This window comes from Pelodiscus sinensis, chromosome 2 (genome assembly GCF_049634645.1).
Source record: "Pelodiscus sinensis isolate JC-2024 chromosome 2, ASM4963464v1, whole genome shotgun sequence".
Lineage (NCBI taxonomy): Eukaryota > Metazoa > Chordata > Testudines > Trionychidae > Pelodiscus > Pelodiscus sinensis.
The window spans coordinates 218,987,716-219,231,169 of NC_134712.1; the positions used below are offsets into that span (position 1 = coordinate 218,987,716).

Sequence of the window (243,454 nt, forward strand, 5' to 3'; positions counted from 1 at the left end):
GAAAGTGACCTTCTTGGGCATGCTGCATCTGAACTGGGTTTGTGGTCATACACAGAACAGGTGTCTGCACCAAAAAAAGCAGATGACAACTGGATCCTTGTTGGCAATATCAATAGAGAGCCAAAGATTGAAGATAAAAAGGAGATGTATGTTCACTGAAGGAACTATTTGTATAATATTTCAGAAATATTATTCAGGATAAAATAATAGTTTTGCCAAATTTAAAGAGAAGAAAAATTGTTTCCTGATCTTGCTCATGCCTCCTTTGGGTAAGTTTAGAACTCTACACAGTAGCTGGCATTCCATGTGAAACACACAGTTCTAAAAAGGAATCAGTCAATAAATATGGGAAACAAGAAACTCTTCAAATGTTCTTTAGTAGCATCTAAAATAGTTCTTATGCTAGTGAGTAAAAGGATTAGGAATATATAGGTGCTAGGAACTGCCAAACGATGCCAAGCAGGTAAAACTAAATGAAACTTTGGTAAGAGGCCAAGATGATCCTAGCTGTTCACCCAAGCAACTCCAAAAGTTTCAAACAACACCCAGCATGAAGAAGTCTGCATCCAGGAATATAAGAAACCTGCTGATAACAAAGCTAACAGTGCTTGCTTCTTAAAAGTGTAACGCTATAAGATGCCATTGTTGGAGGGAAAAGATTAAATGAATATAGTTGCCATTTTAAATGTGATCACCATCTTGGATTGGCAAAAGGACAATCTGTCCTCCGTCTTGGCACCCCTTCTCCTTTAGGCTTTTGGTGACTTGAGTAAGACTGATTTGTGTGTAGTGCCCAAACAAAGGAAAAGGCGGAACTGTAGTGTGTTATGGCAGTAAATATGCTTAGCAACCAGAATGTATATAAAGTTTTTGTCACTGTGAGGCAGCTCTATGTCTCTGGATGCTTTGCAAGTAGGTCATCCCAGTGACGCATAGAGACATTCCCACAGTATACCAGTCTAGCTTAGAGTTAGAGCCCCAAGAGAATAACATTTAGTAAGTTCCCTTTATCTTGCATTCACTCACCTGTTCACCATGAGATAGGGTTGTGTCTGCTCTCAGCACACAAGAAGATGTGATCAAGAATAGAAAGCAGAAGTCATTGGGCTGAAGATCTACTTATTTGTCCTGAGGTTTCTGGAATCTGGTTCCTGGTGTTCCTGTGTCCTGATACCCTAGTTCTCACCTGTGGCAGCCTATTGTCTACAGGACATATTGTACTCCTTCTCTGGGTTCCTTGTAAATCTCATTTGTAATGTAAGCATTTGGGCTCTGGGATTCATCCCCACTGGTTCTATCTTTTTTGCAGGGAGCCATTATTATTATGCTTGCAGGGAGTCCTACTTTGTTGTTTTAGCCCTAATAAACATTCTGTTGTCTTCCACCTTAACCCATCTGTGTCTTGCACTACACCAGATACCAAGGGAAGGATACTGCAGATGGCCCATTTTTGTGAAGTAAATCTAGCTGTTTTGGGCCAACTCCATTGGTCTATTACAAGCAAATAATCTATACAGTTCAGACTTGTTTCTGTTAATGTATTACCTCTGACTAGATAATGAGTGTGCTTTGAGTTCAAAATCATTTGATAAAACTTTAAAGTTTTCAGCTTGGGGCTTGCTCATTAATTGCTTGCTGCAAACACTGTTTTCAGTATGGAAAAACAAACAACTTGAACTGTGTCTTGATTAGATGAGCATAAATTCTAGAGCCTTATTTCTGGTTCAAATATGAGTTTATATTTGCATCTTGTCAGTATTCTGCAGTAGTTGCTTTTTTCAAAGTGAACATATGCTGTGATGATGCAAAGATATCCATTCATGATATGCATATCTGCATGAAAAGGGTTAAAGAGAGCTTATGGGCCCCAACCCTGAAATATGTGCAGCCAATGCCAGGCATGAGGAGGAAAGAAAAGGAGAGAGAATTTGGCTCAGTTCAATGTAGACTATGAAGAGAGGCAGGAGGTAACTGCCCATCTATATGAGGGGAGCACCACAACCAGGCAGCCACCAGTGGAGAAGCAGCATCTCCATAATTGAGAGATACAGCTAGCGAGTACTCAGCACTGTGTGAACTATAGTATTTGATTATAAAGACACAGTGGGGCTAAGACTCTCCTACCTTAAATCCACCCTGCCCAGTAGGTCCTGAGACAATGGAAGAATTGCACAAAGGTCCACAGGAGAGAGCTACTTCTGAAGAGCCACTACAAACTGTTTGGACTATAAGGGCAGCCAGGCCACAGACTGAAGGAACATGGGTAGGAAGTAACACAAGGCAGTGGTAGAATGACAAACCATCCTGAATTGGGCAGGGCAGTCCTGAAATGCAGAGTTCAAGTCTTGGTCCTTTGCTGAATGACTTCAGGACTGAATTGATCCTGGACCTGCCTGAGGCTCAGGGATGATGCCTGCCTCTTCCAGCTTGTGTTTCGCTCCATCCTTGCTATGAGGCCTTGATTTCTGTTTCTCCACCCAGTCCCCTGGCAAGGCCAGATGCCAGAGCTTAGATGTAAGAGCTGTCCAGAGAGCTTGGGCCACAGTGAGGAGCCCTGGGCCCCTCATCTGCCCTGAATAGGGTGCCCTGGGAAGTTGAAACACACAACAGGAGCTGTTCTGGGGCACCCCAGTTCCTTTCTTCTGACCAGGGCAGGTGCAGGTACTGGGGCTCCCCACGGTGTCCCAGGCTGCCTGGGTAGCTCTTCTGTGGCTCAGCTCAAGCCTCTGGCTGGGCTGGGGGGTAGGACCTTGGAAGAAGAGAAGGGACAGAGGCTGAGGCCAGAGAAGGGTGTGTGGCTCCTGCATGTGTCCCACTTTTGCCTTTTGAAAAGATGGTTATCTTAGGCAGTGGACTGTGATTGTCTGCTGGAAAGAGCTTGTGGGCATTGTTTCACATAGGGCCCTCTTACTGGGACTTCATGGAGAGGGAGGGCATGGGTCACTTTACCCCATCTCTTTAAGGATAGAGGCCAGAAGTTTCTCAGACTAATGTCAGGAAACGGGTACTGCTGCCAGGGAAACATGGGTCCCAGAAGTGAGGACCACTAACTGTTAGACTGCCTGGCCCTCTGAGCAGCCTATCACACATGCAAAGTGAATTTATTTTCAAAAGTCCAATAACCTGTATGTTAATATGTTTTCAGGTGATTGCTTATCTATCTGTCCCAATTAGAATTTAGCTCAGACATTACAATTTCTTTCCCCCAAAATGAAAGAGTTCTGTGTAGTTTGAAAGCTTGTCCTTCCACCAGAAAAAGTTGGTCCAATAAAAATATTATCTCAGCTACCCTGTCTCTTTAATATATATTTGCCTCACTCTACTGGTATCAAGACTGCAGGGGAGCTCCAGTTATGTGATTCTAATAATCTTCATTTGCATCCTTAATATAAGAGGAAAGGAACATACATTTGTAGGAAAAGACAGCACACTTTAAATTGGTAAAAGAAAATTGTGTTAACACATATAATGCAGTACCAAAGGAAATAATTTAACAGAAATGAAAAAGGAGTAGATGTATTGGGATGAAAGAATATACCCAGTTACTCATTACATGGAAATCAATCTTTATACTGCAGGATTTATAACGCATTGTCACTGGTTGGGACTAGGAAAGAATTTCCCTTTAGCAATATTACTGTATAAATATCCCTTATGAAGATTTTACATCCTTTAAAGATCTGTCAATGCTGAAGACAGGATATGGGATTAGATATGCTATTGGCATTTCCTTTGTTCTGAGATTGTGTTTTCTGCTTCTAATTTTTCTCTGTCCCCAGTTCCAAACAAAAAGCAATTTATAACAAAAGATTTCCTTGGAAAACTAAAATTAAAATACTGATAGGGTGAATCCTGTGTCTGATTGTAGTCTTGGCTGAAAGTTTGGTCTCAGTATCTGTTCTGTTCCTGAATCTATCTGTATGAGTTCTTTTCTGGCTCATAACACTCAAGGACAGCCGCTAAAAACCTCATCCTGCTACACTGCACATGGTGCTCAATTAAATATGGATGCCAGGTGTGAGCATTCCTCTACTGAACACCCTCCCTCGAACTCCAATTGACCTTCGTTTGATGGCCATAGTATTTTTGCTTTCACTCTAAAGAATATGATCACTGCAATTTGGGCTGACCACCAGACTGTCAAGTAACATAGCCTGTCTGGAAATAGACTATATTCTTACAACTGGCCTAACCCATTCTAATTCAGAAAAAAAAGTGTTTAAAAGTATAACCCAGAATTGTTGCCATGATTGAAACTTGATACTTAGTAAACACAGGCAACCGACACGTGCACAAAACATGTTTTAAATGGCTAACAAAAATCTTTATGGATTTGTAGTAAGGAGTGGAGTATTACATTATTTTGGGGTACTCTTCGATTTTATTTACCTGTAAACCAATGGGTAGTGAACATTTTGTTTCATTGTAAGGTTTTAACATGCAGAAGTAGAATGCTGATATACTTAAAATTCCATTCCATTTTAAGCTAAAGTAAATATTATGAAAATACAGAGAAAATTACTATCCCTTAAGCTGTATTTATTTTTCTGTTTATTCCAGAGGTAAATCATGTTTCAACACGTGCACATTTTATTGCTGTCAAATCAAATTTGGTCTGGATTGTAAAATTCAGTAAGTGTGGAAAATATATCTTTAATAACTATTAATTTTACTCATGACTAACTTGAGAATGTAATTAAAATGTGATACAACATAGTCTTTTTCTGGTAAGTCTGTAAAATCATTTGGATAGAGGAATTGATTTGCCTGTATTTTCTTTCTCAGGTAAGTTTTGTCTGACTAAGGTAATATAAAACAGAACAGTGTATCTTTACCACAGTGGAATCAGAACTGTTTAGTTGTTTGTCATAGCCCCTAAAGTTCTACCAGTAAGGTGCCTAGAAAATCACTGATTCACAGCACCTGAGTGCAGTGCCTAACCTCCTATATAATGAATGGGACGAGCTTGGCACCGTAGACTATTTATAATGTTCAGACTTGTTTTGTAGCCTGGATTTCAAGATCCTCCCACATTGTTGGGTTTCAGAGCCTGGTCTCCAGCTTGAGCCTGCATGTCTACACTACTATTTTTAGCCCAGTACTGTGAGCCTTCAAGCCTGAGTCATTGCCCCCCCCGGGGGGGGGCAGTGAGGGGTGCACTGAGCAGTTATAGTTTTACAATGGTATCATGGTGGTGGGTCCATACTCCTTGAGCCACAGCCCTCCTTTTCCTCAGGCAACACCTGCTGCTCGCTCCTTTCTGCTTCTCTCCCATGTGCAAATGGTAAGTGGGGTCTCAGAGGTAAGAGACCATGTAGGGTAGGGCAGGGCAGGGGACAGGACCAATGTTTGGTGCAGGGGACAGGACCAATGTTTGGGCACCAGGGCTCACAAAAGTTTAATCAAGCCCTGGCTCTGAGACTATCTGCTACACAGGAATATACATGGGAGGAGGGGCATGAGGGGGCACACTTGAGGGGAATGGTTGGCAAGAGGCCTCTGGGTAGCCCGGAGGGATTAGCAGGGGAGCCTGGCACAGGGAGCAGGGGTTGCCCCGCTGCCCAGCACTCAGCGGAAGCAGTGGAGAAAAGTGGAGTAATGTGGCTTTTGCTCACTCTGTTCCCCCAGCTTCCACTGCATCACTCAGGAGAGAGGACGAGACCATCACCATGATCACCAATGGGAAGAGTGATGATGTGCTGGTAGCAGAGTGAGCTAGGGCCACATCACTCTACTTCCCACTGCTGCTGGTGCCAGATCCTTGGCCCCACTAGTTCCCTTGGCATCATTGCTAAGGGGGAAAGCACTTGGGAGAAGAGGCTGGGAGGAGGTGGAACAGAGGTGGGGAAAAAGTGGGGGGGGACCTGGGGTGGATTGTCCCGGTCCCTGTGCCAGGGTGATTGGGGAGTTACATGGGCGGCAGTAATATCACCAGTATCCCCTCTGTGTCCCTTGTCAGCAGTCACCCCTGTTGCTACAGGTGGTTTTTTTCTAGGGAGCTATCTAAGCTATCCAATGGGAGATGGTGACAAAAGGGTAATGTGATAAGCCCATCTCAGCTGCAGGGAGGCATCTATCTGTTCTTGGGAAGGATTCTCAGCTATAGACCCTCTCTTGGCATTAAGTGCTTATATTGTTAACAAGGAGGAGGGGGAGAAGATGAGGAAGATACGTTATTTGAGACTGACCTTTTAGCATCATGGTTTGAGCACTCACTTGAAAAGGAGATCCAGGATTTGGTCCCCTTGCACCAATGCCTCTTTTAATTATTTATCTAGACTATAAAAGCTTTAGCAGATGAGACTGAGGAAACCCCACAGCAGAATATCTCATAGCTCAATGGTCAGATGAAGCACGTGTGATGATACTTTACTTTGGTGGAGGAGGTGACTTGAACGGGGCATCTCCCACATCCCAGGTGAGTATCCTATCTGCTGTGCTAAAAGTTATGAAGGACGTCTACCTCTGTAATTTGTGTGGACTCATTAGAGGGGCTTGATCAGCTGGATGGTTGCTGAGCACACCTATTGAATAAGGCCATGCATGCTGCTTAGGTGACTGAATTCCTATCTTCCTCTGGTCTGTGAATTACTCTGGGGCTTAGATGGGACATAGGCACCTAGACCGAGGCAGCAGAATGTGTGCTCAGGAGCCGAAGCAAAGGCATGTAGTGAATTAATAGTGCAAAAACCTAGGTGTGTTCAAGTTCAGAAGGAGTTTTGTGCATCAGAATGGTTCCAAAACTGGGACTTGGAGACTTTGGTGCCTAACGTTTTTTGTAAAGACAGGTCAAAGTGCTTATGATTTTATAACTGGAGAATCTGAGTTCTATTTCTGGTGATTTTATGAAGCTTCAAGCAGCTGTGACCTGAAACACAGTAATTATCAAGAAGTCGCATGTGGCTACATGATATGTGGAAAAGTGTATTTTGTAAATTAATGATTAAAAATATAAATACTTATTTATATTGTTTATGTAATGTTTTATATTAATTATGCTTTATAAGAATAATTTGTTTTATCTCACTGACTGAAAGTCTTAACTATTGGAAGATTACTCATTGGCTTTTGTGAAATGAGTTGGGTATCTGTCAATTTCATAATGGACAAATGGCCACCTTCCAAATAAATCTTTCATAACTGACACTTGTTGTCAATCTTAACAAGAAAGCCAAGAAACTGAACTTCTCTTTCATGCCTACTAATGGTCCTTCAAAACAGGGCTGAGATATATTGCCCAGTGTTTTAATGAGCCCAACAAAAGTTAGACTATGGAAAACTTTGAAAATTAATGTATTTCACAATTTACACGCCTTCTTTTATTCCAAAGCTCTTCACAGACCACATACACAAAATATCACTGAAGAACAGCCATATCTGAAGTGGAGAGTAGCAGCCAACCCACAAACACAATCCTATAATACTAAGAGGAAAGGACAATTTTAGCCTAGAATAGACAAGCAAACCTTTATCCTTAAACTGCTATGTTACTCTATATTTATGCACAGAAGCTACAATGTTTTGAAAGATCACCACTCAGTAAACTGTACAATGCAAAATTACCCACCTTGGAAATATGAAGATCTAAATCATCCAAGATGGACTACACTCTGTGGTTCCAAGAAGTTTAGGTATATTAAAAATGATGCTTAGACCAACAACCTTTCTAAGGTTTTAAAACACTGTCAGTCACGCGAAACAGAGGATTTCAGTCACCTGGGGTATTAACCTAAAAAAATTCACAAATAATACATTTATAGTGATCACCTTTAAAAACTTTCTGATTTTGTCCTATTTAATAAATAGCATTTGAAGCATTCTCTCAATATTCTCTACAATAAGTAAAGGGAATACTGTAAATATTGAACTTAAGTTATCTAAGGAAAGCTGGGAAGTTTTTAAAGGGAGATCACTTAATTTTAAAAAAATAGTGTAACTTGTTTCCTCTAGAAATACTATGTATTACAAATGGCAAAACAGAAAAATCCCTGTTTTTAATAAATATTGTATAAGTGTGCTACTACTGCAGGAGTGGCCAACCCACAGCTCATGAGCCGCATGTGGCTTTGCAGAGAAAAAATTGTGGCTCCTGCACGTGCTCTGTTCTTAAAAGGACAGTTGCCGGGCCTTTTTTTTTTTTGCTCAACAATTTCTTTCCCTCGGCTCCCTTCGCTGGTATCCACCAGTTTGGCTCTTCGTCTGTAACGGGTTGCAATGTGAAATCAACAAATATAGAGAGACATATACTAGGGATGTAAGTGACTAGTTGACTATCTGATAAGCATAATGCGACTAGTCACTCCCCTCCACCCCCCACTTTGCTGCCTCTATCAGAGAGAGGCAGCAAAGTGAGGGAGCAGGAACCGGTGCTCGAGGGAGCTAGGTTAAAAGCCAGTTCCCCTCAACACTGTCTCCACAGGAGGCAGTGGAGGTAGAAGTACAGTGGGAAATGGTGCGAGCAGGAACTGAAGCAGTCTCTGCTCGTGCTGGTTCTGCTTTGAAACATAGAAGAGCTCCGCTGGGGCTCTTGTACATTTCAAAGGCTGCAGGGAGTGTGGAGCCAGCGGAGGAGTCCCCACTGGCCTCCTGATCCCTGCAGGGCTTCTGCTTTTCAGCTGTAGCAAGAGCCCTACAGTTCAAAGGCAGAGGCACCTTTATTGACTAATCGAATAGTTGTTGGAAATCCCATTGATTATTCAATTAGTTAATGAATTTAAATTTAACATCCCTAACATATATCCAAAGAGTTGTATGAGCAGAGACTTTGATCCATCTAGGGTAATTTCTGTTATTAGAAATACCCTTCATTTTTTGCAGAATGTAAAATGCAAAAAACCTTAAAAGCAGACAGCTCTGTTTGATGCTAAAGAATTCTTTAAGATGTCAATGTACAGTATTATGTTCATTTGAGACAGGTTTCTGCCTAGGCTTAGCCAGTAGTTGAGTCACTATTCACCCTGCCTCCCCTTATCCACTAATTGTGCAGTCTATACAAATTGTATCATCTACACGATTTGTCAGTTACCTGCTTCTTAACATTCTTATTTCTGAAAACCTTCATGTTTTCTAAACCATTGATGTAGAATCAACCTTCCTACAACTTACTTAAAAACAAATACCCAGATATGTGTGTGACTTGCAAACTGTGACACTAGATGGGGAGCAGGGGGAAGGAGAATATTTAAGTATAGCCTTGAAACATATTGCAAAATATTTTTTTAGACAAATGATTGCTCTTTCTCCCATAAATGTGGAATTCCCACAAAATTGTACAGGTCTATAGATCAGGAAAAGCAAAATGTAGTCCTGGGCCAGTCAAGTTTTCTATATGTAAGCATCAAGTCTTTAAAAAGCACTGCATTCCTCTAGTTCTAGAAATAGGATTTTTATAGTACTACGAAGGGGAGATTGCCTGCTTCAGTTAAATCTAATTGTTTGTTCTACACCTGCAAATGTTTGACATAATAGTATTTAAAAAGCAGAAAATTGTATATACTTAAGTTATTTTAGACACTTTTTTAAAAATTAAATGTTCTTTCTCTTAGCCCTGTACAACTGAACCTGACTTGACAAGCAGCGATACAAAAACAGTTCCTGTAATAATTTGAAAACTCTAGTTGTTTCTTGTAACTTATGGATGTAAGATCCATCAATCTTTCTTCGGTAGATTGTTACGGTGGCTATTTGAAACTGCTCAAGGGTTTGGAATATCAAACTAAATTTTGGAGAGATGGATTAAGTGATAGAAAGCAGATGAGGCAGTCAGAAACATGAAACATACGTTTAGCACATAGTTCTGCAATTTGTCAGAGGGATAATCACTGTCCTGTAGGAGGTATGTGTAAACACACAGAGCAATTAAAAAATTACAGGAATTTAATAAGCTTCATAGATAATTGAACATTATTCTTAAAAATATAGTGGTATATCTATGAATAGTGCAATATAAAAGATGAAGTATGTCAAATATATAATAGGTCCCTGTCCCAAGGGGTTATGGATCTTCCCATGTAGAAGGTGATTTTTTTACAGTTTTTCTGAAGGATTTTAGGAAAAGCTATTGCAAGCATATAACACCAGTAAATCATAAAGATATTGACCAAGTGGCAAGCAAAATAACAGGTTTTTCCATCTATTTTCACAATTTAATTTCTCTGTTGTAAATGTTAATCTTTGCAGCTGCAGCAGTGCTTTAAACAGAAAGTGTAGCCATGGCACAAGAGCTCGGAAAAAGCTCTCATAGCGCTCTATGTAAACCACCTCCATGAGAGTATCCCCCAGTACTGTACAAATCACCTCCATGAGAGGACCCCACCAGTGCCTGTACAACCTGGTTAACATTGGCACTTTATAGCACCATAATTTGCTGTGCTTGGTGTATGTGTGTGTGTTTTCATAGCTAGAAAGTTACAGTGCTGTAAAGTGCCAGTGCAGACAGCCTTTGCATGAGCAGATACTTCTCTTATGTGACTTCCATTTACTCTCTTTCAAGCCACCCTAAAGCCCTTAAAAAATGACTGAGCTTTGCATGACAGGGATAGGCAGGAAATGTGTCATGCTGTGACCCAAATCCTACTCATGAAATACATTCCATTAGCAGTGACAGGGCCTCTCCCAAGAAATTAACAAAATGAGATTTGGCCTTATGGTTAAATACCTTGTACATATTTAGTACCACAAAAGCAAGGACTAATCCCTTTACTGATAATATGTATCTGCATATAAACCCACATAGACAATTGGCCAGCCCAGGTTTATGTATATAAATACGTACTGTATTGACAAATCCATCAACTCTTAATTTCCTCACTTATTTCAACAGTAGTGTTAGACCAGTCCATTTACAGGGAAGCCTTGAGAATTAGACACATAAATTGTACCACACTGGGCATGAAATTGACTCACTCATCATTTGGGGCAGAAGCAACAACAACCAAAAAAGGGGCGGGGGGAGGGCTGAGCAGGTCCCTTTTAATGACATTTTACTTGCTCCTACAACACTGAACTCCTTTCCCAGAGGCTGGGGGCTGGAGCGGGAAATGGGTCACAGCTGCCGCGTCAGGTACAGGACTGCCCCGCAGATGCTACTCCTATTTCACAGCGCCCACGGAGCAGGCGGGGGTGTGGCCAGACACATCTGGGGGCAGGGATGGTGGAGCGGTGTGACGGAGGCCAGGTAGCTCGGGGGGACTCCTCATCTACCCGTGCCAGTCCCCCAGTGCCCGGTGCAGCGTCAGAAGCAGCTGTGACACAGTGAACCCCATCAGTCTGGACTAGCTCCCCCTATGCGAAAGGCCCCCGCCCCGGACCAGTGAGACGTGCGTGGGTAGCAGAAACTGTGAGACGCCCAAACGGACGGACTAGAATGTCAGTAACTGCTACCGGGAGCAGATTTTGAGAGCAGCGGTTTCTGACTCTGCAACGGCCCAGCCTCGTGACCCCCTCCCCAATCCCTCGTGCCAATCGCGTCAGCAGTCACGGGGCCCCTGCCGTTGCCCCTAACAGCGGGGCCAGAGGGCGCGTGGAAGCGAGGGGCCGGGGACCAGCGCAGCGTGAGGGACGGCGCAGGGACTCGCCGCCAGGGAGGCGGGGAACGAGCTCCTCTCTCTCCCGCCGCCTTAAAGGGACAGGGCTCCCTCGTGGGGCCGGGCCACTTGCCAGCAGGTGTCTTATCCCAGGTCCCACCTGCTCCAGCCGAGGGCGGGGTCAGTCACCGACTGTCAAGGGTCATAGCTGCCCTCAGAGGGCCTGAGGGGCCTCTTGTGCTGGCTGATCCACCACCCCTCCAACAGCTCATCCTAGGGCGACAGGAGCAGCGAAAGCAGCGGGATTAACGTGCAGCGGGAGGGCAGAGCCCCTCCTCGCCCTTTGAAGCCGTGCTGGGGGGGAGTCTTCGTGTCAGGCACCGGAAAGGGCAACCCTTGCTATTCCCAGCATGCTTTGCGAGCACGGCGAGGCGGCTCCTGAGCGGTGCCCTGATGGGGAGGAGGAGGAGCTGAGGCCGCCGCCGAGGGCTCCCTGCCCCCTTCCATCGCTTTCACACACCAGACCCCACGGCCGAGAGGCTGCGGCTGCTCCCCGCCCCTTCCCAGCGCGCGGACCCGAGATGCCGCTCTTCGCCACCAACCCCTTTGACCAGGATGTGGGTAAGTGGCACAGGCACAAACGGCGGCCCCGGCCCGGCCCCTGTTGCTGGGCACCCGGCGCTCTCCCTGCCGGGCTCGTGGCCCCCCACAGCCCTGCTCCTTCCCTTCCCCACGTTCTGGATTGACCCCTGCTCCTCGCCGCCAACTTGCTTTGCTTGCCCACCGCGCGCGAGCCCGACAGCCTGTTCACGTCTTTGTGTCTGGGGGAGGGGCCGAGACACCGGGGAGCAAGGGGCAGGCAGGAGGGTGGGCTGTGCCTACGGTGCCACTGCGCTCTCAGGGGCTGGGCTCTGTCACGAGGAACAGAGAGGAGCGCACAAAAGCGATGGAAATGCTCACTGGAGAGAGCGCTGTGGAGACCGCGAGGAGCTGGTCTCTGCCTGAAGTGACTCAAATAGCTGGCTTGGTTGGTTGTTATGGATGGCATCAGTGCATATGCTACTGTACAGAGGCATCAAGGCCTTTGGCTTGACAGATAAAACACTTGTCATGGTCTGCGTCGGATGGAACCACAAAAAGAACTCTGTGTTTGTGAAAGCCTTATTGAAACAAAGTAAAATTCTCAGCTGGGATACCCATCTAGAAAGAAAAGCCCAGTCATCTATCTCCCCAGGGAGAGTGTAAGTGTTGTTTTACAGTTAATCACTGAAGAGAAACTTTCCTCTTTCCTGATAATTGAGACGTGTTAGGTCTGAATTGATCTGTTTTCCTCTTTTCCACTCTTCACTTATACTAAACGGAAGGGAGAGGAAATAGATGCCTTTTACTTGCCTTGAATTATTTGTAAAGTGTCTTTATTCCGCCAAAATGTGAAACTACATATAAATGATCTGAAGTTATTTTAACCTGCTCTTTTAGTTATTGCATGCTTATTTCCTGAGTAAAATTAATTTTTTATTTACCACTCTGACAGTCTGCTTTTAAAATCTTTCTCCTTCGACACATCCTAATTGTGAATGATGCGTTTAGCCGCTTTTGTCATTGTTCTCTCATTTCTGACACTAAGGGTTTATCTACACTGCTGCTTCAGTGCAGTGTAACTGTCTCATTCAGGGACCTGAACCTTCCCCTCCCACTAGCATAGGAAGTTACATTTCTGTTAAGTGTCAGTATAAAAAGATTCCCATCACTGTTACCTACTTCCCTTATGGAGGTGGTACTGTGACCACACTGTTGTGTTAAAGCACTGCTGCAGCTGCACTTTAAACTTAAAAGTGTAGATAAAGCCTTGCACAGGTTTGTGCAAGAAAGCCAAATAGCAGGACAGGAATACTTCCTTTGGCATTTTGCATGCCGACAACATAATTATCTGCTGTTGGACTTCTGTCATTCAGGTGTTTGCTGGGAAGCACTTTTTTTTTTTAAGTCATCTGTGATCAGCAAGGGATGGAGCTTACCGTATATACTCGAGTATAAGTCGACCCGAATATAAGCCGAGGCACCTAATTTTACCACAAAAAACTGGGAAAAAGTATTGACTCGAGTATAAGCCTAGGGTAGGAAATGAGGCAGCTACTGGTAAATGTAAAAAATGAAGATAGATACCAATAAAATTAAATGAATATTTATTTCAAAGAAAAACAATAACCCAGCTCTGTAAGTGGAAAAGGGGGTCAACAAAAACAATATGGTATCAAAAATACCGTAACTTTAAAAGTACAACAACCTTAGCTCAATCAGCAACCAAGCTAACACACAAGAGCTAAAATCCTTCAAAACTGGAGTTCTCCTCCTCATCATCTGTATGTCCAAACAGAGCTTCAGCTGGTGTGAGGTTATCAGCATAGACATTGTCATCATCACTGACAAACTATTATGGAGTAGTTTTTTAAGAAAGCATATTGGAATGTATTTAACTCACTTAGAAGCAGTCCCAGCTCTACGAACATCAAAATGCAGTATGTAGAAAAAGTTGAAAGAAAAATAAAGTAAATCTGCCCTCTTCCACAACAAGTAAAAATAGCACCTAATGTAGCATCATTGCCAATCTACAGCAGCTATTCAAGTACATGAAAGTTTAAGTAAAATACTTCCAACTTAATCTTAGAAATGTTTTATACCCTTTTAATATATCATTTTTTAAAAAGTTCCTATAAAGCTACATGTGGCATTTCATTTCTTTTCACAAGTTTTAGGAACTGAACTGAGCACTTTTAATATGCTCTGGATTATAAATTCTCTTTAAAAGTTTATTGTGAAATACTGGCAAAACCAATTGTCATTCAACTGGTATATAAACGAGACCCAAGAGTATAATGAATTTCTATCTACAACATTTAGTCAAATGCACCAGGGAAGGGCAGTAATTTGTTTTAAAGTAGAACCCTTTAATTGTTCCTACGTACCTTCCAATATTCAGTTGTATTAAATACATTTCTTCAGACAATTGTCCTAGTATTCAGTCTTTCTTGTGTTTAGTGCACTAACAATCTGGCGTAAGTTACTGTACTAATATGAAACTATTCAGCAGTTTGACAGATTAAATATTTTTAATAAAACAGTACAGGCAGTCCCCGGGTTACGTACAAGATAGGGACTGTAGGTTTGTTCTTAAGTTGAATCTGTATGTAAGTCGGAACTGGCGTCCAGATTCAGCCGCTGCTGAAACTGACCGCCAGTTCTGACTTACATACAGAATCAACATAAGAACCCCAGGCGTCCCCAAGTCAGCTGCTGCTGAAACTGATCAGCAGCTGATTCCAGGAAGCCCGGGGCAGAGCAACTCTGCCTGGGGCTTCCTGTAGTCAGCGCTGGTCAGTTTCAGCAGAAGCTGACTTGGGGACGCCTGGGGCAGAGCAGCTGGGGTGCTGCTGGGTTGCTCCAGTAGCGCCGCTCCTGGGTGCTACTGGACCAACCTAGCAGCACCCCATCTGCTCTGCCCCAGGCGTCCTGATTCAGCCGCTGCTGAAACTGACCAGCAGCGGCTGAATCAGGACCTGGGGCAGAGCAGCTGGGGTGCTGCCGGGTTGGTCCAGTAGTGCCCAGAGCGGGCGCTGCAGGACCAATCGGCAGCGCCCCAGCTGCTCTGCCCCAGAGTCCAAAACAAAAACCTGGTCTGCTGGGGGGGGGGGAGCACACTAGCTGCGCCCCCCCCCCCCAGCAGACCAGGGACACGGGGAGCAGAGCCTCTGAGGCTTTGCTCTGGCAAAGCCTCAGAGGGAGGGACCCCGCCGCGGCTGCGGCTTCAGTCCGGGAGCCTGTGGTCTGCTGGGGACCGTCCCCAGCAGACCACAGGCTCCCGGACTGAAGCCGCAGCCGCGGGGGGGTCCCGCGCCTCTGAGGCTTTGCCAGAGCAAAGCCTCAGAGGCGCGGGGAACCGCCGTTGCTGCCGCTTCAATCTGGGTGCCTGTGGTCTGCTGGGGACCGTCCCCAGCAGACCACAGGCTCCCGGACTGAAGCCGCAGCCGCGGGGGGTCCCGCGCCTCTGAGGATTTGCTCTGGCAAAGCCTCAGAAGCGCGGGAACCCGCCCGGTGCCCCTGGTCTGCTGGAGACGGTCTCCAGCAGACCAGGGGCACCGGAGCAGCTTACTAACGGGGCTTTCTCGCCCCGACTTCCGGGGCTAGACCCGGCTAGACCCGGCCAGCGGCAGAGACGCGCTGAGCCCGCCCGAGACGCTGTTCTCGAGACACTGACTCGAGTATAAGCCGAGGGGGGCATTATTCAGCACAAAAACTGTGCTGAAAAACTCGGCTTATACTCGGGTATATACTGTACATCTTTTTAACAAGAATATCTCATAGCATCCTCATTATTTACCTGCTTGATCTGTTGATGTAGAGCAGGGGTTATGAAACTTTGTTGCCCCGCAGTCCTCTTCTGACAACAAATGTTACTACTCTATCTAAGGAAGAGGGCCAGAAGCCGCACCCCGTTGGAGCCCTAATATCCCAGACTGGTGAGGATGGGGGAGCAAAGCCTGAATGCCTTGGGATGGGGCTGTTGGGTTTGGGCTATGGCTCTGGCCCCAGAACCCAGCAAGTTTAAATCCATCCCTGGCGACTCCTTTGAAACATGTTCATGACCCACTTTGAAGTTCTGATTCACAGTTTAAGAATCGCAGGTGTAGATTACGTGTTTGTGGCATGCTCTGTTCCCTGAGCCCATCATATACCCCAAACCAAATTCCTGCACTGCCACATTCCCAGCCCCCGCCATAAGATTGACACAGTTAACCCCGCTGTGGCTCTGCAGTTTCCCCCCTTACCGACTAATTAAGTAGTCGATAGAAATTCCATTGATTACTCGATTATCTGATTTAACAATCCCTGGCATGCACAAGGTATAGTTTTATGGACTCCGAAGTTAGAGAATGCTAGAGTTTTAACTTTACTTTACTTTACTTTCTGAGAGCAGCTTTTCTTAAACATTTAGTGGTGTATAAGAGTAGGTTATTAAATTGGACCTCTCTGTTGCATATTTGTATGGTTTCACTTAATGACCAGGTCTTTGTTATATTTATATAGAAGTTTTCAGTATGCCATACTTTTGTGTGTTTACTAGCTTAAGTTGTTAGAAGGGATGGTAAAATACATGTAATTAAACATCTTTCTCTCTCATCTTTTATCACTTGTACTTTGCTCCATCCTCAGGCTTCCTTTTTTTTTTTTTTTTTTGAAGGAAAGTCTTTTTCTTGTTGTTTCACCATAACTTATTTAGCGCACTCCAACGTATTTGTGACCATAGAATCCCCAAATGTATTCTATTCCCCTGTATTCTTCCTTCTCATCTTTGTGTTGGGGCTCTGGCTCTGTGGGAGGCCACTTTTCCTCATTCCATCTCTATGTCATCTAGTGTGGGGAATTAGTAGGTGGCAGTTATCAATGACTCCAGCTTGTATTCAGCAAACAGAGGTAATGGACCTTTTAGTCTGAGTAGGGTAGTAAGTCTATATGGCTCCAACTTGAGTTCAGGACAAACAACAAGGGCATCCTAGTTCTGGTAAAGTGCCAACAAACAGGCTTCTTGACCCAGAGGGAAAGAGACTATGACCTCAGGGTTTGGGATTGCTGGGGGGGATGCAGGCCCACCTGCTGCATGGTGTCCCCGCCCAGAGCTCTAACAGCAGCAGGAATACCCCAGCCACTAGTTCAGTAGAGATTCCATTCACAACTCAATCACTGGGTTGGTGACAGTAACACAGCTAGACTGTGGTTGGCTACCCTGGGCCTCTTTCAGACTTCCCCTCAGATTGTACTGGGGTTATTGAGTCCTCCCAAACATTCAGATAGATGGCTGCAGTAGCCATGTGGCTAGGTCAGGGTATAGCTCTGGCCAGTCCTCCACTCTTCAGGGGCCTGGAGCAGCCTCACAACTGGGGAGGAGGCATCTGGCTCCTCCAATGGCTGCCCCCCAACGGAGCTCTTGCCCACACTTGGCTTTTTTTTTTTTTTTTTTTGTATATCCTATTCCACCCACTGATTTCCAGTGAGAAGGGTGAGCATGGCGTAGCTTTACCCACCATGGCTCAATGATCAGAGGGGTAGCCGTGTTAGTCTGAATCTGCAAAAGCGACGAGGAGTCCTGTGGCACCTTATAGACTAACTAAAGTGTAGGAGCATAAGCTTTCGTAGGCCCACCCTATACCAAAAACCTACCGACTGCTATACTTACCTGGATGCCTCCAGTTTCCATCCCGGACACACCACACGATCCATTGTTTACAGCCAAGCACTGAGATACAACCGCATATGCTCCAACCCCTCAGACAGAGACCTACACCTACAAGATCTTCAACAAGCATTCTGTAAACTGCGATACCCACACAAGGAAGTGAGGAGACAGATCGACAGAGCCAGACGTGTACCCAGAAGCCTCCTGCTATGGGACAAGCCCAAGAAAGAAACCAACAGAACACCACTGGCCATCACCTACAGTCCCCAGCTAAAACCTCTCCCACGCATCATTAGTGATCTACAACCCATCCTGGACAATGATCCCTCGCTTTCACAGGCCTTGGGAGGTAGGCCGGTCCTTTCCCACAGACAACCCGCCAACCTGAAGCATATTCTCACCAGCAACTACACACTGCACCATAATAATTCGAACTCAGGAACCAATCCTTGCAACAAACCTCGGTGCCAACTCTGCCCACATATATACACCAGCAACACCATCACAGGACCTAACCAGATAAGCCATACTGTCACTGGTACGTTCTCCTGCACATCTACCAATGTAATATATGCCATCATGTGCCAACAATGCCCCACTGCTATATACATCGGCCAAACTGGACAGTCCCTATGTAAAAGAATCAATGGACACAAATCTGATATTAGGAATGGCAACATACAAAAACCTGTAGGGGAACACTTCAATCTTCCTGGACACACAATTGTAGATCTAAAAGTAGCCATCCTGCAGCAAAAAAACTTCAGGACCAAACTTCAAAGAGAAACTGCTGCACTACATTTCTATCACTATTCTGCTGAGCTACAGTTCATCTTCAAGTTTGACACAATCAACTCTGGATTAAACAAAGACTGTGAATGGCTCGCTAACTACAAAAGCAGCGTCTGCTCTCTTGGAATTCACACCTCCAGATCAGCTGCTAGAAGTGGGCCTCATCCTCCTTGATTGGATCCACCTCATCATCTCCAGCCTGATCATGGCCTGCATATTTATACCTGCCTCTGGAAATTTACACTACATGCATCTGATGAAGTGGGTCTTTGCCCACGAAAGCTTATGCTCCTACACTTTAGTTAGTCTATAAGTGCCACAGGACTCCTCGTTGCCATGGCTCAATGAGGTATCCTTCCCCCTCTGACTCCATGGGAGTTCACTCTGCCCCCCTTCATTTCTCTGTAGCCAACTCCCTAATGTCCATTTAAGTTGGCATAGAATACTACGACTGGAAGGGACCTCGAGAGGTCATTGAGTCCAGTCCCCTGCCCTCATGGCAGAACCAACTATTTTAGGCGTGATTAACTATTTTCTGGAATTTTCTGAAGAGCATGTCTTCTGGGAAATATTAAATTTATCTTTTCATTCTCACCACAGCCAACTGGGAAATATGTGCCAATTATATTTAGCCAGCCACAAGCAAAAGCCAGCTGGCTCATCATTAGCCTGTTATTTATTCTGTTTACCATCATCATTCTTTCATTATTCTGTTTCTTGGGTGGGATACCTCTCAGTAAACTGTTTATCTTTCTCCAGTGTCTTTGCTCTTCTCGGCTTTCCAGTTTGTGTCTTGGATGCATGCTTTCTGTATTTTCCTCCTCTTCGGTGTCTCTGTCAAGTCCTTACTAAGGGCAGTGTGCAAGCATTCTGATCTTACTTTTCTAGCCTAGCTTCTTTAACTGCCTGCATCCAAAATGGTACTGCAGTGCTTGTCTACTTTCCACAATATTTGGATGAGCACTGTGTATTTTTTCTAGAATACTTATTCATTTGAAGACTCAGTGTCAGTTTATGTAAAATTTTTATGGATGGCTTCAAGCCTGATGAACCCTCTCTTACTTTTTCAACCAGCCTTGGGACTGGCTATAGTGGAGTTGGCGTAGGAAAGTGTGGTATGCTTCAACATCTGGAGGGACAATCTATACAGGACTGTCCTCTTATTATACACCTGTTATACTGGTTTTTTGTTGTTGTTTTTTATGATATTAACATCTGTTAACTCTGGACTGAATTCATTTCGCATTGGCAACCAAAGTAGAACTTCTAAGCATTATATATCTGTGCTGATTTTTGAGCCAATAATCTAGAGTTGAATGAATTCTCCACATGTGGTATCACATTTTAGTCATAGTCATGTGTTTGCTGATACAGGCAGTGCTCCTTAGGAGCAAGGGTGTTGTGGTGTTGTGGGTTTTTTTCCCTCACTAAAATTCAGAATGGTTTTAGCAATCTTATGTACACCAAGAAATGCTCGATTAAGGATTCTGCTGGGGCCAGAGTAGGCACTGGGAGGTCTGGGTGTGGGGGTGGGTGCTTGCCTGCCTCCATACTCCTGGAGGCACACATGGCTTCGTGCTCCCTGCTGCTCCCAGGGATCACTGCATTTGTCTCCTCCACCCGCTGTGGAAGCAGTGGGGAAAAGCCTCGGGGAAGTGACTCTAGGCTGCCATTCCGCCATCTGTGGGAGAGGGGGAGCAACAGTGCACAGAGCTATTTCTTCCTCCATACCACGGATATTCATGGATTAGGGACAGCCTGAGTATGGAAGTTGAAATGTATTCTTACTTTGTAGTTTGCAGTTTCAGAGGGAAAAGTGAAAGTTAGCTAATAAAACCTGATCCCTGTCATAGTTGTCAACACATTAGGATTTTCACTCACTGAGAAGTAAATAACCCATTGTCATGATGAAATCTGCTCTTTTATTTAAATGACATGGAGATGGGTAGAGTGGAAATAATCAAGTTTTGCCACATACACAAAAGAAAAGCAATTGTTTTGTGAAGAGATGTTTATTGAAGATTGAGTACTAAAAACAATGGCAAGTAAGAGGCATCTACTCATGTTCATTTTTTATTAGGCATGTTTACTTCTAATTTCTTTCCCTCTTTGTCTACATGTGAACATAAGAACTGCCATACTGGGTCAGACTAATGGTCCACCTAGCCCAGTATCTTGTGTGCTGACAGTGGCCAATACCAGATGCCCCAGAGGGAGGGAACAGAACGGGTAATCCTCACATGATCCCTCCCTTGTCACTCATTTCCAGACAAACAGAGGCTAGGGACACCGTTCCTACCCATCCTGGCTAATAACCATCGATGGACCTAACCTCTATGAATCTATCTAGCTCTTTCTTGAACCCTGTTAAAGTTCTAGCCTTCACTACATCATCTGGCAAGGAGTTCCACAGGTTGACTGTATGCTGAGTGTAGAAAAACTTCCTTTTGTTTGTTTTAAACCTGCTGCCTAGTTATTTCATTTGGTGACCCCTAGTTCTTATTTTGTGGGACTAAGTAAATAACTTTTCCTTATTCACTTTTTCCACACCAGTCATAATTTTATAGACCTCTGTCATATCCTTCCTCCCCCTTAATTTTCTCTCTTCTAAACTGGGAAGTCCAAGTCTTTTTACTCTCTCTTCATATGGGACCCATTCCAAACCCCTCATAGTTTTTGTTGCCCTTTTCTGAATCTTTTCCAATGCCAATATATAGTTTTTAGATGAGGCCACCATTTCTGTACACAGTACTCAAAATGTGGGCATACCATGGCTTTATATAGAGGCAATAAGATATTTTCTGTCTAATTCTCTACTCCTTTTGAAATTGTTCCCAACATTCTATTTTTTTTCCCCCACTGCTGCTGCACACTGAGGGGATGTTTTCAGAGAACTGTCCAAAATGACTCCAAGATCTTGCTCTTGAGTTGTTGTCCCCACCAAATTAGTCCCCACCTTATTGTGTGTACAGTAAAACCTGTGTTATCTGGGACGCCTGGGGATTAGGATATGCCAGTAACCTAAAAATTCTGGATATCTGACGGGGGGGGGGGGGAACCTGGGGCCATGCGGGGGACCGGATGTGGCCTGCTGGGAGACTATGAGCCGCAGGAGGGGAGGATGAAGCCTGGTGGGCAGGGGTGTAAGCTGGTGGGAGGTGGAGATGGCGTGGGTACCCTGCCGGGGGAGGGGGAGAAGGACCTATGGGGGGCTGGCCCCGCCAGGGGTGCCAGGAGCCGCGGGGGGAGCTAAGATGCTTGCTGCTTGCTTTTGGCTGCCGTTCACTCCTCCCTCAGTTACGTACTGCACGTTCGTCTGAGGAGCGACCCAGCACTTAAAGGGCCAGTTTCCTTGTTTGTTTTGTTTGGTTTTGTTTTTGTTTTGCTTTTCCTGGCATCAGAAATTTGCCAGTTTCTACAGTTTTCTGGATGCTTAAATTCCAGATAGTGCAGATTTTACTGTATATAGTTGGGATTATTTTTTCCAATGTGCATTACTTTACATTTATCAGCATGAAATTTCATTTGCCATTTTGAAAGTGCAGATTTTACTGTATATAGTTGGGATTATTTTTTCCAATGTGCATTACTTTACATTTATCAGCATGAAATTTCATTTGCCATTTTGAAACCCAATCACTTAGTTTGGTGAGATCTTTTTGAAGCTCTTCACAGTAGAGATGTATGTAATATTATAGCTGATTAACCGATAAGCAAAAGCTTATAGGTTAATGCTATAGACTACACGCATTCTCCTCCACCCCTTGCCAGTAAATTTTTTAGCAGGCTGGCCAGCAGCCCAGCTCAATCTTGGCTTGCACTGGGTCTGGGACCTAACCCTGCTGCAGCTCTGAATTTAATGTATGTTAGGATCTGGGAGGGGAGGCAGTCTGGCTTGTGCCGGGTCTGGGAGCTCAGACCCACCCTCTGGACAGGAGCTGCTGGCATCCGACGCTGCTGCCTGTGTATCAGAGTGGCAGGCAGCCGGTCCATGAGGGAAGCCAGTTTAAAAGCTGGCTCCCCTCGTGGACCAGCTGCTGCTTGGCACCCCATGCTGCTGTCTCTGATACAGAAGCAGCAGCGTGGGGTGGCAAGGGGCTCCCTGGGAGAGGGGCATTAGCTGCCAGCCCCACCCCCGGGGACTATAGACTAGTTGACTAACTGATAAGAATTCATGAGGTTAATCGACTATTCAATTAACCGATATTTAACATCCCTACTTCACAGTCTGCTTTGGTCTTAACTATCTTGAGCAGTTTGGTGTCATCTGCAAAATTTACCACTTCACTGTTTACCCCTTTCTTTAGATGATTTATAAATAAGTTGAGAAGTATTGGTCCCAGGACAGACCCGTGGGGGATACACCTAGTTACCTCTCTCCACTCTGAAAATTTACTATTTATTCCTACTCTTTGTTTTCTGTCTTTTAACCAGTTATCAATCTATGAAAGGACCTTCTTTCTTATCCCATGATAACTTACTTTACTTAGGAGTCTTTGGTGAGGGACCTCGTCAAAGGCTTTCTAGAAATCTAAGTATACTATATCGATTGGATCCCCCTTGTCCACATGTTTGTTTACCCCCTCAAAGAACTCTAGCGGTTTAGTAAGGCATGATTTCCCTTTACAAAATCCATGTTGACTTTCCTCCAACAAATTATGTTCATTTGTGTGTCTGAAAATTTTATTCTTTACTGTAGTTTCAACTAATTTGTCCGGTACTGATGTTAGACTTACCAATCTGCAATTGCCAAGATGACCTCTAGAGCCATTTTTAAATATTGTTGTCATGTTAGCTATCTTCCAGTCGTTAGGTACAGAAGCCAATTTAAAGGATAGGTTACAAATCAATTGTTAGTTCCACAATTTCACATTGAGTTATTTCAGAACTCTTGGGTGAATGCCATCTGGTCCCGTGACTTGTTACTGTTAAGTTTATCAGTTTGTTCCAAAATCTCCTCTAAATGATACCTTAATCTGGGACAATTCTTCAGACTTGTCACCTAAAAAGAATGGGGAGATACCTAAACCTGAGCCAATGTCCTCAGCTGTGAAGACTGAAGTAAAGAATTAATTTAGCTTCTCCGAAATGACTTGATCATCTTTGAGTGCTCTGTTAGCATTTCTATCGTCCAAGGGCCCCACTGGTTGCTTAGTAGGCTTCCTGCTTCTGATGTGCTTAAAAAACATTTTGCTATTACTTTTTGAGTTTTTGGCTAGCTGTTCTTCAAACTCCTTTTCGGCTTTTCTTATGATATTTTAACCTTTTTTTTAATATTTTTATTTTTGAAAAAATTTTAATTTGACAAAGTTTATGCTCCTTTCTATTTTCCTCACTAGGATTTGACTTCCACTTTTTAAAAGATGTCTTTTTATCTGTGTCTGCTTCTTTTAATTGGTTGGTAAGCCACGGTGGCCCTTTTTATGGTTCTCTTACTTTGTTTTTTAATTTGGGTTATACATTAAAGTTGGGCCTTATGGTGTCTTTGAAAAGTTTCCATGCAGCTTACAGATATTTTACTTTTATCACTGTACCTTTTAATTTCTGGTTAACTATCTTCCTAATTTTTGTGTAGTTCCCCTCTCTGAAATTAAATGCTACAATGTTGGGCTGCTCAGGTGTTTTTCCCACAACAGGGATGTTAAATTTTATTACATTATGGTCACTATTTCGAAGCAGTCCAGTTATATTTACCTCTTTAACCAGATCCTGCACTCCACTTAGTACTAAATCAGGAATAGCCTCTCCCCTTGTGGGTTCCAGAACCAGCTGCTCCAAGAAGCTGTCATTTAAGGTATCAGGAAATTTTATCTCTGCATCCTGTCCTGAGGTGACCTGTACCCAGTCAATATGGGGATAGTTGAAATCTCTGATCTTCCTTAGCATTTCATAGTCACTATCACTGTCCTGATCAGGTAGTTGAGAATATATCCCTACTACTGTAGACTTATTAGTGGAGCATTGAATTACTATCCATAGAGAGTCTATGGAATATTTTGTCTCATTTAAGATTTTTACTTCATTTGATTCTACATTTTTCTAGTGCCACTCCCCCACCAGTATGACCTGCTCTGACCTTCCAGTATATTTTGTACCCTGGTATGACTGTGTCTCATTGATTGTCCTCATTCCACCAAGTTTCCGTGTTTCCTATTATATCAATATCTGCCTTTAAAACTAGGCACTCTAGTTCACCCATTTTACTATTCAGACTTCTAACATTTGCGCATAAACACTTCAATAATTTGTCACTATTTATTTGTCTGTCATTTCCTTATGTGTTACAATCAAATGAAAAACAGAGTCTGTCTCATCTGATCCAACCCATACTTCCCTCCTCTTCTCCTGACTAGAACATCGAACATCTCTATTAATAGACCCTCCCCTAAGAGATGTCTTTGTCCGCACCAGCTGGCTTTCCCCCAGCCCTTAACATTAGAAAGGTTGTAGAGCTGTTTTTCAACTGTCAGCAGTCTGGTTCCATTTTGGGTTAGGTGGAACCCATTCTTCACTGCTTGGCTGTGTACCTCTGGCTGCCAGGTTGCGGCGGCTCTGAGGGCTGGAGCTGGAGTACACCATTCTCACCAGGTCTGTTGGGAGAGGTGTGTCCTGTCCCACCTCTCAGGCAACCAGCTCCAGTCAATGGCTGGTTGGGTGCAGGGGACTCTGGGGTCAGTGGCTGGTGCTGCAGGGTAGTGGAGGGATGGAGGCTCTAAGGGTTAGGGCTGGCACGGGGAAGGGGTTGGATACAGGCCTCTTGGGGTCAATGGCTGGTGCTGGGAGATAGTAGAGAAGAGGAGGTTCTAGGAGTTAGGGCTGCCATTGTGAGCTGTGCTTTTGGTGGATCAGCAATGTTTTATTTGAATATTTGCATATTCATCATTTGCATAATAAATATGCAAATAAAATCTTTCTGGTCCACCTAACGTTGGCGAATGGATCTGCTGGTCCCCAGTATCAAAAAGGTTGGGAACCACTGGTCTACCTCACACCCCCAGCATGCTTCTTAGGGTCTTCTGCTATGGTATTTAAGCACTGTATAACAATTAAACTGTGCCTCTATTCTTCACCCACTCTCCCCAAGTTGGCTACGCTCTGTGCTCTGCTGCTTGGCCATCGTTTGGATTTCCAGTTTGTATGCTGATGTGTTCTGTGACTGTGGAAACATGAACAACAGTTCATGTCATAGTGGTCGCGTGGCAAGTGGATTGCATAGTTATGGGTATCTAGATAGGATGAGTAGTAGTTTGGAAAAGAGCAACATAACTTAATTTGAATTAGGGATTTTACAGTGTGTTTATTTTGGTAAATATGTAACTGGTGAAATTTTCAGTGGTTACATATTCACATTTGGGAGGGAAGTGGCTTCATGGGAGCCAGTATACGCAGGAAGCCAGTTTAAAAGGCAGCTCCCTACGGGCACTGGATCCCACCTCTCTCCTTCCTTCACCCCCCTGCTGCTGCCTCTGATACAGAGATTACAGCGCGGGGGAGGGAGGAGGAAGAGGCAGGTGGGAATGAGTGCTCATGGGTTATCCAGGCTCATTGGTTAACTGTTTACACTGTCATGTCCCTAATTTGAATAAATGGTATAAGTGTGTGAGCGGAAGAAGAAAAATATAAAATCAAATAGACACTCAGTATCATTAAACAGTTTTGTTGCCATATTTCATATTTAGCTACTGCACTCTGTAACTGCATTAACTACATTTTATAATTACTGTAATACAATTGTTATTGGTTTTGCGTTTTTGTGTCATGTTTGTACAGATCCACTCACTGACACATCACTGCTAGTATGTATTTTCTGTCTCATAAATGCTCTCAGTCAATTTATTCATTCCAGAATATACTATGCATATATAAGGACTGTCTTTTAATACTCTGGTATGGACTTACTTTTCCAAACTAAAATTATAGGTCCCAGCCTCTGGTAATTACAAAGAGATTCTCTAGATTATCAGAAATCTGTCTCCCATGACGTTTGGTCAACTTTGTACTCTGTGTGTTAGAAGTATTTGAGCAGATGTTTATTTGCACTATGTATAAAAGATTAAATGCCTTTATGCTCATGTTGAGCTTGGAGACATCTGGTAATTATTAAATCATACTTTTTAGGGAAGTGTTTTGGTGCTACACATTTGAGTGGTTTTGGTTTTTACATGTTTGGGATTTATTTTTTGTATATGTTGTCCCTTGGAATGTTTGAAAACATTTGTCCAGCGTATAGGACATTGGTGTCTCGATTTCACTCAGGATGTAATTATATGCATAAGATCGGGGTGGGCAAATTACAGGCCATGGGCTGGATTCAGCCTCCAAAGCATTTGGATCCGGCCTACCATAGGCCAGAGGGATCCTTTAGCAAGCTCCTTGACTGCTGTGGTCCCACATGCCATTCAAAGCGGACGGCTGCTGAGGTCACAGTGCATGTCTTTGTGTGGCGCAGACCCTCTGTGCACTGCCCTGCCCCCAGCACAGTCCTCACAGCTCCCATCACCTGGAAACCAGCCAGTGGGAGCTATAGGATCAGTGTTTGTGGGTATGTGCAGCACGTGGAGATCTGCTTCTCCCCTCCTCCCATGGGACACACCATGTAGAGATGCATGCTGGCCCTAGCAATTGGTCACTTTGAGATGCATGTGGGGTCGTGGCAGCCGGGGGGGCCGTGGCAGCCGGGGAGCCCACCTGAGGGTGTCGCTGAGCCTGTTTATCCGTATGTTTGGAGAAGCTGATGGTGAGGGGGAAAAATAGGCTTGAATTCTCTATCTCTTTTGTTTTTCTGTATTGTATGGTTTGCTTAGTTTTAATATTAAGGATTATGGAGTATATAATCCGAGTATAAAGGTACATATGTGTATATGTTATAGTGCTTTTCAGAAAGATAAATAATACTCTACAAATACTCTGAAGAGTTGGTAGTTCAATGACAAAAATAACTGTATGGATTTTCTTCTTTAAGCTTGAAGGGTGTCAAGTAACCATTTTGGAAAAATGACTTTAAAGAGATGAGGGAGGATGTTTTGGCCTGAGTTAATTAGGAGACTTCTAAAGAAGCAATGAAGTTGGAGATGGGAGAAGTCAAAAGGACAGGAAGGAGAGAAGCTTGGGAAGACCCTAGGATGTATGAAGAGTTAACCAGAGCAGTTGTTCAGTGTGTTGAAACTAGGGAGAATCTGAAGGTCTTATACAGAAGAAGAGCTAAAGATTCAACAAAGGAGGAAATGATGGTGTGGGGCAGCAGGGAGCAGAGTGATACACAGACTCCATAATTTCTTGTTTTGTGTAAGAGATAATGGTGCACCTATTTGTCATGTTTGTTGCAATTTCAATATAGTGGTAATGTGCATATCTTCAAATTGTACAGAGTGCATCTAATTACAGTTGAATTAAGTGATGGAGATATTTTTATAATCTTTATAGTCCTTACAATCCTTTGTATTAGTTCCAAATGTAAAAGAGAGATACTGGCAGACTAGCATTCATTTATATCAGTTACCTTGTGGCATGTAACACTGGCATACAAATAACTGTGCATTTGTGAGTTTGATTGGGCTTTGTATTAAGTTTATACAGTAATTCCTCATTTAACAAGGTAGATGCGTTTCAGAAAATGATCATGCTAAGCGAAAACGTGCTACGTAGGGTCAATTTTCCCATTGAAAATAATGGAAAAGGTGGGGGTTGCGTTTCAGGTGGTGGTGTCGAAGTTAGTTTTCTGTTGGTACTGAGTTGCCAACGTCAACATTAGACAATGTAGACTGAACAGGGCTGTCTTGTTCATCAGCTAATGTTTTAGGTTGAACACGAAAACATTTTTTGATCGAGAGCTGCTTTGCTGCTTTTTTTTCATTGTAAAGCTTCTGGTAGCAAGATATGGAGTTTTCTTTGCTATCAGGATCATTCTCATAAAAAATGTTTATTGCATCACTTATAAGCTTAAATGCTTCAGCCATAACTTACATTGATAATGTTTGAATAACTGGTTCAGCATGTTCAGGCTCATTTTCCTGCTGCTGCTCATCCAGCAGCTTCAACTCGTCAATAGACAACTCCTCCCCATGAGAATAGAGCAACTCTTGCACATCAGTAGCATCCACCTCCTCTAATCCTGCTTCATGGGCTAGGGCTACAATCTGCTTTTTAGCTTCAGCTATTTCAGTGTCAAACTCCCTGAACTCGTGAATACATGCAGGCCATATACGGCGCCAAACTGCGTTAAGGCAACTCGACGAAACTTCCTCCCAAGCCTCTGCTATAATATCTATAGCATCTTTAACATTAAATTTTCTCCAGAACTCCTTGATTGTAGGCTTATTCTCTCCATCTATCTCCATTATAAGCCTAGTAAACGTACGGAGCAAGTAATACGCCTTGAAAGCAGCTATTGCTCCTTGATCAAGAGGTTGAAATAATGCGGTTATATTGGGAGGTATAAATAACACTCGAATGTTTTCTGACAGATCAGTAAGGCAAAGGAGGATACCCTGGTGCATTATCTAGAAGAAGTAAAATTTTGAAAGCAAGATTTTCTTGCAAACAGTATTCTTTCAACTCTGTAGTTAGGCGATTGCAGAAGTAGTCTGTGAAGATGCTTGCAGTTACCCATGCTTTCGCACTAGATCTCCAAACAGGAAGATGATCCTTTGAATACCTAGCTATAGCTCTAAGGTTGGCTGAACAGTAAACTACTACCGGTTTGAGCTTGCAATTTCCCGTTGGCATTGGTGCACAGCATCACCGTCATACGATCCTTTGCAGCCTTAAAACCACGTGCATAAGCCTCAACACGAGAGATGTATGTGTGTGCTGGCATGCGCTTCCAGTAGAATCCTGTTTCGTCCAGGTTAAACACCTGTTTAGACAAATAGCCACCTTCCTTTATAATAGTTTCAAATATCACTGGGAATGATTCAGCAGCCTCAGTGTCAGCAGCAACAGCTTCTCCAGTTATTTTTATATTTTGTAAGTTTGAACGCTTTTTAAAGCGTTCGAACCAACCATGATTTGCATTAAATGGCTTGGCATCGGTTTCATTCAGTTCTCTTTTAACAGCATCATATGAAGCTTTGGCTTTTTCCTGAGTAACAGCCAAATTCACTGGCATCTTTTGTTGTGTTTGGTCTTCAATACACATAGACAATCGCCTCTCCATATTTTCCATTAGGTAACCTTCTTCACACTTACTGATGTTGCATTTTTGCAACTTTCCTTAATTTTATCAGCTTGGGCATGGATTGTTTGCACACTAGACTCATGCATATTCAAAGCGTGGGAGATATTGTGTTACCTTTTTCAATTCGTTTAATCACTTCAAGTTTCTCTTCTAATGGAAACGATTTTCTATGCTTCTTGCTTGCAGAAGCAGATGTATCACCTTCCTTACACTTTTCTCTCCTAAGGGATATAGTAATACACAGCAAGTATCTAGCAACACAAGTCGCCGCAGTTTAACACAAGATAAACATGTGAGTGAGCGGAGGAGCTCTGTGACCGTGCGTACAATATTACTGCTGTTTTCACAACTTCTACCGCCGCACGAAGTAGTCCGTGGTTGACTTTTTTTTGTGTTATTTCGGGGACGGTTGTGTTGTTCAAAAAACGTTCCCCCCCGAAAAAAAAAATTGTTCTATTATGAAAACATGTTAAGCGGGCATGAGTTAAACGAGTAATTACTGTAAAGGCTTTTTTTTCAACTGTACATTAGGTAGAAAAGGAAATGGTATTTTTTTTCTTTTGTTGGCGGAAATCTGCAGGGAATTTGTGAAATGAGTTTGACTCTGCATTTCTAAAAGGAATCCAGCCTTTTCTCTGAGAACATAGAAAAGATTGCTTTTCTTAAAAGTACATATAAAGGGAGATGGTCAATTTGAAATTTCAGGGATAAAAAAATTGATACAGGTTGGACCTCCCTGTTCTGGCACCCTCGGGACCTAACTGGTCCCAGAGAGGTATTTTTTCAGGGGAGATCATTTCTGGGCCCCCCCTGCTGCTGACCCTCCTTGCCTTGTCGTCCCCATCCTGGCTTCCTGGCTCTCCCCCCCCCCCCCCCCCCCCGAAATTCAGCTGGGCCGCTCATCATCTCCTCCCCCCCCCTCCCGTCCTGGCAGAGCACCAGGCTCTCTTCCCTCCCCCTGCCCCACAGTGTTCTACGATTCTCTGATCCTTTAACATCCATGGTGCATCCAGATCATAGATGTTGCCAGACCCCAGAGTTCCAGTTTATGGAGGTGCAACCTGTACAAAACTTTTCCTTGTGTCTTCCTGCCAGTTTCTTGTGTTACGTTTCTCTCCCCTTTTGCTAAGATAAACAAGATAAAAAATAGAGAAATATTTTCTCTAATCTTTCAACTGTAGTAATCTTAGGCAAGGCTCCCTCTAAGGTGCATGGTAGCACAGCCCAGCAGCAGTTTGATGGGTCTCAGGACAGGGGGTGGAATGGAGAGGAGCACTTCTCCCTTAGCGACAGCAGCAGCTCCCCCGGCCAAGGACAAGAATAGTGAGTCTCTCCCATCCGGTAGGGAGGGGACTGCACTGCTGCACAGCTTAGAGGAAACCTTGGTCTTAGGTGATGTTTTAGGTGATGTTTGTAACAGTACCAGATTTTGGGTTTTTTCCCCTCCCCTACAAGGCTGATTTTTAGGTGGCTGGTATAGTTTAATAGTCTTCCAGCATTTCTTAGTTCTGGAAATTTAGAAGATTTTGGAAATCAGTGTGACAGCCACAACTTAATATTTTTCATAATTTTGTTGACTGTGTAATTTATAAGTTTGTCAACAGTCTGTCCTACAAGACAAGTAAAATAAGTTTCTGTAATGCTGTCTGTGACAGTACAGACCTTGAGCCCCTTCTCCTTACTTGATCTGACGGGCAATAATGATCAGGTACCATGCAAGATTTTTCCATGTTCTCTTCCATTCCCATTTGATTCTTGTCTCGTGGAGAGCCTTGTGAAAAGTTGACTTCCACAGCAATATCTCACATTATGTTGTTTCTTCATAAAAATATTTTCTTTGACAACATAAAAGAGCCCAAGAAAGCTAAATTAAGAGGTGGTCAGGGACCTTCAGTTGTGCAGTATAGCTTTATTTGTCTGTTAGTTTGTTTTTTTTTTCCTCTACAAAACTTGTTACCCTAGTAGAGTGAGCAGTGGGACCAACAGACTTACTGGGCCTTTGGGCAAGTTTGACAGGGCTGGGGAAAGCTAGTCCACAGTGCTACCCAGGGCATGCCATGCTGGCCTCTATGCCTCCCAGCCAGCCCTGAGAGCCGCTTGGAGAACCCCGTGTGTCGCTCCAGTGGCAAATTAAAGGGCCCAGGGCTCCATCTGCCAAAACAGCCCTGGGCCCTTTTGAATCACCAGGGCTGGGGCAACTGATACCTGGCCCCTTCTCCTTTCCTCCCCTCCCTATTTAGTGGGCCTGAGAGTGAGACAGCTGTCCTGCTCAACTTGCATGCAGGAAAGAGGAAGTCACTTGCAGGATTTTAGGCCCTCAAAGATGGGTATTCTACATGACTTCTGGGAGATGGGTTTCACTGACGGGCTCTCGTCTCTGTAGCCATTAAATTGCTAGAATGAATTAACGAGTCTTTCCTGGAAAGATTTAGCTGCCAGGAGACATTTGCTTCCCTTCAGAAAATTACCTGAAAGCCTTCCTGTGGCATGGAATTATTTATTGAGGCAATTATTAAGTTAAAAGCCCAGAAATAAAGTTGGATGAGGCAGGGCCAGAAATGAGGAGCCAAGAAAACACCACCTAGTCTACCCTTCTGTCCTTAGAATCATGGAAACTGTGCCTGCCCTGAGACAAAGCTAGGCATTTTTAGTGCTCCCCAGTGGTGATACAAACTCTCTCTGGATTTATGTGGATTCCTCAGTTCAGAATTAGAGTGAAAAAACTCAAGTTTCCTAGTTTCTAGTTTTAGGCCCATTGTGGCTGACAGGTTGAACACTAGCCTCATGTGGCTATTTGAACGGTTGTATGGCTAGTTGGCTCACAAAATTATTTTCATTTTCAGAATAATGTGGCTAGTTCACTATAGCGAAATGGTTGTATGCCATGGTTTTAGAGCCTTTATTCATCTGCTGCCCATGTCTGAATGTGATCGGCTGTTGGGGGAGATATTGATTTTGTTTCATCTGCTTCTTGTTTTTTCTCAGCCTTTGTTATTCCTCTCTGATGCAAGGAATAAACCTGTAGTCTGACCTAATTAGAGAGAGTAAGAGGAAAGAGAAAGAAGGCTGAGCTGTTGGGCTCCTGCTTGGCTAGCATGGGAATAGTAAACTTCTGTGGCTGGAAAGAGGCCATTAAAGAAACTGGTCCAGGCAGAGCTGAGGCTAGAGAGCTAAAAGTTGGGGAGACTTATTACTTTTACCCATTCTTGAACCAATTGAGGCTCCACTGCAGTGTAATGGCAGTTTTAACCTACAGGTTTCGAACTGCTCAGAACTACATTTATAAACAGGCATGGTGCAAGTAGAAGACACAGCAGCATATTCCTGAATATACTGTGGCTGAATTGCTGAGACAAAAGGATGTATTGATATGACAAGCCAGTATACCAATGTCCTGGGAAATAGTAGCTTTTGGAACTCGTTTGCAACCCCAAGAACTAAGGCTATGTCTAGATTACTTTTTATTTTCGAAAGAGGATATGAAAATTCCGTGGGAACTTGCATATCTTCTTCTGATCTCACTTTCGAAAGTGAAAGTAGTCCGGATCCAGTTTTTTCAGAAAGAAACCCCCTTTTTTGAAAAACTGCTTTTCCTTAAAAAAGGTTTATGTAGTTTTTTCAAAAAAGATTTTTCTCCTGAGGGGGAAAAATACCGCGTCTGGACTACTTTCATTTTCGAAAGATCTTCTTTCGAAAGTGAGATTGGAAGAAGATATGCAGATTCCCACAATTTGCATATCCTCTTTCGAAAAAAACCTGTAGTTTAGACGTGCCCTAAGAGTGCACAGTTTTATTGAAAGCTGATACATTTCTGTGCATGTATTGTTCGAAACGCAAACAGAGAAAGTGAAATGCTCATTTCTTTATTAATTCAGATATTTGGTGATCTAGTGCATGTTTGAATATTTTAATGTTTGACGAAACAGTAAAAAATGCATCTGTGTAAAATGCAAATTTATAAGAAATTCCTCAGTTAATTAAAGGCAGGGTGATATCAGACATTGGCATTTAATAGAAATCTTGCAGTGTTAAATCTTAGCAGTTCTATGTTAAACTTTCACATATCTATGTATGAACAACAAGTTTATTCTAGTCCATTTATTTATTTATTTTATTTTAATCAGAGAAAGCAACCAGTGAGATGAATACTGCAGAGGATTGGGGCCTCATCTTAGATATTTGTGATAAAGTTGGGCAGTCGCGCACAGGGTAAGTGTTAATAACTGTGAAGTTTTGCTTTTAAACTTATGAATCTTTCTTTTCTATCCTTGCAGGTCACTCTTAACTATATTAAGATGGTGGGGAGGTATGATGAACATTTTGAATGCTTGTCCTTAGTACCTTAATAAACTTAGGTTAGACTGAGCATACTTGTTAGAGGAAATAAAGGAGAGAGGTTTTTTTTTTTTTTTTGCACAATGTTTAAAAACCTTCCTTCAGAAATATGGGATCTTGATTTTAGTACTTAATTTAACTGCTGTATTCATAAATGCAAGTGTGCGAGAACAAGAGATTTGTTGTGTGCTTTAGACACTATCATTACAAATCTTGTTTGAAAGTATGTCATTGTAAGTATGTTTTGTATGTTTTTTACGTTGACAGAGAAGAGTTTGTTAAAGCATTGATAAATGGGTCATCCTGAATAGGGGAATTAATAATTAAATTATACCCCTCTTAGTGTAGGCTGTTGAATTTACTTTCATAATGCACAGTAGTGCTTTCCTGCTGAATTCCCTCTCAGGTAGGTTTTATTTATGGCTTTACTCTTGAGAAGAAAAATCAGATTATTTGAGATTCCAGAGTCACATAACTGATTGTTTTGGAGAAATCTCTTATAGAAATAGTAGTTAATGTGAAGGAGCTTGGAGTTGTGTGCAGTGGAAAATGGTATGTAGTGACATAAAAATGTTATTTTAGAAGTTGGGAAGGTATGGTTTGAATTTATCCTCTTAAGAGCCCACTTAGCTAACAATTCAGTTAGAACGGGGTGGGCAAAATATGGCCTTCGTGTCAGATCTGTCCCGCCAAGCTGTTGGATCCACAGCCCAGCGGGAGTCTCAGCAAGGCTCCCTGTTTGCAGCACCCTGCATGCTGCTCAGAAAAGTTGACTGCAGGGCCATGTGTGTATGTGAATGCTGCAAGCCTGGGGCGGGGAGAGGCTTTGCGTGCTGCCCCCTCTCCCAGCACAGTCTTGCAGCTCCATTGGCTGGTTTCTGGCCAATGAGAGCTGCTTATTTGAAGAACAGACAGTGCATGAAGTACCCCTTCCAACCTCCCCTTTGGCGCTCAGCCTTCAGAGAAGCACACGTGGCACTTGTAGCTGGCTACCCTGAGTAGCCTCTGGGAGCATGGAAGACAGGGAGCCTGGCTGTGGAACCTGCTGGACTGCTGGCTGGAAATCACCCAGGTAAGTGTCTCCCAGACAGATCCTGCCTCTGGCACCCCAGACTCTTCCTCTAACCCCCTTTTCCCTCACTCCTGCCCCCTACCCCGTGTAACCCAAACTCTTCCCTCCCCCCCCGCACCCATACCCTCTCCCAGATCCTGCACCCCAATTCCCCTCCCTGAGTCACAATCCTCTCCTGCCATAGGCACAACACAAACCCTTGCATCCCAGTCTCCTGCCCTAGGTCACAGCCCCCTCTGTCACCCAAAATCCCTCCCAGATTCCACAACCTTTCTTACACCCTAGTCCTAAACCTCATTCCATGAGGAATAACAGTTAATTCAAACTAAGGGGTTTATCTCGGAATCCCGCTTCTCTGCTGCTTATAGATGCGGGCAGTTACTTCGGGCTATTCAGTTTCCAAAATGGCGACCGGCCGGGATTATGCTAATCAAGTGCGGGATGTTTAAATCCCGAGCTTCATTAGCAACTTTGGTCGCCCTCATTAGCCTCCCTAGTTCGAACCAGGGGGCTAGTGTAGACGTACCCTAAGAGACAAAGTATGAAGTCCTAGAAAGCACAAAACCTCCCCAGCAAGGAATTTATTCCAAGGTGCAGGCCAGCAACTCTGCTGTAATGAACAATTGTTTGAGTGGAGGTAATCTATGAAGGAACACTTTAGACTGGGTACAGCTCTGTAAGATAACAGTAATTTTTCCTATTAAATACTTTCTAGGCATTGTTCCTTTAAAAAATTGAAAATCTTGATTTTTGGAGTATCATCATGATTTCTGTGCCCTCCATGAAATCATGATTTACATAGGACCCCAATCATAATCAATTTCAGATAAATAGATTTTGTACCGAGGCTGGTGAACTGATGACAGTTTTTCAGTGCTGGCCAAACTTAATTGTCATCCCTCTGAATATTTGTCCTTTTATGTTGTTTTCTTGGGTGTACCTACATTTTAACTTTAATATTAAGAACAGCTGTTACTGAAAGGTACCTGTTTGTATTCTGAGTTGCATTGAAGTGTATCAAATTAATGACTGCATGGACAACATTTATTCCAAAGTGTGTGTTTGTATTGCAGTAACTGTGGGGAGAAAAATTTTGCTTTGTTTTTCTTACTCTGATAAATACTCAATCCATTTTGTGGAGACATGTACTGAGTAAAACAGCCATACCACGTAGCAGCCTTTTCTATAATTGGTAGTACTGCCTGTGAAAGAGAAATTTTATGTAAAACATAGACACAGCCAAATATAGTGTAGCCAAGCAATAGTGTAACTTAAGAGTTTTATTTTAGTTATCAGCTATCAATGCACAGTATAAAACTACTTTATATGTGGAAGGAAAAAAACCTGTTGTAAATTCATTTGAGAAGAAAGAAAAAAAACCCAACTTGGTGTTGAGGGAACAGCTCAGGTTTGGAATGTTGGAAATATTCTATCTATCTATCTATCTATCTATCTATCTATCTATCTATCTATCTATCTATCTATCTATCTATCTATCTATCTATCTATCTATCTATCTATCTATCTATTTTTTAAAAAGTGTTATTTTTTCCAGCCCCCCCCCCCACACTCTTTCCAACAAAACAAAATATTTACTTAAATAACAGGTCCACATCATATGTTTGAAAATTCCAGAGGAACTGCAGCATTTGCTCTTAACTTCCCTTTTTATATTATTAGTACCTGTTAGAATGTAAAGAAAACCTTCAAAATCTAAACTCTGTTCAGATAGCTCATCTTTTGGCAGCTTATACTTGGAAGGTATAGCCATTCTTTAGCAGTGTATTGCTGATTCACATCTTTTCTTCATACAAGTAGAGTAAGACTGGAATAGGATCTGTTATTAGTTAGCCATTTAGTAGAATTCACTCTGCTCTGGTGCTGGGGCATGCCCTGGACCCCAAATTTTAAGCCTTATGCCACAAATCTGTGCCTCTGAGTGACTGACTCCCATTCCAGTTGCCTTAAATGCTTGGTGCGGAGTTCATGTTTTGGAGTCCTGAAAGGACTTCAGTCTAGTGTCCCTGTCTTTTTTTTTGGTGAGGGGGCCTGAAGTTCATCGTAATAGAACTCAGTGATGCCTCCTTCTCTGAGCCCAATCACTTAGACTCTGCACTGTATACTTCACTTTCGGTCAGAATATCAATGCATAGAATAAAACTGTTCAGGATCCTCAGCGCTGTTCCTTATCACTAGTTCTGAGGACAAGCATTCCCTCCACCTTACAAGTATTTCGGTACCATCTCCAGTGCCAAGGAGAAAGTAGAGGAAGACTGACAGAGGGCACTTCCCAATCCTGAGGTTGACAGTGCATGGAAGACTAGTAAAGTGCAACCAGTGTCAGACCACACCACAGCTCCAGTGATCTGTTTGGTGTTATTGACACCAGTCCTGGAGAGGGCACCATTGAGTCTGGCACTAGATGAATTTGCCAGTTTGAGAGAGTCACTTAGGTGCTAGGGCACCCACCACACCAAGAGATTTCTCCTCAATGCTGGTCTTAGCATTCCTGCCTGTGCAGGAGCCAGCTGTTTCAGCACTGATGGGGAGAACTTCTACAGCACTGAAAACTCTGGTGCCTCCCAAGGGGAAATTGCTTTGATGGTCCAGTCCCAATCCCTTTCCTCTATGCACTGATTTCTGACACCAGTGAGCACCACTGTTTTCTAGTCTTTGACAGGGAGTCTGCAGAGTCTGACTCAGAGGAAGTGTCATATGCCTCACGCAGAAGCCATCAGTCCAGCTTGTAGTATCCTACCATGAGCCTGTCCCAGAGAATCCTACCCATGGTGTGGCCTTTGGGGCAATGGCAGAAGCCAGTACAATGGTCCGTTTGGAACTCCTGGGCTTTCCCACTGATGTAGGGGCCTCAAACTAGAAGGTCATTCTCTGCAGCATTTAAGGCCAGAGAATCTAATCCGCTCAGATCTAGATCCTGGCTCCAGTACTGAAGCTTGCAGTAAGTACTTAGAGACGAATCCGTGAGACCTCTCTGGTTCCAAGGGCAAGATACAGTGCATCCTACTGGTACAGACTTCCTGCTGCTCTTCTGATTGAGGCAGTGGCAGGAGTGGACATGGTGTCCTTTCAGATTTACTATAGAATTCATCAAGAGCTCCTTGAGAGTGGCTCAAAACTTGGGCAGCTAGGAGTTCAGGAGCCCTTCTTTGCCTTAGTAGACCTCTTAACCTCGACATGCCCATCAAGAGTGGCACTGACCCTTAATTAGGCTATTATGGGTGCCATAAAGGTATTGAGGGCAGACCTCAGTGCCCCTGCAGTTGATGGCAAAGAAGACTGAAAATAACTGCTTTGTCATGGGTCAGGGATATATATTTTGATATATAACCTATATGTAGGTGGTGTCAGGTGTCAATAAAGAGGAATAATAGACTATACAAGGGGCAACCCCCAAGACTAAGGATACCAAAAAGTTAGGCCTTTTTGGCAGAAAGGTTTATTCGACAGGCCTATAGCTAGGCCCACCAACAGAAAGGGGGCAGTTGCCCTGGGGCTTGGTGATTCAAAAAGGCCCGAGCTCTGCCACTTCTACCTCAGCAGCAGTGCTGGCTGGAGTCCTTGGCCCTTTCAGTTGCCATATAGCATGCTCCATTTGGCTCAGAGTTGTTCTCTCCCTGCCCCTTCTGGGAGCAGGGCGCCTCTCCCCCGGCTTTGCCCAGGGGCCCTGAAATACTGTTGGCCCCCTCACCTACAGTTCAGGATCCCAAATCAACAAATGTTGCCCAGCAGATACAATTGTAATTCCTGGAACTCCAAGCTGAAATTTACGGGCCCCGTGCTCTCCTCAGTGCTTTCGCCTTTGAAGTGTAGTTGTTCTTCCAAGAGTCCAGATGAGTTTGCATCTCTCATGGAGGAAGGGACGTCTATAGTAAAGAGTGCCCCTACAAGCGGCCTTAGATGTGGTGGATTCGGCAGCCCTAGCAATTGCCTCCATCATCCCCTCACTGAATCCAGGATGCTGGTATGCAAATGCTTATTGGATAGTTGACAGGCTAGTCAACTAGTCGCTCCCCTTCCCCACTTGCTACCTCTATCTGAAAGAGGCAGCAAGTTGGAGGGGGAGAGGAGCGGATACTTCAAAGTGGCAGTGCCACATAGAGCCTAGGGCCAGACCCTGGACTTCACACGGTGCTGCTGCTTTGAAACACTGCGGGGAGCAAAGGGCAGAGAGGACTGCATGAGTCCCCACCGGCCCCGTGCTCCCCTCAGTGCTTTCGCCTTTGAAGTGTAGTTACACTTCAAAAGCGGAGGGACCTTATCAACTAATTGAATAGTTGATGCAAATTGCATCTATTATTCGATTAGTCAGTTAATTGAAATGTAACATCCCTAATGCTGCCCTCGATTTGCAGAACTCTTAACTTCTGTTTTTTGAAGCAGCGCAGAAGTGAGGATGGCATGGTATGGTATTGCCACTCTTCCTTCTGTGTTGCTTCCTTCAGAGCTAGGCCCTCAGTCAGCAGGTACCACTGTCCAGCCCTAAAGACAGCAGTGCAGTATTAAGGGTGTCATGCTATGATCATGCCGCCCTTACTTCTGCACTGCTGCTAGGAGGGCACTGCTGCCTTCAGAGTTGTTGCCTGGACAACTGCTACTACTCTCCAGCCTCCCAGTTCTGAAGACAGAAATAAACATGCAACTCTTTTTTGAATCAGGAACTCCAATATGAGGAACACTGGTCCTCCCCTCTCTCCCCCCCACCCAAATAATCTGTATAATACAGGGTAAAAACACACAGAAGACCAGATTTCACAGGCAGACACACATTTTTCCTGGCTTTGAATTTGGTAGGATGCTACATATTAATGACATGAAATATCCTGATGAAGAGTATTTAGCCTCCAATTTATAAGAAGTTTTTGTTCATCTTTCTGTTTTATGTAGATATACATAAAGAAAGCTGTTCTAAACTAAAATAGGATACTGATGTGTCTCCTGCTCATACAGAGTATCTGAATATGCAGGGACAAATTTTTTCTTGCTAGAAAATGGTCTTCACAGAAATTAATGCCATGTGCTTTGCACAGTATATGTAATGTATAATGTTGGTTATTTGGTTATGAACGTTTCTTAAACAGCCTTTTTCATAAAGGTAGATGGATTATACTAGACTATCATTCAGAAGATAAAATACATTATGCCTAATGGGGAAAATAATTCCTCCTCCTCATTCAGAAATCTAGCAGTCTTTCATATAGAAATGGCTAGGAAGGTAGAATTGCTAAATATACAGTTCTTAAAATTGTAACGTTGACAAAAATGGTTTTTGTACTTGACACTAATAGAGTTGTTTTCCTGATATTTGTATAAAGCTTGCTTCTGCCATGTCTCTCATAATGAGATGTAAGCCATGGACTGTAGTATTTCAGTTGTAATTTTTCCCCTCATTTATTAGGCCTAAGGATTGCCTTCGGTCTATTATGAAGAGAGTGAACCATAAGGATCCTCATGTTGCTATGCAGGCACTGACAGTAGGTGGTCTTTTCTTTCCTTCCTTTGTCTTCCTGAAAAGCTATGTTGTACAATGCTTGGCTGTCTTTTAATTTCTTTTTTCTTCAGCTTCTAGGAGCATGCGTATCAAATTGTGGTAAAATCTTTCATTTGGAAGTGTGTTCGAGAGATTTTGCTAGTGAAGTAAGCAATGTATTGAATAAGGTAATGTGTGGTATTCTTTCGTAGGATTTCATGATAGAATCTGAATTAGATGGGGGAAATGAAATCTTTCTGAGATGGACTCCATGCTAGTGGGGATTGTTAAAATTCACATCCCTACACAATTTCCAGATATATGAGGGTTGGATAGCACTGTTGTGATGTAGGCTGTCAATGAAATGGTTTCTTACCAGACTGTGGTGAGAACAGTGTGTGTACATTAGAATTCTATTTTAAGAGATTAAAAAGGACTTTATGCATTGAGACCTATGTAGTAGCTATGAGCATGATTCCCTCTCTCTCTCTCTCGCGCGCGTGCTCTCTCTCTCTCGCTCTCTCTCAATTATAGTAGTACATTTTTCTTGTGCATGTGAAACAGCTAATAGGTCTCCATTACCTAAACCTCATAAAATTTTGACACAACAAAGAAAAATTGGTGAGAGATTATTATATTTGAATAAGTTCCTAAGCAGTTGTCATCATAATCTTTTTCAACATTTAGGCGAAGCGTTGGCTATAGTGGATGTGGGATATGGCACTAATAAAACTTAGTGTTTTAAAAATAAATTTTAATTCTGATAGACTCATACCCATTGTGATTGTCACAGTGCTTCAATATGTTCTTGTCATCAGACAATACTAAATGGTTAAACATTTTAAGAAAGTCGCCACCTTAATTTTTTTCTGTATGCAGTAGAACAGAGCCTTTTGCTGCGATAGGAAATGAAGAGAATTAAGAATACATACAAAATTTAATGTAATAAAGAATTATCTCAAGTACACAAAATAATAAAATGTATCAGGAGCAGATTCCTTAATTATATACTTAACTTTTTGCCATTTCCAGGGTCATCCAAAAGTCTGTGAAAAGCTTAAAGCTCTCATGGTGGAATGGACAGATGAATTCAAAAATGACCCACAACTTAGTTTAATCTCTGCTATGATAAAAAATCTTAAGGAGCAAGGAGTTACATTTCCAGCTGTTGGTTCACAGGTATAATATTATGTAAAGAATTGGGAGTTTAAATGATGAGTGAATTCTTGGAATTTCACACAAATACTGTTTATTATCGATGTTTCTGGTTTTGTAGCTTGCATTTTAAAGTTATATAATGCATTTTTTTTCTAAAATGCCATTTTAACATTTCTATAAGATTCCTTTGTTTTAGACTGAAATTGAACAGTGCTTCAGAGAGTGCATGCTGTAATTTACATTGGATTTTAGAATAAATGGCTTCATGAAATTTGGTTGAGATCACAACAGAATAAAATAGTGTATTTAGTGCATTACCATAAAGTTAATTGTAATTCATGTTCATTTTCGTGGTGTTTGGTTAGGCTGCAGAACAGGCAAAAGCCAGCCCAGCTCTAGCAGCCAAAGATCCTGGTACAGCAGCTAACAAAAAGGAAGAGGAAGATTTAGCAAAAGGTGAGTATATTTATTTTTTATCTATATACTTTATGAAACAGTATATAAATATATACTGTTTAATAGAGAGTTTTGTTTTGCTTCCTTGCTATGTCTAATAGTATATTTATGGATAGCAGTTATCTATTTCCATTTTAAATATTTAAAAACAACAATTTTTTTAAAAAAAAACCTATTTTTCTTATAGATATTAAGTCATTTTTTTAAAATTATAGGCATTAAAAGTCATTCTTTGTGTTTTTTTTTATTATCCTCTGAAAAAGTGAAGTGATATTGTAATAGCCTGTTGGTTAATGTGATCTTTGAGAAAGCATCACTGTGAAAAACCTTAGTGCAAATACTTGACTTAGATGTCTCTCTCATAGAAGGATAGAGACAGTGCTGTAGTAGTCTAGAACAGGCGTTAGCAATGTTTTCAAACCAAAGAGCTAAACTACATTAAAATTCAGAACAAGTGATCAGTAAAGAGCCATATAAGAATGCCCATTGCATGACTGAAAATATACAACTTAATATTGTTAATTGACATGATTAATAATAGCATAAATGAAACATTGTACTCAGACTTTATTGAATGGAACTTCTGCTGCTGCATCTTTTTGCACATTTCTTTGAAGTTTACATCAGAACTGGTCAAATCCAGCTTCATGCATGGATGAAGGCTGTTTTTAGGCTGTCTTCTGTCAATCTTATGGCGGGACTGGGGATGTGGAGGTATGAGGGGCTATGGGCAGGGGATTCAGGTGTATAATGGACTCAGGGTTGGAGTGTGGAGGGTTGCAGGAATGTTATAACGCTGCAGCCAGAAAGGGTCTGGGCCCCCGTTGGGCGCTTGTTGGCCAGGCTTCATTTTTAAATAAAATAAAATATGTCCAACACAAAAAGTTTCAACATTGTCCTTATGGCAGGAGCGAGGAACACTTTTTTGGTTCGGGGGGTCAATGATCCACAGAAAAATCAGTCAGGAAACCACACATGTGAGAAGCAAAAAAACCCTTCCCAAACCCCCAACCCTCACTGATGTCCCCCAACTGAAACACCTCACTCCTCTGGTGCTCCAGCCCTATGGTTAGGAGAGGGACAGGAAGGACTGAAATTCAAGGCCACAAGTCACGTTTACACTTCTGCGGTCCCAGGATTAGTGGATTTTGTGGGCCCCCTAACCTCTGGAGTGAGGACAAAAATAAGGGTTAAGTGTGTGGGACAGGGCTGCCAGTAAGTGGTATAGGGATGGGTGTGCAAGATCTGGCCTGGAGGTAGATGTGCAGAAGGGGTGAAAATGAGAGGTCTGAGTGTGAGGTAGGGTGCTGGAGTAAGCTGGGGGCAGGGTGTCTGGCCAGGGTGAAGCAGGCAGGAGCGGGTTGGGGGTAGGTGTCTGGCCTGGGGGGAGGGTTGCAGGAGCAGGTTGGGGGCAGGGTGATTGGCCAGGGGGGACAGGGAAGGAGCAGTGCAGGGTGTCTGGCCAGTGGGGAGACACCAGAAGCATTCCTTGCTGCTCCAGTGGGAGGAAGTGTGTCTACAGGAAGTGTGTCCACATGCTGCTGTTCCCCCAGCTGGGGGCAGGGAGGGAAGCAGCAATACATGCAGCCATTTCTGGCTCCACAGCCCCATAATCTGGATCTGGTAAGGTGGCTCGGGGCTTCCCCCTGTCTCTACCCACAGGAAGCCGGCACAGGCGCTCTAATCTTGGAGAGGAGGGCGTACAAGGCTAGAGTGCCAGCTCGGGCTCCCAGCTGCTGGGAAAGCAAGGGGAACTGAGCTCAAGCATCAAGAGCCATATTTGGCTTGTGAACCATAGGTTGCCAACCCCTGGTATAGAGTATCAAAACCTGATGAGGTCAGCAGTGTAAGTAGTGTGCTATGCTGGCTTAAATTTTTTGCTTGCGCCACCCTGCTCAAATTGCTGCTCTGTACACTTCTCTCCACCATGCATTTAGAACAGCGTAGGGGCTGCTCTGTGTTACACTAGCTGTAATTACCATGATGGGCCCAAAAAGGTAGTCCAGAATTGTGATAGTGTAGTGGTGCCTGAGCAGCACCTCCTTTTCAGTAACCTTGCTTCTTTCCTCTTTTTACTTAGGCAGCCAGGAGTTTGCGTTATTCATGAGACCCTATGCCAGTGGTATGCCTCAGCAGAGTTGCTCTTTTGCTGAGCTGCTGCTTTCTGGGTCAATTATTAGTTTTTTTTTTTTAAACCAAAAACATATGTGGCCCTTTAAATTTTTATCAAGAAGAATGATCTTTTGATTTAAGTCTGTAATAGGTTCTATTGACAAGTCACTGTGGACATATTTACACCTCATTGTAAGCCCAGGTTAATGGGGCTTGAGACAGGAAACCTGTGTTAGAGAACCTGGACTTGTGTCTACACTGTTTCTTAACCCTCCTCTAAGACTTTTCTGACCCAGGCTCCAACATGAGGCTCTGGTGTCAACACTGGGGGTCTGGAGTCAACACTGCTGTGCTCAGACCCCATACAAACCAACCATATCCTAGAGTCCCTTGCTTCCTCCTGAAATGTGGCTGTTTTAACCTTTTGACCATGATGCACAGAGGGAAAACTGTAGTGCCCATCCTGCACATCTCAGGAAGTTTGAATAGCTTGCCAACACAGCCTGCTAAACAGTCTTTTTTATCCATGTTTTCCCAGTGTTGGCAGCATGGAGATGGTACCTTTTGAAGAACTTTTGCTTGCACTTTCACTGGCAGAGCCCATTTGAGGTATCAGTGAGCCTTTTGACAGCATTTTTGTCATACTAAAGCAGGAGGATGACATGCTGGAGCAGGAGGATGATGTGGTTGCAGTGATGGCAGAAGAGTACCCTGACATGGAAGATGTGCACTGGCAAATGCTGTTCCGTACAATTGGCATAGTCACTGGTTCTCTCTATATAGACTGGGCTACAAGCACAGATTGGTCGGATCACATTATCTTACAGACTTGTGATGACCTACAGTGGATTCAAAATTTTCACATGAAGCTGCATTTATGGAGTTTTTGTGAGAAGCTTGCCCTGCCCCTCCAGTATAAAGAGAAATAACACAAATCCTTGCCAGTCCAGAGGCAGGTTGCAACTAGGGATGTCAACAAGTAGTCAACCTAGATAAGCCTAGGCTTATTGGTTAATTTTGTTGACTACTTACATTTCCCCCCTCCCACTGCCAGGTGCTGGTGCTGCGGGGAGCAAGCTTTTCTGTGATGCCACCTGCCCCTTCTCCCCCTCCTCCCCCACTGTTTCCTGTATTGGAGGCAGCAGGGTGGGGAGAAGTAGGGGAGGCTTCTAGGAGGCAGCTTCTGTCCACAGCTGGCCCAGCAGCCTCTGTCTGCTCCACACCTCCCAGAGCAGCCTCTGTCTACAGCGAACTTTATGGAAGTAGCCTCTGTCCACGAGGAGCTCAGACCTCCCACAGACAGGGGCTGCTGCCGCTCTGCCATGCTGCCTACTGTATCAGAGGCCGCAGTGTGGGGTGACAAGGTGCTCCCTGGGAATGGGGCCGGGAGTTGGTCCCACCCGTGGGAACTATCAAATAGTCGTGTAACTGCAAAGATTTCATGCAGTTACACAGCTATTCAAATACCCAATATTAACATCTCTAGTTGCTACAACAGTCTGCAAGCTGGCTACCCCAGACTGCTATAGATTAATTAATAACAATTTTGATATTGAAAAATCAACTGTTTGTTGAAGTAGTGGCAGAGGTTTCTGAGGTGGCAGAGGTTTTTGAGGTAATCAGGAATGTAGTTTACTCCAGGGTGGTGCACATTAAAGATATTCCAGAGGTAATTGCTATCTTAAGAATATGGGATTTCCGAACTGCTCTGGGGCGATTGATGAGATTCTTGTGCCATAATTTGTCCTCCTCCAAGGAGCACATGAGTACATAAATCACGAAGTATACTGCTCTTTAGTTATGAAGGGCCTCATTAACCAGAGAGGTCAATTTATCAATGTCAACATGGACTATATTGTAAAACATCATGATGCCAGGATTCCTCGCTACTTGGGAATCCACATTCATGGATAGACTGAAATGCTATTCCCACCAAATTACATTGGCATAAGCAGAGTTACTATCCCTACTATTTTACTGAAGGACCCCACATGCCCCTCCCCCCTTCCATTGGCTTATGAAACTCTATTTGGATTTTGGAGGCTCTGGCAAAAGAAGTTTTAATTACACTCTCAGCAGGAGCAGAATGGTTGTTGAATATGCTTTTGGCAGAATGAAATTCTGTTAAGTGTTTACAGGAACATTTGGATGCCAGTATCATCATGCTGTCCAGCATGACTATAGCTTACTTTCCCCAAACCATTTAGGTGACAAGTCTGAGGAACTGTCTCACATTGAGATCTCATTAGAGGAGGTATTAGAAGAAATTGATAAACTAAACACTAAGTCACCAGGATCAAATGATATTCACCCGAGAGTTCTGAAAGAATTCAAATATGAAATTGTAGAACTGCTAACTGTAGGTGTAACCTGTTATTTAAATCCAGCTTCTGTACCAAATGATAGGAAGCTAAGATGATGTGACACTATTTTTTTTTAAATGGGCTCCAGAGGTGGTCCAGGCAATTACAGGACAGTTAGCCTGTCTTCAATACCAGACAAACCGGTTGAAACTCTAGTAAAAAACACAATTGTCAGCTACTTAGCTGAACAAAATTTGCTGGGGATGAGTCAATGTGGATTTGGTCAAGGGAAATCCTGTCTCACCAGTGTACTAGAATTATTTGAGAGACTCAGCAAGCATGTGGACAAAGGTGATGCAGTGGATATAGTGTACTTAAATTTTCAGAGAGCCTGTGACAGGGTCCCTTACCACAGGCTCTTAAGTAAGCAGTCATGGGATAAGGAGGAAGGACCTCATGGGTTAGTAACTGGTTAAGAGATAGGAGACCAAGGGTAGGAATAAATGTTTTTCAATACGAAGAGAGGAAAATAGTGGTATCTTTCAACGGACCATTCCTATTCAACATACTCATTCATGATTTGGAAAAAAGGATAAATAGTAAGGTGGCAAAATTTGCAGATATAAAATTACCGAAGTTAAGTCCGAAGCAGACTGCAAAGTACTACAAAGGAATTTCTCAAAACTGGGTGTCTGGGCAACAAACTGGTAGGTAACATTTAATATTGATAAATGCGAAGTAATGCACATTGGAAACCATAACTCCAAGTGTACATATAAAAAGATGGGGTCTAAATCAGCTGTTAGCACTCATGTAAGATCTTGAAGTCATTGTGGATAGTTCTCAAAATATCCACTCAGTGTCAGCAGTAGTCAAAAAGCAAACAATGTTGTGAATCATTAAGGATGCAGCATTAGTTCACACAATTTGCCTTGCTATTACTGCACACAGATCTCTATATCCTTTCTCCTCGCCAGCCCAGGCACAGTTCCGGACATAAAAATGTCAGCTTGCTTTTAAAAATGATTGTCACCCTCAGACTGCATGGGCTACTTCTAATTGAAATGGACTAGATTTGGAAATAGAAGAAAGTTTCCCAAACACACGGGAGTTTACTGTTTCCAGGTGGCACCATCGATGGTTCAGTGATTACATGGTGGCAAATTTCAAGCCCTTATTACTGAAAAGGAAAATATGAATGATCCTGGAAAAGCCTGTGGTTTTACAAGGAAAATATCATTTTAAACCATTTTTTTTTACGGTTTTCAATTCCTGATTGCCATTTAAAACTCCACATGGTGGAGGGGCAGGATGAGGGGAGATACAAGGTGCACGGATATAATCTGCCATTAGTATATACATGCTTGCAGCCAAGGATTCTTATAACTTGTACATTTGTTCATAGAGCACAAATCCCTCCCGTTACTGTAATAAACTTTTTACTTGGAATCAGAAACTTAAGAGTCTCTAGACAGGCCTCTGTCTCGACTAGCTTTTGTGCAGGCTTGCAGTGAAATGTTCATTGGGTTGGGAGAGGAGGAGTGGAAACCTAGAATTTGCTGTTGATCCTGTTCCACAGCTTTCTCTGAGATTAATTTAATAAAGTAACTTCATGATCCTCATGCACAGCCTCTTGCTGGCTCCCATCAGTCCCCATGCTGGGCACCTTTCTGGCTGACTAGATCATTGTGCACATTGGTTGACTTCTTGCTGCCCAGGTCAATCTCCTGATAAAACAACAATCACATTGGCAAGTTGCCCAAGGTGTGTGGTTCTTGTCTTGTCAGTACTCATTCTTCAGTCTTGTTAATACACTCCTGGCACTAATCACGTATTGGAAAATCTGCAAAGCTGCCAGCTTTTTAGCTCTCTGCTGGTATGCAAGGTCATTGCTGATACTTTTGCTGAAGTCCAGTTTTACTGTCCTTGCACCAAAGAGTCACCAAAATCAGACACTGCTCCTGTGGCTATGAAGCAGCCCAATTTACAAAAGGTTTGGTATCCATTTGGTTCTGTTTGGTATCCATTGCAAACTCAGGAGGCTGTTGAACGTTGTGGTTGCAGCCCAGTGATCAGAAGAGAATAGATTAATCTGTCCCACTGAGCTGGCACTGTATGCCAAGAGGAGGTATGGTCACTTCTGTTTTCAGTTGAGTCAACTGGAGATTGTTGAGCTAGAAGACAAAGGAAGTTGGCCCTTAGAATTGTGGGATACTTATGGAGGTCTCTTAGCATGTTAGTCATGCAAAGATGTGTCTACAATGCAAAGCCATAGAGCTCAAATCCTGAGTGTCCCATCATGACTTGGGCTTGGATGCTGGGTCTGAGCCCTGGGTTAGTACAATTTCAGTAAAGATAGAAAGAGGTTAGGCATGAACCTGAGTTTACCTGGGTGACCCTGGGTTTACATTTCAGTATAGACATGCTATATGACAAAGCAGGTTAGTAACAGATATATAGATTCTGTATATTCATTATGGCTGTGTCTACACTGGGCCACTTATTCCGGAAAATCAGCTGCTTTTCCAGAATAAGCTGCGAGCTGTCTACATTGGCCCTTGAATTTCTGGAAAAGCAACGACGCTCTACTGTACAAAATCAGCTGCTATTCCGGAAAAGCTACACTGCTCCCGCTCGGGCATAAGTCCTTATTCCGGAACACTGTTCCGGAAAAGGGCCAATGTAGACAGCCCAGTAGTCTTTTCCGGAAAAAAGCCCCGATCGCGAAAAGGGCTTTTCCGGAAAAGCAGCCTGCCAATGTAGACGCTCTTTTCCGGAAATACTTATAACTAAAACTATTCTGTTTTAAGCATTTCCGGAAATTCATGCCAGTGTAGACACAGCCTATATGTATAAAGTTTTTGCATTAGTAGTTAGTGAACATTTATGACCTTTGGCAAATGACAGCTTCAAGGATTTTTATGTTATCCAATGTAACTTGTAACCAAAAACTGAATGTGGATTTTTTTAAAATAGCACTCTTTTTTCTTAACACTTCAAGCAGCTTTTATTAAGAATGTAAATTGAACTTACATGCATCCAAAGAAAAATATTAATTGAGTTGAAAATGTTTGGATCAAACCCCCCGCAGGTGCCTAAACATATAGGAAAAACTCCCCTGACTACTTTGGCTCAGGGCCTTTAAGTATTAAGTACTGATTCTGTTTCCATTGAATGCTATCTTAAAATTTTCATGGACTTCAGAGCAAAATTGTGGACATTAGCCTTAAGATGATGAAAATTAGTATTTTTTGTTCAGTGTAGTTGTCTCTAAATGAATGGAAGAAATTATGAATTGTTCAAATATAAAGTTGTACTACAAAATTTGAATAGAAAGAAGAACAATTTGTAAATTTTAATCTGCCCCTTGTTATATCTCTGAATTTTAAAGGAAATTATTTACTTTTTTTGTAGCAATTGAATTGTCCCTAAAAGAACAAAGGCAACAACAAACAACACTTTCCAGTTTGTATCCAAGCACTTCAAGCCTCTTAACAAATCACAAACATGAAGGCCGAAAGGTTCGCGCTATCTATGATTTTGAAGCTGCTGAAGATAATGAATTAACTTTTAAAGCTGGAGAACTTATAACAGTACTTGATGACAGGTAACTTACATGGATGTCCAGAAGTAGTACATGCTAGAAGTGCATTTCTCAGACAAACTATGGTCTGCAAACTCTATAATTACTATATTTTTGACAACACTAGCTACTATAATCAGCATTGTGATAAAGTATAGCATTGTGATTGTGAATTGCACTACAAGCTGGTGTATATTTTTTTATTCTTTTGAAAGCTTTTTGTTTCTCAGGAATGGATTTTATTTTCCTTAATTAGTTTCTTTTGCTCAGGTTGTGTTAATTATAATATTTGAAGACCTGTTTCTGAGGAATAAATGAAATCAGGACTTAGCTATTTCAAAGTTCTTGGCTCCATCTTCCAGTTTTGGGGGGGAAATGTTTTTATCTCACACATATTTAATCTTTCCAAGAGCAATGAAAGTGCTAATGAATAATAATTGTTTAACTATTTCATATTGATGCTATGGTAGCATTTAGAGGCCCCACATTACACTATGTGCAGTATAGACATAACAAAAATGCCCGTTCTAAATACCTTATTCTCTTGTTAAAACTTAATTGGCCAAAATTCAGCAGTATTATCCATGCGCCGCATTTATCTTTAATTCTTATTTTTAACTCTTAGAGCAACAGTAACTCTTCTTTTTCAGGGATCATTTGCTTTCTAATAAGCATGTTTCATTTTTTTTTTTTTTTTAATATCCAATTATATCTTCAAAGGTCCTTGGGTTACTGTCCTGCTTCCTTTCTGTTTATTTGGCATTTCAGTTTTCAATTTCTTGTTTTCTAGGTTCACAAATTGCATATTTTGCATAATTCACAAATTATGATTCCATTCCATTCTCCCTTAGACATCCTATCTTTTTTATGTGGTCTGTTGTATAACACCACTGAAAAGTACAGAAGCGTACAGGATACTCTGAGGGAGAAGGTAAATTCGTTTCTGTTAAATATTGATCTCTGTACTCAGGATTTTCATTTATTCTTGATGCAATAAGGCCTTACCTACACTTCGAAGTTTAGCTGATGTTGCTACATCAGCAAAACCCCTCTTTAATGTTAAGTAGCAAAAAAAGGTCTTTGTGCATAGAGTTTATTTTGCTCAACAATCCGGATTAAGCTATATCAGCAACAGTACTTTTTTGCTGATATAATTGCCTCTACAATAAGGTTTTTTTCCTGGCCTGGCTATGTTAAGTGTGTTTGTTTTTGTTGTTTTTGTTCATTTATTAAACACTAACTCACATAACTATGCTGCTAAAAATTGTAAATATATAATGAGCATAAAGTGAATGGGATGATGAGATTTTAAAATTTGTTTAATGTACAGGGCACTAATAGTCTAAAAATGCTATGTACATATCAATGAAATAGCATTGTCTGTTTAAAACAAAATGTATACAGGCAGTCCCCGAGTTACATGGATCCGACTTACATCGGATCCCTACTTACAAACGGGGTGAGGCAACCCTGCACTAGCTGCTTCCCCCCAACAGACCAGGGAGACCAAAGCTAGCGCCCCCCCCCCCCCCCCAGCAGACCAGGCAGACACGGAGTGGCTTTTCTCAGCAGAGGGAAGTGAAGTGTGGGAGAATAAAACTGAGCCCTGGAGAAATGTTTGGCTAGAGTTTCCCCTACAATATGTACCAGTTCCGACTTACATACAAATTCAACTTAAGAACAAACCTACAGTCCCTATCTTGTACGTAACCCGGGGACTGCCTGTACTTCATTCTCTCGACAGTTACGTTAGAAGTAATAAATTAGACACTAATGAATGTGTAATTCATATTTTTTTTAAAGTCTGATCTGCATTCTCTAAGCACATATACAGCTTTTAAAAAAGTAACTAAACAAAAAGTTTACAGATTGGTTTAGTGCAAATAAATGATTCTCCCTCAAACTATCAAGTTTTTCCAACCAGTTATTAATTATGGGAAATCTCTATGCTTGTGCTGGTTTTATGTAAGTAGTAAACCTTAACTAACAGCTCAGTATTACATGAAAACAGACCTTTTTTTTTTTCCTCAAATGATTTATGCTGGAACCTCTCAGCAATGCATAATGTCTGTGATTGTGAGGATGCACATGGAGAGTAAAAACAGAACAGTCTGTTGGGATTCCCTCTGAGACTTTTTCCACTTGGCTTATCCAGAACACCTTGTCTATTTCTGGGAAAAAACTTCATCCAGTTCTGTGGCATCCAAAACACTCAATTTGACTCTAGATTTTGTCACTCAGGTTCCTGTATTTGGCGTACAGCAAAGCTATGCTAAATTGGTTACACTCAAATGTAGAGGGCGGGTGTAAGGCATACCACAAATCCAAAGTTACACTGACAACTTCTGCTTATAAATATATTTACACATTACATTAATCACACTTTTTGGATTGGATTGGTTACTTTGCATGAACCAATTACTGTGTACTATGCTCTTTCCATGTGCTGTTTATGTGGGATCTGATCTTTACATTCTAGATTTATCTTGTCCTATAGATCATCTTGTCTAAGATGAACTGTAAGGTGTTGCTGTTTATCCTAGCTATCACAGACACCCTGATTCCAACATACTGTTTGTCAAGCACCTGTTTACAATGTAATCTTCCATTCACCTTCCCTATTATACCCACTCAGAAATGAGACAAGCTACTTATGTCAAGCCAGGCCTACACCGTAATACCAATTGAACATTTTCTGTATTTGGATGTTTATATGAAGTCTGGAAAGTTTTTTATTTTTCGTTAAAATATTTTGTATCAACTATTTAAAAATATCCTTTCCAAAAAGAATAGATTAAGGGGTAGCCATGTTAGTCAATTGTAGGACCCAGGTTAATGAGGATAATTAAGTGGGCTGAATGTGTCCCATGCATAACTTTTGATGTGGCAATGCCAATGTTAAAGGCAGAAGAAATTGGCTTTGAAATGCACCAGTCAGTTAATATCTTCGTTCAAACCCAGGATAAAGGGTCTCTAAGGTCCCACAGGACTACTCATTGTTTTTATAGCCTCATGTTTATACTAACTTATTTGCACGTTGAATGATTTTATTGAAATGTCTTACATTTTTACTTGAATTAAGCTGTAATATAGAACACTTTACTTTAAACTATTTTTTAATCTTCAGTGATCCAAACTGGTGGAAAGGTGAAACCCACCAAGGAATAGGATTATTTCCCTCTAATTTTGTAACAGCTGACCTTACTGCTGAACCAGAAATGAGTGAGTAACACTGTGTTCATGTTGAAGATTATTTATACAATACATTATACAATATAATGCTTCCAATATTTCATTTGGTATTTTTAGTTTGTGCATATAGTGGTGTAAGCACAATTAAAAATGAGAAAAAAACTGTTTTGAATCTATTCCAAGCAAAATAATAATAATCTCAATAAAGTTCAGCACACAGCCTTCAAACCTAGTGTTCTTGTCTAGGTCAGTGTGGCTATGACTGTTCATATTATCTGTCACTTCAATGAGGGACCTGTAAGCTCTTGTCCTTTGAGAAACCTACCACCAGAGTGTTCTGCTCCAAAACAAAAGGAGGCAGTTTTAGCATTTAGCATGGAATGCCCAGGTGTCAAAAGAAGGATTGCTCAGCTATAAGACACAGATACTAGCACCAGGGGACTCTAAAGATAGAAAAAGATAGGACTGAAGATCCTACAGCCAAGGACTAATGTGGATGAATGACAGAATAGGACAGGCAACCCTTAATCCCCAGATACTCTGCAGAGACTAATAAAGCTATGATGCTATACCTGGGCTTGGGCTTTAGTCTTGTAATAGAGCTCTCACCCTCAAATGACTTTTATTTACCTGATCTGCCGATGAGTGTCTGCATCAGAGTTTGAACTTCCAAGTCACTCTAAAATCTACAAAAAGAGAGGGCATGAAAACGTCATCATTGAACCAACAGATCGCATGAAATAAGGATCTCCCAGATAGACTTCAGACATGTTCATTAAAGTTTGCCCACGTTATCCTACTTTATAGCTCATTTACAAGACTAGAGATACATCAGTGATTTAAGTGGAGTCAGAAATCCTCTGCTGCATTCTTAGTAGTGGTGTCTACTGGTCTTAAAACTATCCTGTTAAAGGGTCCTTGATCTTACAAATAAATATTTTTTAAAAAGGTTTACCAGGTCAGTGACTGGATTGGAAGTAGAAGAGACTAGAGCTTGAGTAGAGGAAATCTATATATTGGGCAGAGGTTTCTACCATTCATAACTTCACTTTTTACATTGTACCTCCAAGAATTCTAATATGTAGCTTTTAGTTGGAAAAAAAATTCAATCTTGTGATTGAAGTTAAAGTTAAAAACAAATCAACCGTAACACTCTTACTTGTGAAGGTGCGGCGTATAAAAATGGTGGGAATGTTTTGAAGAGGGATGTCAACATGTAGATGCCTACATGATTAACCAGTAAGCCAGAGTTTATCGGTTAATCTCGTCGATGATGTGCATTCTCCACCCCCCCATCTCTGTCTCAGAGGCAGCAGGGGAAGGGGGGGAGCAGGAAACGGTGCCTGTGAATAGCTGGCTTAAATTTTTAGTATTAGCACGACTATTCGATAGTCCCCTGAGGAGGGGTCGGTAGCCAGTGTGCTCCTGACCTCACTCCCGGGAACCCCCTGCTACTCTGTGTTGCTGCCTCTCAAGAGGCAGCAGCACAGAGTAGCAGGCGGGAGCCAATGTGTGCAGGGAGCTAGCTTTCACATAGCCCCCCAGGCGACCTGGCTCCGCAAATGTGTTTTTTCCCCTCCGCTCTGCTGCCTCTGATACAAAGGCAGCTGCATGGGATGGCCAGGAGCTCCCCAGGAATGGGATCAGGAGCACACTGGATGCTGGCCTCGCCTCTGGCAACTATCGAATAGTTGTGTAACCACTAAAATTTCATGTGGATACAGAATTATTCAATTACATGCTATTTGACATCCTTAGTTCTGAATGAAAGCAACAGTTTGCTGTGATAGTTTCTTTTAACAGAATAACATACCTCCAATCTGATCTCCTTTGAGTGCTTAAGTAAAAAAAATAAATTAATTAAATTTTAAATATTCAATAAGGCTTCTGGGGCGAACAAATTATAAATTTAAATCTGATTTGATTTTGCATTGGACTTACTGGTGGTTTGGGTACTTTTGTTGTCTTTGGCATACTTATGTTAAGATGGGCTTGGACGCAACCATGAAATTTTTTTTTTAAGGTACACACATGCATGCACGTATTTGTGGCCACATGCCTGTCAGCAACCTTAATAGGTGGTGCTGTCAACTTATTTTCTATATCTATATCAGTCTATATAAAATTATAAAATATGGCTTATTTCTAAGTAGTTATTGCTAGAACAAGAATTTTCCTCTGCACTTTAACATCTAGATATGTTTACTTATTTTCACTTGGAGGAAATTCCAACTCCTAAAAAGGCCTTGGGTAAAATTCTCAGAAGCACCCAAGTGCTGTCTTCAAAAATCACGGACCCTTGTCTTTAAGAGCCTGGTAATAACTTTACAAATATAAATATGTTCCAGGAGGTGCAGGGTTGTGTGTGTTGTTTTTTGGGGGAAAAAAAAGCAGCCCAGTTTTAAGTTTACAATGCATTCTAACCTCCAAATAATTTAAATGGCAGAGAAAAAGTTTTCAGAGTAATATTTTATTTTTGCTGTTTAAATTGACTTTTTTTAAAGAGTCCATATGTTTTACAGTGAAAGCGGAGAAGAAAACAGTACAGTTCAGTGATGAAGTTCAAGTAGAGACAATAGAACCTGAGCCTGAACCAGTTTATATTGATGAAGTAGGTACAATTAAAATATTGACTTCAAGTTTAGTACAGCTAAAGCAATGGTGTCCAGTCTTCTCCGTCCAAGGGCCAAAAATAATCCAAAATATCAAGGGGACCACATTATAGTGCTTCTCCTCTTCTAGAAACTTACCCCTGGTCCCTTTTTTCCCTACCTCTGCAGGTCTTTCTCCCCTTCTCTCCCCCCATATTGACTTTTCTCATATGTTCTTATTACATTGAATTGGGAGCAGCTTCTATCTAGGATTCCTAGCACCACACTGTAAGTTCAGACTGCAGATCCACTTTCAAAGCACCAGTAGGGCATGGCGAGTGGCTTTCTTTTTCCAATTCTACTTTTTACTTCACGTCTCACTGAAATATCATACCTTGGCCTCTTCTCCAACATGCCCTCTTTGTAAGCACCACCTTCTGCCCTAGTCCCTGAAGGAACTTTTTCTTTTATTACACAGGAACCTCAGCCTTGCCTTGTCGTAAGCAGCCTCAAGGATTCAGGGCATCTTTTTCAGAACTTCCTCATTGTTCCCAGGAACTTACACAAGCTCTATATCTTTCCTTCCTTCTCTCTGTTCTTCAGGAATACCCTCAGTCTCCCAAATCCCTCCTTCCTGCCCCCTGACCTGCTGCTTTCCCAAATGTAAGTTACAAAGACCCCCACAACTCCTCTTCTAAAATACATTGCAACCTGTACCTAATTCCTGTGCTGCCCCCCCCATCGTAGTTTGCTCTTTTCTGGGAGTGCAAGCTGCTATTGCATTTGTGCTGTGCCACTGTTGAACTGCTTACTTGTTTCCTTTCCCTCCTGCTCTTGTGAAGACTGTATGGTTCCAGCCTTCTGCTGTCTCACTACATGTTGCCTTCCTCTCAGAATGTGCCTAGAGGGGGAGAAAAAGGTGTATATTTAAATTGACATGGATTATCACAGTTGACAGCACGTTAGACTACATCTTAGTGGGGCTTTTCGGTTGCAATGAGGTAACATGATTGAACAGTACATCATTTTGCCCATCAAGACAAGACTATAAAGGCCAAGCAGCTCAGAACCTGCTTTACTCATAGCTTTCTACTTCCCTTATTGGGAGCAGGGAGGAGGAGGAGCTGGAGAGAGGAGATACGAAGCTCTTAGACACACATTTTCATTTTGTATTCCAATACAAATTTCTCTAATGCTGACACTTTATGTCCCACTAATTAGACTCCACTATGGTAAACTGTAACTTTATTTTTTTCAAAAACTGTGTGCCCAGTCTTTTTTGTATGCCTGTGTATAAATGGATTGCATCTGAAATCAGTTAACCAAAACTCATCAGGCCCAAGTTTGCTGAGGCTAACTGTATGAAAACTTCATGTTCTTCTTCAAGGAGTGTCCCTGTGGATGCTCCACCTTAGGTCTTGCGGCACCATTGCACGTCTAGACGGAGATTTACAGTAGCAGTGCCCTCCGGTGTGCTGTGCATGTGAGGCAGATGGCATGTGCGGTGCTGATAGCATGCATGCGCAGCAGCTGTTCCTTCAGTTGCTTCTCTACTTCCATCGGTGTCGGTTGGAACCACAGTTGCTCTCTTTATTCGCTTACCGTATTTTCCGGCGTATAAGGCGACTGGGCGTATAAAACAACCCCCTAATTTTTTAGTTAAAAGATAGGGTTTCGTCTTATACCCCAGCGCCCCTCCGCCTCCTTTGCTCCCGGTGTCCCTGGTCTGCTGGAGACGGTCCCCAGCAGACCAGAGGCACCGGGAGCAAAGCTGCAGCAGCGGCAGGGTCCCGCGCCTCTGAGGCTTTGCCAGAGCAAAGCCTCAGAAGCGCGGCACTCCGCTGCCGCTCCGGCTTTGCTCCCGGTGCCTCTGGTCTGCTGGGGAACGTCTCCAGCAGACCAGGGACACCGGGAGCAAAGCCTCTGAGGACGCCCCGGCAGCGGGACAGCCCCGGCGTGCCTGGGCTGCCCCGCCGCCGGAGCCCCTCCGCGGCTTTGCAAAGCCTCGGGGGAAACCGGCGGGGGGGCATCCCAGGCGCGCCTGGGATGCCCCGCCGCCTGTATAACCGGCGTATAAGACGACCCCCGATTTTTGGGGGATGTTTTTTAACATCAAAAGTCGTCTTGTACGCCCGTATATACGGTACTTGTTCAGTATTGTTCCAGTTACAATTAGTTAGTTCTGTTAGTAGTTGTTCAGTTAGAAAAAGAAAATAAATCTTAATTCTATATTTTAAAAAAAAATCAGTTAGACTGCAATTTTTTTGTCTAACAGTCCTACTATCTTTGGGATGCCTGGCTCCCCAGGTTTCAAACGCTACCTCTCGTGCAGGCTTTCTATCCCCGTCTCCAATGGTCACTCCAACTGTGTGCGCTGCCTCAGACAGGCACACATTACAGCAAAGTGTGAGCACTGCAAACAGCTCACCACTCTCACAAGCAAGGCACGGGAGCTCCAAATGAAACTTCTCTCACTAGAGAACACTGTGAGGCTGGCTTCAGATCCGGAGCATTCATCTTCCCCGTGCCAACCATCACCCCGGCCGTGTCTGAAAAGTCAACACTGGCCAGTGTCTCCTTGAGGGAGTCTTCCTCTGACCAGAATAGGAAGAGGTCCCATTTCTCCAGAAAAGGTGACTCCCTCAAAAAAAACGGGAGCAAGCGCCTAAACTGCCCCCTGCTCCAATGCCTACCAGGATTCTGGATAAGGAGGCTCCAGGACCATCAGGTACCAAAGGTTCCTTAGTGTCAAAGGACCTACATAAGCCTTTGGGAAGAGCCAAGGCAAAATCGCGCCATCAGCACCACCGGTGCATACGTTGGCACCGAGAAGGAAAAAATGAAGCTGGCTAGAACCGCGGCACCACTGGCACTGAAGAAGGCAAAGCCGCATGTGGTACCATTGGCACCCAAGCATGCGATACTGACACCCTCTCACTCGGTACCATGGGTGCCACAGACTGCAGCCATAGCTCTGCCTCAGCACCATTCACCACAGAGGAGCAGCTCAGGGTATCCTCAGTGCCCACAACACTGCTATTTGGCACCAATGACACCCCCATGTTGGGCAGCTTCTTACGCTCGCTTACTCTACGTTCAGCACTGCCCTAGTTGAGCGACGATGGAGACGACTTGGTAGTCGGTACCCATTCTCTAAGACATTCTTCCCCGAAATAGCCTCAACCACCAACACTGCCAGGGGCTTAGCAACTACCTCTACAATGGTTGCCTCCTCCCATGTCTCTCCCCACTCCTACCCAGCTGACCTTATTGGAACCCATGGGCACTGTTTCGGGTTCAACACCAGTTACAGGGTCAACAGCTCATGACAACGGCCCCTGCTTCCAGAGTGTCAGGGGGTACGCCCCTGTCTGGGGTTTTGGCCCCCTCCTACCGGGCCTATACAGTACCCAAAGCCCCAACATAAAAGTCCAGGCTCCTCTATCAGGGCATATACGGTACTAGAGGCCTAGCCGCTCTGAAAAGCCTCCCCTGGCCCGGGGTTTGCTTATCCAGGGAAGGGAAAACGGGTGGTAGGGGGACTCAGGCCCTCCCTCTCCACCGGGTCCCAGCCCAGGGCCCTTTAGGCAGGGTCTGTGGCTACTGCCCGCTCGGTGGGGAATCTGGCCGATACACGCTGAGCCAAACTTTATATCCTTTGCACTGGGCTGCTTCCTACCACGCCCTGGTTCCCCTGGGGCCCATTCGCCTCTGAGGCAATACCTGCCGGGGTTGTGGGCGCGCTTCTGCTGCCATGGGTCGGCTGCTGCTTTCTCCGTGTCAGGGTCCGGCATGGGCGGCGACTCTGGTCCCAGCTGCTGCAGGAACACTGGCCCGGACTGGTCTCCTCCCTCACCCTGCGGCCTCCTTGACTGCAGGGCTCCTTCTGCCTTTATACCCGGCCGCTGCTGGGAGCATGCCCAGCAGGGTCGGAGGGGTGGGGCTTCCTCCCCAGCTGGGCCTGGGCTGTCCCCTGTTTGTCAGTGCGGGACCTGTCCACCCCGTCACACAGAGCATCATCCCTGCCACCCATTTACAGGTCGCTGTACCAAGAGGCGGAGGAGATTGCTTCAATTGATGAGGAATCATCAGCCTTCTCTCACACAGCAACTCACATCTCCTCCTCCTCTCCTGACGACAGCCTTATGCCCCCTCGACCCCAAGGGTGGGTTACGACTTCCATTCTTTTCAAGACCTCTTTAAAAGACTTTCTGACGTCCTTGAGGTCTCCCTGGTCAGCCTCCCTGAGACCCAATGCAAACTGACCAGCGTACTCCATGCCACACCAACCTCCAAACTTGCCTTGCCCATGGAGCCTGCCAAGATTGTATGGCAGATAGCCACAGTTCCACCGGTCTGCATGAGCTCTGATTGCAAATGTTATGTGGCGCCACAAGGTCTGGACTTCCTCTTTTCTCATTCTTCCCCCAACTCTGTCAACCAAAGGGGCAAACAGAGCGCAACACGTACTATCCCATATGACAAAGAGTGGAAGCGGTTAGATTTTATAGGAAGGAAGGCTTATTCGTCAGCCTCTCCAACTACATATATCAAATTATACAGCTATGTTGGCTAAATACACCCACCACATCAGCTATCACTTTTTACTGATCCCTTGTCAGAGGATAAAAACAACAGTTCTCTGCCAGTATAAATGAGGGAATGTTGATCTCCTCCATGGTCCTTCAAGTTGCCCCACAGCCTCATAGACCATTGCAACAGCTGTTGTGATGAGGAGGTTCTCCTGGCTTCACCTGTCAGGTTTTCCTCGGGAGGTACAGGCCACAAGACAGGATCTGTCCTTCCAGGGATCTAAGCTGTTCGCAGACTCAACCAGTGCGTCCTTCAATTCTCTCAAGGATTCCAGAACAATGCTGAAAGTCCTTGGGATCCATGTGCCTGCAGCAAAGTGCAAACAAAGCAGATACTTTAATTAGCAATACAAATCCTCTCCTTTCAGTCAGCCTCAGAGGCACTTTGACAACAGGAGGAGACAACATCAAAACTACCACGGACCAGCCAGCCATGTCTCAGCCATCTACCTCCAGGCAAACGTTTTGAAGGTCGAGAGTCCAGTACCACCCCTTCACCCTTCATACGGAACAACCCCAATCCTACCTACTTTTCTGCCAACATCTCCCACCCTTCTTCCACCAATGGTCAGCCATCACGACCAACGAGTGGGTGCTAAAAGTTGTAAGAGCGGGATACTGTGTTCCTTTTACCAATATTCCTTCCACTCACCTTCCCTCCCCGTCCTCCTTTAGGGACCCATCTCACGAACGTGTTCTACTCCATGAGATTGACCATCTTCTCCACCTTTATGCTATAGAACCAGTACCTCAGCATCACAGAAACAAAGGCTTCTACTCCCGCTATTTCCTCACAACAAAAAAAATCAGGAGGTTGAAGACCAATTCTCGATCTTAGGAAACTCAACCGCTGCATTCAGAGGGAGCAATTCAAGATGGTGACTTTTTAGCTACCATAATACCAGCCCTAAATGAAGGGGACTGACTATCGACACTCAACCTCCAGGATGCTTATTTTTCATGTATGCATGTATCCTGCGCATCACAAATACCTGAGGTTTACACTGGGCACAGCACATTTCCAATACACAGTGCTGACCTTTGGACTTTCCATGGCCCCAAGGGTCTTTTCAAAACTCATTGCGGTAGTGGTGGCTCACTTCTGCCAGTGAGGCGTATCTATATTCTTCTTGGAGTGATGTCCCCATGGGTGCGCCACTGTAGGTGTTGGGCTTGTCCTGGTACTGGGACAAGCCTGAGACCTACAGTGGCGCGCCCACGGGGACACACATCTCGAAGAACAGTCATTACTGCACCAAGGTGAGTAACTTCCTCTTCCCCTGCCTCGACGACTGCCTGATCAGAGCACCCAGCCACCAGGAAGCCCTCAAGGCAGTCTCTCAGGCTATGTCCTTGTTCCAGGCTCTGGGACTCTAAATCACCCTGGCCAAAGCAAGTTCCAACCAGCTCAGACCATAGAGTTTATAGGGGCCTATGTTGACAGCACCCAGGCAATGGCCTCTCTCCTATACCACTGTTTTCAAACAATCAAGCACCTCGTCGAAGTGCTGGAATCCAGCCCGCAAGTTCCTGTAGGAACTTGCCTACAGCTTCTAGACCATGTGGCAGCAGCAACAGCAGTGGTGTCACACACCAGACTGCATATGAGACTGATGCTGAAATGGCTCAGAATGGTGTATAGACCCTATTACACCAGTATCAGCAAGTTGATATCACTTCCACCCAGGATCAAGAGCTCACTCCAGTGGTCAAAAAAATGTGTGTGCTGGGATACCCTTCCACAGAAGTCCCCTGACGATCGCAGTCATGACAGACTCTTTCCTCCTAGGGTGGGAAGTGCATTCAGGCCCCCTCACAGTCCAAGGATGAGCGCTCCCTTCATGTCAATGTGTTGGAACATTGTACAATATGCCTGCCAGAACTTCCTGCAACAGATACAGGGCAACACAGTATAGAATTTTACGGACAATCAAGCCACAATGTACTACATAAATAGGCACGGGTGAGCCAGATCCTTCTACCTGTATAGAGAGGCGACATACCTATGGCAATGGTGTATAGACCACAAAGTCCACATACAAGCCTCTTGTCTACCGGGCAAGGACAATATTATGGCAGACACCCTCAGCAGGAAGTTCACTTCCAAACACGAATGGGAATTGGACGACGATGTACTCCACACGATTTTTTCACTCTGGGAATTCCCAAAGATTAACATGTTTGCAACCTCTGTGAACAAAAAGTGTCCACAGTACTGTTCTAGTGCAGTCATTGGACTATACTCTCTGGGGGACTCATTTACAATACTGTAGAACGCACCCCTCCTCTGTGCCTTCCCGCCAACCCCACTTCTTCACCAACTAGTCAACAAAATAAGAGCAGAGACAGGATCAGTAAACCTCATTGCTCCAGCTTGGCCCCTTCAGACATGCTATACTTATCTACTTCATATGTCCCTAAGGTCTCCATAGCAGCTTCCAATAGTCCCTCATCTCCTGACTCAGCAACAGGGTCTTGTCCGGCAACCATCTCCCCATATTCTTCGCCTCTGAGCTCGGCTTCTCACTGGCTCTCCTTAGTAGAAGCAACATTTACAGATCAGGTCAGACAGATCCTAATAAGTAGTCGTAGTCTGAACGAGAAAATCTTACCTCTACAAATGGTGAAGATTTTCTTCCTGGTCAAACTACAGATAGGCAGATCCATTCCTCTGGCCAATATACTAGAGTACCTCTTGCATCTAAAACACACAAACCTCTCCTTCAGTTCGTTAAAGGAACACCTCACAGTTATAACCGCATTCCACCAACCCATCGAAGACTAATCAGTTTTCACCCACCTCACGACTAAACGATTCCTAAAGAGTATCCAGAACACATTTCTGCCTGTTAAAACATCCATCCTAGCCTGGGACCTAAACGTTGTACTACGAGCCCTAACTCATACACCATTCAAGCCTATGGCCATGTATTCAGTGATGCACCTTTCAGTGAAACTTGCTACATTAGTCACTCTCACCTCAGCCAGAAGACTAAGTGAAATTGGGGTGCTGATGGCCGACCCACGCTTTACCATTTTTCATAAGGACAGGGTGGTCCTCCTATCACATCCAAAGTTCTTACCCAAAATACTTACCTCCTGGCATTGCAATGAACTGCTGGTGCTATCTGTCTTCTGCCCAAAGTCTCATGCCACCACTGAAGAAGCTAAATGGCATGTACTCGATGTGCACCGCACAATTGCCTTTTATCTAGAGAGGACAAAGACAATTCATAAAACTAACAGACTTTTCATCTCCATTGCTAAAAGGTCCTTGGGTGCATAAATGTCAAAAGAGACTTTCCAAGTGGATTTAGACTGCATACGTGTGGCTTATGCCAGTTTTAACCAGCAGCCTCTGCTGCAATTGCCATGGCAACCTCTGCAGCCTATCTTAGCAGCATTAACCTGATGGACATTTGCAGAGCCACAGCGTGGTCTTCTGCACACACTTTCGCCAGGTATTATGCCCTGGACTCTACCTGAAAAGGAGCACGGCGTTTGGATTCACAGTCTTCACCAAGGCCCAACGTGATTATTAACTGAAGCACCCTAACATGGGTACTGCTATATAGTCACTTCAAGTGGAGCACCCACAGGGACACGCCTCGAAGAAGAAGAGAAGGTTACTCACTTTGTGCAGTAACGGAGGTTCTCCACCACCTGCCCTTCCTTTCCTCTGCTTCAGAGGAGTAGTTTTTCTTCTGGGGCAGAGAAGGAACTGAAGGAATGATGGCCGCACATGCGTGGTAGCAGCACCATGCATGCCATTTGCCTCACATGTGCGGCACACTGGAGGGTACTGCTACTGTAAATCTCTGTCTAGCCACACAGCAGCACCGCAAGACCTAAGGTGGAGCACCATCTCGAAGAACCTCCGTTACTGCACAAAGTGAGTAACCTTCTCTCTTCCTACATGTTAATAAATACTTTATTTAGGTGCCTATAGACTACAAGTTATGCTTTCAAAGTATAGCCTTTTAAAATACATATTTAGTTGGAGTTATCTTTATGCATTTCTTTTAACATGCTTGTTTGTAGATACTTATATATCCACTAGGTGGTAGCATTGCTTATGTAATTAAGGTAGAATAAGAAGTAGAAGCTGCTTATAAATAAAATTCTGAGGAATGACTTCTATATAAGAGGAATATTCTACATTTCACATGTTGTTAAACCATTTTGTCATATTTGTGGCTTATCCTTTTTAAAATTCTTGTCTGGCTTTCTTTGAAAGCTACCTTTGCTTTGTGTGTGGTTGAAACTTTCAGATGGAAAATAAGTAATTCCAGGGAAATAAGAAATTCAGTAGAAACATTTTGAAATGACACTTTTTCAGGAAATTAAATGGAGCATTCTAGCTCTTTTTGCACTGTTAAGGTTTTTTTTTTTTTTTTTTTTTTTTTTTTTTGGTCTTTTTGGAGGGGATGTGTTGGGCCCTGTGATAATTACCATGACTAGGGATGAAAATCTTACATACAGGTTCATATTGTAGTTCATATCTGTTGAAACTAAATGTGGTGTTAATGCTGTAGACTCCTTATCATGGAGAATCAAAGTCAGTTTACACTGGGGATATAAAAGAATATTGCATTACAGTACTTTTATGGAATGCAGTATAAAACCCAGCTATTTTGTTCCCATATTAATTCTCTTCTTTTCATTATAGGATAAAATGGACCAACTGCTACAGATGTTACAAAGTGCGGATCCAGCTGATGATCAACCAGATCTCCCAGAGCGGCTTCATCTTGAAGGTAAGGCATGTTCTTTTTTGAATGATTGTTCGTGTGTGTGTGTGTGTGTGTGTGTGTGTGTGTGTGTGTGTGTGTGTGTGTGTGTGTGACCGAGAAAAGGTTTAACGTCCGTGACTTTACCGCTAGGACTGGGGTCCTGTCGCGGAGGGCAGCCAACAGGCTGACAGATGCCCCAGAGTTTATAGGAAGAGCTTATTACATCTCGGATTTCAGCTGCTAGGATACAGGATCCCTTCGCAGCGGGCAGTCTAGGGAAGACTGAGAGATGCCCCAACGGATCTGTCACCTGGGAGTGACATAATCCAAAACGCCCAAGCTCTTCCTATACTTGTCCCTTATGACCGGCTGAAGTTCTTTTAAATTGTGCTTGGTTCTGTTACAGCAACTGAAGGAGTCAGTTTAAAGCTTAAACAGTTACAGGTTTATTAAAAAGGCTTATAAAGCATATGGTTACAATGGCTATTGCTCTTCTTTCTTAACTGCTAGCAAATATAGATCTTAAAAATGGTTACAAAGAAAATAAAGATAGAAAATAGAAATAATGGTACCAAGTGACAGCTTAATCTTTAAAGAGCTCTAAGTCTATGTGTACACTTAAGACAAAGGACCACATCCAGGTACAATTTTTACCCCCTTCTGTGCCTCTTGAGCTTCCCCATGGAACCTCGGGAGGTCAAACACCTAACCCGACCAGCAGATAGATGGTAGATTGACACTCAGAGTAAATGTGCTGCTGGACCCATCTTTATGCCCATAGGGGCCCGTATCCTCTTTCTTATCTAAGATGCCAAATTGTACTGGTCTGTTTTTGTGGCGCCAGTTCTTACAAGCAAGTTTCAACTTAATTTACACTTGCAACAGAGAGAACTAAATTGTGAGTACTAGATTTTTTTTTTTTACTGGGCAAGAGATTACTTCCCCCGCGGACAGCTGTGTGTTTGTATCAATATGGGTTTCAGTCAAGGGAACTCCTCGGCAGCCTCTTGGTCAGCAATTGGCATATCTCTGTTTACAGCCATTCAGGGTCACTGAGCCCGCATATCCTGAGCCTCCTGCTCCAACGCTTACTGCTCTGGGTGCCCTGCATGCTCCAGGCAAACAAAGATGGATGTTACAGGGGGGTTCCTGTCTGGCTACACAAGGCCACCTGATATTCATGGCTGTTGATTGCCAAGACAGCACCCCTAAATTCTCAGATTCCATTTCTCTTGGCACCTGGACTCCTGGGTGCCATGGCACCCAGAGCAAACACTGCACTGAGTAACTTAACTATGGGCCCATATCTCTTCTTTGGAGGATTGAGGGTGGTGATATCCATTCAGTCAGCTTCTGAGATATCAATACATCAAGTTAAGGTGGCATACCCAGTACCACAATTTCCTCTCCAAATGCAGTGCACTTCCAGTTGAATGGCTTTTCCTCCTTTTCTTTCTCATCTTCCAACTATTCACTTTCCCCTTCTTGGGTAGCACAGAGGCAGTCAGATAAGGATTCTAGAAAGATTTCATGAGAGGTGGTTGGAAGAGACCCGGGACTCATAGGCTTGCAGCCCTGTTGATAGACTCCCCTTTTTTTACCCTTTTACCCTTTAGTGTTTCCAACTTGTGCAGCTTTAAATCCTGGAAAGGCAGGAGGAGGAAAATGAGGAGGAGCATCAGAAGAACACTTGCTCTCCCATGTGACTTTCCTCCCTAGATAAGGCAATGAACCATTCTACATCTGTTTCAGTGGATGATTTCCTGGTATTCCAGGACATCATTAGGCACATGACAGAGACTCAGGATTATATATGTGGTCAAGGGAAAACCACAAATGTGTTAGATCTTACACTCTTCCATGACAGGCTCCCTGTGCCGAAAAGTGCTGTTGAAGTCTGCAAAAACTTGTGGCATACAATAGTGTCTATCCCAGCCATAGTGCGAGCTCACAGGGATGTCATGTCCCTCCTAAGGGAACAAAATATTTGTACTCCCATCCAGTTCTGAATTGTCCTGTAGAGGTTGCTTTCCAAGAAGGTCAAAGAGGAACCTCCTTAAACCATGTTGAAAGACAAAAGCCTAAAGAAATTAGATTTTTGTGAGCACAAGGTATTCTTGTAAGCCATCTTCCAGATGCAGGTAACTAACCGTCGGGCCCTTCTTTTTAAGTTTTGCCACTTCTACTTAGAAGAGATCCAAACAGCAAATGAGAGCCTTCCATTTGAGGGCAATAATCTTTTATTCTATGTCTCATGAGGTTATCCAAGAGTGGCTCTTTTCTTTGGGCCTCTGTTCTAGCCCCATGAAGCAAACCAGCACATCAACAATCTTTCTTGAAGTTGTCTCTTTTTTTCTCTCTCTACCTGATAAAATTTTTTCAAGAATTCCTCTTTGTTCAGCTGGTGGTAAAAAAATTCTTTCTCTACACTTCTACCTATTAAGAGTGGTGAATGAGGTTCATGTAGATCACTTTCAAATTCAGTGTGTCTTCAATATGCTTTTCTTCTCATAAATGCCCTAGAGTCCAGAGTAGGGATGTAAGCGACTAGTCGACTCTCTGTTAATCAAATGCTTCTTTGATAGTCGACTACTGACTTGACTAGTCACTTTCCCCATCCTCCCTTGCTGTCTCTATCAGAGAGACGCAGGAAAGGGGGAGAGCAGGATCGGGTGCTGGGGGGAACCGGCTTAAAAGCCAGTTCCCTCCAGCAATGTCTCCATGGAGAGTAGGGGCAGGGTGCAGTTGGGAAGTGGCAGAGCTTGCAAGAGCAGAGCTTTCTACATTTCAAAAGCAGAAGTGCTGCAGGGAACCTGGGACAAGCTGGGGACTCAAACAGTACCCCGCTGGCCCTATTCTCCCTGCTTTTGAAATGTACAAGAACCCACCCTCAGCTCTTGAACATTTGAAAAGCAAAGTGAAAGCCACTGGTGGACTGTTTTGACTAATAATGGTAAATATAAGGAAAGTATTTTTAATGTAAAAGGGCAAGGGTTGCACTCAGAGGCTTGCTGTGTGGAAGGGGTCACCAATACACAATATTGAGAACCACTGCTTTATGCCCGTGATTCGGGGGGAGAACGGAAGGAGAATGAATAGGGCATGAGCCATAAAGGATGCTGGCCTGGTCTCAGTGGATGCTGCTAGCCAACTATGCAGTCTTGTGCATGTGGGGCTCATTTGTACCAAGAGTGGAATACATGCAGAAGAACCAGTTGCTGTAGGTAGCCATTCTTTTAAAAACTTGCCAAAATAACCTGGCGGTATTTATAAAATGTCAGAAACTAGAGACCTAGTAATTTTTTTTTATCACTGGCCTGCTGGGTTATCTTGCTTCTCATTTTCTTCATCTGTAACATGGTGATAATGATATTTGCCTCCTGTGTATAGTACTGTTGAGATCTAGTTGTGAAAATTACAATCTAGATTTGTTTGTTTTGCAACAGTCTACTAATATCTATTGAACATCTTCAGAATTGGCTTCTGGTTATGAATTCCAGGACAGTGGTGCTGTGAAAGAACAGAGAGAACTGCAAAAAGCTCTTGAGTTATTCAATTTCCTCCAAAATGTAAAGGGGAGAGGCTGATTTATGCTGAGTCTGTTGCTTCTCAGTTTGCAAAATCTAATTTAGAGAACCTAGGCCTCAACCTCTAATAAAAAAGGTGCATAACCAACATTTACTCTATCTTTTATGAATTAAAATATAGATTTTTGTTTATGATCTTAGAAATTTCTTTTGACATCTAAATGTTTGAGGTTACTATTTTTTAAAAAAGCACTTGCAACAATGATTACCAATGGCAGGTAAGTTTTCAGAATGGAGAGAGAGAACTAGTGGTGTCCCCCAAGGGTCTGTACTGGGACCAATTCTATTCAGCCTATTTATAAATGATCTGGAGAAAGGGGTAAACAGTGAGGTGGCAAAATTTGCAGATGCTACAAAACTGCTTAATATAGTTAAGACCAAAGCAGACTGTGAAGAGCTTCAAAAAAAAAAAAACCTCACAAAACCAAGTGATTGATCAACAAAATGGCAAATTAAATTTAATGTTGACAAATGTAAAGTAATGCATATTGGAAAAAATAATCCCAGCTTTACATACAATATGAAGAGGCCTAATTTAACTATAACTACTCAAAAGAGGGATATTGGAGTCATTTTGGATAGTTCTCTGAAAATATCCACTTAATGTGCAGTGGCAGTCAAAAAAGCAAACAATGTTAGGAAACATTAAAAAAGGGCTAAAGAATAAAACAGAGAACATCTTGTTGCCTCTATATGAAACCATGGTATGCCCACCTCTTGAGCACTGCATACAGAAGTGGTCACTTCTGTGGCTCAGTGGGAGTGCTGTCTGCTCTGTATCCTGGTGTCCCCCTGCACTGTGATGTGTGATTCCCACTGAGTCACCCAAATGTGTATTAACCTAGACACCTGGGCTCAGCCTGAGAAGATAACAGGATTCCCGGGGGGGGGGGGGGGGAGACAAAGGGAGAGAGGCGGAGACCAACAGGAAGCTTGGGCAGGGGGTGGGGGAAGGAGGGGAAAGGTTCACTGGCTGGCTGGCTGGCTGGGAAATGGGAGGGAGTGAGCCTGAATGGCGGGGGGGTGCGGGTCTAGGGGAGTGATGGACCACCCTAACCCAAAGGGATCTTAGGCATCCTGGCCCAGACTCCTGTAGCAATATCAAGTCTATGTTGTGCTGTATCCTTGAGAAGCAATAAACCCTCCATTCTACTGACTGGTGAAATCTGTTCTTGCTGTAGACGGGGTGCAGGATTTGTGGGGAACTCTGACTGCACCGTCACAGTTTTGTCTCAAAAAAGATATATTGGCATTGGAAAAGGTTCAGAAAAGGGCAAAGGTCTGGAATGGGTCCTATATGGAGAGAGATTAAAAAGACGAGGACTTTTCAGCTTAGAAAAGAGAAGACTTGGGGGGAATACAATAGAGGTCTATAAAGTCATGACTCGTGTAGAAAAAATGAATGAGGAAAAGTTATTTCTTGTTCCCATAACATAAGAACTAGGAGTCTCCAAATGAAATTAATAGGTGGAAAGTTTAAAACAAACAAAAGGAAGTTTTTCTTCACATAGCACACAGTCAACCCATGGAACTCTTTGCCAGAGGATTCTGTGAAAACCAGGAGATTAACAGGGTGCAAAGAAGAACTAGATAAATTCTTGGAGTTAGGTCCATCAATGACTGGTGTCCCTAGCCTCTGTTGTCAGAGGCTGGAAGTGGATGACAGGAGAGGGATCACTTGATTCCTGTTCTATTCACTTGCTCTGGGGCATCTGGCATTGGCCGCTGTTGGAAGACAGGATACTGGGCTAGATGGATCTTTGGTCTGACCCAGTATAGATGTTCTTATGTTCTTAAGATTACGTTCTGCTTTTCAGTACTAACTACTGAATTTTTTCATAATTCTGATTATATAAATGTAATTCTCTCCTAGCCATATGCCACCAAATGGGACCTCTCATTGATGAAAAGCTAGAAGATATTGACAGGTAAGAAAACATACACAAGCACGCACACATATGCTTATACTGATTTTTATGGCTCAGAAACTTTTGAAATAATAGCACAAGTATGAATTGTTTACATTATGGTGCTATCAATAATTTCAGTATAAAATGTACATGTAGAAAGCCCATGCTGTTTATCGTTCTGCTCCATCACTATGACTCCTACACACTATGGTAATATAAATTATAAATAATAGAATGGTCCATCATGGCAGGATGACTGAGCATATTTTCTCTCAAAGGTGTGATAGTAATATTAGTGAATTATTTATTTTGCTAATTTTAGAATGCTGAAATACTGTATCTCCTACTTAATACTCAGGAGTAATTAATTTAAATTATTTTTTTGCTTGTCTACTTGATAAAAAATTAATATTTCTCTGACTGCCAGTCACAATTACAATGCTTGATCAATATGTCTAGGCAACACTTCCCATACAGTAAGAGTAGTTTGCTATAGTACCTTATGTACAAATCCACTGTATTATATCCACTTGAGTATAAATGACTAAAATGTATATTAAGCCATATGATATAATAGATGATATATGAAAATATTTCTACAAAAGGTAACTTCAATTTGAATGAAAATATCATTCATTATTTCAGGAAACATTCAGAACTTTCAGAGCTCAATGTTAAGGTTATGGAGGCTCTTTCATTATATACCAAGTTGATGAATGAAGACCCAGTGTATTCCATGTATGCAAAACTACCGAACCAACAGTATTATATGCAACCTTCTGGTGTTTCTGGCTCTCAGGTAAATAGTTGATAGTTTTAAGATATTGAGTATATATTGAGCTAATTATGGATAAGTTGCCTTGTAAGGTATCAGTGATACACTATGGCTTATCATTGTACAAAGTTAGCCACTGTTTTGTGGTACACTCAGCTGTCAGAATTTGCAGCCTCTTCCTTATGTTCCTAATTACCTTTATACCAGTTAATCTTATTTTGTCTTTTTCGTGTGAGGAGGGTGTTTGTTTCCAAAACTAAACTGTGCTATGTTCCCAGAATTAGCATTAAAGCACATACTATTGTTTTATTAAAACAAAACATGGTTTATGGAAGAGAAAACACAACAATAAAGATATATTTAAACTTCTAATGTTCAGTTTCAGACTTTGAAAAGATTTTCTAGTACAGACTGGCTTAATTTTAGTACTGTTTTGTTTATTTTCATTTATAAAATGTACAAAAAAAGTTCTTGTCTTGTGCCTGTTGTGCCATGGTGGATGGATTTAAATCAAAGGGGTTTATATCGTTATTTAAATCATCCTGAAAGAATTATTGATTTTTTTTTTAAATCCAGTTTCTCACTGATACTACTGCACGCATTTATTAAACAGTGCTTCATATCTCATCACTAAAACATGCTAATTTACAATTCAGTACATCATTTATAACATCTAAGAGGTATACTTTATGTAACTTTTTAGATTATTTGATTTTTATTATCTCAGAAAATAGTACATAATACTCATTGTCTGTGTCAAGCTGAAGATGCAGCAGCAGTACATTAGGAATGTTAAGAACTAAATCACTCCCCCACACAATAGCACTTATATTTTATTAAACTAAATCTTAAATGTTACATAAATGTTTCACATTTGCAATGGCAGCTGTCTCCTGAGTTGCTGGCTGATGGTTGCCCAAAAAAACCCTTTATTTTTAATTTTCAATTTTTATTCGTTCTTAAGAGACAAGTTCTCAGAATATTTAAATGCATGGTGTTTTTAAAACTTCTACAGCTATCTCTCGTATTCACCACTGCCACTGTCATTTTGATTCATTGACTGAAACAGATATGAGTTTTCCTGCTTTTTAAATTTTCAGTTGATTTCCTAGCTTGGAGTGAATACAGGCAGTCCCCGGGTTACGTACAAGATAGGGACTGTAGGTTTGTTCTTAAGTTGAATCTGTATGTAAGTCGGAACTGGCGTCCAGATTCAGCCGCTGCTGAAACTGATCAGTTTCAACAGCGGCTGAATCTGGACGCCAGTTCTGACTTACATACAGATTCAACTTAAGAACCCCAGGCATCCCCAAGTCAGCTGCTGCTGAAACTGATCAGCAGCTGATTCCAGGAAGCCCGGGGCAGGGGCTTCCTGTAGTCAGCCACTGGTCAGTTTCAGCAGCGGCTGACTTGGGGACACCTGGGGCAGAGCCGCTGGGGTGCTGCTGGGTTGGTCCAGTGGCGCCCAGAGCGGCGCTACGGGACCAACCGGCAGCGCCCCAGCTGCTGTACCACAGGCGTCAGGAGCAAAGCCGCGGAGCACGGGGGCAGCGGGACAGCCCAGACGCACCGTGGCTATCCTGCTGCCCTCGGGCTCTGTGGCTTTGCTCTGCTTTGCTCCCCGTCCCCCTGGTCTGCAGACCAGGGGGACGGGTAGCAAAGCGGCGGAACACGCGGGCAGCCCAGACGCGTCTGGGCTGTCCGCTGCCCGCGTGTTGCGCCGCTTTGCTTCTTCTCCCTGGTCTGCTGGAGACCAGGGAGAGGGAGGGCCCCGTTCGTAACTGCGGATCCGACATAAGTCGGATCCGCATAACTCGGGGACTGCCTGTAATACCAAAAGATGAAAATATTCTCTGTCCCTGCAGAGGAAGCTACTGCTGTGAAAAGTTGCTTTAGCAGCTGAAGGAACTCTGTTTCAAGTGCCTGGCTAATGATTTCCACCAATTCAGGGGAGTAACTTTGTTAAAAACATAATCAGTAAACTTGTTCTGATTAAATAATTTTGCTCCAGCCCTGAAAATTATTATGAGTGGCCTAACTGATAAGTGATTTTGAGATGCCCATGCTATGGCAGCAACAGCATCTTTAAGTTAAGTTAAGAATCTATCTTTATATCTGGGGTTGAAAAGGTTCACAAAAATATGAGGTGGAGTTAGTGTTTGATCCCATTCACTCTTTTGGTTCCTGCAGTTCAATTTTCTGGTTAGCGTTTCTTTTATCAGTGTCTCTTGAGGTGCCTTCCAAACTTGGACAGAATCAGCAGTGTAGCAGCAATTTATTTCAAGTTTAAGGGAATGGATAATAGGCTCCACTCTCTTCAGTGAAACTGAAGCAAAATGGTTGTTATGGAAGTATTTTGCGACTTATAACATTTTTTTTAATCCTTGAGATGGTGTATTTTAGTGGCTTAAAGATGGTGTATTTTTGGCTAAAAGATGCAATACATGGACACTGAAGCCATATGTTGTTAAGGAGCATCTTTCTGCTTCTTCTTCTAAGTATCTTTTCATCTTTGCCATGTTTGCAGCATTGTCTGAGACAAAACTGTGCATGTGACAGTTGAGCTTTGTTCAAAATTTAGTACAGCTTTCACTGCCATTTCTTTTAAATATTCTGTTGTGTAGGCATTTCCCGACATGTGTATTGTTTCTAAAAGAAATGCAATCCCATTTTCTTTTGTCACACAGGCACATATTACTAGATCATTGTGTACATTGCTCCACCCCTCAAGGCTTAAACTGACACATTTCCCCTCAGTATTCCCTGCACACTGTTCAATTTCCTTCTCGTACACAGTATTTAGCAGTTTTCCACCAGTGTCTGCTCTGCTAGGTGAAGTGTAGCCTGGTTGTAAGGACTCAATCATGTCAGTAAAGGTGTGTGGTGGTAACAATGCAAAAGTAGAATTTGTGGCATAAATGAACTGAGCAATCTTTTCATCTAGGTGTCTTGTTGGTGTTTGCTGGTCTTTACTACAGACCCACCGATAGTGGTTGTTTTATTTGATGATTGAAATCTTTTGCATACTATTGATATTTTGTCTTTAATATGTTTAGTTGCAAGCTGAAAGCACAACAGATGACTCTGAAGTTGTTGCAGATACAGTCTAATTTGTCACACTTAAATGGGATCCTGAAACATTCTGAATAGATCCTGATTCTGAATAGTCACTCTTCTCACTTCTTGTCACACTATTATTCAGTTAATCATTTCTATTTTTTACTTAATTCACAAGCCATGATGATTAGCTAAGACATTTTTTTTCTAGTAACATCTAACAGCAAATAGCTTGGGAATTTATTTGTTAAATCACTTATTAAAAGGCAAAGCACGAATATTGAAGAATGATGCATTGCAAAGTGAAATATAAGTTACTAACCAATTGGTCTGCATTGTTCTTTAGATATATCCACATCTTCGTCTACATAATTTTCTCCCAATAAGCAGTTTTTCTTATGATGATTCATTCTTGTAACAAGGCCCTGCATCTCCTTCTTGTATTACTTACACTTGACACATTTTCCTTTTTTATCTTAGGAATGAATTTCTTCAAAATATTGCCAGGTGAAATCTGTCTTATGGCCAGGAGCCATGATAGTTTTCTGTGTCAAAAGTGTGGGGGAATATAGGAAGTTCTGTGTGTGCTGAATGATGTGTTCTTGTTTTATTTCCAGTCCATTCCACACTACTGTTCTTTTCTATGCTGCCTCCATCCTTTTCTATGTATTGTGTGTCTGTCATTAAGACAGTGTCTTGAATAACACCTGTGCTATGCTTGGCCGAGCTCTACCACCATATAAGCACAGAACAATAACAATCCTGTGGCTTTCTTTGTAGATGTGACTTTAGTCTGTTGAGAAGCAGAAATTGAAAGCCCAGAACTTTCAAGAAGCAAGAGCTGGTAGTAAGGCTGGGCAAACTAGAGCCATTAATTTGTATGTTTAGCTTGTTTGTGATAAGATTTAATTCTGTTATTTTTAAGCAAGAGGGAAGTTAAGTATTTTATTGATTTAAAAAAAAATCACATTTAAATAAAATCCATTTTTAATTTAAAAAACTTGATTTTTATCCACCTTGCTTTGTACCAGTTTGAAAATAAAAATGAACAAAAGTAAAGCCAGCAGTTCCTTCACATATTCAAGCCAAAAGGTATTCAATCACAGTAGACTTTAAGTTCAACCATATGTTCCTTCCACCACAAACAACTTCTTCCATTATCTTCCTTACCCAAAAAGCCTGTGCAAAAATTGCACTTATATTACAGACGTGCACAGGTAGCAGTATACGTAAAGTACGTAGGCATGCTTCTTGGCAGTAACATTTAAGTATGTACTCTCCCAGCATGACTATAAGGAGTCATGTAGATGGTGAGGTACGGCTTACATGAGTAAAGACACGCCCGAAAGGTGTCTGTATGCAAGTACATACTATAAATGCTCTCTACATACCCAAGCTGTGTTTCCTTCTCTACACCACCAAAAAGAGTATTGTGTGGTGTCTGGCTGCTGCAGCCTTTCCCTATTGTTGGAAAAGTCTATAGCAGCAAGGGAAGTCTCAAGCGAAGGGAGGCAGCTGGAAAAGACTTCAGCAGTTGATCCACGTTGTTCTTAAGATATACTGACATCTTCATCCACATCATTTTCTCCTAATAAGCAGATTTCCTTATAATATTTCATTCTTGCAACTAGGCCCTGTGTTGAAACAGAATCTGGACACCATGTAAGAAGCAAGCAGGAAGGTTTATTACACACAGCGCTGGTGGAGTGTCACTTTGCTTGTTAGGCATGGTGAATACTGCCCAACAATAGGTTACAATGGATTATATAAGATGCTGATGGGCAGATAAAGTGATGGGGGGAGGAAGGTGAAGATCCCAGATCCCCTGGATAGGTACTAACCATGAGGCAAAATGAGGGCAATAATCTAAAGGTTACATAATGTTTTCCACCCGTAGCTTACAGAATACAGTAATTCCTCATTTAACACTGTAGATTCATTTCTGAAAATGTTCGTGCTAAGCAAAAACGTTCTATGCGGGGTCGATTTTCCCATTTAAAAATAATGGAAAAAGTGGTGGTGTGTTTCAGGTAGTGGTGGCTAAGTCATTTTTTTGTTGGTGCTGGGTCGTCAGCATCAACATTAGATATCTAGCAACACAAGATAACTTGCAACACAAGTCGCCACGGTTTGTTAAAACACGAAGATAAACACGTGAGTGAGCGGAGGAGCGCTGTGACCACATATATTCATCCGCTCATGCATATTACCACTGTTTTCATATTACCGCGTGAAGTAGATTATTGTCTACTTGATTATTGTCATGTTATTTGGTGGACAGTCGTGTTATTCGAAAAACGTTCCCTAAAAAAATCATGCTATTGCGAAAACATGTTAAGCAGGCACCTGTTAAACGAGTAATTACTGTACCTTATATCTAGTTAAACAAGTACTTAAACAAAGCAGAACTCAATTGTCAATTATGTGTTAAGGGGCGATGTGTCTGCTAACGTCAGGAAGGTATATTTGCACGGATGTGATCCATTGGTGTTGCACCTGGGGGACTAAAGCAGAGGCAGTAAGGGTACATGACAATTGCGCATTTGTTCCTAGCACCATTGAATGTGTTATGTCCTGTCTCTCTCACCCATAGGGCCTTTCCCTGGGATGTAATAGTCTGGGTAGTTATCTTTATGATGGCCTTCCTCCGATGGGCTTAGCGGGCGGGAGGCGGTAACCTTCATGTACTGTGCCTTTGGCATAGGTGTTTGTGTGCCTGTTCCAGATTTGGAATTTAGAATAGGGGTTCTTAACAGAATATGATAGCCTGCCTCAGAAATTTTTACTCTACATCTCCTTCTTGTACTGGAAGCAGAGGGGAGCGTCCTGTTAGCACCCTGGTACCCGAGCCCAACCTTGCCATAATAAAAGATTCCGGCACCGGGAAAAGGCTAGGCGCTCCCAACTTCTGGAGTCCATCCTCATAGCAGTGAAAGGCTTTGGCAGCAGGAAGATGATATTCCCTGCTGTGTCCCTACACCAGAGCTTTTCACCGACAAATGAAACTACCCATTGCCATGTGAACACAGCCTGCTTTTTACTCTTGCCAGTAGCTATATGGACGCTACACATCACTTTTATATATCAACAGTTCATAACTTAATTTTTTTGGCTCAGATGCAGAGGGCTTCATTCATTCTCCTTACTTAAGTTGTATCATTTTTGTAGATCATACTTCCACTCAATTCATATGTATGGAGATTTCTGAAATCCTTATAAACATGCTAGCCATTGAATTCTTCTAAAACAGAATTACCACTTTATTTTCCAGTTTATCAAAATATCAGAGGTGTAAAGGCTTGCAAGCTGTACAATCTCTTTATTGCCTTTTGTGCATTTGGACACTTCTGAGGATCTTCCAAAATATCAGAAAGAAGGCTTTTTTTTTTTTTTTTTAAATGAAGCCTAAAAATGTGAGCCAGCTAATAAACCTCTGTATTTCCCACTCCTGTGTTTTTGGATAAGTATTACTGGCAAAATTAGTGTTTAGTTTTCTAATGATACCATCAATCTACCTGTAGTTTCTTGAGACACAATACCTTTTCTTTGCATAGTGTCATTAGAACAAAATAGTTAGAAATCTAGAGTCTCTGTACCTACACATAATCAAGTTCAGCACACACCCATACAATACGATTTAGCTGCCTTACAAACAGGCACACATCTAACCTCAGAAGAAATACAGGACATTTGGGTGGAGAAGAGCTATTGTGAAGGCCTAAAGATGCTAGGAAATGCTTTCCTTCATTTCTTGAATGAGTTCTTACATTCTTTCATTGTGTAGATTATGTCAATAGAGCTAGTGCCTTAGATTAATAGATTTTAAGATTTTTATAATCAGCTACCCTGATCATGTACATAACACAGACCATATAGCAGCTGTGGCCAATCCGAGGCGCTCGAGCCCCCTCTCTCCCACCCCCGCATGGCTAGAAAGCTGCCCCCGCATCCCCCAAAACAGCCCCCTCCTTCCGGCTCTCTGTGCTGACCTGGGCAGGGGAGCAGTCGGGCGCAGCCATGAAAGCTGCAGAAATAAAGATGGCAGCAGGAGCCTGCTGTGGCCAAAAAGCCTCAAAACGTGTTTAAATGCAGGTTCTTAAAGGGGCAGAGCCTTTTTTTAGAGCTTTTGTTTGTTTTTGTTTTGCTCGACCAAACGCGACTGGGGGCTCCCTTTGTGTGTGTGTGTGTGTGTGTGTGTGTGTGTGTGTGTGTGTGGTTGTTTGGTTGGGTGGTGTGTGGTGGGTTGTTTTTTTTTTGTTTTGTTTTTTTTTGTTTTTTTGTTTTGACAACTTTGCCCCAGCTCTTCACGCTGGATCCACTATTATCTTGGCTCAGAATGGGTTTGCCACCCCTGCCATATAATTTCACCCAGTTATCTCTGCAGTAAGCCCAATAACTTGTTTGAACTAAAACTGTTTCTTTAGAAACTCATCTAGCCATGATATAAGGACATCAGGAGTTGGAGAACCTAACACATGGAATTCTAGATGGAATTTTCCCTAGCAGACCACCTCCTGTCCCATTCATATTACTTCCCAATTATAGATTAAGCAATTTTTTTACATAAACGTGTTTGCTAAAAATAACATTTTCTTTGAATTTTCATTTAGCAATTGTATATAAAGGAAAGCCAGCGCCATTTGTTGGGTTACAATTAGGGAGCCTCTATTCTACACTGTCTGTTCTCTGTTAAACAGTTCAAATTTTTAACTTTTATTCAGAAGGGAAAAAACTGCAGACTTACTTTGAACTTTCACAAATATGTATTTTTAAATTTAATGACTGAAAGTCCTATTTGATATACAGTGTCTCGTAAACTACCAAAGTACTGGAGTCTCTTTCCTTTTGACAGAGAGTAGAGTTATGATACAATCATAATACTCTCCACTGTTACAACATTATGACACAGTGCAAATTGGTCAAGTTGCCTCTAAATCCACAACTTTTTGTTGGCAAAGACTTGAGAGGCTTTTCTTTAGATTCTGAACTTAGCAAGCAACTAAATAGTAACTATATGTTCTTGTATTTTATCTATGGCCTTATTTTGTTTTGTTTTTTTTCAGGTCTACCCAGGGCAAGCTCAAAGTAGTACCTATTTGGTGACAGGGAGTGCACAGTTGGGCCATATCCAAGGCTATAATCTTCCTCAAGAGCAACTTCCTTCTCTTAACCAAGGCACAGTTCCTCCATCTGCGAGCTCAGGACTGCCTGGTCAGCCAGCTCAGACATCTTATGCTAAGTAATTTTAATATTTACCTATTCTTTATACATTAAACATTTCATTCTTGTAAGTAGGACTGACTTTTAAGGGGAAAATTGTTTTTGGACAGACATAATTGTTTTGGATTTTAGCCATTATTGACTGAACTCTGCAGCACATTTACTTCCAGTGTCTATTTACTGATGTTTAGATAACAAAAGTATTTTTAGTAGTTGTCTGAACTTTGTACACAAAACATTCTCTGATTTGTGCAATAATGATGTGAAGAAACTATGGCCATTGTTGGGTTCCAAATAACCATGTTCACTAAATATATGCAACATTCAAGGCAGATTCAAGTATACATACTGTTGGTCTGACTGGTGTCTGGTACTGTCTAAAACACAAAGTATGGTGTGTTCCATTAGGGGTGATTGCTCCTCCTTTGCTGCCAGCACCTTACTGTGTTGACAGGTTCTGATCATGTTAGAAATGGGTTAAGTGGATTCTGCAGAGTCTCTGAAGTTTGTACATTTACCCTGATACAAGGGGATTGGAATTGGGTCTCTGTAGAGGAAGTATCTAGGGCAGGGCTACTCAACTTTGGAAGCCCCGGGAGGCACAATGCTACTCACAGCACATGCCAAGGGCTGTAACTTGAGTGTGGTTGCATATACAAGCAAATAGCTTTTTCACACTGACGGGCATGAATACAAAAATGAAGGCAAGACCACACAACATGCAGGCCCTATTTAAGTCAGTTGTTTTGATATTAATAAAATGCAATTATTTACCCAATTTCCACCCATATGACAGCCCTTTTAATGAGTAATGACCGTCCAGGAATTTAACTAGTACACACACATCAGCAGAAGACCATTATATTGACTCGCTGTTGTAGAGCTTGTTCCCAGTGGAGGCCATGTTCAAAGGATCCCACCCGTGGGCCATGTGTTGAACCCTGCGTAAATCCAAATCGCAAACAAATGGCCCGTGGGACATGTGTTGAGTAGCCCTGATCTAGTGAGCAACCTGTACAGGGTCAAAAGTTTGAGCTGGACTTAAATTAACTCAAGAAAAGGTTGAGGTTTTGGCTTTCTGCAGTGACTTGGTTTTAAAGAAGGCTGGGAAAGATATCTGTCTTAAGTCATATTTTAAAGAATTTATTTTTTCCTTGCTTAAATTATTTATTGGAAGATGTGATGTGAGAAATATACATTGGTAAAGCTTGTTCATTCTTTGTATTATGTATATTAACAAAAATATTAGAAATAGTAATATGTGTTATATACAGTAGGAAATACAAGCATAGTTTTATCATCCAGAGTTAAATTTATGAATATGAAGTTTGGGAGTATGGACCTCTTCAGGAGTTTCTTTGAAACTGAGCCCAGGCGAGGTGCTTTCATGCCTATGTAATAGATCTAAAGAAATAATAAAACTTGTGTTAATTTTTCTGTCCTATTGCCTTGTTTCCTACCCTATTACTTATGCAACTTTTCATGTTCCTTTCTCTCAGTGCAATGGTCAGCTCTGTTCCTGGAAACACGTATTCCAACCAGGCTTCAGTGTACAGTCCACCTCCTGCTACTGTTGATGCTGCTTACCAGAATGCTGGAACTAGTGTGTCCCAGGTGCCAAATTATAACTTAGCATCTTCAACTCTGCCTCCACCAGCAGGCAGTCAGCAACCACCGCCGTCACAGCAACATACTTATTCTCAGAAGGCACTACTATAGGACCCAGGACTTCTAATTCTTAATCTTCTCTAACCTCTGCTAAATGCAGTTGACAATGTTATAAGCTTCTTCCTTTAATCCTTAAACATTGTTTATCCTTGGTTAATAGGAATCTACCCTGGTGAACAGGTTCAATGATTCAATTTGCACTGACTTTTTAGGATTTTTTTTTAAATTTTGCAGAGGAACAAAATACTTAGGACACTTAATTCCTTTTAAAAGGCCTAAAATTGGTACAAGATTATTTATGTCTGGTAAGATTGGCTCGTCTGTGAAAACTCAAAACCTGCAAACTTTTGTGTCATAAATGTTATGTATATAATAGTGTGTGATTGAAATAGTGGCCATTTGAAATAGCTATGGTGATCATATGAATATATTTAACACTGTTAAAATATTTTACATTACTGTTTTATTTTAATCATGAACAGATGACCATGTTTCATAGTTGTACCTACTTTTGTGAAGGATGTGATATCCTTTTGCAATGCAGAAAAAGTCTTAAATCTGCATATCATGGTTAATATTTACATGCTAAAGTCTATATGTTAATTTCCAAACGTAACTACATTTAGGTTCCATTCGTTGTAAATTGCACTTAAGCATATCATGGCTTCCTGTAGTTTGCAGACACTAGTAGCTGGCATTATCTACCAAAGTAAACTAGTTAACCTTTTAACGGTCTGGCTAGATCACCACAAATGATGATTCTGTTTTAGAATAATAATTATTTAAAACAACTATTTACAGGCTGCTAAACATATCATTGGACCATGAAACTGATTAGAATCTTAGAACATATTGTTTAAAGCATATAATGATGTACTTTTCCATTCTGGCTTTGTATAACTAGGGTTCTGAACTGTATTGTGTGTATATTGGTGAAGATTACACCAAAGACCAAGAAACTGAGTTTGGATGGGAATTAATGGAATTTTTAAACTGGAACAAAAACATGAATACACTACATTATTTATGGCTCTTGTAATTATTTAGGTCACACATGAAGAGTTGTATATAGGAATAGTCACTTGGCTGAGGAAATCTTTACTTTTATTGTAACTCTTGTGGCCTTGCTTAGCTAAATTGTTCTGTTTACTATTATTACAAAAAACACTTTAGCCTTAATCCAACATCTCTTCTTACTTTCATACATTTTAGTTGTGTGATGCCTTGTGGTTTTTTAAAATTCCTTTCTTAGTATGTATAGGTTCTCATTCATCTTATCAAGATTCTTCTATAATTTTAACCCAGTTATGATCATTTAAATATGATGTGAACTTACACAGGTTGCCCTATGTCTTACTCTTTGAGGCATGAAACTCTGTATGCCACTTATATACTCAGTGGAGGGGTAACAATAATAACACAGCATTTTAGAGAGATCTAATCAACGCATCCTGCACAAAAGTGTTTGTTTTGATTTGTAGTCTATTTCTGTTGATGCATCCTAGCATCCCATTTACCTTTTTAATTCAGCCCATTTTGTGTAGATAACTTTATAGGTCTCTCAATATAAAACCCACATTTTATTTTTGGTGAGCATAAGTGCCATAATTATTCAATTTGGTAGTATTTTCCATTTTACTGTATTGCTTCTGATGTTTCATTCATATACATGTGTAACTGCTCAGTTACCTTGACTAGCCAATAGTTTCTGAACCTGTTTGCAGTGTTCATAGCTATTTGCCATATAATTGGCTTTGCCATCATTAGAAAACAATAGTTGATACCTTGTCTGTGAATGTTGTCAACCAAATGTCTTGTGTAAATACTAAACAAGATGGGTTGAAAACTTTCCTCCAACTTACAGCATTCCAGGTTAATGATATTTTTTCAGCTAGTGAAGCTTGACTATATTTAGCTGTTTCTTGTAATTCCCTCCAACAATCTAATTATCCTCATAAGTGACAACTTCTTAGTATAACCAGTTAAGTTTGTGGAATTTAAGGAGGAACATAAAACAATGTTTTGCAATCTTGTATACCTTACAATGCTTTATTTCTTGAGGAAGACCTGTAACTAGGATTATGGGCTATCCTCTGTGCATATTGGGCAATTTATTCCAAAAGGAGAGCAATGATTTTGATGGAGAGGAGTAAAATTTCTAAACAAACAAAAAACTCCTTCCAATTCACAGTTTTTAGACCCTAATTCAGGATTATAACCTAAATGAACCTGTACTCAGAGAACCTGTGCCTAACTTTAACTATGAACATAGTCCCATTGGTTTCAGTAGAACTGCTCATGAGCTGAAAGTTAGGCACATGCTTCACTACATTCCCAAATAAGGGCCTCAGGCTTTTGTAACTACTAATAAGAAACAGTGGAATTCTCTATGGCCCAGCAAAACCAGATTTTAAAGCCTTGTGCTGAATACTGATACTGTTCTCTTCCATAAAATCTATAGTACATCTGGCATCTTTTGTCCTTTTTTCAATTTAAATTGTCTATTAGAATTTTCATACATTGGAAAATATAAACAAATTTATTCTGAAAACTTTTAGTGCAAGTCTGGGTTCAATAAAGCACAGGTGTAGTGTTATTTACCGAGCATTGAAAATCTATAATACGCATTTTACATGCTCCTATCCTCCACCCTATGTTTCATGCATATTTATTCACTTTTAAGTTTTATGTCTCAAATAGCTTTTGGCCAAGTGTGCACTTCATTTTCCTCTCCCAGCACTCCATAGTTTTGCAAAACTCTTTCCCAAAATGGGATCTGTCACTCTTTACCAGTATCTCCTTTTTGCCTCCTTAGTTCTTATCTATCTTCATTTTTTTTACTGTTAACGTCATTGTCCTTATCTAATTCCTGTAATAAGTTTTGTGAACAACTCAGAATCAAATGATTATTTAAATTGTCATAAATTTTGGTACAGATTGTGGTGCAAAACTGTGGTACAATAGATGACTGATTCAGCAGGATCCATGTCAGTCCTTACCAACATTCCTTTTACTTTATATCCCTTTTCAAGTCACTTGTAATATTCTTAAGTAGAACTCAGGCTTTTAACTTGCCTGTTGAACTTAGTAATATGCCCAAGTCCCTGGGCGCATTTGGTCGAGCTCAAACCTCTTTAAAAACATGATTGCCTGTTAAGCTCACATCATGTTTCTTATGTTTACCATTACCTTTTACTTCTGTCCACAGTGTCCTAAATTGGTTATTCTTTCTCCTCTTCAGGATAGACTTCCTCGGAGATATCAAATATCTGTAACACATTGAACACTTTTATTGTACTAACTCTTATTGAACTTCTTTTCCTTTCTTACAAATGACTTGGCCACTGCCCTCCAGTTACCGATAGTTATTTTAATATGTTCCCCCTGTGAATCCCACAATTGATACTTTGTTGCTGACATTTCTACAGAGTTCTTAACCTTCCATGCACTATATACAGAATAATTTCACATTTCTTGCTTTGTCTTACTATGTGAAATGTGAGTGAAATATGAGTCTCTAGTTTCTCTAAAAAAGTTAAAGCTGAGATTTTAAATGCCAGTGTCAGGCTGTTCTAAAGTTTGTCTCCCTCAAAAATACTATCAGCCATATTACAATGTAGAAAGCTGACTTTTGGAAATCTTGATTTCTTTGCATGTAAATTCTGAATGTAATACTAAAATGTTTTTAAAAGTCTATATCCATGAAGGACTAGAAAAACTGTTACCTGACTTCAGATAGGGTGTTGTGGTTTGCTTTTTGTGACCAACAAGAGCAAATTCTCCAAAATGATTTCTATCTCACTTCATTTTATAGACATTTTGTTCATGTCTATCGGTTCAGTGCACATAGGACAACAAAAATGGCAAAAATTATAAAGCATCCCAAGGAAATTCATTTTCCTGAAAAGAAAACCAAGGGATAGTCCAAATGAAAAGATTGCTACTCTGATGTCATGGAGGAGACTGCTACCAGAGTTTGCCACTGTCTTGCTTCAAGATTGGGGTCAGTGTGTGCCCCAGTCATACTAGCTATTGGTGCCTCTGTATATAAATGTTTAGTGTTACCAGCTAGAATATGCCTATTGTAGCAATGTACAGTATAAATATCATGTAATTAAGCCCAAATAAAGTAGAAAGGAGGCTTAGAAGACAATACGATCACTGAATGTTTTTCAGATCTCACAGCAGTGCAGAATCTTCCACAATATAGTTTTTGCAGCTGTTATCTTTTGATTTCTGAAATGAAAATGAGTTGGGGTCACCAGAACTTCAGAGAAGCCTATTGGTCATTGCAAATATTTCAACTTATTTGCAAAATATAGAATTCTGCTTATATTGAGAATTGTCTTTGATCATCTGACTGAGATTGGCCCAGGGTTCTCAGATTTCATCCAGGTGGTAGAAATGTTGCTTTTAGGCTGGAGTGCTGATATCTTATTCTCCAGCCTAAAATCAATGTCCCTACCAGAATGTTTAAATAATCAAGTTTCTTTTAAATTCGTTTGATGTTAACTATTTTTGCTTAGCTTTCAAATATTTCTGTGTAATCTCCACTTGTATCCATTTTAAACTCCTCTCCCAGTCTGCTGGAATTTACAGGCAGATGATGATAGCCATATGTGTTACAGGAGCTATCTGGCTTCAGTGTGGTACTTAACTTCAGAGGAAGCAGCATGTGTCCATTTTTAGGAGCAGAGAGAGAAAATATCTCCTTTAAATTTTCCTGGAGCTTTATTTCATTGGTTTTTTTACACCTTATGCTAATTTTGCTATGAATAGCAGTAGGCAGACTCATCTTATCTGTTAAGATAAGACTCATCTTACTGTTGTTCGGTTGTAATACAATTGACTAATTTCACAGTAGAGTTGTCCCATTTGCCCCATTAAAAATACTGATCACTCCGACATGTATACTATTAAGTACAATGTTCAGTCAGATGTGAAAAAATGCCTTGATATTTGAGTTTCTTTATTATATGAAAAAAACACTGGAAAATGTTTTTAAAAGTTCATTGATATATTAGGCTCTTTTTGTGTCTGAGAAACATTCACCTGGCTGCAATGGGAAAATATATAGCTGCAGGTCCAAACCTCATTTTCTTGCTGCTGCCTCAGCCTGAAGGTGGCAGGAGACTTCTTTTCTAGTCCTCTCTCCTACATGTACTTCTGGAAAGCTGTATTATTTGTGTCTCTTAGAAATGAGACTGCTAAAGTCTGTCTTTGTTTTAATAGAGTATATGCAGTAGCCAAGAACTCTTTTATTTTTGAAATTCCATTTTATGTTGGCATATGATACATACTTGAATTGCACTGTTGTAGAAGAGTGTGATTTAGTTAACACTATTTGTAAAAAATGTTAATTGTTTTTGGTATGAATGCAGAATATTAAAGTTGAAGCATTTAGTACATTATGTTGCAAAGTTATTTTATGCATTTCATCGTTTTAAATGATCAAGAAAGAAATACTTTGACATAAACTAAATGGGTTTTGTGGAAACACACGAACATACATTTCCAAACTCATTTTTTTTATTTTTCATATAGTTAAAAATAGTGTTGTTACACTACATTTTCTAGCTGTGGTCAGAGTCCCTGAGTTAAAGTTCAAGTAACTCATTGTACACTGTTACCATTTTTCAAGAATGCTACATACTATTTTCATATAAGGCATATACAGTCTAAATATTTTATAGCGATAAAGTGCAAATAAAAGTCACTATCTTTCTGGACATTCTGTTCATACCACACATCATGTACAAGTCAGTAACCCGCAGCTTGAAAACGAGAAATGTTTTTGTGCCTATATTCATGTGAAACTTTTTTGAAAACAAAAACATTTCTGGAAATATAGGAGTGAGTGTCAGGAATGTTCATAACAAGCAAAATGTGATAGAAATATGGTTTTGTGCTTTTTGCTTCCAGGTCGCTGGAAGGGTGTTGGTGTGTTTACATTATGCTTTCTTGCCAAACATTTGTCATGTTATTCTTAGGTGAGCTTCATCTGTAGTAGTCATGGTCATACCCTGTATTCATATTGCTTCAGGCACATTGATGTTTTCTGAGCATAATCTAATATTGCTCAGAGCAGGCCCACATAACTCAATACTTAAAATGCTTCAGTGGGCTAGTGCATTGTCTGCACTAGCATTCCCTCCAGTGCTGCCAAAATAGTAAATTATTATTAAAGATATAAACCTAATGTAGGAAAGGTTATTTTGATTCTAGCTTAGGATGGCAATAACCCACAGTAGTTCACAATTTAGAGGCTGTGCATTCTATGTGAAGTGAGTTGGTAAGTCCAATTTGTAATGGACAGATGTCTACATTATCACATAAAACACTGTCACACTTGATGTTAACGTTGACCCCTCTTGGTAGTCTTGGTAAAGATAGTAAATTTGAAAGAGTTTCTAAACTTCATGCCTTAAGCCAGTCTAACTGTTGGGAGAACAGGGAGAGATCTAGTGCGGGTAATATTCTGCATCTGCCTACTCCAGGTGTCTTACAGGTGCTTCAGAAGAAAGGTGTAAGTGGCCATTATTGGAGACAGGATGGGCTAAATGGGCCTTGGGTCTAATCCAGTCTGATGATTCCTTTGTTCCTAGAGATGCTATGAATTTAATTGACATAGAGTGAATACAAGTTGTGATGGCTAAGAGTGCATTCAGTGACTAAAGGGTTAAACTCAAATAGCTAGCAGGGGTGTTGGGAGAGCCAATGGGAAAGACTGTTGAAATTTGAATTGTATATAGCTAGCTAGCTGCTTCTTCTTTTGAATTCTAAGTTAAGGACTGGAGGAACAACGTGCAGTATTTAGTACTACTATGCCACCAGGCATGGAAGTGGACTGAACCATGAAGGGATCATGATTGCATAAGGGAAAATGTATGTTTAGTTGCAGTCAGGGTATTTTTCTTTGTTTTGGTTAAACTCTGTGTAAAATCCATGTGCTCTATCTTCCTCCACTCTCCTTATTTAAGCTATAGCCCAGAGATACTATGCTCTGTGTTTTAATTTGGTTTTCGCAGTTGCTCTGTAAGACTCAGCAACCAAATATGCTTTATTAAGGATATCTTTTTTGTTTTTGGCTAATAAAATAATCTTTTTTAAGGCAATGATTTGATTCTTGACTCTTAGAAGGTAGCATGTCTATGTGTGTGCCTGCCTTTCCTGAGTGGTCAGCTATCAAAGACATGGTTTGTTTTCTTTTGTTTCTCTTTTCAAGCTCTCGTGGCAGAAGAGCTTTAGGTACCCTCAGGGAAGGAATTGAAGTGTTCCTTCCTAGGGTTTTTTAGGATTCTTTAAAAATCATTTGTTGGTGGCAGCCTATCTTCTAGAGCGAGTGCTATGACTCTGGGGAGGTTTTTTTTTTGTTTGTTTGTTTGTTTTCTAAACAGATCCCATACAGACAAAGTATTAAAGGTCTTTTGTGGGTCCCCACCTTCTGCACTCAGAGTGCCAGAGTGAGGTACAGCTCTGACATGGTGGCCAGAGCAGTGTGATCATTTTGAACAAGGAACACAAACCTCAGGATTTTAAAAGGATACTTTTCTCTCTCTTTTGATGTTTGGAAGTTTGGGGACTTCTTTTTCCTCCTTTCTCTGCCTGAGCAGGAAGAGGCATACAGAAGGTTAAATTTGCAGAGCCAGAGAGTCCAAACCAAACAGTTGTTTTTGGTTTTTTGTTTAGCTTTCAGGACAACTGGATAGCTAGGCTAGGCTAGAGCAGAGAAGCAGCCCTGTGAATGCGTTTGTGGTCGGACAGAGTAGGCCCAAAGCAACCAACTCTTCCTAAGTGACACCCAGGTGAAAACAGCATCAGACCAAGGCAAGATCACTGTCTTCAGGGTGGGAGAGTGCCCTCGCCTCTGGGCGAGATGGAGTTCTTACTGCAGATGAAGGACAGAGAAGTGGAAATGAGGTAATTAGAAGCCAAGGAGAGGGAGAAGCAAAAGCATTTGGAGGCAGAAGTGGAGATAAAGCAGTTAGAAGTTGAACTGGAGAAAGCTAGGAAACTGGGTGCTCCAACTTCACCGACTAACCACCCTGCTCCAACTAATGCTCCCCAGCCCAGGAAATACCCAGTGTACTGGGTAGGAGATGATGTAGAAGCCTTTTTAGAAAGTTTTAAAAGAGTTTGTCTTGGGTATAGCATCTCCAAAAAATGGTATGTGGTGGAGCTGAGGTTACAGCTCAGTGGACCCCTAACACAAGTGGCAGTTGAAATGTCTAGGGAAAACATGAATGACTATGAACTTTTTAAACAAAAGGCCAGACTTAAGACGGGTCTCATGCTGAACATGCCTATCGCTGCTTCAGAGCCGTAAGATAGAAATCGGGTATGGCACTGCCCCACTACGCCTATGAGATTAAAAAGAGCAGTGAGGCCTGGATATTAGGAGTAGGTGCTCACGCTAGGGAAGTAGTTGTTTTCCTGGTACAAATGGAATAGTTCCCAGAGGACCTTCCTATAGAGCTCCAGAGATGCATATGAGATGGGAACTGTAAAGACATAACCGAGGCAGGAGATAATAGAACCAGGTGGATGGAGGTGACTAAGGAAAACAAAACTTAGAGCCACTCAAGGGAGTATCAGAAGGGGTGCCTGCACAAGAAGCACTGCAACCCAACACAATGCACTAGCCGAGAGCAGATCGCAGCCCGCAGAGATATCCACATCACCTGCATCACTTCCAGAACTAGACAACACAAGTATACAACCCAGCAGGGAGCTGATGTCTCCAGCATAAAGGGAGCGATTCCAAACAGAGCAGGAAGCAGACAAGAACCTAAAGGGAGTTTGGATGGCAGCTCAGAGTGAGCCCCTCAGCTCTTCTAACAGGTCTTGGTTTGTGGTAGAAAGAGGACTTTTATACAAAGAAACTCTTTCTGGTGGGCACAAGTAGGACTGGCATCCTCAGAGATAGATGGTAGTTCCAACTAAGTAAAGGGAAAAGCTCTTGAGCTTAGCCCACAATCATCCTAGTGGCCCTGCTGGAGTAAACCGAATCAAAGACTGATTGGAAAAGTCATTCCACTGGGAGGGGATGGGCAAGGATCTGTCTAGTTATGTATGGTCTTGAAAGCTGCCACTGGGTGGGAAAACCCCAAGGCTGGATAAAGGCACCTCTCCACTCCTTACAATAGAGGTTCCATTCCAGCATGTGGCTGTAGATATTCTGGGTCCTTTTCCTAAAAAGACACCCAGAGAAAAACAATATTTACTGAGGTTTATGGATTTTACCACCTGATGGCATGAAGCAGTAGCTCTAGGGAACACCACAGCCAAGAGCTTGTGCCAGGCACTAACAGTTATTTTTTGTCAAGGTCGGTTGGCCCTCCGAGATCCTTAGGGACTCAGGAGCTAACTTCCGGGCAGGAAACATGGAACTTCTTTTGGAAGCTCATAGGGTGAACCACTTGGTTGCCACCCCTTACCACCACCAGACAAATGGCATCATGCAGAGTTTTAATGGAACTTTGGGAGCTATGATATGCAAATTCATAAATGAACATTTCAGTGATTGGGACCTGGTGTTGCAGCAGTAACTGTTTGCCTCCAGAGATGTACCCCATCCCAGTGTGGGATTCTCTCCCTTTGAACTTGTTTATGGCCATGAGGTTAAGTGGCCATTGCAATTAGTGAAACAGCAGTGGGAGGAGGTACCCCTTCCCCAGGAACTAACATTGTGGATTTTGTAGGCAACTTGCAAAGGTTCTTCAGTTTACAGCCCATGAGAGAGACGACGCTGAGTGGCCTGAAGGAGCCTACTACAATGGGAAGAGCAAAGGTAGTGTCGAAGAGGTAACCCCTTCCATGAGCCTCGACCGTGAGCAGTGACAGCAGAGACAGGACCTGTGCACCGATGTTTTCAGAGACCTCAAGACAGCTACAATCCAGAGATATTATGTTCTTTGTGTGTTAATTTGTTTTTCTCAGTTGATCTGTAACACCAACCAGCCAAGTATGCTTTATTAAGGATATCTATTTTGTTTTTTGTTAATAAAATTATCTGTTCCAGGGCAATGATTTGATTCTTTTGTCCTGGAAGGTAACAGATCTCTGTGTGTGCGCCTGCCTAACCTGAGAGGTCATCTATCAAAGACAGTTTGTTTTCTGTGATTTTTTGTTTTTGTTTTTGTCAAGCTCTCTTGTGGCAGAAGAGTTTGGGGTACCACTGGGGAAGGAATACAAGTGTACCTTTCTGGTCTTTTTTTGGGGTTCTTTAAAAGTCACAGATGCCCCAGAGGTAGAGAACAGAACAGGTAATCATCACATGATCTCTCTTCTGTCATCCTTTTCCAGCATCTGACAAGCAGAAGCTAGAGCCACTGTTCTTATACACCCTGGCTAATAGCCACTGATGGACCTAACCTCAATGAATTTGTCTAGTGCCTTTTTGAACCCCGTTTAAATTTCTGGTCTTTACAACATCTGGCAATGAGTTTCACAGGTTGCTTATGCACTGCGTGAAGAAAATTTTTCTTTTGTTTGTTTTAAGCCTGCTACCTATGAATTTCATTTGGTGATCCCTAGTTCTATTGTGATAGGAACAAGTCAATAACTTTTCTTTATTCACCTTCTCCATAGTGTCATGATTTTATAGATTTCTATCATATCCCCCTGTTCTAAGTTGAAAAGTCAGTTTTTTTTAATCTCTTTTCATATGGGACCTCTTCCAACCTTAATAATTTTTGTTGCCCTTTTCTGAACCTTTTCCAATGCTAAGATATCTCAAAGATAAGGCAACCATGTCTGTATTCAGTACTCAAGATGTGTACTATGGTTTTATGTAGAGGCAATAAGATATTCTCTCTTATTCCCTATCCGTTTTTAATGATGCTTAACATTCTGTTTACTTTTTTGACTGTTGTTGCACATTGAGTTAATGTTTTCAGAGAACGATCCACAATCACTTCAAGATTTCTCTTGAGTAGTTATAGCTAAGTTAGTCCCCATTATATTGTATGTAAAATTGGGATTATTTTTTCAATGTGCATTACTTTACATTTATCAACATTCAATGTCATTTGCCGTTTTGTTGCCCAAACACTTAGTTTAGTGAGATCTTTTTGAAGCTCTTCACAGTCCACTTTGGTCTTAACCAAAGTGGTCATCTGCAAATTTTGCCACCTCACTTTTTATGCCTTTCTCCAGATCATTTATAAATAGGTTGAAGAGGATTGGTCTCAGTACGGACCCTTGGGGGCCCCCACTAGTTACCTCTCTCCATTCTGGAAACTTTCTATTCATTCCTACCCTTTGTTTCCTATCTTTTAACTAGTTATCAATCTAGGAGAAGACTTTCCCTCTTATCCTATGGGCACTTAAGAGCCTTTGGTGAAGGACCTTGTCAAATGCTTTCTGGAAATCTAAGTATACTATATCCACTGGATGCCCCTTGTCCACGTGTTTGCTGACCCCCACAAAGAACTCTAACAGATTAGTAAGGCATGATTCTCTTTACAGAAGGCATGCTGACTTCCCCCAACAAATTTTGTTCATCTCTGTGTCTGACAATTTTATTCTTTAGTATAGTTTCAACTAATTTGCCCGGTACTGATGTTAGACTTACTGGTCTGTAATTGCCAGGATCCCTCCTAGAGCACTTTTAAAATATTGGCATCATGTTATCTATCTTCCAGTCATTAGGCACAGATGCTGATTTAAAGGATAGGTTACAAACCACAGTTAATAGTTCCACAATTTCACATTTGAGTTTTCAGAACTCTTGGGTGAATGTCATCTGGTCCCTGTGACTTGTTACTGTTCAGTTTATCAATTTGTTCCAAAACCTCTTCTAATGACACCTCAATGTAGGAAAATTCCTCAAATGTGTCATCTAAAAATAATAGCTCATGTTTGGGAATCTCCCCAATATCCTCAGCTGTGAAGACCAAAGCAAAGAATTCATTTAGTTTCTGCTAAATGACTTGATCATCTTTGAGTGCTCCTTTAACATCTTGATTGTCCAAGGGACCCACTAGTTGTTTAGCAGGCTTCCTGCTTCTGATGTACTTAAAAAAACATTTTGCTATTGCTTTTTGAGTTTTTGGCTAGCTGTTCTTCAAACTCCTTTTTGGCTTTTCATATTATATTTTTACACTTAATTTGACAGTTTGTCAAACATCAAATTTTCCTCACTAGGGTTTGACTTCCACTTTTTAAACAATGCCTTTTTATCTCTCACTACTTTTTTTATTCTGTGGTTAAGCAACGGTGGTACTTTTTTTGGTTCTTTTACTATGTTTTTTTAAATTTGGGGTATACATTTAAGTTGGGCCCCTAGTATGGTGTCTTTGAAAAGTTTTCATGCAGCTTGCAGGGATTTTACTTTTGTCTCTGTACCTTTTAATTTCTGTTTAACTAACCTCATTTTTGTATAGTTCCCCTTTCTGAAATTAAATGCCACTATCTGAGCAGCAGCCACTGTCAGTGGGGGTCCTAGTGGGGGAGCTGCCTCGCCCTTGTGGACAGGAGCTGCCGCCACCAAGCATCTCTTGTTCGTGGTGCTCTGGGTCACCGTGGACAGGGTCTGCTGGATACAGCACAAGCAAGGACCGAGCAGTCCCAACTCATACCAGTCCAGAACTGCTGTGTCTCTGCATTTTAAATGTAGTAAGAGCCTGGCACTCTTACTATGTTTAAAATGCAGCGCCACAGCAGTTCAGAGCTGGTACAAGTCGGGACTGCTCAGTCCCAGCTTGAGCTGGCTCTGGGAGCTACATCCACTGCGGCTCTGCAGTGATCCCCTTATTGACTAATCATGTAGTTGATACAAATTGTATCAACTACACAATTAGCCAAATAATTGCTCTTTAACATCGTTAGCCTGGAGCAATGGGTGGTCCCCCCATGACTTCTCCCCAGTGACAGTCAACCAGGGAGTTGTAAGGCATAAGCCAGGAAGAGATCATGGGCCTTGGGTTTTTTGGTGTTTTGTCTGTGACCTGTCCGTGACTTTTACTAAACCCACCTTTGATTAAATCATAGTCTTAATAATAGTTGCCCTCAAGAAGGCTCAGATTTGTAATGCATATTTTGTTTCAGTATTCAATCCCACAGGACTGGAGAAGGGTATGCATAGTGCCTAGATTTAAAGAAGAGGTGCAAAGAGGACAGTCTTACTCAGATACCTAGAAAGAAATTGGAACAAATTATTAAACAATTAAATTGGAAGCACCTTGAGTAGGGGTGGGCAATAAATTTTGAGTGGGGGCCACTTCAGAAATTTTTAAGTGGTCCCCAGGCTGCCCCAGAAGGGCAGGTCCAGGACACTTCCTGCTTCCCCACCCACTGACCCTGATTAGATGTCTTTGTGTTATGCTATACAAAGTACGCAAGATCTTTTATAGGGGAGAAGTCAATACGCTGCATTTATTGAGAATACAACAGTTAGCATATGCTTTTCTCACACACACACACACACACACACTCTCTCACTCATTCTCATTCTCACTCACACAGAGTCCTGCCAGTCAATGTTATAGTTACCAGGCCAGAGTCTGGATCAATCTAGTGGCCGGCCAGATCAATCACAGAGAGGGAGCCAGGCTCTATCAGTCGCGATGCTCCTGGAATTAGTGGCAAGACGAACCCAAAGTTCCATGGCAAGCACCCTGCTTTTATAATCCCTTCCTCTGTTGAAGTTTATGGATTTTGTTGTGTCAGTCTGTGTCCAGTGTGTTATCTTTTGATGTTGACCTCGAGAAGCTCATCCTGTACTCAGTTGTCTTTTAGGGTGCCAGCTTTTTACCTTCAGAGTCGTCAATCTGCCAATCTTTGACCATGGGTACGCACTGATGGTGGTTCTGATACTGATGAGTCTGTGTTCACCTGCATTACCCCTCCTTTCTTGGTCATCTGGCTCTGAGGATGACCTTCACACCTTATCTGAGCAGCAGCTGGTGATTGACTTTAAGTACTGAGCCCCTTGCAAGGTGGGAGGAGACTTTGTATGCTCTCCACCCCCCAGGCTAATCAGAGCTTGGGGGCTGAGGGTATGTGCCAAGTCTCATCCAACCCTGTCAGGAGCACATGCTGCTTCTCATCACCATGCAATCCTGGCAGGATGTGGGCAGGGCCAGAAGGAGACTTTTCACACTCCCTCCGCCCCCAGTGGCAGGGCCTCTGTGGGCTGGATCAACTCGTTTGGCAGGTCGGATCCAGCCCACAGAGGCCCTTTTGCCCACCCCCAACCTTGAGGATGATAGTGAAGTGACTGTCTAGGAAGGAGTACTCCAGGAAGGGATCTAGGGATCATAGTGGACCACAAGCTAAATATGAGTCAACAGTGTGACAATATTGCTAATAAAAAAAACTTGATTCTGGGATGTATTAACAGGAATGCTGTGAGCAAGACCCGAGAAGTCATTCTTCCACTCTACTCTGAGCTGATTAGGCCTCAACTACAGTATTGTGTTCAGTTCTGGGTACCACATTTCAAGAAAAATGTGGAGAAATCAGAGAAGGTCAAGAAGGTTCAAAAATGATTAAAGGTCTAGAAAACACAAGGGAAGACTGAAAGAAATGGATTTGTTTAGTTTGGAAAAGAGAAGACTAAGAGGAGTCATGATTGCAGCTTTCAAGTACCTAAAGAATGTTAAAGGAAGAGAGAAAAAAATTATTCTCCTTAACCTCTGAGGCAAGAAGGGCAAGAAACAATGGGTTTAAAATGCAGCAAGGGAAGTTTAGGTTGACTATTGGGAAAAACTTCCTGTCGGGGTGGTTAAACACTAGAATAAATTGCCTACGGTGATTGTGGAATTTCCATCACTGGAAATATTTAAGAGCAGGTTAGACAGACATCTATCATAGATGATCCAGATCAGGCTTGGGAAAACACGGCTTGTGGCCAGATCTGGCCCATCAAGCCATCAAATCTGGTCCTCATAGTCAGTGGGGAGCCCCAAGCAGGCTCCTCTGCTTGCCCTGCAACCCTGCGTGCCGTGCAGAATAGGGGCTGCTGGGCTCTGTTTCTGTTTTAAAAACTGGAGAGGAGGGGAGAAGTTTCAGGAGCCACCCCACCCTAAGCACAATCCCTTTGGCCAGTTTCTGGCCAGAAACCAGCCAATGGGAGCTGCTTATTGGAATAACAGGCAGCCAAGAAGAACCATGCCTCCTCTCCTCAGCTCAGTTATTCACCAAAACGTGTGGCCAGGCAAGTAGACAGGCAGGCTGGCTGGGAAACGGTTTAAACTCTGCAAGCCTTAGCTCTGCAGGCCGGCAAGCTGGTTTGGCTTCTGGCTGGAAAGTCTCCTGACCAGAGCCTGCCTCTGGCACCCCAGCTCCTCCCTTCTCCAACCCACTCAACCCTAAACCCTCTGTCCCCCTTTTTGCATCCATACCCGCTCCCAAATTTCACACCCCAATCTCCTGCCCCAGATCACAATCTCCTACCCTAGGTCACATCCCAAAACCTTGCACTCCAGTCACCTGACCTAGGTCACAGCCAAGTCCTTCACCCAAACTCCCTCCCAGACTCCAGTCTCCCTCCTGCACCCCAATACCTTAGCCCAAGCTCCCCTCTGCATCCAACCTCCAACCCAGATTCTGCATCTCCTCCATTAATATGGAAGAGTGCGGCACTCGACTACTTTCCAAAATTTTGGAGTGCCCCATCAAAAATTACTGCCTTCTCCTGATCTAGATGATGCTTGGTCCTGCTGTGAGTGCAGGGGACTGCGCTTGATTACCTCTCAAGCAGTGTTCCCTCTAAGACTTTCCATCCACGAACAGAGTAAGTTTTGTCTTGTGCACCAACAATGAGCTCTCATGCACTTGTTTGGATGTGGGCCACTGTGACACCCATCAGTGGTGCTGCTCTCCAAGAGACTCCTCACGTAGTGCCCTCCCCCCACTTTGTGGGGAGAAGGTGAGCTTTGCAGTCTGTGTGCAGGGCAGGGACTGCCCCAGGCTGTTCCTCATGGGTCTTGCTGTGAGTCCCCATCTGGGGTGGAGGGAAGCTGCTGCCAGAGCCCAGGGTTTTCAAGGAGTGAGGTGCTGCGGGTGAGGCAGTGTCATGTAGGGAGCAGGGGTGGCAAACAGAGGGTTGGGGGCAGGAAGCTCTGAGAGTCAAAAGAAAGGTGGAGGCAGGAGAGATCCAGGAGGCCCCAGCCCCATGAGCAGCAGCACCACTGCCCAGCTCCAGCTTTGGACAGCCACCATGCAGCCTGCCCAGGGAGTAGTCAGGAAGCCACTTTGCAATCAGGATCACAGAGCCAGTCCTGGGGAAGGACTGGAGCTAGGGATGTAAAACAGTAGTTAAATAGTAAAAGAGTAGTTGAACCTGCTACCTCTTAATTTCTTTGGGTGTCCCTGGTTCTCGTTATGTGAAGGCGTAAATAGCATTTTGTGGTGCACTTTCTCCATTCCAGTCATGATTTTATTGCTCTCTTGGCTGTCTTTTTTTTTTTCCAGGCTGACAAGTCCCAGTCTTCCTTCCTGTTCTGTATCATTAATCATTTTTGTTGTCCTTGTCTGTACCTTTTCCAATTCTAGACTCAGATAAGATCCGGTAAGCCTAGGCTTTTGATTAAACTAACCAGGAAGTTGTGGGTGGGCCACCAGAGGCTCCTCTGTAGCCAAAACAGAACCTTTCCTATTTGGAGATGCCTCATTGGTAGCCTTAAGTATTGCTAAAACAAAGGATATTAGCTTCATAAGACTGACCATATTAGGTCTCCAGATACTTAATGATGCTCTGTCTCCCACCCCTTCCCTTTTTCTCTCTCTCCCCCCTCCCCTTCCCTTCTCCTCTCCTTTTTATTTTGAGTTTTCATATCCCAAATGCGTAACTCTGGGTTTTGCCCACAAAAGCTCACGATACCATCTACATGTTTTGTTAATCTATAAAGTGCTACCAGACCATTTGTTGTTTTTTTCTGTAACAGACTATGTTGGCTACCCCCTGAAGCTCATATTAGGTCAGACCATTGATCCATCTAACCCAGTAATCTGTCTTCCAACAGTGGCCAATGCCAGATACTTCAGAGGTAATGATTAGAACTGACAATCAAATGATCTCCACCCTCTGTCATTGGCTCCCAGTATCTGGCAATTAGAGGCGAGAGACTCTCAGACCATGGGGTTCCATTCTGACTATCTTGGCTAATAGCCATTGCTGGAACAATCCTCCATGAACTTATCTAGTTCTTTTTTTAAAACCTAGTTATAGGTTGGTCTTCACAACATCTCCTGGCAACGAGATTCATTGGTTGACTGTTCATTGTGGGAAGTACTTCCTTTTGTTTGTTTAAAACCTACTCTCTCCTAATTTCTTTGGGTGTCCCTGGTTCTCGTTATGTGAAGGCGTAGATAGCATTTTGTGGTGCACTTTCTCCATTTCATTCATGATTTTATTGCTCTCTTGGTTGTCTTTTTTTTCCATGCTGACAAGTCCCCGTCTTCCTTCCTGTTCTGTATCATTAATCATTTTTGTTGTCCTTGTCTGTACCTTTTCCAATTCTAGACTCAAATGATCTGCCTAATGCCTCCAAAATGGCCACTTGGCTACATACTCAGTAGACACAAATAAGGCCATAAACAATGTAGAATTCGAGTCCCACAACTACCCAAGTAGATTCCTCAAGATAGTTTCTTTTTACCACGATCAAACTGGCATGGGAGTTGCATCATACATTGAGCCTTTTCCTTAGGAACCTGAGATGCAGTCAGCAAAAGCTCATGCCGCATTCCTCTGCATAAAATCTGCCACTGTGAACTGCTGCAGCTTACTTCAGCAGCTTCAGACTTTTTCCATCCTCTTTCTGCCTGCACAGGTCCTGCCTGCCACCCTGGATCACCTGCTGCAGACACAGCTGCTGGTTTTATAGAGGCAGCACCACAACCACTTTGAAGTCTCACTGGGGATGTGCCAAGATTTTAGCTGATAAGTCCTTCACCAACTGCTGCATTTTTTCCAGCAGCAGGGAGGAGGAGGAAGCAGGCAGCCATGTGCCTCTGGTGCCATGCTTAGTGAATCTCATAACACATGATGGTATCCTGTTGAAGCAGCAATTTGCAGGGTCTGAGCAGCCAGCTTCATAGGAGGCAGTGTCATCCTCTGCTTGGAACTGTTACTTTGACATGATCTCACTTCATTTTACAAACCACGCCAACCAGAAGACAGGCATGCATGCTCCCAGATGCCAGCTTCCATCTTCCTGATGTTGGAAAAATCTCAGTCTGGGGCTAATTTTACCATTTCTGTGAAAGCATGATGTTTCTCAGGGCCTCAATCACAAGTACTCTTTCACACACACAAAGTGTTACAGTAGATCTTTGAAAACTATGCATCTCATTTAAAGAGTGCATTAAAAAGCAAATAAAACTACAGTATTTGTTAATAATGGTCCAAACTCCCTAATTTATTGTATTACTACAATGTTTGGGATCATGACTGTTACATATAATTATGTATTTGCTCCTTTTAAATGTAAGTTTAACACTTTGAGTCCAGAGGTGCTTGTCTGACAGCAGAGACTGTCATGGCTTGCATTCTCTGCATGCACTCATTTGTAGTGTAAGAAGCCCAATTCAGGAGCTGATGAGTTGCTGAGCTGATTGCATTAATCTCTGCATTTTGCAGCATTATCCAGATCCCTCCCTCACTTCTGCATGCTGCCCACAGTTTTGTGTTTCAAACAACTTGGTGTTTCTGGGGATGTATTACTTGTGTTATGTTAGTAATTACTGTATCTGGTGAAGAGGAAGGGTTGTCAGAGGTTGATGGTTCTGCATTTTATGGTGCAGATTAATGAATGTTCAGTAGTTTTAGTAGGGTGGTCTAGTTAAGGCACTAGCCTGGAAACCAGGCAATCTCAGTTTAATTTCAGGCTCTGACATAAGTTTCTTGTGTGGGAGAGTCAGTGGACCTTTTATATCTTTTTTTTCATACACAAAAATGGGGGTAATTAGAGTATAAGTTGTTTAAGTTCTTTGTTATCCCCTAAGGAAAGACAGGCTAAATATGTGAAAAGCAGAAACATTTTATTTTCATTCTTTAAGAGCCTCACCATGCCAATACAATGCTGAAGTCATTGCAAACTCAGGCATTTTAAAAGCAGCAATTGAGTTAGGAACAGCATGTTTTTTTTCTTAATCAGTATTTGGTTCATTTGTCAAAGGAGAGAGGTGGGAGATGAATTCAAAAGTTTAAAGATCTTGAGGGGTGCCCCAGGAAATATTAATTTGAATATATTATACATTGGAAACTAATTTGTGCTGGAATTGCTTTTATCATCTCAGGTGGAGTTGGCTCCTTAATCATAGGTTACTCTCTGCTAAGTGAAGCTTTGATTATATTTTTAGAGAAGGATACCCATATATCATCATTTTAATAATTGGTTTGCACAAGAAATGGCTTTCCTGCCCATGGAAAAAAAAAGTGGTTATTTCCAAAGATACTCAACAAATTAGTGATAGACAGAAGAGGTGATGAATTCAAGCAGTCCTGAATTCAAGTTGTCAATTTCACTGGTCCATCAGCTGATATAAACCAAAATATGTGACACACGCTACATCACTCTAACTATACTGACGTAAACCCTACTCCTTTCATGGAGTTGGAGCTATGTCACTGTAGTACGGCACTTACATCTGTGGGACAAGGCTGTAGTATAAACACTGATCTAATTAGGTCAGCATAGGCTGCCTTGCATTGACCTAGCTGAGTGGTGAATACCAGGCCTCAGTTAAAGTCAGTGCAGCAGAGTAGAAGATCTGGCCCAAAGAAATTTAGTTTGTGAAACAAAAATGTCTGAGGTTCTTTTTTGGTCACAAATTAGTAGTGGCTGCTTATGGTACAGTATAGGTGTGTCTTCAGTAACATATCCAAAAAGCCCTTACTTTAGGGTTACCATATTTTAACTGTCAAAAAAGAGGACACTTCTGAGAGCTGTATCTACCAACTCACGTTGCATGAATGTGGTATACCGTGTGTGTGTGTGTGTGTGTGTGTGTGTGTGTGTGTGTGTGTGCGCGCGTACGCACACCAACTCACGTTGCATGAATACATTATATAGTGTGTGTGTGTATATTATATAGTATAACGCATTCATGCAACGTGAGTTGGGGTGTGTGTGTGTGTGTTTGTGCGCACACACACACACACACACACACACACACTCGGTATACCACATTCATGTGAGTTGGCAGATTCTGATACAGATACGTTCCCTCTCAGGAGTGTCCTCTTTTTTGAAAGTTCAAATATGGTAACCCTATTACTGATTTCATACAGCAGGGTTTCTCATCAGTTGTAGCCCCTACTGATCCTCCACAGCTCCCTGGAAAACGTTCTGCATCTGATATACGCAGATCTTGGATTCCCTTCCATGGTCACTGTTACTACATCGACTCCTCGGCCATGGGAAGTTGGCCCCAGTCTTCCATAGAATGTTTTCGACTAGGTGAGTGTCCTCTTATTAGGATCTAACAGTTTGCGTTAATTGTGCGTGGTCTGTGCTTGCATATTGGAAAATGCGTCTCCCCACTGAGTGATTGCTGCATAAATGCTTTTCATCTCTTTGCTTAAGTCCGAGGCATCTGAACTATTTTCCCTTTCAGATTTTATGTATGTTCTGAATGTTGTTTTTATAAATATTTCCAAGGAATTCCTGTTGTGGTTCTAGTTCTGTTTTGACATCTTGCTTTTAGAAAATGTTTTAAGTATTTAGTTTTGTGATGGAAAAACAGCTAAATAAATAACAGTGGTGAGGGCTATGTTCTCCTTGTGCACTGATCAGGTACAGACTGGATGGAATGAGTCTCTAGCCATTTCACTGCTCACCCTTCCTTCCCCCACCCCAAAAAAAGTGGCACCTATGATACTGGCAGTCTTTGTTTATTCAAGCCAGGGCATTTCAGTTGAAACTGCAAATCAGAGAGTGGGCATCTGGTGGCCTGTGGTACAATCAGGCCTGCTGATGGGGAGGGGGGGCAAAGAGGGCAATTGCCCCAGGGCCCTGTGATTCAAAGGAACTCAGGGCTCCAGCTACTACTGCAGCAGTGGTGGTGGCTGGAGCCCCAGGCCCCTTTCAATTGCAGCTGGAGCACTCCTCTGTGCATTTTTGAGGGCTGGAGAAGAGGAGCATGCTGCAGTCTGGGCAGTGCTAAGAGCTGATTGGCCAGTGCCTCGCCCCTTCCTTCCAGGGCACAGAGCTGCACCCTCCCAAACACAGAGACCTTGCCCCACATGTCTTACCTAAAATGTCTTTTCTTCCAAATTTCATAAATTTTTGGAAAAGGGTATGGTAGGTTTCCCGGAATTGTTCATAAATGAATTCTGGCCCAATCCAGTACCCAGTCCTTTGAGTAAAAAGTCTGTGCAGGAGCCAGGGCAAGTGCGTGAAGGAACAACTCATTGCCCTCCTCCTTTCTCCTGGATCTGCCATCATACCTCCTCTCAGTCCCAGTTCTCCTCCAGCTCCTCATCAAATCTCAATCTCTCACACATGCTGGCTCATAGCCATCCTTTCCCTTCCTGTATACCTCTTTACCTCCAAGTCCCAGTCCCCACCTGGCAGCTTTTATTCCCAGTCTTTGCCAGCAGACCTTGTCTCCAGGCTTGTCTACACTATAGCTTAAATCAGTGTAAGTTATGTTGCTCAGGGGTGTGAAAAGCCACCCCCACCTACGTGACATAAGTTACATCAACTGAGGGTATGTCTACACTGCATTCCTCATTCGAGAGAGGAATGCAAATGCAGCTGAGTGAAATTTCAAATGAAGTGCAAATATGAATTTCCCATGCTTCATCTGCATAATCGTGTCCGGGTGCTATTTTGAAATACCCTATTCTGGAAAAAAAATGCAGTCTAGATGCGGTTATTTCGAAAGAAAACCCTTCTTTTGAAATTACCCTTAAACCTCATTTTATAAAGCTCTTGATATCATCTATATGTTTTGTTAGTCTATTTTTTGTTTTTTAAGTTTTTCCTGTTACAGACTAACTCAGCTACCCCTCTGAAGCTTTTAATTTTCCAGTGTAGACCAGGCCTAAGACCAGGCCTAAGATGGGTTTACCATTCAACAAGTAGTTAGGAATGAAGCTCATACAAATTGTAGATCTGACCCTGGGAAGGTAGTGAGCGTTTCCTGGGAAGTTCTGGTCACCTTCAATTCCTAGTGACTCTTGAGCAGCAACAAATGCAATGCATTTATATAATAGGCAAAACAAAAATAAAAAAGGCAAATTAGCTATTAGAGCTGTGCAAATAGTCTTCTGGCAATTATGATTTAAAAAAAATTGGCATTGAATCAAAAATTAAATTTTTTGAAATTCATAGAGAATCAAAAAGTTAGGTGAATTAAACTTCCTTTTCAACCTGAAACACAATGTCTTGATTTGCTTTTGAATCTTTAAAAAAAATTTAAAATACAGGAAATTTCCAAAGAAAAATAATCTTGACTAAAACGAATTAAAATGTTAAAAAGAAATGTTTTGATGGTTTTGGAATTTTAGATTTTATTTCAACTGAAACAATTCAGAAAAATCTACATTAACTTGCAATATGTTTTGGTCTTTCCAAATCTGCATTTTCTTCAAAAAATCATCTCATCCACTATAAATTAATGATAGCCAATGTTGGCTATGTAGAAACTGCTGTTTGTGGATATTTCATGCATTTAAAATGATACAGATTATAGAGAAGTAGAGATAGAGAGAAAAAATGATTGAAATTCAGAATTTCTGTTCTGCAGGAAATTCCAACATTTTGAATGTTTATTGTTCCAAATTGTAATGAAAGTTTGAAAATTCAAAATTTCACGTGAAATGACATTTCACAAAAATCTTGTTTTGAAAATTCTGAAATGACCTTATCAAAATGAAACATTTCAATAATATTTAGCTGACAAATGTCAGTGAGTACATTCCTGCATTTAATCAAATCCATATTTTCCAAGAGAAATGTTCTGTCACAAAATTTCCAGCCAGTTTTGAGCTGAGTGTTCCGGGGTTCTCTAAGTAAGACACTTAATCTGGCATTATCTGTTAAGCTGATGTAACTGCAATGGTAAATGAATTCCACTGAAACCTGAGACACCATTTTCCTCAAAAATACTCCTGACAGTATTTTGTGTCCCCGCAGGGGCACAAAATTCATATATCCCACATTTTTCTGTGCCCCATGAAGAAAAAAAATCTGTCAGGGGACATGCATCTCTTACCCCTACAGTCCAGGCAATGTGTGTCTGGAACAGCTTCAGAGACAGAGAAGCGGGGGCTGGACACATGTGCTTGCATAGAATCACAGAATACTAGGACTGGAAGGGACCTCGAGAGGTCATCAAGTCCAATCCCCTGCCCTCACAGCAGGACCAAACACCATCTAGATCATCCCTGACAGGTGTCTGTCCAATCTGTTCTTAAGTATCTCCAGTGATGGAGATTCCACAACCTCTTTAGGCATGACTGATTAGTCAAGGTAGGGGGATTGGGCATACATGTATGCCAATGAGTGAGAGAGAGAGGGACCAAGTCTGTCTGTCTGTCTCTCTCTCAAGACTGAAACTCACTACAGTGGAAGGGTAGGGCTTTTGAGGCAGTCTAGAAGCAGAAATGTACCTGACTGGATAATAAGGTTGTTAATTTTCCTGTTCATAACTATTGTTCTTGCATTCAGTCAGTTACCCTAGAAGCATAAAAACTGAAAAATATAAGGTCCCTATATTGCCAGAGTGGTGTAAATGAGACTATGCCAGTAAGAGACTCCTTAGCTAGGAAGATCAATGTGCGCGTTCTCATTTTTTTTTTCCTGTGCCAATGTGGCACAATGCAGATAGATTACAGATCAGGATTTATTTTACTTACCTGTTTAAAAAAACAACAACCACCTTACAGGCAATTAAAACATTGACCAATCAGTCAAAAAATGTCAAGGCAACAAGAACCAAGCACTTTCCAAAGTACTCTGCCAGGTTGAGGATAATATTATGGCTTTCATTCATAAATGTCTGTGCAATTTAAAATGACCTTCTACTTCTTGCTGTTTGGTGTTCCGTAATGTAATTTAAACAAAAGTCCAGGATTATAAATGGCATACAGGGTATTGATTAACAAGTGTTTGAAACTTAACTTTCATATCTTTAGGAAATGCTGAATACATATTGCAACTTTTTTTCTGTAGTATAGTTTAAATAAATGACCAAATAATTGAAACTAGTGTGATTATATTTCATTATTTTGACACAGTATGCAAAGTTTTGCAGAATTTTGATTTTTTTTTTTTTTTTTTTTTGCACAGAATCCCCCCATACTAATACACTTGTCTGTGCTTCAAATACAGTGAAAAGTCTTCGCATTGCTGGTATTTAATTTAAACACCTATAATGAAAGCAAGGTTTTTCCTTTTTCAAAATAGTTTTCTTAGTATTGTTTAATACAATCCCTTGAGAGATGAAAGTGAAATCTGTTTCCTAACCCAAGTAAATGTCATCTATCACACGTAGATACAATGGATTGTTAAACAGCTGCTCATCATGAGCATGAAGTTGCTGCCAGAGATTTTTGTTTTACATATGAAATAGGCATTGCAATGTTCCTTCTGGTTTTCGTACATAGCCAATTATTTTTTTACTTATACATTTTTCAGGCATTTTCCTATCCCACAGCAACATACAAATTGCTATACAGGAGCAGATCTGTTGTCCAGTTAGGTGTCTGCTATCCTGTCTCTGATGTTGCCAAGTACCAAGTACTTCAGAGGAATGTGAGGAAAAAACCCTGAAACTGGCAGCTGTAGGAAAATTGCATGGGGAAATGTCTTCTTTAATCCTCTCAATAAGAGGCTGGCTTTATACCCTGGAAGGCAAGAGTATCTACCTTTACACATTGTCTTATACTTTTGGTGCAATTGTGGATGGCCTCATTTACATAGCCATTTGTTCTTTTGAGTTCTAAACACTCTTGGCCTCTGATACCTTATGGCAATGGGTTCCAGTGATTATTCTCCAAGTTAAAACTGACAAAAGAAATATATTTTAAGTGTGCTGCCTTTATTTCTTTGATAGTCATCTTATTACCTTATTATGAGAGGGCAAATAAGAGTGCCTGAATAATCTACTCTATACCAGTCATTATTTTACAGCCATATTTCATGTCCCCTTTCCCATTTCCTTTTTAAACTGCTTTTGCATTATTTTCTGGTATGGAAATATGTTCATGCATTTATTCATTTGTCTGATCTTTTAACTGTTTGTACTAATGCTCTATTTTTTCCCCATTTGGGTGACCAGAATTGAGCAAAATATTCACAACAAGGGAGCATTGTTGATGTATATAATGGTGTTCCATTAATTTCAATGTTATAATCTGTTCTATTTCTGTTGCATCCTAATACTCACTAACATTTGACATTTGATCCTCAGATACAAGTTATCTGTAAAGTAATCTTACAGGCACTGATAATACTATAAGGTAACTTATTATTGACGTCTAAGCATACAAACACAGTTCATACAAAGCTGTAACTTTAAAGTTTATAGATGATGTACTAAAGCACTGACACATTTACTGCATGGAGCAATTCTAATAACTCCATGGTTGTCTTTGAGTGATGTCCCTGTGGGTGCTCTACATTAGGCGTCAGTGTACCCCAGGGCCTGCTGATTGAGGAATTTTCTTAGCAGGATTTGGATGCGACATGCATGCACAGCCGCCTAGTGCACCATTTGTCTGTTGGCTGCAAGTTGCGTGATCCCCCACTCAGTTCCTTCTCTGCCATCTCCTGCAACAGTCAGAGCCCTTAGCAGTCCAGCATTTCTCCTCCTGAAATACAAATATGTAATTCCTATTATCCTTCACCATCCTGCCCCAGTCTATCCTCAGTTTCCTCATATATATATATATATATATATATATATATATATGAGAGAGAGAGACAGAGAGACAGAGAGAGAGAGAGAGAGAGAGACAGAGACAGAGACACACACTTTGCATTCCATCACAATAATACCCGGATCATTGGGATTTAAGAGGTGCAACACATGCAGAGAGGCCATGCCACTGTCGGAAGGCCATTTCTCCTGTACACGATGCCTGGGGACGCAACATATTCTTGCCAAATGCTTCCACTTCAGCAACATGATGGTGTGGGCTTGATGAGACAGAGAGCTTCGTCTCCAGTCTTTCCTTCTGGAGAAGTCTCTCAAACTAGTCACTGAGGAGGCTCCTACAAACAGAGGAAAAGACAAGGCTCAGCCCTACAATACATCTAAAAGGCGAGACTCCTCCAGCTCTGGCAAGCACTCTTGGAAAATGAATAGGTTGCCGGCCAGATCATTACCCTTGGTGCTTACCTTGTCCAGAGCTAGCACCAGTGACAAACCTGGGACCACTGGTCCGCAAATCACCAATACTGAAAAAGGCTCTATCGGAGCCAATATGGAAACCATCCTCATCGGCACTAAAAGTGAGGGAACTGCAGCACATGGCACAGACGGCCTCGACTCAACCTCTGGTAACGAAAACCACCCGCATGGACATGCCACTTCCTCTGGCACCCCCAATGGCTTCAAGTCACTTGTCGGCACTGATGACTGATCATTCACTGGCACTGATCGCCAAAGACCGTCACCAAAATATTCCACACCTAACCAATCGTTCACTCTAACACGTTTTTTATACTACTCAGAGACACAATCATCCATGGTGGGGCATATTCCCTTACACAGCACCTACCACTCTCCTATCAGCACCACACTATCCTCACCAAGATATTCTGCCTTTTCCACTCATGGTTGTGAAAGCAGAGCAAGATGACCAACAAAGTGTTTTTCTTCAGTGCTCCTTGCCCGCAAAGTGCAGGTCTATATGGGATCAACCACCATTCAGATTGTCATGTAGTCCACAACTTTACCACTAGTATCCTCATTCAAGGCCATACCCTCCACCCCCTTATCCTGGGCAATGGCCATCCTGGCAGACGTGGTCTCTATATAGCTGCCATCGTACCACCCCTACCACCTCAGCCCAGTCAGCATCCAGGACATCTCTGCCTTGCATAACATTGGAGGTGCTGGATAATGAAGCCACAGAAGTAGAAGAGGTTGACTCCGCCAAATTGGAGGATCAATCACCTCTCCACAGTTCCTCCTCATTCCCTGATGAGGTGGTGATTCCACAAACATCAACTTGAACAGACAATATTAAACAATTTCAAGAACTTTTTAAGAAGGTGGTCTTGTATCAAGACATCAATTTACAAGAGAAACAACATAAACTGATGAAAATCTTGCAACCCTTTGCCATGACTAAAATTGCCCTTCCAATGGATAAGGCTATCCTAGAACTGGCAGATACCATCTGGTAGACCCCTGCATCAGTGCCTCCCACAAATAAAAGGGCTGACAGGAAATATTTTGTACCCACAAAGGATATGGACTTTCTCTTCTCCCACCTTTCCCCTAATTCATTGGTGGTAGATGTTGTACAGAGTCAAATTACCGCAGTTCCTTTCTACACTACAGAAGAAAGACCATAAGTGATTAGCTTTTTTAGATTGTAAAGTCTATTCATCAGCTACTCTACAGCTCAGAGTAGCAAATTTTTCAGCCCTCCTTGCTAGTTATGATCATTCAAATTATGCCAAATTACAGGATCTCTCAGAGCACTTCCCTGAGCACAAAAGGCCTCAACTCAAAGCCATCATGGATGAAGCCAAACCATAGCCTGCACAGCATTGCAAGCAGTGATGGATGTTGCCAATATGGCAGCCTATACAACTGCCACTGCAATTGTCATGAGATGACCTTCATGGCTACAAGCCTTGGAGATCCCGAAAGACTTGCAAATGAAGGTGGAGGATCTCCCCTACAATAAATCACACCTGTCTGCAAATAAAACAGATGAGGTTCTCAGTACAATGAAGGACTCCCGACTGACCCTGAGAACCTTGGGCATTTACACTCCACCCAATAAATGTAAATGCTACACACCATACCATAGATCTCACTATTCAAACTTCAGGTCCCAACACAAGCTGTTTGAATTCTGCTCAGGACAGCTCTACCAATGTCACTGTTGAACAGACTCCATCCACGACGAACCGACTATCCACATCCAAATAAAGCTTTTGAAGCATTGATCTAGGATCTGAGCATCCCTACACCAATGCCAATTCCAAAACCACCACCCTTACCACCTGTGCCTGTTTTTCCATTCTCGGGCAAGCATCATGTCTCACTGATGGGTTTTAGAAATCATCCAGTCCGAGTATCTAATCCCATTCATCAAGCTACCTCCTAGCTATCCCCCACCTCTGTCCCTCTTCAGGAACCCCTCCCAAGAGAGTCTTCTACACCTAGAGGTACAGCACCTCCTCCAAGTCAGGTCTAATACCATGGCAGAGGATTTTATTCCAACTATTTCTTCACCAAAAAGAAGACCAGGGGCTGGAGACCCATTTTAGACTTCAGAAATCTCAACAAGTTTGTTCAAAACCACAGTTTCAAGATGGTTACCCTTTATACCAGTATTCTGGTACTGGCCACGGGCTATTAGTTCTCAGCCCTCAACCTGCAAGAAGCCTATTTTTACATTAATATCCACCTCGCCCACAGGCAATTTCTTTGATTCATGCTTGGCAATGGTCACTACCAATATGGCATCTTCCCTTTCAACCTTTCCACAGCCCTGAGAGTCTTCTCAAAGACTTTGGAGGTTGTCCCAGCACATCTTCAGTGTCTGTGAGTAATAAGTTTTCTGTACCTTGACGATGTCTAATCAAAGGACTTACTTGTCTAGACACACTACAGATGCTGCACACCATCATATCACTCTTTTGTGCTCTGGGTTTACAGATAAATTACCTAAAATCAACAGTTGTTCCCTTCCAGCTGCTCGAGTTTATAGGACCTTATCTGGGCACAGTATCGGCAATAGCCATGCTACCATGACACAGATTCATAGCACTGGGAGCTCTTATTTCTGTGATCAAGTTCAGTACTTTCACCAATGTCACAACTTGCCTCCAAATCTTGGGGCACATGGCTGCTACCACATACATGGTCAGGTGCTCCCAACTCCATGTGCGTTGCCTGCAGGGATGGCTCTCCACAGTGTTTATTCCATCCCAAGACACACTCAACAGGAGAATCTCACTTTCACTGCATGTTCTCATTTCTGGCATGGTGGTGGAGCCAAGCAATATCATGCAAGGCATCTCCTTCCATCAAGAACCACCATCTCATGCCCTCACCACAGATGCCTCCCTCCTTTGGTGGAGAGCCTCTCTCAGGCTTCTAACAGTGCAAGGCAAATGCACCCCATCAGCTCAGCTCCATATCAACATACTAGAACTACACAATGCCTGCAAACGCTTCCTCCCTGTCATCCAGAATCGAATGATACACATCTTCAGACCACCACAGCTTCATGTATTATATAAATCATCAGGATGGAGCATGATCCCACTCCCTATGTGTGGTAGTTGTAAAATTCTGGAATTTTGTGTGTTCACTGCAAAAAACACCCTTAGTATCATACCTACCAGGCAGTCAGAATATGATAGGAGATGGACTCAGCCACTTGTTTGCAGAGCAACATGAATGAAAGATACATCCAGCAGTCATTCAAACAATTTTCCTCAAATCAGGAATTTCTGATATCGATCTATTTGCCATGTGGGAGAACTGCAATGTCATCACTTTTGATCCAGAGCAGGCATGGGGAAGGGATCTCTCAAAGATGCATTCCTGACGGCATGGTTAACACACATCCTTTATACATTTCCACTTCTACTGCTCATCAGTCGAGTGATCCACAAGATCTGTCAAGACTGGTCCCATATCATTCTTAGTGTTCTAACATGGCCCAGACAAACCTGTTGCCCTTACCTCCTTCGATTCTCACTGTGCAATCTTCATCCCCTCCATAACCATCCAGACCTACTTTTCCAGCAACAAGGTCAGATGATTCACCCCAATCCTAGCACTTTGCATCTCAAGGCCTAGCTACTCCATGGTGCCATTATGCCAAACACGCCTGCCCCAAATGGGTGAGAGAGATTCTTCTGAACAGTCGATGACCTTCCACCAGAAACACTTACCTACACAAATGGACACATTTCTCCAACTGGTATAAGCACAGACAGACTACTGTACTGTCTGTGTCTAATTTACCATCCATTCTCAACTTCCTCCTGGATATAAAAAAAATGGGCTCATCACTGACCTCTATAAAAGTTCATCTTGCCACCATTACCATGTTTCATGGATCAAGAGATGGGTTTTCTATATTCTCTCATCCTATAACTAAACACCTCCTAATTGGCCTGCCCAACATAAACCTAATTATCTTACAAACAGCACCAGTTTGGGACCTAAATCTGGTCCTAAAAGCTCTCACAAGACCACCATTCAAACCTCTTGCTTCAAGTTCCCTCCTCCATATGTCAGAGAAGGTCTCTCTCCTTGTCTCAATAAAATCAGTGAGAGTGGGAAAAATAGCTCCTCTCATGGCAGACCCTCCCTTCACTATCTTTATGAATGATAAGGTCATCTTATGACCCTACCCCAAATTCTTACCAAAAAGTAGTTTCTACTTTCCATAACAATGACTCGATACACCTACCTACCTTCTTCCCTAAACCTCAAAAAGACTCATTAGAAACTTTCCTACATAAACTAGACATCAGAAGGGTCCTGGATTTCTGTCTGGAGAGAACCCTTCTGCAAATCTCCTAAGCTCTTTCTTTCCATCGTAGAGTACTCCAAAGGCCAATCAGTGATGTCACAATGAATTTCCAGATAGATATCCTGCACACAGTTGTGTTATACTCCATACAAAACAATCTCCAGTTTGAGGGACTTCACGATCCACCAGAACCATTGACATGTCCACAACTTTCCTAGTAAATGTACCTATGCTAGAGATTCCCTATTACTGCCATTGGACATTCCTCCAAAACTCTCCTCCAATAGGGCACTGCTCTATAGTCACCTAATGCAGCACACTCATGGAGACATCATTAGAAGAAGTTACTTACCTTGACAGTAATGATAGTTCTTTGAGATGTGTCTCTTCATGGGTGCTCCATTACCCTCCCCCCTCCTCTTCTTTGGAGACTGCAGTCTTGATTCCACAGTAGAAAAGGAACCGAGGGGGGGAGGGATCATGCTGCGCACACAGACAACAGGAGAACGGTGCATGAGGCAGCTGCTGTGCATGCATGGCGCGTCCAGATCCTGCTAAGAAATTCTCTGATGAGCCAGCGCAGGGGCACACTGACACCTAATGTGGAGCACCCATGGGAATAACATTTGAAAGAACCATAGTTACCATCAAAGTAAGTAACTTCTTCTATAGTAGCTTTAAAATCCCAGTTAGGGTACAAAAACTGCACAGCAGAGAGGAAAACAGAAGTGGGAGGGGGGATGCAGAGTGAAGCCTTCCTGGTTCTTTCTTTCTTGTACAGGCCAGCTACAACCGGATTCTGAGAAGTAAGAAACTAGACTAGATTGTAGAAGCATTTCAATGACTATGGTGCATTTATAAGCATTTAAAACCAACATTTTTTTTAAAAAAAAGTCATGCTCCTCTCTTGGCAGAAAGGGGTGATGGGATGTTGGAAACTCCATATTTTTTTTAAAGATCCTAGCATAGTGGATAAATAGGTTGAATTAGTTCAAAATGGACATCTCTGTCTAATGGGATGTTAAAGGGGCTCATGATTGCTCAGATATTTCTGGTAATGGAAACCAATGCTTTGATTTTTTTTTTCAATTTACAGAAATATTTCTTTCAAAAACCTTGTTAGCATTTATGATATCCACATTAAGTAAAAAATTATGTGCCAAACTAAACCCAGAAAGAGCATTCAGAGAAACCAATAATCAACCTACCTGGCACAAACAAGGCAGCTAACTTTGACGGATCCTGATTTTTCAATATTTAATGTTCTTCTAACATAGAGTTATTTTTAATATGAACTATGTACTTAATATGCAAACCTGACTAATGCATATTGCTGTTGACTGAATGTTATATTATAATGTAAAGCAAAGTGATTAATAGTAAATCATCCATGTAGTTTCTCTAGATGGTCTCTCAGAGATATAGGTGTAGGCATGTAATAAAAAAGTGCCTTTAGATCTGTGTATGATTTTTATTATACAGACCTTTCCATTTTCCTGTTGACTGTCAAAAGTCAAGAGCCACTTCAACTTCAGTCACACCTTTCAGTGTACTTTGCCAGGAACACACTATCATTCACTGTAAATACCAGGTCTTCCAGAATTAGAAATGGGCTGACCTGTTTCAGGAAAATGTAGGCCCTTCCAGTCCAAACATTATCTGGGAGAGGTGGCTTCCTACTCAGAGAGTGAGCTGAAAAGTTTATATCTAACTAGAGTATGTGCCAAATGCTGCACATTAGCTGTCAATAGCTGTTTGTTATACCAGACTTGAGGTGTGTTGGTGCCTCCATTTTACTATAACTTGAGACTCAGCTGGATTCTTTGAGCCATAGGTAGCTCTACCAGGGAGGCTAAAAAGCTATTTTTGAGCTACACTAGTTCAGAATATAGAAGCATGCACAAGACGGTGCCCTTTCTTTATCTTGTATTGTCCATCTGTAGGCTGCACAAGTATGCCAGTCTACTTCTTTCCTCTTTCTATATGAGTGACCTACCGAATGCCATGTAGGTGCAAGTTACTTCCTCACTTTCACTTCCTGCCCATTTGTGTGTTGTGAACATGTGGGCAAGTTGTGTAGCTAGCCTCACTAATTAAATCACCCAGAACTGACCTAAACACTTTCATGGGAATTGTGCTTATGCACACTAGAGTTGAATATAATACAAAATGCCCACCCCTCCAATGATCTACAACGAAATAAATGACAAGTATCTGCAGGCTTGGAGGCAGGTTTCACAGAGGTATATAGCTAGGACAGCTGCATTAGATTCTCCTTCCCTTTTAGGGAGCTCAGAACTCCTTTCACTTCCCTCTCAGAGATTCTGTGAATATTTTTTAACTGAAATGTGAATGTATAGGCTTTTCCATTGTGGTGGATTATGTGGGAAATGATCATGTTTGGAGTGTGTTCTCTATTTGATTTAGAGGATTAACTCTTAGGGACAGGTACTGTATCTTCAAATTTTGTATGGTGTTGAGCCCACGATGGCATGCAGTGTACAATAAATAACTGGAGCTTAGTGCATAGCCAGAAAGGGAAACTGGACAAATCCAAATATTTCTTCAAGATGCAGTATCTCAACTCCTAATATACACTATAATCTGGATTTTCAGGTGTGTGTATTTGACTGTTGGCAGTAAAAATATGCCTTGTCATGCCTTGTCAGCCAGCCAGATATGCCTGCTATTCAGAAAGGGAGTAGTGTCAGATTTTTTTTATGGTAGGGAGTTAGGACCCTTCCTGAATATGCCTAGTATACCCCATGCCTATCCCTCTTATACACATTTCTCTTCCTCTCTGGGACAGCATATGCCTGATCATTTTGTGGGTGCATATATGTGAGTGAGATCACAAATTTCTCACTTCACTCTCCTTGTGTGACCCTGTGTTCATTCAAAGTCCCTCAATGAAATCCTGGCCCCAGTGAGGTCAATGAGCCTATGTCTACACAGTAACTGGCCACTAATAGCTGGCTCTTGAGAGCCAATTTGGGTGCTCAGGGCTGGGTCTTCAGGGCTGTTTCACTTCTGGTTAGATGTCTAGGCACAGGGTGGAGCTTGGCCTCCAGGACTCTGCAAGGTGGGAAGGTCCCCAAGCCTGGGCTGCAGCCCGTCCCCAAGCCTGGGCTGCAGCCCGTCCCCAAGCCTGGGCTGCAGTCCGTCCCCAAGCCTGAGTCAGATGGCATGGGTCAGCCCCAAAGTTTTCTTTGCTGTGCAGAAATACCCTGAAGATTTTGTCATTGATGCCAATGGAGCCAGGAGTTTGCCCTTTGTGTTCTAGGAAGCCCCAGGTTGGTCCTTCTACTCTCCGCATGTAGTGCCCTCAAGGGAAAAGTGAGGAGATTCATCTTTTTGTGTTTGTCCTCCATTCCAGCACAGTGAGATCAGCTTGTGTCTCTGTGTGTGGAGTGGGGGGGATGGGCATACTACTCTTCAAGAAGAAGTGTAGCAGCAGGGACGCTCACATTGTGTGTGCTAGAAAATTCTGCTTCCCAGTGTTCCCCCAAAGAGGTACGGATTCACATTCTCCCCCAATGCAGGCTGCATACTACAGTCACAACAGAGCTATCTTCCACTCATGTTGCCTGAATTCCTTGCAGATCATTGAGCTTGGTTGGGCTTATGGAAACCCATGCAGCAAGTGAGCTCGTGGGATTTTTTTTTTTTAAAACTGTGATGTATCAGATTAAACTTGTTAGCACTAGAAGTAGTTCAGAAAATAGGTGCATTCCTTGAACACTGAAAATTCCTGTTAGCTTTAGATGGATACACAATAGAAGAGGTTCAAGCCCAAAGTAGTCAGTATTCTGGCAAATGTTTTATTGGTCAAATCAACAATACTTGGCAACTATTTTAGAACCGTCTGCAAAAGCATGCTTTGATGGCCAGTATTTAAATATGAAATACTACTGCATATGGTGATATACCAAAAGCCTGCTCATTCATAATCTTTATAATTTAATTAAAACACAATGCATTGTATCTTGAAAATTCATATTGCTTCCTTGTAGACTGTTAGGGCTAGACTCATCATGACACTCAGCATCATACAACACCTAACTTGTAGGTGCATAGGGAGCCACTGGAATTGACAAAGCTTGAATGTGGTGCTCTGGCTTCTATACAATGAATCCTGGGAGATAAGGTACCTAAGATTGGGATACTCAAAAGCCATCTTGATAGGCAGCTTCCTGCCTATAGCAGCCAATGGGAGATGCTGAGGAGAGAGATGCATTCCAATCACTGCCCCTTTGAGAGAATTTGATGCCTAAATTCAGTCTGCAGGGTTATCTGGGAATCCTCTCTTGGAGCCAGATGCTGAAAGTGTTTCTTGCAAGAAGAAATCAGAGGATTTTCTTTTTAACTTGTAACCCCGTGTCACGTTACCGGTGTTTAAGGGAAGCAACCAGGTCACTGCTGTGCCCATGGGGGAGTGTTTGCCCCAAAAGTTGGTACAAAAGGGGCCATGTGAGGTGTCGAATTAAAGCTTACATTCTACTGATTCTGTATATGCTCTTCATATAGCGGTATAATGTCTGTGTGTGGAGTTATGAATATGTACTCGGTATGGAGACTGGAAGTTTCTCTGTATGTGATTGAGCAATGGGCTCAGCCTATGGACATGCTAATTAGCAAGGCTCCAGGGACACTAGGTCTCTCAAATACCAGAGACCCACCTATGAAGGAATCTAGGTGCCTGGTCAGAGACCATGACTTTCTCCAGCTTGGAAGAAGCCAGGAGGGGAGATAAATAGGCCATGTGACCGATTCCAACTCGGTCTTCAGATCTGCTCCTAACCCCAGATGCGGCCTCGCAGGGAATCACAAGCCAGGAAGAATTGTGGACCCATTCGGATATAGGATGTACACCAACGACTTTTAAGTCAGCAGTTATAACATCTCTGCTACAAGCCTGCATTGAGAACTGGGAGATTCGATGCATGTAATGTATGATACTTTAACAACCTTACTCTCATGCTTTTCTTTCTTGAGTAATAAACCTTTAGGTGTTAGATTCTAAAGGATTGGCTTAGAGTGAACTCGTGGGTAAGATTCAGATGGTAAATTGACCTGGGAACTGTGGCTGGTTTCTCACCTACTTGTTTGGGGTAGGTGAGATTGGGCTCTAAAACCCCTCACCTGTGTATGAGGCCCGGGGCCATCTAGAGCACAGATATTGCTGGGGCGTCAGAGGGGTTTTGCTCGTGAGGCTTCTAGCTGGCCAGGCAGGCAGCAGAAGTACTCTGTGAGACTGGTTTGTAGCCTGTTTGGGAAGGTCTCCAGTGTGGGGGCTGTAAGGAGCCCCAAATTTGAGTAATTTGCCCTGAGCGGATGCCCTCAGCAGTGCCCAGACCCGGACTGGTCTGTCACACCAGGGGTTAGAGGACTTACTGTTTCAAGTTCTCCCTCCCCACAGTGGGAAGAAGGAATTTGAATTGGGATCTCTCAAGTCTCAGGAGAGGATGCAGGCCCCTGAACTGTGAGAGATTCTGAGACTCCCAGTCCCTCCTGTTTAAGATGTTCCACTTTTGATAAATAATTAGTCCTTGGGTCAGAGAGAGAGGGTATGTCTACACTAGCTCGTTAGTTCAAGCTTGGTAGGCAAATGAGGGCAACCGGAGTTGCAAATGAAGCCCGGGATTTAAATATCCTGGGCTTCATTTGCATGTTCCCAGGTGCCGCCATTTTTAAATCCCCCTTAGTCCGAACTCCGTGCCCACGGCTACACGCAGCACGGAGTAGGTAGTTTGAATGAGCGATTCTAATTAAATCCTGGGCTTCATTTGCAACTCTGGTTGCCCTCATTTGCCTACCTAACTCGAACTAACAAGCTAGTGTAGACATACCCAGAGAGAAAGGGCGAGCGAGCAAGCAAGCAAGCAAGCAAGCAGAGACTGACTTAATGGCTTGGTAGTTAGACTAGGTAGTTTCCTATTCATCCAACCTGTAGGAAACTCAGGATCCTGTCCCCCTGCTCCACTGCCAGTTTGTTCTCTCCTGAAATGACATTCCATTTATATTACCTCATTTCTTTTCCAAATGTGTTTGGGGTCTTTTTCTTTTGTCCCCCATGTCCTCCTTCATTGCCCCAACAAAACAAAAAACGTCAACTTCATGGGTGGCAGGTGAATGAGCTATTGGGCAAGGTTCAGCCCTGCTCCCTCCCTCTTTTCCTGAGGTCCTGCCCTGCCTCTTTCACCTTCCCTTACCTCCTGGAGACTGGATCATTACAGCCAGAGTGCCCCCAGACTCAAAATGCTGGGCAGGCAGGATGGCAAGGCTAGTGCTAGTCAGGTGGCAAGGCTAGTGCTAGTCATGGCTGGTCCCAGAGTCAGATGTTTGATTGGGTGGTATGGCCCTACTCCAGGACCATGTGCACACTGACCCCAACCTGTCTGTCCCCCCACCCTCTCAGCCACACCAGGAAGGAAACTGGAAGTGGGCAGGTGGTTCCTGGAGGCAGAGTATGGATGGGACCATGCCAGGCTTTTTGGAGGGGCACAGCCTTCTCCTGCCTATGCTATCCACTGTCTATGGTCACCTTTTGTCAGAGCTGCTAAGAGAATTTCTGGGTTAAGGGGACTGAAGAGACATTCCCCTCCCTACTGCTTTCCCATGTCCTGCCTATTGATGTTTCTGTAGCACCCCATAAATGCTGAGGTACACTGTGGTTGGGTATCTGCCCACACTGGCCTCCCTAGTGCGGCTGAGTGATAGGCAGCCACAGCTGTGGTAGCAGTTAATGTGGTTGAGTGTCAGGCAACCACAGGTGCAGCTGCATATAATTAGCTGACTGATAAAAGGGAAGCTGCAGACCAAGGCGTGGGAGTGTGCTGCATGGAGCCTGACGGGGGAGGCTGGCTTCCAAGAGGGCTGCACAGCTAGCACCAGGAAAGGCCTTGCAAAATATGGCAGGCTCAAGGCCCAGGGAGGAGAGAGCTTGGAGTGGGAGGTAAAGGTGCTGGGTGCTGCAGGGATGTGGCCAGCGGTAGAGTTGGAGGAGGGGCACTGAAAGGCAGTTGCTAAAGGGTCCCTGGGTCATTTCCCCATCTAATTCTCTTCCTACACATGCCAGTGATGAAGTATCCAGAATAGACTGCAGTTTGCCACTGGACTACGAGGCTAGACCAGCAACGGGCAATCTTGACTGGTGTATGGGCCGCATGAGTGGCTCCCCTCATCTCAGTGGGCCACAAGACTGGCATAACCAAGACGGTGTCTCAGGATAGAGCAGTTTTGCTAATTGCACTTGCATACTTAAGTTTTCTGGGGCATACCCACTGAACTCGAGCAGCCCTTTGATTGGATTCAGAGGGAGCACTTGGCTCTCAGTCACTACTGTGTGCAATTAGCATGTACCTCACATTATGTGCACTTGCTTTTTGTGTGTCACTTTAGTAATACCAGCAGGGGAAAAAACCTATGTAGATGGAAACCAGTGTAATCTGGTAACTCAACACCTGGGCAACAGTAAATAAAATGTAATGTGGGCTGCACATAGTCCCCTGATGGGCTGCAGGTTGCTCACCGCTGGGCTAGCGTAAGGATTGTAATGGACCTCCAAGGTGAATGACAAGATAGTGGGTTGCTGCTCCGCTGATTGAGAGGAGGGGCAATAGCACTGGGGTCTGTCAGAGGGCTGTGCCCCATGGTGGATGCCATGGGTTTGGACAGAGTATGGAATAGAAGTGATGGTGGCAAGACACCATGGCTACGTCTACACGTCAGGCTTCTTGCTCAAGAACTGTATTGCGCAAGAGTTCTTGTGCAAAAGTTCTTGTGCAAGAGCGCATCCACACTGCCATGTGCTTTTGTGCAAGAGCGTCCATGGCAGTGTGGATGCTCTCTTGCGCGTGAAAGCTCTGATGGCCATTTTAGGCATAAGAGTTTATTGCGCAAGAAATCCACGTTGCCTGTCCACATTGCCTTCTTGCGCAAGAGCTCTTGTGGGAAAAAAAGGCTTATTCCTCGTGGGGAGAGGAATAACTCTGCCATGAGAAGCCCTCTTTTCTGATGCTGAACTGTAAATTGAATTGTGCAAGAACATGCATGCAGTGTAGATTCTCTGCAAGTTTTTGTGCAAGAACAATTGTTCTTGCGCAAAAAGCCTGCAGTGTAGATATAGCCCACGGGTATAGGGTGCCCAAGGGAAAGGGTTGATAGAGCTTATTCCCAGAATGACCAGCAGGAGGTGCCTTGGCAGTGAGTCGAACCCCATGGCATACACACACTTTACTTTTACCGAGTGAAACTCTCTTTTATTTTAACATTTCACTTTTCAGCTGTGTCTTATTCTTCCTGTGCTACTAGGAAATAGGATGTTTATAAATAAATATTTTCACACTCCAAGTATATGTATATTCTGTATAAGGAGAGGAAGAGAGATTTGATACTCTTTCTAAAAATCCTATATTACAGCAATGTCTATATTCAGAAGTAATGAGATTACATGTCAGAACAGAGAGTAAATATTTAAAGTTTAAGGTTTAGCTGTGAAGGAAGGGTGAAAAATCTGCTCTTCCACTGCTGTTTGGGACTCTGTATGCTCACCAGTATCTTCTTTTGAGGGCTGATTTACTTGGAAAATCACTAACAAAGTCCCTGAAAAACTGCCATAATCTGTCATTACTTTATCACCTGCCTTTCTGTTGGAGACTCTTCCCACAGCAGAGAAATTAGCTTAGGAAAGCAAAGTTTGAACTGTGAATTCCTGTTATTTCAAAACACCTCATGTGACAGGATATTTCCTTATCATTTAGAGCACAGAGCTTTCCCCTGATCCGTCAACCCTTCACAAGAACTGGGGACCTGCTACCTGGTTCACTTCAGAAATATTTTTGTGATAGAAACTAAACAGTGATTCATCTTTCATTGTGGTGGTGGGGAAGAAAATATCCATACGTTTGTGATGAGGCTTTTCCTGCTCCTGGTTTTTCTCTCTCTATGTCAGAGTGCCTTTCAGCTGCTGGGTAAGTGTTTGCTCTGTCTGAGCTGTGAGTGTGGATGTTGGTGTGGAAGTGCATCTGTTCTCATGCGTTGAGACCTATTTTGTGTTGCAGGAACCTGATGGTTGTCTGTTATCAACCTCAATTTACACATCTGGAACAAATGTGGTAGACATGTTTGCCCCTCTAGTTGTGGTCTGTGGAATCCTCTGTCAAGTGAAGAAGAGGATTTAAACACACAGCAGCAATGGGCAGGAGCAGAGATGGGTCGGTGGGGAGGGAGGAGGAGGAGAGAGAGACGCATGGAAAGGTTCCTTGAGGGGGAATGGTTAAAGCAATTGTGAACCTGTCTGAGTATATACGGTGTAACAGGCCCCTTCCTATTCACAGGAGCCATTAGTTGCAACTCATGTACATCGCTCTGCTGCCACTGCTTTGCTGCTTCTAAAGCAATACATCAATTTTTTTTTGGAGTGCTGGAGGCCACTCTCCTGTGCTGATTTTATTATTCCCCCTCCCCATGTCCTGCTGTCTACACAAGCTCCTCCCTCAGCTACTTCTCCTGTTCTCCACTCTTGAGTGTTTCTCCCGTATCTGACAACTTTTCCTTTCCCATACCCCAAGCTTCTCTTTGCTCTCTTGAAGCTCTAGTAGCACTCCCTTACCTTGTCCTCACAGCACTGAGGGACCAAGGAGAAAATGGCTCTGGATTTCTAAGAAATCTTGGCTGTCAGCTTGTAACTTTTAACCCAGGAGGTAGAGTCACAACTTGAAGGCACCTATTTCCTCTGCTCACTGACCTGTTCTTCATTAAAGAAATTCCTTCTTCACACCCTATGCATTGGCTGAATTACATCCTTTATTTTCCTCCTCATCCCATCCCCTCAGTGATAGCGAAGTTGAGTCCATTCTTTTCCAGTCCTGCCTGTGGCAGATTTACGGCTGCAAGCGCCCACTACCTGGCAGAGGTGTGGGGACCAACGAGCCCACCGCCTTAGTTTACCCACGGAAGACGGACTTAGGGGCACGAGCTCCCACTCTCTGGCATGAGGGCAGAGCCCAGCAAGCCCACCATCGTAAGAGTGTTGTGGGACCCCTGGAGGTCCCTTAGCCTCTAAGTTCTGACCCCTTCCTGGGTCCTGATAATGATAGCTTTTGCCCTCTAGGCCAGCTGGCCAGTAGTACCTGCTAATCAATGAGAGTGTAGGGCAGCAAGGGAGGGGTTTTTAGGTGGCCCCGGGCCTGCCCTCTTCACCAGGTCCCTGCCCAGGGCCCTAAGGAAGGAAGGAAGCCTCTGGTATGCAGTGCACACCTAATCATACCTCCAGTGGAGCATAATTTGCACCTGCTCAACTAGACAAAAAAGGGGTCAGCTGGCACAAACATTGCTCATACAAAGGAATAGCGTCCTCACATGCAGCACTGCAACCTTTGCAGCAAACACTGAACTACAGAACAATGGGCAAAGGTGAGGGAGGTTGTGCTGACCTCTTCAGGTCTCTTCCAGTTCTACTGTTCTATAATTCCAAGGAAAATGTGGTTATGTGACAGATGCTGTTTAGCTTCAATCCCTCACCTTTTATAGATAAGATAGGAACCCCAACAAGAATTACTTTGTGGAAAAGAGAGATCCCAATGTAGTTAGAGGAATTTTGATGGAGATGTAGGGAGAAATAAGAACAGACATACTGGGACAGTCCGAAGGTCCAACTAGCCCCATGTCTTATCTTCTGACAGTCGCCAATGCCAGATGCCCCCAGGGGAGTGAACAGGACAGGTAATCATCAAATGGTCCATTCCCTGTCATTCATTCCAAATATCAGACAAACAGAAGCTAGGAATACCATCCCTGACCATTCTGCCTAATAACCTTTGATAGATCTATCCTCCATGAATTTATATATTTCTTTTTTAACTCTGTTAGAATCTTGGCCTTCACAACATCCTTTGGTACGGAGTTCCACAGGTTGACTCTGCATTGTGTGAAGAAATAATTCCTTTTGTTTATTTTAAAACTACTGCCTATTATTTTCATTTGGTGATCCCTAGTTCTTGTATTATGAGGAGTAAATAGCACTTCCTTACATACTTGCTCTATTCCAGTCATGATTTTATAGACAATCATATTTCCCCTTAGTCATCTCTTTTCCAAGTTGAAAAGTCCCAGTCTTGTTAATTCTTCCTCATATGGAAGCTGCTCCATACCCCTAATCATTTTTGTTGCCCTTTTTCTGAATCTTATTCTGAGATGGGGCAACCATATCTACGTGCAATATTCAAGATGTGAGCATACCATGAATTTATACTGAGGCAATATGGTATTTTCTGTCTTATTATCAGTCCCTTTTTAATTATTTCCAACATTGTTAGCTTTTTTTCTGCTACTTCACATTGAGTGAATGTTTTCAGAGAACTATCCACAAGGACTCCACGATCTATTTTTTGAGTGTTAACAGTTAATTTAAACCAACAATTCGTACATATAGTTGGAATTATGTTTTCCAATGTGCATTACTTTGCATTTATCATTTTTAAATTTAATCTACCATTTTGTTGCCTAGTCACCCAGTTTTGAGAAATTCTTTTGTGCCTCTTCGCAGTTTGCCTGGGACTTAACTATCAAATAATTTTGTATCATCGGCAAATTTTGTCACCCCTTTTCCACATCATTTATGGATATGTTGAAGAGGACTGGTCCTAGAACAGACCCCTGAGGAACACCACGATTTATCTCACTCAATTCTGAGAACTGACCATTTATTCCTACCCTTTGTAACCTGTTACCGATCCATGAGAGGACTTTCCCTCTTATCCCATGACAGCTTACTTTGCTTAAGAGTCTAAGGTGTGGGATTTTGTCAAGGGCTTTCTGAAAATTTAAGTACTCTGTATCCACTGGTTCCCCATTGTCCATATGATTGTTGACTCCCCACTTCTTCCTACTTAAAGAATTCTAGTAGATTGGTGAAGTATGATTTCCCTTTACAAACATAATGTTGATTTTTTCCAACAAATTATGTCCATCTATGTGTCTGGAAATAGTGTTCTTTACTATAGTGAAGCCCAATACCAGAGTCAGGCTTATCGGCCTGTCATTGCCAGGATCACCTCTGAATCCCTTTTTAAAGATTGGTATCACATTAGCTATCCTCTGGTCATTTAAAGCTGATTTAAAGGATAAGTTATAAACTACAGGAAATAATTTTTCAATTTCACATTTGAATTATTTCAAAAATCTTGGATAAATGCTATCTGACCCTGGTGACGTATTAGTGTTTAATTTCTCAATTTATTCCAAAAGGTCCTCTTATGACACTTCAGTTTGAGACTGTTCCTCACATTTGTCACCTAAAAAGAATGGCTCTGGTTTGTGAATCTCCTTCACATTGCCAGCCCTTAAGGTTGATGCAAAGAATGCATTTACTTTCTACACAATGGCCTTATTGTCTTTGAGTGTTCTTTTAGTACCTTGATCATCAGTGGCCCCATAGCTTTTTTAGCAGGCTTTCTGCTTCTGATGTACGTTAAAAATTGCTATTCTTTTTTTGACTTTTTTAGCTAGTTGTTCTTTAAATTCCTTTTGACCTTCCTAATTATATTTTTACACTTTGACAGATCTTATGCTCCTTTCTATTTTCCTCAACAGGATTTAACTTTCACTTCTAAATAATGTCTTTTTATCTCACTGCTTCTTTTAGCAGAGTTGTTACTTGGCCATGGTGGCACTTTTTTGGTTCTTTTTATGTTTTTTAATTTGGGGTATACATTTAAGCTGAGCATCTATTATAGTGTCTTCAAATGTTTCTATGCAGCTTGAAGGTACTTGGCTTTTGGTACTGTACCTATTCACTTCTGTTTAACTAACCTCATTTTCTGAAATTAAATGCTACAGTGTTCTGCTGCCATGGTATTTTTCCTGCTACAGGGATATTAAATTTAACTATATTATGGTCACCATTACCAAACGGTCCAACTATATTCACCTCTTGGACCAGATCCTGTGCTCCACCTAGGACTAAGACAAGAATTGCCTCTCCTCTTGTCCTGTTACAGGACCAGCAACTCCAGGAAGCAGTTATTTAAGATATTAGGAAATTTTATCTCTGTATAAGAACAGCAGTTGCACATACTGTGTGTTTTGTTTGGCAGAAGACAAATCAGAAGACTAAAATAGGCATAAAGGAGCATCAGAAATAGGGAAGTACTGTGTGGGAAGTCTATTGTATGGTGAAATAGGAAGGGAGGCATAGTAAAGGTACAAAGAGACCTGCATAAACCAGAATAGCGGAGAGCCAGCATGAGGATATACTACAAATCAGTCACAGGTGCCACAGGGGCAGTGTTTATTGAAAGGAAAGTGCACAGCTGTATAGGCCACCACCTCATCTGGACTCCTAATGTGTCTTCTATTCGCTTGTTCCGTGCCAATTGTTGTCAATTTCCAGTGTCTGCTTGCTGTATTCTGTTCCCCCTACATACTACATGCTTCATTCTGGGTTGAGCCCTGGGCTGCCTACCTTTGTATTTTCTGTTAGTACAGATGCATGTTAAGCCCTTGTACTAGTTAAAGCATCCACATCCTGTTTCATTTTATGCACTACTAGCACTGCTTGTCCAGGTGTGGTTGGAAAAGCCTAAGTCCTGGGATGCTTTCCCTGAGTACATCTCTGTCACTGCACAACTGATCTACAGCCATTGAACATTTCAGGTACCTGAACAATTCAGGTTTGGGCTCAGTTTATATCTTTTGGCACATATTACCTCTTCTTTTAAACACTGCAAGTGGCACAAAGCACAGAATGCTAACTTAAGCCACAAAATGTGATTCTGAATATGAGTCAGTGTTTTCAAAAGTATGCAAATCTCTCCAGTTGTCTTTCACCTAGTGCCTTTAAATAAGGATTCAGGAAAAAAGAGGGTTGTTTCAAATTGTAGACTTTGCATATATATCAGTTTCCAATAACACTTCATTAACTGTTAATTCAAAAGCATGATAAAATAATTTATCACTAGTGACAATACTTATACATTTCCTTGTATTGTCTGCAAGTAAAACTAATTGGCAAGAGGCAACAGTTTGTCCCCTGTGCTCATCAGTTTTATGTTGCTTCCTAATGAATTGGAAGCAAAGGACAAGAGAAGGAAACCAAAGAATGGATGAGATAAGTCAGCTTTTCCTCTGAGTCAGCAAGTTATCCATCTCTGGGTTATCCTTCCTCCGGAGAGTATAATCATTTACACATTGGAGTCTCAACAACAACAACAAAAAATTACAACTACATATTGGAGCTCATCTGGCATCCCTCCCAAAGTATTTGCAACTTGTGTAATAAATTTTCTTGGCAATTATTTTATTCAATAATTAGCAATTATCCAGAATGCCTTAATTAAGGTCTCCTTTTTAACTGTATATCTGAAAGCGCATTTTAAGTATTGTACATGCTTTGAATTTCATCGCTAGACATCAATTTGAATTGCTAAACAGGACAATATCATTTTAAAATTCACGTTAAAAGGATCAACACTGACAAGCAAGCTATGGGCCAGATCTATTGTGTAATGGCTTTCATGACTGATTTAGATGTAATGTAAACATGGAGGAGGTGGGAGAAGGAAAAGAAATCTCTACTGTGGTTGTGAAAGAATCCTTGATAAAGCAAACTGTGTGTGAGCCTGTGCATGAGGTCCTTTGTTTTCAGTTTTTACTGATTTCTACTGAAAATTTCCCAGATTTTTACAAAAACTGTTATTTTTTTTAAACCAATCTTTATCTACATTTTGGAAGGGCTGGAGCCCCTGGACACAGCTCCACATCTGGGCATGGCGCCATCTCGCTTAGTGGCACCAGGAGCCAGCCCCAAAATGGAAGACATGCAGGAGGTGCAGGTGCTATCTCCTCATGTTGTTTCCTCCTCCTCTTCCACATCCAGGCACACTCTGGAAGAATGGCAGCAGCTCCATCAGCAACACATGGCCCAGGTTACCCAGCTGCCATCTCTCCTTCCAGAGCAGCCTAGATGTACAGAGCAAGTCGAGTGCCACTGCTGTAAGGCACATACACATTACTTCAGGGCTACTCAACACACAGCCCGTGGGCTGCATGTGGCCCATAGCCCATTTGTACGCGGCCTGTGGTGTGGTTTGGGTTTACGTGGGATTCAATATGGGGCCCACGGGTGGGAGCCAAAACAAAAAAGTAGTCATTGTAATGTTCTTCTGCTGATATGCGTTTTAGTAGTTAAATTCCTGGACTGTCATTGCTCATTTAAAAATGCTGTCATATGGGTGGAAATTGGGTAAATGTTGCATTTTATTAATATCAGGAGAACTGACTTAAATGGGGCCTATGTGTTGTGTAGTCTTGCCTTAATCTTTGTATTCATGCCTGTCAGTGTGAAGAAGCTATTTGCATATATTTACATATACATTTGCATGTATATGCAACCACACTTAAGTTGCAGCCCTTAGCATGTGCTGTGAGTATCATTGTGGTCCCCGGGGCTTCCAAAGTTGAGTAGCCCTGCATTACTGGCTTTACTGCTTGCATGGATGGTTCTCAGCATTCAAAGCCGAGAAGTTCTTGAACTACATTTTGAGCTGAAAAATGAAAAAGTGTATCTGATTACGTTTTACAATATAAGGGGATTATTTTGAATGAAAACAAAACAGCAGGAGAAGCAAGTGATATTTACCTAGAGAATGGTGAAGTTAATTTTTTTCCAGCAATTTCCACCCTTTTTAAAAAAAAGGAATAAATGCCTAGAGAAGATTAAAACAAAACCTGAAAATGCAGGGCCATCTGCCCAAGTCTGGAACAATAGCTCAGGAAGGTGTTAATTACAATAACCTGTGGCAGTAGTTAAAATAGCAACCCTGATAGCTATTTTATTCCTTGTGAAAGCATGTGGGGAAATAAGGGGGTAGAGGGAAATCACAGATCTGTGCATTTTACGGGAGTGATTTATCATTTGGGACCCATGGGCCCTCCTGACAAATCATTTGAGCACATTTAGCAGGTACAACCTATTCTCCCCGCAACTCCCAATAAAGAACAAAGCCTCAGGACCATAGCAAAAATTCTCATGGCATCAGACTTCCCTGCTCAAGGAGAAGCCAGTGCCTTGGAGTGCATGGGTAAATCCAAACCAGGAGCTGCACAATATATAGTTCATGGTGCATGGTTTTTAGTGATGCTTGTGGTCACAGCTTCCCTCCCCCTCCCCCGCCCTGCTTCCAGTCTCACTGCTGATTTAGGCCTTCGGGGTCTGACCCTCTACTTCCTTGCACCTATTGTATTACCATTTATACATATTCAAAATACATTTAAATATTCTCAGATTAGAATTAGTAGTATTTTGCACTCACTTTGAACAGGGTGAGGTTCAGGGTAGTAAAGAATCGTGCCGCCTTTAACTGAACAGTAGATAGAACTTAACCCACAATTAAGTGTCCAAATGACACCTTAAGTGTCCACACCCTTAAGTCTACCTAAAACCATCCCCATGTAATATTATTTTTGTAATTTTTTGTTTTACAGATACCAGAGTATTTTTAATATATAATGAAGACCACAAGCGCTGTGTAGAAGTTCAGAGTTCCAGTTCAGTCACAACAGCCTCTTGCAACCAGGACAATGAGTCTCAAAAATTCAGGTGGGTCTCTGATCACCAGCTGATGAGTGTGGCATTGAAGTTATGCTTAGGAGTGCCATCAAAGAAAGACTGGATTCCAATCACTTTGTATCCGTGTGATAAAGCAAGTGAACTCCAAAAATGGGAATGCCGAAATGAGACCCTTTTTGCCATCCAAGGAGAAGATTTATTTTTCAACTATGGCAACAAACAGGAAAAGAATATTATGCTCTACAAGGGATCAGGAGTATGGAGTAGATGGAAGATCTATGGAACCACAGATGATTTGTGTTCCAGATTCTATGAAGGTAATGTTTTGGAAATTATTTTGGTCATTTTGCAAAAATACCTATTAAAGAATTCTGTTGTCTATTAATTTACTTAGTTTTGTAATTGTTCAATGAGCAAAATTCCCAATGAAATCAACAAGAGTTTGAGAGGGGAAGATTTAATGGGCTCTATTAGCCCTGGTCTATACTAGGTCTTTGTTTCAAAATAACCCCTCTTAGGTCGAAATAATAAGCGGAGCATCCACGCTACCAAGCCTGTTATTTTGAAATAATGGGCTGCTAATTTGAAATCTGTACTTCTGCTTTCCTCAGAGAATAACTCCTATTTTGAAATGGTGGCAGTGTGGACACTCCAGTGCTATTATTTCAAAATAATTACTCCGCGGAGTAATTCAAACTAATTACTCTTCAATGCTTCCTGAGGCTCTAAGTCGAGGAAGCATGTCCACATTAATGGAGCCTGCCTCAGACTAATTTCAAGGCTTCCCTGTAGTGTGGACATGCTATTTCAAGAGTTACTAAATCAGGTTTAGTTATTTCAAAATAGTTATCTAGTGTAGACATACCCTGAGTGAATTGACCATCCAAAAGAGCATTTCTGGTGAATAATGGCACTAATTACACAACACAAGAATATAACTATACCAATCAAGTATTTAATGATGCTGTTATTTGTACATGTGTAGGAGTGGATATAGAAACACTAAAAATGCACACTCAATCATTGTTATACATGCTTTCCTTCTATGGGAATAAATACAGAAATATACTGTGTTTATCTTGGAGTTTATGTAACATCATCTATTCATCTCCAGGACACTGAAAATTACTGTTTCATTACTTGGGGCAGCTCCCAAGATTATTGTGGAATAAGCAAGAATACTGGATATTTTAATGAATTTAATTGTACATTTTGAATATAAATACAGGCAGTCCCCGGGTTACGTACAAGATAGGGACTGTAGGTTTGTTCTTAAGTTGAATCTGTATGGGTATGTCTACACTACAACGTTAATTCGAACTAACTTAGTTCGAATTAGTGTTTTGCTAATTCGAACTAGCATGTCCACATTAAGTGGACCCTGAACCAGGGTTAAGGATGGCCGGAAGCAGTGCCGGCAGGGAATCAGAGGAGGACTTAGAGCGTGGAGATGTTGTCTCAGGCTAGCCGAGGGCTGCGCTTAAAGGGACCCGACCCCCACCCCGGACAGACAGTTCTCAGGGGTGCCCCGCTTGCAAACCAGTCCTGGCTTGGAGTGCCTGGAGTACCCACACTGGGCACATCACACCACTCGGCCATCAGCCCGGCTGCACTTGCCGCAGGCTGCCATCTGGGGAGAGGGGGCAATTGGGGGGCTGCAGGAGAGCTTCCACCCCCAGAAGCCCGCAGAGCCAGCCCAGTCCTCCCCATCGGGGGCTCGTACCCCATTCCTCCCTCACCTTCTTCCACTTACCCTTCCCTAGCCCCTTTTCTTGATGTACAAAATAAAGGACAATTGTGTTCAAAAATGGAATCTGTCTTTATTGAACAAAACTGGGGGAGACAGCGAAAAGGAGGGGGGAGAGCGGAAGAGAGAGGCTGGGAGAGGGGAGGGCAACTACAATGATCAGGGGTTGGGAACAGGTCCCATATGAAGAGAGGTTAAAGAAACTGGGACTTTTCAGCTTAGAAAAGAGGAGATGGAGGGGGGACAGGATAGAGGTCTCTAAAAGCAGGAGTTGGGTGGAGAGGGTGCATACAGAAAAGTTCTTCATGAGTTCCCATAAAGAAGGACTAGAGGACACCAAAGGAAAGGAATGGGTAGCAGGCTTCAAACTAGTAACAGAAAGTTGTTCCTCGCAAAGCAAAGAGTCAACCTGTGGAACTCCTTGCTGCAGGAGGCTGTGAAGGCTAGAACTGGAACAGAGTTTAAAGGGAAGTGAGATCAAGTCATGGAGGTTGGGTCCATGGAGTGGTATTAGCCAGGGGGTAGGAGTGGTGTCCCTGCCCAAGGTTTGTGGAAGGCTGGAGAGGGATGGCACGAGACAAATGGCTTGGTCACTGTCTTCGGTCCATCCCCTCCAGGGTCCCTAGAGTTGGCCGCTGTCGGCAGACAGGCTACTGGGCTAGATGGACCTTTGGTCTGACCCAGGATGGCCATTGTAAGCTCAGGGCTCAGGATCAGGGGTCTCAGTGGACCCCCTTGATTCTCTTGCACACCTGTTCCTGGGTAGCCAGGCTGGCAGCTCTCCTGCCCTAGCCGGCCACTTTCCTGTGCCTAGTGTGGAGATTGTGGACGAGGTCCACGATGTCCGCACTAGCCCAGGCGGGTGCCCGCCTCTTGCGGTCCCGGGCAAGCTCCCGGGAGCCGCCAGCCTGGTCCCGGGAAGAGTGGGAGGGCTGGGGGACATCGGGTGTGTGGCTCGATCCGTGCCAGGTGCAGGGTCTGCTGGCTGGGTGCTGGCAGGCTTGCACCTGGCACGGGCATCGTAGCCAGCCCGTGTCCCTTTAAGGGGTCCGGGGCCGGGAGGGAGGCAGACGAGTTTCCCTGGTGTTGGCCAGAGTGGCCACCAGGGAAAGCTGGGGAGGGCTAGCCTCCCACTAGTTCGAATTAAGGGTCTACACAGCCCTTAATTCGAACTAGTAAGTTCAAACTAGGCTTAATCCTCATGGAATGAGGCTGCCCCCAGCTGCTCTACCCCAGGGGTTGGCAAGAAAAGCTGCACGCCCCCCAGCAGACCAGGGAGACAGGGGTGGCGGGACCGCCCAAGTCCTCCACGGCTTTGCTCCATCTCCCTGGTCTGCTGACCTGGGAGATGCGGAGCAAGGCCGCAGAGCACGCGGGCAGCAGGACAGTCCAGGCGCGCCGCGGCTGTCCCATTGCTGGCGTGCTCCGAGGTTTTGTTCCCCATCTCCCTGGTCTGCTGGTCAGACCAGGGAGACGGGGAGCAAAGCCACGGAGCACGCCCTCAGCGGGACAGCCCAAGCGCGCCCGGGCTGTCCCGCTGTGGGCGTGCTCCACGGCTTTGCTCCCCGTCTCCCTGCAGACCAGGGAGATGGGGAGCAAAGCCTTGGAGTACGCCAACAGCGGAACAGCCCGGGCGCGCTTGAGCTGTCCCCCTGCGGGCATGCTCCTTGGCTTTGCTCCCCATCTCCCTGGTCTGCAGGGAGACGGGGAGCAAAGCCTTGGAGCATGCCTGCAGTGGGACAGCCCAGGCGCGCCGCGGCTGTCCCACTGCGGGCGTGCTCCTAGGCTTTGCTCCCCATCTCCCTGGTCTGCTGGTCGGGAGACGGGGAGCAAAGCCGCGGAGCACGCCCGCAGGGGGACAGCTCAAGCGCGCCCGGGCTGTTCCGCTGCGGGCGTGCTCCAAGGCTTTGCTCCCCGTCTCCCTGCAGACCAGGGAGACGGGGAGCAGCTTTTCTCACCCCGGAGGACAGGGGTGGCGGACCGCGGCGCATCTGGGCATCCCGCCGCTCCCGTCTTCCGGGGCGAGAAAAGCCCCGTTCGTAACTGCGGATCCAACATAAGTCGGATCCGCGTAACTCGGGGACTGCCTGTATGCTTTTTTTATATAAATGCTTCTATAAAAATTTTGAACACATGAATTATTATGGACCAGACTGATCAGTTTTTGATGGGCACACAGGGAAGGGGCATGTAAGAAGCTGCCCTTTCATGGCTTGATCACAGTAGCAATCCCTAGGCCAGGCAATTGAAGCCCTAGCAAGCAAATTCCTTGAAAGCTGGAAGGAAGGAGCTGAGGTCAACACCCCACCATCCCTGTGCAATTGACTCTTGGTCCTCAAGTGCAAACCAGGATGCTCTGGGAGAGATTACACTTCCTGAGAAACAGTCTCTCCCATACTGCTGTTGTGTCTCTCTCGCAATGCAGGACTGTGTACAAACCAAACACACACCATCCCTATTTATTCATTGAGTTTAGTAAGCCAAATCCTGAAGTCCTTACCAGGCACAACTCCTTTAAAAATTAATGGGAATTGTATCTGAGAATAACAGAATTTGGGCCATTACTGTGTATTGAGTAGACCCTTCCCAATTTATTATTACATGTATCATCCTCAAATCTAATCAATAAGGATATGTCTACACTACCCCGCTAGTTCGAACTAGTGGGGTAATGTAGGCATACCGCACTAGTTCGAACTAGCGGGGTAGTGTAGACATACCCTAACTGAATTGGTCCATAGAAAAAATGTAATTTGTGTTACCGTACTGTAATTATTACTGTTTAATTGGATATAATGCCTGAGCCCTACTGACTATATGTATACTTAATAATGTACTTTTAAATTTTAAGATAGGACTGCTTGGTTAATTCTGTTCAGTGACAATTTTTAGTTTTTTATTGACACCGAGAACTTGTTGAACTGAAATTTGTCATAGAAAAGGGTATGGGAAGTTTGCTTGCACAGATTACCTTCTATGGCATGATATTCTGTCTACTTGTTATATCCATAAACTTGGGCAGATGTGGGTTCCATATTTCATAATTGTTTTCATCCTATCTCCTTAGATATGTTTACACTGCGAGGAAACGCAAATGGAGCACCCTGTGTATTCCCGTTCAAGTTTAACAGCAAATGGTATGCGGAGTGTACAGATGCTGGTAGATCAGATGGCTGGCTGTGGTGTGGAACAACTGCAGACTTTGATGAAGACCGTATGTATGGATTTTGCCCACTGAAGTGTAAGTTTTAAAGTCTTTCTAATGTAGTGTATTATTTAGCAAATTAATGGTGTGGTTATGACATTTGTACTGTACATTTTCCACTTTCAACAGCCTTGATGTTCTTTGTAGGGAAGCTTATTATGATGTGCTCATCATGGTCCAGGACCCAAGTGACCTGGCGTGGGTGGAGGCCTGCCAAGCCGTTTACTCGGTGGCCTCCTCCGCCCGTGTCAGCTGGGTCAAGAGCTCTGGCCTGGTAGTCAGGGCTGGGAGACAGGTGAGCTCCTTCCCATCAGTGCTTCTGGTCATCAGGTGGAGCATTGGTCTGCTGCTCTATCTTGGCATTTTTCTCTCTGCTATGCATCCCCTTCTGCTGGCGAACTGGCAAGGCTTAGAGTCCAGAGTAGCTGAATGGTTGTGGAGATGGACGGGACTTCTCTGGTGCCTCTCCCTGCGTGGGAGGGTACTGGTGCTTAACCAACTGGTCCTGTCCATGCTCTGGCACCGTCTCAACACCCTGGTCTTGACCCTGGGTTTCCTGGCTCAGATGCAGCAGCTGACGCTACGGTTCTTCTGGCCAGGACGGCATTGGGTCTTTGCAGGAGTTCTCTATCTCCCACTGGAGGATAGAGGGCAGGGCCACACGTGTTTGCACACACAGGTCCATGTCCTCCACCTTCAGATCCTGCAAAGGCTCCTATTTGATGCAGGTAGTCCAGTGTGGAGCATGATGGCGCACGCTTTCCTTTGCTGCTTCCGAGGGCTCTGATATTTGAGAGGTCTTCTGAGAGACCTCTCTGAGCTGCCAGCCTTCTCCCAGGACCTCCTCTGGACCTGGAAGCTGCTTTCAGCGACCAGGTCCTTGGGAGCCACCATGGGGGCAGACCTCTTCGCAGAGCCCCTGCTACACAATCCCCATCTACGTGTGCAGGCAGCAGAGTCCACCTTAATGCACCAAAGGTTGGTCCTGGCAGAAGTCACCAGGATCGGAGACCTCCTGGACTGCGACTGGGGAGACTGGGTGGATCCTCCGGCGCTTGCCCAGTAAATAGGGCTCTCCACCCTACTTACTCCCTGGTGTGTACTTCTGGAGATGAAGGACACTTTGCCACCCACTGCTCAGGTTTCTCTCGAAAGGGTCCTGAGAGAGGGTGCACCCTGCCACCCCTCACCCCTGGCCCTGCTGATGTCTCCATCAGCCCCCAACCCTGTGTGCCTTCCCAACCACCTCCACCTCAGCACCCGAGCTGGCTGCATGCGTTGCAGCCGGTCCCCTTCTGAACTGCGCCAAACAGTCATCTGTAGACGCTCATGCTTCACACGCTCCACTTCCCCACCATCATGTCCTCCCCAGATATCAAGTAGCGGGACCTCCTCCCTCCAGTAGGGTGAGGTGGAACCCCCAGGGGGGACAGTCTCTATTCCACCTTGGTTCCATGGCCCAGGTACATCAGTTGGAGAATCCTTCATGGTGCTGTGAGCATGGGCATGTACTTGGCATGGTTCACCCTTGTTCCCAACACTTGCACCTTCTGTGGCGTGAGGGAGACCCTGGCACATGTCTACCTTGAGTGTGCCAGGTTACAGCGCCTCTTTTGGCTCCCCCAGAACCTCTTGTTGAGGTTCTGGCTGCACTTTTCCCCTCACCTACTAATTTAAGCACACCCCATCCATAGCCCCACTAAGTTGTGGAACCTCCTGGTCAGCCTCCTCCTGGCTATCGCCAAACTGGTAATTTATAAAACCAGGAAGCAGAGGTTGGCAGAGGGAGGGGCCTGTGACTGTTGGGCCTATTTCCATTCCTGCATCCGCTCACACATCTGGGCAGAGTTCCACTGAGTGGCGTCCACTGGCTCTTTTGAGGGGCAGTGGGTGCTGTCCAGAGTTCTCTGCTTGGTATCCCCATCCAGTTTCCTTGTTTTAGTTCTTTGACCCTCACACCCATCCCTATTTTCTCTCTATTCATTCCAAGTAATTAGTTGGTTTTCTGGGCTCTATGGACCCTCCCTGTAGGCTGGGGGGAAGTCCTTTAGATGTGGGGCATTAGCCCGTCCACCTCCCTGGGCTGCAAAAGGACCAGGCTTCTGCAGCTCCCTGCTCTCAGGCTGCCACAGTGTCAAACTTTTGAAAAGAAAAAGTAGTAATGTAAGCTCTGTTTCAAATATCTTCATGGTACCTAAAACTAATACTTTCTGTGCTATTTTAAACAGAACATATTATACTAAAGAGATTAGTCCTTACACCATCTTGGACTGTTTCCAGTAAAATGCATATCCCAATATATATTATTGTTTCTAGTGGGTAAGGCTAATTTGAAATAATTGATTTTATGTATCTATAGGCTGTCAGCTCCAATACAGGAAAAAGTGGAACTGGCTACTGACCTTTTGACACTTAGCATATACTCTCCTTTGTCTTGAGTATTGTTTATTGTAATGGTTTCCTGTGATTCACACACTAAAGTTGTCTGAACTCTCCTGAGAATAGAGAGAGGAAAAGACCCCTTTCTCTCAAATATTTCACAGTTTCCAACCTGAGAATCTCTGACTTATGCTGCAGGAATTTCAGCTCTTTGGACACTTTCTTTTTTTCTGTGATCAGCAGAAAACATACAGGTTTCAACTTTTTGAGACAGAAGTTTCAGCACAGTAGTGCAAGGTAGTATTTTATTACTCAAAAGCAGATTCCGTGTGAGAAAATTAAAAGTTAAGTGGTGTAACCCATTAGGTTCTACTCTGTCCTGCCATCCAGAGGCTTTGGCTTGACTTGGAAAAGTGGTAGAGTTGAGGTTGGCCTTAGCTTACCCTACAAAATAAGCCCACCCTAAACTCAATCTTTTCCCTCATGTTGATGCAGGCTAACTTCTTTAGCATGATTTTAGCTGGTCATGTTCACACCTAGACAGGGGCTTTACATTGCCTGAGGAGTTGGATGAGAGTGGCCTATTACATGTAATGAGCAGTTCAGTCAGATATACTGTCATGGCTTAGCTATAGAATATATAAAAATTCACCTGTGGGCCTCAGAGCACTTTAGATCTGGTCCTGTACTACAACAGTGGCATTTATATGCTTAGTCGCCACAATTTATTCTACATTTCATTCGCATCATTCATAGTAATAAACAACAACATATCTTATTTTTCTACTACAGTTAAAGATATTGACACTCTGTGGAATACAGACCCATTGACAGGAGTCCACTACCAGATAAACTCCCAATCAGTTCTAATGTGGCACCAGGCAAGGAAAAGCTGTCAGCAACAGAATGCAGAATTATTAAGTATCACAGAGTTGCATGAGCAAACATACTTGGCAGGTAGAGTAATTAAATTATTACTACTGCAAATGCAGCAGGTGTTTTTTATTCTGTATATTGTAACTATAATGCTTGTATAGCTCACTCTATCTTGAAATGATTTTATGCATATTTGTTCATCCTCATAATACTGAGATAAATAAGATATTTTGAGCATGTCACAATAAAGGGCAAATTTTCTTGTGCTATAAAGTGTGTCTTCCTTATTTTAAGCATAGAAAAATATTATTTTTTTAGTAACCATATCCAATAATATGTATAGCATATTTTCCCTCAAGCTTTAGTTTTTTCAAGTTAAAAATCCAGTCAAGCACAGAAATCATGGCATAGGACCTACAGGGCTTCATGATATATTAAGTTATAGACTTGCATAACCCCTTCAGATTTCATCACTCTACTGGTATATTCAACCACTGGGTTTTTTTATGGCTTGCCTTCACTTACCCTGAAATTGATGCTCCAGAGATCGATCTCCCATGGTTCAATTTAGCGGGTCTAGTAAGGACCCACTAAATTGACCGCTGATGGCACCCCTATCAACCCTGGTACTTCACTGGGTCATGAGGAGTAAGGGAAGTTGATGAAAGAGTTTCTCCCTTGATCTCCCACAGTGGGGACACTGCAGAAATTCGACCTAAAGTACGTCAACTCCAGCAATGCTATTCTTGTAGCTGGAGTTGCGTATCTTGGGTCAACTTTCTCCCGTAGTGTAAACCTGGCCTTAGACTAGAGAATATAAAGGAGCCTTGCATCATACCATGTAGCACATATTTAATTTGCATATTTAAATTTAACAGCATCAAAGGCATTTTGTTCTAGATATTCTGTCATTGAGATCCTATACTATTGGTAAAGCTGAAATAAGTGATGCATATCAGTGCATTGGTTTTTTTTTTTTTTTTTTTTTTGAGACCTGTAAAGCTCTGTGTTAAAATGTGATATTCAATAATCAGTCAAGTAACTTTCCAAAGTCTAAAAGAGAAGCAAAACATAAACTATAGAATAATAGGTTCTAAATTTGCTAATGCTTACACATATGAGTAGTCGCATTGAATTCACTTGAGTACTTCTGACTTGAATTCAGTGGGACTACTCATTCAGGAAGTTAGTTAGGTATATGAGTGTTTTTGAGATTATGATCATAATCTGAAAGTTGACTAGTATTATTGATTTGATCAGTAGCAAACAAATGGTTGCAGAGTTGGCAGCAGATGAAAGAGAAGAAGGCTGTAAGACAACCAGAAGAAGACAACACCTGGATTATTTGAAATGTCACCGGATAAAATATTAATAGTATTTTTGCATGTTACAATAGATTATATACCTTAAGCTCTTTAAATATGTAGAGTAATTCATTACTGTTCGTCATGAAGTACCAAAACTGATGTAGGCTGTGCAAGTAGATGAGTTAATATTTGCTGGCAGAATATTAACTCTTGCATTTCTGACCTCTTGTGATTTATATTGTGGAACCCTAATGAGTATTAACATAAATTTAGCATTTTATAGTGTCAACAGTAATGTGGTTAGTCTTATCTCCTTGTGCATGTTCATAGTAGGCACACTTATAAAACTCACTTGGTTTTATATGTGTGACTTATTTTAGCAAAATTTCCTGTACTTAAAATTAGGAATACTGCTGGGTTCAGTAACAGCACTAATGCTAGAATGAACTGTAAGTGCCCTCACTGCTTAAACTTCCCATGCTGCCAAATAATTTGCTATCAAACTGACTTGATCGATACAAATTCTGAATAGTCAGGCTTTGTGCAGGGCATGAAGTGGGGAATGGGAGTGGATGGAATTCAAGCTCTGAAGTGACTGGCAGGCTGAGAAGCTGTAACAGGGCCCCTGTCTAAAGCCACTACTCCATAGACTGGAATAGCATAGCATCTGCTGTTGTGTTGCACCCCAATGGTAACCCTTTTCTGTATTTCTCCTGGTTGTCTAGGATTAACTAGCACTTTGAGTTCTTCACTCTGGTTTGGTCTTAACAGTTTGAATTTCAACAGTGGATGGCAATGGAGTGGTGGCAGCCCTTTCAGATACTTAAACTGGGTTCCAGGTAAGTACGAGTCAATTTGGTAATCAATTTTAGAGGCATAATTTTGCTATCAGGTCAACGTAGTAGATTTCAGCTCTTGTATTCTACTCTTCCTATAGGATGGAACTTGTTTAACTTGTGTTAAATGGAACTGAATGTGGACATGCAACAGATCTCATGTTTATCAAGAACAGAATTCTTCACTTATCTATTTTTATCTTTGAATTATTAACATAGATTCTAAACTTAGAAAAGTATTTAAAAGCTTAATGGCATTTACATTTTGTTCATATAGCATCTACATTTCCCAAATGACATATTGTGTGTCTCATATTAGGCACATCGAAACACTGATGCTTCATAGAAAATTTTGAACCATCTAGTTAAGAAAACGTTGCTTGTACATTTTTACTTCTTTTTTAAAATACAAATTGAACCTCTCTGGTACGGCAACATCTGTGGTCTGGCATGATTTTTGTTAGCAAAATGGCCACTTATTGTGGGTGTGGCCAACTTTTCCATAGTCCTGTAAAGTTTGTTTACAGACAACAGTCTTGACTCTTTGTTCTGTGCTGTTACTTAGCTCTAATAAAACCATAAATGTCTTATAAGAGCCTAGTAAGGATAGGAAGTGTTTGTAATGCTGCTAAACAAGATTGACCTCCAGAGATCAGGCAAATTTTCCGGTTCGGCACTGGTTAGGTCCTGAGGGTGCAGGTCTAGAGAGGCTCAGCCTATACTTGGGTCTTCTGTATGAATATAGGACTTAATTTTTAAAACATAAATATGTTCCAGGGCATTTCATTACACAAAACAGTAGGGCATGGAAGCACTTTATTTCAAGCATTGTGAAAATATTAAGTTCACTAAATGAAATTCTTTAGCACGTGTTATGCAGGAGGTGAGGTGTACAGTAGGGGAGAATGGAATAAATATTTCTAAAGATTAAAATTCACCTTTCATACAGACAGCCAGTGCAAGAAACTCTCTGCTAGTTATATTGAATGCAGGGGCTATCCAGGATGTTATGCCCAGTGTGCCCCACAAAAAGAATTTACATACCAGCCTCACCTAGGTTGGAGGAAGGCTTTCATTGCCTGAGACAGAGGTGAACCAAGAAAGGGAGTCAGATTTGCATCTACTATATGTGTTTGTAGGAGGGTTAGTAGCAGCTTGTCCAACCTTCCCTCCAGTCTCCTCTAAAACCATACACCCACCATAATGAAAAACATTCACTATGTGGTAAGATGACAACCTATAGACAGCCTGTGCCATTTGTAGACTAAGAACCAGTTTTAGTTGAATTTTCCCATTTATTAAATTACTGACTTTTAGTTTACATTTTGATAATGACACTCCCATCCTAGGGGGACTGGCATCATATAAATGAAAATACTACTACTAAACTAAATATTGTAATAAAAAAATAACAGCAATAACAAACAATTTCAGTGGAGCATTCTTACACACTAAAAAGTATTGCTTTGCTGTGATATATGAACTCTATGGGTATCCATTTGCATACATAGCCTTTTGTGTATAAAGGCTGAACAGAAAAACAGGATTAGTGTAATAATATTAACGCAGATCCAGGAAAACTTTATCTTACCATAGTGGTTTAGTCATTATAGGTTACTATTTTTTCCTATAGGGTTCTCTCCCTCCACTTCCCTTTTCTTCCTGGAAGTGCCTTGTCAGCTTCTAGCACAAATATCCTGTTATTGTCATTTGTTTGGACAAAGTTGCAAGCCACTTTGTTATGCTTAAATGAAGCACACAAGATCTTTTATGGGGGGAAAAGGCAGTACGCTGCCTTTATTGAGAATACAACAGTTGCATATGCTTTTCAATCTCTCTCTCTCTCTCTCTCTCTCTCTCACACACACTCTCTCTCTCACACACACACACACACACACACACACACACACCATCATGCATACATCATCCTGCCAAATTATATCATAGTTACCAGTCCAGAGTCTGTGTCAATCTAGTGGCCAGCTAGATCGAACGCAAGGGGGAGCGGGGCCTTTGTCGGTTGGTGCTCCTCTCGGGATGGTGTCTTGGCAAGACGAAACCCAAAGTTCCATAGCAAAGCACCCTGCTTTATATAATCCTTCTTCTCTGTTAAAATCCATGGATCCCGCTCTGTCAGCTTGTGACCGGAATGTTATCTTGTTGATGTCAATTTTTCCCAAACATCTCTTGAAGGTTCATCCTGTAATCAATGTCCTTTCGGGGTGCTTGCTCCACTTTAAGGTTGTCAATCTGCCAATTATCCAATCTTCTTGTGAGTAGTGGGTATACACCGGTGGTTATAGATGGCTCCTCTGCAGCCAGGTTGTCTCATGCTCTGGCCTTGCCCATGCTCAGTCACCCCCCTTCTTTGGCCATCTGGTTCTAAAGTCATATAACTTTGCATCTTATCTTGACACATTCATACTCCTAACATACACACAACTTTCTGAGGTTGCAGATCTGCATGGCAAAGCGAAAGCGTTGTAAATTGAACAATTAAAGCTTGGCATTCAACATTAGCAGAATTCCTCTGATCTTATTAACACAGCCACAATACCCAGAACTGTTTTTCTACTTTAGAACATTTACTAACTTCAGAACAAAGAAAATAGACCTTCAACTGAAAGGGCTTTAATTTGTATGTTAATATATATATGCCTTATATTGCTATATTATTGCTACATTACTACTATATTATTATACCTAAAATAAGAAATATAAAAAGAATAAAACTTCCAATCCTAACAACTTTTCAGATTAGCATCAGTTTTTGCAGCCAACTAACTAATTACCTACCAACTCTTTATAGAAATAGTCAAATCCTGGATTTAAACAGTCCACTGCATCTCATTGAACTAGTCCTTTTCCCTGGATCTGGAAGCTTGCACTTTGTGCTCCAGAGTCTATGCATTCTCTATTTGGAAAGGGGGAACCACCCCCCCCCCAAGAACCTAACCATTTATAGTTGAAAAGAAAAGCGTCAGAATCTAAACCGATTAAAAATCTGAGTATGCAGACATCCTGAAAGAGTAGCTCTGAGTGATGTGAACACCCTCTTGCAGTTCAATTAGCTATTTACTCTGGATTCTAGTGATTATCTAGAAGTCTGCATTGTTAATGTCATTGCTATTCAAAATAGCAAGAGAAATGGTTTGTTGGAGTGATAGGGATATTATGTCTGTGTTTTTTTAATTATCTTGGCCCCTGATTATTATTGTTGGTAAAACAGTATGGGAATGAAATCACAAAGAATTACAGACTAAGGGCCACAAAAATGTTTTCTTTAGATAGTGATTTGCTTACAGGAATGTTCTCTGGTTTTCTGTCTATTTTTTCAAAGGAAGTCCCTCCCCAGAGCCTGGAAAAACTTGTGGAGCCTTGAATCCTGGAAAAGGTGCTAAATGGGAAAACCGGGAATGTGATCAGAAACTTGGCTATATTTGTAAAAAAGGAAATGCCACTTTAGAGTCTTTCATTATTCCTTCAGGTAGGTTGATCAATACAATAAGTTAATAATGGGAATGATTTTAAATGTGATGTAATTAGAGAATGAAAAAATGAGAATGAAACATAAGAATGGCCACAGAATGCTGTATTTGATGGTGTAAAGGAAAATCCCACCTCAGAGTGAGTGGGATCCCCCAGCAGTCCTGGTTCATCCACTTCCCACACAATTTGTCTTCTCTGTTGGCCTATATCCCTGAATTAGAAGAAAGTGGCTGAGTTCCCCTTTCCATGAGCAAACAGAAGGGCCCTTTTGTGCACAGTTATTGGGGGAATCATGTGGCCCAGAGATGTCATTGTCTGTACATAAAACAGGTCAAAGGATTTGTTTTGAAAAAGGACAGTCGAAAACTTTCTAACGTTTTCATTTGCCAAAGAGAATCTGTTGCTCCTTGTTATCACATTTGATACCTTGAAAAATGAATACACTGGAAATGCTACAGCACCACAACCGCAGCATTCTAGTGCTTTAGCAAAGACACTATCTATGTTGATGGGAAGGGTTCAGTAAGTTCAGTCACTGAAGTTAATTCATCTTCCCAAGAGGTGGTTGCTAGGCCGATGTGCTATACTGGGGCTTAGACCAGCATAGCTCTACCTCTCTGGGCTGTGGATTTTTCAGACCTCTTTGAGGCGTATCAGTGTATCCCTAACTTGTCAAGGCATTTTGGTAACGGGTAGCTCTGGAATTTTTTAGAGAGAGTATTTTCACCAGTGTTTGGTTCTTAGAAAGAAACGTCCAAATTCTATATGAATCAGTTGTATGTAGGTAGTGAAAACGCAAAGCAGCATTAGACAGAAAAATGCTACTTAGCTTTAAAGCGATTCCCTTGAAATTTCTCTTTGTACCATCTCTATACTTTGTCACTGTTTGATTGCCAGCCCCCAGCATTTCCCTCTCTTTCCAGAAAACCACCCAGATGTCTCCTAAATCCATATGGCTTTGTTTTCAGTGGCCTTTACTGCTAGCCTAATCTATACTGTTCTGACTCTTTGACCAAAATGGTCTGTCTGAATTTCCAAACCTTTAATGGGCTCCAGGTCTGCTGTTTACATAGACAAAACAAGATGCCTGCATATGAACAGCAGACAATAGGCCTGCAGCTTCCAAATCTTTTGATTATGTAACTTTTATTAGGTCCCTCTCCCACATGGCCAATGTGGAGTCAGTGAATATTAGTGTAGAATACTGAACAGTTCTTTAATGCTGTTTTCAATTAAATTATGCTTCCTTTAATGCTCCATCACTAAGTTTATAGCTACATGACAAACATGGCAACAGCTGCAGCTATGCCACTACTATAGCAGCGTTTCTTAAACCGTGTTGCAAGGCACATTGGTGTTCCTTTAAGGGAATGGTGTCTGTACTGCAGTTTAAGTTGGCTTTACTACATCTCGCTGGGATGTCTCTTGCACCATGAGAAATATAGCTAAGTCGATGTGAGTATTCAGGGTAGACAAGGCCTAACAAACTTAAGAATGTACTTAAATTCCATGGAAATTAGTGGGACTTAAACACATTCAAAATTTAAGCATGTGCTTTATTGCTTTTCTGAATTGGGACCTAAACTGTTATTACTATTCTACTGCCTAATTTAAGTTTTTCTGAGTATTATTTTAACAGGTAAGTTAATCTCTTACATTCACTGACGTAGCAAAGGGAGTGTGTGTGTGGGGGGGGGGGAGTTGCCCCCGGGCACCACAGTGGGGGAGCACTAATTTAGTTCCCCTCCACTCCCCCTGTCATCCCTCAGCTTGCCGCTTCTCCTACACCCATCACCACTAGCTGGAGCCTCCTCCCCATCTCTCTGTCCCCAGCCTGACCCTCCTCCATCTTCGACAGCAGGATAGTGTGTGCGGGGGCCCACCCCAAACTGGAGGGGGTGAGGGAAGACATGGTGCAAGTTCCCTCCCGCCTCCGAGGGTCAGGCTCAGCTGTGCATCAGGTTTGGGGCCCTGCCACGTGGCGGCGGGGAGGGAGGCACACATTTTGCTTTTGCCTTTGTTGCGCATAACACCCTTGCTGCGCCTCTGCTTCTGCCCTGGCCACGTAGCCTGGGAGTTGGGTCAGGCTAGAACTCCAGAGCTCTGTCTGCCTTTCCCTAGCACTACTCTGTCTCATTTACTCTCTCTAACTTACCAGGCAGCCAGGTCCTTCATACTCCACAGTTGGAGCAAGAGTGTGTGCCTGAGCTTAGCAGCCCCTATTTATAATGCCCCATCTTGGCCTTGATTGGCTGCTACCTACCTCAACCACTTGCTCCATAGTCCCAGACCTCTCCCTTATCTCATGAGAGCAGGGTGACCACCCCACTACAGTGCACCATAGAGATGCATGCAGTAAAACAATTTACTACATGTCCAGTGGGAGGAAGAGTCATGGAAAGAAGCAGGATGTGATCTTACAAGGTGCTGTACATATTCAACTTCCTGTCCAGCCTCCAGAGAAGGAATGAAAAAAGTGGCTTAGGTCCCAATCCAGCAGCGCACTCAAGCACATGTTTGACATTTAGCTTGGTGGTTAAATTCAACCCTAGAGATTACGGGTTGCATCCAGCAAGGCTGTGTACAAGGGTTATGAGAGAGCAGAGTGCTCATTACATGACAGTCTACAACAGGACTGAGGACAGACTTGCCAGGCCCCTGGTGGAGGGAATGACTCAAGCCTCCCTGAAGAGGGCATCAGGTGGAAGGAGCAGGGCTGGGTTCTAGCATCTCGCAGCCAGTCCTTCCCTGCCCTGGGTATGCATCACACAGGGCTCTGGCAGCAATTTTAAGAGCCAGGGACTCCAGCTCCTGCAGTTGCTGAGGTAGAGGCAGCTAGCAGCCCCAAGCACTTTTAAATCAGCAGGTCTCAGGTCAGCTGCCCTCTGTGCCCCATTCTGTCAGTGGCTCTAGTCTATCGCTAAATACAATTCAAATGGTTGTAGTGCAAACTAGCCAAACTCTTTGTAGTATGCGTGTTGCCCTTTACTTGTGTAGAAGAGAAGGATTTTTATTAACTTCAGGAATACGTTGGTCTAATGATGCAAAATTCTATTTTTCCACTAAAGAACCACCACAATCTATTAAAATAATTGGAGTGGCAAAGTCTGAGGGCTTCAAAACATTTGTAGAGAAAGCATTTGTATCATGATGGACATGCATTTTTTTCAGAGACAGACCATTATTCATGCAGTGATCTCCTGACAAATTTTTAATATCATATGCCAAGGCTGCATGCTCATTGAGCAGTTTTGTTATAAATATGTGTGTACTGTATGAGCAATTGTGCGCTAATTTTTGTTCTAGTTCACATAATGCTGCTTACTGTGCTCATATATACTTTATAATTTCTGTCCAGCAGGTATCCTAACCTTTAATGGAGTAGGCTGCTAACGCTGAAATTGTATAAAGGGGTTTAAAAATCAGCAAGGTGATTGCTGATGATACCCTAGTGCAGTCTCATGTAATCAACTTAGACACACTTTTTGTTGCAGGTCTAATTTTCTTTAATAAAGGAGGAGGAAGGGCACAACTACTATTGTTGTTTTCGCTCCTGATGCACGAGAGCCAACTATCCTGTCTCTTTTGCATCAGAAGACAAAATTGGAGAAAGGTCCAGAGAAGAGCAACACAAATGATTAAAGGTCTAGAAAACATGACCTTATGAGGAAGAATGAAAGAATTGGGTTTTTTAGTTTGGGAAAGAGAAGACTGAGAGGGGACATTATAACAGCTTTCAAGTTCCTAAAAGGCTGTTACCAGAGGAGGGAGAAAAATTCTTTTGCTTAACATCTGATGATAGAACAAGAAGAAATTGCAGCAAGGAAGGTTTAAGTTGGACATTAGGAAAAACTTGCTAACTGCTGGGGTTGTTTAGCACTGGAATAAATTGCCTAGGGAGGTTGTGGACCCTCCATAATTGGAGAAATTTAAGAACAGGTTAGATAGATATCTGTCAGGGATGATCTAGATGGTGCTTGGTCCTGCTGTGAGGGCAGAGGACTTCTCGAGGTTCTTTCCAGTTCTAGTATTCCATGATTTGATGATTCTCAGAAAACACAGGCTTCTTCATTAAATGCTTGTGTTTGGAACTGAAGCTATTCACATGTATTTGCAGGATCAGCCCTTTGTGAAATAAATGCTTCTCAGAGGTGAGGTGACTCTTAATGCTTCAGTATGTTACTTCTTTCAGGAATTTCTGTTATATGATATACATTAGCTTCACAATATTCACGACATTTTATTTTTAATATTTTGAAAAAGAAACCCTCTGCCCCGTATGAAATTTTACAATGTCTATATGTTTAAATTGTAAGGGCTCTTTTCCCATCTATTATGGTTGCTCAACACTTTCCATTGTAATACCTTATTTTCAGTTGCTTATACTTCACCAAACTTAAACCATTTCCCTGGAAATTTTCCATGCCATGTGTCTGCCTCAGGCTGATTTCTTTTATGATATTTCTGGTAAAATGGTCCAGCCCATTTCTCAAAATGAGGTGAGAAGGAAATGTGGTGGTTTTAACACACTTAATAGTAATCTTCTAATCCAGAAGTGATAGCATCCCCATTCTGTGGAAGCCAGGGTCTGACATTTAGCAAGTGGTTTAGTTTATTGTCACAAGATGTGCCTTTTGCTTCTCTTATGAACATTTGACCAAATTATGAGTCACTAAACAAAAAAAATTGAGTTCACACATGCTTAGTAGAAACTTCAGCAGTGAAACCCTTGCAAGACTCAGTCCCTCTGCATTGTGCCTGATCCCTCCTGACTGTGTGCTAATTAAACTATGTGTGAACAGTCCTCATAGAGTCATTGAGCACACTCCAGCTGCAGGGGCTGAGGAGGACTTTGAGAACTGTTGCTCCTCCTGGCTATCTGGAGCTGCAGTGGTGTTGGGCACAGGATCAGGGAAGAGAAACTTCCTGTTGTGTGCTGACAGAGGTCCCCCTCCTGGTGCCCAGACACAGAACATGGAGGTACTGGAAGAATTTTGATCTGAATGCAGAGGGATGAGAAATGGGAGAGGAAGAGGGCTGAGGAGTCAGATTATTTAGGTTTGTATTATAATACATAGGCACAAAGGGGTTGAATTAAGGCTATACCAGACCCCTTAATACTGTCACTGTCTAACTTTTCAGTGTTTGACTTTACAACCTTAGAAATCTCTTAACATAGTCTTTTGAATGTATATTTAATTAAACTTCACATTTTTAAATGTGTTGTGTCTTATTTGAATGTGCTTTATTTTTCTATGGTGAATTCAGCATGCAATCTCAGACAGACTTGCTATCTCCAAAAAGAACAAAGGAAAAGGTGGTGGATGTTATGTAGTTTTCTCTCCCTTTTTTTTACTGGTCTGAAATCTTTCATTGTAATTTTCCCTGCAGAGACTAATGTGCCTATTAAATGCCCTGCTCAATGGATGTCATATGCCGGTCATTGTTATATACTTCAAAGAGACACTAAAATATGGAAGGATGCTTTAACTTCATGTAGAAAGGAAGATGGTGATCTGGCGAGTATCCATAATGTTGAAGAGTACAGCTTCATTGTCTCTCAGCTTGGGTACAGTGAGTATTTCTACAGGGCCTTGTGTGTGTGTGTGTGTCTGTCTGTCTCTCTCTGTGTCTGTGTGTGTGTGTCTATATATATATATATATATATGAAAATGAACAATCGTGTGTGTGTGTGTGTGTGTGTGTATATATAATATGAAAATGAACAATCGTTTTGTAATGCCCCAAATACATGGGGATTGAAACATGTTCAGTTACACTGGGACTTAAACATGTTCAAAGTTTAAGTATGTGCTTTAGTGCTTTCCTGACAGGGACGTGGGGGCTTTTCAGAACTTCCAACAGTTTGAAAGAATCGATGTGTATCAGAGAAATTCCTGGTTTGTAAAAGAGGGAAGTCTAATGAAAGCAGCAGAATCTTTCAGAATGATGGGACTTTCCACATGTGTCTGATGCCTTGTTGCCAACGAATAATGGCACAACACCTTAAGTATAATGGGGAGGGCATTGTTTGGCTAGCTTGCTGGGTGATGTATACAGCACTTTATGGGCAGGGGATGGGAAAGAGGCTGAGGCTCCACCCTCCCTCTGCCTTTTCTCTTCCCTGCTCTGCTCACATGGGGGCCTGTGGGAGGGATGAAGAGGCACAAAAATAAGTGGCCAGGTGGCAGCCTGTGGGAAGGGCGAAAGGGTCAGGGACAGTCTCAAGGGATGGTGCTGAGTGGGCCAGGGGTGGAGTGAGGGTGGGCCCCAGGAAAAGTGTCCGAGTGGGAGAGAGCTTCAGGACAGGGCCACAGTCCAGGTGGAGGAGTCATGCACTGCCCATGCAATGATCAGATAAATGGTTTGGTAAAGGACTTAAAGAGGAGACGTTGGTTACAGGAACAAAACGTCGTGTGGTGTTCCAGACTCCTATGACTGGCGCAGCCGGGAGCTAACCCTCTTTCCTTATTGCTCACCTTCAAGGGGTGGCCGTGATAAGGTCCTTTCTGGGGGACCTGGATGTAAACAGTTTGCATTCTGCTCTCATTTACTTGCTATGTGTATTTGAGGGAAACTGAGAAGTCAGTGGGGGCGGGATAATAGAGTTTAGGCTGGTGTTACTGAGAGCAGAATCTTTGCCCCAAATGTTTGCTTTTACTGGGTAATAAAAGAAAAAGAATCTATCCGAAATTTATCCTATACACAAAGGGGTAAAAAGTTGTCTAAGTTAAATCTCAAAATGTGGGAAGCAAAACATAAAAGTCCAATTGCTATGAATAATAACATTTTAGTTCAGAAGCTGTGACATTGTTTGTAATGTATAGTTAATTGTATCAGACTCAATATCGTATACCCCAGAGCCTTCCTACCATCTTCCCTTCACCCAGACTTGATGCAAATAGATTCCATCTTGTCAGAGAATCAGATCTTAACCATCAATACACAGTGTTCTCTGTCAACTGAGTGCTTGGGCAGCCATCCAGGAGGGATTCAGGTGCCACCCAGCTGATCAACAGTGCACCCACAGCCAGCAGCATGTGTTTCTACTGGTGGTGCACGTCTGCACATGCCTAGTTACACCCTAAATGTATTCTGTACATGGATAGTAAAAAATAGAGGGAACATTGGATGGGGTAGGTGAAAGGAAGCAATGCCTGTTGTTTAATACACAGGACTGGGAGTCAGACGAAGTGGAGTCTATTACCAGATCTACCATGTGTTCACTGTGCGTCTTGGAGGACATTATTTAATCTTTCTCTGCCTCCATTTTGTCATTTGTAAATTAGGGATGTTTTATCTGTGAATGGCACTTCAAATGCACCTGTCACAATAGTATTTAGATAGCTACCTTGGAAATCTAAACAGAATCATTTGATTTTTCTCCTGTCGCTCCTGGGAGATGTTCCTCTGAACTGTGAAAGATGTTCGATCTTCCTTTTAAGTGTGTGTGTGTGTGTGTGTGTCGTGCCTCCCATTGTGGGGATTAGATCTTCTTAAGGAAGTGTGACTTGTATTTAGATCTAAAGAAAGATAGAAAAAAGGGGCTCATTTTCATCTTTGATGCAGATGAAACTGATATATTCCTGATAAATTCTTAGACTTTGTTAAATCAGCATTTACCAACAAAAAGAATCTTTTCCATTGGAAAATTTCAGCCTGGGATCATAAATCTGTGCTGTCCTCTGTTAGCGCCTTAATAGTAATATCACTAGGCTAACTCTTCAAAAGAGATGAAGACAGAGATAATTGGCTATGTTGCCTTCTTGCTTTTTTCATTAAATTTATAAGCTTAATTTATCCATTCAATAGTAAAGAAATTATTAGCTCTTAAACATAAATTATGTTAATCTAAAACGGCGGTTGGAAACTTTTTTTTGGGTTGGGGGCCACTGACCCACAGAAATATCACTTGGGGCCGGGAGCTGTGGCTGGGGTGTGGGGCAAAGGCTGGAGTGCCAGAGTGGGCTCCCCAATGCTGGGAGATGCCCTAAGCCTTGGGGGCCAGATCCAGGGAACCTAGGGGCTGCATCCAGCCCCTGGACCTTAGGGTCCCTACCCCCTGATCTAAAAGTTAATGTTGGGTTAAATATGATGTAATGTGATGCAGACAACCAAATACAAGAAGGGTACAAACTTAATTTAGTCATAATTAGTTCAAGTTAAGTCAACAGCATTTGAGAACTACCCACCTTCTTTGTTTTGTTATTGAATCAGCCATATTCTGGAGTCAAATATGTGTTTTCCATAGACCAGAGGTATGGGCTAACCTAAATATTATTCTGCAGGCCTCCTTGCAGATGGGAACAGCCATTGAATATCGCAGCATTAATTATATGTCACTTGATGCCAAACAAACATCACAAAGTTGCAAAGCTGTGAGACGCACACACATTTTCCTTTGTGAATTTTCACCTTTGAATTTCTAGATGGTTGCAAATTTCCTTAACAAATTTGGAGAGAGGCAAAATTTTTCCACTTTTAAATTGAAAGTCAAGTAAAATTTACCCAAAGTAATATTTTCCCAAAGGTCAATGCTGCCAGTTTTTTGCATAGTAAAAATATTTTGTAGCAAAAGAATGTCTTGGGCTTTTTGGAGAACAGCGAAGAAAAAGATTTTGAAACTCTGTACTTGTGCATTTGTATTAAATATTAAATTACCTCCATGGTTATAAAGCCACACAAAAAAACTGCCTTTTTGAATTCCAGCTTCCCAAATAGATTGTGTAGATGGCACATTGTTGTTCGTTGCTGTGGCCATGGAATTTACGAATGTTTTCCTGCATGGTAAATGGCTTCCAAGTGGGTATTGTTTCCTGAGGGTTAGATAGGCTAACTTTGAAGCAAAGATGTTTTGACTCTGCACCGTTTTAGTCTGACAATGGCAAGGGCTTAACAGGGAAAAGGGAAATATGCTGTGATAGCCAAAGTGTCTACATTCTGCTCATAATGACTGTGAATGCAGAGCAAGACAATGTGCACAGCCTGGCAGTAGTATCCTTTCCTTAGTGTTTCAAGCCAGAGCAAATATCTGCTGCCTCCAATATTGGGTTGGTGAAAGATAACTCAAGATCTATGGCAATTCTTAGCAGTGAAGATGTATCAGAAGAAACAAATTTAATACAGTGGCCATTTCCTCTCCAAAGGCCCATGTTTACTGCAGGCTATGTTACTGTGTCACTTTCAGTGTAACTGAAGTGCTTATTTGTTTTAATATTTCAATGAATTGATGGAACAAAGCCATATTAGATCAGTAGAACCTGTACTAATACAGAAAATCCTTTGACACTGATTGATTAGCCCAATGGTTAAATGCATCCTAGTATTTCATCATTGAAATCCACCTAGAAATATTTTTTGAAATGCAACTCAGTGTAAAAGTCATGGGAATGACACAATGAAGTGAGAAATTTTAAGAACAAAACAATAGAAAACAATTGTAATATCAGATGGTTATTTATCTTGGCATTTTCCTTCTGAATAAAAACTGAAGTGAATCACACTGATAATGAAACCTTGCAGTTATGTTCATTATGAAATTTCTTTCCAGAATGACTTTGTGCCATCTGGTCTTTAATAAGTCTAATGTGGTTAGATTTAGCCCTATTGTTCATCATTATTATTTATTTTGGTTCACATTTTCATAGAGTTCAAAGCCAGGAGGAACCACTGGATTATTTTGTCTGACTTCCTGTGTATCATAAGCTATTCATTTTCATCCAGTTAGTACAAATGGATTTCAGTTAGTACAAATGGAGACTAAACTATTTGCCACAGAGACAGAACAGCACAGATAAAGGCAGTACCAATATCTGAGGCCCCTGCAATGTTGGGGAATTGATTAGGGGAGATTTGCCTAAGACTGTGTGAGATAAGGTGATTGTAGTGTTATCCAGAAGTTGGGAATGGGTGACAAGAGAGGGGTTACTTGATGGCTGCTTGTTCTGTTCACTTCCTATGTGGCACCTGCATTGGCCAGTGTTGGAAGACAGCATACTAGGCTACATGGACCTTGAGTCTGACCCAGTATGGCTGTTCTTATATTCTTATTATTCTAAGTACTGTGCACACATACACAAAATGAAAAGGCCATCATGGTCATAGAGAGCTTACAGTTTATGTATAGAACAGGTCATATCAAATGGACATAACGGACAGGGGGAGCAAAAGGTACCAGTAAGAGATTTATGATGAGTGTATTAAGCATGGTCACATAGCACATCAGATGTCTAGCCATTGTCTTGTCTTTTATAGGCATCATGGTTGAGGTGAGTTATAGGAGAAGTCTGGAGGAGAACAACCGGGTGGCTTGTGATTTTTATAGCTGTTTCCCACACATAAAGGGAAGCATAGGAAAAGCATAAAGCTATTTGTGGGGAAAATGGACTGATGGGTGATAGAATGAAGACAAAAGTGGCGAGGAGTCCTGTGGCACCTTATAGACCAACCAAAGTGTTGGAGCATAAGCTTTCGTGGGCAAAGACCCACTTTGTCAGTCATGCATCTGACAAAGTGGGTCTTTGCCCATGAAAGCTTATGCTCCAACGCTTTGGTTAGTCCATAAGGTGCCGCAGGAGTCCTCGCTGCTTTTGCAGATTCAGACTAACACAGATACCCCTCTGATAGAGTGAAGACAGCGGTCGATAGTTTTATACCATACAGAAGATGATAGAGGTGGGCTAAGTTATGAATGTGTTGTGAAATGAAGGCAAATAGCTTTGTTCGGTATGGAGAGATATGAAGAGGGGCAAAATTCAAACAGCTCCCGGAGTTGGAGTAGAAATAAAGTACAGTGAAGAACAGGAATGACACCTTCAGTATGTTGGAAAAAGTCACAAATATTTTGATTATCAGCTCTCCAGGTAAAGCATACATTTTTAAAAACAAGAACAAGGACAGTTCTTCACTGCTCATTGTTTGTACTGAGGAATAGCAACATAAAGTACGTCCTTTTTTTGTAAGGGTCATTTTTAAAAATTCATGAAAGTCTATTTAGATTACAGAGACTTTTCATATGTTCCCCTCCTGCATCCCCCTTCGGTTCTGAAATTTGATTTGTCCTTTTCATATGTGTTCATTTTTTTAAATTGTATCCTTTGGTATATATGGTTGTGACTATTTTCTTCCACTATTTGATCTGAGGAAGTGGGTCTGGCCCACGAAAGCTCATCATCTAATAAACCATCTTGTTAGTCTTTAAAGTGCTACATTGTCCTGCATTTTATTTAGATTACAGTAATTTACAAAAATTCTATTTACATGACAGCAATTTACAAAAATTCTAGAAAACCGAGCTACAAATAATTGTATTTGTAATAATAATCCAATTTAGGTAAATTGGCATTTAGGAGGAAATCTGAGACCCCACTATGAGGATAGACTTTTTCCGATAACAAGGGGTATACACATGAGGAATAGCCAGCGTTGTTTATGAAGAAGAGACTTAGTTCATGAAGCTGTTCTTAACTTTTCTGAGCATAAATTCTTCACTCCATGATGGGACTGAAAATTCATACTGTTATAAAATATTCATTAGCAAATCTGCTAATTTGATTTTCAGTGCCAACGGATGAGCTGTGGATTGGACTGAATGACCTTAAGGTTCAGATGTATTTTGAATGGAGTGATGGAACTCCTGTGACATACACCAGATGGCTACGTGGAGAACCAACCCATGCAAACAATAGGCAAGAAGACTGTGTTGTCATGAAAGGACAGGTAACTTAATCCAGCCATATCTGTCTCACGTGAGCCTCTTTTTTCCATCCCTAGAGGTTTTTAAATCTCCGCTTGACAAAGCCCTGGCTGGGTTGATTTATTTGGGGTTGGTCCTGCTTTGGGCAGGGGACTGGACTCACTGACCTACTGAGGTCTTTTCAAGCCCTTTTAATTCATTTTTTTGTCCAAGAGCATGGGAATTGTGGGTAGTAGTACTAGAAGTAACATTTGTTGCTCCAAAGATTTTGAGTTACTTTTGAAAGACTCTAATCAATGCTTAAATGGGATGCTTCGTAGCAGCCTTTCTTGTCCAAGTTTACCAATCTGCAGAACTGCGATTTGTGAGTTTGGGCTTCAGAAGAATACATCTACCTATTTCATGAGACACATGAACATGTATGACTGTGGCTTCTAGGAAATGGAACAAAATAAAGAAATGTGGCTGAGATTTGGGAATTTGTCGTCTTTGACTGGGCAGGGGCTGTGTAACATAGCACAGATTTATAAATTTCACTAAGAAAACATATTATGGAGAAATGCTGTTTTTTTTTTAAAGAACTCTGTGCAACAAAAGGGATTATTTAATGCACTAAAGCAAGCCACTGCAGACAAATCATGTAATTCCTGCTTTGATAAGGTTAGCACTATTCCCGGAAAATGAGGTGCCGCTCCTACAAGTGACTCATATCTATCGAGCTATCTTTTAGACTTTAGAGTGTGTATCTGTTCATGAACTCCTCCTAAACTGTAAGAGCTAGGACCACCAAATTTTGTATGCAGCTTCCTCTTATCATAACTTAAACAAATGTCAGGGTTTTGTTGTTCCTGGAAAATGGAAAGGGCTGTTTCCCATAACATGAAAAGGGAGGGTGCAGAGAGAGCAGGAATGTGAAGGGGGGCACAGATAGGGGAGGGATATGATACTGAGAGTGGATGCTGGGGGCAGCTGCAGCACCAAGAGAGTGGCCAGCAGGATTGGGGCTCAAATATCTTGCCTGCTAGCACCCGGGTAAGGAGCCCCCCATACTCCACGTCTAGACCCTCTTCCCTCCCCCCCCCCGTGGATAGCATATAGGCTGTGTGTGTGTGGGGGGGTGCTGCTGAAGGAGGGGGCAGCCCCCAGAGCCTGGCTCCACCCAAGACAGCCTGCAGATGGGGGGGGGGGGGCGGAAGGGAAGTTAGTGGGGAGGCCACTGGAAGGAGGGAAGTCCCTGGAGCCTGACCCCTTGCAGCAGCCTGCAGGCTGTGGGACGGGGCACTGGAGGGGAACAGCTGGAGGGGGCAGCCCCTGAAGCCTGGCCTCTCCCCAGAAAGCCTGCAGATTGCTGGGGGCCTGCAGCAGCAGGGAGCAGCCCCTGAAGCCTGGCCCCTCCCCAGATAGCTTGCAGGCTGTGTGTGGGGAGGCATGCTGGAGATCACAGGCAGCCCCCAGAGCCTCTCTCCCTCCCACAGGCCACAGGGGGCTCTGAAAGGGGTGGCATCCTCCTCCAGTGCCCCCTCCCACAGCCTGCAGGTTGCTGAAAGGGGTCAGGCTCCGGGGGCTTCCCTCCTCTGCAGTGGCCTCACCTCTAACTTCTCCCCCTCCAATCTGCTTGTCCATGCAAGCCATGGATGGGGGCTGGGGGGGGGGAAGGGGGAGCCCACCAGAGACAACCTGCAAGCCATTGAGGGGGTGCTGGCAAGAGGGTGGCAGCCTCCAGAGCCTGGTTCCCCCACCCCAGTCAGCTGGCAGCCTGCAGGAAAGGACAACTAGGTGGGGCCGCTGGGAGGGGAGAGCTGCCCCCAGCCTCATGGGAGGAGTCACCACTGGAGCACCACCCTCATCACCGTGGACAGCTGTGGTAAGACCTCCCCTCACCTGCCAGCCCCTTGCTCTGAATCCTGCACCTCCTACCTGCCTTGATTTCAGTCCTCCCTTCCACTGAGTCCCACCACACCTCCCAACTTTCTGCCCTAACCCACCTACCCCCGCCCCACCTCACCCTCAAACTCTCACTCCAGCTTTCATTTTCCTTCCTTTTTGAAAAATATAATAATTGAAATAACACATATACTTTTAATTTATTTTTCAAAAAAAAAAAAAAAGAAAAGAAAGAAATTCCTTCAGTTATAGACCTGAGCAGTGCTGGGTACATCTGCTAGTGATAGATAAATATTGGGAGCTTAGATAAGAGATTCTGGTAAGAGACAAGTCATGCAAGAGACAGCTATATGAAACCATCAAAAATGTTTTTTTGCCAGTTTTGTGATGGTGCAAAATACTTGGACTTTTGATCCATTGCAGGTTCATTTATCAAGGCAAACATTTTTCAATAGCAAAACCTGTTTTTCATTTTGCAAAAGGCTGGTGGTGAGGGAGTGAAGGATGAAAGAGGCGAAATAAATATACAGTACAAATAATCTTTCTGGTTGTCCTGAAATCTGTGCAAGGCTTATGTATGGTAGACCACCTAGGCCTAGAAACTTCCGCACTTGCTCCTAGTTTTGGCAGGCCTTGAAATAGAGAAGTGGTCTCCAACCTTTTTACACCCAAGATCACTTTTTAAATGTCAGGACGAGCCAAGATCTACCCCCATCCCTTTCCCAAGACTCCACCCCTTCTTTGAGGACCCACCCTCTCTGTTCCTCTTCTCTCCATTACTTGCTATCCCTGGACCTTATACACTCTCAGGATACAGCTACTCTGTCACTTTTTTTTCAATCCTTCTGTTGGAAAAACCCCCTTCTTTTGGAAGCCCCCTTATTCCTCGTAGAATGAGGAATACAGGGGCTGCCAAAAGAGTGTGTTTGCCAGAAAAACTCCTGTAGTCTAGCCATACCCTCACTGAGTTGAGATAGGAGGTGCAAGCTCTGGGGAGGGAATTTGGATGCAGGAGGAGGTGGAGAAGGGGATGCTGGCTCAGGGAGGGGACTCCAGGCTGGGGAGTGTTAGGGTCAGATGGAGGATTGGGGTGCTGAGCAAGCTACAGGCTTGTGGATGTGAGGGTGCAGGAGTTTGGGTTGGGGTGTGTAAGGAGCTCAGGACAGGGAGGTTAGGAGTATGATGGGCTCAGGACATGGATCTGCAGTGTGTGGATGGTGCAGGAGTGTTGTGGCAGAAGATTGAGGATGTGGGGGTGCAGGAGTTTGATGGATGGTTTGGTGACCGCAGGAATAGAAGATCTTAATACTGTCACACATTTATGAATTAAAATTCCTTTTAGGTCACTTTTTACGGAGTTTTAAGTCTTTCTCTGGGGAAACAAACTAATGAAATTATCTGTGTATTTTCAGATTAGCCATTGGCAGCATTTTTTTACCTGTTCCATCAGATACAATTTAATGAAAAAAATACATTTCATGGCAGAGATACAACTTTTCACTAGGAGCTTTTTTTATCTGCTTGGCAGTGTTGTCTGTTGTAATATTTTCCCATATTAATTCATAATTTATATGGCTGTTCTCAATAAACTTAGCAGAAATTTAGTAACCTTCTGGGGATAATGGATGGGAGGAAGTTGAAAACTAATTCTAACTATAGGATATGCACTAGTATAGGATAGTTTGCCAGCACTTATTTTATAAATTATTTATTCCAGGTGCTTATGATTTCTGTATATCTGTGTTTCATGAACTATAGCTTGCATTTAGCAATTGGTGTGATCTGTTGTGATATTCATTGTTAGAGTCCGCTGATCACCATGCCTAATGCAGGAAACTCAATATCAGAAGTAATACTTGTTAAAATGCTACTTCAGTGAAAGATGTGGGAGAAAAACGTTGCTCTTTGGCAGGCAATATACGTAACTCAGCTTTCCAGCTTGTATGCATTTGTCAGACACCTTTAATATGTAGATGTACCTATCTAAGCATTGTCCCACTGGCAATCTGTAGGATTACCTCTGTTGCCTAGGTAATTAATATTTTAATGTTTGCTTATGAAGCTCCTATATTTAAAGGCTATTGTGATAAAATCCATCTCCAAAGTTCATTAATTACTTAAATTCTTTGTTTATTCAATTTATATTTGGTGAACACTACCACTGTTAGATGTTTCTAAATAAGTCAGAGGTTTATAGTCGGTGTGCACATAAATATGTATGCAATGAGTACATCTCATCCAAAGCATTTACAATGAATGCATATTTAGCATTTGACTGAGTAATGTATGAAGTGACATCACACACACGCGCGCGCGCACACACACACACACACACACACACACGGACCATGTTTAAAAGAGTTGGTCATGAGTTGGTCATTATGTACATTAAATTCAGTATGTAAAAACTGGATACCCAATATTTATCTACTTGTACTATAGACAGAATGTAAAATAAATCATGGATGTGTATTATACATTTTTATGGCACTACAAAAATATATCTCACATTAACATTACTCACATTAAGGAACTAATGAACATTTTTTGAAAGACTAAAATGTCCACTTGATTGATACGTGTTTTCCCTTATGCCATTTTCAGGATGGCTACTGGGCAGATCGTGCTTGTGAAAAGAAACTTGCATACATCTGTAAAAGGAAACCTTTGGCAGATACTAGTGTAGAAGAAGAAATCAATGAGCCAGACTGTCATAAAGTAAGTACAAAATACATTGTGTAAGTTGAATAAGCACGGAACAATTGAGACATAAAATAAAAAAAAAATAGATTACTGCGAGGATTAGGGTGGAAAGCCAAAAACTGGTTTGTGTTGGATTCACCGACATATGGCGCTTCTAGCCTTCATAATGTGGAGAACATACGGGATACCAGGAAGTATACATAGATCTAGTTTCGGCTGCCCTTTTGGCCCTTGTTTGCAAACCTGTAGCTCCTATAGATGATCACTTTCCTGACGTGGAACCAAGTTCTCCTGGCAGGACTGAGCTTGAAGTTTATTGAGTTGAAGTGATGCTATTCAGAGGCAGTGGAAGAGAGGTGAACATCGACTTATCAAGAAATGTTTTTAACAAGTCATTCTATGTTACCTCTTGTTTCATGAAGCAATATGTTATGGAAAGATGTTGCTCTTAGTTAAAAATATTATAAAACATTTATCAACAACTTTGTGTAGCCTACACATGATTCAGAGATGTAAAGTATCTAGCTTTGTTACAGTCAGAGTAGTTTTTATTTATTTACATTTTTATTACTTCATAGCTTATAATTGATAGTTTTATATATGTGTATTATCCATTTAACATCCAAGTTCTTCTGGGTCTTGTGTGGTTCTGAAGACTCGTGATGCTTTTGTGTTGAACTAGCTCAAAATTCTAATAGAAAATTCCATGTTACTTGTTCAGTACACAGACCTCAGGCAGTTTTACTGTTGGATAAGCAAACAAAGAAAAGATAGCCTGAGCATGGCACTGGCCCAGTTTTTATTTTTAAGATTTCTTTAATGTCATTTACAAAAGAGATGTCCTTATCAGAAAAATCAAGTCAGCATCTGACTGCTGAATAAACACTCCCATGTTCTACTTATTTCAAGAAAATATTTTGATAACTTATTTTCCATCTGCTTGTTGTTCACATTCTGACCCCTTTATTCTGACTGTTTTTAGCTGTCTCATGGTTTACCAGTAACTTTATGTTCTAAATGATTTTTAATACAGAGTATACATCTCACTTTTCCAGCAAGTTTGTGTAATTGCATAATATTTATTTTCACAGGGCTGGAAGAGATACGGCTTTCATTGTTACATGATTTCAAGTATATTTGCATCCTTTTCTGAAGCAAATCAAACCTGTTTAGAGAACCAGGCTTACCTAGCTACTGTTGAAAACAGGTATGGAAAAGGCTGCTCTTCTGCAGACTTTATAGGATCTTACAAGGCTCAAAATCCTAAAATAGTCTAAACCATAAAAATAAAATGCCTGATGTTGAACAATGTCAGAGTTGGGTTTGACGTACAAAATTAGAACGAAATATTAGAACCTCTCAAAATATGTGTGTAGGTGAGTAGGTGCCCAAATCCAAAGGTGTGGGTCAGCCCACTATAAAGATGGGTGCTATGAAATTTGATTTCACAATTGTAAAGGGCCTTCAAAACAAATTAGTCCCTCATTTACACCAGTGCAACCCTATTCCTATCAGTGCAGTTGCACAGGTATGTGAGATTAGTATTTCTTAAACAATTCAGTTGCTGATGAACAAAAAACAATTGCATTTGATCTCCCTGAGTTGTGTTGGTTCTGTAGAGTTTACAGAAGTAAAAAAAGCTGGAAAAAACTATTTTTGTTCTTAAATGAATTGCTAAGGCTTTGAATGCCATATAGGAAGCAGATCTGGCAAATGAGAAGGTGCTATTTTTACGTAGTTACTTTTTCTGGAACAGAGCTGACTTTCAAAAAGGTCACATTGGCTTTTCTGCTGGTCGAGCAGACACCAAGAGAACCCCCAAAGACTACAAAATCAGATGATTGGAGATATCTGGAGGGTATATGAGAGGCAACAAGTGTGTGGGGGGAGCAGGTTGCTCCCCATCTATATCAGAGGCAGTGGAGGAAGGGTTAGTGAAGGCTGCTGCGAAGCAGCCTCTGCCTGTAGTGGGCTGAGGCTTGGCACAGAAAGAGGCTGCTCAGGAAGCAGCACCTGTTCAGTTGCCGAGGCTGGCTGTGTACAAGGGCTGCTCTGGCAGCAGCCCCTGGCTGCTGGACTCAGTGTGAGCCAGGACCGGGCAGTCCTAGCTTGCGCTGGTCAGGGATGCTGTGTTGCTGCATTTTAAATGTAGTAAGAGCCTAGTGGCTCTTACTACTTTTAAAATGCAGAGATGTAGTGTGGGTGGCTCCCGGAGCTGGCATGAGCCTCGACTACACAATTGTATTGACTACGTGATTAGCCAGATAACCACAATTTAACATCCTTAGGTATTTGGCCAGGTTTATTGTCAAATGAAGTATAGTAATAGTTGTCCACAGACTCTACCAAACCACTGTTACCCAAAAAATTCCCACTGGAGACCACCCAGGGTTACACTAGTATGAATTTATTGATTGAGGAATTAACACTCCGCTATATGCGCTATATGGCTGCCACTAAAGGCTTAGACTAAAAGGGAACCAGTTATCTCTCTCACACACCTTCATTCATTCACACACATTCATTCCTGTCCTCAGACACTCACACACATACACAGGCCAATGGGTTGTAGAAGGTGCCAAGCATGTAGATTCTGGAGGGTCTCTGCTGATTGTGGCTGGGGTGTTGTTCAGGAAAGAAACTGGAAGAGGAACTTCTTAGAGAATTTCTGCCATATGCTTTCTCCTTTTATTGTCTTTGTACCACCCCTCTGACTCTTTCACATTTGTCCCCAGAGAGCATGCCCAGACTTCCCTTGATCCAGCAGAGCACCAGCATGTCCTTAATTGGTTTGATGACTCATCATCTGACTCCATGTGCTCAGCCGTGCAGTTTCTAATCCCAAACACACAATAGTCTCCACTCACACATTCATATCTCAGGGGAGAATGCAATTTAGAGCAAGTTACAAGCAGAGTGGATGAAAGTTACAAAAAGGATCAGAGTTGTAAGGTTTAACAAAGAGTACAATGAATTTCAGAGTTTAAAAGGCAATGCAACTCTATTACAAAGCTTCAGATAATCATTCACAAATTATCAGTAATTAAGTGATTTAGAAGACAACTGCTCCCTCCTCCCCTTCATCCCCCTAACAATGCAGTCAGCAGGAGGTTTTTGTCAGTCTCTAAATCATGTGTTGGCAGGACCTTTCAGTTTAGTGTATTTCCAGAAAATCCATGTGTAAAATCAAGTAATAGTTCGGGCGGAGACTTTTATGCAACAACCACTATGTATATGTACACACTGATAGTGGACCAGCTCAGTCAAGGGCAAGATTTTCCATTGCCCCATAGTCTAGAAAAATCAACTCCCTTCAGGGGCATTTTTATACATGTGTGCAAACAAATTACACATCAGTTTTAGCATTTCAGGTTGCTCTGACATTACCTTACTATGTACACGGTAGTTCAATCAGAACATTTCTATCCATCATGCTGTCATTTTAGGCCTTGTCCTGAAGTTGGGTCAGTATGTCCCTGTTATCTGAGGAGTGTGTATTGATTCCAAGATGTTTCTTAACGAGGTGTTCTGTTACCATCCCTCTGGAATGTGCTTATGGCCTGAGCATAGTACCAATTAGGTATGAGTGTATCTGCAATACCAGCCCTGCTTGTGCCAAATTCTGAGCAGTCTCTGCCTCTTGCTCACTAGCTTTGCTTTATATTAGGAAAGTCTTGACCACTGTTACCTAGGCCTCATACCAGGCCTATGGCTTAAATTTCAGGCCCTCATCCTTACTCCACAGGTAATCCCATGTCAATTCATTAATTACACTGGGCACTCTCCCTCTTTTCTCATCCAGGTCCTCCAGACAACACATTGCTGGGACCTTACTGTCTACCCCATTCTTGTAGCACAGTTAAGGTGCTTTCTAAGAAAGGTCGGTGGGCTCCTTTCCATAGCAGTCATAGGAGCTCCACTCTCTCTCCCTCTGTTCAAATCCCTTAGGCTGTGTCCAGACTCAGGGTTTTTTTCGAAAAAAGTAGCCTTTTTTCGAAAAAACTTCACCTGTGTCTAGACTGCACCCGCGTTCTTTCGAAATTAAATCGAAAGAACACGGCTTTTCTTTCGACGGCGGTAAACCTAATTCCACGAGGAAGAACGCCTTTTTTCAAAAGTTCTCTTTTGAAAAAAGGCATTCTTGAAAGCAAACAGGGCTTTTTAGAAAGAGCATCCAGACTCACTCGCTGCTTTCTTTCAAAAAAGCGGCTTGCTTTTTCGAAAGTTCCGCGTGCAGTCTAGACGCTCTCTTTCGAAAGAGGCTTGCAGTCTAGACATAGCCTTAGTGAACATCTCCTTTTTAAGCCTTTTCCCAAGCCATTTGTCAGGTCACTGTATACCTTCCCTATGGAGTACCTGCATTGGACATCCATCACAAGGCTGTGCCAGCAATTAGGTTGACTGCCTCCCCACAAGTCCCCACAGATTCCCAAATATCCCCTATGGTCCCCTTTTATATAATTCAGAACAAATCTGCATCACAAACGCCATCCTCCTTGAATAATTTAGGTGCCCTACATTGTGAAATTGCCAACCCTCTTATGTCTCCAATGAATATGACCACCACCCTGTTCATATCCTCCTTACTTTGTCCACCCAGGTGGTGTCCCATGACCCTGCCAGACCCCGTGTTAATGCATGTCCAACCATATACTTTTATGAGGTCGTTAGAATGCGATCACCTCACCAGAAACTATCAAGTTAAAGCCGCCGCATGGATATGGATAACCATTTAGCCCACTGATGACTGGAATAGGTTGGAGGCAATTGAAGCTTGTTGAAGATGCCAGTTGACAGATTGCCAATGACACTATTTATCACAGCACCTGCTCCTCTGTAGTGGGCCATTTGGTGACTGACTTTCCCATCCGTTTAATTGCATGAATTCATTAAAACTTGTCTCATAGCTCCATCATATGATCTGAGCCAGCTGATCTCCATGCTACATTGACAACCATCCTGCCCCAGGTCCCACAGCACTATCAGCATCTGCTCAGGTTCTTGGCTGGCTCCTAGTGAAAATGAGGGAAAGCATATGCCACATGAGTATCAAGCCCAGTAATGATAAAGTAATCATTATTTTCCTGGAGCTGATTTGAGGATCAAGCTCTGGGGGAAAAACCTGCAAATTCTGTTTAGGCTGTTGTGTGTGGCACTGCCACACTGACCTCAATTCATTCCTGTAGAATCATTTTCTTTACCACTTAGGCCATCCATGACCATGAATTCAAAATAATTATGTATGTTTGTTTGATGTCAAATTGGCCCTTGTCCCATAAAGAGGATCCTAAAACATGAGCAAGCTAACCAAAAAGTTCATTTCTATCTGAAAGTCCCTTGCAGTTGAACCAAACACAATGTATTTTACATGAGGAGATGCACAATATCCAGTATTACATGTTGGAGGAACACAGGGAGGGTAGAGTGTGGGAAGTCAGAACCTAGTTATATTTAGTCAGTGGGCCCTTTAGAATTTCTCATATTTGTTTCTGTTGTGTTACCAGGACTGTATACAAATTCTAGATGGCATAGCTTGTGTTTTCTTATGTGTGTACAAGTGAATTACACATTGCTGGTAGAACTTTAATACAAATAATGAACAGCAAAGTAATCTGGTCTTGGAATAATAACAACATATGCAAAATGTTTTTAGATGCTTTGACTTTGCAAAACTACCATCTCTACTGTATTTTCAATGAGCCTTCTAAGTATTGTTGTCTTTTAAGTGTAGTTGACTTTTATTTCTACATCTTCCCAGCCCTAAAGCCCTACATTTATACGTGGACAAAATTATAGAATACAAGAACTGGAAGGGTCCTTGAGAGATCATGAAGTCCAGTCCCCTGCCCGGACCAAGCATGGCCTAGCTCTTCCCTGGCAGGTGTCTGTCTAATCTGCTCTTAAATATCTCCAGAGATGGAGATACCACAACCTCTCTAGGCAATTTATTCCAGTGTTTAACCACCCTAATAGTTAGGAAGTTTTTCCTAATGTCCAAACTAAACCTCCCTTGCTGCAGTTTAAGCCCATTGCTTCTTATCCTATCATCAGAGAACAAGTAGAACAATTTTGCCGCCTCCTCCCTATGATACCTTTTTAGATACTTGAAAACCACTATCATGTCCCCTCTGAGTCATCTCTTTTCCAAATTAAACTAATCCAATTCCTTCAGCCTTGCCTCATAGCTCATGTTTTCTAGATCTTTAATCATTTTTGTTGCTCTCCTCTGGGCCCTCTCCAATTTCTCCACATCTTTCTTGAAATGTGGAGCCCAGAACTAGACACAATACTCCAACTGAGGCCTAATCAGCACAAAGTACAGTAAAAGAATGACTTCTCGTGTCTTACTGACAACACTTCTGTTAAGTCACACTGTTGACTCATAGTTAGCTTGTGTTCCACTATGACTCCTAAATCACTTTCAGCAGTACTCCTTCCTACACAGTCACTTCCCATTCTGTATGTATGAAATGGAGTGTTCCTTCCTAAATGGAGTACTTTCCATTTGTCCTTATTAAATTTCATCCTGTTTACCACAGATGATTTCTCCAGTTTGTCTAGATCATTTTGAATTATGACACTATCCTCCAGAGCAGTTGCAACCCCTCCCAGCTTGGTATCATCTACAAACATAATAAGCGAACTCTCTATGTCATAATCTAAATCGTTGCTGAAGATATTGAACAGAACTGGTCCCAAAACAGACCCCTGCAGAACTGCACTTGATATGCCTTTCCAGCATGACTATGAACCATTAACCGTTCTTAGAGAGTAGTTATTATCCAGCCAGTTATGCACCCACCTTATAGTAGCCCTATCTAAGTTGTATTTGCCTAGTTGATTGATAAGAAGTTCATGTGAGAACATATCAAATGCCTTACTAAATCTAGGTATACCACATCCAACGCTTCTCTCTTATCCACAAAATTTGTTATCCTATCAAAGAAAGCTATCAAATTGATTTGACATGATTTGTTCTTTACAAATCCATTCTGGCTGTTACCTATCACTTTATTTTCTTCCAGAAGTTTGCAGATGAATTCCTTAATTACCTGCTTCATTATCTTTCCTGACGCAAAAGTTAAACTAACTGGTCTGTAGTTTCCTGGGTTGTTCTTATTTCCCTTTTTATAGATGGGCACTATATTTGCCCTTTTCTAGTCTTCTGGAATCTCTTGCAACTTCGATGATTTTTCAAAGATGATAGCTAAAGGTTCAGATACCTCCTCTATCTTCTCCTTTTGTATTCTAGGATGCATTTCATCAGGCCGTGATGACTTATAGATGTTAATTAATGGATTTGATGCTTAATTCATAGATTGGTTAATAGATTAATGGTTCTTAATTAATAGATTTGATTTTCATGATGGTTAGCTGAAATAATGAATTTTAGTTTCTACCAATCCACCTTAAACGCAATTACTTTTGTTTATATCTCACTGTAGTATGGCAGATTCTTAGTGTATGTCTGAACTATATATTCCTCTTTCGAAAGAGGGATGTAAATTAGACATATTGCAATTGCAAATGAAGCTGAGATTTGAACGAGGTTTACAGGATCTTTTGAAAAAGGCATTTCTTTTCGAAAGAACCACGTCTAGACTGCGGTTTCACTTTCGAAATAGCATTTTTTGAACAAATGCTGTGATGCAATTATGCAAATCAAGTGTGGGAAATTCAAATCCCGGCTTCATTTGCAATTTCAATATGTCTAATTTATATCCCTCTTTCGAAAGAGGAATGTAGTCTAGATATAGCCTAAATCTGCATTAGATACTTGTGGTTCTTTTAACACCAAACTGTCTTGCATATAGGACCAGATTGTTTAAAATATAGACCTACTGTGCGTTCTCAAGAATTAAGATTATATTCCACCAAGATCACATGAGGTGCCCTCTTTCGTTTCTCTTGTTCCCACAAATTCAGTGCTCCTGCATGTAATTTTCTTTACAGAAAGAAAGGGGTGAGAGAAACTATAAATTCAGAAGTGAATAATTCCACTTTATTTTGATGTTTTGTACAAATAAGTATGTTTAAACCACACATTGAATGACTCTTCAGTAATAATGACATACTATGTACAAATATTGGATTAACACTGATTTCACTATTGTCGTCTTTTCTTGCAGATATGAACTAGCTTATCTAACTAGTCTGACAGGGCTGAGGCCTGAAAAATATTTTTGGATCGGTCTTTCAAATATAGAGGAAAAGGGAACTTTCAAGTGGACCAATGGTGAAGCAGTTTTATTCACGCACTGGAATTCAGAAATGCCAGGTATATGCAGTATTACAGTATGGGCTGGAGAGTAATTAATTTCCTTAACAAAACTTCTATATCTTTTACTGGATGGGACAGCAGTTGGCGGTTCTCAGATGCTTCTTTGGTAAAGGGTTTAATTGTCGGAATTTGTTTTTGCTACTTAGATGGGAATGGTGTAAGTGATCTGTATGCCTCCTTTATGTTAGCTTGCTAGTTACGGTGGAAAAGGTGCAAATAGAAATTGTATTTGCCCGTGTTATGGGAAAGACTGAGTTGTTTATAGGGGGGCTAGAATGATATGGAGTACATGGTGGCTTAAACAGAATGCTAGCTGGGAAATAGAGTGTATGGGTGAGGGTGAGGTCTTGTGGTATAATTGACCGCATCATAATAAGGATATTGCCTTATGAACATGAAGAGAGGGAAGAGCATTTTCGCAGGCAGGCTTGCAAACCTAGTGAGGAGGGCTTTAAATTTGGTTCATTGGAGGATGGTGACCTAAGCCCTGAGATAAGTGGGGAAGTGGGATACCAGGAAGAAACACAAGGAGGAAAGTGCCACAGAGGAGGACTCCTGATCCATACACAGAATGCAGGGAAATCAGCTAGTTATTTAAGGTGTCTGTACATGAATGCAAGAAGCCTGGGAAACCAGCAGGAAGAATTAGAAGTCCTGACACAGTCAAAGAACTATGATTTGATTGGAATAACAAAAAAAGGTATTATTGTACACAAATAGGGCTTTCTCGAAAGAGAGTATCCAGATTGTCTGGATGTTCTCTTTCAAAAAAGCAGATCACTTTTTTGAAAGTCTAGATGATCTCTTTCAAAAGAGGCTTTTTTGAAAGAGGTTTGTAGTCTTAGATGTACCCTAAGAGAGCAGTATGATTGTTTAGAGCTCCAGTATATACAGGGAGAAAAGCCTGTTGAGAGTCTTTGGGTTAAGTTTAGAGGCAGGAGCAACTGAGGTGATGTGGTTGGTGTCTCTATAGACCACCGGATCAGGTGGATGAGGTAGATGAGGCTTTCTTCAGACAACTAACAGAAACTTTCAGATCACAGGCCCTGGTTTTAATGAGGGACTTTATTCATCCTAACATCTGTTGGGAGACCAATACAGCAGTACACGGAAGTTTTTGGAGAATGCTGGGTACAACTTCCTTGTACATATGCTATTGCTCACAAATAGGGAGGAATTAGTAGGGGAAGTAGATGTGGGTGGCAATCTGGGAAGCAGTGATCATGAGATTGGTTGATTTCAGGATCCTGAAAAAAGGAGAGCTGCAAAATACACACTATGAACTTCAGAAGGGCACACTTTCACTCCCTCAGAGAACTGATGGGCAGGATCCCCTGGGATGCTAACATGAAGGGGAAAGGAGTCCAGGAGAGCTGGCAGCATTTTAAAGAAGCCTTATGGAAGGCACAGGAACAAACTGTCCCAATGCACAGTAAGAAAAGCAAATATGGTAGACAACCAGATAGGCTTACCGGGGAAATCCTTGGTGATCGTAAACACAAAAAGGAAGCTTACAAGAAGTGGAAACTTGGAGTGTGTGTGTGTGTGTGTGTGTGTGTGTGTATAAATCTATCTCAAGCATGGAGGGGTGTAATCAGGAAGGCCAAAGCACAACTGGAATTGCAGCTAACAAGCGATGATAGCAATAAGAGTGTGGTCAAGGAAGGTATGGGACCCTTACTGGAAGTGGGTACATCTAGTCTACACACTTCTTTTGAAAGAAGCTTTTTTGAAAAAATCTTTCTTTCGAAAGAGATTGTCTAGACAGGCACAACTTTTTCGAAAAAGCGATCTGTGTTTTAGAAAGAGGGCACCCAGACAAAATCTGGATGCTCTCTTTCAAAAAAGCCCTGTTTGCAATCAAGAATGCCTTTTTTTCATAAATTATACAAGGCATGTGGGCCACAAAGGTCTAGACACTGCAGTCATCAAAAGTGATCAAAACTGGGATCAGTTAAAACTGAGAACATAGCACCAAAAATGCAGGGCTCTCCCACTTGAATTCAGAGGAAAACTAGTTGTGAGAGAAAAGAAGGTTGTGAAGCTACTAGGGCCAGCCATTAAATGAAACAGGATGATATGTGCTATATACCTCCGATTCACTGCATAACCTTTGATGAAGGACTCGTTTACATAAAGACAGAGCTCAAAGTTCATAAAGTTCTTGATGACACAAAATTTTTTTTTTTTTTTATATATGTATAAAGGAAGAAAGTCAGGTTGCGTTGCTATGAGGACTGGAATTGCTGGTGGATTATGGGATGTTGTGAAATGTGAGGAAAAGGCAAAATTTCTTTGCAAACAATGGGCTCAGGGTGTGACACCTCCACCCATTCCAACAACAACTCCTGCCCCCACGTGCCCAGAAGGTTGGGATTCAAACAGTCGTATTAGTTTCTGCTTCAAAGTAAGTTTAGCGAATGATTCTCAATTAATGTGGACTCTGTACATGTTTGAAACACGTAAGTGCAAAGAAGAACTGAAACAAGAATGACTTGCATGCAGATTAGACATATCAGCACTTTCTCTCCACCCTGAAAGGTGCTCTGAGTGTTTTGTAGACAAGATTTACAAGCTATAAATAGAGGTCACTTCACTCATCACTGCAGTGCAGACACTGTGAAAAGAGCAACTATTTAGTAATATACAATAATAGGTGAGAGGGGCTCACAGTTGCTCTACTCTCACTTCCATGGTTCAAACCTGACTGTTCGTCTCCCCTATCTCTAGCCCCTATTAGGTTTGAAACTATTTTTCTTCATTATTTGCATTATTATAAAGGTTGGTCTCACCAATGCTATCCTCTAACCATGACTCAAATGTCTGCATGTAAATCCTTGCCTATGCTTACCCAGGGATTGACGCTCTGGAAATCAATCCTCCAGGGTTCAATTTAATGGATCTAGTAAAGACTGACTAAATTGACCGATGACAGCACCACCATTGAACCCAGTACTCCATGGGGTCATGAGGAGTAAGGGAAGTCAATGGGAGAGTTTCTCCTGTCGACATCCTCAGTGGAGACACTGCAGAAATTTTACTCCACTCTAGCTATGCTATTCTCATAGCAGGAGTTATGTGTCTTAAGTTGATTTTCTCCCTCAGTGTAAACTTGATCTAAAGTGAAACAGATCCTGATACAAGGTATTCAGTGACCTGTACAACACATATTAAATGTTATGCAGTCTGATTTTTAACATTAGATTGACATCATACCATAAGGAAATGGCTTATGTTTTTTTGATTCTGTGATACATACAGCATATCTCTGATTGTAAAATATAATCTCATTAGCCTTTTTCAAGAGACCGAAAGAGATCTTGGTTGGAATCTCAAGAATTTTGTAGAGCTATAGGAGGAGATTTGGCCACTATTAATGGCAAAGAAGAACAATATGTTATATGGCGTTCCATAGCGTGAGTATCTACCTACATTGTAGTTATTTTGTCACTTTATCTATTAAATAAGAGAAGAATGCCTTTTGATCCTTCCTGAAATAGCTGGTATCAATTAAATATTCATATGTTGGTACAATATTTGTCATTCAATTTAAATTATTTTAGAATTATAATATTGACAATCAGGAATTCTAAATTTTAATATTTTGGTATACTTTTATCTGCATATTATTTGGAAATGTATACATTTGCTACAGAAGTAATTTGGTACCAAACTGAGAACAAATTTTGCCAGGCCCATGGGAGTGGGGCTTTGGGAGGAAGGGGCAGGGCTGTGGGTAAGCCTCCTGCACCTTCAGTGCTGCCCAGTATGTGCTGCATGGGGTCCAGTAGCAATTTAAAGAGCCAGGGTCTTCTCCTCCTGCCGCTGCTGCTGAAAGCAATGGGCCCTTTTTAAATCACCTTTTCAATCATGAGGAAACTGTTCCCTTTGCCACTCCCTCCCTTTTCTCTGTCTCTCCCCCACCCCACACAATTGTCAGCAGCCCTGTTGGGTCTAACATACAAAAATTTGTGAAAGAGCAGGAAAATGGTCACTGAAAACTGGTCAGGGTTTTTATTTTTCCCTGTCTCTAATTAACCAGGAAGCTGAAACCATTTCCAGCAGCTTTGTTCCTGTGCAGTGAATGTGAATGCAATTAAGTGGTCTCTTTTAAGGAACTTATACTGTATAAAATAAGGAATATATTATCAATATTATCAAATGTAACTTTTTAAATCAGCATGCCTATCACAAATTTTGTATGAGTAGGTTAGAGGTTTGGATCTGATTCAAAGGCCATTGAAGTCAGAGTCTTATAAATCATGTCAGCAGACTTTAGAACACGTTGTGAATGTAGATAGGATATTTATTCAGTCTTCTTCTTACCTTACTTTCCCACGTGCAAAAATATGTACAACTTCCTGAGGTGATTTCAAAGACCATTTTAGCTTCCCATTGTTAAGACACTGTTTTACCACTGTTATCTTCATAAATGATGACTATATATAATCTATCCAGCAGTAAACAACTTTGAGGTTTTCAATAGTTCTACATGAAAAAAATCCTTCATTTTTTAACCAATTTAAAAAAAATCCCATTTTCTTCTGCTGTATTTCTGCCCTTATTTGGCAGGACAGTTTGTATGCAAGTTGATTCCTTTGCAACTAATAAATGGTAATAAAATCGCAACAATATATTTAATGTATAAATACTGATATACAAACAGGATCTCTTCTGGTATATGAGAATAGAAGTATTACATATGTAAACTCTCATGCTTAAGGAGAAAAATATGGTTTTGGATGTCTCACCTTATCCCCATCTTCATTTAAAGAAAACCCAATGGAGTGTGGACAGCTGTGAGTTGGAAGGGTGAGCCCATGCCCTGGATGTGTGGATTTTATTGTAGTCTTGATCTCATTTGTTATGTACCTGACAAAGGTCCTAAACAGAAGGGCCAGCTACATCCATTCAGGACCATTGACCATCAGAGGGGTTCTCCAGTCTCAGTAAGGTTAAAATTCTTCATTGATTTGGCCCTTTTCCAGCATGGGGTGGGGAGAAAGTCAAAATTTAAAAAAAAAAAAAAAAAAAAAAACCAGCAACATTTCCCCAACTAAGCAGTTGTCAACATTAACAGTTTGACTAAGCAAGTCCCAGACCATGGGATCATTTTTTAAAAGGATTTAGGTGCCTATAAATGCAGGTAGACATCCAATAGGATTTTCAAAAGTGCCTAAGAATGTTAGATGCTTCTATTGAAAATCTAGCTCATGTAGGCAATTTTGAAAATCACAGTAAGTGCATATGTGCATCATTACATATCTTAATACCTTTGTTAATCTGTCCAAATACCTACTGTCTAGCCCCAACCACCCACATTTTGTTCTTGACTATTATCCTCTTTGTACCTTTCGTACAATTTCTTGCTGCAGCTCAAATCCCAGGAATATCACACCTGAAGTTAAACCGGTGGAACTTTGTCATGAAGATAAATTATGGTTGAGTGTGAGGGTTTTCCACTGGGCCAGTGGCAATTCAGCATTTGGGACTTTTGCTATACAGAAATGTGACTCTGAATTTCCATGTCATTTCAATGCTAACTACCAGTCTACAGATACTCCTAGCAGCTGTAACTCACTTTCCCTCTGGTCATAGTTGAGAGTCAGTTGACTTTTAGCTCATGCAGTTGAAGCACTTGGATTTAACTCTGGTCGCAAATTCAATGACAGGTTCAATCCCTTCTTCTGAAGGCCAGAGTCTACCACGTTTACACAGCTATAAATAAATTTTAAATTATCTGATGACAATGTTCAGATATGTTTCCAACAGATTTTAGAAATATTTGCACATAAAGTTTATGAAACTACTTGATGTGATGTGCAATTCTGAAACTTATTTCATATAAAAATGTGTGTGTCTTGTTTATTTTTAATCTGTTTATATATCTTGTGATTTAGGAACAATGGATACTATCAGCAGAAATTCTGGCTAGGTTTATATTATTTGAATCCTGATGATGGATTTACTTGGAGTGATGGTTCTTCAGTGAGTTATTTAATTTTTCCACAATTTGTTTTCCTGACTCTAATCTTCATGCTTTTTTTTTGTTTGTAATTTTATTCTCAGTCATATTCCTGAACTCCTAGTAAACTGCAATGTGTGAGACTGATAACCAGTTTTTGTGTACAGCAGTCTTTTAAAAAAGTGATTAAAATATAAAAGTAGAATAAAAGTGACTAATATGAGCAAAAGGGTAGTCTATATAAACAGAAAGAGAAATTGCTCTCATTTGCTTGTTTTTGGCGATGAAGACTTGGTGAAGTTAGTATAGTTGTCTGTAGCACCTTAGCATCCTGGATAGCTGCCCATTTCTGCTTTTGTTTTGTAAAAATTAAAACAAATAAAACATAGGAGAAAAAAGCTTAGGTTTTTAAAATTTTCCCTTTTCCAGAACTTGATCTTCAGAGATCTGTAGCCAATTGGTCATACACTGGTGTACAAGTAGTAAGTCTATTGAAGCGAGGGTGTAAAATTGAAGTAAATGTACTGAATTTGGCTATGGTACTTTCCAGTGGAAGTGGTGTAAAAAAATCAACAGAACAGTTTACATTTGGAAAATGTGATTTTGTTGAAATCTCAATATTTTATGAGAATATGTCATTTCAATGCAATTTTAGATGGAAAAAATATGAAAAAGAATCTAAAGAAGAGCTCTGAGTAAACGCTTAAGCCAGTGTTTCTCAAACTGTGGGTCCCGATCCCCCGGGGGGTTCTGAGCAACTTAGAGGGTGGTCACAAACAACTTAGAGGGAGGTCGCGAGCAACTGAGAGGGTGGTTGCAGCAATGGAGAGGTGGGTCATGAGCAACTGAGAGGGAGGGTCACAGTATCACAAGTTTGAGAACCCCTGCCTTAAGCTTCTCTCTTGCTCTTCCCAACAGATATTGATCTAATAAAAGATATTGCCTCACTCACTTTGTCTTTCTAAAAATAATCATTTCGATTTTTTTATTTTGTTCCCATATGACAAAATGTTTTGTTTCATCTTTGTTTCAGTTCATTTTATTTTGACTTTTATATTAAATTAAATATTATTTTCACAATTTTATTTAAATTATTATAATATTTACACATTATAAAACAAAACTTTTTAACTTATCAAAGGAAAAATATTTTGATGTGTCTCAATCTTTTTTTTGGAGTTTTCATTCTGCAAGAAATTTAGAAATTTTAACTTGTGTTTGAATTCTGAATTGAGATGAAAATTTTGAAATGTCAGAATTTCCCACAGAATAGAAATTCCATTTTCTGATCAGCTTTATTTTCCAGATTGACCCTGGAAATCAAACTGGGGTCTCTCTACAGCATACAGTTACTATCTCCTTCTATGAAGAAAATAGTACAGGTTGAACCTCTCTAGTCCAGCATCCTTTGGACCTGACCGGTGCTGAACAAGAGAATTTGCCGAAACACAGGAAATCAATATTGTCTAGCAGCATTACCAACACTTCTACTACTTACTCGATTTTTAGAAGACGTTTAGGGGTAAATAACATAGAACATTGAGTCAGGAGTAGTGGCTATAAAAAATATATGGGACCACAGGAAACTTGGCCACCCCCATGATAGGTGGCCATCTGGGTAACTAAAATCATGCTAGGCCATGAATGTTGCTGGACGAGAGAGTGCCGGACTAGAGGGGTTCAACCTGTAATACAATTCTATTTCCACTATAGGTAATATATACAAACTGGGCCTATGGAGAACCAAATAATTATCAAGGAATGGAACTTTGTACAGAAGTCAGTGGAGATTCCAGCATGTTATGGAATGACAGGCATTGTGACTATGTATACGACTGGATTTGTGAAATAAAAAAAGGTACAATTACGTCTTTTAAATAAGAACAATAAACAAACATAAGAAAGTATTTTTATTATTTTAAATAAATAGCTACCCTTTAGAATGTTACATGAAAGAAGTAAAATGAGAACAGAGTGAGGGTATTAATACAGCTGTCTTCATTAAATTGAAAGACTTAGAATGTCTAACGGGTGTCCTGATAGTACATCAGTGGGTTTGCCTTGCTTTTTTTCATATCTTAAAGAAGGGAATGTGATTTTTGAATTACATTCATTTTATTCTAAGAGACACTGATAACTTTAAAATTCAGTTTAAAATTCCATTCAAATTTTCCCTTTTCATTTTTTCTTTCTTTTCTCCAAGTTTTTTACATTTATATTTTCTGAGGTTTAATTTTAGTGTATTGAAAAGGATTTTTCCCCCTCTTCAGATTAATTCAATCCTTTTTGAGTTTTTAAAACATGAAAAACTGGTCTTTTCCTGCGTGTGTGTGTTAAAAGCCAGATTTTATAAATTGTGGTTATTTTGCACATATCTATTATGAGATCAAAGGTTTAGGCCAAACTGAAGAAAATCAAATTAAAATTGAGAATTTTGTACATAAGCAGTAGGGTTTTTCTGCATATGCAGTAGAATTTTTCTATTTCAGCTACTGAACCAATTTCCTTCAAACATGGTTTGATTTTTAGGTCTCTCAGAAATCTTCAAAACAAATGAAGTTTGAAGAAAAACAGGTCAGTAGCTTTAAAGTTATGGTAACAGGCAAACATATCCAGAATTAGGAGGACCTGAACAAATGTGCTCTGAATGTGTTGAACTTAAAATTTTGACTGGCTGGCACAAGGGCACTTTTATTAAGGAATTCTGGGGAGGGGAGGTGGGTTGCTTTTTTTTTTTTTTTTTTTTGGCATCCAGTCCAAAACTCCAAATCAAGAAAACGGCACATTCTAAAAGCAGCATACATAGCTAACTTCAAGGATTTCAATGACTGTTCCAGCAATTGCCTCATCACAGTCTCTTATTTAGGGAGACCATAAAGTGAAGGGCATATTTCTGATGAATGAGAGCAAATTTAGACTAGAAAGATCCACTTCTGTTGGGTAAAGAAATTTCTGGAAAATTCAATAGGAAATTTCACCAAAAGGTTAACACTTTTGAGAGTCTATTTTTTCAACAAGGAAAATTACTAAAAAACAGATGACATAGGGAGACATCACATGTAATGGAAAGTCATTTTATGCAGTCTCAGCTCCTGGGAAATCCATGCTCTGACAAACAAAGCTCAAAGAGGATTTGTGGCCTGTCATTTATGCTACTGAAATATAATCAGGAAATGGTAAACTCTGCGACAATATATTGTGATAGGCTTTTTTTCTAGCAGGTATTGTTCATGAACATAAATTGAGAAAAAAAAAATTAAATTATTTTCATTTTAAAGGATTTGAAATGGTAAAGCTTATTTTTGCAATATTTTTCTAATGAAAGTTTTATCTGAAGCCTTATCTAAATGGTTAGCACATCTCATTTTCTGTAAACTCAGTTCAATAAATACAAAAATCATTGTTTAATGCATTTCTATTAAAAATAAAAGATTTTATGAAAAATATTAGAAAAAGTTACCAATTTTCTTTTACAAAAATTATTTGAGAGAAAAGGCCATTTTTCAAAGAAAAAAACTATCTGAAAAAAGTTAAACCAAGTAATACCTGTTGACAGATTGTATCTAGCTTTCCTCTTGTCTGTCACTACAAATACTAATTTTTATATAAAATCAATATAAAAAGCAGGTTCAGAAGGCCTAGAAGTCTTTCTAGAGCAGGATAACTATCTGCTATGCCCCAGGCATTTCAAAACAGTTATAATTTAATGCTGACACATTTAAAAGGTAACTTACATTATGTTATAAAGAATATACCTAGTCTTTAGTAAGGCATTTGATGGGTCTCACATGATATTCTTATCAATAAACTAGGCAAATACAACTTAGATGGGGCTACTATAAGGTGGGTACATAACTGGCTGGATAACCGTACTCAGAGAGTAGTTATTAATGGTTCACAATCCTGCTGGAAAGGTATAACTAGTGGGGTTCCGCAGAGGTCTGTTTTGGGAACAGCTCTGTTCAATATCTTCATCAACGATTTAGATATTGGCATAGAAAGTATGCGTATTAAGTTTGCAGATGATACCAAGCTGGGAGGGGTTGCGACTGCTCTGGAGGATAGGGTCATAATTCAAAATGGCCTGGACAAATTGGAGAAATGGTCTGAGGTAAACAGGATGAAGTTTAATAAAGACAAATGCAAAGTGCTCCACTTAGGAAGGAACAATCAGTTTCACACATACAGAATGGGAAGTGACTGTCTAGGAAGGAGTATGGCAGAAAGAGATCTAGGGGTTATAATGGACCACAAGCTGAATATGAGTCAGCAGTTTGATGCTGTTGCAAAAAAGCAAACATGATTCTGGGATGCATTAACAGGTGTGTTGTGAGCAAGACACGAGAAGTCATTCTTCCGCTCTACTCTGCGCTGGTTAGGCTTCAGTTGGAGTATTGTGTCCAGTTCTGGGCACCGCATTTCAAGAAAGATGTGGAGAAATTGGAGAGGGTCCAGAGAAGAGCAACAAGAATGATTAAAGGTCTAGAGAACATGACTTCTGAAGGAAGGCTGAAGGAATTGGGTTTGATTAGTTTAGAAAAGAGAAGATTGAGGGGGGACATGATAGCCGTTTTCAGATATCTAAAAGGGTGTCATAAGGAGGAGGGAGAAAACTAGTTCATCTTGGCCTCTGAGGATAGAACAAGAAGCAATGGGCTTAAACTGCAGCAAGGGAGGTTTAGGTTGGACATTAGGAAAAAGTTTCTAACTGTCAGGGTAGTCAAACACTGGAATAAATTGTCCAGAGAGGTTGTGCAATGTCCATCTCCGGAGATATTTAAGAGTAGGTTAGATAAATAAGAACATAAGAATGGCTGTACTGGGTCAGAGCAAAGGTCCATTTAGCCCAGTAGCCTGTCTGCTGACAGTGGCCAGCACCAGGTGCCCCAGAGAGGGTGGACCGAAGACAATGATCAAGCGATTTGTCTCCTGCCATCCTTCTCCAGCCTCTGACAAACAGAGGACAGGGACACCATTTCTATCCCCTGGCTAATAGCCTTTTATGGACCTAACCTCCATGAAATTATCTAGCTTCTCTTTAAACTCTGTTATAGTCCTAGCCTTCACAGCCTCCTCTGGCAAGGAGTTCCACAGCTTGGCTACACGCTGTGTGAAAAAAGAACTTTCTTTAATTAATTTTAAACCTGCTACCCATTAATTTCATTTGGTGTCCTCTAGTTCTTCTATTATGGGAATTAATAAATAACTTTTCTTTATTCGCCCTCTCCACACCACTCATGATTTTATATACCTCTATCATATCCCCCTTTAGTCTCCTCTTTTCTAAACTGAATGTCTATCAGGGATGGTCTAGACAGTACTTGGTCCTGCCATGAGGGCAGGAGAGTAGACTCGATGACTTCTCGAGGTCCCTTCCAGTCCTACTAGTCTGTGATTCCGTGATAACTGAGATTAGTGCTTTGGGGCAGGAATGTTTTCTTTAAATTTTACTGTATACATTTTGAGTACTATGTAAGACTTTTATTTTACTTAATTTTGTTAATTATGTTTCAGAAATGCCTTGTATCTTTTGCGCTAAATCCCTCACTACTGTAAACTAAATGTGTCAGTGGAAGAACATGGGCTATGAGATAAGTTACATGTTGTTTTATTTTACAGGAGCAACAGTAAAACCTGAACCAACGGAGTCTCCCGTTCCCAGTGAGCTTTTTTAGTAATCTCTCTCTCTCTCTCTCTCTCTCTCTCTCTCTCTCTCTCTCTCAAAATGTTTTTCCTGCGGGACACCAGAGTAATGTCATCAGCATCATCCCCCTCAGCTCATGCATAGCTCCAAACAGGGTGCCTCACTATCTGCTCCAAGCAGCTCCTCTGGTCTTTACATCACTCCCCCATGAGGGGTCATTTTAGGGCCCCACTAGCTCCTGCCCCCACCCCGTACTCCTGGCCACCTTCCCTCCTGTCTGACCTCTTCCCCCATAGTCCTATTGGCTACTGCCCCTCCTCACATAGTGCCACTCTTCCATTGCTGCAAGCTGGTGGTTTGTAGAGTTCTGTTCCCTTTCAATAGAGCTACTGACCATGCTCAGTGCATCTAAGGATGCTCAGTAACCTTACTTTTCCCAAAGGAGCACAGTTCTATAGGGAGCAGCTCTGTACAAACCAACGGCCCAAGCCGACACCCCACACCCCAAGCCTCTTCTTTCACTCCCTCCACCGAGACCCTGCACCCCCAGCCCACTCCTGCTCTCTCTCCTCCGGCCAGACACCCTGCTCTCACAGAGAGTGGGGTTGGGGAGTGTAGCTCTCCTGCTCTCTGGCCATGAAAGCTGCCAGAGAGAGGGGATTGGTTGGTGAGCATAGTAAGCAGGGGTTGCAGCCCTCCTAATGTATTTTAAAAAATTGGAATGAGTGTAACTTGTATGTTAGATACAATACATATGTCCTCATGATTTGTCTTACAGAGTATAAAGTCACAGATGATGGATGGATTATACAAGGAGACAGGCAATACTATTTCAGCACAGAAAGTGTTCCCATGGAGCAAGGCCGAGAGTTTTGCAAGAAGAATTTTGGAGAACTTCTTGTCATAGATGATGACAGCGAAAGAAAGATGCTATGGAGATATGTGAGAAAACCATGACTTGCTTCAGCAATAAGCACAGTGAACACAGGCACAGAATATTTCACCTTAGAGCTTGATTCACTATTTTATTCCAGTTTGATGCCCGTAAAATCAGCGACGTTTCTGATTGGCATAAAACAGCAATAAGGGGAGGGATAGCTCAGTGGTTTGAGCATTGGCCTGCTGAACCCAGGGTTGTGAGTTCAATCCTTGAGGGGGCCATTTAGGGAGCTGGGGCAAATGTGTCAGGGATGGTACTTGGTCCTGCTGGGAGGGCAGGGGACTGGGCTTGATGACTGCTCAAGGTCCCTTCTGGTTCTATGAGATAGGTATATCTCCACATATTATTAATGTAGTAGTGAATTAGGCTTTTGGATGGCAAACTAGTTAAGATAGGGTCTGTCACTGAACTTTAAATTAAATCAACTTATGCCTATAAATCAGCTTTTTAACAAAAACCAAATTACTCTGAAGAATAATAATTACCAGAATTATTAGATGTTTTATTTGTCCATCTAAGAAGAATGGAATAAAATGTAATCCATCAATGATTTAAAAATGGACAGGATCTGGCTTGAAATTCCTGAGTTGCTAGGTCACTTGAGGGGAAGACCTTAAATGCAATACTCCAGATAAAATCAGAGGTTTTATTGGTGTATATGTGGGGTTGGGAAGAAGGGTTGCTTGTCCCATATCTCTCAGCATTGTATGGAATGGCTGGCAAAATCTTGGGAGAGAAGTGAGAATTTGCAGCATTGACTGAGTCACAAAGAACAGCTTCTTTACCACGAGTGGATAGGAATTTTGGGGCAAATTCTCCTGTAGCCTATGATCTAGTCTCTGTTTTATAAAATCAGAAATATGCTTACAAGGTAGATGTTCATTAAAAACAAATTTACTCAACTGGCATAATAGCAATAATGAATAGAGGGTGAAGGATCTACCTTGGATTTAATCAAAATTATAGGAAAGAGAATGTCCATCACTAGAAATTTCTCTAGGTATTAAATTAAAAAATTTAGAAGGGAAACAATGTGTTGGGCCTTCTTGGCCAACATATTGTGGGTTGAACTGGGTACTTGTGGAGCAAACACATGAGCTGTACCAATTTGAGCTTGAGTCAAAAGTATTGTTGCAGGATGGAAAAACTTTTGTCCTTTGTGAAACAATCCATAGGGGGGCCTGTAATGTACTGTCCAGGCAGTTACACTCCATAAAATATTTTTATATATTAAAAGGAAGCATTTGACTTTTTTTGGTTTTGTTTTAGATCTTGAAAAATGGCAAGGAAGACGCATATTTCATTGGTTTACAATTGAGCATTGATAAAAAGGTTAGGTAAGTAAACAAGCAAAATCAAGGCTAGTAACATGTACTCTAGGGAATAAGTCTTGTACCAGACAAAGCTGTGATTACATAAAACTCTAGGGTGAAACTGTAGCCCTGTCAAAGCAATTGAAACCATTTTATTATTGACTTGAGTGAGACCATGATGTCACTCTTAGGCTACATCTACACTGGCAGCTTCTTGTGCAAGAACAGCCATTCTTCCGCAAAAACTTGCCGGCTGTCTACGCTGCACGAGCATTCTTCCAGAAGTAAATTTACAGTACAGCGTTGTAAAACAAGGCTTCTTCCAGAAGAGTTATTCCTCTCCCCACAAGGAATAAGCCCTTTTGCGCAAGAGCTCTTCCAGAAGAGGGCAGTATAGACAGGCAACATGAATTTCTTGTGCAAGAAGCCCCTATGGTTAAAATGGCTATCAGAGTTTTCTTGCCCAAGAGAGCGTCCACACTGCTATGGATGCTCTTGTGCAAAAGCACATGGCAGTGTAGACACTCTCTTCTGGAAGAGTTTTTGTACAAGAACTCTTCCACAAAAGAGTTCTTGCGCAAGAAGCTGCCAGTGTAGATGTAGCCTTACTGTTTCTATTACTGAAGCTTGTAAAAATGTATTCTGGACTAAATATTGGTATAAAGATCTCATCCGCTCACAAGCATATTTCATTAAAATGTTTAGAAAAATTCCATATTTATCATTTACTACAGCATTTCTATATGACTCATCACTATAATAGCTATATTATTTTTTCCTAGAGAGGGGACAAATTTGAGATGAATTTTGCTCTCTGGCTGTTACAAAGAAAACCACCTGAGGAATTTTAAAATAATGTTTACCTATTGATACTGGAATGAATTTTGGAATTTGGAATTTGGCCTTATGGAAGTCCAACTTCCATTGAAGTCAATAGAGCTAAACTCTTGCAAATCTATTAATTCTTTAGGAATATTAAAACATTAAGCTTTCTTATGTTCAGCAGCTCTGATGGATTTTGAACATTATAGTTTGTCACTTATTTCAAGATTAGGAGTACATCACAGAAGACCATCTTCTCCCCCCTTAAGAAGTTTCTCAAAGAAGTACAAGAACAAACCAGTTACAGGTCACTAACAATCCTCCCAATTATTTTTATAAAGATGGCCTCAGTCAAATTTTTGATGTATACTGTTAAGAGGGACCATTTGTTCTATGCAAGTCACACACAGAATGTCAAAACACAACAATCCATAAACTGATTCTCAAATACTGGTTTTGCTAACTGCTCACTGTAGTCCCCAGGAGAGAGTGTATTCTAACAATCATTGTGTTACCAAGCATTACAACATTTGGTTCTCCATCCTCAAATGTTTGAGTCAGAGTGAGAACTTCCTTCATATTGCCACTGGTAAAGCTCCAACATCACAAAATAGCCTTATAACTGGCTTGCCAGACTGTGGGCAGCTTTGTTCCAACATGGATGAAAAGTCAGGTGGCACACTGCCAATATAATGGTGCCTATGCTATTCCCTGCCCTACAGCAAGAAAGAGAGGACTGGATTGGGGAAAATGAGTGTCTGGATTTAGCTATGCAATGCTAATCCCTCGCTTCCATTGTGGCCCTGTAATACCTTCAGAATTGTCCTGGGTCCCAGTATTGGGAAATTTTAAAGTAGGGATTTTAAAATGTGGTTAATTGACTACTTGATTAGTCAATAGGCACTTCTGCATTCCTCCTTTGAAATGTACAAGAGCCCCCATTGGGGCTCTTGTACATTTCAAAGGAGGAATGCGGAACTATGCGTACAGCCCAGGGCCAGTGGGAAGTTCCGCTGATTCTGGGCTGCAGGCGGGTGCCTGCTTTGAAATGTACCGTGGGGGCTCTTGTGCATTTCAAAGCCATGGAGCCCGAGGTCAGCAGGGGACTCAGATGACTCCCCAGCTGACCTCGGTTCCATGTGGCATTTCAGCGGAACCTGGATCAGCTGGGGACTCCTCTGGGCTCCACAGCTGCCCCTTTGAAATGTGTGGAGGTTGTGTTTCAAAGGGGCAGCTGCCGCACAGCTGATCCCTGGGGTTAGCTGGGGAGCTGGGCTCCATGGCCCTTCAGCATTTTAAAGGGGCAGCACTGCTGCACAGCTGAGCCACGGCTCAGCTGTGTGGCACTGCTGCTTTGAAGTACCCCTCCCCCCCCTTTGCTGCCTCAAAGGGGAAGGAATCGACTATTCGACTAGCCAATAGACTATCCAATAAGTAAATGCTTATCAGATAGTCCAGCAGTGTACAACCTGTGGGTCGTGTCCCTCTTGGGAGTCGTGGCTGTCTTCCTGGGGATTGCAGCGCTGTGATACAGCCAGCCGGTATTTTCTGCTTTTCCCGTCTCGATGCCTGATGTACATGCAGCGGGGGAGTGGCCTGGCAATTAAAGTGGCTGTGACTGCATTTTGGCGGCCCAGCATTTTTTTGGGAGGGGAAGGGGGTCCGGTATTTTTGGTGACACCATCTGGCAACCCTACCAGCTGGGGTCGCGAATGAAAAAAGGTTGCACACCACTGGGATAGTCGACAGGTTGACTAGTCTTTAACATCCCTAGTTTAAAGGTGCATTAATACTACACAAATCAGGTGCAAACTCAGCTGTAACCCAAAGTTTTGATCTTTGTGAAAACAATAGATTTGTTTCTCACTCATTGCCACTAAACATAATTCATAGTTATGGTAGGTGAGCAAGGCTGTCTATCCATGTCTGTGTCTGAGAGGGTCCAGGCCTTTTTGTGAGTTGGGGGCTCTGCAAGAATCATCTTTAATCCCAACAAGAGGAGAGGGATGAAATTAACAATTCACAAGGGGGTCTGACCCTAAAGAAGGGAAGGCTGTTCACAGTCTGGGTTCTGGTTGGTGACAGGGTGAGTGGCAGTTGTCTATTCACCTGCCCTTAGGCAGGGCAGGATAGGCAACAGTTAGGGCTCTGGCCTGCAATTAGGTAGAACTATTGTAGTTTATATCCCAGGCTTACCAGTAGGGCAAGGAAATCAACAGTTCAATTAGGGCTCTGGTATTCATTCAGGCAGAGCTTTAGCTTCAGTTCAGGGCTCAGGAAAGGGGATGAAACCACCAGAAGTCTATGGAACTCTTGTAAGGAATTGAACTGAAGAGCATAGGCCTGTACTGTCACCCCCAGGGTGGGATGGCGGGGGGAAGCAGGCTTGACCAAGTCTGCCGCATCCAAACCCAGGTCTGCCCTCAACACATGGACCTGGTTTCAGGCTCACCCTCTACCAAATTATTGCTTGATTCTTCTTTGGGTGATGTCCCCATAGGTGCTCCATGTAAGGTGATGGGTCATCCCTGGAGCTGCAGGACCGGAGACTTTTCATAGCAGTTAGTAGTCAGGTCATGCACGTGCAGCAAGCATCTCACGCTACTGGCAGTTTGACAGTTGAGCACGGCCTGACCCTCTCCCCTTAATTCCTCTTCTACCGCCCTTGGTCGGATGGAGTTATCCTGCCACCTCAGGCTTTCTCTCCTCACAGGAGGTTTCACTCCTGCTGCTGCTGTTTTGACCTCCTGCAGCTACATTTATTTAGGCTATATTCTTGCCACTTTTTTTTTTTAAAAAAAAGCAACAGTACAAGCTGTTCCCTCAGCAAAGCAATCAAGTGGCACCACTTTCATCTAGCTAGCCGCACTCTTCAACACAAAAAAAAAAAGAAGGGGGGGGGAGAAGAAAGAGAAAAGAAGAAACAAATTAACTGCTTGAATAAACACAAGCAGCCAGTCTTGCCTCAGGTTGGCTATTCTTTTAAACAAGAACACCCCTCCACTGCAGCCCTCAACCATGAATGGTAATGGCTGTCATTATGCTGGGTGCTCAGGGATTTAAAATGTGCCTCCAGCCTCTGATGGCTACAGCACTTCAACAGCTAGAGCCAGAAATGATTGGGAGCTCAGATTCCACGTGATCATCTTGGAAAGAGCTATACAGCTGGTGGTGGAGCTCTCAGTGAGGAAATCAGCAGACCCTCTGAAACCTAAATCTGCCTCTTCAACACCTCAGAGGCATCTGCAAGAGAGGGTCTTTCTGGTCAGATCACTGCCACTCCATTTGGCCCCCAGAATCAACAGGGGAGATGCTTCAGGAACCTCCAGCACTGCAGTGCCGAGAGCAACAGCAAGCGCTACTGCCCCAGCACTTAACCGCAACACAGCACCTGTGTGCTCCTCCTCAGCACCAGAGAGAGCACCGACAAGCACCGGTACCAGAGCAAGTGCTCCAACACACGGCACTGGTGAAAGAAGCTGAGCCAGCTTTAAATGGCCCCACAAATCCCTGGCACCACCTCCCACCGTACCAGCTTCTCCTGTGCCTCCCCTTGAGGAAGCTAATGACAACAGGGAGCCAGCCCAAGTTGACTGCAATGAGGCAGTCAAAAGTAAGAGGGGACATGCTAGAAAATGGGAGTGCAGGCAGACAGCCCCCCACAATTCTATGAAGGGAGCAGCTACCAGTGCCCTATCCACAGTGTCCATCCCAAAATTACAGGAGGTCATCGTACTTGCAGGGGCACTCTGAAGTGACCGAATACGACTGGAGGAGCATGTTCTCCTGGTAACTTTCATTGCTCACCATGTCCCAACGATTCTATCATTACAAGGAGCACCCGTACCACCCTCAGTGGCTCCCTGACTGGCACTATCCACCTCCACACAACCCACCACACTGGGCACCATGGGGCTACTGGGGACCACCTAGACGTCGGTTGGCCCAGTGCCTTTGCCAAAAAAACTTCCACATCTTCTTCATCTCACATTCTCCTCACCACACCAGAGTCAGAGGAGGAGGGCCAGCTCTCAGATAACCAAGATGACGCTCAAATATCACTAGACAATTCATCTACCTCCCTTCAGGAGACTATAGTACTGGGGAACGCGTATACCTCCGATGACTTGAAACAGTTTCAAGATCTTTATAGGAGGGTAGCTGTGACACAGGAAATGTAACTCGAAGAGGTGAAGGAGAAACAATACCACCTCCTAAAGAACATTCATCCTTCATCTCAAGGCAGAATCACATTGCCCATAGATGCAGTGGAAGCCCGTCAATACAGGCGAACTAGGAGGTCACCTAGGGTGCCAAGATAAATGGCCGTTGAAGGCTTTGGAGGTGGGGGCACCAATCGTGCACTGATTGCGCGTTTTTGCCTAGGGCACCAGTTGCCGGCAGCTCATCTAGAGCCGCTCCTGCATAGATGAGGTGATCATGGAGGTATCCGATGACATCTGGCAGACACCTGCTTCAGCCCAACCACTATGTAAAAAGGCAAACAAGAAGTATTTTGTCCCCCGCCCCCAAAGAATTAGACTTTCCTTTTTCCCCACTGTCAACCAAACTCACTGGTGGTAGACACGGCAAACCACCAGTCAAAAGTCCTTCGTTTTAAACCAAACACCGGGGACAAAGAACACAAGAGGTTAGACCAATTTGGCAGAAAAGTGTACTCAGCCATCTTGCTAACTACTCTGCCATTCTAGCCAACTATGATTTTGACAATTACTCAAAGTTAGACAAGTTGATGGAACACCTGCCAGAATCCAGGAGACCCATCCTCAGAGTGGTCATCTGTGAAGGGCACACAATCAGCCACATTGTGCTACTCTTGGCAACTGACATAGCCAACATGGCAACAAGAGCAACTGCAACAGCCATGGTCATGAGGAGGGCTTTATGGTTATATGCCGCAGAGGTCCCCAAAGGGACTCCAAGCTAAGGTGGAGGACCTCTCTGACAAACACAAGCTATTTGCAGCCAACACCGATGAGATTTTGCACAGCAGCAAGAACTCACATAATACTCTGCACATGCTAAGCAGTACACCCCTTTATACAGGTGAAAGTGATACACCCCATATAATAGGAACAGGGACACATAATCATTCTCAAAACAAGCCATACAAACACAATCATTACAGGCAACGTGACCAGAGGGAGGCACCCACAACAACCATGTTCCTCTGGTGTACAGGCTTCTAAACAGCAGATTTGAAACATTGATCAAGGGCCTGCCCGACCTCCCCATTTATCCAGTGCAAAATCAGAGTTATGTATTCGACCACAGGCTACTTCCTTTCCTTCATCATTGGGACACAATAACATCTGGGTTATGGAAATCATCCGTACGGGGTTCATAATCCCATTCGACTCCCTTCCATCTACCCTCCCCTCTTTCTAGTCCCTCTTCTGGGACCCCTCCAACCACATACCTCTTGAGCAAGGGATCGATCGGCTCCTCCATCTGGGATCTGTAGAGGAAGTTCCCGAGCTGTTCTGGGGAAGAGGGTTTTGCTCAGTTTACTTCCTAACCCAGAAGTGTACAGGAGGCTGGAGATCGATTCTAGACCTCTGCACACTAACCAAGTTCCTGCAGAAACAACACTTCAAGATGGTCACACTAGCTTCAATCATTCTAGCACTGGACAAAGGGGACTAGTTTGCAGCCCTCGACCTACAAGACGCTTACTTCCACATCTTGATACATCCTGCACACAGATGCTACCTGAGATTCACCGTGGGGGATGATAATTTCCAGTACTAGGTCCTCCCCTGTGGCCTATCCTCCACTCCATTGGGTTTTTTTTAAGGTCCTAGCAGTCATCACAGCCTATCTTCAACATCAAGGGGTTGTAATCTTCCCATATCTAGACAATTGCCTAATAAAGGGTTGCATGAGAATGGAGACAACAGAAATGGTGTCAAAGACCAAGAGACTCTTCAGCTACTTAGGGCTCATAATAAATGAGCAGAAGTCGACTCTCAATCCCGTACAGGACTTAGAGTTTATAGGGGCACGGCTCAACTCCCTATCGGACAGAGCATATCTATTGCAACAAAGGTTTGATAAGCTGCATGATCTTGCCACCCTACTGGCAAACCCCTCGGAGTGTCCATAACTGCCTCCAACTGATGGGCCATATGGCTGCCATCACTTACGTGGTCCAGTATGCACATCTACATTTCTGTGCCTTCCAGCATTGGCTGGCGATGATCTATACACCATCGCAGCACCCATTAGACAAGCTGGTCCTGGTGCCCAAGCAAATACTGGACTTCCTCAAATGGTGGTCATTCCCCTGCAATTTGCTCTCTGGGGTCCCCTTTCTTCAACCAGAACCATCATTACAGATCAAAACGGATGCGCCTTTGATAGGGGGGCACCCACTTATACCGGCAAATGCTTACCCCCCGAGACCATGTTGCACATCAATCTATTAGAACTCAGAGCTGTCTGGAATGCATGCAGACACTTTGTCTCAGGCATCACCAATTGCACCATTCGTATATTGACAGACAATACTACAATCATGTTCTACTACATAGACAGGGTGGAGCTCACTCTCGATCCCTCTGTGCAGAGGCTGTATGGCTCTGGAATGGGGTCTTTTAAGAGCAGCTTATTTACCACAGGTCAACAACGTCCTGGCGGATGCTCTCAGCTGCAATTTCACTATAGATTACAAGTGGGAACTCTACCCCGTGGTAGCACATTCCATTTCTTTGAAAGGTGGGGCTTCCCAATGATGCATCTTTTCGCAAACAAGAGCAATACAAAATGCCCTCATTTCTGTTCCTGAGTGGGACTTGGCAGGAGATCCAATGGTGATGCATTCCAAATCCCATGGAATGAACCTATTCACGATGCCTTCATTCCAGTACCATTGATCCCCAGAGCCCTGTGCAAGTTCTGCTCAGATGGAGCTCATGTCATCCTAGTGGCCCCATCCTGGTCCAGACAGACCTGGTTCCTGCATGTCCATTGAACCACTCTTCCACAAAGGTGCAAGCTCCTCTCCAAGAATGCGGGCAAGCTACTTCACCCCCACCCACAGACCCTTCACCTCCGGGCTTGGCTCCTGTCTGGTTGCATGGAGCTGCCTCATAGCAGGAGGCAGCCTATTAGAAAAATGTACCTACAGAAATGGAAGTGCTTCTCATCCTGGTGTCATCGGATGTATGCCGACCTTGTCAAAGCCCCATTTCATATGATACTCCATTACCTACATGCCTGGAAGAGTGGAGGTTTATCTATGTCTTCCACTGAAGTACACCTCGTGTCCATTACGACTTTCCATGAACGCATTGAGGGGTCATTAGTGTTTGCGCATCCGGTGATTAGAAGTTTTCTTAGGGGACTCCAGAATCTTTACCCCCTTGCAGGGCTCCACCACCGTCATTGGACCTAAACCTGGTACTTGAGAGCTCCCCTTGAATCAATGACCACATGCCCTCTCCTGTTCCTCACAATGAAGGTGCTTTTTCTAGTGGCCGTCACCTCTGTGAGAAGGGTCAGCAAGATAGGAGCCCTAATGGCAGGCCCACCATACACAGTCTTTGCCCAAGACAAAGTGATTTTGAAACTGCATCTGTCTTTCTACCTAAAGTCAGTACCTGCTTCCACATTAATGAACACATAGTCCTATCTATGCTTTTTTCCAAAGCCTCATGCATCTCCTACACACGCCATGCTTCACACCCTGGACGTCAGAAGGGCTTTGGCTTTTTATACTGACGGAACTCAGACATTTTGCAAGTCCCCACATCTGTTCATCTCTATTGCAAACTATTCCAGAGGCAACCCAATTTCTACACAATGCATTTTCAAACGGATGGCAGGTTGCATGCTCCAGTGCCATTCCCTTTGCAATAAACCACTGATGTTGGCACTGAGAGCACACTTCACCCATTCTATAGCAACATCCATGGCATTCCTCCACAGTGTGCCCCTTAAAGACATTTATCAGATGATCATAATGGTCCCTTCTGACCTTAAAGTCTATGAGTCTATGAGTCTATGAATCTGACCACAAGTTTTCTAAGCATTACACCATCAGGCCTCAGCTGGCGGCAGACACAGCAATGACAGTTTTATCTGCTACTATGAAGCATTGCTTCATAGTCACCTTACATGGAGCACTCACGGGACATCACCTGAAGAAGAAAAGGAAGTTACTCACCCTGTTAAAAGTATTTCTGCAAAATCATGCCAGTCTAGACGCAGGCTAAGGGTAGATAGACTTCTCCAACATTTTGCAGAATGAATTTTGTAGCAGGAAAGCAAATATATTTTTGCATAAGTATGTTCTGTTTTATCTGATTTTTAAGCTGGATGGATGGAACCCCTGTGAATTTCTTAGCATGGGCAGCACATGAACCCAACTTTGCAAACAATGATGAAAACTGTGTAGTCATGTATAAAAACTTAGGTGAGTAGTATGACATTTCTGGATTTAATTTGGAGTCGGGCCGGGGCTTAAGGAAGAGGGCCCTGGCTGGGATAAGGGTTGGAGCTATGCATGGCACCCCTGGGCCATTGCTCCCAGTGCCTGACCCAGGAAGATGGGAGGGGGAATGTACAGGCCTCTGCTGCACGTGCTACACAGGAGAGGTGGGAGGGACCATGCAGGACTTCCCTGGAGGGATTTCCTGGGACCAAGGGACAGAGAGGTGAGGGGTCATCACAGGCCTTCCCCACTGGTGCTCCTCATGCCCAACCTGGGAGGCAAGAGGGGCTGCATAGGCCTCCTCTAGCACTCCCTGGTTTGAAGTGGGGGGGGAAGCAGAAGAGCGGGACCATGCAGGTTGGCCTGCAGCAGCCACTCTGGGCATCCCAATGGTGCAGGCAGGGTGGGAGAAGGAGAGCGCTGGTGAGTCCTGTGGAGGATGGCTGGAGCTGGATTTGGCAGGTCCTGGTGGTGTTCCCAGGGGCTGGGGGTGCACGGTGGTGAGTCTGGATTTGGAGGTGGGGATTAGGTAGGATGGCCACTTACCAATGGCAGGCAGGATGGCAGAGGCCCATCCCCAGCTGGCCATTACATCAGTGGTCACTCAGCAGGATAGCTCTCCCCTGTGCTTTCTGCTCCCAATGGTAATTATGAGGATTGTATTCCTCCTTTCTCTCCCCTTCTCTTTCTATGTTATGGAAAACTATCAAATTCCAACCACATCTTGTTTTCCTGGCACAACCAAACCCTAACCTTGCTTTAAGATATGGTAAGAGGAAGCTGTACACCAAATTCTGTGGTCCTAGCTCTTACCATTTTGGAGGAGTTCTTGAACAAACAGCCTCTCATACAGAATCTTCTAATATATATAAAAATAGGTAGATCCAGTTCAGCTTCCCAGATCTGAAGAAAAGCTCTGTGCAGCTCAAAAGTTTCTCTGTCTCATTAATAGAAGTTGGTCCAAGAAAGGCAGGGGAGCCAACAACCTCTCTGGGCCCCATGGCAAGGTGGGGTGGGCGCTGGCTCCACACTACTAGAAGGGTGGGGCTGGGGGCAGCCAGCCCTCAGCACCTCACAGATCATGGCATATGCCCCACAAGCCCTTAGAGCCATCTGGAGTGTGCCATGCAGTGCCCCAGTGGTGATTTAAAGGGCCTGGGGCTCTAGGTGCTACTGCTATCACAGTAGCAGCAGTGGCAGTGACCAGAAGCCCCGGTCTCTTTTGAGTCACTGGGCCCCGAGGCTGTTGTCCCTTTTGCCCTCCAGCAGCAGGCCTGAATAAAAGATATTACCTCACCCACCTTGTGTCTCATGAGATGAGATTCATGATGACTGAGAGTCTCACCCAGTTATGTATTTATCTCACATTCAGGGTTATGGAATGATATAAACTGTGGTTATCCAAATCCTTATATATGTGAAAGGCACAACAGTTCCATTAATGCAACTGTTTCTCCTACAACACCTTCAGCCTCAGGAGGATGTCTGGAAACTTGGCTTTTGTTTCAAAATAAGGTACAGTCACATATCCACAATGTGCTGCATTTTAGACAGAGCAATAATGTATTTTTATATTTTATGATACAATATTGGAGAAAGAGGGCCAGAGTTTCTCAAAGTGAGGCCCGAGGTCTGCATACAGCATTTCTCATGCAAAGGGGTTTGTTGCATGCTGACAGGTTTATTTGTGATGCATGCAAGCAATTTTCTCTGGAAAAAAAATCAGGCATTGTTTACATTTTTGTAGTTATTGGTTGGTGCAGCTATTTGGGGTAATTATAAAACCACATTTAAATCCTTTAGGAAATAAATTGTGGAATATAAGCAATGTAAGTTGCTATAAGTCTTACAGATCTTTCACACAGGAATAATCCAGGTATATATTTAATTGAATTTATACTTTTTTTTCTGATTAATGCTTATTTTGGAGATTTATTATTAACTGAAAATGCCAGCATCAGTCCTGAGTAGGGTATAAGAATAAGCCCTCTCAGAGTGTATTAGGGAAACTCTGTTGAACAACACATTGGCTACGTCTGCACTGGCCCCTTCTTTGGAAGGGGCATGCTGATTTTGAACTTGGGAATAGGGAAATCCGCGGGGGATTTAAATATCCCCCGCGGGATTTAAATAAACATGGCCGCCGCTTTTTTTCTGGCTTTTTCCTACTTTCAGGTAGGAATAAGAGATCCTCCGGAAAAGGGCTTTATTCTGGAGGATCGTGCCAGTCTAGATGCTTTTTTCCGGCTTTTCCCCAAGCCGGAAAAAAAGCGGCGGCCATGTTTATTTAAATCCCGCGGGGGATATTAAATCCCCCGCAGATTTCCCTATTCCCAAGTTCAAAATTAGCATGCCCTTCCGAAGAAGGGGCCAGTGTAGACGTAGCCATTGTGTTTAAGAATCCCTGCTCCCATTCCTCCAGTGGCTTAGTTCATTCTGCAAGAGGCTATCAATTCAGATGTTGTGTATGACTTAATACAGAGAGGGTTTGTTTTTTTGATTGATTTTGCTAAGGGGGTGATGTATTTCCTTTCTATACTGATCCAGTGCTGCTTTACACATGGGCTAACCTATTTTCTGTGTCCATGTTAGGACATTTAACAGAAAGAATTGGAATTTTAGAAGCAGATTCTAATCTCAATTGCAGAGGTGTAAATCCAGTTGCAGCAGTATTTCTTTGATTTTACACTAGTGTATGTGAGTTCAGAATCTGGCCCTTTATATTCAGAATTCTGAATGGACACTACCACTATTAGAGGATCAGAAACTTGTGAAACCAAAGTTATTAGTGATGTTGCCACAGTTGTATCCCCCTAACAAATCTCTCCGTAAGCACAATAGGAAGAATCTCTTGTTCTGGTCCTTAAAGCAGTACTGCATTCAAACTCATGTGGCATGTGTCAATATACTTCCTATCCATTAAATAAACCTCCTAACTGATAATAACTAGCTCTATAAGATGAGTTTATGAAGTTGGGGGTTGAGACCCAGATTCATACTTTCAGTTCACACAAGTAGTCTTCACAATTCCCATAACATTAATTCAATAGTGAATTCAAGTGTATTTCTTTCTTCTATCAAGTATCAAAATTGAATCTGGTATTAAGATCTGCTAGGCAGCTTTGTGGGCATCGGTATCTAAATTCACTAAATTTTACATATTGGTCCTCTAATCATTGGCCAGTGCCACTTTTTGGCACAGGTATTCTCCACATTTCAGTGTCATGGGAAAGATAGAGGATACAGATATATTATACACATTACCTTATTTTGGAGGTCCATGTTTCAAGGATCTCACCAGTGGGGAGATCCCTCTGTAATAGATCTGTGGTACTGAGTACAATAAAGAATAGGAAAATTGATACATTTTTACTTGAAAATGTAAAGTTGATAGATCCAGCCCACCCTAGAGACAGAGTTAGAAAGTGACATACAAAGATTGCTTCTTTAGGGAAAATCACCTTCATGTTCCAGAGTAGGAGAAATTGTGTTTTTCATTCAAAGTACAGGCACTAGAATCAGTAATTTATGAAAGTAGAATGGAATTCTCCTGGCTGTGAAAGTTGTATCAGCTGGACAGAACTTCAGGAAACAGACTATTCCTCTGCTGCCAGTGACCAAACAGTCTAGTTCTGACCCCTATTTCCAAGCAGGCTGGGCTGAAGAACACATTGTAGCACATCTATTGACAAGAATGTTTCAGGTTAACATAGATAAGTTTTTCTGTACTGTGACATTCTATCAGCACATTTTTGCAATTTTTAGCCTCACGGACTCCCAAACTCTTCTTTAAAAATGTATTTTTTGCATTTTATTGCCCAAATCACTGCTTTACTTGATTTAGCCTATATTTTGAGCTCTTATACACATATATAAATATACTGGTTTCAATCATTCGGTAGCTCATCAAATATAGGTGGCTGACCTATAAAAAGCAGTCAGCTTCTGCTTGTTGTTTTGAGATAATTTCAGATGAAATCTGGTAAATAGATTTTTTTTAAGAATACGCTTTTTGGTATCTATAGTTTTAATTTTCTCTTTATAATCAAATGCCAACTCCATTGTATATGAGACTTTTCCTACAAACTTTTCATAGCATGCAATATAATATTCCTATGATGAAGCAAAGCTATCGCCTTCCTTCTTGATTACAGGAAGTTATATGGCAGTCATATTAATTCAAAAAGAATGACTTACTTATCTTCAGGTAGTATGACAGGAAGTAAAATATTTACATGATTTATTCTTATTTCAGTGTTACAAAATGTTTGGCTCAAATGAAGATGAGCGACTGACATGGCATGCAGCACGAACAGCTTGTATGAATTTAGGAGGAAATTTAGCTTCCATACCAAATGAACAAGTACAAGGTACTGTTCCAGTTATTATCTAGTTAATAAAAGTAATTATAAAGGCAAGTTTAAAGTGTAACTCTTCAGCAGCAGTAATAATTGTACTATTTTTGTCTGTCACTGATTGCGCATAGAATTAACAAACTTTTAGTTACATGAGAAAAATATGTATTTGAGAGCACATACTGTATATATTAGAGGTGCTATTTATTTTTCAGTAGTAACTTAGAGTTGGTAGGACTTAGATACCATTCTATCAGATTGGGAGAATGGTGGTAATAGTTGAGTCACATAAAATGCCTAATGACAGGCATTTTGTCTTTTTTCTCCTTAGAGATTATAAGACATTATTTTGCTGCTTTAACCCTTATAAGCACAGGAAAGAAAAGAGGAAAATTAGGAGAGATACCAATCTAAGATCTAATGGGATCCAAATAAATTATTCTCTGATTTTCAATCTGACTGCACATTTGATAACCATTTTGATAATGTCACTCTGGGAAGGCTAAACTCTTAACACAACATACTAGTAATCTTAGTTTTTTATGTAATGACAGCTACTTACTGGTCATTGAAAGGTAAGCTCTAAATAATTTAAATTATACTTTTTTATCACCTCTTGAAGTGATTGTGGTGGTATTTGTACACCACTGTTTATTCAGGTTGATTTTTATTGTGATGTGATTATTGTGTTTGAGATTTGTCACACTCAATTTTTGTAATTAATCTGATAACTTTTGAAGACTATCCCCTGTAAATTCAATCTGTTGAAAATTTCCCTCCAGGTCACCCATGATTCCTTTTGACAGTTTTGCTTCATAATGATTGTACTATTACCAGCATCCCAGTCCATTTTGCCAGAAAAATAACACTGGTATAAGGAGAAGCTTCTAACAGCAAAGCATCCTTACAGCTGAAGTGACTCGAAACAGATAGGAACTCTCTTGCTGATGATGAGATCAGGGCTTCTGGACATGTGCATCTCAAACTGCTTCAACTCGTAGCTAAATAAGTCATTATGCACTTCTTTTGGGAGGAACTACATAGCATAGCAGAACAGTGTGTGCAGAAGACAAAAAGGAAGTGAAGCAGGAAAACATTATATAGTCAGAGAAAGGGAAAGAGTTGTAATAGATTAAAATCACATAAGAAAATGTGAGGAATATCCATGGCAGAGGTACTAGGATCCAGATGGTACCTCTCTTTCTGTCCTGCCACATGTCCCTGGGGCAAAACTGCGGAGAGCATCCAACCCGAGACTAGAAGCAGCTAAAGTAGGGACCTCTGGGCATTCCAGTCAAAACTGTACAATGTTCTGTGACTTTTTCTTCCCTGTGTGCATTGGCTAATGGCTCCAAACACCTCTTCCCCATCCTATACTTCATATTACTCCTGCCCTGTGCCCTCACTATCTTCCCTTCCCTTTCCTTTTAGCTGATCCCCTTCTAAATATCCCCAAAACAACAATGCCTCCCCTCCTCCTTTCTGTAACATCTGTTATCTCGTCTTAAACTTTGTTTCAATTTTTTAGGAGACAGACTGTCTTGTTCTGTGCTTATACAGCACCTAGCACAAAGAGGTCATAGGTATGACTGTATATCTTAGCCCCTACAATAATATAAATATTAACAAAGAAGAAGAAGAAGAACATAGAGAGAAACAGTGATTATGCAAAACAGCTACTGCACCAAACCAAATTGAAGGAGAACAAATAGACAAACAGAGCCACAGACAAGTAAATGGAATTATATTCTGACATATTCTTAGTTATATTACTGTAAAACTGGAGTACTTCCATTGCCTTCATGCTACTGTATGATTTTACATGGTGGGGGAAAATTAGACTCTCAGTGTGGGGAAAATATTAGGGATTAAATATGATTGCTTCTTCAAAAGCTAGTTGAATTCGCTCCAAGGCAAACATTTCAGTTGTGAGCACATTGTTCAGATTCCTGGAAGGTTGTATATGCAGAGGGGTTCAAATTAGGTAAGAAACATACAAACAGTGAAACTGAAGGGACAAACCAATATTATTACTGGCAACAGAAGTGTGCAAGGAACAGCTGAAATCCTGTTGCACTTCCCAGCAGGACAAGAACATTAATGTTTGGCAAATGAGCCAACAAGTTTTATTCCCAGCAGGATAAGGCACGAGTGACATTCATACCTGTATTAAGAAAATGTTAAAGGACAATTAGCTGGGAGAACAGAGAATCAAAAATGAGTATTAATTCAATGAAAAAAAGTAAGCTCCTGGGTGAAATGCTAGATCTGGTTAATTCTGTGATAATCATTTTTTATTGACCAGAAAAAAAAAAGTGTAGGCTGGCATATGCTACAATTTTAAATCTGTGTCAAGGTAGTGATATGGTTGGCCCTGAATTTGGTTCATGTCTGCACAAAATATGATTGATGCTGTTTATGTGATTTTTGGCAGGCAGCCACGTTTCTGCCTTGTCAGGCGAGGATGTTAACCCTTGACTGTCTTCTGGTAACCAGAACACTATTACTTCGTTGAGTGGATGATAGCCATTTATTTGTGTAATCGGTTTGATTGGTTTTCTTCCTTTCCAGCTTTCTTGTAGGACAGTCCAAAATATCTTACAGCTTATGCTGCTAGTGCTGCTCTTTGTGCATGTTCCCTCTGCTTTCTGTCACTTGTTGAGGCACTTTGGACTATCTACCTAGATTTTTCCAGAAAGCAGAAATACAAATGTGGGTAGGCACCATGGCAGGCACAGATGCATGAGCATGGTCGGCACATAGTTCTGTTGTCTGCAAAGGAGTGTGTAACTCATAATACATATTTTAATTAGTTTAGGTTGGGGTATCAAGAAGTGGTATAAAATGTAAATGAAGTTGTAATGTGGATGGGTGCCAGTCAATGCTCCCTCTAAACTTTTCCATGCATGAGTGGAATAATGTTATGTTCACTGAGTCATTTACACCATATGTAACAACAAAATATCTAGCTGTGGGCACTCTGCTAATGAGCTAGGAGGCATTTGAATCTCTCATGAGGGGCTGCACAAGCTCACAGTTTACAGGGAACACTGAAGTGGCTCCCCACGCAAACAAGGGGCAGGAGAATGAGGGCAATCAGAGCAGCATACGTGTCAAACACAAGCAATTTTTTATTATTTTCAGAGATGTGATCTCCAACATCATCCCCAAATAAACGTTAGCAATAAAGACTGATGCACATATATCACACTTGCTCTTTATAAACGCCTCTGGCTTCCCATGTGCTTCAGAGCAGAGTTCATAGTCCTGGTTATAGGCTATAGGGCACTTAATGGAGTAAGACCCTGCAACTTCAAAGGAGCCACTTTATTAACCTGCTGTTGACACTGCTACTACATTTGGGGAGCTAGACATACATTTGTGGTATCTTGAACAAATAAAAAAATAGTATATCTGATTCCTTGCTTGCCAGACTAACAATTTACCCTCCTCAAATTGCCTTTCCAATTTTGTTCAAAATAAAAATCTTCCAATCTTGTTCTTCTTTTAGTTGTGTTTTTCCCTGTATCTTTTAACTTAAAGTTGAAACAATATCTGTGTCTTTCACTTCTTCCACTAGACATTCATCTATGTTTGCAAACTATCAGATTAGAAGATACACAAAATTCAATATTCCAAGAATTTGGACCATAGCCAGCCCAGTTCTGGATACATCAGCCACTTTTCTGATGGGGGGAAAAAAAAAAAAAAAAAAAAAAGCTCTGCTCTGCTACCTTTAATGAAAACTGTTTTTCTTCTTTCCTTCAGCCTTTCTGACCTTCCATTTAAAGGATTCCAGGGTTGATAATTGGATTGGATTAAATGATGTCAATCATGAAAACAAGTACCTTTGGACAGATGGAAGTGGAGTCTATTTTACAAATTGGGGTAAAGGTTTCCCATCTGGACAAATGGAACTATATTCATATGATAACCAGGTGAACATCATTAACAGATTATTGTTAAATAACTGTACTGCCAAGTTTATTTCTGATTTAGTGAAGTTGTTTGCTGGGGCCAGATATGTGCTATTGCCAGATTCAGATCCTTCACAAGCGATACATGTGTTGAATGTTTTGATCAAACATATTTTGCAGAAGCCTCACTCTATAGTTTATGGAAGCTTATATAAGCTTTTACACTGACTACTGAAAATGGCTCAGCTTAAAAAAATGTGACAGCTGCACAGTTGGAGTTCAGATAAAGGAACAGGAAGAGAAATGTAGTCAAAATATTACGGAACACCCAGTGAGACAATGTGAAGGATTTCCAGCAGGATCAAGCTTGGGAGCTAGTTTAATTGAGGGTCTAGAAGGTGATATTTATGTACTAAAGGCAAACACTGGTCATAAATTGCACTTGATACACCAGTAAGCACTGCTATGTCACAGGAAGGATTCACTCCCGGTTAAACCAATTTTCAGGAAAGAAGAGCAGCTTTAACTTGTGTGTGTCTTCATGGCAGCCATGCCATTTGGATCTTGCTATGGGATAAAAAGTTGACAAAGTCCTGACTGGGATGATTTAGTGGTACTGGTCCTGCTTTTAGCTAAGGTTGGACTCCATGACCTCCTGAGGTCTCTTTTAACTCTATGACTCTATGAATTAGCACATCCTTTTATCATTCTCACAGTGGTCCTCCCCCAGTTCTGCAATTGGCTCTTTTGGGGCACTGGACTTTTGCTGAAGTAAAAGTTGCAGGTCACTTGCACAACAACAGCATCTCCCTCTTGTTCCCTCTGCACCCTGTGGTGGAGATGCTGCTTCTATGGGGGAGAAGCAGGTAATACACCAGCTTCAGTAAATAATCATTTGATTTTTTTCAGGAAAAAAATCACCCCGTATGTTTTCTCAGAATGTAAATGTTTGTGAGAAAGCTGCAAAGTGGAAAAAAAACCACTATGCTCAACTTTTCAAAAATATCTGCAGATGTAAAACATTTTGTATGGCATGCTGTGTGCTTGTTATAGGCCCACAAAAGCTCTGTGGATTTGAAAATGGGTTAGGGAAATGGAAATGCAATCTCAAGTCAAGCACCTTGAATCAGTGGATATTGTGAAAAGTTGGGCCTAAATGTTTCTAGTTTTGCCATCAATATTTTGCATAGCTGGAACTATGAATTTCAAAGAGGGAGGAACCCCCCCACCCCCCGAAAAATGCTTTGCCCCTTACCTTCCAGGATTTCCATGGACCAAAAAGTAGTACGCATGCAGAAAGCTCAATTTACATGACCAATGTCAACCAAGACTTGCCTCTGAACTTTTCTGTAGCTTTGATGCCCTCCATATTGTATAGAAAGCAGATGGGAAAAGAATAGAGTTTCTGCACTTTCCTCTTCTTGAAGGTCCCCCCCCCCCCATTCCATTATTTCACAGGAGTGAATAGGACAAAACCATAGGAAAGTTAAGGAATTAGGGAAATTCAAGAGGAGCGAAACCACAGCACATCGATCATTCCTGAATTTTAAAATGATGGGGGGAATTTAAATTTAATGATATTCATGTAAGAGGAGGAAGCAATTTTCTCACTTGCTTCTGATTTATCTATTAACTGATTTATGTATTCTTTTTCCTAGGCTGACTGTGTCTTTATGAGAAATAGTCCAGTTAAGGAGGCAGGAAAATGGGTTGATGGAAGCTGTGACAATAACAAAGGCTATGTATGTCAAATGAACAAAGGTGTGTTCTTTAACATGTATTTTGACTAAAATGAGAATAAAATCTCATGCAAGATTTTATGGTGTGCTGGAGGGTTAAATGCTGAATTTCAACTTGTATTATGTCGTCGGTATCCTTCATTTCAGTGGCTATGGTTTAAAAAAAAAGTACTGTTTAAAAATATGGCCATCAAAATTTTGGTCTGTACATCAAAACCAGCTTTTAAGAGTTACCTATATAGAGAAATTGTACTGGTTCAATTATGATCTGTTCAAAAAACAAATATAGTTAAACAAGTGCAAAACCATATAAATACTGGCCATACCTATTGATAATTTTACCAACACAAGGTAAACCAATATAAGCCAGATGTAAATTGATTTGAGTGTTCACATATAAGGATGCACCAGTTTAGGTAAATCAATTTAAAATCACATCTTTTATTAAACTAGAAACAGATAGAATTTTATGTGTAGACCAAACCTAAACCAGTGTATATTAAACTGATACAGCTTCTGTGTGGACGAGCCGTTACTCTCTGGACGTATTCAGGGTCATAGTTTCCTTAGCCTTTTTCTACTTAACTTTAGCGCTGCAGAACTAGCACAGCTGTGAGAGCATAGTTTGGATTCTATACTAGCCATTGTGCTATCATCAGCACTGTTAGCTACTCTCAATGATAATGTAAACTCTGCCTTCATTTTCTACCTGTGAAACCTTACTCTCTTTAGTGGATTTGCAGAAGTCACAAATCAGACAACAGAGGGTCTCTGTTTTCTCCATGTCTCCACAAAGACATGTAGAGCCAGCCACAATGTATCTCTAACTACATGTAAGCACTCCCTCCAACAACAACTTCACATTCCTTTTTTCTTCTCTCTGTAGACTCCAAGCGGTACCATTCATCCACAGCAATCTCAACAAGCTTTATCCCTTACAGTAACAGTAGTTATTTGCTCGTCAATTCCAAAATGACATGGCAAGATGCAAGGAGAAAATGCAATAGTGACTCCTCTGACCTGGCCAGCATCTTAGATCCCTACACCCTCTCTTTCCTGTGGCTACAAATGTTAAAGTATGAGGAGCCTGTATGGATTGGTCTGAACAGCAATTTGGTAAGAGCATGGTGCTACTCTTTATGGTCATACACTTCTCAGATTCCTTATCTCAGTTTATTTTTGATCTCATTAGATTATATACTGGACCTAACTACTTGCATATAACATCATTGTTTAAAGGCAGTGAATGTGCTTTAATAATATTAATCAGGTTAGATCACATATTTTGTGATCTTAGTCTTTCAAGCACTATGCCTTATGTTTTTCTAGGCAAGTATTTACTTCAGGTAATCTATACCCAGAGTAAGCAATGTCACGTACAACTTGTTAAAAAAAACAACCATGGATGCTAGCCAACTGAAGGAAAGAGTGATGGTGGATTAAATTGTGAACTTGATATGCTGCATGAATCAAAAGTTTGAGCTGTGTCTCATAGTTCTATACTTTTGAATGCCAATTTCTGGTAAAGGCAGATGGACAGATTATAAATATCCATCCACATCCAAAGTACTGGGCTGTGGTATTCTTCTGTTTCGTGTCATGACAGGTTAAGAAAGTGAAACAATTCCTCTCACAAAACAAATTCTGAAGCAATTATTGATGCCTGATTTGTTGTTTCTGTTGAATTAATTTTGCATTTAGACTGATGGACATTATGAATGGATAGATAAGTGGAGGTTGAAGTATACTAAGTGGGCCAAAGGGGAACCAAAACAGAAAATAGGCTGTGTCTATCTGGACCCTGAAGGAGCCTGGAAGACAGCATCCTGTGATGAAAACTACTATTCTATCTGTAAACGTTCAGATGGTAAGCAATTGAATGGAACAATGGTAATAATTAAGATGCTTTACATTCAGTTGTGTAGGGACTGTACACATATATGGTAAATGTTGAGTAACAAACAAATAACTGGAGGAAGTCAAGTGAGCGGAAAAGACTGAGTTAGCGGAAAGACAGTGAGTGGGCTCTAGGCCAGTGTTTATTCCTGTTTTCTTAGTTACTAAAAAAGCTCATTGAGAGTAATCATATCTCATAAATGCAAACCCATCAACTCAGTTTATTAGTGCAAAAACAAAAGTACCTAGTAAATCTGTACATTACTCTATGTATCAAAACAAAACAATACAAAACTAGATAGATTCATGAAGGTTTAGGCCCATCAATGGCTATTAGCCAGGATGGGTAGGAACAGTGTCCCTAGCCTCTGTTTTTCTGGACATGGGTGACAGAAGAGGGATCACGTGAAGATTACCTGTTGTGTTCCCTCACTCTGGGGCATCTCGCATTGGCCACTATCAGCAGACAGGATACTGGGCTAGATGGACCTTTGGTCTTACCTAGTATAGTCGTTCTTATGTTCGTATCCTGCTTTGTACAAAAGGAATGCCTTGTAAAACACAGAAAACTAACAGAAAGTACATTGTATCCTGCTTGAGTTAGTGACTATGTCGTCTTGGTCTTGTTGAAAACTGAGGGTATTGTGAAAGTTTAACAGACCATAGCACAGAACAATAGAAGAAAGCATTTCAAAGGCAGCATGAAGACAGCCTTAAATACTAGGAGTGGGAGAAACAATAGACAAACTGAATGACACACCATCACATTATTGTTCTTCTAGCATTAATATGCTTTTCTGGGAAGGTAGCAAGAGTTAATGTACATTACTTGTGGGTAGAAACACACAGGATTGTGCTCAGCCTCATCCAGTAAAAAGAAAGACAAGAACGCGCTTGGCTTTTTACAGTGATTTGGGCAATGGGAGAAGTTGGCAAGATGTCAAGAGTATCTTAGAATCATAGAATATCAGAACTGGAAGGGACCTCGAGAGGTCATCGAGTCCAATCTCCTGCCCTAATGAAAGGACATAGTACTGTCTAGAACATCCCTCATAAATGTATGTCTAAACTACTCTTAAATATCTCTGAGATAGAAATTCTACAACCTCCCTAGGCAACTTATTCCAGTGTTTCACCACCCTGACAGAAAGTTTTTCCTAATGTCCAATCTAAACCTCGTTTGTTGCAGTTTAAGCCCATTGCTTCTTGTCCCATCCGCAGAGGCTAAGGAGAACATTTTTTCTCCCTCCGCCTTGTGACACCCTTTTAAATATCTGAAAACCGCTATCATGTCCCCTCTCAGTCTTCTCCTTTCCAAACTAAACAAGCCCAATTCTTTTAGTCTTCCTTTTCAGGTCATGTTCTCTAAACCTTTAATCATTCTTGTTGCTCTTCTCTGGACTTTCTCCAATTTCTCCACATCTTTCTGGAAATCTGGTGCCCAGAACTGGACACAGTACTCCAATAGAGGCCTGATCAGCAGAGAGTAGAGCAGAAGAATGACTTCTCGTGTCTTGCTCACAACACTCCTGCTAATGCATCCTAGAATCATGTTTGCTTTTTTTGCAATAGCATCACACTATTCACTCATATTTAGCTTGTGGTCCACTATTAGGGTTGCCAGATATCTGGTTTTGAACTGGACAGTCCAGTATTTGAGCTTTCTGTTCAGGAAACAAACTGAGAATATATAAATGTCTGGTACTTTCTAAATAAGATGTAATGTAGATTGTGATGTAATGTCAATTGTGTCCAGTATTTGTGTTGAAACCACCTTTGCAACCCTATGACCACTATGACCCCTAGATCCTCTTCTGCAGTACTCCTTCCTAGACAGTCACTTCCCATTCTGTATGTGAGAGACTGATTGTTCCTTCCTAAGTAGAGTACTTTGCATTTGTCTTTATTAAACTTGATTCTGTTTACCTCAGACAATTTCTCTAGTTTGTCCAAATCATTTTGAATTACGACCCCATCCTCCAAAGTAATTGCAACCCCTCCCAGCTTCATATAATCTGCAAACTTAATTAGCGTACTCTCTATGCCAATATCCAAATCATTGATGAAGATATTGAGCAGAACTGGTCCCAAAACAGACCCCTGTGGAACCCCAGTTGTTATTCCTTTCCAGCAGGATTGTGAACCATTAATAACTACTCTCTGAGAACAGTTATCCAGCCAGTTATGCACCCACCTTATAGTAGCCCCATAATAGAGAGCTGGGTTAGCCAAAAAAATAAAATAAAATAATGGAGATTGCCTATCTCCTAGATCTGGAAGGGACCTTGAAAGGTCATTGAGTCTAGTCCCCTGCCTTCTCAGCAGAACCAAGTACCATCCCTGATGAATTTTTGCCCCCAAATCTCTAAATGGCCTCCATAAGGATTGAACTCACAACCCTGGGTTTAGCAGGCTAATGCTCAAACCACTGAGCTATCCCTCCCCCAATTATAATGAATCATAACTTATGGTCTTAACTTAACTTAAGTTGTCTCTTATCTTTACAGTGTCATGACAACCCCGAATGGGCTCTATTGGGACACACTGATTGGGGGCTGTATTTGAACACAGGGTGTTGTATTCACATTAAGCTGGCTTCAGCTGGGTAGAATCTAGGCACTGTGTCTGAGCCTGTGATGGGGTATACAGTAACTCTTTGCTTAACAGTGTAGTTCTGCTCTTGAAAAATTCTACATTCAGGCTTGTACACTCTCTCTGGGGAATGTTTAGGATCCATGCTATGCAAATGAAACAGAGCTCTGTAAAACAGGTAAAAGTTCTGTTTGAAACCAGAATTGCATTCTGTTTGCAGGACACATAATGGGGCCTGACCACAGTGACACTTTATGCCATCTAGACATTTTTATCTGAACAGCGACTGGTCTGTATTGTTCCTTGAATTTTAAGTACATAAAATATACCTAAGAGTTTCCACGTGAAAAATGAGAAAAGATGGGTTGATATTATCTACATCTGCTTCTTTCTTGGGTAGAGGCAAGTGAATAATGTCTGCCTTGAAGCCATGGCATTTTTTCAACAGGGGAAAGTCTCTTTTGGAAAATTTGCACTAGTTCTGCTTCTGTACAGAGCTGGGCCCAAATCCAATGGTTTTCTGCAGCTAGGGTCCATGGAAGCAGGTTGGAGGTTTGCCCCTCACAGCTGTGGGAGATGGAGTGCTGCTGCGGGTCAGTAGAAGCAAGACAGTTGGAGCATTTTTACACAGTCCCCCCTTATCCAGGGAAAGAGGATGCATCCTGTGGGTTTGAGAGCTCAGCTTGGTTTTATGCAAGCCCTCACTCTGGGCTGTGCCCAGCAAGACAGATGCTGAGCCTGCTTCTAAGCTGGCTCCCTTGTGCATTGATTGATCATTTAGAATCTGCCTGACCCTCCTACTTTGATCCCCAACCCTGGGGAGCCTAACAATAGCAAGCCAAGCCCACAGGGAGGAGGTGGTCGGGGAAAAATTGCAGTCCAGCTGCTGATGGTGGGAAGATGCATGGGAGACCACGGAGGGCAAGGGTGCATTCCCTACCAGCACGATCGTTGTCTGGAGTCAGAGCAAGGAGCTTCTGCTTCTGAGGGAGTGTCCCGCCCCAGCCAAGAAGCTCTCTGCGTGGCTACCCTAAACCTCTAGGCGGGGGTCAATTAGTAACTGCACAGTCACTCGGCTGTGCAGCTTCCAGGGAACTTAGATTCCTGCTGAGCCAATCATCAGGCCATGGGCATGGCCTGGCAATGTGCCACAGCCCAGCAGCCAGCAGTTCACGGCCTGGCACTGGTCCATGGACTGGCAGTTGGAAACACTGTGTTAGATTAACTCGCTGACTAGAAAATGAGACAAATATTTGGATGTCAGAAAGTCTCAGAGGGGTAGCTGTGTTAGTCTGTACCTTTAAAAACGAGTAGTCCTGTGACACTTCAGAGTAGGGATGGGGAACCTCAGGCCTGGGGGCTAGATACAGGCCCCTGATTTCCTGGATCCAGCTTCCAAGGCTAAGGGCCCCTCTCTTAGCACTGGGGAGCCGACGCACGTGCTCCAGTCCCCCTGCTGCTGCACCGTGGGGCTGGAGTACACAAAATCGATTAGCCTGGGACCCCTAGGCTCTTGTGCATGCGGGAAATGTGGGGAGCATCTTTCTTTTTCTCAATAGGGGGCAACTTCAGTGAGGGTTTGGTTTTTTTTCTTTTTTTGCTTCACACTTGTGTGCAGCCCACCACTGATTTTTCTGTGCGTCAGTGACCCTCAACCCAAAAAAGGTTCACCGCCCCTGTCAGAGGGAGGGAGGAAGGAAGAGATCTCTCTCTCTCTTTAATCATTTATCTATCTATCTATCTATCTATCTATCTATCTATCTATCTATCTATCTATCTATCTATCTATCTATCTATCTATCTAGAGTTTTTGTGGGCAAAGCCCACTTCTTCAGATGAGGTAAGCTTGAGTGGACTCAGACTCATCTCATCTGAAGAAGAGAGTTTTGTCCACAAAAGCTCATGATATATGAGGTACTATATTTGTTACTCTCTAAGGGCATTGCTACAAAGCAGCACTATTTTGGAATTACTGACATTATTCTAAAATAACAAAGAGTGCATCTGCACAGCAAGCCATTATTTCAAAACAATGGTGAGTTGGAGGACTTCTTACTCTGACCCGTGTAACTTATTACTCTGACTCGAGGAGTAAGGGAAGTCGAAGGAAGAGTCGAAGGTAGCTTAATTTGGCTATTGGCACTCTTTCAACTTCAGCTACACAATTGACATAGCTGAAGTTGTATAGCTTAATTCAACATTTGCTCTGCTGTGTAGATGTGCCCCAAGGTACCACAGGACTACGCATTGTATCTGAATGTCAGATAGATCCAGCAGAGGGCAGTGGAGTACACAAACTACTGAATGCTAGGTAAAAGCAAGAAAAAAGAGTTTGATAGTTAATTAATTTACAAGACCGAGAAGTTTAATGTTACATCTCTTACTGAAAGAATGGTTAATAGAAAACACAGTACAATAATCTGTTGACATCTAGGACTTATGATTCTTGACATAGCCAAAGGAAAAACAACTGGTTTTCCTGTAAAATAATGTTTTGTTTTCTCAGATCTTGTGGGCAAAAGAGTAGACACTTATTTTCAGAGTTATAGGGTGGTTTTAATCATGGATCATTGATTCTAAATTAAACACACTTATGTTTTAAGAACATCTTCCTTTGACTAGATTAAGAAGAACAACTAGTGTATTTTAAATAGTTGTGTTTTAATAGTGTGGTGTTGTCGTCATGTTGATCCCTGTATATTAGAGACACAAGGGCTATGTCTACACTGGCGCGATCTTGTGTCAGAGCTATGCAAATGAGGCTAAGCGTGGAATATCGCCGAGTCTCATTTGCATATCTAATGAGCCACCATTTTTGCGGAAGAGGTTCTTGTGCAAGAAGGAGCTGTCTACACTGCCCTTTGCGCAAGAAAAACCCTCTTGAACAATGCCGTTATTCCTGAAAATAAGCAGCGTAACAGCATTGCGTAAGAGGGTTTTTCTTGCACAAGAAGGGGCAGTGTAGACAGCTCCTTCTTGCTCAAGGGCCTCTTCCGCAAAAATGGCGGCTCATTAGATATGCAAATGAGGCTCGGCGATATTCCACGCTTAGCCTCATTTGCACAGCTCTGGCACAAGATCGTGCCAGTGTAGACATAGCCAAGGTGTTTGAGGTAATTATCTTTTTATTGGCCCAATTTCTGTTTGTTTCAAAAGCTTTTGTCTCTCACCAAAAGAAAGAGGTCTAGTAAAAGCTAATACCTTACCCACTTTGTCTCTGTCATGTTTAATTAAGTTATTCTTTAATGGCAGTAATAAGCTAAATCCCGCTGCAGTACTTAAAAAATGCACCACTGCTAAAGGTGAACAAAAACACATTACAGTTGTTAAAAAGATGTTAGTCTATTCACAACCTCATTCATCACCACAGTGCACTGTGTAGTGGCAGATTGCAAAATCATTATAATTTTAAACAAAATATTTGAAAACCCATTTCTATTTTATTTACCTGCCAAACCAAGAGTGATATTTTTTTTCCTCGTGGCTTGATGAGAATTGAAATGCCAGCTTATTGCCAGGAAAAACAGAAAATCCTGATTTCAGGTCAAGAGGTAAGTAAAAGAGGAACAGACTTTCTTGACCCAGAGTACTTGGTTTTAACAAACAGATACATTCCTGATCATTAGGCTGTACAGTATATATTCTCTTACTTGTCTGAGATTTTAAACATTTTATTTACTGTAGTTTTTCAGTTAATAATTGTGGCCTGATACTGGGCTGTCTTTATATGCACCTGAAACCACCATTGATGTTAATTGCACTCTTCTCTTGGTTTAAGAGGTGTATTGGTTTATGGCCTGATCTAACCAAATTTAGTCTCTAGTTCAGCAAAGCACTGAACACGGGACTTAAACATGTTCGTAAGCATGTCTCAGCATTTGCTCAGTAGGGATAGACATATGGAAGCGATTAAAGATAAGCATGTGCTTATGGACTTTGCTGAATTAGGTGCTTAGAGTGTAAAATGCAGCTGTAACACTAATTATTCACCATTTAGAGTTTTTTCTGGTATGGCATAATAACAAGGAATACATCATTTAAAAGGTTATATTATGATTAAACATTTATTATGAGAGTTTCCTGGTGTCAAATTAGTATGTGCAACTCATGGTAAAAGCAAGAGAAACTTGTTCAACAAAATGTTTTATTAATTATAATCTGTGTCCCCTTTTTTTTAAATAGTTAAAGCTCCGACTGATCCTCCCCAACTCCCAGGAAAGTGCCCTGAGTTAGAACACAAATCATGGATTCCTTTCCGTGGTCACTGCTACTTCATTGAGTCTTCATCTTCAAGAAACTGGGCCCAGGCCTCCTTAGAATGCCTTCGATTAGGTGAGTGTCCTTTTAAATTAGAGGTAAGATGCACACAAGTCATACATCTATTGTTTGTACAGTATGATGACTGTATCAGTGGCCATGATAGTAAGTTTTAGCAATAATAATAATAATTTAAAGACAAATTCCTTGTCTGCATTAATAATACAAAGTTTGCTTTCCTAAAATTTCATTTTACATCATTTATGCTGTGGGTCTGATTTACTCCTGAGCTACTGCCGTTATAAGCCATTGAATGAATAGAATTACAGAAACCTGACAGGGACAATGCACTGTTAAATTGGCACCATTGTTTCCTTTTTTGTAATTTAATCACCTGGAGAAGTGAATGTTTAACTACAGTGAGTTTCAATGTCTGATTCTCATGTACTAGTAAAAACAGCCGTTGTATTTGAATTTCTAACAAATTGTAGCATATGTTCATGTTTATAAGAAGTGTGGCCTGGTTACACACAGTCTTCCAGTTCTTTTTCTTAACATGAGAGAAAATGTTAAGTATGGGACAACACATTGTACATTCTTCATTTGGAAATGCATGTTTCTGGCTGGAAGAAACTATGTGGACAGCAGGACAACTGGTTCTCTGCATTGGTCTGACCGGAGTCTGTTCTTGAGGCAGCGTTGCTACTTAGGAGCCAAGCCTTGGTGCTAAGGCTGAGGATTCCTGCGGGGGGAGGGAGGGAGGATTTCCTACCTGCTGTTAGTCCTCCTCTATTCAAGAATTGGTCTATGTATAAATTAAAGAATTAACATAGAATATACTCAGAGTCCAGATCACTTATTTTCCCCCACCTCATTTGGGAAGCCAACCTGCAAGGCTCCAGATACTTGCTGCTGCTTGGTAAAGAGGTGTTAAAAGTACAAAAGTGAACAGCATCAACATGATACAGATCTAATCATTTGCATGATGTACCGACACTGTTCAAAGTCCCTTTCCTCGTCTGCATTTGGGAAAGTACTTTCTGAGTTTGCCTATAAAATCTGCAGCACAGAGGACTAAAACTTCATATCTTTTTATATGAGGGATATAACATTCAAACTGTCGCTCCTCACCCTCTGGGCTTCCTATATTTTTAGTCACTCACTCTCTGTTTAGTTCCCTACTGATAGTTGGATTTGGCATCAGTGATAATTGCATCTCTGTGAGGGAGAATTGGGCCCTAAACTGGTGGTAGTACAAAGTGCTTTTATTTGCCATGATTATATATTATGGCATCTTATTTCTACAGTTATGTATTAACTGGGATAAAACTCTCCAAGCATGTGACAGCTAAAGTAAAAATAGTTACTGTGATAGAGCGCTGTGATATCTTGTCACCTACTGTCCACAGCCATTGCTACACTGCTGATACCAGGATCCCAGCTAGAAACTAAAAGAGAACTGACTGTGGAAAATGCATTTTACCTCATTATGCTGCTGATTATTTTTACTGGAATACTGTTGGACACAATGCCGGAATTCCTTGGCCCTGTCAGTACAACATAGAGCTGGTGTCTGCAACCTATGGCTCTAGAGCCAAATATGGCTCAGTATGGAAATAAATAGGGCTCTTTTGTCATATGTGGAATTATGTATTTTTAAAAGTTTGAATTCACTTTTCATTTTAATTTTAAAAAGTTGTGTGTATTTGGGGAATGACAAAAGAGCCCTATTTAGTTCTTGCAGAGAACATGCAACATACAGCATTTGCTACAAAATACCCCGTCAGTGATGCGCGAAAAAGAAACCTGCATGGAGCTGCAATGAAAGAAGAACAATGAACAAAATAGCCTGCTGGCATGGTCGAAAAAAGATGGGCACTTAAACTTCACAAGGTTTTAAGGCTCATACAGCATTATTCAAGAGGGGAAACCTTTCACTGACAAGGAATAATGTGAAGAGATGCATGCTAAAAATTGGTCATGGACTATTTGACGAGATTCACAAGAAAGACAAAATCTTACAGACAATTCAAGACATGGCATTATAAGCAAATAAAGTCCACGACACTGCTATGTAAATGGCTCATCAAATTGACAAGGAACAAATGCAAAATTTGAGTACAGCTACTTAGTTTTCATTTTCTATGGATGAGACAGCCGACATATGTGACGCTAATCAGTTGTGTATAATGTGATGATATATTTGTGGCATTCCCCTTCATGAAGAAATGACTGAGATATTATCTATGAAAAATCAAACAAAGGCTGAAGCCATTCTTAAAAGGTGTTGAACTTTGTAAATGAGACAGAAATACAGTTGGATAATCTTGTGTCTGTGTCTACAGGGGATTCCTTACTCTTTTGTCAGAACAGCTGAACTGCCCACTTTTGAATTTTTGTTGCAATGTGCTTCAGGACAATCTTGTGTGCAATCTTGTGGAACTGAACTTGGAAATGTAATGAAACAGGTTGACCGCACTGCCAATTGGATTCTTGCCTGCGCCCTTAATCACCATCAATTTCAGTCACTGCTCGAGGAAGTAGATTCCAAATAGCCTGATCTAAAAAGGCACACCAAGATTCACTGGTTATCTCATGGCAAAATTTTGTCTCATTTTGCCACCTTCATGAATGAGATTATCATTTTTTTATATGAAAGGTGTCAAACACCTTGAGCTTTCAGACTGTGTCTGGTTGCTCAAGTTTTACTATCTACTAGTTTCATGAGGAAGTTCTCCAGGTGAAAGAGGAGTGATTACAGAACCCTTGGCATAAGTGACTGTCTATAGTGTGTATTTTTGTGTTTGAGGGTTACTTGCTGGTTGCCTGAAAGACACTGTGTGCTGAGTTTGTGTTTGTCACTTTGGAGATGCATGTGTGTTTGAAGGACCATGTGCTGAGGCCAGCAGTTGGAAACTGTGAGCTTCATAATGAGGATTTGAAATCTAGAACCCTCTGTTAATTGGTCAAGCCTTAGCCAGGAGGTGGGCCTTTCAGGAAGGATAGGGAGCTAGTAAGTGACCAGGGAGCTTTGTGAACAGGGACAGCTAACAAGGAATTTCGTGAGGGTGTTTAGAGAGGGAGCTGGAAGGGGGCAAGGTACACTTGACATTCTTCAAAAGTTTTAAACTAAATTAAAACCAAAACTACCTCACTTAAATAATAACCTTATCAATCTAATTACCAGTAGGAGAGAATGCAGGCAAAAGCCCAAGAGCAGTTATTGCACCCAATGTATTATGTAAGATTCCCTGCCCTATGGACAGGTGGCATATATGTGCATTTGATGCAAGGAGCTCTTGGCCCCAGAAACCGCGTATGAGCTTTGGAGGCCAGAGTGGCTGAATTGGAGGAGCTAAGAGAGGCAGGGGCGGACTGGCCCAGTGGGATACCGGGAATTTCCCAGTGGGCTGTTGTCTGGTGGGCTCTCATGTCCGCACACCATTGCCCCTCACTTGGAACAGCTCTGTGTCCGTGCTATATGCAGCACGCAGTGCTCGACCCGCCGCTTGTGCCATGTGCTGGACATGACACGGGGCAGGACTTGAGGGGCATGCAGGGGTGACGTCATGGGGAGGACGTTCTCAACCCATTTCCTGGGCCTATTTTGATTGTCAGTATGTTCCTGCAAAGAAGTACATAGATGAGACTTTCGAGGTCACAGTAGAACTGTGCCACCTCCAGTCAGACAGCCCCTGTACTTTTAAGGAGGATGAAAGGCTATGGGAAGGAGAACAGTCAACTAGAGCAGAGGGAAACCATCCCATAACTGGGACCCTCCTTCCAGAGGATGTTGTCATATCTTCTCACACTGAGGATTCATCTTCAGGGGAGGGAACTCCAGTCTTTAGGAAAAGGCAGATGTTAGTAATAGGGGATTCGATCATTAGAAACATAGATAGCTGGGTTTGTGATAATTGGGGAACCATATGGTGAGTTGCCTGCCTGGTGTGAAGGTTGTGGATCTCTGAAGACATCTAGGTAGACTTATGTATAGTGCTGGGAAGGAGCCAGTGGTCATGGTACATGTAGGTACCAATGACATAAGGAAGAGTAGGAGAGAGGTTTTGGAGGCCAAATTTAGGTTGCTAGGAAAGAGATTGAAATCTAGGACCTCTGTTGCAGTGTTCTCTGAAATGCTTCCAGTTCCACTCACGGGGCCAGGTACACAGGCACAACTTCAGAGTCTCAATGCATGGATGAGATGATGGTATACAGACAAGGGGTTTAGATTTATTAGGAATTGGGGAAACTTTTGGATTGGGGGAGCCTATATAGGGAGGATGAGCTCCATCTAGATAAATTCCTGAGGTTAGGTCCATCAATGGCTATTAGCTAGGATGGGTAGGAAGAGTGTCCCTGGTCTCTGTTTGGCTGGAAATGGGTGACAGGGCAGGGATCACATGGTGATCACTTGTTGTGTTTACTCCGTCTAGGGCATCTGGCATTGGCCACTGTTAGCAGAAAGGATACTGGGTTAGATGGACCTTTGGTCTAACCTTGTATGGCCATTCTTATGTTCATCAACTCACCATTTTAATGAGTTGAACTGTAAGCTACAAGGGCAAGCAATGTATGGATTTGAGTCAAAATGGATTTTCTTCATCAAAGATGCTGAGATGGGCACAGTGTCACATTTTTAAAGATTATGAATGTTTTGTTATTTGTATCAGAGAGAGAATCCAAGTAACAGCCTTGATTTGCAGGATCTTGACAGATTTGTTTCTGAGCTCCTGAGGGCATTCAAGTTTCGTTTTGTTGACTTTTGCAAACACAGTGGTCTGTTTAAGTTTGATTTGTCCACATAAGGCATTTGTTGAAGAACTGAATTGATTTGACAGTCATTCTAGGCATCTCAGTCGGTGATATGGAAATAGCAGAATTCAAGGAGTTGGATATCTGGGTGGAAAAATTCATCGAGCTGAATTCTGATTTAGAATGATCAACAAAGTGCAGAATTGGCAAAACTGCACAAATGGGCTGACATGAAGAAATTGGAGCACGTTGATGATCTGCTTCTGCAAACGTGGAAAGAACTTCCTGTCACATACAACACTATGCAGAATGTCAGCTTGGCCTTATTTTCAATGTTTGGCTCTACCTGTATGTGTGCAAAGGCTTTCTCTCATTTGAATCACATCAAAGGTAATTTGCGCTCAAGACTTACAGAAGACAACCTGAAGGGTGCATGAAGCTGAATTTGACCAGTATGATGTAAACTTCAAAGAAATGTATGAAAAGATGCAGCAGCAGAAATCCCATTAAGTAAAGTTGAATACAATATTTCATTTATGCTATTATTACTGTATGTGTAGGGAGGGATCAAGAACGTGGAGCACCAAAGGGGCAGAGAGAAATATTGCAAAATCTGTATCCCCACATATAAAAACATATACATTTAACAAATGCTGTGACATAGGTGGGTTATATAAAGGTTCAGAAAACACTTACTAAAATTATAATTATGCTACCATATCATACATAGGAGCTGGACTAGCAACAGATTTTGCTGAGCCTGGGCAACGCAGGAGAGGACGTGGATCCAGCCCTCCTGGAAGGGGCAGGTCTACAGGCAGCCAACCCTCATCACCACCCAGACTATGTTGTGCCTCCCATGGCAACCCAGACCATGCCACACATGGCTCTGGCATAGAATTAAAGAGCCCTGGGCCTTTTTAAATCACCGGGCTTTGGGGGCAATTGCCCATTTTGCTCTTCTTCATCAATGGCCTTGCATAGGATGATGCGTATATTGTTCTGAGGCTTCAGGTTTGCATATGATTGACCAACTACACTTAAGTGGTAGTTGGTATCCATGTAATAGGGGACTCTTGTTTTATTAGGAATTGAGCCTTTGGTGTATTATGTTGAATTGTCACTGCTGTGTGTTGCTTGGTCTCAGAGGTGAAGGAAATAGAAAGTTGATGCAGTGAGAAGGAGGGTTCTACAGAATTGGCCTCCACACAAAATTTATAGAAAACTCATGAATCCAACAGAAAATCACAATGAAGAACCCTTTGGACTCCTTTCAAAAGGGGGAGAAACAAGACAGAGTACTGTTTTGTAGTGGTATATGAATTGTACTCTCAGTATTGCTGAATGGTGGGAAATGAGGAAGCTGGAGAAGGGAAGTGATAGAATTCTAATATTTGACTACAAAAATAATAAACTTGGAAAATCCCATGGACAGAATTCACCAAAGTAATGTCAATCTCCGCAACTTACAGCAAACTTTACTGAGAATTTCTAGTTGAATCATTTTTTGTGAACTAACGGCACAAGAATTTTTAGGAAGTTGCAGATTTTTAATCTAATACTATATATCTAACACCAGGAAGCACCTGAATCCACACAAGAAACACTCAGAATTACTGAGGAGCCTTTCTAATGCCAGCTGCTATCAGTTTGATAAATATGTTTGCAGCAGTGCACATATTCCAAAATATTCAGGTTTTGGCAGTCTTCATTCTTTTTGTTGACTTTCTAGTCTTTTGTGCCTATGCTGCTGTGCTTGTCCTTCACTGTCCCTAATTTGCAGTGCAAAGCCAAAGAAAAATTTATTGTAAACCCACATCACAGATAATTCTTATGCTCTTAAAAATTTCACAGACTCTATAGAAATAATCGGGGTCTTTTAAAAAGTTTAATAATTTATACTCTCACAGGAATAATCTGATCCACTGACCAGATTACTATCACAATAGTCCCTTCTGACTTTAAAGTTTCTGAGTCTATATTGTGGTAGCTTGATGTGCATGAGGGACAGCTAAAGTGAAATATTTTGCAAAAAGCCAAAATTTTGCAAAAGTTCTTTCAGGAAATATTTCACTTAGCTTGATGTGCATGAGGGCGAGCTGAAGTGAAATATTTCCTGAAAGAACGTTTGCAAAATTTTGGCTTTTTGCAAAATATTTAACTTTAGCTGTCCCTCATGCACATCAAGCTAAAGTTAAATATTTTGCAAAAAGCCAAAATTTTGCAAACGTTCTTTCAGGAAATATTTCACTTCAGCTCGCCCTCATGCACATCAAGCTAAGTGAAATATTTCCTGAAAGAACTTTTGCAAAATTTTGGCTTTTTGCAAAATATTTCACTTTAGCTGTCCCTCATGCACATCAAGCTACCACAATATAGACTCAGAAACTTTTAAATCAGAAGGGACTATTGTAATTATCTAGTCTGACCTGCACATACCTGTGAAAGAATTCTCGGTAGTAAATCAGATCCCTCTTCAGCTACTGTCCCAATCAGTCATCATATTCTAGGTATCTTTAAGGGAGGGGATAAATTAACAGCTTTCCCAATCTTGCACCACAGCAAGGTCTGACCATCAGGCAGTAGAGTGATAGGCTGCTGACTGGTCCAGTGGTAACATTTCCTAGAATCTTAGAACAATAGAATCTTAGGACACTAGAACTGGAAGGGACCTTAAGGGGTCATCGAGTCCAGTCCTCTGCCCTCATGGCAGGACCCACTACCATCTAGACCATCCCAGATAGATGTCTGTCTAACTTATTCCAGTGTTTAACCACCTGGACAGTTAGGAAGTTTTTCCTAATATCCAACCTAAACTTCCCGTGCTGCAGTTTAAGCCCATTTCTTCTTGTCGCGTCCTCAGAGGCTAAGGAGAACAATTTTTCTCCCTCCTCTTTCTGACACCCTTTTAGATACCGGGTACCTGAAAACCGCTATCATGTCCCCTCTCAGTCTTCTTTCCAAACTAAACAAGCCCAGTTCTTTTAATCTTCCTTTGCAGGTCATGTTCTCTAAACCTTTAATCATTCTTGTTGCTCTTCTCTGGATTTGCTCTTATTTCTCCACATCTTTCTTGAAATGTGGTGTCCAGAATTGGACACAATACTCCAACTGAGGCATAATCAGCACAGAGTAGAGCAGAAGAATGATTTCTCGTGTCTTGCTCACAACACTGCTGTTAATGCATCCCAGAATCATGTTTGCTTTTTTTTTTTAAACAGAATCACACAGTTGACTCATATTTAGCTTGTGGTCTGCTATGACCCCTAGATTTATTTGTGCAGTACTCCTCCCTAAACAGTTGCTTCCCATTCTGTATGTGTGATACTGATTGTTCCTTCCTAAGTAGAGTACTTTGCATTTGTCCTTATTAAACTTAATCCTATTTACCTCAGACCATTTCTCTAGTTTGTCCAGATCATTTTGAATTATGATCCTATCCTCCAAAGCAGTTGCAATCCCTCCCAGCTTCGTATCATCTGCAAACTCAATAAGCGTACTCTCTATGCCAATATCTAAAACTGTGATGAAGATATTGAACAGAACAGGTCCCAAAAACAGAGTCCTGTGGAACCCCACTTGTTAAGCCCTTCCAACAGATTTGTGAGCCATTAATAACTACTCTCTGAGAACGGTTATCCAGGCAGTTAGCCCTGTCTAAGTTGTATTTACCTAGTTTATTGATAAGAAAATAATGCAAGACCATATCAAATGCCTTACCAAAGTCTAGGTATACCATATGCATCACTTCTCCTTTATCCACAAGACTCATTATCCTATCAGAGAAAGCTTTCAGAGTGGTTTGGCATGATTTGTTCATTACAAATCCATGCTGGTTGTTACCTATCACCTTATCTCCCAGGTGTTTGCAGATGAATTCCTTAATTAGTTGCTCCATTATCTTTCCTGGCACAGAAGTTAAACTGAGTGGTCTGTTTCCTGGGTTGTTCTTATTTTCCTTTTTATAGCTGGGCACTAAATTTGCCATTTTCCTGTGTTCTGGAATCTCTCCTGACTTCCATGATTTTTCAGAGATGATAGCTAATGGCTCAGATACCTCCTCAATCAGCTCCTTTAGTATTCTAGGATGCATTTCATCTACTCTTGGTGACTTTCAGACATCTAACTTTTCAAAGTGATTTTTAACTTTTTTATTTTATCTTTTAAACCCACCCCATTCACACTAGCATTCACTACGTTAGACATCCCTTCATCATCACACTTCGTGGTGAAGACTGAAACAAAAAAGTGATTAAGCACCTCTGCCACTTGTAAGTTTCCTATTACTGTTTCTCCCTCTGCACTGAGCAATGAGCCTACACTGTCCTTGGTCTTCCTCTTCCTTCTAATATAGTTATAGAAATCTTCTTGTTTCCCTTTATTTCTGTAGCTAGTTTGAGCTCATTTTGTGCCTTTGACTTTCTAATCTTACCCCTGCATACCTGTATTGTTTCCTTATTTTCCTTTGTAATTTGTTCTAGTTTCCACTTTTTATATGACTCCTTTTTTATTTTTAGATCATGCAAGATCTCCTGGTTAAGCCAAGGTGGTCTTTTGCCATAGTTTCTATCTTTCCGACACAGTAGAATAGCATGCTTTTGGGCTCTTAATACTGTCCCTTTGAAAAACTGCCAACTGGTTTCAGTTTTTTTGCCTCCTAGCCATGCTTCCCAAAGGACCTTACCTACCAGCTCTCTGAGTTTTCCAAAATCTGCCTTCCTGAAATCCATTGTCTCTATTTTGCTGCTCTCCCCTTCTACCATTCCTTAGAATCATGAACTCTATGATTTCATGTTCTTTTTCACCCAAGCTGCCTTCCATTTTCAAATGCTCAAATTTCTTGTGATGGATGATCCTCTTTCGTTTTCTATTTACCCTACCAGAATACAGAGTTTTAGACATTTGTGGATTTTAGGTGAAATTATCTTTCTAGTCATGATGTATCTGATAACAAAGATCAAGAGTGAAGAAATTAAGCTGAATAGTTAGAAAAAATTATAGATTCAAAAATGTAAATTGCAAACATCTTAAAAATTAAAACAGTGCACATATACCATTATGAAGTATATAATTGGTGTAGCTCCTGCAGTGGGAAGGGAACATTTACACTGAAGACAGAAATTAAAAGATCATATCCTGCAGTGATTCCCATTGTTTTGACTGGAGGTTGGGCACAAAAGTCAGTGGCAAATTATGAGTCAACATGGTAAGTGATTTAAAATTCCAAACATTTGAAAAAGCAAGTCATACTCAACCGGAAGAATGTATTCCATTGGAAATTCGTCTCCATGTTTATTTTCTGATGTTTTGTTAGGTGCCTCTCTGGTTTCAGTAGAAGATTTGGCTGAAGCCAACTTTCTAGCACACAACATTGAGCCACTTGAAGAAAAATCATCAACGTTTTGGACAGGGATGTACAGAAACGTGGATGGTGAGCATTTTTTCCTGTAATACTTATTCTTAGATGGTATATGTCATAAAGATACACTGATTGTCAAGTGTTTCACACTGTGCTTTGATGTAAGACATAAACAGATAGAACAGGAAAGGAGACATTTTATATATTTATCTACTGTTGAAGGAATGAAGGTCATATATATGACCAGTTGGTTGACTATAATAAAGTGGTTAGAGGGAAAAGTCACATCATAGGTAAGATATACATAAAAATAAGTAGTGAGGGTCCTTGCTCAGATATGGAGTGGGGGGGGGGGGGACTCTGGGCACAACTAGGCACTGACTGAATGAACATAGGGCTCTTTGGACTGTGTGAGAGGTGAGCACCAGTGCAAGTAAGTTGCCTCAGCTGTTCATGAACTAATATAAAAAGAATCCATTAAATTAATGTATGTCTAATCACTGGCCTCTAACTTTATCTTTAAATTAAAAGGTAGCTCAATCTAGTATCTCCCTCGAGTCAAAACTCTGGTTTAATTGTGACAGTTGAAGACCAAAAGCAAATCCATCAGGAGGGTTCCTACCCTTTTTACTTCAGAAAGTATAAAATATGATTCTTGGGGTGAGGATACATCTGATTCAAGCAGCTTGTGTCCCTCTGTGCAGAAATGCATCATCTTGGGGCCAGAGTTACTGAACCAGAGGAAACAACAAGTAGTCCTGTGGCACCTTCGAGCCTAACAAAAATATATAGAATCATGAACTTTCATCAGATGAAACCCACTTCGTCAGATGAATATCAGATGAATCACAGGAGTACAAAGAGATTAAATTACTTATAGAGGTAACAGGTATACATCTAGCTGGCTGTCCTGATCCCCCAGTTGCATAAGGTAGTCTCATGATAGGAGGAAAACACCAAGTATGGAAAAGACAGACTCCTTTACTTGTGACTATTTTCCAATGAAGGTAGAGGAAACTTATTATTCCATAGACATTACAAAAAAGTATCTCTGGAAGTCAGGACGATTTCTAATTTCTAGACATGGCTATAGTGATAGAATCTCCTCTCATCAGAAACACACTAATGTTACTCTAGCTGAGTGTGTGAGGATTGTCTAAGTATATGCTTCACAGACTCAAAGATGGCAAATTTCATGATACATCAGGACAGACTTCTTCTGAGGGCTGCATGGGACCCAATAGTCATGGTACACATTGGTACTCATGATGAAGGCTATGTGTACATTGTGCATTCTTGCGCAAAGAGATATGCAAATGAGGTATGATGATGAATATTGTGGCACCTCATTTGCATACCTAATGAGCTGCCATTTTGTGCAAGGGACTTTTGCGCAAGAAGGAGCAGTCTATACTGCTCCTTATTGTGCAAAACCCCCTTCTTGCACAAAAGCCATTCTGACTGAAAATAAGCAGCAGAACGGCTCTTGCGCAAGTGGGGGTTTTGTGTAAGAAGGAGCAGTGTAGACTGCTCCTTCTTGCGCAAAAGCCCCTTGCGCAAAATGCAGCTCATTAGGTATGCAAATGAGGAGCAGCAATATTCATTGCCGCACCTCATTTGCATATGTTCTTGCGTGAGAATGCGCAACATAGACATAGCCCAAGGGTGCTGGGTAATACAAATCCTGGTAGCTAAATTTAGATGACTAGGAGAAAGATCTAAGTTGAAGACCTTTGAGAGGCTGTCTCTGAAATACTTGCAGTTCCAGGAGCAGAGACAGCTGAACAGGACAAGTGTCAGAGTCTCACTATGCAGTTGACGAGATGGTGTAACCAGATGTTCAAGTGCATGAGACATTGGAGAACATTCTGAGGAAGGGAAAGCCTATATAGAATGCACAGACTCTACCTGATGCAAAGCAGAACACTACACAGCTAGCACAGAAGATGGATGAAGTTTTGTAGAGATTATTTTAAGTGGGAAGTAGGGGGCAACTGAAATCTGAGGAGTACTCAACTCAGACAAAGACAGATGCTTGTTATATCTGTAATTGAAAAGAGTGTTTTTATCCAGAAAAGGATAAGGCAAGAATTACAGCTTAATTGTGGAGGGAAAGAATGAGCTCATAAAGATAAGGTCCAGAAAAGTAATGACCGATACATTTTGTTTTGCTTTTGACCTTTAATTTTAATATGAAAAAAGAATTTCATTTTGAAAAATCATAATAAGAAGTGTAATACAGTGGTCAGTCATGAAAAGAAAAGGTTTATAGAAATAATTGTTTGACATCTTAAATAAGTAATTGCTTCTTAAAACACTTTAGTATAGAGCAGAGCTACTCAGCACGTGGCCTGTGGGCTGCATGTGGCCTGCAGCCCATTTGTTTGTGGCCCATGGTGTGGTTTGGGTTTATGCAGGGGTCAACACATGGCCCGCGGATGGGATGCTTTGAACATGGCCTCCACTGGGAACAGGCTTCACAACGGTGAGGTGTATCACAGGCAGGGTGAGCATTGAAAGATGCAAGCGTTGGGCTGGTTGGAACAGATGGGTACAGGGTGTTGGTGTTTCTAGCCCCCAGGGAAGAGGTGCCAGAAGCGCCAGGGCATTGTGGGAAAGAAGCTGTTTGCATATATTTGTATATATATTTGCATGTATATGCAACCACACGTAAGTTGTAGCCCTCAGCATGTGCCGAGAGTATCATTGTGGCCCCCAGGGCTTACGAGATTGAATAGCCCTGGTCTAGAGCATAGAGAAGGAGGCTATTCTTGCTTTAGTCTTAAGAAACCCACAGGAACTGACTCAAGAACTAACTATGGTTGTGCCACTAAATAGTGAATAATTCAATTTAAATATTCAGGGAAATAAATGCTTGAAAATCTAGCACAGTGATGCCAAGAAGTGAATTTCAAAGAAATGAGGAAGCTGGTTACAAAACCTTGTAAAGTGAAAAGTAAGGAAAACTGTAGACTCAGCATGGAGGTTGTGTAAACATTACTTAAGGACAGTGGAAAGACACGTATCTCTAACAAAAAAGGAAACAGCAAGACCAAAAAAAAAAAAAAATCCAACAAGAGTTCTCAGTATGGCTAAATAACAAAGCTTGAGAGATTTATTCAAGTAAACAGATGATTGTTCAGAAAACGGAAATCCAGTCCTGCTAAAGCCAGTAGGCAGGAACAATAAACTATGGCAAGGAAAATGAAAAATGGAAATTAGAAAAGTTATGTCGGATGGTGATGAGTAAATAGTCATAAAATCAAATAATTGCAAATCTCAGAAGATAAGGGCATTTCAGAGAAATTAAATTATGTCTTTCCATCTGTCATTACCACAATAGGAATAACTAAAGAAAACAGTAAAATAGAGGATGTATGAGATACTTACCCTATGCCTCCTTTGAGACCCTCACACCTCTCAAGGGCACACACCTCAGGGTTTTTGGCATTTTTTACAAACTATAAAAGTATGAAACATTGTCTGAAGTGCCCTTGAATTGTTTATCCCCATTGCCAAAAATGAACAACCACCAAACTGTTGTTTAATGCTCAGTTTATTTCTAATTAACACTAGGACAGTGGTTGTGGCTAGACAACAGTGCAGTGGATTTTGTCAACTGGAATGTAGGAGAACCCTCAAGTCAACAAAATGAGCATTGTGTTGAAATGTATGCAAATTCTGGATACTGGAATAATATTTATTGCTCTTCCTACAAAGGATACGTTTGTAAAAAACCAAAAAGTAAGTGATGATTTTAATGTATTATATTTATGGATTTGTGTTATTAGTAATGTTTATAGTATGCATACTCTCAATAGATATGTGCTGCTTAGAGTACATTTCTATGTCAAGGGCCCCTCTTTCCTCTACAGTTGCCAGGTGTCCAGTTTTGAGCTTTCTGTTCGGCAAACAAATTGAGAAAATGTAAATGTCCGGTATTTTCTAAATAAGATGTAATGTAGATTCCCAGCCCCAGAGTTTGGAGTTTGCAGCAGGCCTCTGTGGTAGGGAGCCCCACCATGCCTCCTTGGACTCCCTCCCTGGCTGTTTCTGTTGTACTGCTAGTATGAATCGCTCTCTAACCTTTTGCTCCTTGTCTCTCCTTCACCTCCCTTCTGTCTTATCACTCTTCTCCAGCTTCCAACTTGCTGAGGCTTTTAAAGGCCTTCAGCCAGCCAGCAGAGGAGTCAGCTGGCCCCAATCTGCCTGAGCCAGCTCCCTCCTATCTGCATCTAATTGTACTGCAGCCCTCTGCTTCTAGTACAGGGAGGATTTTAACCCTTTTTGAGCTGCCTTTCCCCCCCTCTGCAGCAGTTCTCTGACCTGACTGCCACAACACATAATACTAGGGGAAAAAAGGGTTACAGGTAGGGTTGCCAGGTGTCCGGTATTCACCCGGACAGTCTGGTATTTTCACTTCCTGTCCAGTAAAAAAATTCAGAGAATACTGGACACCTGAGATGTCCGGTATTTTCTGATTTTTTTTTTCCCCCCCAGCCATGAGGTGAAAATGCTGGGCACCTAGCAACCCTACAATCACTCAGCGCCCGGCGTCTCCGCACCCCCAGCGGCCCCCAACACTCCCAATCCCAGCCCCCATGCTTACCTGGTTTTGCAAGGCTGCCAGCACAATATGGCTGCTGACCAAGGGGAAGCAATGATTCCCCTGGGTCTTAGTGCTCAACCACTCCCCTGTTCCTATCCCTGCACTCACTCTTAAAGGGGACATGCTGTTTTAATACTGTTTTATTTAAATTTTTTTTTTTTTGCTTAATAAGTCTTGGAGTCCTTTTTTTTCTCAACAACTTTGGTCTCTCCCCCCTCCCCCTTTTTTTCCTTCAACAGAATTTTTTCCTGGTGGTTGTTTTTTGGGGGGGAGGGAAGGTTCGGTATTTTTGTTTCAACCATCTGGCAACCCTAGTTAAACTGTCAAACAAGTAGGTGTCCAGGTCGACAAAAAACAGATGCCAACCTCTGTTTCCAAAAATGCATGCACGCAAATCAGGAAATTAGTACTTATACTTCCAAAACTGCCCACATGGTTACAATATTTGTGTGTGCAATTGTGGAGGACAATATTAGGATTGCATTTTTGCACTCACACTCTGGTCCATTCCTGAAAATTTTGTCCTGCAGAATAAATGCTTAAATCTGAACCTAAAGCTATTTTTTTGTCTTTCTCTCTTTCAAACATACACATGCACCCACTCAGCACTCTTTGCTACTCCTTATATCAAGTGAATATTCATTATCTTCACTTCTTTGTACTTTACGGATATTTTTTCCTGGAACATATTAGGAGAATATGAGTAAACTGCAGAAGGAAAAATTGATTAGGTAAAAGCAAATAGTATTGGTTGAAGTGTACAAAATTTAGAAAGTCCTTAAAATAATGGACCAAGCTCAGGACCAAGTCCACAGCAAACCTGTCCTGTGGACTCATGCATACATATACTTCACTACCCCAGTGTCACTGGCAGCGTTTAGAAAGCTTGATGCATGAAGCAGAATCACTATGAACAGTGTCATCTTTGCTGTACTTTTGATACAGGTCAATCATGAAGCAATTGACATTTCATAAGAATGCCTGTTTTTGCAACACTTCCTGCTCAATTCAAATTTTCAACCAGACAAATTCAGCTGAATCATTTGAAATTTGTGATGGTTAATTCCATCTCCCAAAGGTGCAAAAGGAGCAGAATACATAGAAGGAGCATTTCTCCCACACTGCACTATGACATGTTACTTGTGAACATGCAGCACCTGTTGCAGAATACATTCAGTATTTGAAATGTGCCTAGTTCCTCTATATGAAATGAAGGAAATCCCTTTTATAGAAAGCTGCTCTTGATGCACGATCATCTGACTTTCTCCTGACTGCTGATGAAAGATGTTTTTGTATTATACAGAGGGCCTTGCATAACTGTCACAAAAATGTAGCATACTATCCACAAAATCTACTCAACCATATTGCGACATGACGATTAGCAATAGAAAACAAATGGCATTTTATTTACCTAGCAAAAATAAATAATATTCCAAGCTGAGTGAATAAATGGAATTTTCCAAGGCAGTGATAATTTCTAAGACTGTCAATTGACCTGCGTTAAGACCTGCGATTAACTCAGGACAGGATTAACACATTAATTTTTTAATACATTAATTGCAGGTGTTAATGCTGCGCTGCCCCTTTGAAGTGCCACTCCAGCACTTCAAAGGGACAGCATAAGTGAAGCCAGGGATCATTTGGAGTGTCCAGCTGATCCCAGGCTCCTAAAGTGCTTCCCCTTTGAAATGTAGCTGCAGCGCTTCCAAGGGGCAGTGCTGCATGGAGTCCGGGGTCAGCTGGGGATTCCAGCTGATCCTTGGCTCCATGCAGCACTGCCCCGTTGAAACGCCACTGCGGTGTTGCAAAGGGGAAGCGCACACGATTAATCACAATTAAATTTTTTAATTGTTTGACAGCCCTAATAATTTCCCATTTCACAGCACAGAGAATTAATATAAAACAGTCAGCATGTTGAATTAAAGCCTGCTTTTTCTTGAAGAGGCAATAAAACATAGAGATCTATTTCTATAGTCTACCTTTAACTTAATATTTTTCCATTGCCCATGTTAATGCTATTTCTACCCAAATTATTGAGCACCCTGGAAATATTTCCATTGTGTGTATGCATGCAGTTGAACTTTATTGGATAAAGAAGCAAAAAATACTTGCATGCTACATCTATTAGTAACAACGTGACATAGGACCCAATCTTGCAAATGTACTGTCAGTTTTAATCATTACCATAATTTCTTAAGAATAGTAATTGCTGTACCTTTTTGTAATCTTATGTCTGCAGAAGTGAATGCAGATGTAAGAATGTGAATGTGGATATCTGCAACTCATTTTTGCAGATGTGGGTATAAATTTTATACTCAGAACCCTGCAGATTGGCAGATATCCATGGGCAACCACCTCCAAATATGTCAGTGTGGATATCTGCGGCTCATTTTTGCAGATACTTATGCGGATGCAGATACAAATTCTGTATCTGCTCATGGCTCTACATATGCAGGATTAGGCTTGTAGGCCACAATCCTACAAGCTGCTCTGTGAAGTGAACTGCCATATCCACACACTCTGGATGTGTGGCCTATATGTATATTGTAGCTCTGACTGATGCAGGGGTCTGTCACGATGGAGCTCACAGCAGAATCATTTCAGGTTCATTGCGTGTTTTGTAACTACATTAGATTCATTTATCATGTGCCTCTACTGGTAACAATATTGTATTTATTCTGTATCATAAAAGTCCGTGGTTTTTTACAGGCAAAAAAAGGTAGCCACTCTCACAGTATGTGTTTTTTAATGTACAATTTTCAATGTATTATGAAGATTTTTAAAGACCCAGTGTAACTGATTTTTTTCTGTTTTATAGTTGTTGAAGTGCAAACAACTGAGAAGGCCCCCCACAAAAATGGTAAGATTACTTTGTTTCAAATAAATGAAGAATAGGCCCAAATAAAGCATAGGAAATATCAGATGGTCATATTTTGTATTCTAATTTCATGTCATATATATGGTAAATAACCATCACTTGATAAGAAAACATCCATAATACTCTGTTTATGTCCAAATTCTCAGTTCTTCCTTATATTTGGATTGAAATTTGTTGTTAAGGTTTATAAATTATGCTGTTTTATAGGGTTTATGATCTTGTCTTCTGCATTGCCAATCACTAATTATCTGGGGATGATAAAGCATTCAGTGATAAAAATATACCACTACTTCTAAGTACAGGATTGTATTCTGTAATCAGATGCCAAATGTGTGGTTTCTACTAAATCTGTTGTGTTCATTTGCAGAGGAGAAAAATGAAAAGAAGATATCTGAAACTAGCCACAGCAAAAGTGGGATTGTAGTTATTGTGGTGCTCCTTGTCCTAGCAGGAGTTGGCCTGGCAGGCTATTTCTTTTACAGGAAAAGAAAGAGTCACATGTCAACACGTGACAGCTTTGAGAACAACTTGTACTTTAATGGTGATGCAGTTCCTGGAACTAGTGACACAAAGGATCTTGTGGTCAACATTGAGCAAAATGAATATGCTAATGCTTAGTGTGATGCATTAAAAATGGGCCTTGTTTTATACAATTATGTAACTGTGATACCTGAAGGTTTAAGACAAAACTATTTTCTTCTGTACAAATCCTGTAAAAGTCACTTTTTCAGTGTCTGCATATTTTTTACCTACTAGCAGTTGCAATTACTTTATTTCATAGCCAATCTATAGTTGTGTAAGATTCCAGAACTACTTTAGCAAGAGCATTTCTTATGAAAAATATAGTGCTGACTACTTAGAAAACGGAACAAATTAGTATAATTAAAAGAATGAAAATGAAACACAAAGCAAATGTGAATAAGTCTTTGAGAATGTGCTTCTTCACCACACCTGCATTGCCCTTGTGATTGTCAGGTTTCCCATCAACGCACAGTCTCTCCATACTGCTCAGCAAAGCATTTGTCTATTTCTGTTAATAATTCACATAGTCACATCGTCCTGGAAACTGCACTACAAGTGTTTGGATAGCTGATGATGCTGTATTTCAATAAATCTCATTAAAATGCTTTCTGTGGCATAATTCTAGTTTAGCAATCTCAGGCAACGTACAGAGCCAAATATGCAGTTCCCCTCGTTTCATATCCTCTCAGGGGCTACCCATAATTGGGGTGCAGGCCTGTGGAGCTCCAACAGGGTGGCTGCTAGACACTCTCAGAACCCCTTACTAGCCACAAATGAGCTTTGTCTGTCTAGAATGATGATGATGATGACAACACCTTCCTGCGTACCAGCATAGTTGTTGTTGGTTGGGGGATTCTGGCTGTGCATATTATAAAGATGCACTAGCAATGGACATTTGTCACATTTCTCCTCGTGAAACACTGCCATTTATATACTCTTTCTCCATAATACAGCTTAGACTTGTAACAGTATGATAACTTTGCTAACGCACCTATTGCTCTAGCAGATCAGCACTTTTTCTCTAATGTTTAAAGAGAGAAATATTTCAAAAACTTTATCTTCCCAAGTGATCATTTCATAATCTGATTTTTGTATATCTTGTAAAATGTAAATCGTGTGTATTATTTTTTTCCTCACATAGATATAATATGTGAAAAGAAAATTTAAATGTTTCCTTTGTTTATGCATTCAACTTAAGTTCTGTGAAATAAACAGTAACAGACTATGATTTTTCAATTATTTTGCATTTTTAGAGTATGTATCTCACTATTTGCATTGGAAAAAAATAGGAAAAATAAAGTTGTTCATTAACTAACACTGACCTGGAGCAATACCACTTTGCACTATGATCTAGTGATAATAATTAATGTACAAGGCAACAGTAAAAAAGGAGCAACATCCAGCCACCAAAGCAGAAAAAGATCATGAATATGCCAACAATTTCTGTTTATCATGGGCATATGCTTTAGTGTGGCCTACTGGATGGCTCCCTGAAACCTTTGGTGTTGTGTCCAGTCCTCAAATTGCCATATTGCTTATTTCTTTTGTCACTTTTCCATAGCACTTCTCTTTTTCAGCACCAGAGAGATCTTAGAAGATGCAGAAAAGCCCTTCTCCAAGCAGTGTCAGGACTCCTGCAGGGAAGTATACCTGAAGAGAGAAACCTACACTCTCAGAAGTTAACTTGGAGTGAGAGTTTTACTGGAGGAACTTAGGCTACAAAACTCTCCTGCTAGAGCCTGATTCAAAACATCCGGATGTCAATGAGGCCTTTTCCACTGACTTAAGTGAACTTTGGATCAGAGTCATGGAGAGAAGAGTGAGACTTGGGGCGGGCCACCTGGTCTCAGTTGCTGCTGCAATAGTACCATTGACTCTGGCCCCAGGGAGCGAGCCATGGAGTCCAGTGCTGTGGGACTCTTCCCCTACGGGAGAGCCAGAGGAGAGCAGGGCTTGTATGCTCATTGACACCAGAGTTGTTCCAGGCAGTGCAGGACCCGATGTCCTTCCTGGTTCCACCATAGTTGACTAGATGTGAGCTGGCACTAGAGGTGAAGGCTGGTTTTAGCACTGAGGCCCCAGGTGCTGTCGAAAGGAAAGCCAGAAATGATGCAATGGCATTGGTCTCCTTTGTCCTGGTACCACTTGCTGATACCGTCCAGTACTGCATCTCTGGTTCCCAGGGCGCAAATCCTCAGCGTCTGATTCAGAACCAGGTTCCCAAACCCCGGATAGGAGCCTGTACTATTCAGACCATTGAGCATAAGTCATGGGTTCCTACCTGCAGGCTGGCCTCATGCAGTTGCTCTTTGTGGATTCCCTGGGCTTTCCGCAGTCTCAGAGATCATACTCAGGATCATCAGACCATAGAGTCCTCTCACTCCCTCCTATGCTAGTAGTACGGGGCAGCGCCAAAGCATCGAGACCAGTTCCTTACTCATGAACCAGCATCACAAAACCTATCAGGAGTGGGCAGAAAAGAATCAGAGCTAGGTATCAGTTCCTCCTCCTCTCTGGACAAGGCAGTTACCGGTGCCTCGATTGTGCTCATTCAGTATGAGCATAGGGCACATCAAGAAGGATTGAGAAGTGTAGAGGAAAACCTGGGCATTCAGTTGTAGAAAACTTCAGAGATCTCCCAGGCCCCGGTCAACATTTTGGTACCTTTGGGTCCCCTCGGGTAGCTCTTCCCCCAAACAGTGCCATGTGAGAATCTGTCAAGGTGCTGTAACAAACTCTAGCCTCTTTGCAGCCTATGGCAAAAAGGGTGGTATGCAAACGCTGCTTTCCTCCTCTAAAGACATCCCTCTCCAGAGTTGGTTCTAGGGACAGCGGGCGTGGATGCAGAGAAGCTGGACCACTTTGGCAGGAAGATCTACGCCACAGGGGGGTTCCAGCTTTGTATTGCTAACCAGCTGGCAGTCCTTAGCAGATACTACTTTAACTCATACGACACAATGATGAAGTTTAAAGAGCATTATCTTGGAATCCAGGGTTGAGTTCTCAGCACTGGTTGAGGAAGGAATGATGGTATCAAAGTCATCCCTGCAGGTGGCTCTGGATGTGGTGAACTCAGTCGCATCGGACCATGGCTTTAGCTTTAGTGAGGCAGAGGTGTTCTTTGCTACAGACTTCATGCCTTCCTCATGAGGTGCAAAAACGTAACACCTACAATTTGAGGGCATATCCTTGCTTTCTGAATGTATGTACACCAAGCTGCACAGTTTGAAGGACTCCAGGGACATGCTGAAATTTCTGGGACTACATATGTCAACGCTGTTGAGGAGTTTCAGAGGGATAGTTGTGTTAGTCTGTAACTGAAAAAACTTAGAAAATAACTAGTAGTCTTGTTGCACCTCAGAGACTAACAAAAAATGTAGATGGTGGTATGAACTTTTATGGGCACAACCCACTTCTTCAGATGAGGAAACAGTTCAAGTGACAACCTTGACCTCTGCTGTAATAGTCACAGCAAAAACAAAACTATAGCAGAAATCGAGGAGGGGCTATAAGAGGAGGCCACCTTTCCAACCCTGGTCTGGTCATCAGCCCATGGTCTGGGTTTGCCAGGCATGGATCTGGCTCCAAGAAACCTTTGTGAGGGCGCACCTGATGATGGTATACCAGAATTTGTGGGTATGGTCCTCAGCTCACTCCAGGCCAAAACTTACTTACTGGAATCCAGCCTCCAGACATTAGGTTGCTTTCTGAGGCTCTTTCTGATTGAGCCTATCACCACAGCAAGAATCTGCCTGAAACTTCTGGTGCATGTGGTATTATGCACTTACATCAGTGCATAATATCAGGGGTGGGCAATAATTTTTTGCCGGGGGCCACTTTGGAAATTTAAGTGGCCCTGGGCTGCACGGGAAGGGATGGGGAATAAAGTCAGAGGTGCAGGGCCAATATACTTCTGGGTTCCCCACCCCGAGACCAGGATTGGTCTGGGGGTGAGGAAGTGTCTTTGCCCTCACCCCAGATTCTTCCTAGGTGCCCATGCCCCTGGCATGGGAGGAGACTTAATGCGCTCCCCCACCACCAGGCCATCTTAATTCATTCATTAGGATGAATTAAGGCCTGGGGGAGGGGGAGCATGTGAAGCTGCCTTCTGCCCTTCCAGGAGCACACGGTGCTTTGAAGTGCCATGCACTGCTCTCAGGGCAGGGGCAGAGCAAAGAAGGCTTCTTCACGTGCTCCCCCATTCCCAGACCCTGATTGTCTGGAGTGTGGGGGATCAGCAGGGCCTCTGTGGGCTGGATCCACCTGCTTGGCAGGCTGGATCAGGCCCATGGAGGGCCTTTTGCCCACCCCTGACTTACACGGAGAAGTATGCAAGGTTGCAATTCAGACCACTTCAAGCCTGGCTAGCATCAGTGTACTACCCTGACCTAGACTGCTTGGACAAGGTGGTTGTACCTCCTGCTCCAGTGATCTCTTCCCTCTTTTGTTAGTCTGTGCAGGCATTCCATGTGCTTAACCCCAACTGTCAATATCTCTAGTCACTGATACTTTTAAGTTGGGATGAGGGACTCCCCTAAAAGTCCTCAGAACCCAGGGCCTCAACATGAGAGAAATCAGAGTGGTGTGTCTTGCTTGCCAAGAGTTGTAGTCCCACCTGAAAGCGAGTGTGTATCAGTCCCTGCAGATAATAGGAAGGTGGTGTTCTATAGAAACAGACAAAGTGTAGGGCACTCCTCTGATCTCTGCCAGGAGATCTCTGCATTTGGGAGTTCTGCATAACCTGCTTGATCCATGTAGAGACTCCCTGTCTTCCAGGGACTCAGTGTGTTAGCCAATCATCTCATCGGATCCTTCTCCAATCACAAAGGGTCTATTCATCTGGATGTCATGAGGGACTTTTCCCCGAGACAAGGAACTCCCCAAATAGACCTATTTGTGACAAAGTACAACAGGAAATGTTCACTTGCAGACATGTTCCTTCTTCCCTGAAAGGACCATCTTTTCTGTGCATTCCTACCCATTCTACTCATACACAAGGTCCTGCTGAAGGTCAAGAGAAAGCAAGAGAGCGAACAAGCCAGATACTGATAGTGCTGGCCTGGACATGCCAGCACTCATTTACCAACTTTCTGGAACTTTCGGTGGAAACATCAATTCCCCCATCTCTGTTCCTAAATGTAATCTCTCATGGTCACAGATTTCTGCAGCATCTGAACATTAAGTCTCATGGCCCCTCTGTCTGATAGCCTGGAAGCTCCATGACTGAATCCCAAGGAACTAGCATGCTTAAGATCAGTTCAACAGGTTCTGTTAGGAAGCAGAAAACCATCCACCAGAGCTACATACTTGGCCAAATGTACAAGTTCTTGATGTGGTCAGGACAGAAAGGGGTCTTACCCACTCAAGTGCCAATGCTGTGTACAGTATTCTGGATTATTTGGTTTCACCTAATGCTTCAAGGGTTGTCATTGTCTTTGGTTAGAGTATATCTGGCATCTATATCTGCTTTTCACCTGGGGCTAGTAGCAAGTCCATCTTCGCTAATGTGCTCTGTAGACATTTTCTTAAGGGACTAGACAGGCTGTACCTACACGTGAAATGGCTGATTTCACCTTGGAACCTTAAATGGGTATTATAGAGACTAACGGGGGCCAAATTTAAACCCCTTGGTAACTTGCTTTTTACCTGTGTGATGGGGAGTCTGCCCCACACTGGACCTTGAAGAGGTTAAAACCCAGCACAGGAGATGGCTGGAACCACAGAGCTATGGAGCCAGTAGCTGTGGCAGGTATTAATCAATTAGGGCCCAGCCGAGGGCAGTATAAATAAAGGCTCCTGGAGGGGAGGAGAGATTCAAACTCACTTTCACCCCAGCTGCGGAGCAGGAGGGGTCTAGTTGCTAGGGAAGCTAGAGGCTTCTTGACTTAGAACAGGGCTGGGGAATGGCAGGCAGAATTGGGGAAGCTCTGGCCAGGCAAGCTCCCAAGCTGAAGGGCTTGAAGCAAGGTCTGAGAGTACTAGGGCTGCAGGGCGATAGCCAGGGCAGTAGAAGGCAGCAGGTCCACACCCCTTTGCCAATGATGAGTGGCCATTTCAGACTGCAGCTTGTCCCGAGGCAGGGGCTAGATGAAGACTGGCAGTAGGGTCACTGAGGCAAGGTGGGTACAGGAGCTTGGGGGTTCCCTGAAGGGAAGGATCCCAGAGTGTGGGGGCACTTCAGAGAGCAGTACCCAGAGGGGAGGGTTGGGGTCCTAACACAAAGTGGCGGAGAGCAAAGCTAACAGCAGGCAAGAAACCGGCCAGAAGGGGGCACTCCAGCACTGAAGAGCTAATTCCCAAGTGACCAGCAGGAAGCACTGTGGCGGAGAGTCCCATCCTGTTAAAACCTGTCCGGGAAGGTAATCTTCCTGGGGGCCATCATCTCAGCCAAAAAGGTCTCAGAAATCAGGGCCCTATCTTCAGAACCACCATACATGGTTTTCTTCAAGGACAAGTTTCAACTACACCCTCATCCAGCCTTCCACCTTGAGGTGTTCTTGTGGCTTAACCATAATCAGGATGGGTGCAGTTCTTTCCTACATTTTTCCTGATAGGATGGATCACTTGATGATTACTTGTTCTGTTAATTTCTTCTGGGGCACCTGGAACTGGTCGCTGTCAGAAGACAGGACACTGGCTAGTTGGACCTTTGGTCTGACCTAGTATGGCCATTCTTATGGGCTATGTCTACATTGCAGGCATCTTGCACAAGAACAGTTTTGCGGAAGAGTTCTTGTGCAAAATGTCTTCCACAAAAGCACATCCACACTGCCATGTGCTTTTGCACAAGAGATGTGCTTTTGCGGAATAGCGTCCATGGCAGTGTGGATGTGCTCTTGTGCAAGAAAGTTCTGATGGCCATTTTATCCATAGGAGTTTCTTGCACAAGAAATTCATGTTGCCTATCTACACTGCCTTCTTATGGAAGAGCTCTTGCACAAGAGAGCTTATTCCTCGTGGGGAGAGGAATAACTCTTCCGGAAGAAGCACTGTTTTCCGATGCTGTACTGTAAATTTACTTGCACAAGAACACTTGTGTAGTGTAGACACTCTGCACGTTTTTGTGCAAGAACAGCTGTTCTTGTGCAAAAAGCCTGCAGTGTAGACGTAGCCAGGGATTTTGATTCTTACAATGGTGTGGAGAAAACCAATTGTCTGTGCTTCAGTAACACTCACTTCTACTAAGAACTAGTCACAAATAAAGAAATAAGCTGTTGGCATTATCTTCAGAATTTGAAAGATTCATACCTATCTGTATGGTAGACAATAATTTCATTATTTAAACTAAAACACAGAATTTCATCGTTAGCTGCTGCTATTCAACAATAGGTATTGATACTTTGAGCTCATTCCTATATTATTTTGTTTCATTAAAGAGCTCAGCATGGCAATGCTGAGGAGCCTGGCAGGTGTGACTGCCCAAATTTCCATCAACTCAAAGAGTTCTATTTCAGTTTTATGGCTGGGTTACTCCTCTCTAGAACAGACATCAATGAAGAAACTAAGGATGATGCTCTTCTCTTGTGAAGAGAATGGGACTACAAAATAATGGTTGAGTGATCTTAAAAAGTCCTAGTTTATACAATTTGTATCACGTCAACATGAGTTGTCTGTAAATTGAAGTAGTATCACTTGGGAAATGAGATCATTCCAAAAGCACTTTAGTTTTTTGTTGGGTAAGCTCTTCATCAAGATCACTTTGACATTGTGCAAAGGAAAGTCATAGCCCAGAAATATGTCTACTGGTGAGGGATCAATGAAGACATTGAGAGGAAGGCCAAGAGGTGTACCACCTGTTCTCAAATTCTAGCTTCTGACCCTTGTTCATGACCTCAGACTCCTTGCAACTAACGGGAGTTTTGCAAGGGAGTTTACCAGAGGAAGGAGGAGTGACTACATGCTGCAGGGGTGAGTTTATTGTCTTTAGGATGTTTGTTGTGTGCTTGTTGACTGACTGAAGTAGATAGGGTGGTCTGTTAGCAGGACTATGTGCTGAACCTAGCAGCCTGGTAGGCAAGGCTGAGAACTTGTTAACAAGGCTTTCATCCTTAAATCCTTTAGCATGCAACAACCATTAACCAAGGGGTGAGTCTGCTCATGGACAACAAGGGTTGAAAAAGCCTGTTCCTAAGTGAAACACAGCTGGGTTTGCCATGAGCAGAAACAACACATGGTTACTTGCCTTCCTGGTGTGAAGGTTGCAGATGGCTCAAGATATCTAGAAAGACTTGCGTGTAGTTTAATGCTTGTAAAGTGCCAGTGGTCATTGTACATATAGATGATATAGGTAAGGACAGGAGAGAGATCCTGGAGGCCAAATTTAGGCCATTATATAGGAGATTCAAGTCAAGGACCTCCAAAATAGCTTTCTCTTAAATGCTTCCTGTTTTATGCACAGGGCCAGTTAAACTGGTAGAACTGCAGGGTCTCAATATATGGAAGAGGTGATTTAGATTTATTAGGAATTGGGGAACCTTTTGGGAAAGGGAAAGCCTATACAAGGACTCTACCTAATAGAACCAGATTTCTGGCATTTAAAATTAAAAAGGTTGTTAAGCAGTTTTTAAATGAAGGACTGGGGAAAGGAAACAAGTGCAGAGAAGCATGCAGTTTAGACAGAGACATCTCTTAGTCAGAAATCTATTAATGGAGATTCTCTATGCCCTAGTAAGGAGGAGAGGATTGATGATGATAAAAGATGGGCAGGATCTGATCAGAAATAGTCAAATAAAAAAAAAGTTCCATTCAATTACATCATGTAATGGCAGACAAAAATCGTCTAATTGCTTAAATACAAATGCTAGAAGTGTAATAGTGCTTTAATATGAAGCACTAGAGTGCTTCATATTAAATAAGGATATTGATATAACAGGTATCACAGAAACTTGGTGGAATGAGGATAATGAATGGGACATATTAGTACTGGAGTACAAAATATGTCAGAAGGGCAAAACAGTTTTTGCTGGTAGAGGAGTGTCACTATCTATGAAAGAAAGCATAGAGTCAAAGTAAGTAGAAATCTTAAATGACCTGTACCTTGAAAGCTCTATGAATAGAGTGATTCCCTACTCAGATAATAAAAATATAGCAGCAGGGATATATTACCAATCACCTGACCAGAATGGTCATAGTGACTGAAATGCTCAGGGAAATTAGACTATACAAATTTAAAAAAGAACCCTCAACAATAATGGGGAATTTCGACTCTCCCCATATTGACTAGGGACAGGTCACGTTAGGACAGGATGCAGAGATAAAATTTCTTAACACAGGAAATGACTGCTTCTTGGAGCAGCTAGTCCTGGAACCCACAAGAGGAGAGGTAATTCTTGATTTAGTCGTAAGTGGAGCATAGGGTCTGGATCAAGAGCTGAATATAGCTGAACTGCTTGGTAATAGTGACCATAATATAATTACTTTAACATCCATGTGGAGGGGGGCAAAGAACCCATAGCAGCCCAACACAATAGCATTTTAATTTCAGAAAGGGAAGCTACACAAAAATGGGGAAATTTGTTAAAAAGAAATTAAGATACAGTGCCAAAAATGAAATCCCTGCAAGGTGCATGGAAGCTCTTTAAAGATAGAAAACTAGAACCTCATCTTAATATAAACCCAAAATTAAAAACACATAATAGGAGAAACAAAAAAGTGCCACCTTGGCTAAACAATGAAGTAATAAAAGCAGTGAGAGGCAAAAAGGAGTTCTTTAAAACGTGGAAGTTAAATCCCACCGAGGAAAGTAGAAAGGAGCATAAACTCTAGCAAGTGAAGTGTAAAAATATAATTAGGAATGCCATAAGGGAATTTGAAGAACAGTTTGACAAAGATTCAAAAAACTAATAGTAAAAATTTTGTGAAGTACATGAGAAGCAGGAAATCCTTTTGGTGGCAGGGGAGGGACACTGAATGTTCTGACAATTTATCTGTTTAACCAAGCTGGCCATCTGCCATATTTGCTATTTTTTCTGTACATTCAGATGGCTTGTTCCTGTGCCCTCAATAGGGCCTCTTTAAAATACAGCCAGCTTTCCTGGACTACTTTTCCCTTCATATTAGCCTCCTGGGGATCCCATCCATCAGTTCCCTGCGGGAGTCAGTCTGCTTTTTTGAAGTCCAAGGTCCATGTTCTAATGGTCTCCTTTCTTCCTTTTGTCAGAACCTGAACTCAACCATCTCAGTGTGTCTGCTGACCAGGATGCCACCTACTTCTACTTCCCCTACCGATTTTGCACTTTGTAAGCAGCAGGTTAAGAGAAGCATGACCCCTAATTGGTTCCTCCAGCACTTGCACCAGGAAATTGTATCCAACAACTTCCTGGATTGTTTGTGAACAGCTATATTGCTCTCCTAGGCTGTGTCCAGACTCAGGGGTTTTTTTCGAAAAAGTAGCCTTTTTTTGAAAAAACATCACCTGCGTCTAGACTGCAGCCGCGTTCTTTCGAAATTAAATCGAAAGAACGCGGCTTTTCTTTCGACGGCGGTAAACCTCATTTCACGAGGAAGAACGCCTTTTTTCGAAAGTGCTCTTTCGAAAAAAGGCATTCTTGAATGCCAACAGGGCTTTTTAGAAAGACAGCATCCAGACTCACTCGCTGCTTTCTTTCGAAAAAGCGGCTTGCTTTTTCGAAAGTACTGCTTGCAGTCTAGATGCTCTTTTTCAAAAGAGGCTTTTTCGAAAGATACTTTCGAAAAAGTCTCTTTTGAAAGAGGCTTGCAGTCTAGACATAGCCCTAGTAGTTGTCAGGGTGTTTGAGGTCCCTTATGAGAACCAGGGCCTGTGATCTGGAAACTTTTGTTAGTTGTATGAAGAAAGCCTCTTCTATCTCTTCCTCCTGGTTTGGTGGACTATAGCAGACACTTACCACAACAACACACTTATTGCTCTCACCTCTAATTTTACTCCAAAGACTCAACAGATTTTTCTCTAGTTTCACATTGGAGCTCTGAGCAATCATACTGTTCTCTTACATGAAGTGCAACTCCTCCACCCTTTCTCCCTTGCCTGTCCTTCCTAAACTGTCTATATCCATCCATGACAGAGGTGCAGCCATATGACTTACCCACCAAATCCTTGTTCTTCCAATCACATTATAGTTATTTTTCTGTGTCAGGACTTTCAATTCTTCCTGTTTATTTCCCAGGCTTTTTGTGTCCCACTTCCCCTTACCTCAGAGCTTAGGTCACCATCCCCCAGTAAACCTAACTTATAGCTCTCCTCACTAGGTTAGCAAGCCTGCCTGTGAATATGATCTTCTCATGGACCTCACCTCTTCCTAGCAATCCTTCTTCCTGGATCAACATCTTGTGGTTGGAGATCCCTAAGCCCTGTCTCAGACACCCGCTTTGTAACCATGCATTTAGCTGCACAATTTTATGGTCCTAACTGAGCCTATTCCTTTCATAGGGAGGATGAACAAGAACATGACTTGCAGCTCAAGCTCCTTTGTCCTTCTTCCCAGAGCCACGTAGACTGCAGTGAGCTGCTCAAGATAATTCTTGGCACCTGGTATAAGGGCTGAGTTCCTGGACTTGAACTGTCTTGTCCTGGAAGAGTGACTGGGAGCCAACCATTCTGATTTGGTTATGTCTTGGGTAATCCTGACTTACCATTGTTTGTTCTAACCATTGTGAGACTGAAAATGACAACGCTTGTCCCTGAATGACAGAGGGTGGTCTCCCTTTGCCAGGCCTGAGATCAGACCTGGCCTATTTCCTAATCCTAGAGTATAGTACTTCCCCACATTTCTGGGGATTCTGCCAGAAATTTTCCATTAACTGCACCACCTTTATCAGTGACCCTTGTGATGCCTCCTTACCTACTCTTGGCTTCTAGTTGAACGCCCATGCAGTGTACAGCGGCAGTCAAAAAAGCAAATAGAATGCTAGGAATTATTAAGAAAGGGATAGCAAATAAGACAAATATCTTACTGCCTCTATATAAAACTACAGTACGCCCACATCATGAATACTGCATACAGATGTGGTCTCCTCACCTCAAAAAAGATATTTGGGCATTAGAAAAGGTTCAGACAAGGGCAACTAAAATGATTAGGGGTTTGGAATGGGTCCCATATGAGGAGAGGCTAAAGAAACTAGGACTTTTCAGTTTAGAAAAGAGGAGACTGAGGGGGGATATGATAGAGGTATATAAAATCATGAGTGGTGTGGAGAGGGTGAATAAAGATAACATATATTTGTTCCCATAGTAGAAGAACTAGAGGACACCAAATGAAATTAATGGGTAGCAGGTTTAAAACTAATAAAAGAAAGTCCTTCTTCACACAGCGCACAGTCAACCTGTGGAACCCCTTGCCAGAGGAAGCAGTGAAGGCTAGAACTATAACAGTTTTAAAGAGAGCTAAATACATTCATGAGATACATTAAAGAGAGCTAGGTGCATAAAAGGCTATTAGCCAGGGTGTAAGGAATGGTGCTCCTGGCCTCTGTTTGTCAAAGGCTTGAGAAGGATGGCAGGAGACAAATTGCTTGATCATTGTCTTCAGTCCACCCCCTCTGGGGCACCTGGCACTGGTCACTGTTGGCAGACAGGTTTCTGGGCTAGATGCCTTTGGTTTGATCCAGTATGGCCGTTCTTATGTTCTTATTAGTTTAAATTGTTCAGCCAGTATTAACTTGGCCACTTGAATTTTGTTCTGCAGCCAGTCCACCACCCTTCTCAGCTAGGCTCTTCAGAAGTACTTTTCCCCTGGAGCTTCAGAGTCAAGTGCTCCGTAGGTGTCCTGGGCTGGGCTAGTCATGTGGGGGACTAGCTGAAGGCCACAATGATCTGGAGGCCTTTGAGAGAGCATGGCTACCTATTCAAAGGTGTTCAAGAAAGTGCCGGGATCATCATCTGGTCCCATCTTCACCATTTTCCTCAGCACCGATAGCAACGCAGGTTTCTGACTGCAAACCTATCACCAACTATCACGCTAGCTGTTGTTGCTCTTTATGCTGTTTTGTCAATTAAGACAACAGCTGCTGCTGAGTGGGCCACTGTTGCAACAGCTCTTACTGGAACAGATATGCTCCATATATCTGCTGGGTGACAGAGAGCCACTTCCAGCACTGCTGGGCTAGGTCTACATCCCTCTTGCACAAGGACTTTCAGTCTCTCTACCTCCCCCTATGGCAGCCGGATCCACATGTAATTGGATGGTGAGGGTAGTACCTTTCTTGTCTTGTACATACCTCTTTCGACAGTGGTTTGACTACAGTTTGGGTTCCAGACTTGATGTATAGTTCTCCAGCTGTACTTCTTAGAGGGTTTAGCCCTTCTGTGAGGTGGGTGATAGAAGACCTCTGAAAGGAAACGGCAAAACTCCTCCATGGCCCCGCAGTCTCTGAGGAGAAAAGACAATAGTTTTTGGGAAAGTGGTCTGGGCTTCTTTCCTTTGTGTGTCTAAATAACAAGACTCTGAATTTAAAAATAATGAAAAGTTGTTCCCTCTGAGAACTTGAACTATTAGTGCTCTGGAAAAGTTCCCCCAGTAACAACCCTTCTCCCCTGAGGCCGGAGAGCTCAGTGCTCCTAAATACCACCCATCCAAGGGCCTTCCTTTTAAGGTCCCATCCTTCTCCAAGGTTGACAAGCCTAACAGGTGTGGCACATTGGGATTGACTGAGTGCAGAAGAGTTCTTTAATCCCCTTTTAACTGGGGCAAGAAGCAGTTGTGCTACAGGGGCTTCATGTGGAAAATTCCACTGGAACCTGGTCTGAGATCACTGACTTGATTCCTCTAGGCCACTGAGCATTAGTTAGATGGTGACACACAACTGTTTTCTGTTTAATGTATTGCCACATTACTTGCTGCTTTGTATTAATCTTCATTTCCTCTCTTTTCTGGAAATATAGTCAGATTTCAGAGGAAAGGTGGTGCATCTAAATACTCTGAATGTAAAGATTGCCTGTCCCAAAGGCGGATGCTGCTGAAAGAACATGCTGAATCATCACTACCCCACAGTAGCCCTCTTCCCAGGTCCAGTCTTCTGGACTGCACCTCACCAAGCAAAATGAAGAATTAGGTCCCACCACTGCTACCTCCTGGCAATTCTGCTGATCCTGGGTTTGTGCTGGCGCAATCAAGCATTGGTGCATCTATGTGAATCAGACCCCTCATATTACTTTTTCTTGTTTATCTCTCTCTGCAGGTCAGTGGTGCCTTTTAATATTAGCAGCTACCGCACCAAAAACTAATTAATCTTCAGAACAGAATCATTTTCTTATTTCCCACAGTATTAATGTTCATTCTGTTACTATCATCTGGTTTCTGTTATATTGGGGCTTCTGGGGTACCTCATGTCCCATGCACCAGGCATGAGAATGGGAGGGATGACAGAGGTTCTACTCGCCTATGGCTTTCCAATTTCCTCCCACTGTCATCATCAAGCTGCCCCAGTGTAACTTCTTCCTTGCTCTGTCCCTTGGAGAAGAAAGAGAAACCTCTGTGAAGCAGGAGATAGTGATTGTACTAGAAAAAAGAGGGCCTTAATCAGCAGCTTCCAAAATAACCAAAGTTACAATTTCAAATATATTACACACAAAACAATGCTGACACAGAGTTACATTTGCAAAGCTGAGCATTGGAAAGTCAGGCATGGCCAGAATAAAGGTTTCTTGTTCATCCTTATTTTGGGTGCCTTGGGCATATATATTATGAGGCAATCTTTAATTACATGTATACATACTATTTTTTCTACCCATTTTACTCACTTCCCTCCATTGGCTCCTAACTCCCTTCTCCCTCACCCCATTTCCCTGCCCAGCCATTCTCAGGCTCTCCTACTTTTAGACGCAGTCATCTCAGTCCATCTCATCCCAGCTCAGGTTCCACCCTCTCAGTTTCCTGCCCAAGTTTTTCTCCCCTCCCTCCCTTTCCCCCTACTCCTGCCAGCATTGTCTATCCATCCCATCAGGCTCCTGGTCCCATTCTATTCCCTGGTCCCTCCCCAAGCATGTGTCTAAGTGGAATGCTCCAGAGCTCTATTCCAACACTGCTGCAAGGGGCCTCCCTTCACTATCAATGCCATGGCTTATGAATGAGAGTTGTGGAAGTACCAGAAGTCCACTGTCCCTTTCTCATCTCGTTCATCTCTTGTTTGCATTTGTCATATGATTTGCTTCTCCTTCATGTCTGGTACAGTAGAGAGCACCAACTAAAAGCTCCCTCTCCTCAGTTCTTGCGTCCAGAGTCAGCATTTCATAAGTGCAGCAGCTGGGAACCGCAATTTCAAGGAAAGTTCTGATTGATACCTGAAGCCTCGGGATACAGCACATTTATTGTCGTCAGAATGTGGTGGAAGCTTTGCAGCTAAATTCTTCCCAATTTTCACTGAGCATGTGTGAACAGAGATTTTTTTCAAAGACTTATAAATTGGTCAAATCTGGGATCAACAAAAAGGCCTGATCCAAATGAAATCTCCCTGACACATTTGTAGGCCTCTCTGCTCCAAAACCTGAAGACATGTGATGTTTTCAGAGAACAGGTCGCTGGAAGAAGGACTTTTGCCTGAACGGGAGCAGCATAGTATTTCCGCAAGAAGCACTGATTTCAGACAGTAGGAAGTCAGTGTTCTTGCAGAAATTCAAGCAGCCAGTGTAGACAGCTGGCAAGTTTTTCCACAAAAGCTTCCGAGTCTAGACACAGCCCAAATGTTTAGAAAAGTGAGTCACTCTCCTAAAAAGTGAGATCTGTGCATGTGGCATTGCTTTAACTCCCCAATGAGGATTTTTGTCTGGCAATTGCCTCTAATTTTAGAAAAATAGGAGAACAAACTTTGTTATTCCTATCTTCATAGTTTTATCTTAAAGTAGCCTGAAAATTCTTAATCAAAATTTATTTAGCTAAAAAACTCAGCTAGCCAAGGGACTGTCATGTCCATTGGTCCCTGTGAAAAGACAATATTCAAAGGACGGGAATATACAACTTTAGAACTCCTTAGCTTTTTTGAAGATTTTAAATGACAAACACCCGCTTCTAGCAGACCAATAATGTAAAACTGCCTTTAGTCTGAGCTATATGGGGCCTACCATCTTTTCATAACATTAAAGTCCTGAACTCCTGAAGATGCCCCAGGCAATGCAACTGTGTTGGAGCTTTGTGGTTTTAGTCTGGGGTAGGGAGCTAGCTGTCTTCTGCAACACTATCCCATGAAACCCCATAAAAATTCAAGCTGGAGATCTGATTTCGTCCCTGTGGGTTCCTTCCATGGCTTCTACTAATATAGTCACCAACATCATGGCTCTTGCAAGAGGGTGGACAATGGA

General features: G+C 42.1%; 2 protein-coding genes and 4 long non-coding RNA genes across 9 annotated transcripts; 2 read left to right on the forward strand and 4 right to left on the reverse strand.

Moving 5' to 3' along the window:
* Window positions 1–7,110: 7,110 nt before the first annotated feature.
* On the reverse strand, window positions 7,111–11,357 carry LOC112545195 (uncharacterized). Its single transcript, XR_003088661.2, has 3 exons — window positions 10,775–11,357; window positions 7,568–7,729; window positions 7,111–7,423 (listed from the first exon to the last, which is right to left on the reverse strand). It is a non-coding gene; the product is annotated as an uncharacterized LOC112545195 (long non-coding RNA).
* Window positions 11,358–11,664: 307 nt separating this feature from the next.
* Window positions 11,665–91,583, forward strand: STAM (signal transducing adaptor molecule). 3 transcript variants are annotated; one of them, XM_075922466.1, is made up of 14 exons: window positions 11,665–12,146; window positions 33,850–33,934; window positions 40,549–40,624; window positions 40,713–40,808; window positions 41,653–41,799; window positions 42,144–42,234; window positions 50,064–50,256; window positions 53,360–53,454; window positions 55,947–56,035; window positions 65,277–65,364; window positions 70,801–70,855; window positions 71,483–71,636; window positions 79,733–79,908; window positions 81,389–91,583. In XM_075922466.1, exons 1-14 carry the CDS (start codon window positions 11,936–11,938, stop codon window positions 81,606–81,608), a joined length of 1,776 nt encoding a protein of 591 aa, XP_075778581.1. In that variant the 5' UTR covers window positions 11,665–11,935; the 3' UTR covers window positions 81,609–91,583. The 3 variants fall into 3 exon arrangements, with proteins under 3 accessions (XP_075778581.1, XP_075778582.1, XP_075778583.1); XM_075922467.1 differs by having other exon boundaries at window positions 40,713–40,787; XM_075922468.1 differs by lacking the exon at window positions 11,665–12,146 and adding an exon at window positions 12,183–12,766.
* Window positions 48,675–59,872, reverse strand: LOC142827352 (uncharacterized). The gene is made up of 4 exons (XR_012902059.1): window positions 59,739–59,872; window positions 56,828–56,916; window positions 54,055–54,110; window positions 48,675–48,823 (listed from the first exon to the last, which is right to left on the reverse strand). It is a non-coding gene; the product is annotated as an uncharacterized LOC142827352 (long non-coding RNA).
* LOC142827353 (uncharacterized) lies at window positions 60,589–63,855 on the reverse strand. The gene is made up of 5 exons (XR_012902060.1): window positions 63,704–63,855; window positions 63,220–63,308; window positions 62,611–63,142; window positions 62,343–62,493; window positions 60,589–60,914 (listed from the first exon to the last, which is right to left on the reverse strand). It is a non-coding gene; the product is annotated as an uncharacterized LOC142827353 (long non-coding RNA).
* Window positions 91,584–106,968: 15,385 nt separating the features above from the next.
* Window positions 106,969–141,997, reverse strand: LOC112545194 (uncharacterized). The gene is made up of 3 exons (XR_012902061.1): window positions 141,911–141,997; window positions 141,066–141,574; window positions 106,969–107,328 (listed from the first exon to the last, which is right to left on the reverse strand). It is a non-coding gene; the product is annotated as an uncharacterized LOC112545194 (long non-coding RNA).
* LOC102444982 (macrophage mannose receptor 1-like) lies at window positions 120,946–228,423 on the forward strand. Of its 2 annotated transcripts, XM_006119498.4 has the most exons (30): window positions 120,946–121,166; window positions 128,680–129,081; window positions 133,579–133,752; window positions 136,888–137,052; window positions 139,004–139,117; window positions 142,455–142,601; window positions 147,995–148,177; window positions 154,164–154,321; window positions 158,787–158,900; window positions 159,977–160,092; window positions 167,015–167,163; window positions 169,374–169,573; window positions 170,461–170,582; window positions 173,067–173,154; window positions 174,845–174,989; window positions 178,751–178,792; window positions 179,554–179,717; window positions 180,985–181,052; window positions 190,187–190,287; window positions 191,678–191,820; window positions 194,561–194,675; window positions 198,429–198,598; window positions 200,236–200,338; window positions 201,203–201,432; window positions 202,018–202,183; window positions 208,987–209,136; window positions 219,131–219,247; window positions 222,752–222,919; window positions 226,603–226,644; window positions 227,030–228,423. In XM_006119498.4, the coding sequence occupies exons 1-30, from the start codon at window positions 121,106–121,108 to the stop codon at window positions 227,278–227,280; spliced, it is 4,368 nt and encodes a 1,455-aa protein (XP_006119560.2). In that variant the 5' UTR covers window positions 120,946–121,105; the 3' UTR covers window positions 227,281–228,423. The 2 variants fall into 2 exon arrangements, with proteins under 2 accessions (XP_006119560.2, XP_006119561.2); XM_006119499.4 differs by lacking the exons at window positions 120,946–121,166; window positions 128,680–129,081; window positions 133,579–133,752; ... (1 more) ...; window positions 139,004–139,117; window positions 142,455–142,601 and adding an exon at window positions 147,443–147,661.
* Window positions 228,424–243,454: the final 15,031 nt, after the last annotated feature.

Coding starts and splice junctions, on each gene's coding strand:
- STAM (XM_075922466.1), top strand. CDS start 11,936: ATGCTTTGCGAGCACGGCGAGGCGGCTCCTGAGCGGTGCCCTGATGGG. Junction 40,625..40,712: donor TTGCTATGCAGGCACTGACA/GTAGGTGGTCTT, acceptor TTTTTTCTTCAG/CTTCTAGGAGCATGCGTATC. Junction 79,909..81,388: donor GCTCAGACATCTTATGCTAA/GTAATTTTAATA, acceptor CCTTTCTCTCAG/TGCAATGGTCAGCTCTGTTC.
- LOC102444982 (XM_006119498.4), top strand. CDS start 121,106: ATGAGGCTTTTCCTGCTCCTGGTTTTTCTCTCTCTATGTCAGAGTGCC. Junction 139,118..142,454: donor ATACTTAAACTGGGTTCCAG/GTAAGTACGAGT, acceptor ATTTTTTCAAAG/GAAGTCCCTCCCCAGAGCCT. Junction 181,053..190,186: donor AGCATTGATAAAAAGGTTAG/GTAAGTAAACAA, acceptor CTGATTTTTAAG/CTGGATGGATGGAACCCCTG.